The 236,077-nt window shown below is 47.2% G+C and overlaps 6 protein-coding genes and 2 non-coding genes across 29 annotated transcripts; 5 read left to right on the forward strand and 3 right to left on the reverse strand.

Moving 5' to 3' along the window:
- Nucleotides 1-249: 249 nt before the first annotated feature.
- On the forward strand, nt 250-17,891 carry SIDT2 (SID1 transmembrane family member 2). 2 transcript variants are annotated; one of them, XM_021671168.2, is made up of 27 exons: nt 250-919; nt 2,864-2,985; nt 3,547-3,711; nt 3,800-3,845; nt 4,252-4,353; nt 4,456-4,539; nt 5,229-5,328; nt 5,524-5,589; nt 7,107-7,200; nt 7,561-7,613; nt 8,336-8,407; nt 8,585-8,656; nt 8,849-8,911; nt 9,656-9,774; nt 10,112-10,185; nt 10,277-10,343; nt 10,892-10,965; nt 11,105-11,228; nt 11,533-11,650; nt 12,484-12,620; nt 12,861-12,969; nt 13,187-13,263; nt 13,446-13,492; nt 13,781-13,886; nt 14,479-14,589; nt 16,242-16,355; nt 16,446-17,891. In XM_021671168.2, exons 1-27 carry the CDS (start codon nt 737-739, stop codon nt 16,506-16,508), a joined length of 2,562 nt encoding a protein of 853 aa, XP_021526843.1. In that variant the 5' UTR covers nt 250-736; the 3' UTR covers nt 16,509-17,891. The 2 variants fall into 2 exon arrangements, with proteins under 2 accessions (XP_021526843.1, XP_012325858.1); XM_012470435.2 differs by lacking the exon at nt 8,849-8,911 and having other exon boundaries at nt 252-919.
- A 2,334-nt stretch (nt 17,892-20,225) lies between these two features.
- Nucleotides 20,226-25,685, forward strand: TAGLN (transgelin). Of its 2 annotated transcripts, none has more exons than XM_012470433.3 (5): nt 20,226-20,757; nt 23,893-24,084; nt 24,190-24,367; nt 24,667-24,769; nt 25,105-25,685. In XM_012470433.3, the coding sequence occupies exons 2-5, from the start codon at nt 23,905-23,907 to the stop codon at nt 25,247-25,249; spliced, it is 606 nt and encodes a 201-aa protein (XP_012325856.1). In that variant the 5' UTR covers nt 20,226-20,757; nt 23,893-23,904; the 3' UTR covers nt 25,250-25,685. The 2 variants fall into 2 exon arrangements, with proteins under 2 accessions (XP_012325856.1, XP_012325855.1); XM_012470432.3 differs by having other exon boundaries at nt 20,256-20,363.
- Nucleotides 25,404-51,320, reverse strand: PCSK7 (proprotein convertase subtilisin/kexin type 7). Of its 3 annotated transcripts, XM_012470431.2 has the most exons (17): nt 51,240-51,320; nt 49,563-49,682; nt 48,598-49,077; nt 47,447-47,581; nt 46,703-46,868; nt 45,496-45,586; nt 44,278-44,332; nt 43,687-43,825; nt 42,810-42,910; nt 38,930-39,097; nt 38,404-38,511; nt 37,815-37,917; nt 29,781-29,937; nt 28,858-28,952; nt 27,944-28,037; nt 27,560-27,677; nt 25,404-27,255 (listed from the first exon to the last, which is right to left on the reverse strand). In XM_012470431.2, the coding sequence occupies exons 3-17, from the start codon at nt 49,063-49,065 to the stop codon at nt 26,896-26,898; spliced, it is 2,358 nt and encodes a 785-aa protein (XP_012325854.2). In that variant the 5' UTR covers nt 49,066-49,077; nt 49,563-49,682; nt 51,240-51,320; the 3' UTR covers nt 25,404-26,895. The 3 variants fall into 3 exon arrangements, with proteins under 3 accessions (XP_012325854.2, XP_021526844.2, XP_064231521.1); XM_021671169.2 differs by lacking the exons at nt 25,404-27,255; nt 27,944-28,037 and having other exon boundaries at nt 27,589-27,677; XM_064375451.1 differs by lacking the exons at nt 25,404-27,255; nt 27,560-27,677; nt 27,944-28,037 and adding an exon at nt 28,542-28,623.
- A 561-nt stretch (nt 51,321-51,881) lies between these two features.
- On the forward strand, nt 51,882-120,476 carry RNF214 (ring finger protein 214). 2 transcript variants are annotated; one of them, XM_021671170.2, is made up of 15 exons: nt 51,882-51,937; nt 53,446-53,558; nt 57,967-58,480; nt 59,178-59,237; nt 65,132-65,272; nt 67,185-67,324; nt 106,572-106,668; nt 106,836-106,924; nt 107,916-108,006; nt 108,203-108,301; nt 108,496-108,872; nt 109,006-109,138; nt 109,308-109,412; nt 109,676-109,771; nt 111,937-120,476. In XM_021671170.2, the coding sequence occupies exons 2-15, from the start codon at nt 53,452-53,454 to the stop codon at nt 112,000-112,002; spliced, it is 2,115 nt and encodes a 704-aa protein (XP_021526845.1). In that variant the 5' UTR covers nt 51,882-51,937; nt 53,446-53,451; the 3' UTR covers nt 112,003-120,476. The 2 variants fall into 2 exon arrangements, with proteins under 2 accessions (XP_021526845.1, XP_021526846.1); XM_021671171.2 differs by lacking the exon at nt 51,882-51,937 and adding an exon at nt 51,947-51,986.
- LOC135274646 (U6 spliceosomal RNA) lies at nt 74,517-74,624 on the reverse strand. The gene has a single exon (XR_010342437.1). It is a non-coding gene; the product is annotated as a U6 spliceosomal RNA (small nuclear RNA).
- On the forward strand, nt 79,615-79,772 carry LOC135274688 (small Cajal body-specific RNA 11). Its single transcript, XR_010342470.1, has one exon. It is a non-coding gene; the product is annotated as a small Cajal body-specific RNA 11 (non-coding RNA).
- Nucleotides 116,560-142,709, reverse strand: BACE1 (beta-secretase 1). 2 transcript variants are annotated; one of them, XM_012470430.2, is made up of 9 exons: nt 142,449-142,709; nt 123,713-123,801; nt 122,037-122,253; nt 120,776-120,913; nt 119,959-120,093; nt 118,699-118,800; nt 117,906-118,055; nt 117,489-117,660; nt 116,560-116,802 (listed from the first exon to the last, which is right to left on the reverse strand). In XM_012470430.2, exons 1-9 carry the CDS (start codon nt 142,707-142,709, stop codon nt 116,561-116,563), a joined length of 1,506 nt encoding a protein of 501 aa, XP_012325853.1. In that variant the 3' UTR covers nt 116,560. The 2 variants fall into 2 exon arrangements, 1 of the variants encoding a protein (XP_012325853.1); XR_001110270.3 differs by having other exon boundaries at nt 116,714-116,802; nt 117,116-117,660.
- An 11,633-nt stretch (nt 142,710-154,342) lies between these two features.
- CEP164 (centrosomal protein 164) lies at nt 154,343-235,514 on the forward strand. Of its 16 annotated transcripts, none has more exons than XM_012470414.3 (32): nt 154,343-154,437; nt 163,436-163,538; nt 167,000-167,111; nt 174,571-174,775; nt 184,803-184,961; nt 185,370-185,504; nt 186,402-186,479; nt 193,933-194,316; nt 196,029-196,109; nt 197,983-198,066; nt 203,120-203,217; nt 204,217-204,384; nt 205,300-205,446; nt 209,661-209,870; nt 213,102-213,233; nt 213,323-213,539; nt 214,566-214,643; nt 214,738-214,971; nt 215,346-215,468; nt 216,628-216,771; nt 217,199-217,282; nt 217,400-217,468; nt 217,820-217,995; nt 218,337-218,463; nt 218,833-218,891; nt 219,372-219,594; nt 230,268-230,375; nt 231,226-231,343; nt 231,945-232,292; nt 233,153-233,219; nt 234,076-234,198; nt 234,325-235,514. In XM_012470414.3, exons 2-32 carry the CDS (start codon nt 163,457-163,459, stop codon nt 234,419-234,421), a joined length of 4,470 nt encoding a protein of 1,489 aa, XP_012325837.2. In that variant the 5' UTR covers nt 154,343-154,437; nt 163,436-163,456; the 3' UTR covers nt 234,422-235,514. The 16 variants fall into 16 exon arrangements, with proteins under 16 accessions (XP_012325837.2, XP_012325842.2, XP_012325841.2 ...); XM_012470418.3 differs by lacking the exon at nt 154,343-154,437 and adding an exon at nt 154,486-154,649 and having other exon boundaries at nt 218,866-218,891; XM_012470417.3 differs by lacking the exon at nt 154,343-154,437 and adding an exon at nt 154,486-154,649 and having other exon boundaries at nt 218,340-218,463.
- Nucleotides 235,515-236,077: the final 563 nt, after the last annotated feature.

Below are 236,077 nucleotides of genomic sequence, written 5' to 3' on the forward strand. Positions count from 1 at the left end.
TGCTTATTCCAACATGAGTTTCAGAGATGGTCAGAATAACGGGAGAGAGTTGGGTAAGACTTGAAGGAGGCATTGCAGGCTTGCCCCTCCAGCTACACAGCTGCAGCCCCTTTTAAAGGCAAATGCGGGACCTGGTCCTTTAAATCTGTGTCAGTTTTCCCTGACGTCAGCGGGCGGGCCAGCAGCCCTGCTGTTTACCACCCCGCGGCGCAGCTCACTTTCCAGTGTTCTGTGCGTCGGGGCCCGCGCGTCCGCCCGCCCTTAAAGGGCCCGCACCCCGGAAAACCCCGCAAGGCGTCGGGTCGCTACCACCTATCACGCCCCTCACCCTGCGATTCGCTTCCCTCTGCCGCCAGCCCCAGCCGCCTGCTCTTCCTCCCTCCCCTTTCTCGGCGTCTCCCAGCTCCCGGCAACCAGCCGCCCTCGTTCTCACGGCCCTGGCCCGGAGCTCCAGGGTCTCAGGTCGTACTCTGCCCCTCGCGAGCTGGGACCCCTGCCCGGAGCCCGCATCCCCTCCCTACCCCCACTCTCCCGGCTGCCCCCTTTCCTGCGGGGACCCTGGGAGCCTCTCTGCGGCTCTGGGGAGGGGACATTTCCTAATCTCAGGCCGGGGTTAAAGTTCTGGTCCTGGTGAGATGCTGGAAGCTGCGGCCGCAGCCGCAACCCGTCCCGGAGGTGTCCTGTCGCCTGTCGCCGCCGCCGCCGCCACCTCTGCCACTGCCGTCCTGCCGGGGCCATGTTCGCTCTGGGCTTGCCCTTCTTGGTGCTCTTGGTGGCCTCGGTCGAGAGCCATCTGGGGGTTCTGGGGCCCAAGAACGTCTCGCAGAAAGACGCCGAGTTTGAGCGCATCTACGTGGATGAGGTCAACAGCGAGCTGGTCAACATCTACACCTTCAACCATACTGTGACCCGCAACCGGGTGAGGGCTGGGGGCTGGGGGGCCAGGGGCGAGTTGGGGAGCCGACGAGGGCTAGGCGATTCTGCCGCTCTGCTACCCTTTTGGGAGGCCCCACGAATGAGCCGCCCTGCTGGGTTCCCAGTTCCCAGAACCACACTGGAGCCTCTTGACCAGTCCTCCTTCCTTTGCCACCAGTGTTTCTCTGAAGCTCCAACTGGGCAGTTTTTGAAGTTGGCTCATTCCCATCTTCTCTTCCACCCCCATTCTTCCACCACAATTGTGGCCTGAGCACACCTGGCTTCTCTCTACCCTAAACCCCAGAATCTGACAGCTCTGTGGGGTCTGGGTGGGAAGGAAACAGGCTTACTACTGGGCTTGTCCAGAAAACCTCAGGGGAATGAGACTGGCCCAGAACTGAAAGGCTCTGTCCTGGCAAGTTGCTGCTCAGACTCCCCAGGGAGATGAAGGCAGGGCTCCCCAGCCCTCTTCCTGCCAGAGCCAGCTGGCCTTGTAAGTTGAGGGTGACAGAGCTTTATAAGGCCAACTGCAAGTTGGGTGCGAAGAGAAGGGGAATTTGTCCACTGTGAAGAATCCACTTCACCCTGACTTCTCTTTGGTTTCTTCCCCAGCCGTGAGTCCCTGAGTTGAAATAGACACAGCTAGTGTGGGAAGCCTAGACCCCAGGCAGAACTGAGATTGGGAGAATTTTTGCAACCTGACTGTGTGGTCTTATGCCCGGGTCTCTTGCTCTCTCTCCATGACTACCGTTTCCTGGGAAGCAATGGAGTTGAGAATGGGGCATCTGATTTTTTTTCGGAACAGGGAGTGGTTTGGTTGCTATCTGCCCCCAGTGCCTGGTTCTCTGAAGTTTGATCTCCTTCTGCTTAAAGTCCTCTCTTCCTTTTTTCCCATATCTGAAGGCACTGGAGAGCTGTGGTTTTTACCTTTTGGGAAATGCTGCCCTAGGGTTTGGGTGTCAGCAGCCCAATAACAGGTATTCCAAGATCGATTTAGTTTTATTTTTTCATTTAAGCTCCTGTTGTTCTATATATGTTCCTTCCTAGCTCCAAGGGTGTCAGTTTATCTTTTTTTTTTTTAATTTTTTATTTTTTTGAGACCTAGTCTCACTCTGTTACCCAGGCTGGAGTGCAGTGGCGTGATCTCAGCTCACAGCAACCTCTGCCTCCCAGGTTCAAGCGATTCTTGTGCCTCATCGCCCAAGTAGTTGGGATTTCAGGTGCCTGCCTCCACACCTAGCTAATTTTTGTATTTTTAGTAGAGTTGGGGGTTCACCATGTTGACCAGGCTGGTCTCGAACTCCTGACCTCAGGTGATCTGCCTGTCTCAGCCGCCTGAAGTGCTGAGATTACAGGGGTGAGCCATTGCACCGAACTGAGTGTCATTTTATAGAGGGAGAAGTTGAGGCTCAGAGAAGTAAACTGACTTCTCCACAGCCCTGTCCCTTGGTGGGAGCTAAGGGTACAACATGGCCTTCAATACCTTCCCCTTCTCATCCTTTCTGGACTCTGGCCCCAGGTTAGTTGTTAAATTAGAGCTTCCTGCTGGCTTCCTGGCTTACAAGGAAGAAGGTTGAGGAGCACTTCTTGCTCGCCTGTGTCTTTGTGTGTGCAGGCCTGTGCATCCTATGCACATGAATAGGAATGGGGTATCCTGGAGACTTCCAAGGCCTCCACCGTGTTTCCTGGCAGGGGGTGAGACCCTGTGGTTGCTTGGGTCCTGCTGCCCTGCACATGTCTGCTGGCCAGGAGCCGCGCTCAGCACAGGTCCCTCCTGGAGTCCGGGGCTTGTTCTGGCAGAGGACAGGACAGAGATGACTCCTGACCAAGATGGAGAAAGACCAAAGTGGCAGGCATGAGGGAGGGCAGGGCTCAAAGTCTCTGGAGCTCTGAAGCCACGTGTCCCTGGTGGCAGAGGCTTGAGAGGCGTTTCCATGTCGTTCTGCAGACAGAGGGCGTGCGTGTGTCTGTGAACGTCCTGAACAAGCAGAAGGGGGCGCCTTTGCTGTTTGTGGTCCGCCAGAAGGAGGCTGTGGTGTCCTTCCAGGTGCCCCTAATCCTGCGAGGGATGTGAGTAGGATCTGGGCATCAGGGAAGGGGGGTGGCCTAGGCTTGGGCCAGTCCTTGCCTGGAACCTCAACCAGGAGCAGCCCCCCATTTCTCCTCCCCTTTCCCTGGGCTGGGAGGCTGGTCAGCAGCACGAGGGCCAAGTCTGCCAGCTGGGAGCTTGTGCACCTCACAGGGAGGTGGTGTCCACTGTGAAGAATCCACTTCACCCTGACTTCTCTTTGGTTTCTTCCCCAGCTGTTAGTCCTGAGTTGAAATAGACACAGCTAGTGTGGGAAGTCTAGACCCCAGGCAGAGCTGAGATTGGGAGAATTCTTGCAACCTGGCTGTGTGGTCTCATGCCCGGGTCTCTTGCTGTCTCTTTATGACTGCCATTTATTGGGAAGCAGTAGAGTTGAGAATGGGGCATCTGATTTTTTTCAGAACGGGAGTGGTTTTGTTGCTATGGCAGGCCAGGATCTGCCCCCAGTGCTTTGGTCGGGGTAATGCTGGGGCCTTGCTCCTCTGGAGGGGCAAGCTGGCTGGGACAGTTCTCATGTCCTGTCTCTCTGCTTCGGGCCACAGGTTTCAGCGCAAGTACCTCTACCAAAAAGTAGAACGAACCCTGTGTCAGCCCCCCACCAAGAATGAGTCGGAGATTCAGTTCTTCTACGTGGATGTGTCCACCCTATCACTGGTCAACACCACATACCAGCTCCGGGTCAGCCGCATGGACGATTTTGTGCTCAGGTCTGCGAGGTAGAGCGCGGGGACCACGAGGGCTGGTTCTTCCCCAGGCTCTGGGAATGACTGTGGGGGGCTCTTCTCTGCCCTGCAGGACCGGGGAGCAGTTCAGCTTCAACACCACAGCAGCTCAGCCCCAGGTAACATCTCCCTGTTGACTACTCGAGAGGAGAAATGGGGGAGCTTGAATATGAGAATAGGAGTGGTCAGCAGTCTTTGCTTGGACTTTTGAATTGGCTTGATTCTCCATGGAGGGCTCTCTGGAAACAGGGGCTCTGGCCCTGACATGGTGGGGGACAGACAGCATGGGACAGTGCAGAGACAGAGGGTCTGGTTGCCTCTCAGGCATTCCCGAGTCCCCTGCTGAGGTTGAAGGGAACGGTATACAGAGAAGGGGGCTGCTACGGTCAAGGCCCGTCTCCCCAGAGTCTCCACTGCCCACCACTCAGAGGATTCTGAGTCCTCGCTTATAGGGGACTGTTCCCTTCTAGAGGGGCCAAGAGAGCATCCTCATGAGATGGGGCTCTCCCCTCCCTGCACCCTCAGTACTTCAAGTATGAGTTCCCCGAAGGCGTGGACTCGGTGATTGTCAAGGTGACCTCCAACAAGGCCTTCCCCTGCTCGGTCATCTCTATCCAGGATGTGCTGGTGAGTTGCCTGCCCTTTTGCTCTTCCCCAGCAGGCAGCAGGGCTGCTAAAGAGAGGGGCAGGCCAGGTTCCCATCCATCTGCCTCTCCCGCCCCTCTGCAGTGCCCTGTCTATGACCTGGACAACAACGTAGCCTTCATCGGCATGTACCAGACCATGACCAAGAAGGCAGCCATCACCGTGCAGGTAGGAAATGCACGTGGCCACATGGGAGGTGTGGCTGGGTGATGAGCCGTGTGACTTTCCAAACTCAAGCTCTTTTTCCTCTGCCCATTCCTAACTTACACAAGACTGAGTCTTTGGCCTTCTAGTTCCTGTTACTTTGAGTCCTCTGATTTATGAGAGTTGAACCATAATGCCAGTTGCTTTTGGGGATGGGAAAGAGTAGAGTACCCACTTCTGGCTGTCATGCCAATTCATTCATTGTAATAATAAGAGGGCCGGGTGTGGTGGCTCATGCCTGTAATCCTGGCACACTGGGAGGCTGAGGCGGGCAGATCACCTGAGGTCAGGACTTCAAAGCCAGCCTGGCCAACACGGTGAAACCCCATCTCTACTAAAAAGACAAAAATTAGCTGAGCATGGCGGCACAAGCCTGTAATCTCAGCTACTCGGGAGGCTGAGGCAGGAGAATCACTTGAACCTGGGAGGCAAAGGTTGCAGTGAGCCGGGATAACAACGTTGCACTCCAGCCTGGGCAAAAAGAGTGAAACTCTGTCTCAAAGAGAAAAAAAAAAGAATCTTTGTGAGGATTGAGTAAAATAATACCTATAAAGTGTTTTAGCATAATGTCTGGCACCAGAATAAGTATTCAGAAAAGAATGATGATGATGATGGTGATGGGGATGATGATATTTATCATCATCATCCTACAGCGCAAAGACTTCCCCAGCAACAGCTTTTATGTGGTGGTGGTGGTGAAGACTGAAGACCAAGCCTGTGGGGGCTCCTTGCCTTTCTACCCCTTTGTGGAAGGTACATTTTGTGCCCTGGGCCTGGCTAAGGATGGGGCGGGCTTGGTTGCTTTCTGGGAGCAAGAAGAGCCTGCGTGGCTGATTGGTGGACCTCACAGGACATGGGCTTTTGGCTCCAGTCTCTCTAAGGCCTGGTCCCACTGACTCTAGCCAAGCTCCAGGCAGCCACTTTGCCACTTTGACATTTTACTTCCAGATGAACCGGTTGATCAAGGGCACCGCCAGAAAACCCTGTCAGTGCTCGTATCTCAAGCAGTCACGTGTGAGTGTGGGTGGCTGAGTGGGGATGGACAAGCCTCGCTGGCTACTCCTTTCAGACCTGGGATGTAGGGTTTGCCCCGAAGCGGGTGAGGAGGATGCAGATGTGCTGGCGGGTAGGAAGGGAGAGTGTTCTTGGCAGGCTTCTAGATGAGAAGGGCAGGGAGGTGAGTTCCAGTGTATTGTGGAACAAAGAGTTCGTGATTAAAGATGAAAGAACTGAGGTCCAGTTCACTCTCTGCCACTTATCAGCAGTGTAACCTGATTGAGTCTCAGTTTCCCTGTCTCTATAACAGAGGGAGTAAAGTTTGTCCAATTAATCTCACTAAGTTATGAGGGCTAGCACAAAATTAGCAGGAAAGTACCAGTACTGGGTCCCTACTCAGTGCTCAATAAATATTTACTATATGATTAAATGGAGCCCTACAGGACTGTGATAGGAGAGGAAAGAAGGTGCCTCTCTCACTCTTTTTTTTTTTTTTTGAGATGGAGTCTTGCTCTGTCGCCCAGGCTGGAGTGTAGTGGCAAGATCTCAACTCACTGCAACCTCTGCTTCCTGGATTCAAGTGATTCTCCTGAGTAGCTGGAATTACAGGCACCCTCCACCACGCCCAGATAATTTTTGTATTTTTAGTAGAGATGGGATTTCACCATGTTGGCCCAAGCTGGTCTTGAACTCTTGACCTCAGATGATCTGCCTGCCTCGGCCTCCCAAACTGCTGGGATTACAGGCATGGGCCACTGTGCCTGGCCAGAGGGTGCCTCACTTATATGAATTATTTATTCAGCAGATATTTATAGAGCACTTCCTATATGCCAGGTGGTGTGCTAGGGTGGCAGTCCTTGGAGGGGTGGGGTCCTGTCTAGAGGGACAGGAGGCAGTTAAGAGCTGTGGTGAGCAAAGGACAGGTCACTGTGGAAATGTAGGACAGAGAAGGCTTCCTAAAGGACAGTCCCTGACCTGTGGTTGGAGGGTGAAGTCAAGGTGGAGTTTTTGAGAGGCCAGGCATGGTGGCTCACGCCTCTAATCCCATCACTTTGGAAGGCTGAGGCAGGGAATTGTTTGAAGCCAGGAATTCAAGACCAGCCTGAGCAAGATCCCTCCTCTAAAAAAAAATTTTTTTAATGAGCCAGGCGTGGTGGCACACATCTGTAGTCCCAGCTACTCAGGAGGCTGAGGTGGGAGGATGGAGCCCAAGAGTTCGAGGCTACAGTGAGCTATAATCGTGCCACTGTACTCCAGCATGGGTAACAGAGTAAGACCCCATCTCAAAAAAAAAAAAAAGATGTAGAAGAGAAAGTTCTAGCACAGGGAGCAACATGAGCAAAACTAGGAGTATGTCAGAGTTTGGCGTGTTAGAGGAACTGCCAGTTGTTCATGCTGGCTGGGCAGAGCCTTAGATTCGAGGGGAGAGGGGTGAGAGGTTGGGCTAGGCAGAGAAGGACACAAGGGCCTTTGGGGGCCATGATGGGAGGCGGTGGAAGATTTTGACTTGTCACCTTCCTGTTTTCTCCTGGAAGCTGAGGCTTACGTCAGTGGGATGCTCTTTTGCCTGGGCATATTTCTCTCCTTTTACCTGCTGACTGTCCTCCTGGCCTGCTGGGAGAACTGGAGGTACAGTAGAACTGCTGGGCCCGCCCGTGACCTGGGTGGGTTGGGCAGGTGCGTGGGGGAGATCGCTTAGCAGGATCTCAGCCAGCCTAGGGTAATCTGTACCATCCGCAGCAGACGATGGTGGGCTGTTAGAATCTGTGACCCATACGTCTCTCTAGAAACCATCCCCTCCCCTCAACCTTCTTCCCAAGCAGGGACACCCCGTATTGCTCCCCAGCCTGTGAGGAACCCTGGGACCAAGGGTGGAGGACAGGGTCATAGGGATGAGAATGGGGTGGAGAGGTAGAAGGAAAGCCAGCCCCGCACAGAGGGATCCTTGTCCTGTCCCATCTGGGTGGCCTGTGTGTTCTGTCCATGCAGGCAGAAGAAGAAGACCCTGCTGGTGGCGATTGACCGAGCCTGCCCAGAAAGCGGTACCTCCAGGGGGCCTGGGTGGGGTGGGCACAATGTGCTTTGTGTTTTGGGGGGCAGTGGTGGATGGTTCCCTAGGGTTTGGAGGAGGAAGGGGTGGGGGCTTCTGGATATTCAGACTGGGGTAACACTCCACAGATGGGAGTGAGGCTGGAATATGATGTCCGTGCAGCCCTAACAGGCCCGTCTCAGGCTGAGGCTGTCGCTTGGTTTATTCCATGTCTAGCGGCGCTGCCTGTTGGCCTTGGGCAGTGCGGCCCATGGTCTCTGGGATTATTAACCTTTCCTTCTCTCTCTTCCACCCTTCCCTCTCTTTCTTTCCTTCTGCGTGGGACCTTCTCTCTTAGCTTCTCTCCTTGGTAAGCTCCAGGTGCTGTGGTCAGAGGAGCTGGAGTCTAGAGCGGGGAAGGGAGGTGGAGCACAGGGCTGTCTGGAGGGCAGGCCAGATGTTGTCCTTGCTGCTGGGACCTTAGATGTGCCGGTTCTTGAGCATCCTGTCTCTTGAGGGAAGACAAAGGGTGGCGCTGTTTCCATGGGAGAGGCAGGCAGGGGGCTGAGGTGGATGGTAGGGGGTGGCAGTGGGGCGTGTTTGCCTGGATAGGGGCTGCTGCTTGGCTGCTGGCATGGCCTCCCTGTGGCTGTCTACTCTGGATCATCTTTGTTCTTCTTGGCTCTAGGCCTCTCTCTTCGTCCAGTGCTAACGGACCTTGACTTCTCTTTGCAGGTCACCCTCGAGTCCTGGCAGATTCTTTTCCTGGCAGCTCCCCCTATGAGGGTTACAACTATGGCTCCTTTGGTATGTGTCACAGCCAGGGCCAGGCTTGCTGGGGTACAACCTGGTCGCCTTAGGCCACCACCTCCGAGGCGGTGAAGTGGGAGCCATCTCCTCCAGCCCCCACCCCTTCTGCAGATGCTCAGAGCCCCTTTCCCTGCAGCCTCTCCTTCCTGCCTTACCACTGATCGTTACTTGCAGAGAATGGTTCTGGATCCACCGATGGTCTCGTTGACAGCACTGGCACCGGGGACCTCTCTTATGGTTACCAGGGTGAGTGGGCCAGGCTGGGAGGGGCTGTGTGGTGCAGGCTGGCGTTGGCATGGTAAAACGTCATGGTGGGCGGTTGCCTCTTCTGCCAGGTGCTGGAACCGGGGAAGGGCCTGCTGTTTTCCTAACCCCTCTCTTCCCTCATCCCCTCCTCCTTGGCCCCAGTTCCCTGGTAACTTTCCCTTTCCTTTGAAGGGCACGACCAGTTCAAGCGGCGCCTCCCCTCTGGCCAGATGCGGCAGCTGTACATTGCCATGGGTAGATGTGGGGAGGGCTGCTTTGCCAATCAGTGCCTGCTGGCTCTGGTTGACTGCCAGCTCTGGGGCCAGAAAGATTCTATGTGCATGGCTTCCCCATGTAATTCCAGTAATTGCCCGCTCTTGTGTCTTCTGAGATAGCAGCAGGGCACAGACTCCTTTGGCTGGGGGGCTGGTGCCTCAGCTCCCCCGAGACTGGACGTTCTAGTTTACCATCTGCCTTGACAGTGCCCTCACTCCCTGGCCTGCCAGGGGAGGGCTCACAGGCATAGGGGTCACATTCTGGCCTCTGGATAAAGGAGAGATGCCCTTTCTGCACCCCAGGCCCACTGGGTCTTTAACCCAGTGGCAGCCAAGGCAGTGTCTTCTCAGAATTCACAGGACTAGGCACCGCTGATCAACGTGACTTGCGGAGTTCAATCCTGCTGCTTGGGTCCTGGGCCTAGGGTCTGCTCAGTGTCCTGGCCTGGGAAGCCCTAGCCCATGAGGGGTGCCAGGAGCAGAGCACAGCTAGAGTGGCCCCTGTTTGCTGGCCTCTTCTAGAGTCTACCTTCCTCCCCCAGGACTTAGGAGCACCTGAGGTCTCCTCCCAGCTTCTGAGCCCACATCCACCCCAACTCTGAGCCCCTGCCCTCAATTTACCTCTTCCCTAACGCCTAATAATTTTTATAATTGCCTCAGATGGGCGAGGGCCACTATGGGTTTTGTGGCCACCAGTGCAACCCCTCCATCCCTCTCTTCCCAGGCCGCTCCTTTGAACCCGTGGGTACTCGGCCACGGGTGGACTCCATGAGCTCTGTGGAGGAGGACGATTATGACACACTGACCGACATCGACTCAGACAAGAACGTCATTCGCACCAAGGTCTGACCCATGGGTCTGGCCCAGTCAGGCATTTCCCGAGAAAGGGACATTCTGTGTTCCAGCCCCAGCATGTTCCCACTGATATGGCATTTAGGGAAGCAGAAGGAAGGAGCTCAGCTGGGCAGGGCAGATGCCAGGGAAACTTAACCTCCAACCCCTTCTGGCCTGATTGTCCAAACCCTCCTGGTCTAAGCAGCTGCAGCAGTGGGATGGCCTTGAACTCTGCCCACCTGAATTCAGCCCTGTCTGAGGGAGGCCCCTCTTGTCCACCTCTAATCTGGGGGAGGGGACTTCTCCTGAGCAGCAGTAAGTGGGGCTGATTGCAGCTTCTCCCCAGCAATACCTCTATGTGGCTGACCTGGCACGGAAGGACAAGCGTGTTCTGCGGAAAAAGTACCAGATCTACTTCTGGTGAGCAGGCCGAGCGGCTGGGGCTCTGCTTTTGGTGGGTGCGTGGCAGCCTGGGTGCTGCCCACCTCACTGCCGCCCTCCCGCTCCGCAGGAACATTGCCACCATTGCCGTCTTCTATGCCCTTCCCGTGGTTCAGCTGGTGATCACCTACCAGACGGTGAGAGGGCAGGGCAGGCTCACCTTTGCCACAGCCTGGAACACTGCCCCAAAGTGCAGAGCCTCCCAGCCTGGGGCTCTGGTCTTAGGTCATAGGACCTGGGTTCAGATCCCAGCTCTGCCTTCCCAGCTAAGTGACTCGCAGCAAATCAGTTAACCGCCCCTACCCCGTGTCAGTTTCTTCATCTGCAAAATGGGAGTGGCCCGCACTAAAGATAGTCCCTCCCTGGGTTGTTGTGGGGATTAGGAAACAAAAGCCCTGGTACTTTGTAAGTATCAGTTTCCCTTCCCTTTTCTCTGTCCCGTTGGGTGAGAACTTCCATCACGGTCATGCCTCAGGGTTTTCAGCCACACCTAATGAGGGGGGATGGTGACTGTGCTGCTTGGCATCCCTGTTCTCAGAAGGAGTGCATGCCTGGGGTGCTGTGTGTTCACACCTGCTAGCTATGGCGGCGCTTGCTCTTTTTAGCCAAAGGGGCCTGGGTGGCGGAACATGGGCTGAGTTGGGTGTGACAACAGGCCTGCTCCCTGCCCCGGCTCCTGCTACAGGTGGTGAATGTTACAGGGAATCAGGACATCTGCTACTACAACTTCCTCTGCGCCCACCCACTGGGCAACCTCAGGTGGGAGTCATGCGGGGAGGTCCCTTCTCCAGGCCAAGGGTGAACCAGGGCAGAAGTTGGGCTTTGCAGCGCCTGCCTGGGCTGGGGAAGAGGCCTGGGTGTGAGGCCCAAGCAGTCCGCCTTGTGCTGCCCCTTCTAGCGCCTTCAACAACATCCTCAGCAACCTGGGGTACATCCTGCTGGGGCTGCTCTTCCTGCTCATCATCCTGCAGCGGGAGATCAACCACAACCGGGCCCTGCTGCGCAACGACCTCTATGCCCTGGTGAGGGAGCACCTGCCTGCCTGCGACCTCAGCTCCGGCGCAGGCCCCAGGCCTTGGCTCCAGGACGCCCTTTTGGGCAGGCTTGGCCCTGCCCTCCCCAGCCCTGTCTGGCCTACCCTATCCAGCCCAGCCCACCCCACCCTGGCTGGCCCTTCCTTGCCTAGCTTGCCTAGGCTGGCCCACCCCTGCACACACACATTCGACACACACCCCACCCCTTTTCCTCTTCCACTCCTCGCAGGGTCCCTCTTTTGGGACCCTACCTCACTTCCTCCCTCCCCTCCCTTCTCTCTCTCCCCAACAGGAATGTGGGATCCCCAAACACTTTGGGCTGTTCTACGCCATGGGCACAGCCCTGATGATGGAGGGGCTGCTCAGTGCTTGCTATCACGTGTGCCCTAACTATACCAATTTCCAGTTTGGTGAGTGGGGCCTCCTTCTTTTCTGGCTCAACCTCCAGCAGGGACCTGCCTGAGTCCTTCACCATCCCCAAGTCACCCACAGAGATCCCCAAGATAGCCCTGTAGGAAACTCCAAGGCTGGCATGCCTGAGTGTGCACACATTCTAGCCTATGGGAAGTGGGCACCTAGATGCTACTTCATTCGTCTGTCAAGCTCTTCCTGTGTAAAGGCGTGTGCAGCACTGAAGAAAACAGGATAATTAAGAAAGGGTCCCTGTGCTGGGCACGGGGCTCACGCCTGTAATCCCAGCACTTTGGGAGGCCGAGGTGGGGGGATCGCCTGAGGTCAGTAGTTCAAGACCAGCCTGGCCAACATGGTGAAATCCCATCTGTACTAAAAATGCAAAAATTAGCTTGGTGTGGTGGTGCACGTCTGTAATCCCAGCTACTCGGGAGGCTGAGGCAAGAGAATTGGTTGAGCCCAGGAGGCAGAGGTTGCAGTGAGCCAAGATCATGCCTCTGCACTCCAGCCTAGGTGACAGAGTGAGACTCCATCTCAAAAAAAAAAAGAAGAGGTCCCTGATCTCAGGGCACTCACAGACTAAGAGACTCAGACCAAGTTGTCCCTGTCTTCAAGAGATGTCAGACTCTGGGTGATGGCCAGTGGGGTGGCAGTGTGTTGTGGCAGGGACAACTACAGAACTGGAAATCAAATGCCACCCTGCCACCGACTCGCTCCGTGGCCATGGCAAGGCACCAGGGCCTTCTCTTCCTCTGGGATTGTTGGGGCCAGGAGTTCTCTGCTGGGGCTTGGTGGCCATTTCTGCAGCTCCCCTCCATGTTCCCCACCCTAGACACATCATTCATGTACATGATCGCTGGACTCTGCATGCTGAAGCTCTACCAGAAGCGGCACCCGGACATCAACGCTAGTGCCTACAGTGCCTACGCCTGTCTGGCCATCGTCATCTTCTTCTCCGTGTTGGGCGTGGTGAGGGTCTGACCTGCTCTGCTCAGCCCGTATGATAGGAAAGGTGCACGCGCATTCACACACATGGTGGATACCCTCCGCCACCTCCTGCAGGAGAGATTCCTTCTCCTCCCCTGAGATGCCTTCCAGGGCCCCCTCTCTGAATCCCAGCCTGGCTGAGCAGCGAGCCCCAGGAAGGGTGTGCTGTACGAGCCACTTCCCTCTGCGCCCTCACTGCTGCCCTGGGTGGCCTCCCAACAGGTCTTTGGCAAAGGGAACACGGCGTTCTGGATCATCTTCTCCATCATCCACATCATCGCCACCCTGCTCCTCAGCACGCAGCTCTATTACATGGGCCGCTGGAAACTGGGTGAGGGCACACTCCAGGCAGGGCCTGGGGGAGGGGTCTGGGGCGCCTCGGGAACTTGGACACATGGAGACGCTCAGGTTCTGTCTTCTTGGGGGCCCTGGAGGAGTCACTGGGTGGGGAATTAGATCAGACCTGGGCTCCTCAGCTGCCACATCCCAGGAGTCCAGCAAAGGAGGGTGCCCTGGGCCTTGTCAGTGCCACTCCTTTCTCTTTGCAGACTCGGGGATCTTCCGTCGCATCCTCCACGTGCTCTACACAGACTGCATCCGGCAGTGCAGTGGGCCACTCTACGTGGTACCTGCCTGGCTCCCCTGCCCCATTCTCCTCACCTTTCTTCCCTCTGATGGGGGAGGGGAGCTGGGCTGAGGATGGAGGGCAGTGGCAGGGCTGGTGGGGGTGGGAACCAGCTGGCTGGGCCTTCTTCCACCTCCCTCCCTGCCCCTGCCCTTAGTCCCTGTGTCCCTGCTTCTCTCCAGGACCGCATGGTGCTGCTGGTCATGGGCAACGTCATCAACTGGTCACTGTGAGTCCAGTTGGAGGTGGTGGCCTGGCTGGGTGAAGAGCTGGGGACTTGGCCAGCCTCTGGCTGCCTCAGGGACTGAGGACAACTTCCAAATGTTGGGCATAAGACATGGGGGCTAAGAAGACAGGTCTTGGCCTCTCTTCTCTCTCTTGGCATCTGGGTGTCTAGAATCTTCTGTGGGCCTCTGAATGCAGACCAACATCTTAATAAAATATGGCAGGGCAGGGCAGGAAGAGCACTTCCTTGCCCTTGGCCTTCCTGCTTCACCGCCTTATTCCCTCTTGCCAGGGCTGCCTACGGGCTCATCATGCGCCCCAATGATTTCGCCTCCTACTTGTTGGCCATTGGCATCTGCAACCTGCTCCTTTACTTCGCTTTCTACATCATCATGAAGGTGGGCGGGGCTAGCTGGGCCCTGTCTGTCAGCTGCTGTGCTTTCTGGGGAGGGAGGTGGGCCTGGCAGCAGAGAGGGGCAGTGAGAAGTTTTCTGTCCCGTCTTTGCTGATTGCGGAGGGGAGAGGCTAAAGCCTCTTGCATGGGTCCCTGGGAGCCAACTCCAGCCCAAAGGCCATTTACTTGAGCCCCTTCCAAGGGCCCTTGAAATGGGTGGTATTTCAGGCTGCAGTTGTAAGGGCCCCTATCCACTGCCATGGATGGATATCCGTGCAGAAGGGGCTCAGGGGAGGTAGGGTGTGAGCCTCTGAGGATCAGGTGCTTCCCCAGGAACCATCCTGCCATATAGTCTGATTGGAGCCCCCATCAGTGCCTCTGGGCCAGTGCACTGTCCCAACACAGGGTTTTGGATGCATGGAGGCCCAGCGGGGCGGGGGCAGGCTAAGCTCTGTGGTAGTGTGGAATGGTATGAATTCAAGGAGCAGTCCTGAAGGCCTGGGAGGCCACGAGGAAAGGAAATCTGGGAAAGGGTGGGACAGCGGGGTGGGATGGGCTGAGCCCTCACACTGCTGCCCCTGCCTGGCCCCTCCCAGCTCCGGAGCGGGGAGAGGATCAAGCTCATCCCTCTGCTCTGCATCGTCTGCACCTCCGTGGTCTGGGGCTTCGCACTCTTCTTCTTCTTCCAGGGACTCAGCACCTGGCAGGTGAGCACTCACTCATGGGCTCCTCGTGAACCGACAAGTGGCCAGTCCTCTTTTTAAACATTGTTTTAAAATGGGGCTGGGCGTGGTGGTTAATACCTGTAATTCCACCACTTTGGGAACCTGAGGCAGGAGGATCGCTTGAGGCATTCAAGACTAGCCTGGGCAATATAGCAAGAACCCATCACTACAAAAAAAAAAAATACAAAAATACAAAAATTAGCCTGTGTGGTGGCATGCACCAGTAGTCCTAGCTACCCTGGAAGCCGAGGCAGGAAGATAGCCTGTGCAGGAGTTCCAGGCTGCAGTGAGCTGAGATCTCACCACTATACTCTAGCCTGGACGACAGACCCTGTCTAAAAAAACATTTTAAACAAACATCATTTGGGAACACCTACCATAGGCCAGCACTTTTATAGCTGCTTTCCCAGTTAATCCTCCTAGCATTCCAGCCTGGAGATAGCTCCATTTTACTTATGAGCCAGCTGAGGCTCAGAGAGGCCAAGTGACTTTTCCAGGGCACATAGCCAGGGAGTGGCGCAGTTGGCGCTTGAAGCCAGAGAGGCTAGGCTCTCTTCTCTGCCTCATAGGGTACCTACCACGTGTCAGGCTTTAATTCTGGGAAACTAAGTCTGACAGAGTCTCTGAGAGACAAACTAGCTGAAGAGGGCTAGAAGGACTGTTAGTGCTGTTTACAATGTGATGCATGAAAGGAAGGGCACGGGGGCACAGGCAAGCCGAGGCAGGAGGAGAGGACTGAGGGGTCTCTCTGAGTTAGGAGTCCAGGAAAGCTTCCTGGGCTATAAAAGCTTTGGGAGATGGGGAAGAGCCCCAGGGCCCAGACTTGCTCTGACCTTAGTAATGATACAGGGGCAGATTTGGAGGTCAGTGAATGCACTCATTTGGAAGCCAAGCTGACTGTGAGCTCCCTGAGGGCAGGTCAGGTCTTGGTTATGTGTGTGGCCTCAGCATGTAGCACAGACAGACGGAGCCTGAATGAGTTTATGGGATAGAGCTTATGGGTAGAGCAGGGAGGACCTTGAGTGCTACAAGTTATGGCTACTGTCCTGGAGCAGGGTTGTGACCTGACAGTAGTGCTTTGGAAAAACAATGAGCCTGCAAACAGACTAGAGCAGGGGCGGAGTCCAAGGCCGGGAAGGGAGTGAGAAGGCCTTCAAGGCTGTCGCAACCTGGTGCTTTTAGGTCAAGGGAAGAGAATCAGAAGGAAGGACGGTAAGAGTGAAGGAAAAGGGAAGAGAAGCCAGCGAACTCAGGGAGAAGTTTGTAACCAAAGGCCATTTATTTGAGGGGAGTTACGCTTATTTTTTTTTTTTTTGTCTTTTTGTTTTTTTCCTTTTTGTGGAGAACGGGGTCTTGCTCTATTGCCCAGGTAGGTCTTGAACTCCTGGGCTCAAGCTATCCTCCCACCTCTGCCTCCCTAAGAGCTGGGATCACAGGCGTGAGCCACAGTGCCCGGTGGCCAAAGGCCATTTCTTAGATCAGGAGGGGGTGGGGACAAGGAGGAGGGACAGGTCAGAATTGCTGCTGTCCTGCCTGGGGCTGGAGACGGTGCCCAGGAGCAAGACGGCAGATGGGTGTGGCCTGGCCCTGCCAGATCAGCGTCATTTGGCAGTTTTTTCTTGTTGCCTCCCAAGAAAACCCCTGCGGAGTCGAGAGAGCACAACCGAGACTGCATCCTCCTCAACTTCTTCGACGACCACGACATCTGGCACTTCCTCTCCTCCATCGCCATGTTTGGGTCCTTCCTGGTAAGTGGGTCTCCCGGCCGAGCTGGGTGGGTGTGGTGGAGGTGGCGGCTGCCTCCTTCTCTGCGGCTGATCTGGCGCTCACCCTCTTAGGTGTTGCTGACGCTGGATGATGACCTGGACACTGTGCGGCGGGACAAGATCTACGTCTTCTAGCAGGAGCCGGGCCCTTCGCTTCACCTCAAGGGGCCCTGAGCTCCTGTATGGCACAGACCGGGCACTCTGTTGTGCTGTGGGAATGAGTCCCAGCACTGCTGCCCAGCACTGGATGGCAGCAGGATAGCCGGGTCTTGCCTAGGCTTGGCCTGCGACCGTCGTGGGATGGCATGGAGCCTTGCAGCTGCCTTCTGCCAAGGAGGAGGCCTGCTCCCCTGGAACCCGAGACATTGGCCAAATTGCTGCTTTCTTCTCAGTGTTGGGGCCTTCCACGGGCCCCCGTCTTTTGGCTCTCCGTTTGTCCCTCTGCAAGAGGAAGGATGGAAAGGATACCCTGCCCATTTCATGCCTTGCATTTTGCCCGTCCTCCCCACAACACTCCAGCCTGGGACCTAAGGCTGCTTTTTCCTCCCAGACTCCTGTTGTAGGGCCTAGTCTGGGGCCTGAATCTCTGTCCTGTATCAGGGCCCCAGTCCTCTTAGGGGCTGTCCCTGGCTGCCATCACTGCCCATTCCAGTCAGCCAGGATGGATGGGGTATGAGATTTTGGGTGTTGGCCAGCTGGTGCCAGACTTTTGGTGCTAAGGCCTGCAAGGGGCCCGGGGCAGTGAGTACCCTCTTTTCTCTGACCTGTGCTCAGGCTGGCTTTTCAGTAATGCGGTCGGCCCAATTTGAGAACCGCCTTCTGATACAAGAGGCTGAATTCAGAGGTTACCTCTTTGTCCCATCAGCCCCAGATGGATGCCAGCACCAGGACTGGAGGGAGAAGCAACTCACCCCTTCCCTTTCTTCTTTCCAGGCCCTTAGTCCTGCCAAGCCCCAGCTGGGGGCCTTTCAGTGCCATTGACACTGCCCAAGAATGTCCAGGGGTAAAGGAGGGATGATACAGAGTTCAGTCCATCCTGCCTCCTCCACAGCCATGGGCGCCCCAGTGCCTACCTTAGAAAGGGGCTTTGGGAAGGGATGTGCTGTTTTCCTCTGTGTGCCCAGTCCTAGCCTCGCTCTAGGACCCAGGGCTGACTTCTGAGTTTCCGTCCAGTCTTCAGCCAAGTTCTGTGTTAGTCACGCACACACATACCTATGAAACCTTGGAGTTTACACTGAGTCGCCCCAGCTCTGGGCACCCTGGCCACCCTGGTCTTTGGATGCCCTTGGTCCCACCTGGTCCATTCCAGATGCCAAGGATGGGGGAGCTCAGGTGGGGCCTCCGCCTTGGGGATGGGAACATGTTTTACACTCCCAAACTTCTTTTTATAGCGCTGCTTGGGCTGGGTAAGGAGGTGGGCCTGGATCTTTTCTCAGAACTCCGTTTTATGTCTCCATGCTGTGGTTGCATTTCTGTTTTCTATGAATGAGTTTGCATTCAATAAACAACCAGACTCAGTTCTTGGGTCCCTTGTTTGTACTCCTTCTCTGGGTGGAGCTGTTGAGGATGAGGGGAGAGGCGGGGCCCTCCATTTCCCCTTTCTTTTTTTTTTTTTGAGATGGAGTTTCGCTCTTGTTACCCAGGCTGGAGTGCAATGGCGCGATCTCGGCTCACCACAACCTCCGCCTCCTGGGTTCAGGTAATTCTCCTGCCTCAGCCTCCTGAGTAGCTGGGATTACAGGCACGCGCCACCATGCCCAGCTAATTTTTTTTATTTTTAGTAGAGACGGGGTTTCACCATGTTGACCAGGATGGTCTCAATCTCTTGACCTCGTGATCCACCCACCTCGGCCTCCCAAAGTGCTGGGATTACAGGCGTGAGCCACCGCGCCCAGCCATTTCCCCTTTCTTCAAGCCCTGGCCCCACTGGGAATTGTGGATCATTGATTCTCCCATTTTTCCCGTCCCTCCAGCCACAGCATTCATTCAGTAAACATTTACCAGGGGCACTGTGCTGGGCAGAGGCCAGTTACTGGAAAAGTCTTTCCCATGCCATCCCACCGCAGACATCGCTCCTTACCTGCCCAGCAACAGCAGTCTCTGCCCACCTGGCCCCACCCACCAGACCGAGGTTCCATTCACCTCTGACCTGAGCGCCCCCCCCAGCTCTCCAGGCCACAATCCCAGGCAGTGCTCCCTGATGGGGCATTTATAATTGGCTGAGCATGAGGGCTGAGGCAGGAGGGTGAGGGAAGGTGGGCAGGCTCCAAGAAGAGGGAGTTTTGAAATTCCCTGAAAGATTCATTTAGGCTTCAGTTGGCTAAGGAGGACATGATGTGGGGGCCAAGGAATCTGGTGAATTCAGGACACAACCAGAGGTCTGCAGGGTCAGGGATGGAGGAGTGGGCTTTCTTCTTACTGGGCCCAGCTCCTCTTCCTACTCTTCCCCAAAGGCGCCACTGGGAGGTGCTATGGCTGTGCCTCCCCCGGGCTTTGGAGCGGCCGGCCACAGTGGGCAGAACTGCGGAGGCGGGCTCCTCCTCTGCCAGGCCTGGCAGCTGCCTCCTACAGCCTTGCTTGGCTTGGGGTGGTGCGGGGTGTGGTAGTGTGTGTGTAGTGGAGAGTGTTAGGTCCTCTTTACCAGGCTACCAGGTGCCCTTGCATGGGAGTGCCACAGCAGGCCACCCAGGGACCCCACTGTTAGTCTCATCATTTTTTTTTTTGGAGATGTGTCTTGCTCTGTTGCCCAGGCTGGAGAGAAGTGGTGCGAACTCGGCTCACTGCAACCTCCACTTCCCAGGTTCAAGTGATTCTCCTGCCTCAGCCTCCTGAGTAGCTGGGATTACAGGCATTCCCCACCACGCCTGGCTAGTCTCACCTTTTTAAACCCCCTATCTCTCCCCAAGATCCCTGAGGCCAGGTACAAGCAAGATGTGAATGGATTGTCTCCATAGGGTGACAGAGGCTGGTCTGTTTTCCAGGGTGGTAGGGACTGTTCCTAAAGGGAGGAAGAGATGATAACCAGCCTCCTGAGCCTCCTACCCCGTGTTAGCGTCTCGGGCTCTGCCAGGCCTGAGAGACCATCTTATTGACACTGCCCACTAGGTGGGGGCTGGGGTTGGCCTCCACTTCTGCCGAACCCTCAAGTCCCAGCCCCCAACTGAAGTATGTAACTCAAGACCTACTTGAACTCAAAGCTCTCCTCAACCTGAGCAGGCTGGTACAATTGAAAGGGTGGGTCTGACCACCTCTCCAGCACCCACAGGGGTCAGCAGAAGTACACAGGACCTGCCACTCACCATTCACTATGTGGCCCTGGGGAAGACGCACTCGGAGCCTGTTTCCTCATCTGTAAAATGGGGATGTAATTACACCCTCACAGTGTAGTTGTGAGTATTCAATAAGAGCACTGCAAAGGCCTGGTGTGGAGTAGGTCCTCAGGAAAGGTTGGATCCCATGTCCCAACACAGCTAAAAGCTCCAGGAGAGGGTGCCTGGTTTGTCCTCACACACCCCTGGGATCCCCGGCTCCCTAGCCCCTTGCCCCGTTTTCCAGCCAGACTCTGTTGAACTCCCCCTTCTCTCAAACTCGGGGGCAGGAAACAGTGAAGTAGGAGCAGCCCTAAGTCCGGGCAGGGTCCTGTCCATAAAAGGCTTTTCCCGGGCCGGCTCCCCGCCGGCAGCGCGCCCCGCCCCTGGCCCGCTCCATCTCCAAAGCATGCAGAGAATGTCTCGGCAGCCCCTGCAGACTGCTCCAACTTGGTGTCTTTCCCCAAATATGGAGCCTGTGTGGAGTCACTGGGGGAGCCGGGGGTGGGGAGCCGAGCTGGCTTCCTCTAGCAGGGAGGGGGCCAAGGGGCGAGCCAGCGGCGCAGGCTGACATCACCACGGCGGCAGCCCTTTAAACCCCTCACCCAGCCAGCGCCCCGTCCTGTCTGTCCAAGCCCAGGCACAGGTCTTCATTCCTTCCCGCGAGCCCCGAGGAAGCCCTGTGAGTGCATTGGCTGGGGCTTGGAGGGAAGTCGGGCTGGAGCTGGACAGGAGCAGTGGGTGCATTTCAGGCAGGCTCTCCTGAGGTCGCAGGCGCCAGCTCCCTGGCTGGGGAAACTCACCCGCTCCGTCGGCATGGAGGCCCAAGCTCCAGGCGGGGTGGGCTGGACCGCTAGCGTCCCGGATTTCTCTCAGACTGGGCAGCCTCGGGCTCGTTGAAATGCCCAGGATGACTTGGCTGGTGCAGAGGAGTTGATGGTGGCAACCACCGGGGTCAGAGGGAGGCTCCCCATCTCAGCCAGCTGCATCCACAGGGTGTGCGCAAGGCTGCAGGCGCCCAGTGGTTAGGCCAGGGCTCTGCTGTCTGTCGCCCCTCTAGGAGGACCTCCAAAGAGGTGAGGAGTGTGCAAATGCACCTGTGTTGGAGCGTGGTGTCCCACTGGCGGGTCCCTAGGGCCTGAGCAGCAGGGATAGCCCTGAGGCAACGTGAAGGGCCACAGAACTCTTGTATCCCACGGTTTGGGGCGGCCTGTCCTGCCAACACACAGCCCCTTCCACTGTCTGAGAGTGGGAGTCCCCTCCACTGCAGCAGATGGGTGGGGGCAGGTACTGCCAAGGACGAGCTTCGGAGTGATGGGCGGGGCAGGCCTGGGACCCTTGGTTTTTCCCAAAGGGTGCTTCCCCTTCGAGTTTACTATTCCAAAGGTAGCAGTGAGGATGGCATGCGTTTATGTAGTCAGGCCACTCCTGTTTGTTCATGGAGTAGAGAGGAGCCACCCTCCTTTCCTCTCAGAGGTTCAGATGTGCTCACTCCTATTTGGGAAGTGAGAAGGGGTACAGCAGCCCTTCAGGGACCCCTGGTTCTGCTCGTGTTTCTAGGCTTCTGCTGGTAGGGGGTGCCACCTGCCTGTTTGCCCCTGGACTTTGTTCTTTCTCCACTGCCCACCTTCACCCACTGGCAGCTGGGGAGGGGCCCTGGCAGGAACCACAGGGCAGGAGGATCCAAGCCCATCCATGCTGTCCTGGGAGTGTCTTGAGATGCCCCTGGGTGGGCCGCCCCGGAGTCATCCTCCTCTCTCCCTCCCTAGTAGCTCGAAGGCGGGACTGGGGAGGCTTCATCAGAGGACTCTAAGGGATTTCTAGGGATTCTCCACTTTTAGACTCTGATCCAGGAAGAAGAAGGGGAAGGATGGTAGTACTGGGTGAGAGTGGGGGTGGTGTGTGCTTCATCCTCCCTCTGACTGAAATCCAAATCTTGTTTCTAGATCTGGGGGCTGCAGCGTTACGTACCTGTCACCCTCAGCCTTACCGCTTTGACCTGTTCAGTCTGTTCTGACCCTCCTGAGACTGGAAGCTGGGGGTAGGGGACACATTCTCCTTCCATCCTGTTCCTCAGGAGCCCAGCAAGGGTGCAGGCGGGGAAGGCAGGCATGAGGGCAGGTGGAGTGACGGTAGAAGCAGGGCCTGAGACAGAAGGTGGGTGCCTGTCTGGGATGGTGGTGCGAAGGCTGAGACAGAGTCTGGGGAGGATGGAGGCCAGGATGCAGGGCTACCGAAATCACCTGGTCCCAACTGACTTGGGGGTTTGGACCACAGTTCTTTGTGCAGGAGTCCTTGGGCGGTTGGGGAGCAGGGATGGGACACACAGGGTGAAGGGAGGGATTGGCTGTTTGTAGCTGAACAGCAGAACAGAGTACTCTGCCTTTGGGGTCTCTGGCATCACTGGCAGGGAGAGGGATGGCTGGGCCAGGAGCCCACCTCATCCCCAGTGCTCAGAGAACTGGGTTCTCAGAGGTGGTCCCGCCCCCACTCACACATAAGGAAACAGATGCAGGGAGGAGAGAGATGCCCAATGGCGGGAATTTCGATGAGTCCACGTGAACGTTGTTGTGCGCTCAGGGAATGATTGTGAGAAGGGGTGGAGGCTGGAGCAGGCAGCAGAGAACTGACATTTCGAGGTCAGTTTTTCACTCCTTGGTTAAGGGCAGGCTCTCTCCCTGGTCATTACCAGGAGCCTGGCTCTGAGCAGCAAAGAACTGACATTTCAAGGAGCTCTGCTAAGGGCCGGGCAGTATGTGGGGGAGTTCACAGACACCGTCCCATTTTCACAGCCCTCTGAGGTTGATAACATAACTCCCACTTCCCAGACAGGGACTCGAGTGCAGAAAGGCCGTCAGCCCTGGGAAAGGAAGGGCAGGGCATCAGGCTAGGCACCTGGCCTGGGACCGGTGGGGTGTGATGGTGTTCGCTCTGCTTCCCACAGGGTGGGATGCCGGTGGGGAGGCGTCTCACCAGAGAGGGAGCCAGGGGCGCATGCTCCTGCCTCCGTCCTCAGACCAGTGCGTCTCTCCTAACCTCTGACCTCTCTGAGGCCAAGGGATGGTTCACCTTCCTTTGGTACTTTTGGAATTCTCTTCAGACAAACACTGGAGAGAAGGCACAGCACCCTAGGGCGACATCAGTGGCCAGGTCAGGTTCCTGTTCCCAGCCACCCTCATCCGCCCAGGGACCTACCTGCCTGGCCTGCTCCTGCTGTCACCCCTCTCCATGAGTGGGACTCCTGAGCAGTGCCAGGCCTAGGCCCTCGGGGTGGTAGTTACTGGATGGGGCTGGGCTTCTCATTCTCTGGCAGGCAGACTCTTGGCTCTGGAACATCCCTGAGGGACTCTGACTTCTTGGTTGCTCAGGCTCCTCCAGTTGCGAGAGCCTAAGGGCATGAGGGGGCAGTCGATGGGTAGACCAGGTGTCTCATCTGGTTCCTCTGAGGATATGCGGCTTCTTTGCCAAGAGCTCTTGGGCTTTGGTGGCTTCCTAGCCTTTGCCTGGAATGGCAAGTTTTATTCTCTTCAGCTGCAGACCGGAAGCTGAGCTGACCTGGCAAAGAGCTGGAGTTCTGAAGTTCCAACTTCCAGGCCAGGGCCAGCTTCCGGGTGAGAGTGGGAAGTAATGATTCCTTGAGGCAGAGGCAGTAAACCCCTACACCTGAAGCTGGACAAACGCACTGGCTGGCTGTGGGGGCAATGTGGCTTCTGGAAGATCTCTCCAGTGGCTCTGTGACTGGTCTTGGCAAAGAATGTTCTAGACCAAGTGTTGTCAAACTACAACTCATAGGCCAAATCTAGCCTGCTGTCTGCTTTTGTAAATAAAGTTTTATTGGAACAGAGCCATGTTCATTTGTTACATATAGTTTATGGCTGCTTTCACACTGCAACAGCAGAGACCATATGGCCTACAAAGCCTACAATATGTTCTGTCTTGTCCTTTACAAAAACAGTTTACTGACCCCTGCTCTAGACCTCCAAAGATCCAGTATCCTATTTCCTGGTGTTCAAATTCAGAGAGGTGTCTGCACTAGGGGCTGAGCTTGGCCTGGATGGGCAGTGCTGTGGCAAGTGTCTAGGATGGCTGGGTACCCTGCACAGAGCTAGAAGGCTGCCTGGCACGGGTGAAAGCAGAGCTGCTCCCTGACCCTCTGCCCCTCTGCCCCTCTGCCCCTCTGCCCCTCCCTCCTCCACCCTGGCCTGCTGTAGCTCTCCCCAGACATGGCCAACAAGGGTCCTTCCTATGGCATGAGCCGCGAAGTGCAGTCCAAAATCGAGAAGAAATACGACGAGGAGCTGGAGGAGCGGCTGGTGGAGTGGATTATAGTGCAGTGTGGCCCTGATGTGGGCCGCCCAGACCGTGGGCGCCTGGGCTTCCAGGTCTGGCTGAAGAACGGCGTGGTGAGTGGCACCCTGGGATGGGGGGCTGGGGTGTACCACTCTGTGAGTACTGGGCCAAGCCCTGGGCTGAGCGCTAAGCTGCATCCTATGCCCTATGCCTGGCAGATTCTGAGCAAGCTGGTGAATAGCCTGTACCCTGATGGCTCCAAGCCAGTGAAAGTGCCTGAGAACCCACCCTCCATGGTCTTCAAGCAGATGGAGCAGGTGGCTCAGTTCCTGAAGGCAGCTGAGGACTATGGGGTCACTAAGACTGACATGTTCCAGACTGTTGACCTCTTTGAAGGTAGAGAGGAGGAAGGGGCTGGGGGAGGAGGAGGGCAGGAGGACAGAGTGCTGGGCAGGGAGAGGGAACGAACAGAATATGCCACAACTAGGGGTGTGCCCGCCGGTGCACAGCAGGGATGGGATATGCTGAGAATAACATGCCACGCTCACAGGGCCCACTGAGAGGCCTCCCTTGATTTGGGGACAACTCTTGCCTCTGGTTTGGCCATTTTTCTATGAGAGACGGAGGCCGGCCCTGGCTTGGAACCTTCTTTACACATTCCTGATGTTCGTCTCCTCTCCCCTTTCTTCTCACAGGCAAAGACATGGCAGCAGTGCAGAGGACCCTGATGGCTTTGGGCAGCTTGGCAGTGACCAAGAATGATGGGCACTACCGTGGAGATCCCAACTGGTTTATGAAGTATGTGGCCCCCAGAGAGCTTGGGTCTCTCTCTGCATGGGGTGGGAAGTGGTTCGTGCTAACGGGTTTTCGGGAAGGATTAGGGGAAGCAGAGAGCCAGGAAGGGATGAAGTGAGGGTCTGCGGTCGGGGAGTAACGGGTCCTTAATACTCCTTGACCCCTTCCTTTCCACCCTCCTGTGCTCAGTCTCCCTAGCCTATGAGGCAAGCTAGATTAGGGAAAAAAGGTGAAAAAGGAAGGCAATGAGATTGGGCTAGGATGTAACAGAGGGATCAGAAAATGGGTGGAAAACACACAGTTCTAGCAAGTTTTTATCCTGGTTCCTCCTCTTCTAGGAAAGCGCAGGAGCATAAGAGAGAATTCACAGAGAGCCAGCTGCAAGAGGGAAAGCATGTCATTGGCCTTCAGATGGGCAGCAACAGAGGGGCCTCCCAGGCCGGCATGACAGGCTACGGACGACCTCGGCAGATCATCAGTTAGAGGGGAGAGGGCCAGCCCTGAGCCCTGCCCTCTCCCAGCTCCTTGGCTGCAGCCATCCCGCTTAGCCTGCCTCACCCACACCCGTGTGGTACCTTCAGCCCTGGCCAAGCTTTGAGGCTCTGTCACTGAGCAATGGTAACTGCACATGGGCAGCTCCTTCCCCTTCCCCCAGCTCAACTTCTTATCCCAAAGCATCACTGCCCTGACCCCTCCCTCCCAGCTGCCCCCGCCACCCCTACTGTCTCACCCCTGAGCAAAGCAGGGGAGAAGTGGTCTGGGGGTAGCCTGGATGTGGGTCAAGGGGTCAAGTCCACTGTCCTTGGCAGCAAAAGCCCATTGAAGAAGAACCAGCCCAGCCTCCCCCATCTTTTCCTGGAATATTTTTGGGGTTGGAACTCAAAAAGGAAAAAAAAAATACATCAATCTTTTCTCAGGCCTGGCTAGCAGAGTTTGATTTGCCCTGGTCACTTGTGTTATGGTTCCAGATCTGAGCAGGGGACGGGCAGGCATCTTGGGCTTATGTGTGCTCCTGGCTGCCGTCCTCTGAAGGACCCTTCACATGCTAAGATTCCAGGAGGGTCAGATTCTTTCAGAGGAAACAGGCTGTGGAACAGGAGAGTGAATCTTGGGGACCGAAGGGAAAGAGGAGCCACTCAGCAGCCTGCAGTGGCTTTGGGGAGCAGAGGAAAGGAGAGCTCGCGAGTGGCACAATTGTTTGGAAGGTTTTTATTTTGGAAAAGCTGTGCAGAAAAAAATTCAAGAAAATGTTGCTGTGAAAAGAGAAAAACAAATCTTAAGCATTAAAAAAAATTCAAATCAACCAATAGCTCAGAAGAGGGGAGAAGGCCAAGATTGAGAGAAGAGTCACAGCCTGTCAGGCAGATAGCTGGCCTCTGGCGGGAAGGCCATTTCCCTGAGCACTTGCAGAGGAAGACAGAGTGGTGGCAGGACCAGAGTGGCAGTGGCTTCCAAGGCTGTCTCCTCCGACACGCACGTCTGCCACCTGCTCTGCAGTCCTGCCGCGGGATTCCCTAGTGAAGCAGCTCAGGCCCGGGGGAGATGTGTGTATCCCAGCTGTGCCAGCAGCATCGGACCAATCATGGAGGGGAGGAGGGGGGTGGTGAAAGAGCTAGGGGTTCATTCAAGGTTGGCTTCTGATCAGGCATCTTGGGAATGGATAATGGAGGCGGCCACTTTCAGGACAGACTCTTCCCAGGGGCCTGTTGTCCAGGGGCTCTTCCCAGCCTCTACCCCAAAGTCCTCTTCCCAAGTGACCTCAGTCATATTTCCATGGAGATGCGCTCCTGGCTATGGCAGGCACCTTCTCAACTCGTGTGGGTGGGGGGCCCCCATGCATGGGGGACCTAGAGAGAGAAAGATGGAGGCCTACCCAAAGGGGGCGCCAATCCCCTGTCCAAGACCTTCTCCCCAAATGCTCCAGTTTGGCTGCAGGAAGACCCTGTGGTTCTCACCAGACTTCTCTGGCACCAATCCTCTGCCATTTGTATCTTAAGAAGGCCCTCACCCTCTGAGTGGAGTCATAGGATGCTGTTTAGGCCTCAGATTCCAGATGTAAGCATCAGGTCTCCCCGGAGCTCCCTAATTTTGGGAAAGAAGAGCCTGTCCCACACTGTCAGGCCCTGAGGTCAGCAGATCTGCTCCTCCTTCCCGTGCAGTAGGTCTAGGTGCTGATGAGGGCAGTCCAAGGCGCTCTTGTTCTGGGACAGGCTCCAGTCCCCTTGCTCCAGCAGGTCTGGGGCAAGGAGGTCAGAAGTGGTGGGAGGGCCCCTGCTCTCTGTTTCTACTTCATCTGGATCCTTGCTGCTGCAAAGTGGCACTGATTCTAGCTCTGTCCCTTCCTCCTTGGCTTTCCGGCTTCGATGGGGCCAGTGGCAGGGTCCGCTCCTACAAGCTTGGTTGGAAGCCACATTCCTCTGGCTCAAATATACTTCCAGCATGTAGTAAACGGTCCAGAAGATGGTGAAACAGCCTATCAGCACCAGGGTCTGGGGCCAAGGCAAGCACCTACATGAGGCACTGTTTCCCGAGGCCTACAGCCTTTCTCAGCCCAGGACAATGAGCTCAGAAAGTCTTTTTCCTTCTAGGGACTGTCCTTTTCACCCCCTCCCCTGACAAGGCCTATTCTGTAAGAGTTAGGCTAGCAGGGTGGGAGCAATGCTATGAAACCACTGCTGGAACCCAGGTCTTCCCTGTCCTTCAGCCCCAGGCCACCCTGAGAAGCACACTACCAACTCCATCCCCACACAGGACAGTCCTGTCCACCTGCAACTTGAGTCTTGGCCCTAGTACCTTGAGGGTGTTGGGGGTGATGGTGTAACCATCTTCCTCAGGAATTTTCAGCCCAGGTGGGCAGGGCAGGACAAAGTCATCGTGCAGGTATTTTCCACTCATGGCACTTTCTAACAGCCTGCGGAGAACAAAAGGAGTGAGGATGCCCCGCTGACTGTGGTTCCTATACCATTTGCCCTCACCCACCTTCCCATCTTACAGCTGAAGACAGGGAAGCCCCACAGCAAAAAGGCGAGGCCCAGACTGTGAGTTCCCAGCCCGTGGCTCCATCTACCGGCTTGAGGCTGGAGCTGGGAAGCACAGCTGGGGTTCGGAGGGAGATGGGCTCCCTAGGCGGCCCTTCCCGAGAGTGGCCTTCCCTCTGACACATGCGGCTATACCCACCTTTGTCTGTCCCTGATGTCTACTGGACTCCACACAGAGCCATATAGGGTCAGCTGCCATTGCCGGAGGATGCCGACCTGGAATGACTCATCCCCTAGGGCAGCAAGGGGCAGCTCGTGAGCCACGCCCCTCTGTCAGCCATGCCAAACAGCAGAGGTCCTGCCCTCCCTGCCACCCAAAGGGGCTCAGGCCACATGGTCTGCTCTAGGAGTTGCCTCACTGTGTCCCACTGACCCTGAGTTCTGCAGAAGGGCCTCACTAGGTACCCTTAGGGATGGAGAGGGTTGAAAGGCTGTATTCCAAAGCAGAATCTTGCTTTTCTCTCCCATATTTTGAGGGTTCAGCTGGGATTCTGCTTGGAAAAAAAAGTCTCTCTACCAAATTAAAGAAAGGTTTTAAAACCACTGGTCTAGTGAATACCGAACTTGACTGGAGGTTGGGAGGATTGAGTTCAATTTCTAGTCTATACGCTGATACTAAAGATATTCAAAATTCATGGATATTGTGGCCTTCATTGATATGATGACCTTCCACAAATCACCTCAAAACTCTGGGCCAGTTTAAAAAAAAAAACGGTGAAAATGAGTCCTGCCCTTACCTGCCTACCAGGGCTGGCCGAAGGATGGTTATATGTGAAAGGACTTGAAATGTGGTTTCAACAAGGAATTTTTGTTGCTATCCTGAGGAAAAATGGATCGGTCACTCCTCTAGGGAATACGAGAGGTAGTATAAGCACAGTTTCAGATAGCAATGCCCATTTTATGGATGGGGCACACTTCTTGGCATCAACCCTCTTGGTCCAATGGCAACGCTATATGTGGCACACGGAAAACTTTCTGTGGGGACTCTGAGGTGCAGAGGGACAAGACAACAAGCAGGAAAGGCAGGGTGTGGCACAAGGGCAGGAGGCTCACCAACATCCCTGACAACAAGTCTGTAGGTCCCCCGGGCTCTCTCCCCCCAGCATCGCACAGTGGAGAAGGTCCAGTCATTGAAGCCGTTAGGATCCCTGGGGAAAGAAGACAGCAGAAACAGGTGGAAGGCGTGGGTCAGGGAGCTGGCCTTCCCCCAGCAACACTTTCTTACTGTAGTAGCCATGGAAACAACTAGGAAGGGTGCCACCAGGAGTTCTCAGATGTCCCTTGCCCCTGGGGTCTCATGGAAGGAGGAACTTGTGTCAACATGGTGTGTTGGAAAAAGCAAGCATGGAGCGCATAGGCTTGGAGTCCCGTGGATCTAGATTTATTCTTATTCTCTTGGGCACTTACTAGCTCCATGACTTTTTTCCTCATTTTTTTTTTTTTGAGACAGAGGCTCTGTTACCCAAGCTGGAATGCAGTGACATGATCACAACTCACTGCAGCCTTGACTTCCTGGGCTCAAGTGATCCTCCCACTTCAGTCTCCTGAGTAGCCGGGACTACAGGCATGTACCACCATACTTGGCTAAGCTTTGCATTCTTTTTTTATAGAGAGAGGGTCTCACTTTTTTGCTCATGATGGTCTTGAACTCCTGGCTTCAAGTGATTCTCCTGCCTTGGCCTCCTAAAGTGCTGGGATTATAGGTGTGAGCCACCATGCCCAACCAGTTTCCTCATTTGTAAAAGGAAGTTACAAAGTCTAATCTATGGGGTTCTTGTAAGGATTAGAGAACATGTATGTGAAGTGCAGGGCCTCACACTTGAAGAAGGCATGTGACGAAAGGCTTCCAGCTGCTGGAGACAGCCAGTGCCACAGTGGTTTAGGACAGGGCCAGGATCCACTTCTCCCGTTTCTTTTCCTTGGAAAGGCCTTGGCTGAAGCTTTAGAGAGCTCAGGCCTTGGGCGGGTGTACGTACGAGTCCATGCTGCGGGGGGTGCCGATGAGGGACATCATGCCACTGGGGCAGAACAGCTTCAGTTCCAAGCTGCCTCGCCGTGGGTGAGTGATGGAGACTGTCACTGCCACATGCTCCAGAGTCTTCAGTCCCGACATCTCTAGGTCCGTCCTGCTTACTGTGGAAAGTCAGGCTGGGCAGCTGGGAAACCAGCCCACAAACACTCCCTCACTTCACTCCCACGTACACAAAGACACACGCTCACTGAAGCCACAAACAAACATCTACGGCAACCCTAACTGGGACCTCTCCTATACTAGTAAATGGAATGGAGTTGCTGCTTTCAAGTTCACAATCTAGCTTAGAGTCTAAGCTAGGGAAGACAACACATACCCAAGACACAATATTAAGAACCCAGTAGAGCAACTTCAATCATTCATTCATCCAAAAAATTATTTACTGGATACCTCCCACATTTCAGGCACTGTACTAGATGCTGGGAATATAAAGATAAGATGGGCAGGGTCCCTGTCTTCTACCTGAAAGTGGAAAATGATATGGTATGAGAAATATATATAATTGATAAGGCAAGAGAAATAAGTCAGGTGGGTTTAGGCACACAGCAGTGAGACACAGTGAAGGAAATGAATACAGATTGGCAGAGAGGGTTGGTAGAGGGCATTCTAGGCAGTGGAAAAGGCATGAACAAAGATGAGTGAAAATGCACAGATCTCACTCAAGACAATACAAAATTAATTTTTTTAAAATGCTGGTGGATAAACTTCAAGGAAATTATGTGAGTGAAAAAAACAGTATCTCAAAAGAAGCATATAGCCAGGCGTGGTGGCATGCAGCTGTGGTCCCAGCATCCTGAGAGGGTGAGGTAGGAGGATGCTTGAGCCTGGGAGGTGGAGGTTGCAGTGAGCCATGCTCATGCCAGTGCACTCCAGCCTGGGCGACAGAACAAGACTCTGTCTCAAAGAAAAAAAAGAAAAGAAAAGAAAAAGAATGTGTAGTGCACAATTCCATTTATATGATGTTTGCTGAAATAACATACTTGCAGAGATGGATAACAGATAAATGGGTGCCAGGGGCCAGAGACGGGGAAGGGGATGGGTGTGGCCAGAATGAGGTAACACAAAGGAGTCTTGTGATAATGGAATGGTTCCAGATCTTGGTTGTGGTGGTAGTTATGCAAGGCTACATGTGATAAAACTGCATAAAGCTACACACACACACACACACACACACACACACAAATATTGAAAGCATGTATATCTGGTGAACTCTGAATAAGTTCTATGGATTGTATCAATTTCTTGGTTTTGATATTATACTATAATTGTGTGAAACATTAAGATTGGGAGAAGGATTGGGAGAAGGGTACATAGGACTTCCCTTGTACATTTCTTTGCAAACTCCTGTAAAATCTACAATTACTAAAACAAACAAACAAACAAAAACTCCTGAAGTGGAAGAGTCACTGGGGACTATTAAGAAATTAGGTTGCCAGGCCAGGTGGTTCACGCCTGTAATCCCAGCACTTTGGGAGGCCGAGGCGGGCAGATCATGAGGTCAGGAGTTCGAGACCAGCCAATATGGTGAAAACCCTGTCTCTACTAAAAAAACAAAAATCAGCTGGACGTGGTAGTACACGCCTGTAGCCCCAGCTATTTGGGAGGCTAAGGCAGAAGACTCACTTGAACCCAGGAGGCGGAGGTTGTAGTGAGCCGAGATCGGGCCACGGACTCCAGCCTGGGGGACAGAGTGAGACTCTATCTCAAAAAACAAAAAACAAAAAAACAAAACAAAACAGAAATTAGGTTGCAATGAGAACAATTCTTTTTAAAGCACCCTTTGTTCCATTAACTTATTCCAGGCCAGGCATGGTGGCTCACTCCTGTAATCCCAGCACTTTGGAAGGCTGAGGCAGGAGGACTGCTTCAGCCTGGGAGACATCGGCTCTACAAAAAATAAAAAATTAGCTGGGCATAGTAGTGAGCACCTGTGGTCCCAGCTACAGGTGCTTATAAGTTGGCTCTAGAGTGCTTATAACGAAAAAACAGTTCCCTATCCCATTCCTTACCACTTTTGCTATCTATTCCCCAGAAGCAAACATTTTTTATTGTTTTAAATTGTTTTCTTCTGGGATCTACTTTCATGTTTCTAAACAGTAAGTGTGTATGGATATTTCATGGCTTATCCATTTGAGACATTACGTATTGACTTTTGATTATGGCAGATGAGAACTGAACAAATCATGCCCATGTCCATGCCTTCTCCCCAATTATCTTCCCCACCACATTCACAAAATAAATAATAACAGTTTTTATTTTATTTTTTATTTTTTTAGACAGAGCCTTGCTTTGTCGCCAGGCTGGAATGCAGTGGCACAATCTCAGCTCACTGCAACCTCCACCTCCTGGGTTCAAGAGATTCTCCTGCCTCAGCCTCCCGAGTAACTGAGATTTCAGGCATGTACCACCACACCCAACTAACTTTTGTATTTTTAGTAGAGACAATGTTCCACCATGTTGGCCAGGGCTGGTCTCGAACTCCTGACCTCACCTCAAGTGAGGCTGGCCTGCCTCAGTCACCCAAAATGCTGGGATTACAGACATGAGCCACTGTGCCTGGCCTAAATCACAATTTTTAGTTAGATCAATATTTAGTTTACCTTACAATGACCTTATAAATATTAGATTTAATTTAGCCAAGCGTGTACAATGATCATGTTTAGTTTCCTGAACAATGCGTTGTTTTCCCTTCTGGAGTTAATAATTGCCCTGTTTTTCAGTTTACCTAAATTCATGTCCCTATCACTAATTCTTTCCAAACTTCACAAAAGAATCATATAACTTCTGTGAATACTACTTTTTAAATGAAAAAATAGGTCAGGGGCTCCCTCAATGTCATCTGCCCCTGGAGATTCTCTCTGGAGCCTCTGCCCCATCCCTATCTGCTGCATTGCTGTTGGGCTGGGACCCAGGCTTTCATTTCCTCTTCCTCTTCTCCCCTCCCTTCTTCTCTCCCTTTCTTCCCTTGCTTTCTTTCCTTTTCTTCTCTTGGTTTAGCCTTCACTGTAGAGAAGTACATCTTCTAGTAGTTTTCAGACAAGTGGAGCATGTACAAGAGCCCGAGTGTCTGAAAATATCCTTAGTCCACCTTCCCATGTGATTATTAGTTAGGGGGGGTATAGTTTTATTGATTGAAGATAATTTTCCTCAGAATTCTGGAGGCATTCAGAGGATTTTTTTTCCTAATGGCAAGTGATGCCTATTATCTTCAAAAGCTAGTTGGAAGCTGAACTGTAGGAGAAGCCTTTCACCTGGCAGGGTTCCCTAAAGTTAAGTGGACCAGGATCTGGCTGTTTCACTGGAGGAGCACCACATATCCGTGTCTCTAAATCTTTTCATGAGGAGCCATTCCATTTCTCCAGAAAGGACTCCTCTCATCTGGCTGCCGGTGCCTCGAGATGTAAGCCACTGGCTTGAGCGGAAGGGTCTTCTAAGTAGAGTCTTTGCCTCCCACTTTGTGCTATACCTGGGGCCCCGGCTCTGGAGAAAAACTTCCTAACTCTTGCTTGGATAAGGGAAGGCCCGGCCATCACCAGCCCTGGGAAGAGGCCAGGGATATAGAGGGATGGAAAACTCTTGAGTTTCAAGTTTGGGTCCTAGGGAATAGTGATGGCACTGACGTAAATGGGAAAATCTTAGAAAGCAAGCCAGCTTTTGAGAGGTGATAGTGAGATCTAAAATTCTGTATATGTTGAGTGTAATGTACTGGTGGAATATCAACAGCACACAATGGTTTAGGAATAGAAAGATGACAGAAAATATTTAAGGCATAGTTGGAGAAGAGTGTTGATATGGCAGAGAAGGGCCTTACAGGAGAGAAATGACATGTTACGGAACAGAATAGAATCCAAAAATGAAAAGAATCCCAAAACGAGTGCCTGTCTGCCTTCGCAGTGTACACAGTGGCATGCTACATCCATTTACTTCTTGGTGTGGATGGGGACTTGGGTGGCAGTGTGAATGACTACACTAGAACTCACTCTACCAGAATTAAATGAGCTAACACTTGGAACAGTGCTTGGCACATACAAAGTATCTTATTATTTGGCCTTTGGTAAATTGGGATGTTTTTCAACAGTCACTCTCTGTCCCAGAAGATGCCAGGGCTCTATTTGCCCATAACGTATGGAAGCTATGCTCTACTCTCAATCCTTTCCACTGGTGGAGGATCAGAATAAGAGATTTAGGTCGAGGACTCATTAGGTAGAGAGGTGGTAGCTAAGGTCATAAACATAGCTGCACGGTTGAGGAAGAAGATGTAGAGTGAGGAAAAAGTCAGGAAATGAGCCTTAGAAGACACTCACAGTTCAGGAGTACGAAACAAGTACCTCAGGCAGAGAGGGCAGAGGAGGACTGTGGAGCAAAGGAGGTCACAGAAGCTAGAGGAGGACAGAGGTTGCAACAAAGGCCTCATTAATAGGGTCAGAGCAACAAGAAGGTTAAAAAGGATGAACTCTGAACCAGCCCCTGAATCGGTAAGGAAAGGGGCACTATGAGTAAGAAAGCAAGTCTTCAGTGGCAGAGGGAGTGTGTGACAAAGGTGAGAAATTGCTTCAGTTCATTCATTTGCAAAGTTTCCTGGGTGGAGGTGGCAGGGACTTGCATTTGGAGGCAGAAAGGAAGAATCAGCAAAGAGGGAAATGTTGGGTTAAAGAGGGAAGACCTGGAGAGGGGAAGGAACAGGGCTCACTGCACAGGCAAAGGCTTAGCCAGTATCCTCAAGACTGCAAACAACAACAAAGGACAGGTGCAAGTGGGTGTTCAGGAACCTTCTAATCACAGACTCTCTTGTGGATAACACAATCCTCCAGAGCCCCACTCTCCCTCCTAACCTCAGGCAGAGATTTCAGACCAGCGTCAGATCTAAAAAACCCAAGGGTTTTTAGATCTCCCTCATAACCTCCCTCATACCCTCCCTCATAAACCTCTCCCTCATAACCTCCTGTCAGTGGGGAGAAATAAAAATCTGTCTTGCTCTTTTTTTTTTTTTTGAGACAGAATCTTGCTCTGTCACCCAGGCTGGAGTGCAATGGTGCGATCTTGGCTCACTGCAACCTCTACCTCCTGGGTTCAAGTGATTCTCCCTGCCTCAGCCTCCAAGTAGCTGGGATTACAGGCACCCACCACCATGCCCGGCTAATTTTTGTATTTTTAGTAGACGGGTTTCACCATGTTAGCCAGGCTGGTCTCAAACTCCTGACCTCAGGTAATCCACCTGCCTCGGCCTCCCAAAGTGCTGGGATTACCGGCGTGAGTCACTGCACCTGGCCCTTTCTTGCTCTTTAGCAGCATTTCTCAATATGGTAGCCCTTAGCCACACATGACTATCTAAATAAAAATGAATTATAATAAAATAAAATATAGCTTCTTAGTCATACTAGCCTTATTCTTATATTTAAGATGGAGTCTTGCTCTGTCATCCAGCCTATTATTATTATTGAGACAAAGTCTCACTCTGTCACCCAGATGGAGTGCAGTAGTGCAACCATGGCTCACTGCAGCCTTGGCATCCTGGGCTCAGGCAATCTTCCTGCTTCAGCCTCCCAGGAAACATGAACCACCACACCTGACTAATTTTATTTTTTGTAGAGATAGGGTCTCACTGTGTTGTTCAGGCTGGTCTTGGACTCATGAGCATAAGCAATGCTCCTGCCTCAGCTTCCCAAAGTGTTGGGATTACAGGTGTAAGCCACCATGTCCAGCCAACTGGTCATGTTGTAAATGTTCAATAGACTCAGATGGCAAGTGACCACTGAACTGAGCAGCATGGACATAGAACAGTTCCATCATTGCAGAAAATTCTTTGGGACAATGCTATTCTAGAGTCTTAGAGGTATTTCGCCTCCTCCTCTATCTTAGGGATGTTCAGCTCCCTCTGCTTTATAAAAAGTTCACTTTCCAGCCCCCAGACACTGAATCAACCAGGTCCTGGTAGAAAACAACCATAACTTGGCTGTAGAAGGGCTTTCTTGACTGCCTGGGACTTTTTTTTTTTTACATGGAGTTTCACTCTTCTTGCTCAGGCTGGAGTGCAATGGTGCGATCTCGGCTCACTGCAACCTCCGCCTCCCAGGTTCAAGTGATTCTCCTGCCTCAGCCTCCCAAGTAGCTGGGATTAGAGGTGCCTGCCACTGCATCTGGCTAATTTTGTATTTTTAGTAGAGACAGGGTTTCACCATGTTGGTCAGACTGATCTTGCACTCCTGACCTCAGGTGATCCACCCACCTTAGTCTCCCAAAGTATTGAGATTACAGGCATGAGCCACAGCACCCAGCTCAACTCTCATTTTAACTGGATTTATTTCCTTCAACCTCCAAGCAAGCTCCCAAGCTTATCCCTTCTGTTTTGTCTGCTCAGAGGAAAATATTGGAGGAGATGACAACTTCACTGGCTCTGAAAAGCCAACAAAGCAGTACTTTGCAAAAAGTAGTGAATAACTCTGCATGTCAAAATTACTCAGGGAAAAAAAAAACTCCCCCAAGGAGCTGGGGGTAGGAAAAACTCTGGTAGAACTTTTGCTTGGTGCCCTTCCAACAGATAAAGGGCTCCATTAGCCAACCTTCCTGAACCTTTCCCTCCCTTCTCTCAATCCTGCTTTCTCCACTAGACCACCTCCCACTCTTCTCCACCCAGACAATTTATCTTTCTTTCTCTTACTTTTTAGTGACAAGCAAGCAGTTGCCAGATGTCTCAATGCCTAGGGTAGACATTCTGCAGCAATGTCCCCTGGTCAGCAGGAAGCAGAAGATGATGAAGCTGGGGAGAACACTATTTTCTTTTAAGTCAATGCCCTCATTTGACAGATGCAACAGGAAATAGCCCTGTATAGAAGGTAAAGTTGAAGGCACACTATCTCTAAGACATGCAAGTGCAAAGCCAGGGGGTTCCAAATGAACTGCATTCCTGGAAACGTTTCTAAACTTCTCTGACTTGGCTAACGCTTTATGCCCTTTCCAAGATAACATTCCTTTTACGGGAAATGCAATGACTGGCCCAGGGGTTTCATTCCACATTGAGGGAAATTTGGGCAAGTGCTGGACGTGGTTAGGAGAGAGACAACTCAACTGTTCTCAGTGAAACCTCTACCCGAGGGAAGCTACCCCCCAACCTCCCTTCTAAGCAACCTTCTCTTGCCATTCCTTCTCCTGCCATGGCTCTGGATTGATCACTTTCTAGGAGGATAGAAAAAGTGAAGACAGCTCTGGTTTGGGCACTAAGCTTTGCAAAAAGTAGTGAATAACTCTGCATGTCAAAATGACTCAAGGAAAAAGAATCCCCCAAGGAGCTGGGGGTAGGGAAAATGCTGTAAATGTGTACACAGGGCATCCTCTAGCACAAGCATCCTGATCCAGCTGCACTCTCCTCTGGGAAGGGTGTCCACCTCTGTGCTCAGCATAAAACCAGGTCGCTGGCTTGGAGGACAGACCCTTTTCAGACAATCCTGGTTCATGCTGGGTACCATGGAGGTGGGAGAAGAGAACAGGTCACTGAAGCCCAGGAAACTTCTACAAATCCTCTGTCCACCCTAGCAGACAGCATCTGACTCTATTAGATATACCTGATGATCAAAAGAAGAAATGCCTAACTCCTTTCCTTCATCCAGACACCAAAGGGCTGACCAGAGTTCTCTGGCAAGGTCTTAGCTTGGAAGTCACCAGAGCTTCTCTGAGCTCTCGCCTGCTCCCGCCTCACCTCCTCAAGCCCCAGTCCCACGCCTCCCACCCGCCTTCCTCCTCAGTTGCTCTCTGCTCCTCTTCACTCCTAGGAACCCAGGAGAAAGGTCTTGTTTAAGCAGCCAGGGCAGCCAACTCAGAAGCAGTAACATGTCCTAAAATGGTCAAAGAAAACTCCACAGGTTTGGCTGGAGCTCAGCTCCGAAAGCGGGTAGAATCTGGCAGGGAGCACGAGTTTAACTTCCTTGTCACCCCGCCCCAAACCTCAGGACTAAGATTAACCCCCTTTGTGCTGATTACTTACCATTCCACAGGACCTCCAGGGAACGGGGGGACTGCGGAATTGCCTTGTTCTCTTTTAACACAGGACTGACGTAGGATGCTAAGTAAGGGACAGATGTCCAGATCTATGAAAGGAAAGGAGGGGATGAAAAATCAACAAACAAGAGTGATCACACCCACGTTCTCACACACACACCCTTGTCAACATGATCTTGAAGGTTTAGCTGACTTTATTTTTCCACTCCTTATCACCTTCTTTCAGCCCTAGGCTCCTGCTTGCTCACTGGAATGTTCCTTACAGCCCCCAGTTAAGGAACCAGAAGAAACGGCTGTGTCCAGGGTGGAGGAGGGGAACCAGAGCATCCTGAGTCCCACATATACTCAGGTCTCATTTACGCTATTAGTAATTTGGAAACTTCAGTGACCGCATTGAGCCTGCTTTCTCATTTGTAAAATGGATATCAGCTGGGATGAAGGTTGAAGTGATTAAATAAACGAACTGAACGAACATTTACTAGGCACCTACAATATCCCAGGCAACATTTTAGGCATTCAGCCCCGTCTCTCGGTCACTCCACACAGGGTACCCTGCCCTGCTAACACCTGTTCACCTTGGCTGCATTCACAAGTCTCCAAGCGTTGAGCAGTCCGAAACCATGCTGGTGGCTATGGCTGAAGCCTGCCTCGTTGGTGACCCACTCTGCACGGTGATCCTCGTACTGAAAGGACAGAGGTCCTGGTTAGTCTCTTGCATTGCCAACATAGTCTCAACGACCTAACTCTGGTTTCCCTGCTTGCCCTGCTGACTGATCCAGTCCATGCTCTCCCACTGTGGCTACTGGGAATGGATTCCCCAAGGGAAGCTGGGACAAAAAGGCAAAGCCCATGATGTCATCACCCCAGTGGCTTGCTTCTCGAGAGGGAGCCACGAGGCACAGCCAGAACTATCCTTTGCAAATAAAATGAGTTTAGGTCTGTGGTCTTTGTAGGGTCCCCACACCTACTCTTTACATATGCAACTCTGAAAGGGACTCTGAAAGAGACTTGGTATCTAACATTTGGGACATTGAGACTCTAAAGCCACCTGATACCCGAACTCTGGAGCAGGCTGGGCCAGGGCACTTGCTGGTATCTCACCTGGGTGGCTGTGAAGACAATTATGTGCTGGACATCACGCCACGTGAGGCAGGGCCGCACCTGCAGCATTAAGGCTATCATGCCAGCTGCCAGAGGCGCTGCAGCTGAGGTCCCTGTGTGGCCCTCAGTGCAGCCAGTGCCCTTCTGAAGGTCCCAGTCAGTTGTCACCTGGAAGTAGAATGGGAGATGGAAGTGGGTTAGAAACTGAGTTCAAGCTGGGAACAGTGGTGTGCACCTATAGTCCCAGCTACTTAGGAGGCTCAGGGAGGAGGATTGCTTGAGCACAGGAGTTCAAGGTTACAGTGAGCTATGACTGTGTCACTGCACTCCAGCCTAGGTGACAGAGAACCCATCTTTAAAAAATAAAGAATAGCTCACACCTGTAATTCCAGCACTTTGGGAGGCTGAGGCGGGCAGTCATGAGGTCAGGAGATCGAGACCATCCTGGCCAACATGGTGAAACTCCGTCTCTACTAAAAATACAAAAATTAGCTGGGCATGGTTGTGCATGCCTGTAATCCCAGCTACTTGGGAGGCTGAGGCAGGCGAATCACTTGAACCAGAGAGTGGGAGGTTATAATGAGCTGAGATCGAGCCATTGCACTCCAGCCTGGAGACAGAGTGAGGCTCTGTCTCAAATAATAATAATTTTTTTTAAAAAGAAACTAGAGACTGAGTTCAAAGTTGTTATGGGGGAAAGGCACAGGGATGGTCGTCAGAGCAAGTCTCTCAGGTGGATCCTTCCTTTGTTAGAGCTGAATCTTTGACCAGAGAGGGACCCACTAGCAGGGCAAGGCAAAGGAAATCCTTATCTTCCTGGCCTCCTAGCAGAATGTCTGGAGAACAGAGACAAAGATAATAAAAGTCACTTCTGAGGGGTATGGCTGTTGGGAAAAGGAGTTAGAGATGGGAAAGGGCTCCCATCCAGTGCAGATAAGGGTTTCCCAACTTTTTTTCTTTTTTCTTGAGATAGGGTATCCCTTTGTCACCCAGGCTAGAGTGCAGTGGTAAGATCATAGCTCAATGCAGCCTCGAACTCCTGGGTTCCAGCAATCCTCCTGCTTCAGTTTCCCATGTAGCTGGGACTACGGGTGTATACTGCTGCACCCACTAATATTTTTATTTTTCGTAGAGACAATATCTTGCTATGTTGCCCAGGCTGTTCTTGAACTCTTGTCCTCAAGCGATCTTCCTGCCTTGGCGTCCCAAAGTACTGGGATTACAGGCATGAGCCACCATGGGGGGGCCTCCTGATTTTTACTCCTAATATTCTTGCTACCATTCCTAAATTCTCTATTCCAGCCCCCAACTCCAAACCCTTCAATCCCCACAACCAAGCTAGACAGAGGAAGTGGCCACGGGAGCTACTGGGCCCAGTTGGAGCTGGGACAACAGTGACGGCACCATTCAAGGAAATCCAATTTGGCAGCTCCGTGACAGGGGCTGGAATGATGTTGGGGCGAACACAGGGAGTGTGTTCCCAGCAAGAGAGGGCTGTGTCTTTGCCCACCCCCGAGCACTGCATGGACTCAGTGTCTATAAGGCCTGCCTGTCCAGCTCTGCAGCTCTCAACAGGACAAGCTGCCTCACTGCTCTGGGCCGGGTGCCCTGAACCCCCTTCTCTCCATGTGGCTCTGAGGTTAGGGGTGAGAATGGGGCACGGGGAGGCAATGTCTGCCTGGCATCAAGCTCTTTTTGGGCTCTTGTCAACCTTGGAGCCTGAGGGTTTAGCTGAGGAGGGCCCTGCCTAAATCTGCTCCACTCTATGGCACTTGGATCGTTGGCCCACGGTATCAGTGCTAAGACCAGAAAATTTCCTTCTTCCAAACTTCTCATCTGGGTCAGATACCAGTCTGCCGAATTCTGCCAAGAGCTGCCCTTTCTCCACTGTACTCACTGCTTCCCTCCCAGCTGTTATAGCAGCTGCCAGGAGATGTAATTTTCACCCAGACATGGTACAGTCCCAGAAAAAAAGGCAAAAACACTCTCCAAGTGGTAGTCTCAATGAAGAGTGGGAAGCCTGGTTTATGCAAGGCAGCGGATTGATTTTTTTTCCTGTTAAGGAAACAGCCTCGCAGTGATAGTCTGAAGTGCAGCTGTGAAGCCCATGAACTTGCCTGTAGTGGCAGGAGCCGCAGGCAGACATTGAAAAGTCCAGAGAAGCTTCATTTCCCCAGGGAGCCAAATGGTGGGAAGTGTATGCCCCCAGCCTCTGCCCTCAGAAAGACAGCTCCACCCAGCTGCCCTGGTCATTGACTAGAAACTGGCAACAGGAGGTTTCCATGGCAAAGACATTCCAAAGATGGGAACTCTGCTAAACACACTCTCTTTTCATTTCTGGGCAAATTACAGTTCAGATGGAAGAAGGTGGCAAGGGTGAGAAGACGAGGTGAGTTAAGAAGAGAAATTATGTTGTAGAACCTTCTTAGGTCCCTAGCCTGGGCAAGGTGAGCTGGGTTCCCTAGAGTTCTGCTAGAGGGTAGAATGTAGCATGCGCCTGTTCTTCCTAACCCAGCCTGGCCTGCGGTGGGTGCCTTCCGTGCACAAAGCCCAGCCTCTCTTGCCTGTCTACTTTATCCACTCCCTTTTCTCTTCTCCCTGGGTCTGGGGGAAGGGGGTAGTAGGGGTCAACCGGCACAGAGCCTTGGAACATTGTGTTGACCAGAAGTCATTTATTGGCATAACAAAATTTCAGTTTTGGAAAATAAATTTGACCCAGCAGGAAGACAAAGCAGCCTAATTCCCAATGGCCCCCGAGAGACCTCCCGACTCAGCCACTGTAGAAATCTGACACCACTTGGCTCCAGCCCAGCTCCTGCCTAGAGCCTCCAATGCCCACATTACATGGCTATGGGCAACAGGGACAGGCAGGGAGATCAAGGAGGATGGTCTAGAGGCCTGGCTTAAATCTACTGGGATGGCACTAAGCCCAGCTGGGTGTAGGCAATTGCCTCTGAATTCTTTAAATGGGTTCTACGGGTTAGAGAAGCCCTGTGCCCTTGCTCCACTCTCATTTGCTATGGCTCCAATTATAGCTCCAGGCAAAGAGCTCTCTCTGGTGTTGACATGACACATTCCCCAACTCCTCTTCCACCCATGCCATAAAAACCACCACCAGACTAGCTTTACTCCTGAGGATGCACATGACCAGAACCCACAGTATTTACCTAAGGGCTGAAGGGCAATGGAATGATGAGGTTTTGTAAGGCCACAGAAATTAGCAAAAGTCCGAATTTTACCAAAGGAAGACATTTCAAAGAAGTTGTCTGTGCATTTCCTTGAGTGTGAAAAAGTTGTTTAATACATGTGATACTTAGTTTCTTTCTTTTTTTTTTTTTGAGAAGGAGTCTTGTTCTGTAGCTCAGGCTGGAGTGCAGTGGCACAATCTTGGCTCACTGTAACCTCTGCCTCCCAGTTTCAAACAATTCTGTCTCAGCCTCCCAAGTATCTGGGATAACAGGTGCCTGCCACCACGCCAGGCTAACTTTTGTATTTTTAGTAGAGATGGGGTTTCACCATATTGGCCAGGCTAGTCTTGAACTCCTGACTTCAAGTGATCCACCTGCCTTGGCCTCCCAAAGTGCTGGGATTACAGTAGTGAGCCACTGTGTCTGGCCCCATGTGACACTTAGTTTCTATAACAATATGTATATTTGTCCTAAGTCCAAATTTCTAAGATAAAAGCATTCCCATGATTCATTTAGAGTCCCCGGGTCTGCTCCTCCAAGGGTGGCATGCCTTAAGAGATCCATCTCTGCGGGGGAAGAGGAGCCTGAGTGTTGGGACAAGGAAGCAGGGAACCGTGAGAAGTGCTGTGATGCCCAAGACGTGGAGTCTTGTGGGAAAGGGGCAGGGCATGGAGGGCCCAGGAAGCACTCACAATGCTCCGAAGCATCTTGTCCCCACCACTGAAGGTGACTGCCAGCATGGAGGCACATTCTTCTGCATAGAAAGGCATGTGTCCCTCCTCATCCACAGCTCCTGGGGACAGAGGAAGGAAATGAGAGCTGAGAGGAAGAGGGGGTCCTGTGGCAGGGGCTTGCTAATGTCAGTTATCTTGCAGTTATCATCCTGGGGGGCTGTCCTGAGTTTGAAACATGATCTGAGTGGCCCAAGTCGATTGTCTTCTGAACAGGCACTCTCAAGTGGCAGAGGCATTCTGTGCCCTAATATCATTCTTTCAATAGGCTCCGGGGTACAACTGGCAGCCTTCTACCTTCATACCCACTTATTCATTCACATGTTCACTTTTTTCAATGTTCATTACCTATCTATCTACTGTGGGTCACACACTGTGCAGGCATCAGGGCCATATGGAAAAGGCCACAGTCCTGGTCTCAAGGAGCCTATAGTCAGGTAAGTAAATAAACGCAGTTGGGGTGGCAAGTGCTAACTGGGAGCACAGGCAAAGGGCACTTAATTTAGGCCCGTGGAGAGTCAGAGGAGGCTTCCAGCAGGTGGCAGCCGGCCCACAGAAAGAGGCCAGAGCAGAGGCCTAACCAGCTGTGGTGGGGTGGAGGCAGCTGGGTGATCCCCGGATGACGGCCTGAAGGTGTTCCCAGGGTATGTTGATATCTAAGGAAGTCCCAAGGTCCTCTGCAAGCAGGGGCTCGTCCTATCTGAGCCCAAAGAGATTATTGTGCTCACACATTTAGACACACAGAAGCTGGGACAAGACCCGCGACACCCTCACCATTTGGTGACACACACACACATATACACACGCACGCGCGAGCATGGAGCCGTTCAGTGACTACCTATGGTGACTGTGTAGATAGAGTTGGCGTAGCCATCGTAGTTGCAGTTGTCGTTGTGTTGGCCCCCATTGCCACTGGCTACCACAAAGATACTCCCAAAGCCCTGGCGACCAGCAATCACCCCATGTTGCAAGGCAGCCTGAGAAGCCAAAACATCAGGGTATCAGTTGAGGAACCCATAGACAGACCTCCGCCTACCACATCAGTCACCCTCTCCAACCCTTCTAAAAACAGAAGGAAAAAGTTCAAAGGGCACTGGGCAGGGGGGAAGGACTGGAAGATGGACCCAGAATGTGGGGGAGCTGTGAGTTGGATGGTGACTGATGGACGCACTCCGCTTATTGGACAGGGTGGGGCCAGGCATGGGAGCTGAGGACAAGATGCAAGGGAAACAGTCTCAAAGCACGGTTCCATTTCCCTCTCTAGGAACCAATGACCCCCCTGCCTCCTGCCCCCACGTTAGGTGTACTCTTCCTGAAAGGAGACTGCGCATGGGGGTGGAGTGGGAACACAGGTCAACTTGCAGCAGTTCCTCTAGGACTGAATGAAGAGGGCGTCCCGTCTCCTAGAGTCTTTGTGTAGGCCAGTTACCTTTCCAAGCTGATGGGGGCCATCCACTGTCTTCCCATCATCATCTGGTCCCCAGCTGTTGAGAAATAAATACCTAGAGGGAACAGCCAAGCCAGGCTGTGGCTACCCACCCAGGGCCTCCCAGTCTTAGCTGGCTACCCTTGGACCTGCAGCTCTTAACTCTTCCCAAGAGTTCCACTTAAAGGCTCCCATGATTAAAAGGCACAGGGTTCAAAGGTCCATCCCCTCTCCAAAGTAGAAAACAAAAGTGTGCTAAGGCTCTTCTTTTCCTTGTCAATGTTCCCATAGCCCATAGTGGCAGAGAGGGACAGGGGTCACTCATCTCCTGACCTAGGGATCAGAGACTTGTAGGTTTTTTTTTTTGAGACAGAGTCTCACTCTGTCACTTAGGCTGGAGTGCAGTGGCATGATCTCGGCTCACTGCAACCTCCGCCTCCCGGGTTCAAGTGATTCTCCTGCCTCAACCTCCAGAGTAGCTTGGATTACATGCGCCTACCACCATACCCAGATAATTTTTGTATTTTTAGTAGAGATGGGATTTCACCATGTTGGTCAGGCTTGTCTTGAACTCCTGACCTCAAGCAATCCACCGCCTCAGCTTCCTAAAGTGCTGAGATTACAGGTGTGAGCCATAGCACCTGGCCCGACTCATAGGCTTGAAGGCAGAGCACCCAGGAACTTCTGTGGAAGTTCTCGGTTTTCAGGCTGAGGAGTTCTCTATTCTGTCTCTATCAGGAAGTGTACCCGGTGGATGATGTTATAGATTTAAGGGAGGTATGTTGGGGGAGGAACAGGTGCCATCAAAGCCATGGGGGCCCCCAATCCCACTTCCTTCTTGTCCAGCCCAGCACAGCCATGCCCTGAAGCTGCAGTACATTAAAGTAGGGTGGAGGACTGGTGTTGGGCATTCAGCTGGCCTGTGGTTGGAGAGGAAAGCCCACTTTCTTGCAGAGGCCTTAGAGCTTAGAAAAACAAATAAATGTGCACAGAACAGAGCTTCTCATGTGGGAACCTGATTACTGGGGTGACAGGGGCTTAAGGTTGAGAACCTAGTGACTGGGGATCTAGAGAAATGAAGGCAATGGACTCATTAGCTGAATCCAATGAAGAGACCCCTGCTCCGGCCTGCCTGAGTCAGCCCACTTGGTTGGGCTTTTGTTGGCATATTTGTCCCAGATGGTCCAGCCTCTTGCCCTCTCACCTGCAGCTCTGCCTCACCTGCAGCTGTAGATGTCATTGATCTGATAGTGCTTGTTGAACGCCACTGCCTCCATGCTGTCTGTGAGAGGTCCATCCAGTACCCGGATACCTAGGCAATGAAGGCCATAGCAGCTCCTCACTAACCCTGGTCGGCTAGCCAGGGAACTGGGAGGTGGGGAGCCATATGTGGGAGACTTATTCTCTACATGCTTTTTGTATATTTTGCTTTTTTTTTGAGACAGAGTCTCACTTTACCACCTAGGCTGGAGTGCGACAGAGTGATCTTGGCTCACTGCAACCTTGGCCTCCCAGGTTCAAGCAATTCTCCTGTCTTAGCCTCCTGAGTAGCTGGGATTGCAGGTGCCCACCATGCCTGGCTAATTTTTGTATTTTTAGTAGAGACGGGGTTTCACCATGTTGACCAGGCTGGTCTCAAACTCCTGACCTCAGGTGATCTGCCCGCCTTGGCCTCCCAAAGTGCTGGGATTACAGGTGTGAGCCACCGTGCCCGGCCCATTTTGCATTTTTATATGTATTACTTGTCCCCTCAGCAAAAATATATACATATATACAGACACAGAGTCTTGCTCTGTCGCCCAGGCTGCAGTGCACTTTCAGACAAGGGACTTGGAGAGGTTACCGGCTACCCCCTGTAGTCTCATTTACAGAAGGCTACTGCCCTCTGCTGGAGTGTAAGAGGAATACAGTTAGTCTATTCAGTCTGTAGATTCCTAAGCACTTATTAGGAGTTACGGTGAGGGCTTCACCATTCATTCTCTTCACTGTCTCCCCTGATGGACAGAGGTTGAGTGTGAAGGAATCACAGAGAATCACAGAACCACCTCCAGGGAGGAATAGGGCTGCTCAGCTCTCCCAAAAAGATGGAGAGCAGTCCATGACCATCAGTGGTACTGGGAGCTGGAGAGCTGGGACACGCAAGAGTTGCCCCCACAGATGTATCGGATCATTGAGGAAGAACTGACAAAAAGGCAGTTTGTAAATTATGGAAATACAAATAGAAAAACACGTTTGAAACACCACTGTACTGAAAAATCCATGAGCTGATTTGTCCTACAGACACCTATTATAAGCTTATCCTTGCTCTAGGCTATGTGTGCCAGCTGGGCTATGGGATAGAGGCATTTCAGAGTAGGGAGGGGTGCAGGAAATGAAGACTGGAGTCACAGGAGCAGCCTACCAACGCTAGGTTGGAGGCACAAGTTACCTGCGATGCGGCTCCCGTAGGCCACGCCCACGGCACAGAAGCTGTTGTTGGGCACAGCCGCGATCTCTCCTGCACATCGCGTGCCATGGTGGTTGCCATTCTCCACATCCGGGTGAGGCATGGGGTCAGGGTCATTAGAGTTGAGGTCATAGCTACCCTCAGGGCTCTGAAATATTTTGGGAGTGACATGTGATCATTCACTGGTTAGGGGGGTCAGGTCCTGGGGTTCAGGGAGAGAAAGGAAATGGGGGTTTGGGACTCGAAGACAGGGCAATAAGCCTTTCTATCTGCAAACCACACTGGCTAAAAGATATGGGCAAAGGACTCTGGGGCAAAACTGAGAAGTGCCACAGCTCCCAGCAAACTTCCCTTGCCCATTATGCAAATGTGCCTACTGCTCCACAGCTTGGGAAACCTGGAATAAAAGGCAGGTAGGGCTCAGCAGGGGCCATGCTTTAGACAGAGGAAGGCACTCGGATTTCTGGATTTCCGTCAAGAAGGAAGCTGCCTACAGGGGCCATTCCTTACTCCTCAGAAAGGGACTAGAACAGGAAGCAGGACTGCTCTCCCTTGCCTTGACTGCCAGTCGGGAATGCTGGCTGGGGAAAAGGAGGATGAACTCCATCCCACCTCCCAGGCTCTTTTGTTTGGCCCAAACAGCTCTAGAAAAGGGGACAAGACTGAGGCAACATCAAGAAGGAGGTAAGATGTGGGGGTGCAGGTAGTCGTTCTAGGGCCACTCACATAGTTGGGTGCAATGTCCTGGATGGTGTGCTCCACTCCGTCATCCACTACCACCACCGTCACCCCTCGCCCAGTCACATTGTGCTCCCACACACCCGTCACATTGATGTCCCTGCCTGGGATCCGTCGGTTATTCTGTAAGAGAGACAGGGTGGGGATCCAGTGACACACAGCCCAGCCCAGAGGGAGATGAAGTTGTAGCTGGCAGCCCCTTTTCACCCTTGGCCTGCACCAAAGAGCCAGACAGAGGTTGCAGACCTATAGTCAGGTGGGAACAGAGCCACGGAGGGGCAGGTGAGAGCTCTGCCACAGCCTCGGAGTCCAAGAGAGCTCACCATCAGTCATAGGTGATTCAAGGTAAAATGGTGGCTAGGGTTCAGGGTTGGATGATACACTTCTTTTTTTTTTTTTTTTGAGACGGAGTTTCGTTCTTTGTTACCCAAGCTGGAGTGCAATGGCGCGATCTCGGCTCACCGCAAACTCCGCCTCCTGGGTTCAAGCAATTCTCCTGCCTCAGCCTCCCAAGTAGCTGGGACTACAGGCTGCGCCGCCATGCCCAGTTAATTTTTGTATTTTTAGTAGAGACGGGGTTTCACCATGTTGACCAGGTTGGTCTCGATCTCTTGACCTCGTGATGCACCCGTCTTGGCCTCCCAAAGTGCTGGGATTATAGGTGTGAGCCACAGCACCCGGTTGGATGATACACTTCTTATGCCAATGATAGTATCATATCACTTATGTCATAGTGTTTACCATGTGTCAGGCACTGTTCTAAGTGCTGCACATGTACACATTTACTTACCCTAACCATAACTCTATGAGGTAGGCACTATTACCATCTCCACTTTATAGATGGGGAAGCTGAGGCACAGAGCTTAAGCAGCTTGCCCAAATGCGCATCCTAGAAAGTGGCAGAGCTGGACCATGAGCCCAGGCAGTCAGGGTGCACCATCTGTGCCCTGAGCACTGCAGAACACTAGCTTCTAGAAGACAGTAGAGGGGAGGGAGAGCCAAGAGAAACACTACAGAAACGGGAAATGGTCCCTCAGGCAAAGGATGGAGGCAACTGAAGAGTGCTACAGTCAAAAGTCCACTAAAGAACTGGCCGGAACCCACCCACCTGAAACTGTAAACCGCGGGGCTGGACTCACCAGGTGCCACTGCTGAGGGTACTTGGGGTCATTGAAGTGGACGCTGCGCTTGGCCCGCCTTAGCAGCCTCTGCTCTGAGTGCCAGCGCACAGCTTCATGCCCAGCCAACACAGCCTCCACCTGCTGCCGGATGGCCTCCATCTCCAGGACCGGCCTGTGCCCAGCAGGCTGGACAAAGAGGTAGTGCCCCTGAAGCTCTCCAATGCGTCCAGCATTCACCAGCCCTGCTGCCTGAGCCAAGGCATCCGCCTGCTGCTCCAGAGTCTCTTCCTCCCCCTCACCTTCCAGGTTTTCCAGGTGCACAGCCCAGCTTGGCCCCCCTGGACCATGGCCATCAGGCCCACCTGTCCCTGCCAGGCCCATGACCCAGGGAACCAGTAACAAGAGCCCGGCTAATTCCAGCCAGAGGCAGGTGGGCAGGCCCAGGGGGGCATCCAAGTGTGGCACTTTCTGCCTCCCCTTCGGCATCAGAGCAGTGGACTGCAGACAAAGAAAAAGGATGTGGAAGAGATCGAAGAGCTGGTAACTACAGGAATCTGAGAGGGAGATACTGAGCCATCCATGCATTCCCCCTGCAAGTCCCCAAGCTGTGTCTTTTAAATTATTCAACATTTGATCCCTCTGTTCACATTGATCCCTGACCAACTGGGATAAGCCCCCAGGTAGAATGTGGGCCAGCACTAACACCAGCAGACGGCCTCCCGCAGCAAGACAGCCAATCCTTACCACCCCAGCTCATCCAGCAGGAGGTCCAGTTGCTCACAGGCACTGCACCTGTCCCCTGTTGCCACCCATGGGACTCAAAGCACACATCGCTGCTACAGACTACTGGCTGCATCGTGACTGCTTTAGCAGAGACAGCCCCTTTATCCCCACCTTTAGAGGGGACATAAATCTTTCCCTAGCTGACTCCTCAGTCCAGCTGTCCTCAAGGCTAACTCCCCATAACAGGGCCCCATGCCCACCTGGACTCTACATGAGGTTGAGCTCCTGGTCTGGCTAACCACGTCACACTCATGTTGTACAAACGGAGAAAAGGCATCACTTTCTCTGTGAGCAGTGTTGACTCAGCAAAGGCTACAGACCTGTGGAACCCAAGAACAAAGAAATAATGTCCCACCAATCCCAGTGCAACGAGCAGAAGTTAGACAAACTCCAGGACCAGGGACCAAAGAAACTTGATTACTCGTCATTTCCAAAGATCTAAAATAGGTCATAGACTGGCACAGAACTGGTATGGTGAGGCCAAATCAGTATAACACCCAGAAACCCTACTTCCTGTGCTATCATGCCACCCTCTTTTCCTGTTTTTCCCTAGAGGCCTAGCAAAAAACTGTTACCAAAATGCCTCCTGAAAAAGTAGGTAATAACGTCCTAGAAGTCCAGGTGGTAGCTAACTTCCTGATTTGTGTATCTCAGAAAGATACCAGGGAAAGTAAGAGGAGGCAGGAGGTGGAGGTGAAACGGGAAGAAAGGCAAAAAGTGCAAACCAAACAGGCACAAGGGCAAACGGGCAACCAGGAGAGGAGTGACGAGAGAACCTCACTAAGCAGCTACCCCTGTACTGAGCTCAGGAGGCTGGTTTCAAGGTGAGGACTCGGGCTCCATATTGGGACTCCCATTGCCTAGGTTTGGCAGAGCCAGGGAATTGGTCTTAGGAGCCCTCAAAAAAAGAAGAACCGAGTTAGAAACTCAGGGACAGACAAATGTGGTGGCAGGACGTGTGTGTACCTATGGTGGCTAGGCTCCTTTAAAAGCCTTTGCTCTCCACTGAGTCCGCCCTAGGGCAGGGCTTGGTACTCAGACACAAACCCAAGCGGCTCTACCTCAACGCATTCCAGGAAAATGGGAATTTTACTGAAAGACTTCCTGGAAAGCGAGAGGAGAACTTATGCCACCTCTCGTTTCCCTCTAAAAATCTTCATTCCACATTTCTTCCTCTCTTTTTCTCTTAGGTTTCCAGGCATATTTCCTCTCAATCCCTCCCTGCCCCCGGGAGCCTCAATTCTCCCAAGATATTTAAGTGTCTTCCCCAGTCTGCATAATCTACTAAGTAAACAAACAAAAAAGGCCCTTGTTAGCCAGACAGTGACCCCTCTAGGCTAGCTCCTTCAGACTCCATAGATTCCCACCACAGATTTCCGGAAGAAAGAGAAGCATGACCTCCTCCTTTCTCCCAGAGGCAGAGCAGCATTTTTATCCCCCGAGCTTCTGGGAAAGGAATCTGAAATGCCTTCTGAAGGCAGATGTCAACCTCTCCCAATGGCTAGGCCTCTCTTTACAGCTCTTAGTTGACACGAAAGAAGAGGAAGGAGAGAATGGGCAGCCCGAAGTCTAAGATCCTGCTCCCAAGCGACTGCCCTCGCTGCTCTACACCCGGCTCCTAGAAGCCAGCGTGGGTACCGGGTCAGTTTCCCGATTCTCCCTCCATCGACTTCGTTCGCTCCGTGCAATGTGCCCCCTTCTCATTAGCACCCACACTATAGTGGAATCCTGGACCCTGGGGCCCTATCTCCCTGGGGTCCCCCACGCCAGGACCTCGGGCACCCTCTGAGCAGCTCCCTCATCCTCAGACGCCGGCTCCCCGAACTTCTGGGCACCCCGACTCCCCAGGTCCAGCCCACACCTAGTTCCTAACTCACCTGCCCGGCCGCAGCTGCCGCCGCCTCCCTGCGGAAACTCGCGGCTTCCCGGGAGCCTGAGGAGCAGTGACAGCAGCATCACTTCCGCCCGCGGCGCAGCCAATCAGCGCGACGCCTGCGGTCCGGCGACCTCGCGGGCCCCAGCAACCGGCGCCCGGGGTCCAGCTCCCGCGGGCGGCCTTCGCAGGCAGGGCCGTGCGGGCGCGGGGGTCTGAACCCGCAGGCTCCGCCGCCCCGAGTCCTTGGGGCATCTTCCACACGGTCCCTCTTCAGAGGGTTCTCCATGGCATCCTCTTTAAAGGGCATCTCGGTTCCGACCTTTAAAACCCCTCGTTGCTCTTCTCCCTTTGACCGCCATGGCCCCGACTTTCCCTGTAATCTTCCCAGAGGGGCTTCTGCCCTGCCAGGCCTCCTTCATTCTCGCAGTCGGCTTTCCCTTCTTCCCTGCGCCCCGGGAGAGTCCACTTGTATCTATCTCAGGGGTCTCCCGCAGCATCCCAGTGCCCCGGCGGCCCCAGCTCTGGCCGCCAGAGGGCGCCGTCGGGGGCGGCGCGGCGCCACCGCGGCCTCTCCTCTCGCGGCCGGAGCCTCGCCCCCTCCGCTCGTGCCGCCGGAAGTGGGAGGTGCCGCGCGCGGGCCGGCGCTTGACCCCTCCCCCCGTGGCTCGGCCGCCCCCTCCCCCCGCTCCGCCCGCTCAGGTGCGTCCCGTCCCTCCCCCACTTTTCTCTCGGGGGCGCGGCGCGGGAGGTGTGTGCGGGGCGGGCGTGGGAGGGGGCTGCGGGGCGAGGGCCGGGGGCGGGGGTCGGGTGGGGGGCGTGGAGGGTGCTGTGAGAACCGAGGTGGGGGTCCTGGCCTAGAAGTGGGATGAGGGGCTGGCAGCAGGGTGGGGGCCCGAGGGGAAGGGGTGGAGGGGGTCTTTTCTGAGCCAGCGGCCAGCCTAGCAGTCCCCTGTGCAGGGTGGCGGAGGCCACCCAGCCCCGCTTCCCCCCATTGTCCCCTTCCCGTCTGTCCCCTGTTTTCGCCCGAGGACCCGTGGCTCCGGCGCCGCCGCCTCGCTGGTGGTTGCCCGGGTTGCGGAGTTCTTTTTGGCACATTCAACCCTCCAGCCGGCTGTTTCTCCCCGAGCCACGGGCTCTCTAGCCACGGAGTTGCATGCGTGACCCTTGTCCTGGGGTTTCGTTCACCGGGTGCCGAGAACCCCGGGCCCTGGGCTCTTAGAGACGGCGTGTTTGCACCTGGGGGAGAAGTAATGGCGATTTGGTGCCCATTTTCTCCTAGGAGCTTTGTATAATGAGGGAAACTGAGGCACAGAGGTTCTGCGGTCTGTGACTGAGGTGTTGACATAGCCCTTTCTCCGTATCTACCCCGTGCGCTCTTCAGTGTTCTGGGGGAATACCTGTGATGCTGTTAAAATAAAAGCAAGAATGCAAACTAACCTTACATTCACCCCCACCTCCCAAGTATTTTGATTTTCTTTTCTCCTCATAAGGTCGTAAGTTTGCTCTGCAGCATAAAAGATGACCTTTGATTTTTAAAAAAGGCATCCGTTGCAGTTCCCTTACTTGTGTTGCCATGTTTTTCAGCTTGTCATTTTCATGCTAGAGAACCCAGGTTTCTTTTTTGCACCACTAGTCACTCTGAAGAGTCTGTACTTTGCTCAGTTAGTGGGTATCAGGCCTTTCCCATCTGTGGGACAGTAAAGATGCACCCTGGATTGCCCAGTATGGCATTACTTGTTCACTTACTGGCAAGCACCTCGAAAAACTTCACTTAAATTAATGGAGAATGCTTTGAATATAACAACCATAAAGTGATTTAAAAACATGAGATCTGATTGATACTAGGCCAAAAGGTACATCTTTTATTATAAATGATAGCAGACAAAGTAGGCATGGGACCACTTGGAAGATCCTCACAAACTATGATCTGTTGTTTTAAATGACAACATTTCTGCCAAAAGTGAAGATGAGATCTTGGCATAGACTCCTAGATATTTATGTAAATACAGTGACTCCTGAGGATTGTGTCCACTGGGACCTTGCATGCAATGTCTCTTTTAATACTCTTAAGTATTTTCTCCTGGAGCCCAGGTTTTTGTGTTTCTTTACTGGAACAGCTCTGTTGTGTGGACATTCTGAGGGGGGAGAGATACGTTTGTTTTAAACTTTGGAAACTTGTAGCCTGTAATTTGTTTCTGAATGTACAGAGCATAATGGCAGCGTCTGAGGTCGCTGGTGTTGTGGCCAATGCCCCCAGTCCTCCGGAATCTTCTAGTTTATGTGCGTCCAAATCAGACGAAGGCCTCCCAGATGGTCTAAGGTAATGTGTGGACTCCTGACTGGGAAGATTCATTTGGGTAAAGGGTTTTTGAGATGGTCTTGTGTAGCTGGTTTTTCTTTTTGGCTCTGATGGCACTGAACTAGCTTTTTTTTTTTTCTCGCCCCTGCCCCCCTACACTAACTTTTTAAAGGTAGAGGACTATCTGATCTATCTTTGTATTTCTAGTATCCAGCACAGCATCTAATACTTAGCAGTCATGCTAAATGTTTGGGGAATAAATAGATTAGCATACATGGGGTCAAACTTGTTAAAAAATGCCAAAAATTTTCAGCCACCTCCTACGTGGACTGTATGTTTGTTTAACCATATATTTATATGTTATATATGAGAAATCAGAAATGTTATATAGGCGTGGATATCTAAGTATATGTACACATATGGAAACACAGTTACCCAAAGTTACATTTTACAGTAGCTAATATGATACATTGTTGTGTACAATGTTGAACTAAATTAACTATAGTCATCCCACAGTATATGTTAGAGATTGGTTCCAGGACCCCTACTGGGGATACCAAAATTTGTAGATGCTCAAGTCCCTTACGTAAAATGGTATAGTATTTTATCTGGGACAGGCACACACCCACCTCTCTTAAAACAATTAAAAAGATTAAAAAATTAAAAAAATATAAAATTTGCATATAACCTACACATGTCCTCCCATATATTTAAATAATCTCTAGGTTATTTACAACAACTAATAAAATGTAAATGCTATATAAATAGTTGTATTGTTTAGGGAATAATAACAAGGAAGGACGTTTGTACATGTTCATTACAGATGTAACCATCCAGTTTTTTTCTGAATATATTTTTTTAATGGTTTCAAATGTATTTCACTTTTAAATGATTTATTTTTATATTTTAAAAATGGACACAATAACTGTAGATATTCATGGTGGTGGATAGTGATGTGCATGTAATGTATAGTGATCAGATCAGGGTAATTAGCATATCGATCATCTCAAACATTTATTCTTTTGAATATTTTCAGTCCATGGTTGGTGGAATCCATGAATGTGGAACCTACGTTCTACATAAAGAGGCCAACTGTGTATTTTCACTCAGCTCTTTTTTGTTTGAGTCAGAATCTTGCTCTGTCCTCCAGGCTGGAGTGCAGTGGTGTGATCTCAGCTCACTGCAATCTCTGCCTCCCGGGGTCAAGTGACTCTCCTGCCTCAGCCTCCTGACTAGCTGGGATTTTGGCGCCCGCCACCACGCCTGGCCAATTTTTTTTTTGGTATTTATTTCCTTTTTTAAAAATTTAAGTTCTGGGATACATGGGCAGAATGTGCAGGTTTGTTACATAGTTATACACATGCCATGGTGGTTTGCTGCACCCATCAACCCGTCATCTGCATTAGATATTTCTCCTAATGCTATCCCTCCCCTAACCCCTCACCCACAACAGGCCCCAATATGTGATATTCCCCTCCCTGCGTCCATGTGTTCTCATTGTTCACCTCCCACTTCTGAGTGAGAACATGCAGTATTTGGTTTTCTGTTCCTGTGTTAGTTTGCTGAGAATGATGGTTTACAGCTTCATCCATGTCCCTGCAAAGGACATGAACACATCCTTTTTTAGTGCTGCAGCCTGGCTAATTTTTGTATTTTTAGTAGAGACAGGGTGTCACCATGTTGACCAGGCTGGTCTCAAACGCCTGACCTCAAGTGATCTGCCCGCCTTGGCCTCCCAAAGTGCTGTGATTACAGGGGTGAGCCACTGCACCTGCCTCCCTCAACTCTTTTCTAGAGTACCTGAGACCTCTAATACTTAACTACAGCTAACACTTAACTACATCTCTCTATGTGTTAACACATTTAATCTTCACAACAGTCCCAGGAGGTAGGTGATAATATTATTCCCATTTATAGGTGAGGAAACTGAGACACAGAGAGGTTAGTAATTTGCCCAAGGTTTCCAAGCTATGTTGGAGTCAGAGTTTGGATAAAATCAGCTATATGCGCTAGTAATAATAATGGCAGCTAAGGTTTATTGAATGTTTACTATGTGCCAGGCACTGTACTGAGTACTTTATGTGCATTATCTTACGTAATCCTCACAACAGTTTTACAAATGAAGTAACTTGCCCAGAGTCAAACAGCTTGTAAATGGGGTGGGGGGGGTGGAGTCAGGATTCAAACTCAGGTACTGTATTTCCTGAATTTTTAATTAAGCACCCCCTCACAGTTAACTCTCAGCAAGAAGGAATCAGCTTCGAGTGTTTATGGTGGTTCAAGTGTTTATATTATTGATCAGAGTCTCCCTCTATCACCCAGGCTGAAGTGCAGTGGTGTGATCATGGCTTACTACAGCCTCCACCACCTGGGCTTAAGCAGTGCCCTCACTTCAGCCTCCCAGGTAACTGGAGCTATAGGCACCAGCCACTGCTCTCGGCTAATTTTTAAATTTTTTGTAGAGACGGTGTCTTGCTGTGTTTCACAGGCTAGTCTTGAACTCCTGACCTCAAATGATCCTCCTGCTTTGATCTCCCAAAGTGTTGGGATTACAGGCATGAGCCATTGCTGCTGGCCAAGGTATTCTTTCAGTTGTTTTATTTTGAACAAGTACTATTGAGGAAAGAAAGATACCTCAACCTGAATCCTTAGTCAGTGCTGGTGGGTATGCTCAAGAGTGTCAGTTGTAGACTTAGTTTAAAAAAAGCGGGTGGGGTCAAAGAAATTAAACAGAGACTTAATTCCTGTGTTTAATTCCTGGGTGAAAGATGTACAACTGTGAATGTTGGATGTCACCGTAAATATGTTTTAAAGACCTCTTTAAAAAGCAATACCTCGGCTGAGTGCGGTGGCTCATGCCTGTAATCCCAGCACTTTGGGAGGCTGAAGTGAGTGGATCACCTGAGGTTAGGAGTTCAAGACCAGCTTGGCTAACATGGTAAAACCCCATCTCTACTAAAAATACAAAAATTAGCCAGACTTGGTGGCGGGTGCCTGTAATCCCAGCTACTTGGGAGGTTGAGACAGGAGAATGACTTGAGCCTGGGAGGCAGAGGTTGCAGTGAGCTGAGATTGCGCCACTGCACTCTAGCCTGGGCGACTAAGCAAGAGACTGTCTGAAAAAAAAAAACAAAAAAAAAAAACAATACTTCACTTCAGCCTGGGTAACAAAGTGAAACCCTGTCTCAATAATATAAATAAATAAAGCAGTACCTTGAAAGGCTGTGACAAATGACAGAATATCCTAATGTTAAGCATATGTATACTTACTGTCTGGGATAAAATGTCTATTGACAGCTTCAATTTTGGATTCAAAATTGTCTGTACTTGAAACAACTTAAAGTGTAGGTGCTATACTCTGGAAAACTGTTGAAGGAAAAAAGTGGTTCTGGTCAAATATCTGTATAATGAGTTTGAATGAAAATTATTGTTGTGAAAGGTGAGAGAGGAATAAAAACATGTCTAAGTTCATATTTTATTATAATATTATGTATAACTAAATTAGTACATGTAGGCTGGGTGTGGTGGCTCACGCCTGTAATCCTAGCACTTTGGGAGGATCACCTGAGGTCAGGAGTTTGAGACCAGCCTGGCCAACATGGTGAAACCCTGTGTCTATTAAAAATACAAAACTTAGCCAGGCGTGGTAGTGCACGCCTATAATCCCAGCTACTTGGGAGGCTGAGGAAAGAGAAGGGCTTAAACCCAGGAGGTGGAGGTTGCAGTGAGCCGAGATCATGCCACTGCTCTCCAGCTGGTGCGATGGGAGTGAGACTCTATCTCAAAAAAAAAAAAAAAAATTAGTGCATGTAACTAAATTAAGTATTCTAACTAGCATTAGGTTGTTTCATCTGTATCCCCAAAAGTTATTCAAATTGGCTCTCAAAAATTATTTGGATCTTCAGAGTCATTTATGTTTGGCTATTTACTGTAGACTGTCTTTAGAACCTAGGTTTTTGGCCGGCTGTGGTGGCTCACACCTGTAATTCCAACACTTTGGGAGGCTGAGGCAGGCGGATGGATCCTTTGAACCCAGAAGTTGGAGACCAGCATGGGCAACATGGCAAAATCCTGCAAAAAATACAAAAAATTATCTGGGTGTGGTGGCATGTGCCTGTAGTCCTAGCTACTTGGGAGGCTGAGGTGGGAAGATCCCATGAGCTGAGGAGGTTGAGACTGCAATGAGTCTTGATTGCGCCACTGTACTCCAGCTTGGGTGACAGAGTGAGATCTTCTCTAAAAAAAAAAAAATACAAAACTAGGTCTTAACCACTAAGTTATACTACTTGCACATGGCATAGAAATCACTGGGTTTAAAGTAAGTTCTTCATTATGATAATGGGGAGGGTTCACATAGTCTAGTTTTGTTCTTCTAGTAGTTATATTGAAAGTATTATATACTTTTCTTATTATCTTATGTGTTTGATAGCACCAGAGACTCTGCACAGAAGCAGAAGAACTCATCTCTATCGAGTGTAAGTAGCCAAACGATAACCAAGGAGAATAACAGAAATGTCCACTTGGAGCACTCGGAGCCGAATCCTGGTTCATCAGCAAGTGACACTTCTGCAGCGCACCAGGCAGTTTTAGGAGAAAACTTGGTAGCCACAGCCCTTTGTCTTTCTGGCAGTGGGTCTCAGTCTGATTTGAAGGACGTGGCCAGCACAGCAGGAGAGGAAGGAGGGGACACAAGCCTCCGGGAGAGCCTCCATCCAGTTGCTCGGTCTCTTAAGGCAGGGTGCCATACAAAGCAGCTTGCCTCCGGGAATTGCTCTGAAGAGAAATCCCCACAAGCCTCCATCCTGAAGGAAGGCAGCAGGGACACGGGCTTGGATTTCCGACCTGTAATGCCTCCAGCAAATGGGGTTGAAGGAGTCCGAGTGGATCAGGATGATGATCAAGATAGCTCTTCCCTGAAGCTTTCTCAGAACATTGCTGTACAGGTCATGTGTCGAGTTTCTGCTACTAAAATGGAATTGGCGGGGCGGGGTTCAGGGTAGGAGGTAGTTCTTCATATTTGGTGGAGAATTTGCTGTCTTGTTTTGTTTTTTGTTTTTTGTTTTTTGTTTTTTTGCTAGCAACCATCATACTGCTTTCATACAGTGCCATGCAGTGACTTCATTCTGATGTTCAGTAAATAAGAAAGTCAGTAGCCACTGTCTAATCTTATGGCAAGTAGGAATTTTATGGCCTACATATAGTTTCTTTCACTGAATAACTGATGAGTGCAGGACATTAGCATTCATATTTATCACCTTTGTCCTTGCAGGAAGAATCCTTGTTAATTCTCTGAATCACATCTCAAGCAGTATAGTGTATCCTGCCTTCTAGTGATGGGTGGCTTTGTTGTAGGAGAAAGTGTGTGCACAACAGACTGTAGAGGGCAGACTTCTCATCTCAGACTTGAGGCTTTCTCTCAATCGTTGGGTCTTGTTCAAGTTATTTTGTGGAACCGATGATTAATGCAGTGTGGATGTTGGTGTCCATTTGCCAGAACTACATTGCTTAGTTTGCTTGGGAGCTGGTAAGGGGAAAGGGCAAAAAGTTAGTTACCTCTGGCAGAATTCTAGGAGTTAGTGGTTCTGCCTCTTTTAATGTGTCTCTGAATAGTTCTCAATAAAACTGTTTTTTCCTTTATAGACTGATTTTAAGACGGCCGATTCAGAGGTAAACACAGATCAAGATATTGAAAAGAATTTGGTAAGTATTTAAACTGTCATTGTTGTTACATGAAACCATTCAAACAGAGGATCTAGAGGCAATATCACCTCAGTTAGAAAAGGTGCAGGAGTCCCCTTCATAAAATTCATGACAGATGATCAGCTAACTTTTCCTTGATTACTTCCAGAGATAGGAAGCTTACAACCTCACAAAGCAACCAGTTACATTAAAAAAACAAACAAAAAAAAGTAGTTCTGGCCAGGTGCGGTTTCTCACATCTGTAATCCCAGCACTTTGGGAGGCCAAGGCAGGTGGATCACAAGGTCAGGAGTTTGAGACTAGCCTGACCAACATGGTGAAAAACCCCATCTCTACTAAAAAAGATAGAGAAATTAGCTAGGTGTGATGGTACATGCCTATAGTCTTAGCTACTCAGGAGGCTGAGGTGGGAGGATAACCTGAGCCCAGGAGGAGGAGGCTGTGTGAGCTGTGATTGTGTGATTGTACTGCAGCCTGGGTGACAGTGAGACTGTCTGAAACAAAAATTTAAAAAAAAGAAAAGGCCAGGCATGGTGGCTTATGCCTGTAATCCCAACACTTTGGGAGGCTGAGGCTGGTGGATCACCTGAGGTCAGGAGTTCCAGACCAGCCTGACCAACATGGTGAATACCTGTTTCTACTCAAAATACAAAAATTTAGGCCAGGCACAGTGCCTCACACTTGTAATCCTAGCACTTTGGGAGGTGGAGGCAGGTGGATTGCCTTAGCTCATAGTTTGAGACCAGCCTGGGCAACGTGGCGAAACCCCGTCTCTACTAAAAATACAAAAAAAATAGCCTGGCACGATGGTGCTTGCCTGTAATCCCAACAACTCGAGAGGCTGAGGCACGAGAATAGCTTGAACCTGGAAGGCAGAGATTGCAGCGAGCCAAGATCGCACCACTGCACTCCAGCCTGGGTGACAGAGCTAGACTCTGTCTCAAAAAACAAACAAACGAACAACAACAACAAAAAAATTAGCCAAGGGTGGTGATGCATGCCTGTAATCACAGATACTTGGAGGCTGAGGCAGGAGAATTGCTTGAACTCGGGAGGCCGAGGTAGCAGTGAGCTGAGATTGAGCCACTACACTCTAGCCTGGGCAAGAGAGTGAGACTTCATCTCAAAAAAAAAAAAGTTCAGACTGGGCACAGTAGCTCACGTCTGTAATCCCAGCACTTTGGGAGGCCGAGGCGGGTGGATCCCTTGAGGTCAAGAGATCGAGACCATCCTGGCCAACACGGTGAAACCTTGTCTCTACTAAAAATACAAAAATTAGCTGCTCGTGGTGGTGCACACCAATAGTCCCAGCTACTCAGGAGGCTGAGGCAGGAGAATCACTTGAACCCCAGAGATGGAGGTTGCAGTGAGCTGAGTTCGTGCCACTGCACTCCAGCCTAGCAACAGAGCAAGACTCAGTCTCAAAAAAAAGTTCTTATTATAGCTTTCTCTTGAGCTTTTATGGAATAAATCCAGTTCCTTTTCTCCTTGTTAGCCTTGTGTATATTTAAAGTTTTTTTATGCCTCTTCCCCTTATTCTCTTATTCCCCAAATTGAAACCTTTCCAGGTGAAACATCCCCAGATGTTTTTAGTATTCTTTTTGATACTATTTTCCATTTCTGTATTATCATTCTGGTTACTTTCACCTAGACATGTTCCATTTTATCAATATTTGTTTTAAAAAGCGATCTTGAGAACCATATGTAATAGTATAGAGATAGTATAATTACTTTACAATACAGTGGGTCTCTCAGTATCTCTCATTCTAGGCAGTATTTCTTTTTTTTTTTTTTTTAAGACGGGGTTTCACCATGTTGGTCAGGTTGGTCTTGAATTCCCAACCTCAGGTGATCCACCCGCCTTGGCCTCCAGAGTGCTTGGATTACAGGCATGAGCCACCATGCCCAGCCTAGGCAATATTTCTTAAGCTTACATTGACTTATTTTGGCAACTCTGTTAAGCTTTTAGTCAAACTCCATCCAGTCTTTTTTCCATGTATTATTTACTTGTCTTTCTAATTTTATCCCTATATAGTTGGTTTTTGAAACATAAGTAGAGACTATCACACCTATCTTTGTTAAAATGTTCCCTTTGATCCATCTCAGGCTTTTTGTGGCTAAAACTTCTACCTTTAAGTATATGGATATCTAAATGTACATTTTTTAAAGGGAAAGTAATGCTGGGAAAGGCACGTTAGGGAGAGGTCTTTAGGATAAGATAGATTAATTTATGAAGAGGGTATAAAAAGAGTGCTTGTAGCAACCAGATAAGAGAGTGGATATTTGGTACAAATTGAACAAATTGAAGGGCAGATGGAAAAAAGTTATTGGTAGACATTAACCAGATGAAGCCAATAAAAATTTTAAAATAGAGAGTAGCAACTCGGGACTCAGTTGTAACATTCAAGTTACAATTAGCAGGAATGAATGGAAACCCAGCAAGTTACTGAGCCAAAAGAGGCCCAAGGTTGTGTTTTGTTTGGCTCTATTGTTGAGTGGTAGTGAGGTCCATAGGCTTTTAAAAAGGAAGTGAGGCCGGGTGCGGTGGCTCACGCCTGTAATCCCAGCACTTTAGGAGACCAAGGCAGGCATATCACCTGAGGTCAGGAGTTCAAGACCAGCCTGGCCAACATGGTAAAACCCTATTTCTACTAAAAAGACAAAAATTAGCCAGACATAGTGGCTGGTACCTGTAATCCCAGCTACTCTGAAGGCTGCTCCAGAGAATTGCTCGAAGCCAGGAGGCAGAGGTTGCAGTGAGCCCAGGCTGGGTGAAAGAGCGAGACTCTGTCTCCAGAAACAAAACAAAACAGGGCAGTGAAACTAAGCAGGTTGTTAAGTTTGGTGGCAGTAAAAGAAACCTGACTCCTGTTCTGTTTTCTACCTTTTTCATATATATATATATATATATATATGTTTGTTTTTTTTTTCTTTTTTGAGATGGAGTTTCGCTCTTGTTACCCAGTCTGGAGTGCAATGGCGCGATCTCGGCTCACTGCAACCTCTGCCTCCTGGGTTCAGGCAATTCTCCTGCCTCAGCCTCCTGAGCAGCTGGGATTACAGGCATGCGCCACCATGCCCAGCTAATTTTTTGTATTTTTAGTAGAGACGGGGTTTCACCATGTTGACCAGGATGGTCTCGATCTCTTGACCTCGTGATCCACCCTCCTTGGCCTCCCAAAGTGCTGGGATTACAGGCGTGAGCCACCGCGCCCTGCCCGCCTTTTCATATATTTATGACCATTGCCCACTACCTGCATTTGAAATTGTTACTCCTAGTCCTAGGAACCAACTAGCCACTGATGAAGCAAAGTAACAGTGTATAAACCCTTTGACTCATTAAGGATAGACAGATTGGTTCAAGCACACCTTTAAGTTATCTCCTTGTATGTAGTAATAGTATGTACCTTAAGACTTTTTTCAGCCGGGCATGGTGGCTCACGCCTGTAATCCAAACACTTTGGAGGCCAAGGCGGGCGATCACCTGAGGTTGGGAGTTCAAGACCAGCCTGACCAACATGGTGAAACCTCGTCTTAAAAAAAAAAAAAAGACTTTTTTCCATGATACTAGTTTTCCCCCTGATCCTGTGTCCTAAACATGCATCATAGGTGGGGTGCGGTGGCTTATGCCTATAATCCCAGCACTTTGAGAGGCTGAGGTGGGTGGATTGCTTGAGTCTAGAAGTTCGAGATCAGCCTGGGCAACATAGTGAGACCTCATCTCTATAATAATAATAATTTTAAAAAATGCGTTTTAGAAAAAGAAGGAAGTAAAGGGAAAGAGTTGTGGTTAAAAAAAAAAAAAGGCAATGTGTGGTGGCTCATCCCTGTAATCCCAGCACTTTGGGAGGCCGAGGTGGGTGGATCACTTAAGGTCAAGAGTTTGAGACCAGCCTGGACAACATGAGAAGGCGGGAGAATCAGTTGAACCCAGGTGGCAGAGATTGCAGTGAGCCGAGATCGCTTGAACCTAGGAGGCAGAGATCGCAGTGAGTTGAGATCACACCACTGCACTCCAGCCTGGGAGACATAGTGAAACTCTGTCTCAAAAAAAAAAATGAGTTGGGTGCAGGGGTTCACACCTGTAATCGCAGCACTATGGGAGACTGAGACAGGTGGATTGCTTGAGGCCAGGAGTTTGAGACAGGCATACAAAAATTAACTGAGCGTGTTGGTGCATGCCTTTAATCCCAGCTACTTGGGAGGCTGAGGCACAAGAACCGCTTGAACCTGGGAGGCAGAGATTGCGGTAAGCTGAGATTGTGCCCCCGCATTCTAGCCTGGGCAACAGAGTGAGACTGTATCTAAAAAAAGAATAATCTGCTGGTTTCAACTTTTCTTTGGTTAAGATCCTCTTTCGGAATCTTTTGGAAACTTTGAATTCTCACCTCAAAAAAATATATACATACACCAGTTGCAGAGAGTTCAAAGATTCCCTGAGGTTTACCTGTAGAATCTAGGTTCAGAATTGCTAGAAAGGCATGATGCTGAGGAATCAGCTATTTGGGACAGCTTAGTCACATTTCAGTACATGGACTAAAGATTAGCTTGTGCCAAAGCCAAAGTTCTATCTTGAGACCCTTTTTTATTTTTTATTTTGTTTATTTATTTTGAGACTGAGTCTTGCTCTGTCACCCAGGCTGGAGTACAATGGTGCGCACTTCGCTCACTGCAACCTCTGCCTCCCAGGTTCAAGCCATTCTCCTGCCTCAGCCTCCCAAACTGGGATTATAGGCATGTGCCACCATGCCTAGCTAATTTTTGTATTTTTAGTAGAGATGGGATTTCACCACGTTGGCCAGGCTAGTCTTGAAATCCTGACCTCAAGTGATCCGCCCGCCTCAGCTTCCCAAAGTGCTGGGATTACAGGCATCAGCCACTGCGCCCGGCCTTGACAGCCTTTTATAAAAATGATTATAATATGATGTTTCCCCCATTCATTTCTAAAATTTTTTAATAATAGTTATTATTTAATGAAAAAATTCAATTTAGAGCTCTCAGTTTAAATATTACACAGACTACTTCATAACAAAGGTGTTTTAAGTTGACCCTCTTCAAATTTTAACATCCCTTTGAAAGGTAACCATTGATTTTCTTGATTTACTGACATAGGGGTGGCAGAACTAAACTGTTTTCAGAAGCACTTCTATTTATTTATTTATTATTGTTATTTTTTGATAGAGGCCAGGTATTGTTGTGTTGCCCAGTCTGGTTATGAGCTCCTGGCCTCAAGCAGTCTTCCCACCTTGGCCCCTCAAAGTGCTGGGATTATAGGCAGGAGCCACCATGCCTAGGCTAGAAGCTTCACTTCTAATCCCTACTTTATATGAAAGCGTGCTGAATTGTTCAGTCTGAATACCAGGTTCCCAGACCTCTTGAGTAGATCTGTTAGTTTTCAGTGTTATTATTAAGCAGTAAGGAATCATGTTCCTGGATGCTTTTTTGAGACCGAGTCTTGCTTTGTTGCCTAGGCTGAAGTGCAGTGGCATGATCTCAGCTCACTGTAACCTCCGCCTCCTAGGCTCAAGTGATCATCCCACCTCAGCCTCCCAAATAGCTGGGACTACAGTTGAGCACTGGCATGCTCAGCTAATTTTTAAACTTTTTTAGAGACAAAGTTTTGTCATGTTGCCCAAACCTGTCTCTAATTTCTGAACGCAAGCGATCTGCCTGCCTCAGCCTCCCAAAGTGCTGCTATTATAGGTGTGAACCACCATGCCCAGCCAATTTCATCATATTTTAATGAATTTAAATTAATAGAGCCACATATAGCTAGTGGCTTCAATATTGGATAGTGTAGTCGTAGAGCTCTATACAATGCCTTGGACAGGCACTAGTGAATGTTTCTTGTGATTAAATTAGGAAATACACTTTTCTGGTCTTGTTCATAATAGGATAAAATGATGACAGAGAGAACCCTGTTGAAAGAGCGTTACCAGGAGGTCCTGGACAAACAGAGGCAAGTGGAGAATCAGCTCCAAGTGCAGTTAAAGCAGCTTCAGCAAAGGAGAGAAGAAGAAATGAAGAATCACCAGGTATTCTGCTTATATTGAAATTGTCAATGAGTTAAGCAACAGTCCCTGATCAAACTTTAATTTTTTTTAAACTTTTTATTTATTTATTTTTGAGACAGAGTCTCACTCTTTCACTCAGGCTGGAGTGCAGTAGCCCTGTCTTGGCTCACTGCAGCCTCTGCCTCCTGGGCTCAAATGATCCTCCCACCTCAGTCCCCCAAGTGGCTGGAAACACAGGCATGTGCCACTATGCTTGGCTCATTTTTTGTATTTTTGGTAAAGATGGGGTTTTACCATGTCGCCCAAGCTGGTCTTGAACTCCAGACTCAAAAAATTCAACCACCTTGGCCTCCCAAAGGAGGCGTTTTTATTTCAGTTAATTCAAAAATAAAGTTTGAGCCATCCATGCCCGGCTCAAACTTTGATTTTATTTTTGAGTTAATTGAAATAAAAAGGCAAGGCCGAGTGTGGTGGCTCACACCTGTAATCCCAGCACTTTTAGAGGTCGAGGCAGGTGGATCACTGAGTCTAGGAGTTCAAACCAGCCTGGGCGACATAGCAAAACCCTATCTCTACCAAAAATACAAAAAATGGGCTGGGCATGGTGGTGCACACAAGAAACATTCACTAGTGCCTGTCCAAGGCATTGTGGTCCCAGCTACATGGGAGGCTGAAGTGGGAGGATTGCTTAAGCCCAGGAGGCAGAGGTTGCAGTGAGCTGATACTGTGCCACTGCACTCCAGCCTGAGTAACAGAACGATACCCTGTCTCAAAAAAAAAAGGTGTTAATACTCATAGACTTTTGGTAGAGAATGTTCAGATTAATTAGATACATCCGTGTTATATTATACAGCTATTTTTGAATTAGATCCGTATTTATTGACATAATACATTCATGTCAAGTAAAAGAAATCAGGATGCAAAATAATGTATGTAAAATGACTTCATTTAAAAAAAAAAGCAAAGAAATGCATACCTAAGTATACATGCCTTTGTGTGAGCATAGAGAAAGATGTGAAAGTGTGATATAAAGCAGTTAACATATTGATTACTCTTATAGGTGGCAGTGGTATGAAGTGGGGGTGGGGGTGACTCTTCATCACCTTTGCATGGTTTTACTTTTTTTTGAAACTGGGTTTTGTTCTGTTGCCCAGGCTGGAATACAGAGGGTACAATCAAGGCTCGCTGTATCCTTGACCTTCTGGTCTTGAGCTATCCTTCCACCTCAGCCTCTCGAGTATCTAGACCACAGGCATGTGTCACACGCCTGGCTAATTTTTTTATTTTTTGTAGAGACAAGATCTTTGTATGTTGCCTAGGTTGGTCTCTTAACTCCTGGATACAGTGATCTTCCTGCCTTGGGTTCCCAAAGTGCAAGGATTACAGGCATGAGCCACTGCTCCTGGCCTGTTTGACTCCTAATTGAAAAAAAAAAGCATGTGCGTTTGTATGTGTGTATGTGTGTGTATGTGTGTGTATTTGTTGTTGTTAAATAGTAAAACAAATAAAACCCATACATAAGAGACTCTTCACAAAACGAAACAAGACAATGTTTGTTGGATGTACAGACTCCCACCTGCTACAAGAACTCTTTTCTCAGCATTCTTGACAGGTGTTCATGTTCACTCAGCCTTTATTTGAACGCCAGTAATAGAGAGCTTACTGCTTCACAAGGCAGTGTATTCCATTTTTGAACAATTGTGATTGCTAGAAATTATTTTTCCTGTTGAGTTGCAATCTGCCTTACTATAACCTTCTCCTTTAGGTTTGAATACTGGCTTTTGGAGCTACTCATCAACCATATTCTTTGAATTCAGTTTGAATTCACTGAAGTCAATATGTGAATTTGTGATAGTTGAAAATAACTTTACATCAAAAGAACTAACTTATTTTCTTTTTTATTTGCGTGCGACTGTAATTGTGTGGAACTCAGGAGATACTAAAGGCTATTCAGGATGTGACAATAAAACGAGAAGAAACAAAGAAGAAGATAGAGAAAGAAAAGAAGGAGTTTTTACAGAAGGAGCAGGATCTGAAAGCTGAAATTGAGAAGCTTTGTGAGAAGGGCAGAAGGTAACTGATGTTAAGAATGAAAACCTTGTGTGTGTGTATATATGCATGAGGGGCCAGACCTGTTTGTATTTATAGTTTCTTTGCTTTCAATTTAATTTTTATTTGAAAAACAAGTGTAGAACTAAAAACTCTTCAATGACTTTAGCTTTTTCAATATCAAACATTAGACTTAATAGAAAAAAGTTCAGAGATTTATTAATACTTTGAAATAATAGCAGTTAATTGTTGAGTCCCAAGTATGGTCAAGATTTTGATACAAGCTGGATGTAGTGGCTCACGCCTGTAATCCCAGGGCTTTGGGATGCCAAGTGGGGAGGATTGCTTGAGGCCAGGAGTTTGAGACCAGCCTGAGCAACATAGCAAGACCTCCTCTCTACAAAAAAATTTTTTAAAAAATTAGCTGGGCATGGTGGCATGTGGCTGTAGTCCTAGCTACTTGGGAGGCTAAGCTGGAAGGATCGCTTGAGCCCGGGAGTTCCAGGCTGCAGTGAGCTACGATTACACCACTGCATTCTAGTTTGGGTGACAAAGCAAGACCTTGTCTCTTAAAAAAAATTTTTTTTTGTTATGCATCTGACCCCGATTTCACTTTTTAACCTGATATTTACAAGTTCAGACCATGGGCCAGGGCTGGTGGCTCACACCTGTAATCTCAGCACTTTGGGAGGCTGAACAAGGCAAATCACAAGGTAGGAGATCGAGACCATTCTGGCCAACATGGTGAAACCCTGTCTCTACTAAAATACAAAAAATTAGCCGGGCATGATGGCACGCGCCTGTAGTCCTAGCTACTCAGGAAGCTGAGGCAGGGGAGTTGCTTGAACCTGGGAGGTGGGGGTTGCAGTGAGCCAAGATCGCACCATTGCACTCCAGGCTGGTGACAGAGCAAGACTCTGTCTCAAAAAAAAAAAAAAGACAAGTTCAGACCATGAGCATATTTTGAATGATTACACTCATGTTATTCAGCATCCAAAGTAAATTTCAAACAGTAATGTTGTCAGCTATTTGTGAAAGAATTCTATAATACTAAGTTAGTGGATTTGTGTCCTTTTCTGGGTACTGCAGAAAAAGCAAAGTGTGCATAGAAGTTGGTCAAATTCTCTCAAATTTCTTAAGTTTTTTAAAATGAGCTGTTTGGAAATTGGAATAGCTATGAATACTCTGGTTTTATTTAAATTCTACCAAAATGCATTTTATTTTATCAAAAAAATCTTGGCTTTTGCTATGGATTTGGCATCCTTCAAAAAAAAATCTTGGCTTTTGCTAATGCATCAGACTGCTGAGTTAGTAAGCTCATAGCTGAATCATTTTCTGAGTCTCCAAGATGATAACTGTGAAGCTCAACATGAGGAAGAGTGTTTGAGAGAAGGCTTGTAGACCAATCAGTTGTTCTGTTGATAATCTATGATACTGAATAATTAGAAGGTGGGTCAGTTGTCTATAATGATCATTTTCCAGCAATTATGAAGAGTGTACCTGGAGTAGAACACTATTCCAGCCACTGTTAGTGATCGAAACAATTGCTTCCACCCCATGACATGGCCTCTGCCTTTGTCTTCACAATCTGCATGGGGAAGATGAGCGTAGAAATGTACATGTAGCAACTTAGCAGCAGATATTAAAGTGCAGAAACTGGGAAGATGAGTCTATAATGCTATTCTAAGCCCTGTAGAAAATTTCCTTTTGATGCGTGCTCTTTATTTATTTATTTATTTATTTATTTTGAGGCGGAGTTTCGCTCTTGTTACCCAGGCTGGAGTGCAGTGGTGCAATCTCAGCTCACTGTACTCTCTGCCTCCTGGGTTCAGGTGATTCTTTTGCCTCAGCCACCTGAGTTGCTGGGATTACGGGCAAGTGCCATCATGCCTAGCTAATTTTTAAAATTTTTTATAGAGATGAGGATCTCACTCTGTTGAACAGACTGGTCTTAAACTTCTGGCTTTGAGCAGTCCACCTGCCTCAGCCTCTTAAAGTGCTGGGATTACAGATGTGAGCTACTGTGCTCAGCCTTTTTTTAATTTTAATTTTTTTACCTTCAACAAACTCACTTTTACTCTTTACATTCTTTTTTTTTTTTTTTTGAGACGGAGTTTTGCTCTTGTTGCCCAGGCTAGAGTGCAGTGGGCACTGTTGGGTTGGCTTACCACAACCTCCACCTTCTGGATTCAAGCGATTTTCCTGCCTCAGCTTCCTGAGTAGCTGGGATTACAGGCATGCGCCACCACACCCAGCTAATTTTGTATTTTTAGTAGAGATGGGATTTCTCCACTTTAATCTGGCTAGTCTCGAACTCCTGGACCTCAGGTGATCCGCCTACCTCGGCCTCCCAAAGTCCTGAGATTATAGGCGTGAGCCGCCACGCCCTAGGCTACTCTTTACATTCTTTATGTAACTCTACCATCTTTTCCATCCTATTGAATTGCTGCAGATGGTTATTGATACTAATAATTCTGGTGTTCGTATTCTTGAAGATCCATTTTTTTCGTTAAATTTATATGTCACAGTGTCAGAATAATGTTTTTTGCCATTCTTTCTGTTAAATATGGGGTTCATTTTCTGGAAGCAGGGGGGATATCTTCTGTAAGTATCTTTGTTCTAGCAGTGGTGTAGGTTTTGCTTAGCATTCCATCATTCATAGGAACCAGGATGCATAGATTTTGTTCATTATATTGGTCACCTTGGCCTGCCATAACAGAATACCACTAACTAGGTGGCTTAAACAACAGAATATTTTACAGTTCTGGAGGCTGGAAGTTCAACATAAAGATGCTGGCAGATTTGGTTTCTGGTGAGACCTCTTTTCCTGGCTTGCTGACAGCTGCTTTCTGGTCTCATGTGGCTTTTGCACTATGTGTGCACATTCCTGGTGTCTCTTCCTCTTCTTATAGGGACACCAATTCTATTGGATTAGGTTCCCATTTTATGAATTCATTTAACCATAATTGCCTCCTTCAGGGCCCTGTATCCAAATGCAATTACACTGGGGTTAGGGCTTCAACATATGAGTTTTAAGGGACACAATTTAGTCCATAACAATTGTATTTCCTGTTTATAATGCCTTCTTTCATTTATTCAGCCAGCATTTATTGAGTATCTATTATGAGCCAGACAGTAGGGCCTGGAGAGTAAAAAGTCTTCAAAGAGATTACTGTTTATCAGGGGAGACAGGTAGATAAACAGATGATTGCAAAATAGTGTAATGATACCGTAATAGTGGTAGTACGAAAGCATCTGAAAGAGGTACATAACCCAGAGTTGGTAGGGGGAGTCATAGAGGGCTTCCCAGGGGATATAATTCCAGAATTGATAAGGGGCAAAAGATAACCACCAAAATGATCCTTGGTTTGATCCTGAATTAAACAAATTGTAATTATAGGACATTTTGGAATAATTGGGAAAATTTCAGTAGGGACTACATGATAGGTAATATTGTGTCAGTGTTATGTATTTTGGGTGTACAAACCTATGTTGTTGAAAAAAGCTTTTTTAAGAAATTAAAAAAGCGTTTTGGGTGTGATTATGATGTTTCATTATGTAGAAGGATGTTCGTGTTCATAAGAGATACTTTCTGAAGTTTTAGGAGTTAACCTGTCATGATGTAAATGTGGCAAAAAAAAGTATCAGCTGGTCTAGATGACAGGTAGATATTCATTTTTTTATTTTGTTAACTTTTTGTTGGTTTGAAATTTTCAAAGAAAAAGTAACAGGGGTCAGGGTAGGAACAGGGAAGAATTAGCCAGGCAACAAATGAAGGAAAAGACATTGCTCAGAGGTGAGAGAGAAAAGCAACCGAGATATGAAGTGGAGAAATGAGGCCAGATCAGAAAAGGCTCTTATACTCTGTTAAGGAGTTTGGGTTCTTCTATGATAGAAGTAGTGAAGGATTTTAAGGGAGGAGAGAATCAAATGACACAATTTTTATTTTATTTTATTTTTTTAGATAGACTCTCACTCTGTTGCCCAGGCAGGAGTGCAGTGGCATGATCTTAATTCACTGCAATCTCCATCTCCTGGGTTTAAGTAATTCTCCTGTCTCAGCCTCCCAAGTAGCTGGGACTAGAGGCCTGTGCACCATGCCTGGCTAATTTTTGCATTTTTTTTTTTTTTTTTTTTTTTTGAGACGGAGTTTCGCTCTTGATACCCAGGCTGGAGTGCAATGGCGCGATCTCGGCTCACCGCAACCTCCGCCTCCTGGGTTCAGGCAATTCTCCTGCCTCAGCCTCCTGAGTAGCTGGGATTACAGGCACGCACCACCGTGCCCAGCTAATTTTTTGTATTAGTAGAGACGGGGTTTCACCATGTCGACCAGGATGGTCTCGATCTCTTGACCTCGTGATCCACCCGCCTCGGCCTCCCAAAGTGCTGGGATTACAGGCTTGAGCCACCGCGCCCGGCCAATTTTTGCATTTTTAATAGAGATGGGGATTTCACCATGTTGGCCAGGCTAGTCTCGAACTCCTGACCTCAAGTGATCTGCCCGCTTCAGCCTCCCAAAGTACTGGGATTGTAGGCGTGAGCTACCATGCCTGGCCTACAATTTGCATTTTAAGTAGATCACTTGGGCAGTTGGAAAAGGGATTGGATTAGTGTATTTGACCATTTAGGAGACTTATCTTGTCAGAGCCTAGGTTAGAATAATTATGGCTGAAACTAAAGTAGTGCCAGTGGGAATGAGAGAAGTGAGCATATCTGTAAGACATTAGGGGCAATACTGATCAATGTGGGTAGACAAGGTTGAGTTAGGGATAACTCCCATATTTCTGGCTTGGAAAATTAGAGAAATAATGGGGTTCTTTGATAAGATGTCTTATCTGTCTTAAATGTTTTAACTTAAATTTTGCCGCCTTTGCAAAATTGCCTTTGCCATTTCTTTATGAACTGAATCTGAAATTTTTTTTAAATGTTTTATTCTTTTGTTTTCTCTTATACCACTTAATTTAGTGCCATATATCTGGTAATTATATGGTAAGTATTTATTGGATCACTGGATTGGAAATTAAGGGAATTTCACATTATATTATATAAAGATGAATTTGCTTAATAAAAATCTGCTAAGTGCTTTGTATTATTTGAAAGTCGTCACTATGTATTTCAATGTAATTATAATTTTTTTATTTTTAGAAACAGGATCTCACTCTGTTGGTCAGGCTGGAGTGTAGTGGTACAGTCACAGCTCACTAAAGCCTGGAACTTCTGAACTCAAGCCATCCTCCTGCCTCAACCTCCCAAGTAGCTGGGACTACAGGTGTGCACCACCATGCCCATCTCTAAGTTTTTTTTATTTTTGTAAAGACTGGATCTCAGTTTGTTGACCAGGCTGATTTCAAACTCCTGGCTTTGACCTCCCAAAGTGTTAGGATTACAGGCGTGAGACACTGTGCCTGGTCTAATTATAATTTTTTGTTTGTTTTTTGAGGCAGAGTCTCGCTCTGTTGCCAGGCTAAAGTGCAGTGGCATGATTTTGGCTCATTTCAACCTCTGCCTCCCAGGTTCAAGCAATTTTCCTGCTTCAGCTGAGACAAACTAAATTGGCCCAAATTTAAAAGATCAAATATTTGGTTTAGTCATGTATTTGATTTTCTTTTCTCCTGGACACCTGGCTGCTTTGTCCTGCAAGTTGTCTTGCTTTTGCAGGGACAGTTTGTAGTTCCCAGTGTATATCCTTCAGGTTATTGCTGGCATTAGAAAGGTAGTTTCCCTGTTCCTGCTCTTCCAGTGCAGAACCTCTTTTAAGCTCCCTACCTTAAACAGTAACTTATTGTGGCCAGGCACACTAGTTTACCTCTGTAATCCCAGCGGGCTAAGGCGGGAGGATTGCTTGAGCTTGGGAGTTTGAGACTAGCCTGGGCAACATAATGAGACCTTATCTCTATTTAAAAAATTTAAAAAACAATGACAATAACAAAACAACAGTGACTCATTGAGAATGGCAGTAAGTAGGGCTTGTGGTGACCCTGTGTTTTAAAAGACATAATTGATTTATATTTTCATAGATGTAGCTTGGGACAAGGAGTATAAAAGCTACAATATCAAGCAATATTTTTCTTTTTTAAAAAAAATTCTCAGAACTTGCCTGATCAATTCATAGGATAGAATGACAGGTAAGTAGCAGATCAAGGGAGTTAACTGTTCATTGGAAGCATTACTCTGGATGTAATATAAAAGTGTGTCCTGGCTGGGTGCAGTGGCTCATGCCTATAATCCCAGCACTTTGGGAGGCCGAGGTGGGCAGACCACGTGAGGTAAGGAGTTGGAGACCAGCCTGGCCAACATGGCGAAACCCCATCTGTACTAAAAATATAAAAATTAGCCAGGCATGGTGGTGGCGGCCACCTGTAGTCCAACTACTCAGGAGGCTGAGACACGAGAATCGCTTAAACCTAGGAGGTGGAGGTCGCAGTGAACTGAGGATCCCACCTCTGAAGTCCAGGTTATGTGACCAAAAAAAAAAAAAGAGTCCATGCTAAATTAAAATTGAGGCCAGGCAAGGTGGCTCACACTAATCCTAGCATTTTTGGAAGGCTGACGCAGGAGGATCACTTGAGGTTAGGAGTTCAGGACCAGGCTAGGCAATATAGTGAGACCTCATCTCTGCTAAAAGTAGAGAAAATTTGCTGGGCATGGTGGTCTTCTTATTGTGTTTTTTTTTTGAGACAGAATTTCATTCTGTCACCCAAGATGGAGTGCAATGGCACAATCTTGGCTTACTGCAACCTCTGCTTCCCGGGTTGGAGCAATTCTTACACCTCAGCCTCTTGAGTAGCTGGGATTACAGATGTGTACCACCACGCCCAGCGAATTTTTGTATTTTTAGTACAGATGGGGTTTTGCCATGTTGCCCAGGCTGGTCTCGAACTCCTGACCTCAAGTGCTCTGCCCACCTCAGCCTCCCAAAGTGCTGGGATTATAGGCCTGAGCCACCACACCCGGCTTTATTGTTGAATAGTATTCCTCTTACTGATGTATTGGAATTTGTTTATTCATTCTCCTGTTGATGATCATGTAGTAGTTTCCAGATTTTGACTATTATGAACAGTTTTATAAGAAATTGCCAAATGTGCTTCCAAATTGGGTATACCATTTTACACTCTATCAGCCATATATGAGAGTTCTGATTGCCTCACATCCTTGCTTTCAAGGGCTTGCATCGTGGTATTTCATTGTGTGTGTGTGTGTTTTTTTTTCTCTTTTTTAAAATATGGAACGCTTCACAAATTTGCGTGTCATCCTTGCACAGGGGCCATGCTAATCTTCTCTGTATCGTTCCAATTTTTAGTATATGTGCTGCTGAAGCAAGCACGTGTGTGTTTTTTATTTTCTAGAGATTTCAGATGGTTTGAATCGTTGTGGTTTTAATATCCCTAATAACTAATGATGGTGTCTCTTTTTCTATTTACTTATTGGCCATTTGTGTATTTTATTTTGGGAAGTGTCTAAATTATCTATCCCTTTTTTCGGGGGGTTGAATTTTTGACTTTTTATTACTGTGTAGTAGAAGTTCTTTTTATATTTTGAATTTGTCAGTTATATGTTATGTAAAAATTTTCTACTGCCCTCTTACATGACTGTTCACTTTTTAATTGCATTTTCGATGAAATAATGTCTGATTCATTAAACTTTTCTTTCTTTTTTTTTTTAAAAAAGATGGGGTTTCACCATGATAGCCAGGCTGGTCTTGAACTCCTGACCTCAGGTGATCCACCCACCTCTGCCTCCCAAAGTGCTAGGATTACAGGTGTGAGCCACCATGCCCGGCCTAAACTTTTCTTTTATAGCAAAGATTTTTTCGTATATTTTCCTGAAATAGCAAAGATTTTTTCGTATATTTTGTTATGGAAACTTTATCATTTTGCCTTTTATATTATTGTCTCTGATTCATCTCAAATTCTTTGATTTTTTTTCCTCTTCCCATGGGAGGCACAACATTGGAATGTATGTTTGCTTTTTTTACAGACAGGGTCTTGCTCTGATGCCCAGGTTGGAGTGCAGTGGCTATTCATAGGTGCAGTCATAGCTCACTGTGGCCACAAACTCCTGGCCTCAAGCAGTTCTCCCGTCTCAGCCTCCCAAGTAGCTGGGACTACAGGCGTGTACCACTATACCCTTCAAAATAATTTGTATGTATGGTGAGAAGTAAAGGTTGAGGTTCATTTTTTTCCATGTGGCTATCTAGTTGTTCCCGTACCATTTATTGATATGACTTTCCTTTCCCTATTTGAGTGCTTGGCACTTTTGCCAAAAACCAAATGACAGTATGAGTCACTTGTATGAATAGTAGGTCTATTTCTGAATACCATTTTATTGTGTTGATATACTTGTATATATACTAAATTATACTGTCTGCTGGGCATGGTGACTCATGGCTGTAAATCCCAGCATTCTGGGAGGCCAAGATGGGAGGATCACTTTAAACCAGGACTTTGAGACCAACCTTGGCAACACAGTGAGACCTTGTCTCTATTTCTTTATTATATTTTTTTTGTAAAATAATATATATAAATAAATTCACATTGTCGTGATTATTATATCTTTATCATAAGTCATGAAATCAGATAATGCAAGGTCTTCTACTTTTTTTCAAGACATTCTAGGTCCTTTACATGTTCTAGGTTCTCAGCATTTTCATGTATTTTTCATTTTTCTGAGATGGTCACAAGACTGGAGTGCAGTGGCATGATCACAGCTCACTGCAGCCTTGACCTAGCCTCAAGCAATCCTCTCATCTCAGCCTCCACAGTAGCTGGGACTACAGATGCTCACTACCACACCTGGCTAATTTCTTATATGTTTTGTAGAGACAAGGTTTCGCCATATTGTCCAAGCTGGTCTCGAACTCCTAGACTCAAGCAGTCGGCCCACCTCAACCTCCCAAAATACTGGGATTATAGACGTGAGCCACCGTGCCTGGCCTCGTGTATTTAGAATGAGTTTACCAGTTTCTTTTTTTTTTTTTTTTTTTTTTTAAAGAGAAAGAGAGAGAGAGAATAGGAAGGAGGAAAAAGGAAGAGAAAGAGAGAGAGAGAATGGGGAGGAGGGAGAAGGAAAAGAAAGAGGGAGAGAGAATGGGAGTATTGCTTTCTTGCCCAGGCTAGAATGCAATTTAGTAATGGGTACTGAAAACCTCTTTTATACTGATAATTATACTTAATGATGTAGTCAGGAAAGAATAAGGGAAGAAGATAACAAACAAACAGCCAACCAATATTTAATTTAAACCTATGAAATGCTATGCGATTACTGAGGAGTGATTTACTTCCAATTATATAGTCACCTTTGGAATAGGTGTGAGGTGGTAATGTATGTTTTGTGTATTTGAAGTGGAGAGTTCTATAAATGTTTATTAAGTTTACTTGTTCCGGGTCTGAGTTCAAGTTCTGAATATCCAGAGTTTACCAGTTTCTACAAAAAAAGATAAAACTGGTAGGAACATACATCAACTTGGGAAAAATTGACATCTTAACAATATTAAGTATTCTAATTAATAAATATGACACATCTTTATTTAGGTCTTTATCTCAGCAACATTTTATTGTTTTCAGTGTACAGATTTTGCACATTTTTCTTTAAACTTATTCCTAAATATTTTATGTTCTTTGATGCTATTGTAAATGAAATTAAGAATTTTTTAGAAGTTTCAATTGCTGCTAAGTACAACTTATTTTTGTTTTTGACCTTATACCTGCTGTTTTGTTAAATTTCTGTGTCAGTGTATTAGTTGTTTTGTAGATTCCTTAAGATTTTCTACATAAACAATCATGGTATCTCTGAGTATACACAATTTTATTTCTTCCTTTCAAACCCTTAAACCTTTTATTTCTTATAAATATTATTGCACTGGCTAGTACCTCCAGTACACTATTGAATAGAAGTGTTAAAGTGAGTATCTTTGCCTCGTTCCTGCTCTTAGAGGATAAGTGTTTAATATTTTAACAATAAGTTTGATGCTGGCTCTAGGTTTTTTGTGTATGCCTTTTTTTCTTTTTCTTTTTCTTTTTTTTTTTTGTTGAGACCGAGTCTTGCTCTGTCACCCAGGCTGGAGTGCAATGGCATGATCTCAGCTCACTGCAACCTCTGCCTTCCAGGTTCAAGCAATTCTCCCGTCTCAGCCTCCTGAGTAGCTGGGATTACAGGCACGCGCCACCACACCCAGCTAACTTCTGTATTTTTAGTAGAGATGGGGTTTCACCATGTTGGTCAGGCTGGTCTCGAAATCCTGACCTCGTGATCCACCCTCCTCGACCTCCCAAAGTCCTGGGATTACAGGCGTGAGCCACCGTGCCTGGCCTTTCGTACGTGTTTTATCAAATAGAAGTTACGTTCTATTTCTAATTCTCTGAGAGTTATTAAAATGAATGAGTACTTCATTTTGTCAAATGCTTTTTCTGCATCTTTAAAAATTATTGGCTGGGTGACGCCTATAATCCCAGCACTTTGGTAGGCCAAGGCAGGTGGATCACCTGAGGTCAGGAATTCAAGACCAGTCTGGCCAACATGGTGAAATCCTGTCTCTTCCAAAAATACAAAAATTAGCTGGACATGGTGGTGAGTACCTGTAAACCCAGCTAGTCGGGAGGCTGAGGCAGGAGAATCCCTTGAACCTGGAAGGCGGAGGTTGCATTGAGCTGAGATCACGCCACTGCACTCTAGCCTGGGTGACAGAGCGAGATTCCATCTAAAAAATATATATATATATCAAATGGTTTTTCTCCTTTATTCTGTTAATACAGTGTATTACATTGATATATTTAATCACTTTTTGTGTGTGTATAAACAGAGTCTCCCTCTGTCGCCCAGGCTGGAGTGCAGTGGTACAGTCTCAGCTCACTGCAACCTCCGCCTCCCAGGTTCAAGCAATTCTGCTGCCTCAGCCTCCCGAGTAGCTGGGATTACTGGTGCTTGCCACCATGCCCAGCCAATTTTTGTATTTTTAGTAGAGACAGGGTTTTGCCATGTTGGACAGGCTTTTCTCGAACTCCTGACCTCAAGCCATCTGCCTGCCTCAGCCTCCCAAAGAAAGCGCAGGGATTACAGGTGTGAGCCACTGCAACTGGCCCATTGATTTATTTTCAAATGTTCAATAAATTTGGTTTATCATTTGTGAGATAAACCAAACATGGACAACACATATTGTTTTTATATATTGCCAAATTCAATTTGCTAATGTTTTGTTAAGGACTTTGTGTTTGTTTTGTTTGTTTTTTGAGTGGAGTCTTGCTCTGTTGCCCAGGCTGGAATGTAGTGATAATGATCCTAGCTCACTGGAGCCTCAAACTCGTGGCCTCAAGTGGTCCTCTTACCTCAGCCTCCTAAGTAACCAGGACTGTAGGCACTGCCACCATGCCTGGCTAATTAAAAAAAAAAAAAATCTGTGGATATTTTGTTGAGGTTGATCTTGAAGTCCTGGCCGCAAGTGATCTTCCTGCCTCGGCCTCCCTAAGTGCTGAAATTACAAGCATGAGCCACCGTGCCTAGCCCTTTGTCTGTGTTTATTGAGGAACATTGTTAATGTGTTTTTTTAATTTTTAAAATTTAGTTATATCAGTTACTTAGGCCAGAGGGATGTTAAAATCTCTATGACTATAGCTCTTTTCTTTTTTGTTTTCAAGACAGGGTGTTGCTCTGCCACCCAGGCTAGAGTATAGTGGCACAATCATGGCTCTCTGCAGCCTCAACCTAGGTTCACACAATTCTCCCACCTCAGCCTCCTGAGAAGCTAGGACTACAGTTGTGCACTACCACACCTGGCTAATTTTTGTATATTTTGTAGAGATGGAGTTTCACCATGTGGCCCAGGCTGGTCTCGAACTCCTGGGTTCAAGCAATCTGCTTGCCTTAGCCTTCCAAAGTGCTTGGATTACAGTCGTGAGCCACTACGCCCAGCCACTTTTTTTTTTCCTTTTAATTCAGTCAATTTTTGTTTCTTATATTTTGATGTTGTATTGTTAGATACACATATATTTATGATTGTTATTGTAGGGGAGGGAAAAATGGTTTCTTTTCACCCTTCTAAGTAATTTCTTTGGCTGGGTCATTAATTAAATTGACATGAGACAGATTAACAGCTGAAAAGAACATTTTAATTATGTGTCCATGCATGTATGCATAGGAGTCCCACAAAAATATGAGGTTAAAGGGCCAGATGATTGACACTTATGTAGTAGCTTGAGCTACAGAAAGGAAGAGAGGCTTGAGATTTCTAGGGGGCGGTAGAAACAAATTAGGGGCGAGTGAGGGGAAGAAACATAGAGTGAATAAAAATTGCCTTGCTATGTAGGTAAAAATATCTGTGGTTGTCCTGGCCTCTGCTTTTTCTACTCCCCTCTGTTTTTTTGGCCCCTCCTGTGCTCAGTTCTAACAAGGTAGTATGGCAGGACACACAGCAGTCTCCTTCAGTTTAGGAGGGCTGTCTTTAGAATAGAGCTGTCTTTTAAAGGCATGAGAGTACAATTTTTAAAATGTTCTTCAGGTGAGAAGGGGTCTTGGAGCAGCTCTCTTCTTGGGAGACTTACTTTTGCTGATGGAAATTCTTTTAGAAATGGCAGATTTTCTTTTTTTTTCTTTGAGATGGAGTCTTGCTCTGTTGCCCAGGCTGGAGTGCAGTGGCACAATCTCGGCTCACTGCAACCTCTGCCTCCAAGTAGCTGGGATTACAGGTGCCTGCCACTACGCCTGGCTAATTTTTGTATTTGTTTGTTTGTTTTTGTTTTATTTTATTTATTTATTTTTTTAATTTTTGTATTTTTTTAGTAGAGACTCGGTTTCACCTTGTTGGTCAGGCTGGTCTCAAACTCCTGACCTCAAGTGATCCACCCACTTTGGCCTCCCAAAGTACTGGGATTACAGGCATGAGCCACCTCACCCGGACTTGAGATGGCAGATTTTCTTTATAGAAGGGAAAATTTTCAGAGCTACTCCTATGTCTACAGTTTCTCAAAGTATTCATCTTGAAATAATTAATATGTCAAAAGGGTATATTTTGAAATGTCATCTTCAGGTCTCCTAAAGTTGTATTTTGAATATACCTATTATGTACCCACAAAAATTAAAAATTAAAAAAAAAATTGTTTTAAGTTGTATTTTGGGGTGGAGTGCCTTGAGCCCCAACATTAAACATTATATATTACTGATAAATTGACTATTTTGTCATTATGAAATGTCCTTCTTTATCTTAGTCATACTCTTTATATTACAGTTTACTTATATTGCTGTAGACATTGAAGTTGTCTTATACTTGCTTTTTACATGATATCTGTTTTTCAATCCTTTCCCCTTCAGCGTATGTTTCTGTATGTTTTGTACACAGCCTATAATTGGGTCCTCTTCAATGGCTTAAGCCTGTAATCGCAGCTCTTTGGGAGGCCAAGGCAGGTGGATCACCTGGGGTCAAGAGTTCAAGACCAGTCTGGCCAACATGGTGAAACCTTGGCTCTACTAAAAATAAATTTTAAAAAAACTAGCTAGGTGTGGTGACACACGCCTGTAGTCCCAGCTACTTGGGGAGGCTGAGGCAGGAAAAACACTTAAACCCAGGAGGCGGAGGTTGCAGTGAGCCAATATTGCACTATTGCACTCCAGCTTGGGCGACAGAAGGAGACTCTATTTAAAAAAAAAAAAAATGGGTCCTCTTAATCTAGTCTGATAAACTGCATTTTAATTAGAGCCTTTAGTCCATTTACATTTAATGTAATTCTAAATTTGACTGGATTTAAGTGTATACGTTTACTACGTAAATTGAAAATTAATTGAGCCAGGCACGGTGGCTCACACCTGTAATCCCAGCACTTTGAGAGGCTGAGGCAAACGGATCACCTGAGTTCAGGAGTTTGTGATCAGCCTGGCCAACATGGCCAAAACCTGTCTCTATTAAAAATACAAAAATTAGCCAGGCGTGGTGGTGGGTGCCAGTAATTCCAGCTACTTGAGAGGCTGAGGCAGGAGAATCGCTTGAACCCGGGAGGCAGAGGTTGCAGGGAGCTGAGATTTCGTCATTGCACTCCAGCCTGGGGGACAAGAGGGAAACTCCATCTCAAAAAGAAAAAAAAAAAAAGAAAAGAAAATTAATTGGATGTTCTTTAGAATTCTATTTTAGTTTGGTCATCATCTTCTTTCCCCATCTGCTTCTCTAATTTACTGGCAATGTACATCATAAAAAAAGATTACATGCCAGCTGATTCAGAAAGATTTATAATTTTCTTGGATAATGTAGAATTATTTAGAGTTGTAATTGTAGAAACTTAGAATTATCTCTTAGTTTTTGTTTTTGTTTTTTTTTTTTGAGATGGAGTTTCACTCTTCTTTCCCAGGGTGGAGTGCAATGGCATGATCTTGGCTCACTGCAACCTCCGCCTCCTGGGTTCAAGAGATTCTCCTGTCTCAGCCTCCTCAGTAGCTGGGTTTCCGGGCACCCGCCACTATGCCTGACTAATTGTTGGTATTTTTAGTAGAGATGGGGTTTCACCATGTTGGCCAGGCTGGTCTTGAACTCCTGACCTCAGGTGATCCACCTGCCTTGGCCTCACAAAGTGCTGGGATTACAGGCATGAGCCACTGTTCCCGGCCATCTCTTAGTATTTTTTAAAAAATCAACTTTGAGATATAATTTGTATGCAAAAACATAAGTCTATATTTTGATGAGTTTTGACACATTAATCATGCATGTAAACACTAACACAATCAAGGACACATAGCTATTGCTCTACAATGCTCCCTGTGTTCATTTTCAGTCACTGTTCTCTTGTTCTACCATTCCTAAGTAAACACTGAGCTGTGTCTGTCACTATAGATTACACTTATCTTTTCTAAATATTTTGGCTTCTAACTTTTCTAAAGATTTCCAGCTTCTTTTACTCAGTATATTTTTGAGATTCATCCATGAGGTGGTAGTTATCAATAGTTTATTCTTTTTTCCATTGTATTAATATTCCACAGTTCATTTACCCAGTTAAAGGTGTTATCATATAATTATGGCTCCTGTTGTTTCTGATGAGAAGTCAGTGACGATTCATATTCTTGTTCCCTCTGTGTATTGTGTCATTTTTTTCTGTAGTTTATTTCAAGATTTTCAACTTATCTTCAGTTTTCAGCAGTTTGACTTTGATTTGCTTACTTGCTGTTTTCTTTGCGTTTTTCCTTTTTGGAGTTTTCTGAGTTTCTTGATCTGTGAAGTTACATCTTTCACCAAACTTGTGAAATTTTATTTAGTTTTTTAAAAATTTGAAATAAGATCTCAGTCTGTCACCCAGGCTGGAGTGCAGTGGCGCAGTCTTGACTCACTGCAACCTCAGCCTTCTAGGCTTAAACCATCTTCCCACTTCAGCCTCCCAAGTAGCTAGGACCACAGGCATGCACCACCATGTCTGGCTAATTTCTGTATTTTTTGCAGATATGAGGGTTCGACACATTGCATAGGCTGGTCTCGAATTCCTGAGCTCAAGTGATTTGCCCATGTTGGCCTCCCAAAGTGCTGGGATTACAGGTGTGAGCCACCACACCTGGCCAAATTAGTGAAATTTTCTGACATAATTTTCAAATATTTTTTCTGCCCTAGTCCCTCTTTTCCTTCTGGGACTCCACTCTCACATGAGTTAGACCTTTTGATATTGTCCGACAGCTCACTGAGGCTCTCTTCATTTCTTAGTAATTTTTTTTTTACTCTATTTGTCATATTAAGTAATTTCTTTTCTTTCTTTTTTTTTTTTTTTAAGACAGAGTCTTGCTTCTTTGCCCAAGCTGGAGTGCAATAGCACTATCTTGGCTCACTGCAAGTCTGCCTCCTGGGTTCAAGCAGTTCTCCTGTCTCAGCCTCCCAAGTAGCAGGGATTACAGGCATTTGCCAGCATGCCCAGCTAATTTTTGTATTTTTGGTAGAGACATGGTTTCACCATGTTGGCCAGGCTGGTTTTGAACTCCTGACCTCAAGTGATCCGCCCACCTCAGCCTCCCAAAGTGCTGAGATTATAGGCGTGAGCCACTGCTGCCGGCCATATTGGATAATTTCTATTGATGTGTCTTTAAGTTCACTTGCTGTTCTATATCATTTCCATTCCGCTATTAAGCTGATGTAGTGAATTTCATATTTTCAGTACTGTATTTTTCAGTTCTGTCATTTCAATTCCCTTTCTCTGCTATAATCCCAGCACTTTGAGAGGCTGAGGCAGGAGGATCCCTTGAGCCAGGAATTTGAAACCAGCCTAGGCAACATAGTGAAACCCTGTCTCTACAAAAGGAAAAAGAAAAAAATTAGGTGGGTGTCATGGTGCACACCTGTACTTCCAGCTACCAGAAGGCTGAGGTGGGAGAATTACTTGAGTCCAGGAGTCTGAAGCTTCAGTGAGCCATGATTGTGCCACTGCACTCCAGCCTGGGCAACAGAGCAAGACCCTACTCAAAACAAGAAAACAAAAAAACAAATAACAAATGAAGAAATAGAAATAATTAACATTTTCTAATGGTCAGATCCTCTCAGTTTATTATTTGTCTGTTTGTTGTTTACTCTTTAGTGCTCCAGGTAGATACGTTTTTACTTTTTTATTTTTTGAGACAGAGTCTTGCTCTGTCTCCCAGGCTGGAGTACAGTGGCATGATCTCGACTCACTGCAACCTCCACCTCCCAGGTTAAAGTGATTCTCCCACCTCAGCCTCCTGAGAAGCTGGACCTCAAGTGTGCTATCACTCCTGGCTAACTTTTGTACTTTTAGTAGAGACAGGGTTTCACCATGTTGGCCAGGCTGGTCTCAAACTCCTGACCTCAAGTGATATACCCGCCTTGGCCTCCCAAAGTGCTGATATTCCAGGCATGTGCCACTGCACCTGGCCACTTTTTCACTTTTGTTTAGAATTTAGATTTTTTTTTTTTTTTTTTTTTTTTTGAGTTTGGATCTCACTCTGTTGCCCGGTGTGGCCTGCTGTGGCTCAATCTTGGCTCACTGCAGCCTCCACCTCCCAGGCTCAAATGATCCTTCCACCACAGCCTCCCAACTAGCTGGGACTACAGGTATACACCACCACACCTGGCTAATTTTTGTATTTTTTGTAGAGACAAGGTTTCACCATGTTGTCCAAACTGGTCTCCATCTTTTGGGCTCAAGCCATCTGCCTGCTCTTACCTCCCAAAGTGCTGGGATTACAGGTGTGAGCCACTGTGCCTGGGCAGAATTTAGATTTTTTTAATCTGCAGGATGGTTGGTCTGTTAGGAGTAACTTTGTGTTTATTAGAAGGAGAAGATCTCTGGCTGCTTACATTAGATGGGCCAAAGAACAGATAAACATTGGTGTCAGGGAGACTATTAGAGTGCCAGTGAGATGAAGTGAGAGCCTTATTCAAGTAGCAAAGGAACAGAAAGGAAAGGCTTTCTGAGGTAGGATTGATGAGATTTGTTAACTGCTTAGAGGTAGAAGCTGTGGGAGAAGTGGAATAATGGCAGTGAGATGTCTGGGATGACAGAATTGGTGAATATAGGAGGTGAAGCAGTTTAGGGCAGTGGCCTTGGGAGCAGAGATTATAAATTTGATTTTTAACTCAGCTTTATGAAGGTATGCTTTATATATAATAAAATTCAAATGATGAGTTTTAACAAATGTATACAGTCATATAAGCACTACTACAATCATGGTATAAAGTACTTCTGTCACCCCAAAAAGTTCCTTTATGACTCTTTGGAGTCAGTCACCTCCTCTACCCTGAACCACTGGCAACCACTGATCTGTTTTCTCTATGTATAGTTTTGCCTTTTCTAGAATTTCATGTAAATAGAATCATACAGTGTCTGTTGTGTCTCTTTCCTGTGTAGGATAATGCTTTTGTGATTCATCCATTCATCCATGTTCCTATGTATCTGTATTTTATTCTGCTTTATTGCTGAGTTGTATTACATTATAAGACTGTATCAAATTTCTTTATATATTCACTGGTTGATAGATATTGGGTTGTTTCTATTTTTTTAAAGGTTTATATATATATTTTTACTATACTTTTAAGTTCTGGGGCACATGTGCAGAACGTGCAGGTTTGTTACCTAGGTATACATGTGCCATGGTGGTGCATCCATCTGCATCCATCACCCCATCATCTACATTAGGTATTTCTCCTAATGCTATCCCTCCCCTAGCTCCCCACCCCGCTAGTCCCAGTGTGTGATGTTCCCCTCCCTGTGTCCATGTGTTCTTATTGTTCAACTCCCACTTATGAGTGTTTCGATCTTTTGTCTATTATTAACAAAGCTGTTCTGAGTATTCAAGTACAAGTCCTGATATTGAAATGTTTTCTTTTCTCTTAGGTAAAGGGCTTTGAGTGGGATTTTTGGCCATATGTTTGCTTAACTTTATAAGAAACTGCCAAGCTGTTTTCCAAAGTTGCTTTGCTATTTTACATTTCTGCCAGCAACATATAAGCATTTCAGTTACTCCATATCCTCACCAACACTAGGTTTTATCAGTCTTTAATCTGTTCTAATAAATGTATAGTAGTATTTCATTGTAGCTTTAATTTGCATTTCCCTAATGACTATTAATGTTGACCATTTTTCATGCAGTTATTTGTTTTTTGTCTTTCTTTTTTGGGGAAGCATCTATTCAGATATTTTGCACATTTTAAGAAGCATGCTGTCTTCTTATTGAGTTGTAAGAATTATTTTTTCTTTCTTGAATTCCTGGCCTCAAGCAGTCTTTCTGACTCAGCCTCCAAAGTAGCTGAGACCACAGACGTGTGCCACCATGCCCAGCTAATTTTTTTTGGAGAGATGTGGTCTTTTCATGTTGCCCATGCAGATATCAAACTCCTGGCATCAAGTGATCCTCCCACCTCAACCTCCCAAAGTGCTGTGTTTACAGGCATGAGCCACTGTGTTTGGCCCGTTTTTTTTTTTTTTTTTTTTTAAGAGGCAGAGCCTTGCTCTGTTGCCCAGGCTGATCTCAAACTCCTGGGCTCAGACAGTCCTCTCATATCAGCCTCCAGAGTATTGAATTGTAGGTGTTCTTTATTTGTTCTCTTTATAAGTTATTTTATCAGATACATATTTCACCAGTATTTTTTTCTGGTTTGTGGCTTGCTCTTGCATTTTTGTAACAGCATCTTTTGAAGCACAAAAGGTAGCATGTTGACAAAATCTAGCTTGTCAGTTTTTGTTGTGGTTCATATATTTTGTGGCCTAAGAAATCTTTGCCTAACCCAAGATCACCTTCTTCTAGGAGGTTAATAGTTTTAACCTTTACATTTAGACCTATGATCTCTTTTGAGTTAATTTTTCAGTCTGGTACCAAGTAAGGGTCAGGGTTCATTTTCTTGGCCAGGTGCAATGGCTCATACCTGTAATCCCAGCACTTTGGGAGGCCAAGGTAGGGTGGATTGCTTGACCTAAGGAGTTTGAGACCAGCCTGGGCAACATAGTAAAACCCCCATCTCTACAAAAAATACAAAAAAAGAAAAGAAAAGAAAAGAAAAAAAACCCGGGAATGGTGGTTCATGCCTGTGGTCCTAGCTACTGGGGAGGCTGAGGTAGGAGGATAGCTTGTGACTAGGAAGTGGAGGTTGCAGTGAGCTGAAATTGCACTACTGCATTCCAGCCTGGGCAACAGAGCAAGATCCTGTCTCAAAAAAAAAAAAAAAAAAAAAAAAAGGTTATTTTCTTGGTTATAGATAGATGTACACGTGTTCCAGCACCATTTGTTGAAAAGAGTATCCTTTCCCCAGTGAGTTACCTTGGCAGTTTTATAAAACATAAAATGACCGCTATTGGAGAAATACCCTTTAAAAACTGAAAATCTTCTCTCACCCCAGAAAACTTGTCACTAAGGTAGTAGAGAAAGACAACAGTTTTATTATTGAATAAGCATTAAATCAGATGTGATGCATATCACACATCCACTGAGATATTGTAAAAATTGACAGAATGTCACCCCCTTATGTAGCCAAGCTGATGTAATGTAGCCCTTTACAATACATACTGTTTTTTTTAACTTTTTTTCTTTTTTTCTTTTTTTTATTTAAAAAATTATATAAAAAAATACAAATCTTTTTTTTTTTTAAAGACGGGGTTTCACCGTGTTGGTCAGGCTGGTCTTGAACTCCCGTCCTCAGGTGATCTGCCCGCCTTGGCCTCCAAAGTGCTTGGATTACAGGTGTGAGCCACCACACCCAGCCACATACTGGTTTTTTTTTTGAAATGGAGTCTTGGCCAGACATGGTGGCTCACGCCTGTAATCCCAGCACTTTGGGAGGCCAAGGTGGATGGATCACCTGAGGTCTGGAGTTCGAGACCAGCCTGACTAACATGGAGAAACCCTGTCTCTACTAAAAATACAAAATTAGCTGGGTGTGGTGGTACGTGCCTGTAATCCCAGCTACTTGGGAGGCTGAGGCAAGAGAATCACTTGAACCTGGGAGGTGGAGGTTGTGGTGAGCCGAGGTTGAGCCATTGCACTCTAGCCTGGGCAACAAGAGCGAAACTCCGTTTCAAAAAAAAAAAGGAAATGGATTCTTACTCTGTCTCCCAGGCTGGAGTGCCAGTGGCTCGATCTTGGCCTACTGCAACCTCTGTCCCCCCCACCCACCGGGTTCAAGCAATTCTCCTGCCTCAACCTCCCTAGTAGCTGGGATTACAAGCGCCTGCCACCATGCCCTGCTAATTTTGGTACAATACATACTTTTAAGATAAACAATTGTTAGTCCTCAAGTAAGAGGACTTGACAGCACCATTTGTCACACATAGTTTGTCCTGTTTTATTATGGTAATTGGGGAGACCATCTGTATTGGCTTTATCTGAAAGAGAAACAAGCTGTTTTTAGTCATATCATTATGGTACAAGGTAGTTCTATAAATTGGAGTAAGGTGCTCTTGAAAGTTAGAGTCTTACCTTCCTACTGGCAACTGGGAGATAGGGAAGCTGTCTCCTTTGATGTTTGCATTTCAAAAAGGTGGCTCCCAGGTCCTTGAAACATTCCTCATTTGTGTGACTATTTTTAGCCTTTAGAAAGATTTTTGTATGTTTGAAAAGGACAGTGAAAGAAAATTTGAAAGACAAGATTGGGAGACAGGCGGGGTGGGGGGGCGTATTTTATCATTTTCAACAAGGAGAATTCTCTTATTTTTAATTGTAGTGTGGCTCTGTTTCTTTACTGTCTTTTCCATTACATCTATCTGTTTGTCTTTCCTTGTAACTGCATAGTAAACGTTGAAATCAGTGCGTCTTCTAACTTTGGTGTTTTTACGAAAATTGTTTTGAATATTCTAGATACTTTTTATTTTCATGTAAATTTTAGAATCAAATTACCAGCTTTTACAAAAAGCTTGCTTGGAATTTGAGTTTATATTGAATCTGTAGATCAATTTGGAAATAATTGACATCTTAATATCGAGTCTTTTGGTTCATGAACGTGGAAGAGTGCTCTTTTTCTTCTTTAGTTTCTCTTGGCAATTATTTATAAGTTTGAGAGGCTATAGGGTTGAAGAGGGAAAGCGTTCTTTTTGCCCTCTAAAGGTTCACTAAAGATTAACTGACGAAAGGCAGATTAATAGGATAAAAAAGCATATAAAATTTATTTCATGTACATAACAAGCACAGGAGAGTTACAGAGGAAAGATAATCCAATAAAGTCCAGATGCTTAAATACCTACCCTTCTTTCTTTATTTTTTTAATTTTATTTTTTTATTTTTATTTTTTAAAGACGGGGTTTCACCATGTTGGTCAGGCTGGTCTTGAACTCCCGATCTCAGGTGATCCGCCCGCCTTGGCCTCCAAAGTGATTGGATTACAGGCATGAGCCACCATGCCCAGCCTAATACCTACCCTTCTTTAAAAGGGAAGGGGAAATGAAGGTTATCAGAGTAAATTATTTTCAGAATAATAATAATCATTCAGTAAAAGAATGAGCCCAAATGCTGGGTGCAGTCACTTATGCCTATAATCCCAGCAGTTGGGAGTTTGGGGGAGGAGGATTGCTTGAGGCCTGGAGTTTCAGACCAGCCTAGACAATGTAGCTAGAATCTGTCTCTAAACATAAAAAATGAAAAAGAGAAAAAAGAATGAACCTAAAGAACAATGGCCTGGGACAAGGTTCTTTTGAACTCTTGGGGAGATGGCAGGAAGATAAGGGGCAGAACTTCACTGTGAACAAAGATTGTCCCTTTTTTTTTTTTTTTTGAGACAGAGTCTTGCTCTGTTGCTCAGGCTGGAGTGCAGTGGCGAGATCTTGGCTCACTGCAGCCTCAGCCTCCCGAGGAGCTGGGATTACAGGCACCAGCCACCACACCTGGCTAATTTTGGTATTTTTAGTAGAGACAGGGTTTTGTCATGTTGGCCAGGCTGGTCTCAAACTCCTGACCTCAGCTGATCTGTCCACCTCGGCCTCTCAAAGTGCTGGAATTACAGGGGAGAGCCTGGCACCCAGGTTGTCTTTTTTTTTTTTTTTTTCGAGACAAGGTCTTACTCTGTCACCTAGCCTGGAGTGCAGTGGCATGATCATGGCTCACCACAGCCTTAGCCTCCCCAGGATCAGGTGATCCTCCCACCTTAGCTTCCTGAGTAGGTGGTACGATAGGTAAGCACCACCACACCCAGCTAATTTTGTCTTTTTAGTAGAGACGGGATTTTGCCATGTTGCCCAGGCTGGTCTCGAACTCCTGAGCTCAAACAGTCCACCCACCTCGGCCTCCCAAAGTGTTGGGATTACAAGTGTGAGTTGCCATGCCCGGCCTAACAAAGGTTGCCTTATACATATTGTCTCTCAAGTAATCTGTCTGAACTGTCCTTAGAAGAATACAGATGTCCCTAACTTACAATGGTTTGACTTTTGATTTTTATACTTTATGATATTAGGAAAACAATACACATTTGATATACTCCTTGACTTACCATGGGGCTGTGTCCAGAAAATGCCATCATAAGTTGAAAGTATCATGAGTCAAAAATTAATTTACGGGCCGGGCATGGTGGTTTATGCTCTCATGCCTGTAATCCAAGCACTTTGGGAGACTGAGGTGGCTCATCTGAGGTCAGGAATTTGAGACCAGCCTGGCCAACATAGTGAAACCCCATCTCTACCAAAAATACAAAAAATTAGCTGGGCATGGTGGCATACGCCTGTTATCCCAGCTACTTGGGAGACTGAGGCAGGAGAATCACTTGAACCCAAGAGGCAGAGGTTGCAGAGAGCTGAGATTGCACCACGGCATTCCTGCCTGGGCGACAGAGCAAGACTCCGTCTCAAAAAAAAAAATCAACTTACATGATCAATTTACAGTGGGTTTATTTGGATGTAACCCCATCATAAGTCAGGGACTTATAAATGAAAAGTCTTATCTGGACATGTTGATAACTTCTAGTCTCTTCTCTTCTTTGGTGGTGAATCTTTCCTTATTGTTTGGTAAGATTCCTAGGCAGGGACTTTTAAGACAGTTGCATTTCTTTTGCAGAGACATTTTCTTTGATAAGGAAATTCCAAAGATTGTCCCTCCTGGTACTTCTGGAAAGAGGATCAGAGAGATGGGCTTGGGATAAGGTTGGAGATAGACCTTGGTTCTGAGTCTTATTTCTGAGACTTTTCAATTTTCTCTCTTTTTTTTAAAGTCAGGATCTTGCTCTGTTGCTGTTGTCCAGGCTGTAGTGTGGTGGCACGATCACAGCTGACTGCAGCCCTGACCTCCCGGGCTCAGATGACCCTCCCACCTCTGCCTCCCAAGTGGCTGGGACTATAAGCATGTGCCACCACACTACTATTATTTATTTTAAATTTTTTGAGATGGAGTCTTACTCTGTCACCCAGCTGGAGTGCAGTGGCAGGATCTTGGCACTGCAACCTCTGCCTCCTGGGTTCAAGCAGTTCTCCTTGCCTCGGTTCCCCTGAGTAGCTGGGATTACAGGTGCCCACTACCATGCCTGGCTATTTTTTGTATTTTCAGTAGAGACAGGGTTTCACCCTGTTGCCCAGGCTGGTCTTGAACTCCTGTCCTCAGGATGATCCTGCCCATCTCGGCCTCCCAAAGTACTGGGATTACGTGTGTGAGCCACCACATCTGGCCTTATTTATTTTTATTTTTTGTAGAGACAGTATCTTGCTATGTTGCCCAGGCTGGTCTCAAACTCCTGGACTCAAGCAGTCCTCCTGCCTCAGACTTGCAGAGTGTTGGGATTACAGGTGAGAGCCACCATACTTTGCTTCAATTTTTCTTTTCTTTTTTTTTGAGACAGAATGTGGCTCTGTGGCCCAGGCTGGAGTGCAGTGGTGTGATCTTGGCTTACTGTGGCAGCCTCCACCTTTTGGGCTCAAGTGATTCTCATGTTTCAGCCTCCCAAGTAGCTGGGATTACAGGTGTGCGCCACCATTCCTGGCTAATTTTTGTATTTTTAGTAGAGGCAGGGTTTCGCCATGTGGCCCACACTGGTCTCAAACTCCTGTGCTCAAGTGATCCGCCTGCATCAGCCTCCCAAAGTGCCGGGATTACAGGTGTGAGTCACTTTGCCTGACCAATTTTCTTTTTTTATCTCTCTTTTTTTTTGCCTTTTTTTCTTTCTTTCTTTCTTTTTTTTTTTTTTTTTTTTTTTTTGCCTTACCAGTTTTCTTTATTTCAAATCACTCAGTATACCAAAGCATTATATTTTGGGGTATCGTTTTCTGTACCCTAACAAGGCCAACAAGACAGCTCCTACTCTTTGTATTATGTCGTCCTCAAAATTCTAGCCACCTTGGCCTCTCGGAACCCCTGTTTTTGTCTCTTTAATTAGCAACAATGCCAGCTCTGTTTGCATTCGCCTTCCCTGTGCTGCAGACTGGAACCTTCCTCCAGGCAGTAAGCTGGAGCAGTTGTAGGGCTGCTTTCATATGTATTCCTTTTCTCAGTGATCATAGTCCTGTGCTGCCTGTTGTCCAGTGTTTGAAAACATTGTTTCATATGTTTGTCCAGTTGTTTAGTTTTTTAGGGCCTCAGGGTAAATCTGTCCCTGGTACTCCATTTCTGGCAGAAGCAGAATCCCAAATTCTCTTCTGGACAGGTTAAATTTGAAGTATTTGCAGGATATCCATGATAGTCTGTGTAGTAAACATTAGAAGAAAAAGAGCTAGAAATGAAGCTAATGACCTGGATAGTGTAGGAGTGGATCAGTGCTCATTAATTCCTTGTGAAGGATTGGAATAGTGATTAGAAAGGAGGTTGTGTTCAGGTATAACCTTAAGAAAGAAAAGAGAAAAAAGAAAAAAATAATAAGAAAGGAGGTTGTGGTCAGAAAACGACAAAACAAAGTTTGAGGGTTTTTTTGTTGTTGTATTTTGTTTTGAGACAGGGTCTCGCTGCGTCACGCTGCCTGTAACATGATGATAGCTCACTGTAGCCTCAACCTTCTGGGCTTAAGCAGTCCTCCCATCTCAGCCTCCCAAGTAGCTAGAACTACAGAAGCACAACTCTGTGCCTGGTTAATCTTTTTATTTTTTTGCAGAGGTGAGGGTCTTGCCATCTTGTGCAGGCTAGTCTTGAACTCCTGGACTCAAGTGATCCTCCTGCCTTGGTCTTCCAAAGTGCTGGTAGCCAGGCATGGCGGTGTACGCCTGTAGCTACTTGGGAAGCTGGGGCAGGAGGATCACTGGAGCCCAGGGGTTTGAGGCTCCAGTGAGCTTATGATCGAGCCACTCTACTCCAGCCTGGGTGACATAGTGAAACCCTGTCTCTAAAAACAACCACTAACCACCAACATGAGCCACCTTGTCTGGACCAAAGTTTGAGGTCTTCACTGTAGACTATCTGTGTGTTAATAAGGTCCAAGAAATGGCTTTGCTGCCAGAAAACCAAACACCACATGTTCTCACTCATAAGTAGAAGTTGAACAATGAGAACACATGGACACAGAGAGGGGAACAGCAGACACCGGGGTTGGTCAGGGGGTAGGGAGGAAAGGGAGGGAGAGCATTAGGACAAATAGCTAATGTATACTGGGCTTAAAACCTAGATGAAGGGTTGATAGGTGCGGCAAACCACCATGACACACATGTATCTATGTAACAAACCTACACATTCTATACTTGTTTCCCTAAACTTAAAGTAAAATTTAAAAATTAAAAAAAAAAAGAAATGGCTTTGCTGGCAGGTGATTGTCAAGGGCTGAAGATTAGGAGGAGGAAGAACTCCAAGGTCTTAGTCTCAAATGGATCATGAATATGGATATTGAGGTCACAAAGTTTGTTGTAAAGGCTAGAAAATAAGGAATATGACTAGATACTAGATGCTAAAAATTATCCATGTGGGTAGAGACAAGATGAGAATATAGTAGATTGGAGGTGCTGAAACATTTTAGTCTAAGGACCTCTTAAATCCTTAATAATTAACAAAGACCCCAAAGAGGTTTTTTTAATATGGATTTTATCTATCCATATAAACAATATATAAAAATATATCCATATTTTATCTATCCATATAAACAAAACATCTTTGGGGTCTTTGTTAATAAATTAATGCATCAATATTAAATTTTTTCTCAGTTTTAATGTAGGGTTCAGTAGATTTGGATAGATAAAATCCATATTTACTGAACCCTACATTAAAACTGAGAAAAAAATTAAATATTGATGCATTAATTTATTTTGAAATGACAATAATAAACCTATGTGTTAACATAAATAGCATATTTTTATCTATCCAAATAGATAAAATCCATATTTACTGAACCCTAAATTAAAACTGAGAAAAAATTTAATATTGATGCATTAATTTATTTTGAAATGACAATAATAAACCTATGTGTTAACATAAATAGCATATTTTCCATGGAAAATGTTTTTCAGATAAAAAGTCAGTTTACTTAGAAGAATAATATTGTTTACGTTTCATAAATCTCTTTCATGGAAAGGGCTTACTTTTCTTACCTGCTATATTTAATTGATTGGAATATGTTGTTTTGGTTGAAATACATAAAGAAGATCTGATGATATACAGATAATTAGCTGGAAAGCAAAGAGTATTTTAATAGCTTTTAAAGATAATTGTGGATATTCATCTTTGATACTATGCCAAAACTTGACACATTGGTGTCTTAAAGGTTAGTTGCATTGTGGCATCTGAAACTATATCAGTAAACATTTTGCTTCTATTTTTAAATTTGTTTTTATTTTTATTTTAGTTTTATTCCTGGCAAGCTATAAAATTTTTTATACTAGTATGTTAAAATCCATTTGTTTACCTTGAATTTTGAATGGATCTTTTACCTATGTTGTATAGGGGAGGAGAAACCTTTTCCCTACCTTCTTATGTTCAGAGACTAGGGCCTGAAAATTAAACTGACAAAATGTTATACAACCAACAAGTTTATATGACCACTGTGCAGTAATAGATCAGTTACATTGAAACAGTAGGGTTTGCAGCAGAGAAAGAGTTTAATGATTACAGGGCATTGAGTGAGGATATGGGAGGAGACCCTCAAATCCATCTCCCCTGGGGAGCTATGGGCTGGTATTTTAAGTTTTAAGGGGATTATGGAAGGTAAGGGGTTGGAAAATTGAGGCCATTGATTGGTTGGGATATGGGGGATGAAATCATCAAGATGTGGAAACTGCATTTTTTGGTGAGTCAGCTCCAGGATCCTTCAGACCAGCTAATGTCAATGGGGTCCCTTAGACCAACTGGCGTCAGTGGGGTTGTTCAGACAGGCTGATGTCAATAGTTTCACTGGTATGCAGGACCTGAAAGAATATATTAAAGGGAAAACATAATGTTTTATAATGTTCATGTTGTCTGTAGAACTTCAGGGGAACTTCAATTTCGTAGCAGGGTCTATGTGATTCTGAGGCAGCAGGTACCAAACACCGGTGAGGAAGGTAGTCAGAGAGCAGGCTGACCTCGTGATAAAAACTGCATGTGCTGCAAGCCTTGTTTATTTTTGTTTCTCCCCATCTCTTCTTCCCTGATGAATTTCATACAGTTTATAGGGACAGTTTCAAAATGACAGATTAACAGGAGGAAAAAAGTTTATTTACATGTGCAATGTGCATACACATGGAAGAACTCAGTGGTGAGTAACTCAAAGAAGTAATTAGTTAGAATTTGGGGCCAATACACCATCTTACTAGATGAAAGAGAGGAGAAAGCCCCTAGTACTGGGAAAACAAATGACTTCTTTATTTATTTATTTTTTTGGAGACAGAGTTTCACTCTTGTCACCCAGGCTGGAGTGCAATGGCACAATCTCCGCTCACTGCAACCTCCACCTCCTATGTTCAAGCAGTTCTTCTGCCTCAGCCTCCTGAGTAGCTGGGATTACAGATGCCCACCACTATGCCTTGCTAATTTTTTTCCATATTTTTAGTAGAGATGGAGTTTTACCATGTTAGCCAGGCTAGTCTCAAACTCCTGACCTTAGATGATCTACCCACCTTGGCCTCCCAAAGTGCTGGGATTATAGGTCACCATGCCTAGCCATGACTTGTTAGAGGAGAGAAGAAAGGGCACTTATGGAGCTTTTTGGAAAGATAAATGGAATTTTTTTTTTTTTTTTTTTTTTTTTTTTTGAGACGGAGTCTTGGTCTGTTGCCCATGCTGGAGTGCAATGGCATGATCTCAGCTCACTGCAACCTCTGCCTTCCGGGTTCAAGCGGTTCTCCCACCTCAGCCTCCTGAGTAGCTGGGATTACAGGCACCCACCAATATGCCCAGCTAATTTTTGTATTTTTATAGAGACGGGTTTCACCACGTTAGCCAAGCTGATCTTGAACTCCTGACCTCAGGTGATCTGTCTGCCTTGACCTCCCAAAGTGCTGGGATTACAGGTGTGTAATCCCTCCTGCCTCAGCCTCCCAAGTAGCTGGGAATAAAAGTTCCAAGCCCAGCCAGAACTTTTTCTTATCTCCAGTTTTCAGGAGAAGAAGCAGGAGGTAAGAAAGTTTGTGATAACTTTTGTCTATAGAAGTGATTTTCCATCACCTTTAGGGCCATAGAACTCACTTGGAAAATGGATTTGTGGTAGGTTTTATTTGCATTCTTCCTTCTGTGAGTAGATCTGCCTTGAAGAAGAATTTATGACAGCCTGACTTCCCAGAAGTTGCTGCTTTTAGTTAGATAAGTGAAGCTCCAAGAAGCCTTTTTTCTGTATTTGTTGAATCTCAAATGTCTTCACCATAAAAATAATCCTTATACCAACTTTGTAGTTCTGAGTGGGTCTCACAGTTGATTTGGTAACATGGTAGATTGATAATTTGGAAAAATATTTTATTTTTTTATTTTTTATTTTTATTTTTTTGAGACGGAGTTTCGCTCTTGTTACCCAGGCTGGAGTGCAATGGCACGATCTCGGCTCACCGCAACCTCCGCCTCCTGGGTTCAAGCAGTTCTCCTGCCTCAGCCTCCCCAGTAGCTGGGACTACAGGCGTGCGCCACCATGCCCAGCTAATTTTTGTATTTTTTTTTTAGTAGAGATGGGGTTTCACCATGTTGACCAGGATGGTCTCGATCTCTTGACCTCGTGATCCACCTGTCTCGGCCTCCCAAAGTGCTGGGATTATAGGCGTGAGCCACTGCGCCCAGCCCAAAGTATTTTTTTTTTAATTTTTTTGTTTTTTAAAGATGAGGTTTCACCATGTTGGTCAGGCTGGTCTTGAACTCCCGACCTCAGGTGATCCACCCTCCTTGGCCTCCAAAGTGCTTGGTTTATAGGCATGAGCCACTGCACCTGGCCGATAATTTGGAAAAATATTATGTCAGAGTTACACAGATCTTCCAAGTGTTGAAGTAGTTTATTATACACTATTTAAAGAATCGCATTTGTTTATATCATGATTGATCTCATCAGAATAATCTAAGTAGTGAGACTAGCCCTCAAGCTTACAGTGACAGGCACAGACTTTCCAAAATTCTAATTTTCACTTGATAGTTTGAATTTTGTTGTTGGCAATAAGCACTGTCAGTTGTTTTCTTTGAAGTAACATAATTGCTTTATTCAAGAACACATACGACAAATAGTCAAGTTCCAGTAACCTTAGTTTGTCTTTTGGTTATTCTGTTAAATAAAAATGATGTTCCATGAAAATAGGCTTGTTCAGTTCACAGTTCAGACAATTTCACAAGTGCTTTTCCTCAAGTAGTTTGGCATGTAGGATTTTATCACATGAAATATTAAAAAGGTATGTGGCTGGGTGCGGTGGCTCACGCCTTTAATCCCAGCACTTTGGGAGGCTGAGGCGGGTGGATCATGAGGTCAGGAGTTCAAGACCAGCCTGGCCAAGATGGTGAAACTTCATCTCTACTAAAAATACAAAAATTAGCCAGGCGTGGTGGCGGTGGTGCATATGGTCCCAGCTACTCGGGAGGCTAAGGCAGAGAATTTCTTAAACCCAGGAGGAGGTGGAGGTTGCGGTGAGCCAAGATCACAGCACTGCACTCCAGCCTGGGCGACAGAGTGAGACTCTATCTCCAAAAAAAAAAAAACAAAAAAAGAAAAATTTTTGGAGACTTCCTATGTGCTAGGCATTATGCAGGTTGAATATTCCTTATCAGAATGCTTAGGATCAAAAGTATTTTGGATTTCTGATTTTTTTCAGAGTTTGTAATATATGAATTATACCTACTGGTTCAGCATTCCTAATCTGAAATGCTCCAGTGAGCGTTTTTTTTATTTTTGAGCATCATGTTGGTACTTAAAAAGTTTCAGATTTTGGGCTGGGTGTGGTGGCTCACATCTGTAATCCCAGCACTTTGGGAGGCCGAGACAGGCGGATCATGAGGTTGGGAGTTTGAGACCAGCCTGACCAACATGGTGAAATCCCATCTCTATTAAAAATACAAAAATTAGCTGGGTGTGGTGGCATGTGCCTGTAATCCCAGCTGCTCAGGAGGCTAAAGCAGGAGAATCACTTGAACCTGGGAGGTGGAGGTTGCAGTGAGCCAAGATCAAGCCACTGCACTCCAGCCTGGGTGACAGAGTGAGACTCCATCTCAAAAAAAAAAAAAAAAATTTCAGATTTTGGAGCACTTTAGATTTTTAATTTTCAGCTTAGGGATGCACAATTTATATTAATTTTTTTTTTAACTTCAATAGGTTTAGGGGTACAACTAGTTTTTGGTTACATGAATGAATTGTATAATGGTGACATCTGGGTTTTTAGGGTCCCTGTCACCCAAATAGTGTACATTGTACCCTATAGATAATTTTTCAACCCTTACCCCTCCTCACTCTTCCTCCTTCTGAGTCTCCAGTGTCCATTATATCACTCTATATGTCCCTGTGTACTCATAGCTTAGCTCCCACTTATAAATGAGAACATGCATTCCTGAGTTATTTCACTTATGATAAAGGCCTCCAATTCCATCCAAGTTGCTACAAAAGACATAATTTTGTTCTTTTTATGGCTGAGTGGTATTTCATGGTATATGTGCATACTGCATTTTCTTTATCCACTCTGGTTGATGGGCCCTTAGGTTGATTCCGTATCTTTGCAATTGCTTTCTTGTTTGTTTTTAGAGACAAGGTCTTGCTCCATCACCCAGAGTGGAGTGCAGTGGTGTGATCATAGCTCACTGCAGCCTTCAGCTCCTGGCCTCAAGTGATCCTCCTAACTCAGTTGCTTGAGTAGCTAGGTCTACAGGTGCACTGCACCATGCCTGGCTAATTTTTAAATTTTTTTGTGTAGACAAGGCCTCACTGTGTTCCTCAGGCTGGTCTCAAACTCCTGAGTTCAAGCAATCCTCCCACTTTGGCCTCTCAAAGCATTGGGATTACAGGCAGAAGCCACCATGCCTGGCCTTTGCAGTTGTGAATTGTGCTTTTACAAACATACAAGTACAGGTGTCTTTTTGATATAATGACTTCTTTTCCTTTGGTAGATACTTTCTTTGAGAAATCTCTATACTGTTTTCCCTAGAGGTTATACTAATTTACATTCCCAACAACAATATATAAGCATTATATTCTCACTGTGTCCCCTCCAGTATCTGTTGTTGTTGTTGTTGTTGTTTTACTTTTTAATAATAGCCATTCTGACTGTGGTAAGGTGGTATTTCATTGTGGTTTTAATTTGCATTTCCATGATGATTAGTGATGTTTGACATTATTTCATGTGTCTTGACCCTTCGTATACCTTCTTTTAAAAAATGTCTGTTCATGTCATTTACCTACTTTTTTGTTTTTTTTTTTGAGACAGAGCCTTGCTTTGTCACCCAGGCTGGGGTGCAGTGGCACAATCTCAGCTCACTGCAACCTCTGCCTCCCTGGTTCAAGTGATTCTCCTGCCTCAGCCTCCCAAGTACCTGTGATTACAGATGTGTGCCACCATGCCTGTTTAATTTTTATTTATTTTTTTTAGTAGAGTCAGGGTTTCCCCATGTTGGTCAGGCTGGTCTCGAACTCCTGGCCTCAAGTGATCCACCTGCCTCGGCCTCCCAAAATGCTGGGATTATAAATGTGAGCCACCACGCCTGGGCCAATTTGCCCGCTTTTTAATGGAATGATTTGCTTTTCTCTTGCTGATTTATTTGAATACTTTGTAGATTGTGCATATTCTTTGTCAAATGCATAGTTTGCAAATATTTTCTTTCATTCTGTAGGTTATGTACTTACTCTGTTGATTATTTCTTTTCAGGCCAGAAGCTTTTTAGTTTAATTAAGAGCTGTGTACTTTTTGTGTGTGCTTATTGCATTTGGTTTTGAGATGTTTGTCATGAATTCTTTGCTTAGTCCAGTGTTCAAAAGGGTTTTTTCCTAGGTTTTATTCTATAATTTTTTTTTCTTTCTTTTTTTTTTCTTTTTCCCCCCACCCCCAACCAGAATTTTTATGCTTTAGGTCTTACATTTAAGTCTTAATCCATCTTGAGTTAATTTTTGTATATGGTGAGAGAGATAGGGATCCAGTTTCATTCTTCTGCTTGAGGCCATCCAGTTTTCCTGGCACTATTTATTGACTACTTTCTTTTCCCCAGTGTATGTTTTTGTCTGCTTTGTTGAAGATCAGTTGGTTATAGGTATTTGGCTTTATTTCAGGGTTCTCTGTTCTGTCCCATTGGTCAGTATGTCTATTTTTATACCAGTTTCATGCTGTTTTGGTTACCATAGCCTTGTAGTATAATTTGAAGTCGGATAATGTGAATACCTCTAGATTTGTTCTTTTTTTTTGAGATAGGGTCTCACTCTGTCACCCAGGCTGGACTGCAGTGGTACCATCTCAGCTCACTGCAACCTCTGCTTCCTGGGCTCAAGTGATTCTCCAGCCCCAGCCTCCAAAGCATCTGGGACTACAGGCGTGAGCCACCAATGCCTGGCTAATATTTTTCTATTTTTGTAGAGGTAGGTTTTCGCCATGTTGCCCAGCCTGGTCTCAGACTCCTGGGCTTAAAGCAGTCCTCCCACGTTGGCCTCCCAAAGTGCTAGGATTATAGGTATGAGCCACTGCACCTGGCCAAGATTTGTCCTTTTTTTGCCTAATCCTGAATATGTATGCACATAACACTAGAGCTTCTGAATTCATAATATAAATACTACTAGACTTAAGAAAAGAGATAAACAGCAATACAATAATAGTGGGGTACTTCAGCAGTCCACTGATAGCGCTAAACAGATCATTGATTTAGAAAGCCAGCAAAGAAACTGGACTTAAACTGAACTCTAACAGACATTTATACAACATTCTACCTCAAAACTGTAGAATATACATTCTTGTCATCAGTACATGGATCACATTTTTTTTTTTTGAGACAGAGTCTCCCTCTGTCTCCCAGCTGGAATGCAGTGGTGCAATCTGGGCTCATTGCAAACTCTGCTGCCTGGGTTCAAGCAATTCCCTTGCCTCAGCCTCCGGAGTAGCTGGGACTATAGGTGCATGCCACCACGCCCAGCTAATTTTTTGTATTTTTAGTAGAGACAGGTTTTCACAATATTGGCCAGGATGGTCCCGATCTCCTGACCTCGTGATCCGCCCACCTTGGCCTCCCAAAGTGCTGGGATTACAGGTGTGAGCCACCGTGCCCAGCATTTTTTTTTTTTTTTTGAAACAGTCTCACTCTACCACCCAGGCCAGAGTGCAATGGCATGATCTCGGCTCACTGCAACTGCCGCTTCCTGGGTTCAAGCAATTCTTCTGCCTTAGCTTCCCAAGTAGCTGTACCACAGGCGTGTGCTATGATGTCTGGCTAGTTTTTGTATTTTTTTTTTGTAGAAATGGGGTTTTGCCATGTTGGCCAGGCTGGTCTCGAACTCCTGACCTCAAGTAATCCACCCATCTCAGCCTCCAGAAGTGCTGGGATTATAGGTATGAGCCACTGCACCTGGCCTAGTGGCACATTTTTTAAGATAGGCCATATGCTAGACTACAAAACAAGTCTTAATATATTTTTTAAATTGAAATAATAGCAAGTATTTTCTCAGACCACAGCAGAATAAAACTAGAAATCAATTCGAAGAGGAACTCTCAAACCTAGAAAAATTAGAAATTAAACAACCTGCTCCTGAATGATCTTTGAGTTAATGATGAAATCAGATAGGAATTAAGTTTTTTTGAAATGATTGATAACAGTGAGAGAAGTTATCAAAATCTCGGATACAGCAAAAGCAGTACTAAGAGGGAAGTTTAGAGAGCCAAATGCCTGCATCACAAAGACAGATCACAAATTGACAACCTAATATCATACCTCAAGGAATTAGATAACAGGAAGAAACCAAACCCAAAGCTAGCAGAAGAAAAGAAATAACAGAGAACAGAACTAAACACAATTGAAACCAAAAAAATACAAAGGATCAATAAAATTAAAAGTTGTTTCTTTGAAACGATAAACAAAATTGATAGACCACTAGCTAGATGAGCTGCAAGAGGATTCAAATAAACTTGAAACCCTCTCTCTAAAAAAAAAAGAAAATAAGAAAATAATTTCTTAACCATTTTTGCTGTTGTTGCAAGTAGTTCCTTTTGTTAGATCCCAGTCAAAAATGAAAGTGGAGATACCATAACTGGTACCACAGAAATATAAAAGATCATCTGAGACTACTGTGAACACTTATATGTACACAAACCTACATGAAATGGATAAATTCTTGGAATCCCCAAGCTTGAACCAGGGAGAAATAGACCAATAGCAAGTAGTTTGATTGAATCAGTAATTTAATTGATTGAATCTTGAACAGACCAATAGCAAGTAGTTTGATTGAATCAGTAATTTAAAAAATCTCCCAACCAAAAAAACCCATGTCCAGGTGGATTCACAGCCAAATTCTACCAGACATTCAAAAAACTGATACCAATTCTACTGAAACTATTCCAAAAGATCAAGAAGGAAGGAATCCTGTCTAACTCATTCTACAAAACCAGTCTCACCCTGATACCGAAGCCAGGAAGGGACACAACAAAAAAAGAAAACTACAGACCAGTATCCCTGATGAACATAGATGCAAAAATCCTCAAGAGAATACTAGCAAAACCAAATTGAACAGCATATCAAAAAGATAATTCACCACAATCAAGTGGGTTTCATCCTAGTAATGCAAGGATGGCTCAACATACACAAGTCAATAAATGTGATTCACCATGTAAACCAAATTAAAAACAAAAACCATATGATCATTTCAATAGATGCAGAAAAGCATTTGATAAAATCCTGCATCCCTCTATGGTAAAAACCCTCAACAAACTAGGCATAAAAGGAACATACCTCAAAATAATAAAACCCATGTATGACAAACCCACAGCCACCATCACACTGAAGAGAGAAAAGTTGAAAGCATTACCCCTCAGAACTGGAACAAGGCTGGGCACAGTGGCTCATGCCTATAATGCCAGAGCTTTGGGAGATCAATTCAGGAAGATCACTTGAGGCCAGGAGTTTCAGACCAGGCTGGGCAATGTAGTGAGACTCTGTCTCTACAAAAAATTAAAAAATTTGCTGGGCATGATGATCCGTGCTTATAGTCCTGGTTACTCAGGATGTCGAAGTGGGAGTTCCAGAGTTCAAGGTTATAGTAAGTTATGATCATGCCAACGCACTCCAGCTTGGACAATACAGTGAAACCCTCTCTCTGAAAAACAGAAAATAAAAAAATAATTTCTTAACCATTTTTGCTATTGTTGAGAGTAGTTCCTTTTGTTAGATCCCAGTGAGGTAAATGTGGGCAAAAATATTTTCCTGTGGGCTTTTTGCCCTCAGGAATATGTGAATATGTGGAATGTCTCCATTGACATAAGAGGATTTTTCTAATATGTTTATATTTGTAGTTGACAATGTATTTAATGAAAGTTAGAGATGTTCAGTGAGCATCCATAATCTTCAAGGATAACACCAATCACAGAAGGCAACTGTCCTGTTTTCTTACAATTATCCCATTGTCAGAGTGAATAGCAAGCTAGATGGATTGACTCTGTAATGTATTTTACATATTTTTATGGTAAGAGCATTCCGACTCTTCATATATTTTGGAATGGAGGGAATATGTGTTGTAGCGGAAAACACAGCTGCCTATAAAATCTTTGTCTAAAGAATTATTAGGCTGAGTGCGGTGGCTCACACTTGTAATTCCAGCACTTTGGGAAGCTGAAGCCGGTGGATCACTGAGGTCAGGAGTTTGAGAGCAGCCTGGCCAACATGGCAAAACCCTGTCTCTACTAAAAATACAAAAATTAGCCAGACATGCTGGTATGCACCTGTATTCCCAGGCTACTTCAGAGGTTGAGACAGGAGAATTACTTGAACCTGGGAGGTGGAGGTTGCAGTGAGCCGGGATCCTGCCACTGCACTCCAGCTTGGGTGACAGTCTCAAAATGAAAACCAAAATTACTAGAGAATATGTTCTCTGCTAGGAAGTTAATTTGGGGAAGGCAATACCTGGAAATTAAGGCAGAAAATGCCCACCTACTTCTCATTTCTATTAGATGAATAGACCTTGTCAATAGAGAGCCGACAATATCAGAGATTGAATGAATAAGTGTGAACACACACACACATACACACCCCTTCCCTCCCTATACATGAAATAGAGAACGAGGGATGTGTGGAGAATTGGGTCAAAAGCAAGAATATGTGAGAGGAAAGGGCCTCATATACTTCTGTCAAGCAAATTGCTCCCTTTCATATATGTAAGGTTACTACAAAAACAGAAGGGGAATGAAAGTTTCTCTCACTGAAGAAAAGTGGAGGCCAGGCACTATGGCTCATGCCCGTAATCCCAGCACTTTGGGAGGACGAGATGGGTGGATCACCTCAGGTTAGGAGTTTGAGACCACCCTGGCCAACATGGCAAAACCCCATCTCTACCAAAAATGCAAAAAAACAAAATTAGCTGGGCACGGTGGCGGGTGCCTGTAATCCAGCTACTCGGGAGGCTGAGGCAGGAGAATCGTTTGAACTCTAGAGGTGGAGACTGTAGTGAGCCCAGATCGCACCACTGCACTTCAGCCTGGGTGACAGAGACTCCGTCTCAAAAACAAAACAGAAAAATGGGAACATTTTTCTTAAGATTTAACTCTTGGCTGGGTGCAGTGGCTCACACCTGTAATCCCAGCACTTTGGGAGGCTGAGGAGGGCAGATCATGAGGTCAGGAGATTGAGACCATCCTGGCTAACATGGTAAAACCCCGTCTCTACTAAAAATGCAAAAAATTAGCTGGGCATGGTGACACATGCCTGTAGTCCCAGCTACTCGGGAGGCTGAGGCAGGAGAATCTCTTGAACCCAGGAGGCGGAGGTTGCAGTGAGCCTAGATCATGCCACTGCACTCCAGTGTGGGCAAAGAGTGAGACTCTGTCTCCAAAGAAAAAAAAATATGTAACCCTTCCCAAGCTTTTCTTCTTATTTTTAGCTTTTTAAAATGTAGGGGAGATAATTTCAGTATTTTCATCGTATTCCGTCAACTGATCTTGGTAATCTGGGATTCCAGCTATAAAACTTATCACAATCAAATGTAATATAAGGAAATTCCTTTAATGACTGTATTGCTTAATGGCCTCTTCAATTCTGAGTAGAGTGATCACTCATCCCAGTTTTAGCACTGAAAGTCATCCATCCTGGGAAATCCCTCAGTACTGGGCAAACCAGGACAATTGGTCACTCTAATGCTGAGTGAGGGGAAAGCATATAAGAGGGAGGTAACCAAGGAAAATGAGAAGTCCTGAGGTATAAAGAGAACATTGTTTCCTTTTGAAGCATAGTTACTATAGCTAGGAAAATTTGAAAATTAATAAGCTTGCATCAGTGTGCTTAGTAGCAAATTAGTGATTTGCTCTATTAAGGATGAATATTAAATAGGCCTCTGGCCAGGCCAAGTAGCCTGTCATCCCAGCACCATGGGAGGCTGAGGTGGGGGGATGGCTTGAGCCCAGGAGTTCGAGAACAGCCTGTAGAACAAAGTGAGACCCCTGTCTCTACAAAAAATAAACATTAGCCAGGCATGGGTGGTGGCATGCATCTGTAGTCCCAGCTACGTGGGAGGCTAAGGCGAGAAGATTGCTTGAGCCCATGGGGTTGAGGCTGCAGTGAATCAAAGTCATAGCACTGTACTTTGGTCTGGGCAACAGAGTGAGACCTTGTCTATAAAAAAAAAAAAAAAAAGTGGACCTCTGTATTTGGTCCCACATTCTTCAGGACCCATACTAAAAGACATGTTGGGAAATAAGACTGCAGAATGCCATAATGATTTTGAATCCTCTTGAACATAGAAGAATGTTCTGCCTTCAATGGAGGGCTTTTGTTCTAAGATGCACTCTTTTTCCTGCTCTGGGTAACCTTATTTTAGCAAGTGGAGATATAAACATTTTTACTTTTTATTTTTGAGATGGAGTCTCACTTTGTAGCCCAAGCAGGAGTGTAGTGGCGCAATCTCGGCTCACGGCGACCTCCGACTCCCAGATTCAAGTGATTCTCTTGCCTTATCCTTCTGAGTAGCTGGGATTACAGGCATGCACCGCCATGCCCAGCTAATTTGTGTATTTTTAGTAGAGATGGGGTTTCACTATGTTGGCCAGGCTAGTTTCAAACTGCTGATTATGCTGGGATTACATAATATCTCATGCTGGGATTACAGGCATGAGGCAACATGCCCGGCCACAACATTTTTACTTTCAAATACAGCGCCTTTATGCAATGGCAGACCACTTTAAACATTATTTGTCTGTATCTATATTTGATACTTATACTCTAACTCTCTTTTGATTAGCAAAAAATAAGAAAAATAAATATAGTTAATACTTAGAGTAAGACTTCCTGTAACATACTTGGCTGACCAATTTTGGGTTTTACTTTTGCTTTGGTGTCTCTCAACAAGCTTATCTTTCTTTCTTAGTCTTTTTCTTGGTTTCTTATCTTACAGAGAGGTGTGGGAAATGGAACTGGATAGACTCAAGAATCAGGATGGTGAAATAAATAGGAACATTATGGAAGAGACTGAACGTGCCTGGAAGGCAGAGGTGAGAAGAGCAGCTGATATCTTGAAAGCCTTAATTTTAGGCTTCCAAATGGTATCTACTTTTGGCATCGTAATAGGAGAGCCAGTAAGCATTTGTTTTCACTGTTTCATTTGTAGCTTTGTGTATGTAAAATTAATAAAGTATTTATGTGTGTGTGGCTTCCTTAGATCTTATCACTAGAAAGCCGGAAAGAGTTATTGGTACTGAAACTAGAAGAAGCAGAAAAAGAGGCAGAATTGCACCTTACTTACCTCAAGTAGGTACCTTTCCATTCTACAGCTTTAATTGTCTTGTAGTTTGTTTGTTTGTTTAGGTTTTTGAATTCCTAGGCCAGCAAGTCTGGCACTTATTCTATCTTCATAGGAATTGTAAGGCTGTCTCTGACTGCAATAGCAATTGCACAGTGATTTCTCTTCCCACATTATGAACTTCTGTATTTTTTAATGCTTTGTTTAACACTCTCTGTTAAAGCCAGATGTAATAGCATGCTCCTGTAATCCCAGCACTTTGGGAGGTCGAGGCAGGAGAATCACTTGTCTGCCCGGGAAGTCGAGGCCACAGTGAGCTTTGATTGCATTACTCCATTCCAGCCTAGGTGACAGTGAGACCTGTCTCTAAAAAATAAAAAATGGCTAGCGTCTGTTAACCTATCAACGCATAACAGTGGTCTTTGGAGATTCATTTCCTATGTAGTCATTTCTTTTTCTTTCTGCCATGGAACTTGGAGGACCCTTGTGGCATTTTCAGGCAGACAAGAATCCTCTCACTGTGGTTGGTTCTCTTTCTCAAAAACTTGGCTTAAAAGATACTGGAGTTTAAGTGAGGTAAAGGAATTAGAATCTTGGGCTTCTCCTACACCTGCTCCCACCTCTTTTCTCAAGGTCAATTAACCAGCTACTATTTTGCTATCTCAGAGAATTAGGAATTGGGCTTTTTTTTGAGACTGGATCTCCCTCTGTTGTGCAGTGGTGCCATCTTGGGTCAGTGTAACCTCTGCCTCCTGGGCACAAGCTATCCTCCTACCTCAGCCTCCCAAGTAGCTGGGACTATAGGTAACAGCCATCACATCCGGCTAATTTTGCACTTTTTTTTAGAGATGGGGTTTTGCCACGTTGCCTAGGGTGGTCTTGAACTCCTGAGCTCAAGTGATCCCCTGCCTTGGCGTCTCAAAGTGCTGGGATTACGGGCGTGAGCCACTGTGTCCAGCAGGGCTTTCTTTAAATCTGTAAATTCCTGTTTGTTGAAAGGTCAACTCCCCCAACACTGGAGACAGTTCGTTCCAAACAGGAGTGGGAGACGAGACTGAATGGAGTTCGGATAATGAAAAAAAATGTTCGTGTAAGTGTATTTATGTGTGATCATTCAGTCAGTGTTAGTCTATGCTTAACACTTCTGGCAATCGGGAGGTAGCCTTTTTTATTGCTATTTAGGGCCTATCCTACTATTCCTTTTGTTTTCCTAATAATGGGTGGTGCTGTCTTTCTAGAGAGCCTGTCAGTTCAGCAGTAAAAATAATCCTTTTTTTTTTTTTTAGGACCAATTTAATAGTCATATCCAGTTAGTGAGGAATGGAGCCAAGCTGAGCAGCCTTCCTCAAATCCCTACTCCCACTTTACCTCCACCCCCATCAGAGGTAAGAGAGCTGGCTTTGGGGGGAAGTTCACCTTTCTGTGTTGGTAGCAGAAGCAGAGTCTTGTACTTGTTCTTTTTATGAAGATATTGTGACCATCCCTATTCAGCAAGAGTTATTCATTGATTTATTCTCCAGTTTCCTAAACTTTCTTTTTCTTCCTTTCTCTCTCGTCCTCTACCTCTTCTCCTTTGCAGACAGACTTCATGCTTCAGGTGTTTCAACCCAGTCCCTCTCTGGCTCCTCGGATGCCCTTCTCCATTGGGCAGGTCACAATGCCCATGGTTATGCCCAGTGCAGATCCCCGCTCCTTGTCTTTCCCAATCCTGAACCCTGCCCTTTCCCAGTCCAGCCAGCCTTCCTCACCCCTTCCTGGCTCCCATGGCAGAAACAGCCCTGGCTTGGGTTCCCTTGTCAGCCCCCACGGTCCACACATGCCCCCTGCTGCCTCCATCCCGCCTCCGCCAGGCTTGGGTGGTGTTAAGGCTTCTACTGACACTCCCCGGCCACAACCAGTAGACAAACTGGAGAAGATCCTGGAGAAGCTATTGACTCGGTTCCCACAGTGCAATAAGTAAGTATCTTCAAGGACTAATTCAAATGCCTTTATCAGAGAAATGCTTATGAGTTAAAATAGGGGATGTTACATGGGTGTTCCCCATGGGTATAGTGTAGGCTTTCTCTCCCTCAACATTTTTCTTTCTCAGGGCCCAGATGACCAACATTCTTCAGCAGATCAAGACAGCACGTACCACGATGGCAGGCCTGACCATGGAGGAACTTATCCAGTTGGTTGCTGCACGTCTGGCAGAACATGAGCGGGTGGCAGCAAGCACTCAGGTGAGGAAAGCTACTCAGGAGAGAACTTAGGCCTACTGAGGGGTGGGAAAGAGGCAGATTTCAGAAAAACGTGGGGCGGGAAGCAGCATTCCAGCCAGTGGTAGTCAGTCTGCTTTTTTCCTTTGCTGGACTAGGAAATAAGTGATTTTTGTGATATGCTCTGTTACAGCCACTTGGTCGCATCCGGGCCTTGTTCCCTGCTCCACTGGCCCAAATCAGTACCCCAATGTTCTTGCCTTCTGCCCAAGTTTCATATCCTGGAAGGTCTTCACATGTAAGATTCTTTTTCTTTGAACACTGTGGTATGGAGAAGCTGGAGGTGAGGAAGTAGTGGGTTTACAGGTGGAGTGCAGGAAGAAACCATCAGTTGGGTTATTTGTAGCCCTACTGGGAAAATACAAGTATTTTAGGCAAGAATCTATATTTGGATTTTTATTTCTTTTGATAGAAATCTTTTTGCTACATGGAATTATGGTCATAAATGGCAAGGAGACCCAAGTTTCCTTACATTTTGACTATGTCTCCTCTGTTCTACAGGCTCCAGCCACCTGTAAGCTGTGTCTGATGTGCCAGAAACTCGTCCAGCCCAGTGAGCTGCATCCAATGGCGTGTACCCATGTATTGCACAAGGAGGTAGGTGTTACAGACCTTCCTCATTTTCTACTCTTTTTATTCTGACACCTAAAATAATTTTTCTTTCTCAGTTTCTACTCTTTTTTTCCTGACAGCTAAAATAACTTTTCTTTTACTGTGTTGGTGCTCATCATTAATATCTCTCTCTATTTTTTTTGAGATGGAGTCTCACTGTCACCAGGCTAGAGTACAGTGGAGCGATCTTGGCTCACTGCAACCGCCACCTCCTGGGTTCAAGTGATTCTCCTGTCTCAGCCTCTCAAGTAGCTGGGACTACAGGTGACCACCACCACACTGGCTAATTTTTATATTTTTAGTAGAGATGGGGGTATCACCATATTGGCCAGGGTGGTCTCGAACTCCTGACCTTGTGATTCACCCGCCTCAGCCTCTCAAAGTGCTGGAATTACAGGCATGAGCCACCAAGCCTGGCATTTCTTTTTCTTTTTTGAGACAGGGTTTCATTCTGTTGCTCAGACTGGAATGCAGTGGCACGAGTATAGCTCATTGCAGCCTCAATCTCCGAGGCTTAAGATGTTTCAGTCTTGAGTAGCTGAGACTACAGATGCATGCCATCATGCCCAGCTAATTTTTTTCTTTCTCTTTTTTAGTAGAAATGAGGTCTTGCTCTGTTGCCCAGGCTGGTCTCAAACTCCTGGGCTCAAGTAGTCCTCCTGCCTCAGCCTCCCAGAGTGCTGGGATTACATGCGTGAGCCACCGCACCTGGTCTCTAATATCTAATATCACCGCACCTGGTTTTCAGTAAATGGTGGCTTAAATATTAGCAGAATTTAGAATACTGCAGTTAGGATCTCTCAGCTTCTTTTTACCCCATTCCCTTCAGGGGACTGGATAAGCAATTCATACTGAGCACTAAGTCGCTTTCTTGGAAAATTGACAGTGAGTGATAATCCCACATATCTAACTGTTGTTCCAAATGTAGCATTGTCAGAAGACTTTGCCTAGATAAGAGGAATGGAATGGAGGACCTGAGTATGAGATTAGTAACTCCGTTAACAAAATAGCTTGGAAGGCTTGCCTGTTAGAGATTATCTTCACAGACCAACAAGTCATTCCTGTTCTTTTTTTTTTTTTTGAGATGGAGTTTCACTCTTGTTACCCAGGCTGGAGTGCAATGGCGCGATCTCGGCTCACCACAACCTCCACCTCCTGGGTTCAGGCAATTCTCCTGCCTCAGCCTCCTGAGTAGCTGGGATTACAGCATGCACCACCGTGCCCAGCTAATTTTTTTGTATGTTTAGTAGAGACGGGGTTTCACCATGTTGACCAGGATGGTCTCGATCTCTTGACCTCGTGATCCACCTGCCTTGGCCTCCCAAAGTGCTGGGATTACAGGCATGAGCCACCGCGCCCGGCCGTCATTCCTGTTCTTTTATGTTGTCAGGAAGAGTTAAGTCTCTTAGTAGCAGGGATGATTCTTTCTTAACCATTTTGTTTCTTTCATTTTGCTTTTCGAAGAAGTAGAAACTGAATTTACATCTACATTCTTGGTAAGAAAAATTTCTGAATAAGATTTGAGGGTGGCAGGTATTAAAACAGGAACACTCATCTCAGGTGAAATGGATCCTAAGGGGGAGCAAGCCACACTAGATACTCAACAGAAAGCAGCACCGTGAACACTTTCATCAGCTCATTGTTAATGTTCCTCATAAAAAGGACAGGTTCACTTGCTCTGAGGATTCTTTTAGGGTAAGAGCCATTGAAATAGCCCTTCTTGGGGCCAAGCGCAGTGGTTCACACCTGTAATCCCAGCACTTTGGGAGGCCGAAGCAGGCAGATCACTTGAGGCCAGGAGTTTGAGACCAGCCTGGCCAACAAGGTGAAACCCCATCTCTACTAAAAATGTAAAAATTAGCTGGGCATAGTGGCGAATACCTGTAAACCCAGCTACTTGGGAGGCTGAGGCAGGAGAATCGCTTGAACCCAGGAAGCAGAGGTTCCAGTGAGCTGAGATTGCACCACTGCACTCCAGCCTGGGCAATAGAGTGAGACTGTCTCAAAAAAAAGAAAGAAAGAAAGAAAGAAAAGAGCCCTTCTTGTACCTCACAGTGAGAACTTTTCTAACTTAGGCCTAACTTATTGGCACTCTATCCTTCCCTTTGTCTTTCCAGATAAACCTGAGGTATGTCTTTCTTTCTTTCCAGTGTATCAAATTCTGGGCCCAGACCAACACAAATGACACTTGTCCCTTTTGTCCAACTCTTAAATGACGGACCTGACTGGAGAGGAAGAAGAGGAGAAACTGATGTGAACAGGAAGTGCGGGTTCAAGATTTCTAAAACTCTATATTTATACAGTGACATATACTCATGCCATGTACATTTTTATTATATAGGTAATGTGTGTATAGAAAGTCTGTATTCCAATGTTGGTAAATGAAAGTATGTATATTATGCAGAAACAGTCTGTTCCCCCTCATCTTGCAATTCCTTTGGGGGATGCAGATTGTAGGGAAGATGATGCTTAGTTTGGCCTTGAAATTATGATATCCCGGCCCAGGGCTGTTTTCAAATACAATATAAAAACCACCTAGGAAGCTGCTGTTGCTCTAAGGCCATCCTGCTTTGGTTTGGCTCAGCCTCTAGTCCATTTTCTTAAGGCTCATGTATGCAGATTTGAAGCCTGGTGCTCACCCACTGTCCAACCAGATGCCTTGCTTACCGAAAGCCTACAGAAGCCTCAGTATTGTTTTAGCCACTCTACTCCAAATGGATAAAATGAGACTCCAATTGAGGAAAAAACAGTAACCCTGGTAGTTTGACTTCTTACTGAATATTTTACTGTGTTAACACTCATTATTTAAACAGACATTAGGTTTACAGAATATTCTGTTTTACATCACCAAAATTCACAGTCTGAGAATAACAACATAACCAGGTCCCAATCCCTTCATGCACCCCAGAAGCTTCTGTCCACCCTATTTTCTGGATAGAAATTAGCATGACCCACAGGTTTTTCCTGGGCCAAGCCTTCCTTTGCTGCCCCTGGCTTGGCTTCTAATCAAGCTCTGACAGGCCAATGTTGTGGAGTCCTAACCCTTTCCCATTCACTTCTGGTCTCCTTGTCTAGCTAACTCCCTCCCCCCGAAGGTTAAGGCAGTTGGTTCACAACCAAGTTGTTTGGTGACCTTGGGTGAGCTCCAAACAGGCACTGGGGTGAGGAGATGTCTGTGCAGAATTACTTATGGAATGATCTTGGGATGCTGGATTTTAATTTTTGAAGCAAGAAAGTTATGGGGGACATATTTCCTGTCCTGGGAAAAATGGAGACCAAAGTGATGTTAAGAAAGTAGTTTGGATTTCAAGTTTATAAATCACTTGCTCTGTGGGAAGCTATCAGGAACTAGATCATTTTCCACCTCTGCTTATTGTACTTCTTAATTTTAGGTTTTATACCTGGGAAAGCTGTGACTCTGTTAGAGCTTTGAATCTTTTCCTGTCCTTTTATCTTTACTCCTACAGGGAATGGCTTCAGCTCCCTTCTCTTTTAGAATTAAACAAGTAAAAACTAAGAGTTTTTTTTTTTTTTTTTAAATAACTGGCTCCAGGGAAAGGACATTATTATATTACCAACAGCTGAATTTTTTTTTCCATTTGGGACCTACTAGCAATACATGTCGGGGTAGCAAATACTTTTCCTTTCAGACCCAACTAAATGATCTCTGCTTTTGATACTCTTTTCCTTCTTCGTCTTTCATCCTTGCCTGTCCACTCACAGACGGATTCTTTCTCAATTCTCTTGCTTCACTTGCCCAGGTTTATTGACTAGCATCAGTTTAAGGAGCTGGACTTCCTGGGACCTCCTTGGCATCTTGTAGGGTGACTGGAGTGGCCCGAGTACTCAACTCTTCAGAGGTCAGGTGACCGACTTTCTTTGGTTAATGAAATGTTACTGTCTCCAGGTTAGTAGCTGTCATGAACAGGAAAGATGGCAAAATGGAAGACCAGTTCCATTGTTCTTTTCGTTTAGGGGATTCATTTTTTATCTTGTAATCTTTTTTTTTTTTTTTTTTTTTTAAAGATGGGGTTTCTCCATGTTGGTCAGGCTGGTCTCGAACTCCTGACCTCAGGTGATCCACCCACTTCAGCTTCCCAAAGTGCTGGGATTACAGGCATGAGCCACCACACCTGGCCTTTTATCTTGTAATCTTAAGATTTCCTCTCCCCTCAATTTTACAGCAGCCTTGGGCCACCTGCCGTATTTTTCAGTATCCCCTGAAAATTTAGAAATTAGAAATAAGTGTAAAGCATATTGTTTATTTTTCAAAAACCTTTGAAGCCAAAGGAGTAAAAAGAGACAAAAGGAAGGGGTGAGGAGGGGGCTTAACTGCTTCCCAGTAAAAACCCTGGAAAGCCCACTCTAGCAGGAGGATAAGTGTTTTGGAGAGTTGTGCATGGGAGCGAGGGCCTCAGTGTTACTCTTTTTCTTGTTCAAGATCAGTCAGAAAGCAACACAAGTGTTGGCCACCCCTGTTCTCCCTTCTCCTTCTGTCCACTGGCCTGCAATAATAAAAGCCATGCAGACCAATGGGAAAGGCCGCAAACGCAGTGAGTGGAGAATGGGACAGTCATTTTTCAGGAGTAGAGTTTAAAAATAGAGGTGTATAATACATATTTTTATAAGCAAGAAGCTGTTGGTCAGACTTTTTTTTTTTTTTACACTTAGAGTTTATAGTTTTGGGGTAGGAAGGAAGTAACTGTAAAAAGAAAACAAAGTGCAAGTTTTCTTTAAAAAAATAATAGGCTGATGGGACTTGCTATTGAAGGGGTTGAGTTTTATGCCCTGCAAAGGGCTGGGAAAAAGCCAATTTTTCCCAACATAGGTAGAAATTATAAAGCAGAATGTGGCATTTCACTTCATGGTAGCAGTTCTGGAATTTTATTTACACAGTAAGTTCCAAGCTAGAAGCGGACAGTCTCCAGTCGTCCTGTCAGGCTCTGTAGTTATGGGGTGTTCCCAGTCAGCCAAAGCAGCACCAAGTGCAGTGGGAATGAAGAGAACCCAGATAAAAAAACTGACTCAGTATTCTTGTTTTATTGGTTTATGGCTTGCGGGCAGCTGGCTGAGGCCAGGAACTCCAGAGGCCCTCCTTGTATTTCCCTCTCCCTTATCAGGTAATTCCACACTTGGCAGGTCCCATACCTGGAAGCAGCATGTTGACCAAATAGGAGTAGGATGCAGTGGGTATACCAGGAAAACCCAGCTCTTCCCACTAACACTTGGTATTATAGTTTACTATGCTAGAACTGATAAGGAGGTAATGAACTTGGTCCCCACTACCTAGCCCAAGAACCAGCCCGGGTACCCACGTACCGTTAGAAATGGGGAGGGGAGAGCAGGACAGGGGGAAAAGATGGCCTTCATCAAGGAGCTCTTGTGGTGAAGGACATAAGGAAGCCCTGAGGCTGCCATCCTTTCTCCAGGCAGCCTTGATACTGAAGGCAATGTTAGAGCCAGAAAGCACTGTATTTCTCATACTCTTGGTATAATACTAGTGCCACTGTGTAATGCTTTAGTCAAATAAGCGGAGGGGCCATTAGAGAGGGTAGGAAGGCAATGAAACCACTCTGTATTATGTAAAGATCTTGCCACTTCTTATAGCGTAATAGGAAAAAATCCAGGCAGGAATTATAGGGCAACAGCTGTTGAATGAATCTTCAACATTATGCTTTTAAGGATTAGGTAGAAGAGGTCTCCTACCTATTCCTTTTAGCACCTCGTCTGCAAAGCTCTAGAGGAAGATTTGGGGGAAAGAGTAAACCTGTGACCAGGAAGACAGAGCCCAGCCCTGCTATATTCTAGTTGCTCTCCTCTAGGGCACCTGGAGCTTAAGGGGTTAGGATATTTCAGTGCTACCTATCATATGTAGAATAAAGGGTTCCGGTAGAGACAAATGAAACGAATATGGTAGAAATTCATGTGTTAAGTGGAACTTCTTAGTGGGCACTTCATTTAAGAGAGCTAAAAAAGAGCTCTTTGGCTAGATAAGCCCTTCCCATCTCACTTTTGGTCAGGCTTCAACCACAGAAAATAAAACATTGAAAACAACACCCATCTTATGAGATGGGATGCTGTCTATCTTGGAAATGAGGTCTAAAACTGGGACTGGTGAGTGGTTGTGTTTCTACCTTCCCTAGCTTTGATCCCACTATTCCCTGTCTTTGTGCTCCCTCTCCTCCTCTTTCCAACCACCCCCATTTGTATAAATATTCAATCTAGTTTTTTTTTAATTCAAGAGGAAATCTTTGCACCAATGTTAGGCTTGTTTATATAGTCCCTGTCTCTAAAACAAACAGCAAACTGTGCATCCTGTCCTACTGACTTTGGCCAGCAGGGAAACAAGATTGGTCTCTTCTCTGCCAGGGTACCACAGGGACACATGCCAGGGTAGCCTGGGTGTGATGCCAGTACTCCTGAAACTAAGAAAAGAAGAATACTTTGGGTTGGAGAATTTAAAGGAATGGTGGACAAAGGTTCAGGGCTGAAGTTTCAAGCAGCAGAATTTCCCAACTTAAATTTGAGGTGACCAAGAGTATTCCCGCCACCAGAGTGCTTCTTTCTTCTCTTTTCTGTTTCCTACAGGTACAGTCCCTGGAACCCACCTTGCCAGCCTTTCCTTCTTCTCCATCAAGGCAGAGGCATTTGGTGGGTGGGGAGGGTCCTGAGGTGCTCTGGCCACAGGTGCCATCTGTGTCTCCTACTTGTGACCAAAGTGAACCACGGAGGTGTGGTCCAGGGGAATCTCTTATCTTCTGCCCATGGGCCTCTTCACTTCAGCAGGGAGATGTCATCAGCAAAGTCATCATGCTGCTGGCGCAGGCAGCGGAGGCAGCGCCACTGACACACCATGAGGCAGAGTGGCAGCATGAAGAGGGCGCAGATGGCAGCCATGACATAGGCTATGGTCATGAGGGTTGACTCATCTGTCTGTGGAATGTTGTAGCCACAGTCTTCCATGTCCGGGGTGACAAAAGGGCCTTCCACCGCTGCCGTCCTGAACTCATCGTGCACTGTGGAGAGGACAAATGTGAATGGACAGCTCTCATGGTCATAGAGTAGTTTGGGTTATATAACAAAAAGAATTTCCTGATAGAGAGACCATGAAATAGCCCCTACAGAATCTATTCAATATCCTTCACAGGAGATATTTAGGAGCAGGCCGGGAAGCCAGCACCAGGTAGAAGCCTGTCTTCCCTCCCAAGTCACTGAGACCAGCAGCCCTTCCTTGTATACCCAGCCGGTAGGAGTGATAACTAAAAGTCAGTAGTTCTGAGTTGACCAAAAGCCAGCCCCTTGACCAAAAGCCACACCTAGTAAACTTACTTTCTGCTGCTGAAATCCAACTGCAAAATCCTGCCACCTTTCTGAAGTAGCATTCAACCTCGCCATGTGGCAGCTGACAGGGTCACTGTAGGCTCAGCCTGCTACCCTTGCATCAAGAGCTTTCCAAGGTACCCAGGCAGCTCTTGATTCTCGGTTTCCAACAGAGGTTACCAATCCAGGCATCAGTCATTATGGCAGGCAGTACAAAAAAAGGACAAGCATTGACACTAGCTTTTGCAGGATTGTTGACTTGGGTTTAAGGCAACTGTTACTACCCTCCCCTAAACTGACAGGGACTGAGGTATACTAACTGTTGGTTGACAAGGAAAATACAGAGAGACTGATCCCATACCCTCAACCCTGGCAGTCTCACCATGGCAAGCGCTGACAGCAAAGCCAATTCGTTTTCGGGCCCGATCAAAGACAACATAGAAGCCCTCCATGATAACAGCTCCCATAACAGTGCCCGTGGATGACTGTGAGATGGCAAACTTGTAACAGTCATCTTGGGATGTAGCCACATCTTCCACTGGCCGCAGGTATTGCTAGGGGTAAGCAATCACAGGGTGAGTGTCTTCCTCACTCTCCTTCACCCCATCTCTGCCTTCTAGGCATCTGTGCCCTTCCCTTTGCCATCCCTGAGCTCTGACACATTGGGTTTTCTAAGACCCCTTTACCGCTGGACACTACTCATCTGTCTTCCAATTTCTGGCAAGCCATGCCTGCTCACTGTCTCCCAGTGTGTACTTTGCCCCTTTCTGAGATCCCACTGACTCAGGCTGGGACATACCTGTGGAAGGATGGTGATGCGGAAGGACTGATTGGTAACCTCACCCATTAGGTAGAGTGAGATGACTGGGAAAATGTTCCAAGGGGTGGTGCCTGCTTGCCAACACACCAGCTGCTCTCCTAGCCAGAAACCATCGGGGAACTTCTCCGTCTGTGTTGGCAAGAAGGGGATAACAATGAAGAAAAGTCTCTTTATCATCTCACCCCTCCCATGTTCAGATACATTAACTGGGCCCTTCATTTGCTTTTCCAGTGAAATATCCAAAGTGGGGAGGGGTCAACCAAAGGATTAGAGGAAGAGAGTGGGAGTGTGATGTCAGACTTTTGTACCAGGGTCATGTGATAAGCAAAGTGACACCCATAAAAGGGTTTGTTTTTTTTTAAATGGAGTCTCTGTTGCCCAGGCTGGAATACAGTGTCCTGATCTCGGCTCACTGCAACCTCCACCTCCGGGGTTCAGGTGATTCTCATGTCTCAGTAACCACCACCCCAGTAGCCAGGATTACAGGCATGCACCACCACACCCGGTCAATTTTTGTACTTTTAGTAGGGAAAGGGTTCCACCATGTTAGTCAGGCTGGTCTTGAACTCCTGACCTCATGATCCTCCCGCCTCAACCTCCCAAAGTGCTGGGATTACAGGTGTGAGGCACTGCGCCCCACCAGGGGAAGAGTAAGAGCTCTGAGTAGAAGGGTCTAAGTGCAGACATCTTGGCTCTTGCTGAAGAACGTGACTCTCACTGTCTCCCTCAGACGTTGTACCATCTCTTTTACCCCCATCCTTAGTCCACTCACTGAGGAGGCTGCCTTGATGGATTTGACTGCAGCTTCAAACACTTTCTTGGGCAAACGAAGGTTGGTGGTGCCACTGTCCACGATGCTCTTGTCATAGTTGTACTAAGAGGGAGAAGAGAGAGTTAGAGTCAAAAGGTTTTTGATGATGGGCTCTGGGCAGTAGGGGGTTACTGCTGGGCCCTGGCTGGGCTGGCATCTTGGCTTTGGCACCTCCTAAGTCTACCTCCTTAGACAAGTTAACCTCTGTGCCTCAGTTTCTTCATCTCTAAAGTGAGGATAAAAATAGTACCTACCTCAAAGGGTTATTATAAGGGTTAAATAAATCAACAATTGAAAGCACTTAGAATTGTGCCCAACAGATGGAAGGCACACGGTATTTTTTTTTTTTTTTTTTTTTTTTTGAGATATAGCTCTGTCACCCAGGCTGGAGTGCAGTGGTGCAATCTCAGCTCACTGCAACCTCTGCCTCCTGGGTTCAAACCATTGTCCTGCCTCGGTCTCCCAAGTAGCTGGGACTACAGATGACCGCCACCAGGTCTGGCTAATTTTTTTTGTATTTTCAGTAGAGATGGGGTTTCACCATGTTGGCCAGGCTAGTCTCAAACTCCTGACCTCAAATGATCTGCCCAACTCAGCCTTCTAAAGTGCTGGGATTATTACAGGCATGAGCCACCGCACCTGGCCGCTTTTAACTTTTCTTAGTACATTTATATCTCTTCTAATTTAACATACATAAGAATCTAGGGAAGGAAGACATAAATGGTTTAGTTACCTTTTACTGAGTACTGCCAAGCACAGAGATAAACACTATACATTATCTCTGATATTCTGGGAAAGTTATTTTTACCTGTTTTGCAGATAAGGAAACTGAAACACAGAATAGTAACTGGCCTAAGGGTACATAGGTAGTAGACATTAGAGCCAGATTCAGATCTGGTTCTCACCGACTCCAAAGACAGACTCTTCATTCTGTCACCATGTCTTGCAAAAGATTTGCCCAAGGCTACGAAGCAAGGCAGTGACTAAAGTCCAGACGTCAGAACTAGTTCTGTGGTTTTTTTCCACTACCAGTCCCTAGGCCCCAAAACTTAGGTCCTGCTGTGTGACCATTAAACCCCTGACTATTCTAGGCTCAACTTCGAACCCTTTTGGCAGGTCCTATTACCTCTGCCTCATCCTCCCAACATCGTAACTAGAGTCTTCCTTCACGCTGTATTGCCTACCCGCTTACGTTCCCTGGGTCCCCCTTGGTTGTATTACCTCCTTGCAGTCCATTTTCAGATCCTGTCCATTGATCTCCACCCGCACAATGATCACCTCATAATACCACTCCCGCCGGATGGGTGTATACCAGAGACTGCCTGTGTACAGTGAGTGGTCGATACCTCCAATGATCTAGGGAAAAAAAGAGGCAGGTGCCCGTGTCCTGGCACAGAAGGAGAGCGAGTCCCCCAAAGACCAAGCAATAAGATCAGTGATTTCTTGGGGTGGCAAGGTCTTCTACAGGTTACCCTTTTCATCTTCCTGCTTCTAATCAAATCATGCCCAAAGTGATTTCTAGTTTGTTAAATGTGTTCAGGAAAAAAGACTTTCCAGGATTTTTAATTATTTGCTTCAGAATCATACAGCCCTTGATATAAAGTTAATTTAAATCTAAACTGCCACAATAAATGTTGAATGAATGGTTATTTGTTTCTATTACAAGTTATATTTTCTCTGCTTATTGGAGAACAATTTACCATGTTCTAATTAATTAATAAATAGACAGACTCCTTATATCTCTGCCTTCTGACCATCAAAATGAATAATTTTCATTCAACATGTCTTATTTTCATTTCCTTTGAAATTTTCCTAATCGCCTTCCTTTCCAAGTTTACTATAGATGCCTTGATTCCTTTCTGGAATAATGCAAAGAAGAAAAGAATAGAAAAATAAAGTGAGGTTAAGGAATATAAAGAGGTTCCTCTTGATTCTAAGTACTGGAGCCAAAACCGTGGTGTAGCTTTCAGGGAGGGGTGCAGATGGCACCCATCTCTCCCCCAGTGCCAGGACTTCCCCTCTCTGAGAACCTACTCACCATGCTCCCTCCAACCGAGGCCAGCACTTCAGACTGGTTGAGGGGGAAGCCAGCACCACAGAGCTGCAGGGAGAAGAGGTTGGGAACGTGGGTCTGCTTTACCAGGGAGTCGAAGAAAGGCTCCAGGGAGTCGTCAGGCTTTGGCAGAAAGAGATAAGGAGTGAGTTCTCATATGGCCCTAAAGGACAGAGGCCAGCTGTCTGAACTGGAAGGCAAATTTGAAAGCTTGGGGGATACTCTGTGGGAAAGACCATCTTAATGCACTGAGATTTGACAGAGGGAGGATTAGCAAGAGCCTTGGCAATGCAAACAGGACAGTAGTGATAGTTTCATAGATTTATAGATCTTTTTTTTTTCCTTTTTTGAGACAGACTCACTCTTGTTGCCCAGCCTGGAGTGCAATGGCGTGATCTTGGCTCACTGCAACCTCCACCTCCCAGGTGCAGGTGATTCTCATGCCTCAGCCTCCCGAGTAGCTGGGATTACACACATGTGCTAACATGCCTGGCTAATTTTTGTGTTTTTAGTAGAGATGGGATTTCACCATGTTGGTCAGGTTGGTTTTGAACTCCTGACCTCAGGTGATCCATCTGCCTCGGCCTCCCATAGCACTGGGATTACAGACATGAGCTACCACTCCCAGCCAGATTCACATATCTTTCATCCCCATACCCCTAACCTGCTTTAGATTTATGGGGGCCTTTATTAAAGATCTTAGAGTGGCTGGGTACAGTGGCTCACGCCTGTAATCCCAGCACTTTGGGAAATGGAGGTGGGCGGATCACCTGAGGTCAGGAGTTCAAGACCAGCCTGGCTAACATGGTAAAACCCTGTTTCTACTAAAAATACAAAAAATTAGCCAGGCCTTGTGGTGGGCACCTGTAATCCCAGCTACTTGGGAGGCTGAGGCAGGAGAGTTGCTTTAACCTGGGAGGCAGAGGTTTTGCAGTGACCCGGGATCATGCCATTGCACTCCAGCTTGGGCAACAAGAGCAAAACTCCATCTCAAAAAAAAAAAAAAAAAAAGATCTTAGAGTACATAGAAACTGCAGCTTATTCTTGTACCTATCACAGCTTCTCTCACTCTAGTTCTGCCCTCTATAAGGCTAAAATTTAGACTCCCATCCTATACCCCTGTTAAATAATCCTTTAAATTGATTGTTTCCCTCCTTTGGCTAATTCCCCTTATCTCTCCTAATTCCTTCTCTATGTAGTGTGCAGTGTGCAGACAGTGTGTAGGGCCAAGCCCTGTTCCTCTCACCCTGGCAATTTCAGCATAGGCCAGCCCCAGGATGCCTTCCCAGTTGGAGCCGTTGATGAAGAACTTGTCTGATTCAGTGATGGCAGCAATGTTGGCACGCACAGTGACGTTGGGGCCATGAGGGATGCTTACCAGGTCAGTGCCCAGCTCCCCTTCCCACTTGCCCTGGGTGTAGGGCACATACACACCCTTCCGGAGGTCCCGGTATGTGCTGGACCTGTGGAAAGAGATCTGTGGATGCCTAACCACAACTGGTATAGGGTCTAAGTTAAACCTACTCCTAAATGCCACCTTAAATCTAATCTCAGGGGAATCCTAGAGTCTGCTTTCAGACTGCTCAGCAAAACATCCGTAGACCCATCACCCAGAACAGAGTGTAAAGTGGCCTTGCAAATAGATGAAGGGAACTATTGCTGAGGCTCACTCTCCTGTCCCCATAGCTCATATTCCTAGATCTTGAGCTCGGGCTCTGTGAAGAACAAGCCTGGGCTTTGTGCATTGTGCCTGCTGCTGCTGCTGTAGGGACAGCTAGTGGGCATCTCTTCTGCCCTCTGGCTCTGTCAAGCTCCCAGAGAAAAGGAACCATTGACTCTCTTACTGCCTTGGGACCTAGTGGTACCATCTGAGTGGTAGAGAAAGTGCCAGGCAGGGTGAATGTGAAACCTCTACAGCAAGTTCTAGAGAAGGGATTTGCACAAGCATCTCAGCAGAGCAGGTTGGTATTACACACCACTTCTGAAACGTGCTCAACATGTGGCAGCCCCACCTGTGTTTAATCACACCACTAACCAGGGCTTCTGTGTGTGGTGGGGGCAGTGATGGAACTGGGATGAGGACCTGGAATGAATGCCCTTTCATCGATCCTACCCGCACCCTCCTCCCTGACTGCTTCTTTTAGATAGGGACATTAAAGGAGGAAACAGGGAAGGTGGGTTTTGCCAGCTGCCTAGAAGTCCAAGGATAGGATTTAAGCCTCTACTCAGGTTTGCATACACAGAGATGTCTCAGACATTTGCTGTCCTTTCATGCCTTCCTCTTCCTGCTTTTATGCTAAGGAGGGTTCCAGATCATCCCTCACTGCCTCTTACCTTAAAGCCCACTTCAACCCCCCTTTCACCAGTAAGTGGAATCCAACTGGTGGCACTCTGGGTGATGCATGGAGGACATCCTTAGCTTTCAGTTCCCTGATACTGGTCTAGGCAGAGGGGTTTATGGAAGATCCTTTCCTTCATGTCCTTGGACTATGCAAAGCCACCTGGAGTGGCCCCTAGGTAAGAACACAGCAAGGGGAGCTATCACTGAGGCCTGTTCAGTTGGTGTTGTCAGAGAACTGAGACAGAGGGGATGTGGGTTCTTCGTCTCCCCATTCAGGCAGAGAAGATGAGCCCCCTAAGATTGTTCTGTGAGCTCTGGGGCTGCTCTCCTTCCTTTCCCCCCCACAGGAGGCTGCCCTGTCTCAGTACTACAGCACTTCCTGGATGCCTCTCAATTCACCTTTTCCCATTGTGTAGCTTCTCTAACCACCCCCTTCACCCTATCCCTCCTGGTCAGTCTTTTTTTCGCCCTTCCCCTTCCCTAGTAAGAAGAAAGGATCTGAGGATCAAGTCTTTCTCTCTGTACCCCTCCCTGACCCTTCTTGGCCTTGGAACCTCCCCGGGGTTTACCCCAGGACTCACAGCTGCCTTTGGTAGTAGCGATGCAGGAAGGGGTGGGGGGCAGCGCCCACTGCAAAGTTACTGCTGCCTGTGTCCACCAGGATGTTGAGCTGTCAGAGAAAGGGGAGAGAAAAGATGGTATAGACAGGAGACTTCAGACATACCACCTTTATTATCCCTCAGCCCCCAGCCACAGCCTGCCCTTTGGAATGTCCAGGGTGAAGCTCCACGATGCAGGACTGATCCAGGCTGGCACCTGTTACCACCATGACCACAGACAAGACCTGGGGTCCTGTGGTGCTGCAGGGGCCAAAGGAACACTTCCCCCCTGCACCCTCTGAAGGTTTGCTGAAAAATCATCTGAAAAAAGGCAGATTAGTAGAACTAACATGCGTGGGAGTCATACAAAATGTAAGACTCAAAGAAATAGCCAGGTGGTTGATGATTTTATACCATCTTGAGGTTACAGAAAGACTGGGGGCTTGGGCCAGGCGTGGTGGCTCACACCTGTAATCCCAGCACTTTGGGAGACCGAGGCAGGTGGATCACTTGAGGTCAAGAGATTGAGACCATCCTGGCCAACATGGTGAAACCTTGTCTTTATTAAAAATACAAAAATTAGCCAGGCGTGGTTGCATGCACCTGTAATCCCAGCTACACGGGAGGCTGAGGCAGGAGAATCGCTTGAACCAGGGAGTCGTAGGTTGCTGAGTGAGCTGAGATCTCGCCATTGCACTCCAGCCTGGTGACAGAGCAAGATTCCGTCTCAAAAAAAAAAAAAAAAAAAAAAGAAAGAAAATGCTGTATCTGCTTCAGTCTATGGAGTCATAACATTTTGCATATCATCTCAGAGCCATGTTGTGTGTGTGTTCTCTGTTCCCATGTCTATCTACCGTCACATCGCCCCTGTTCACTGTGTACCTGACTGATTCTGTCTTCAGATCCCCACTGCTCCTTTTCTCTTCTCCCAGGAAGCAGTCTGGCTTATCCCCTCCAGCTCAGAGAAGACCTGTTCTAGGAACTGCACTGGTGAGGGGAGCTGTGAGGACCAAGATGGCACATCAGTATCCGTGTGTGTGGTTCTGTCCCTGTCACCAGAATGTGGTTTGCCTTCTGCCTCAGAGGTGACACAGACCTAGACGTCCTACTGTCCGAAATAGTGGGGAGTCAGGAGCCCCAGAAAATGTCCTGGTGAAAACCTTTGTTGTCAGGGCCCTGGATTTGGCTAAGTGAAGACGGACAGGTGTCTTCTTGGTGTTCCCTGCTGTCCAGCTCTTTCTAGCATCACTTCTTTTTTTTTGAGATGGAGTTTTGCTCCCATCACCCAGGCTGGAGTGCAGTGGCACAATCTTGGTTCACTGCAACCTCCGCCTCCCGGGTTCAAGTGATTCTCCTGCCTCAGCCTCCCAAGTAGCTGGACTACAGGTACCCACCATCACACTCAGCTAATTTTTGTGTTTTTAATAGAGACGGAGTTTCACCAGGTTGGTCAGGCTGATTTCGAACTCCTGACCTCAGGTGATCCACCTGCCTTGGCCTCCCAAAGTACTGGGATTACAGACGTGAGCCACTGTGCCTGGCCTCTAGCATCACTTCTACTTGGCCCTTTCCTCCTCCTTTGATGGCCTGACCCCACCCTCAGTCAGACCAGAGCCATTTTTGAATGTCTACTATATCCTCACAGGTAAAAAAAAGAAAGGCCCCGTCCTCAGAAATATGGTAATTTGTAAACTGCATCTCCTCTTTTGCACACTTTTCCATCACCTCAGCTTCTCCCCAACCCCGGGGGCCTTCATTTCTTCATTTCTTCTCTCCTCAGTCCAGTAAAATCAACTAACCTCTGCCAGGCGTGGTGGCTCACGCCTGTAATCCTAGCACTTTGGGAGACTGAGGCGGGTGGATCACGAGGTCAAGAGATCGAGACCATCCTGGCCAACACGATGAAACCCCATCTCTACTAAAAATACAAAAACTAGCTGGGCATGGTGGTGCGTGCCTGTAGTCCCAGCTACTCGGGAGGCTGAGGCAGGAGAATCGCTTGAACCGGGGAGGCGGAAGTTGCAGTGAGCTGAGATTGTGCCACTGCACTCCAGCCTAGCGAGAGAGCGAGACTCCATCTCAAAAAAAAAAAAAAAAAACAACCGACCTTAGTTTTGGTGCAGGCTCTGACCTTGTCATCTTGCGCAGGTCACTGTCCTCTGGGCTTCAGTTTCGTCCTCTCTGCCAGATCCTTCCGGGCTCCTTCCTGCTCTCAGTAGTGCCTCTGTGGCTATGCTGGCTACGCCCTCCCCCAGTGCCTGCTTAGACTTCCTGGCCTCCTCACATCCCCAAAGACTCCTCTGACAGTCTCCCAGCCCTCAGACCCTGTCTCCTCCCTCCTTCCCAGTCCCCTACTCCTGGCCTGGTTTCCATTCCCCTCCCTGCCCCTCTTCCCCTACCTCTACCCATGGTCTCTCTCCCCGTCTCTGGGCAGCCACCAGCTCCAGATGCTCTGCTTTCAGAGAAAATCAATAGAACTGGGAGGCTCAGCAGTTCAGATAAAATCAACCAGGTTAATGATTAAAAAGGTTTTTCACCCACCCTCTCCCCAGGAACCCTCTTCTCTATTCCCAGGACTCAGCTCCCAGCATGGGGACTGGCCACATATTACAGGGCTCCCTGCTATCACTGGACCCCAAAGAAAGAGGACCTCCTTCACAACACGGTCACTGTGGTCTGTGCAAGGGAGGGACCACCCGGCTAGCTCTAGGAAAATATGGCTACTGCTTTACACTGGAGTGGCGCTTTGACCTGGGGGCTCCTGCTGTCCCTGGCCTTCCCTACCTCCCCACTCCTCCCTACAGGATGAGGTGGGGCGGGAGGGAGCTCTCTGCAGCGTTCTCCTGCCCCAGCCTGGAGGCCCTGGGCACTCTTGCTGTCCTTCCAGCCCCAGCCTTTCCCTCTTCCACCTCAAAGGGGCCCAGGCCTAGCCCAGGAAGTATCGACACCCTCCACTCCCATCCCTCTCACCCACTCCTGTACCAGGATTTCAGGTCCCACTGCTCTCTGCCTCCCCTCTCCACCTTCCACGAAGAAAGAAAACCAGAATAAACTGTTGGGCTTCTCTCCTGAGCAAATGTTGGGCTCTCTGCCCTCTGTGGTGTGCTCCTGCCCCTGAGAAGTAATTTCTAGTCCTGTCCTTCAGCGCCCCTAATCCAAGCCCTTGCCAGTCCTGGGAGCCTTTCCTCACTCCTGCTCCGTTCCAAGGGTGGGAGTGCTCTTACAGGGCAGGGGCCTGAGGCACTGCTCACTCATGACACAGGGTAGGTAGTTCAGGGCTGCCGGAGCAGAGGCAGCCATGGAGGGGTTGCAGCTGCTGAGCCCAGCAGCCGGCTCTCCTCTCGAGTCACAGGGGCCAGGACATGGGGCTGCCCTCATCTCCCACAGCCAACCACACCAACCTGCCAGCGGCTGTCCCTCCCAGGCTCCGCATGAGCTGCCACCTGGGCTAGGGAGCCAACTCCCTCCTCCTCAGGCACCCATCTCTTCATTAGCCCTACTCCCTAACATAGATACAGCCACAACACCCTGCCCCATCTCCACCAAATTTGAATTCCTCCTGTTGACATTTACAGACGCTCTTCTCTTCATTTAAAAAAACAAAAACAAAAAACTTCCTTAATCTCACATCCGCCTCCAGCTCCCTCCTCTCCCTTCACAACCAAAGCTCTCAGCCAGGCTGTCTCCATTTCTTCACCTCCCACGTATTCCTCAACCCATTCTAAAACTGGGTTTCACCTCCATTCCTTCACTATAAAACAGCCCTTACTACAGTTACCGGTGATTTCGTGTCACCAAACACTGAAGGTATTTTTCAAGTCAGCTTCATCTTACTTGACTTCTCAGGTCCAATCTTCTCTGTCTCCTTGGCAGGCTCTTTTCTCAAGGCTTGGCCTTTGGCCTTCTTCCTCTCTAACAACCCTCTCCTGCTAAGCCATCTCACCTAGATCCTGTTGACTCCTAAGCTCCTAACTCTAGCTCTTTCCTCTCCTTTGAGCTCCCGATGCACACGTCCAAGTACCTCAAAGATACCTCAAGGGCTGGGCGCAGGGGCTGACACCTGTAATCCCAGCACTTTGGGGGCCAAGGCAAGAGGATCACTTGAGGCCAAGAGTTCAAGACCAACCTCAGCAACATAACGAGACCCCCCTCTACCCCCATGTCTACAAAAAATTTTTAAAAATTAGGCATGGTGGCACGTATCAGTGGTCCCAGCTACTTGGGAGGCTGAGGTGGAAGGATCGCTTGAGCCTGGGAGTTTGAGGTTGGAGTGAAGCATGATTGTGCCACTGCCCTCCAGCCTGGGTGATAGAACAAGACCATCTAACAAAACAAAAAAAAAACGGTCAAATTCAGGAATTCAGGAAGTCCAAAGCTAACCCAGTGTGATCCTGCCCATCCAGTGGCCACCTTCCCGTGCTTCTTTTACTAGTGGATGGCATCATCACCCATCTGTTCTGTAGGTCAGCAGTATCAGAGATATCTTAACACCTTCCTCTTCTTCACCTCTCTGTCCAGTGCATCAACAAGTCCTGTCCAATTAAGCTCTTTACAAATCTCTTGAATGTATTCATTCCTTATTTCCTTTGCTGCCCCTAGGCCAAGCTATCCTCAGCTCACCCTGGAATATCACAGTAGTTTCCCAGCTGCTTTTGGCACATACACTCTTGACCTGTCCAACCTGACCTGTTTTCTGCATTGCAGCCAGAGTGATCTTTTCAAAGTGCAAATCTGCCTGTTGCCCTCCTATGTAAACAGTTTTCCTTTGCTATTAAAAACGCAAAGCTGGCCGGGCATGGTGGCTCACACCTGTAACCTCAGCACTTTGGGAGTCCAAAGCAGGCAGATCACTTGAGGTGAGGAGTTCGAGACCAGCCTGGGCAACATGATGAAACCACATTTCTACTAAAAATAAAATACTCGGGCATGGTGGCAGGCACCTGTAATCCCAGCAACTCAGTAGGCTGAGGCAGGAGAATCATTTGAACCTGAAAGGTGGAGGTTGCAGTGAGCCGAGATGGCACCACTGCACTCCAGCCTGGGTGACAGAGTGAGACTCCGTCTCAAAAAAAAAAAAAAAAAAAACCCAAAACCAAACAAACAAACAAACAAACAAAAAACCGGTAAAGCTTTAACATTTCCTACTTCGCGGTCCAGCCCTGCCTACATATCCAGTCCCTGTCCCATACTGTCCCAGGCCCTCTGCTGCCAGCCACACTGACCTCATCTCAGTTCCCCATACCAGCCATGGTCCCTCTGGCAAAGGCTGTTGCATCGGCCTCACTCTGCCTGGACCATCCTCCTCTCCACTTGCAGGTTTATCTACTTATCCCCTATGCATCCTGTCATCTGAGCTCAGGGGACTTCCTTAGGGAGACAGACCAGGTTATATTATCTTATTTAAATGCTTCCAGGCCAGGTGCGGTGGCTCACGCTTGTAATCCCAGCACTTTTGGAGGCCAAAGTGGGCAGATCATTTGAGATCAAGAATTCAAGACCAGCCTGGCCAATATGGTGACACCCTGTCTCTACTAAAAACACAAAAATATGAGCCGGATGTGACAGCACACCCCTGTAATCCCAGCTACTCGGGAGGCTGACACACGAGAATCGCTTCAATCTGTAAGGCGAAGGATGCAGTGAGCCGAGATTGCACCACTGCAACAGAGACCCTGTCTCAAAATAAAATAAAATAAAATAAATGCTTCCATAGAACTTGTCAGTCTGTAATTACACACTGAATCTCACCTCCCCTCATACCAAATTAAAGAAAAATTACTAAAGTGTTCTTAGTACTCTACTAAGGTATCACAGTGCCTGGCAATAATATTTCTTGAATGAATGAATGAATGAAGGAAGGAAAGAAGGTGAAAGAGCTAATCTACCCTGTTTTTTGGATGATGGGTGAGGGAGGGATCCCTCACTGGCTCCCAAACCATGGGTGTTTTAGGTTATAGGTGTGGCTCTAGCTCAGACCTGCCTTCCTCTCATCTGGCCCCTGGCATGACACCTGCCTGCATTTAGGCAGCCTGTGATCCTGGAGTCATCATCTTTGTTCCCTGGGGTCAGGAAGACCCAGGAGTCAGATGCCCAGGGAGCTTCAGCCTGGGGTCAGAACTAGGTCAATGTCAATCATTGAACAAACAAACGTGCCCTGAGAGCCTCTGAGGGCAGGCAGCTTCATGAGAGATGCTAACAAGCCCCACAGGGAAAGGCACACCTGCCCAGGTTTCACTCTGCATTCCCCTGCAGTTCTCAGCAGTAGATCTTGGGTGATGAGGCAGGTATGGTGCTGGCAAGCTTAGGGTAAGCTGTTTATTCCCCAAATCCCACCTGTCTTGGCCTCAGCTCTCAGCAGCAGACAGCGATAGCCCAGATTCTTCTGGATGAAAAACGCCTTAGGGGGGCATCTGTTCAGTGGCCAGAGAGATGGGGACTCTTTCCAATTCGGAACCATCTCTCATTATTAAGAATCCACACCCTTTCTTGGTACTACCCCAAGGTCATAGCACTTTTGCAAAAGCATCTGGAGTGGGGGCTTTAGCTCCAATTCTTCCTATTCAATAGGAAGTCTGTTTACTTTTGTGTGGGTATCACAGTTAAAGAGGGAAGACGTGGATATGCTAATACCTATCCTTTGTAATTAAAGCAGAATAAAAACCATAAACTTTAATAAACTATATTGTGCTTCATGGCTGGGTGCAGTGGCTCACACCTGTAATCCCAGCACTTTGGGAGGTAGAGTCAGGCGGATCATGAGGTCAGGACTTCGAGACCAGCCTGGCCAACATGGTGAAGCCCCATCTCTACTAAAAATACAAAAATTAGCCCGGCATTGTGGTGAGTGCCTGTAATCCCAGCTACTTGGGAGGCTGAGGCAGGAGAATGGCTTGAACCTGGTAGGCAGAGGTTGCAGTGAGCTGAGAGCATGCCATTGCACTCCAGCCTGGGTGACAGAGCGAGACTTAGTCTCAAAAAATAAAAAAAGAGGGAAGATACTTACATTCTTGCAAAACAAGTTTCAGCTGAAGTTGAGATTTAGAAGCCTTCCATTTTACAGAGGAGGAAATTGAGACCTAGAGTGAGTAAGCAACTTCACCCATCTTACACAAGCCACAAAGCTAGGACAAGAATCCAACGGTTCTGACCAAGCCTCAAGTGTGATCTTTCATCTCCTTGACCTTCCGGTCTTACATGTGGAGAGGAAGTATGTGGCAGATTGTTATACTATGTCAGAGGGGATCCCGCCCCCCACCCATGCCCTCTTGGGATCCCCTTTGACAGTGACTCTGGGCTTAGCCAAGTGACTGGCTGTGGCCAATGGGCTACCAGCAAATTATGCAAGGAGAGGCTTGATAAGCTCTTGTGCATTGGGGATTGCCCTCTTGGAAGCTTCTGTGTGAAGTAGCTCAGTCTTGCCTCCTTCAGAATGAAAGACTTCACAGAGGCCCAACAGGCCTGGATTAGTCCAGCCCCCCAGCTGACTACTAGCTGAATGCAGCCACATGGGTGAGCCCAGGTGGGATTTGTAGAAAAATCACAAGCCAATACACAGAATCCTGAAAAATAAAATGACTCTTGTTTGAGCCACTAAAATTTGGAGTTGTCTGTTACCCAGCATCAGATAACTGACACCAACTATCTGAATTAAATCCTGGGATCCTTGACCTTGAAGGCAGCAACCATAGGTCAACCCTGTGAACATCTCTTGCCAGTTCCCTTTCCTCACCATGCTTCTTGTAAAGTTTCCCAAAAGCACGATGATCTCTCACTTGTGCATCTTTGCAGATGCTTGTCTGCAACGTTTTTCCCTGTTCTAATGTTCACATCACACTTTAAACGTCCTTTCTCTCAAAGATCTTGTCCTCATGCCCAGATGAGATCAGGTTCTGCCTCTTGCAGACCTGCAGTAGCACCTGTGCTTCTTTGTCTGCCACTCACACTTTTAATCATTTATTTAATGTCTGCCTATCCCACAGACTATGAGCTCCACAAGGGTAGGGAGCGTTTGTATGCTTATTACTTGTCACCCAGTCCTGGGTTGATGCTCCATAATGATTTTTTTTAATTGACAGCAACTGCCTCATTCCCTGCAGTTAATTCCCATGACTCTACAGACTCCTGCTATTCTTTTTTTTTTTTTCCTTTTGAGACAGGGTCTAACTCTGTCACCCAGGCTGGAGTGCAGTGGCGCGATCTTGGCTCACTGCAACCTTCGCCTCCTGGGTTGAAGCAATTCTCCCACCTCAGCCTCCTGAGTAGCTGGGACCACAGGCGCCTGCCACCACTCCTGGCTAATTTTTGCATTTTCAGTACAGATGGGGTTTCACCATGTTGGCCAGGCTGGTCTCGAACTCCTAACCTCAGATGATCCACCTGCCTCAGCCTTCTGAGGTGCTGGGATTACAGGCATGAGCCACCACTGCTATTAATTCTCAGCCCCAGAGTACTTGCAGGGATGATTTTCAACCTGTTACGGTGCATGACCACTGGGCATAGCGACATCCACCATACCCATGTACCTTGACTGAATATCCACCCAAGGTCCTGTGATTCTTAGAGCAGCTATAGTGACACCAGAGTTCCTTGGTCCCAGAACCTTCTGAGTCAGCTTCATCTGCTTTTCCTAAGTGATTTCCAAACCTGAGCTTACCCAAGGCTGAGAAAAGGGGGCAAGGAAGGACAAGAGAAGCCTTAAGTCAGCAGCTGGGAGGGGCTTATGTCCAACAGAGTACACAGCTCCTGCTTCAGAGTCCAGCGATTGGGTCCTGTCCAGGTTCCTCCCACCTTGAACAAATCAGCTAACCCTGTGCAAACAGACTCCTTTTCCTAGGTATTTCCTCTGTCTTCCACTTGGCTCTCCTGGCTGTAGCTGGCCATTGGTACCTGGGAGCAAGCTGCCTACCTGGTGTCACTTATCCCACCTCTGGCTGGTTTTTCAAGGAGTCCCAACGTGGCTGGGTCACTCTAAAGCTTATCTAGTGTACCTTTCCCCCTTTGGATGGGATACTCCATTTCTCTGCAGCCTCTAACCCAGCTCAACTAATATTTATCAGTGCCTCCTACTCAAATAAAATGATGGATGTTGACGATCAAAAAATTTATGACAATAGTTTTACAAAATTTTTTTTCTAAAGCAGCAGAACCTTTTCCCCCTTTTCCAATCATACGCAGGATCCTAGTGTACAAAAGAGAAAAAGGCAGAGATGTTCTGTTTGAAGGAGAGGGCTGACTTCCTCTGTTTCCCTCCCCTGCCTGTGCTGGCTCTCGAGGCATCTCTTCAGCACCTCTAGCCTCTGCGGAACCCACCTGGAAAAGCCATGCTCCACAAGGTAACGCGGCAGCTATACACCACCTGCTTTTCATTATCAGATGGTAAGTCCTTCCTGTTATATAACCTTGTCCCACCCACAGGTTACAGTGGCTTGAATCTTCTCTTGCTCTGTCCTCAGTTGAAAATGAAGTTGACCTCTGGCATCTCCCCCCATGGCACCTGTGTCGTCATGCTCAGCACACGGGCTTGTTTGTTCAAGCCATTGGGAGATGCAACTCACTCCTTGTGCTACCTATCAAAACCTCCACAGGCCTTGGAAAAGAATAAGTGGTGGGGCTGGGCACAGTGGCTCACACCTGTAATCCCAGCATTTTGGGACGCTGACGTGGGCGGATCACTTGAGGTCAGATGTTCAAGATCACCCTGGCCAACATGGTGAAACTCTGTCTCAAACAAAACAAAAATTAGCCGGGCATGGTGGCACATGCCTGTAGTCCTAGTACTTGACAGGCCAAGGCAGGAGAATTGCTTGAACCCAGGAGGCGGAGGTTGCAGGGAGCCAAGTTCTTACCACTGCAGTCCAGCCTGGGCAACAGAGTGAGACCTTGTCTCAAGGTAAAAAAAAAAAAAAAAAAAGGTGCAATGGCTCATACCTATAATTCCAGCACTTTGGGAGGCTGAGGTGGGTGGGTCACGAGGTCAGGAGTTCGAGACCAGCCTGGCCAACATGGTGAAACCCTGTCTCTACTAAAAATACAAAGATTGGCTGGGTGTGGTGGCGTGCGCCTGTAGTCGCAGCTACTTGGGAGGCTAAAGCAAGAGACTGGCTTGAACCTGGGAGGCGGAGATTGCAGTGAGCTGAGATTGCACTACTGCACTCCAGCCTGGTGCTCCAGGTGACAGAGCTAGAGTCCATCTCAAAAAAAAAAAAAAAAAAGAATAAGTGATGAGATTCACTGACCTTGAAAGACCAAGCAAGAAGACATCCAGCCTACAGTGGGGTTACTGTGGGCAGCAGAGTGGGTAGCCCCAGGGTGACAGCAGCTTGGGAGATATGGTGACAGAGGATAGGTTGGCAAGGGAGGAGACAGAGCTTGGCCAGTTTGCTCTGTGAGGACAAGGACCTAGGAGTCCCAGCTCCCCCATGTCAGAATCCCCCCAGTACTGCTGATTCCCCATTCTCCCCAGCACAGCACAGCTCTCCTATTTTGGCTATAGTACCCGAGGCTGCAGTACTGAGGAGGTACTCAGGTGCTGTCACATCCTGCCAGAAGAATCTCAGGGCAGCTCCAGAACTCGGAAAATGTTCTGGCTCCTTCCCAGAACTCTCCCCTGCCCAGGCACCTGAAAGAAATGGCTCCCAGGAGAGAGAGAAATTAGTCACCAGGTATGGGGGATTCCCTGGGAGGTGTTTTTCTTCCTGGATTTTCTTTTTTTGAGATGGAGTTTTCGCCCTGTCACCCAGGCTAGAGTGCAGTGGCATGATCTCGGCTCACTGCGACCTCCGCCTCCTTGGTTCAAGCGATTCTCCTGCCTCAGCCTGCTGATTAGCTGGGATTACAGGCACATGCCACCATGCCTGGTTAATTTTTGTATTTTTAGTAGAGATGGGTATTTACCACGTTGGCCAGGCTGGTCTCAAACTCCTGACCTCAGGTGATCTGCCTGCTTCAGCCTCCTAAAGCACTGGGATTACAGGCATGAGCCACCACGCCCAGCCTCTTCCTGGACTTTCAACTGGAATTTTCTGCTTAGCCCTTTATTGGAGCTGTCCAAGAAGGGTTCCTGATCTACCACCTTAGTGAGAGGGCACAGTCTTTCTCAGCGTCCCCTCACTCCAGCTAAACTCTTCTTTACTAGTCTGGGGAGTAGAGGAGAAGAGGTGTGGAATGACAGGATGAGGGCTCCAGCAAGGGCTTGTGAGCAACCCGAGGCCCGATTCAAAAAAAACCAGTTGTTATCGCAGGGACTGGGTAGGCAACTTAATGGAGCCAGGGTCTTGCTGGTTATGTCTAATTTGGAGGGTGGTTATTTGAGCTGGATGGTTTTCAACCTTCTTATTACAAAAGGTCTTTTTTAGCCAGGCATGATGGTTCACGCCTATAATCCCAGCACCTTGGGAGGCTGAGGCAGGTGGATCACGAGGTCAGGAGATTGAGACCATACTGCCCAACATGGTGAAACCCCATCTCTACTAAAATACAAAAAATTAGCCAGGCGTAGTGGTGCATGCCTATACTTTCAACTACTCGAGAGGCTGAGGCAGGGGAATTGCTTGAACCTGAGAGGCGGAGATTGCAGTGAGCCGAGATGGTGCCACTGTACTCCAGCGTAATGACAGAGCAAGACTCTGTCTCAAAAAAACACACACATACACACACACAAAAAACCCCAACTTTATATGTATATATATATATCTCCCAGAAGTCCACTGTATAAAAACAATAAAAACAGGCCAGGTGTGGCGGCTCACACCTGTAACTCCAGCATTTTGGGAAGCCAAGGTGGGTGGATCACTTGAGGTCAGGAGTTCAAGACCAGCCTGACCAACATGGTGAAACCCCATCTCAAAAAAAAAAAAAAAAAAAACAATAAATAAAAACAAAGTTATCTGGGAGGCTCAGGAGATTGGGGCGGGCGGGTGGGGATGGCTTGGTGACAGGAAGGGTAGGGGTCTAGAGTGCTGACTACTTATCTGTCTCCCAGCCTTCTCCCTCACCAAAGAGGTCCCTTTACAGAACTCTGCCAAACACAGTTCAGAAACCATTATGGGGGAAGGAGAGGAAAAAAGAAAAACCACCTGGCCCTTCTTGGTTTCTGAGACCCTGAATCCTCACAGTTTCTACTGCTCGGATCATTTTCTCTTGCTTCATTGTCTACACCTAATATTCCTTCCCTAATCATTTTTCTCCTTTCCCTCTCTGTTCCCTCAAAGAACAGGTCTATTTGCTAACTTGACTTTCACAACCTTTCTGTGGGTGACTCCCAACTCTGCCTGTCCAGTTCTAACTTCTCTCCAGATTCCCAATGACAGCTGGTGGCTGAATACATCCACGTGGATGACCCACTAGCCTCTCAAAGACAACCAACAAGTCCCAGATCGTAGAACACAGTAAGGAAAGGACCCAGTATTTGGACTCAGAATCCAAAGACCTAGAATTGAACCTCGACTCTGTTCTTACTCTATTAGTGATTCTATTAATCACTTTGGGCAAGACGCTTAGTCTTTCTGGCCCTCAGTTTCCTCATCCTCAAAATGGGTATGCTAATAACTATCCCTTGTAATTAAAGCAGAATAAAAAACATAAACTTTAATAAACTATATTGTGCTTCATGGCTGGGTGCAGTGGCTCACACCTGTAATCCCAGCACTTTGGGAGGCCGAGGCAGGCGGATCACTTGAGGTCAGGAGTTTGAAACCAGCCTGGCCAACATGGTGAAACCCGTGTCTCTACTAAAAATACAAAAAAATTAGCTGGGCTTGGTGGCAGCCTCCTGCAATCCCAGCTACTTCGGAAGCTGAGGCAGGAGAATCACTTGAACCTAGGAGGTGGAGGTTGCAGTGAGCTGCGATCGTGCCATTGTACTCCAGCCTGGGCGACAGAGTGAGACTCCATCTCAAAACAAACAAACAAAAAACTATATTGTGCTTCTAAAGCTTGCCCCTGTTGCTTTGTTCCCTGTCAGAGAGGTTAAATAAAACCATCATCTCCTCTTCCCTCTCTATCACCCCATACATCTCATCAATCACAGAGAATAACTAGTTAAACAATATATGAATGTCGATTCCGCCTTCCTACCCTCACTGCCACCACCCTTTCAGGCCCCCGTATCCTGAGATCCTTGTTTCCATGTCTAGAGTCATGACACTAGACTCTCCAAGTCATCCTGCACACAGAAGCTGTTTTCCTAGAACTAAAGTTAGACGATACCATCCCTCTTCTCATATACCTACGAGGATTCCTTACTGCTTGCAGAATAAAACCCAAGTCCTGTCAGCCCACAGCATCCCCACCATAGTTCATGCTTCTCTTCATGAAGCGGTCCTCCCCACTACTCTCCATATTGCAAAGCTTTCTCATCTTTTGAGGCCTTATTCAAATACCTTCTTTTCCAGCAAGCCATCCCTAATCCCCGTCAGAAGTAGCCGCTTCTCTCTGTGCACTTCCAAGACCTACTGTACTATTTGGTCTTGTGTGATATTTAGGTGTTATGTCTGTGTCTCACATCAGATTGTGAGCTGTCCGAGGGCTAAGACTATGGCATTATTTTTCTCTTTTACACACAGTAGGTGCTCAGTAAATATTTGTTAAACTGAATTGACATCACAAATTTCACTCCTAACAGTTACCTTATTTTTCTCCGTTTGGTCAGTGATGCTCATAATATCAAAATGAAATGACATCCTTTTACTTCTTTATTTTGAGACAGGGTCTTACTCTGTCACCCAGGCTGGAGTGCAGTGGTGCGATCTTGGCTCACTGCAACCTCTGCCTCTCAGGCTCAAGCAATTCTCCTGCCTCAGCCTTCTGAGTAGCTAGGTTTACAGGCACACGCCACCACGCCTGGCTAATTTTTGTATTTTTAGTAGAGATAGGGTTTCACCATGTTGGTCAGGCTAGTCTCAAATTCTGACCTCAGGTGATCTGCCCTCCTCGACCTCACCTGAGTGCTGGGATTATAGGCATGAGCCTCTGTGCCTGGCCCCTTGGTTTAAAAAAAATAAAAATACTTTCTCCAAGAGCTACAGTTCTGCATTTACAACTGCCCATCAACAGTTCTCTTTAGATGCTTGCAGCTTATGTTTTCATTCACTCCATGTTTTTTAGGTGTTTGTTCTGAGCTTGGCATTGTTATAGGTTATTATAATATAATACAAAGACTGCAAAGTAAATAAATAAAATTTAAAAGACATTGTCCTTAGGAGCTTGAAGTTTTGTTGGTTTGTTTGAGACAAAGTCTCACTCTGGAGTGCAGTGGCGTGATCGCAGCTCACTGCAACCTCCGCCTCCTGGGTTCAATCAATTCTCCTGTCTCAGCCTCCCAAGTAGCTGGGATTACAGGTGCCCACCACCACACTGGGCTAATTTTTGTATTTTTAGTAGAGGTGGGGTTTCACCATATTGATCAGGCTGGTCTTGAACTCCTGGTCTCAGGGGATTTACCCACCTTGACCTCCCAAAGTGCTGGGATTACAGGCATGAGCCACTGTGCCTGGCTAGAGCTTAAAGTTTTATGAGAAAACAAACACAAAAATAGATGTAATGCATTACAGGTATAGTAAGGGAGGTATCCGCAGGTGTAATAGGAGAACGGAATAAGGATGCTTGTGATCAACTCTTCTTCCCCAAGACAAATGGCACAGTAGGAGTAACAGGATAAAATAGGTCTTAACTTACTAGCCTTCTACCTAGCCAGTGTGTTAACCTTTCAGCCCCATGTCTTCTGCTAGACACTGTGAGTGATAAAGATCTTTTTTTTTTCTTTTTTAGAGACAGGGTATCTGTCACCCTCTGACAGGCGAGACTGCAGTAGTGCAGTCACAGCTCACTGAAGTAAAGGCCTTTCATATCGTGCAGGAATTGCTATAAGGAACAAGTTAATGGGAGGCTAAGGTGGAAGTATCACTTGAGCCCAGAAGTTGGAGACCAGCCTGGGCAACATAGCGAGACTCCGCCCCTACAAACAATTTGACAAAAATCAGCTGGGCCTGTGGCATACACCTGTACTCCCAGTCACTCGGGAGGTTCAGGCGGGAGGATCACTTGAGCCCAGGAGCTATGATGATGCTCCTGCACTCCAGCCTAGGCAACAGAGAGAGACCCTGTAATTAATAAACAAACAAACAAACAAATAAATTTGTATACCAATACTATAAGCCATCCCCTCCTGCCACTTTTCCTATTCCCATAGTCTTGTTATCCTCCAGTTCGCCCCAGATGAGAATCTCAAAACTATCTTTGATGCCTTCTTCCAACTTCACACCAATGTCACCAACTCCTGCCCACCTGCCTTGGCATGTTCTCTGCATCCTACCCTTCCTTTCTCTTTCCATCCTATCATAGCCTCATGCCCTCCTTGTCATAGAGGGCCTCACACTTAGACTGTTGTGACAGTCCCTGCTGCCTGTGTCTTTCAGTCCCACTCTTTTTAAAATTCAGATATCTCTTCCTAAAAGATTGCTGTATTTATGTCATTCCCCTGCCCCAATAAATTCAAATTTTCCCTTATATCTTTTTTTTTTTTTTTTGAGACAGTTTTGCTCTTGTTGCCCAGGGTGGAGTACAGTGGCGTGATCTCAGCTCACTGCAACCTCTGCCTCCTAGGTTCAAGCGATTCTCGTGCCTCAGCCTCCTGAGTAGCTGGGACAACAGGCACGAGCCACCATGCCTGGCTAATTTTGTATTTTTAGTAGAGATGGGGTTTTTCCACGTTGGTCAGGCTGGTGTGGAATTCCCGACCTCAAGTGATCCGTCCGCCTCAGCCTCCGAAAGTGCTGGGATTACCGGTGTGAGCCACTGCACCCAGCCTTATATCCGAAGGCCAAAGTCCAAACTGTATAGTCTCACACTTAAGCTTTTTGGCAATTTGGCTCTATTTTATTTACCCACACTTATCTGGTCTCAGCATAAACCTGTAATATTACCAGGACTGGCTCTCTCTTGTCTCCTAAACAACCATGCTGAAGTCCCAACATCCATAACTCATCCTCTCATTCATTGTGGCCTCTCCCAGTTTAAGGGGGTAGGGTGAGAAGGAGCAGATGTGGACATACGAGTAAGGTGCAATTACAGTACAATGGGATAGTACGGTGCCGTCTGCCCCCTGGGAATAGCCTCTGGCTCCTGTCCGTCCTTCAAGACCATGCTCAGAGCACATGTCCCTGGTGAAGCTTTCCTAGATGAGTTTATCTCCCTCTGAACACCTGTGGCACTCACTCTTTGCACTCCTATAAATAAGTGCTTCTCAAATTTGAGGCACAAACTGCGGGGCCCCACTGTCAGAGACACTGACTCTAGAGGTCCAGGATGGGGCCAGGGAATTTACATTTTTAGCAGGCTCCAACGAGGGTTTGCAGACCTCACTTTGAGTATCTCTGCATGGATGACCTTGTACTTGTCACTTCCACCCTTTCACTTCCACTCTAATTCTATGTGGGCAGAAAACGTGTCTTCTTGTCTCTTTGTGGATCAGCTCCCAAACACCAGCAATTAATTGCCTAGCATGGAGAACGTGCTCCCCAAATTTCACCTTTACTTGCTCAGTATACAATGCTATCCAAGTTTTCATTTGGCACTTATGACAGCCGTGGCAGGTAGAAAGAAAGGGCATCCTTCTTACAGACAGATGGGGAGAGAGTCCAAGCCACCAGAGGGCAGAGATTGGCTGACGCAGGCTTAGTTAGAAACCGTAGTGCAAGCCACACAGTTGCTTTAGTTGTGGGCTCCTTGGCACTAGCTTCTAGGGCTGGTGCTGAACTTTAAAGCTCACTTTCCTCTTCTAGAAAGGAGCGAGGAAGGAACTGACATTTATTGAGCAATTACTCTCTGCTAAGACTTGACTGCAGGATGTATGCATTATTTCGGGAGATCGGGGAAGTACAGCTACGGATACCCCAGTTTTAAACATGTAAAACGTGGAGGCCGAGGACATCCAAGTTTTTGTGCCTCATTGCATAGCATGGAAGAGGCAGAACAGGCCAGACAAGGAGAAAGTGGCTTCATATTTGTTGGAGGTCAGTTTTGTATGCAGGTGTGTTGTTCTGGGTGAAAGCAGAACAATTAAGAGAGAGAACAATTAACCCTCACAATTTAGTCCTCACAATTACCTTGCAAAGGAGATCTCATTTCACTCATTTTAAAGATGTGGCAGTAGTTTCAGAGAGGTTTTGCAATTTGCCCAAGGCCACACAGCTGAGAAGAGGAAAAGCTGTGGCGGGTAGAGCTGGGATTCCTGGACCGTCTGACCTCAAAGTTCGCGCAGGTTCTGCAGCCCCGTCCTGCGTCATGCCATGGGGTCTGTGCAGTTTGCACAGCACATCAGTAGCAGAAACAGGAGTGGGTCCCAGGTCTCCACATATCCCCTGCTCCCTGACAGTATCTTCTAGCATTCTGTTTACTCAGGGCCTAGATTGGGGCTCTGTCCTGCCCCTCTACTTCCCATTGGAGGCTACTTCTGGGGAAGTTATGGTGCACAGGAGAGGAGGAGAAAGTGGGGGAGACCAGGCCTTCAGCTAGCTGAGAGTAGGGCTGGGGAGCATGCACCTAGGAAGGATGGCTTCTGCAAGGTAATTGGGAGGTGGGGGTTTGTGTTTCTCCCAGATCCAGCTGTCTGAGAAGTTCAGGGAAGTGTGGCTGTCCCCTGTGCCCACCCCAAACACACTCCCGCCTTCACAGACCCTCCCAAGGACAGGCTTCCCAGACACAGATCCGGGGGTGGCTCACAGAGATGGGCAGGATCAGATTCAAGGTGACACACACCAGCATACACAGAACCATAGTGCCGCCCGGGCCTGGACTCCCCAACAGAGGTGGCAGATGCACAGAGGTTAGCCACAGCACCCCACATGGAGGGCTGCTCACCCACAGAGGTGCAGAGGGTACCACCTTCACCAGCAACCTTGAAGGTACCTTGGAGATTGTCAGGAAGGATAGGGAGGGCAGGCAGTGCTTTCTCTATCACTGCCATGCCTCCCCTCTCCCCTGCCATGGAAGGAGTCCCACTCTTAGAAGGGAGCTCTGGCTCCTTTCATACCATTTGTGCTTTCCCCAGGTTCAGTTCAGTTCCCCTCTGGCCTGGGGAGGTGTGGGGTGGGGGAGGGGCTGCAGTGTAGACTGCCATAGGGGGAAGGGGAGGAGGAGGGGACAGCAGGAGCCTGTTCAGGTCTTCCGGGCTGAGTGCAGTCACGGGGGCCTCAGCAACCTCACTTTGGGGGTCCCTGTGTCAGCCCAGATGGTGGGAGCAAGGGGCTGATCCAACTGCTGCCAGGATTCCTTGGTCCCAGACGTGCTGGGAACAATGGTGGGAACATCAGAGGAGGGGACAAGGTGGGTGGCCAACCTCCAGAGTGGTGGGATTTGGGAGACTCAGTCTGGGCCACTGTCAGAGGGGGCTGACACCTGTTATAGTGCCCCTGTGGAGGACCCTTCACCCAGGTCAGCCTCCCCAGCTGATGTGTCTCTCTTGCCCCAAATCCTTCCTGAGGGCATATGTGTCAGATGAGGAGCAAGGGGAACTAGGCAGCCAGTGAGGGGAGAAGGGGAGGGAAAGGGGAGCTTGGGAACACTTCTGCCAACAACCACGTGACCCCCGGGAAATGTTTGGGGAGGGGTCCTTCCTGCTGTCCCCACCAGCCCTTTTGAGCAGGGGCCAGCCTACAGCATCCCCATCCTGTCTTCCCCTGCTCAGGCAGGGGGAGGGCTAGGGCTGGCCTGACCACCTTACCGTCTGCGGGGGGCTGCCCACGGTCATCTCCACGTAGTAGCCCTGCCCCGACTTGCCCCTCAGGTTGTCCACCATCTTCACAAAGCTGCCCCTCCGGCCGGGCTCCTCGGGCTCCTCGTCGGTCTCCCGGGGCAGCCGCAGCCCCAGGGGGGCGCCCCCCAGGCCACTGCGCAGGGGCAGCCGGATGCCGTGCTGGGTGCCGTGGGCAGGCAGCACTCCCGCGCCCATCCACAGCAGGAGCCAGGGCAGGGCTTGGGCCATGGTGGGCCCCAGCCTTCGGGCCCTCTGGGCTGGCACTGGTCCACGTCCGTCCCTGGCGCCTGCCCCCAAGTCTGGGTGGTGCTGGTGGTGGTGGTGGCTTTTCAGGAGAAGGAGCTTGGAGGCATCAGGACGCCAGAGCCTGCAGGGCCCTGGGCCAGCCCCCGGGTCCGGGCGGTGGAGAGCGGGCAGGGGAGATCCGCAGAGCACGGGAGAAAGGGAGAGACTGGGATCCGGAGCCCACTACATCGGCACGGCGGCCGCCAGCCTCGGCAGCGGGCGCGGGCTCCCGGCGGGACTGGGAGGGGCGGGCATGGCGGGCCGGCGGCGGCTTCCCGGGTCCCCCCGGCGGGCGGCGGCGCGGGCAGGGGCAGGGGCAGGGACTCCGGGCTCCTGTGGCTGGGATGGCTGCTCAGGCCACCGTAATCCAGCTCACGGCTCGCAGCTCCCGGGCGGGCTGGGGAGGCGGAAAGACTTGTGGCGGCGGCTGTCAAAGCCAGAGGGTTTTCGCTTTTCCCTGGGATCTCTGGGAAGTGTAGTCTTCCCATGGCAGGCAATCCGGCTTCCGGGGCTCTAGAGGGGTCTGGGATGCCCTCTGCCGAGGTGGAGTCCGCCCTGCAGGGCCCTGGCGGGAAGGGCCAGATGGATGGAGGGGAGCACACCTCTCTTCTGTCAGTCTTTATTTCAGCATGGAAGGAGCTCCCACTTTATGCCAGGCACACTTGCAGGTGCTGGGGCTACAGAGAGAAACGCACATGCACCAAAGGTGGTTGTACAAGGGACAGTTAAGTGATTCCTGCCACGGTGGGTTTTCATATTAAACGATGTGGCATTAAGGAGTAGGGATTTGGGGGGACATCTAAGGGATCTGGAAAGACTCAGTGGGAGAAGGTGGTATTTAATTTGAGTGTTTAAAAATGGGTAGGATTTTCAAGAGCAGAGATTGAGGGAGCAAGATTAAAAGGAATGGAAGAGTTTTTCCAGGCTGCAAACCACCGGAGCAGGGTCCAGGGGAAAGTGCAGTTGTCTATTTTCACCTGCGCCTGCGATCTGCTCGCAGGTAAGAAACAGCCTCAAAGGGTTGAGGCTCTACTTGCCTTGAATTCTTATGACCCCTCTGATTTTCTGCATCATCAGCCAGACTGAGGAGAAACAGCTGTTGACAGCTTTAAAGTGTTAACACTCCAAGAAGTATCTGTATATTAACTGGTAAGAGCTTAAAGCCTTAAAAAGCGTTAGAGTTCTAATAGCTTAAAGGAGAAAAGCTGGTATGGTTTTAACAATATATTGTTTATCAAATGTGGAAAGCCATTGATAAAATTCAGTAGTCACTCTGATTTATTATTATTATTATTTTTTGAGACGGAGTTTCGTTCTTGTCACCCAGGCTGGAGTGCAATAGGATGATCTTGGCTCACCACAACCTCTGCCTCCTGGGTTCAAGTGATTCTCCTGCCTCAGGTTCCTGAGTAGCTGGGATTACAGGCATATGCCACCACACCCAGCTGATTTTGTATTTTTAATAGAGGCAGGGGTTCTCCATGTTGGTCAAGCTGGTCTCGAACTCCTGACCTCAGGTGATCGGCCTGCCTCATCCTCCCAAAGTCCTGGAATTACAAGTGTGAGCCACTGCACCGGGCAGTCACTCTGATTTAATTTTTTTTAAAAATGAAGGGGAGGCTAGGTTTGGTGGCTCATGCCTGTAATCCCAGCACTTTGGGAGGCCAAGGTGGGCAGATCACGAGGTCAGGAGATCAAGACCATCCTGACTAACATGGTGAAACCCCATCTCTACTAAAATACAAAAAAATTAGCTGGGCAAGGTGGCAGGCACCTGTAGTCCCAGCTACTCAGGAGGCTGAGCTAGGGGTAGTCCCAGCTACTCAAGAGGCTGAGGCAGAGGAATTGCTTGAATCCGGGAGGGAGAGGTTGCAATGAGCCAAGATCGTGCCACTGCACTCCAGCCTGGTGACAGAGCAAGACTCCATCTCCAAAAAAAAAGAGGGGAAACTTCTTTTTTCTTTTGAAAGGGAGTCTTGCTCTGTCACCCAGGCTGGAGTGCAGTGGCATGGTCTCGAATCTGCAACCTCTGCCTCCCAGGTTCAAGCAATTCTCATGCCTCAGGCTCTGAGTAGCTGGGACTACTGGTGCGTGCTACCACACCTGACTAATTTTTCTATTTTTAGTAGAGATGGGGTTTCACCATGTTGGCCGGGCTGGCTCGAACTCCTGGCCTCAAGGGATCTGCCCACTTGGCCTCCCAAAGTGCTGGGATTATAGGCATGAGCCATTGTACCCAGCTAGGAAACTTTTTAAACAAGATAACAAATAAAAAGATCATACAAAATATAGTAGTAACGGGCTAAGTTACTCCCATGAAAGGCAGGCTTTGGAAAGGAAAGATCATTATGTCTACTCTTATCCCACACAGTTCAGAACAGTCTGACTGACTCAAAAGACAAGAAAATGGAAAAAGTGTTATACGTGTTGGAAAGCAAAGGAATCAGTAGTTGCAGATTGTATGACATGGATAGAAATCCTAACCAATGAAGTAATCAGACACAAGTTAAAAATATAAAAATCAAAATAGAGAAATGTATGAGAATTGTATCTATGATAGAGATGGCATTCGTATCAGAGGAAAATGAATGCATTATTCAAAAACTGTTGTTGGGACGTCTGGCATCCCATTTGGAAGGAAAGAAAACCAAATGCCTGTTTCATTCGTCTGAAAATAAACTCCAGATAGATTAAAGAATTTAACATTAAAATAAAACTACAGGAAAAATAGAATATTTTTATTGTCTTATATTGAAGACTATCTCCCTAACAAAACCCAGAAGGTAAAGAAACCCAAAAACTGGATGGGTTTGATGACTTAAATATTTAAAACTTCTGTAGAATCAGAAGTATTCCAATACTGCCAGTGTTCTAATTCTGGTTCAAGTAGTAAGTGGGAGACCCTACCCTAGTTACTTAACCTTTTTGAGTCTTTTTTTTTTTTTTTTTTTTTTTGAGACAGAGTCTTGTTTTATCGACCAGGCTTGGGTGAGTGCAGTGGCTCAATCTCAGCTCACTGCAACTTCCTCCTCCTGGGTTCAAGCCATTCTCGTGCTTCAACCTTCTGAGTAGTTGGGATTACAAGAGCCCACCACCATGCCTGGCTAATTTTTTTTTAGACAAAAGTCTCGCTCTGTCACCCAGGCTGGAGTGCAGTGGTGTGATCTCGACTCACTGAAACCTCCACCTCCTGGGCTCAAGCGATTCTCCTACCTCAGCCTCCCAAGTAGCTGGGACTACAGGCATGTGCCATCAGGCTCGTGCCACCACACCTGGCTAATTTTTTTTTTTCTATTTTTACTAGAGATGGGGTTTCTCCATGTTGGCCAGGCTGCTCTCGAACTCCTGACTTCAAATGATCTGCCTGCCTTGGCCTCCCAAAGTGCTGGGATTACAGGTGTGAGCCACTTTGCCTGGCCCCTAATGGAGATGATGATATTAATAGTTCAAACCTCATAAGGTAAGAATTTGATGAGACAATCCACGTAAAGCATTTAGAATGGTGTCCAGCATGTTGTAAGTGCTCAGTAAAGGTCAGCTATTAGTATTATTACTGTTGCAATTACTGAGAAAAGTGACATTTACAAAGTTAAAAGAATAGCCACAGATTAAGAAACAATATTTGCCACACAATAGAGAGACAAAGGGCTAATGTTATAATGTTCAAAGAGCTTCTACAAATCAATATAAATTCCAAACAACCTGATAGAAAAATGAACAAACGGTAAGGGGAAAGGTGAGGAAAAACAAAAACAACAACAAAAACCAAACAACAAAGAAGAGAAAAAGAAAACTGAACAAAGAATGTGAACAGAGAATTCACAGAAGAAATTCAAATGGATGATAAACATGAAAAAAAGCATATGAAGAAAGCTTAACTTCATTAATGGTTGAAGGAACCAAAATGAAACAGTGAATTCTTTGTTCCTTTCTCTTTCTTTTGTTCTCCTCTTAGATTTGTAACATTTGGTATTGATGAAGGTATGTTTGGACTGTAAATTATTCCATTTTTCGAGAGTAATTTGCAATGCCTATTAATATGTAAAAAATTCAAACTCTTTGGGCAATGTCACTTCTAGGACCCTATCCAACAAAAACAACAATGTTTCAGCAGTGTGTACTATAGCAAAATCTTGGGTTCAAAACAAACAAAGCTGGGTGTAGTGGGCTCATGCATGCAATCCAAGCTACTTGGGAAGCTGAGGTGGGATGATCGCTTGTGGCCAGGAGTTCAAGACCATCCTGGAGACAGAGCAAGACCCCATCTCTTTAAGCAAAACCAAAAAAAAATCATCAGGCTGGGTGTGGTGGCTCACTCCTGTAATCCCAGCACTTTGGAAGGCTGAGGTGGGTGGATCATTGAGGCCAGGAGTTCAAGACCAGCCTGACCAACATGGTGAAACCCTGCTTCTACTAAAAATACAAAAAAAAAAAAAAAAAAAAAAAAAAAAATGGCCAGGAGCGGTGGCTCGTGCCTGTAATCCCAGCACTCTGGGAGGCCGTGGAGGCAGATCATCTGAGATCAGGAGTTTGAGACCAGCCTGGCCAACATGGTGAAACCCTGTCTCTACTAAAAATACAAAAAAATTAGCCAGGCATGGTGGCAGGCACCCATAATCCCAGCTATTCAGAAGGCTGAGGCAGGAGAATCTCTTAAATCTAGAAAGCACAAGTTGCAGTGAGCCGAGATTGTGTCACTGCACTCCAGCTTGGGCAACAGAGTGAGACTCTGTCTCAAAACAAAAACCAATAAAAATTAGCTTGGTGTGGTGGCACATGCCTGTAATCTCAGCTACTTGGGAGGCAGGAGAATCACTTGAACCTGGGAGATGGAGGTTGCAGTGAGCCAAGATCACACCACTGCCCTCCAGCCTGGGCAACAGAGTAAGACTCTGTTTCCAAAAAAAAAAAAAATTCAATAGGGAATAAGACATTTGTTCAATGAGATACTAATTAACTATTAAAAACAGTGGCACAGCTTTTTATGAACTGGACTTGGAAGATGTTTATGACATGTTAAAGAAAGTAAATGTGGCCAAGCATGGTGGCTCCTGCCTGTAATCCCAGCACTTTGGGAGGCCAAGGCAGGTGGATCACAAGGTCAGGACTTCAAGACCAGCCTGGCCAATATGGTGAAACCCTGTCTCTACTAAAAACACAAAAATTAGCTGGTGCATGCCTGTAGTCACAGCTGCTTGGGAGGCTGAGGCAGAAGAATCACTTGAACTCCAGAGGCGGAAGTTGCAGTGAGCCAAGATCATGTCACTGCACTCCAGCCTGGGTGACAGATCAAGACTCTGTCTCAAAAAAGAAAGAAAGAAAGAAAGAAAGAAAGTGTGTTAAAACAATAACATTATGATCTCATTTCTGTAAAAATTAAGAAGAATGGGCTTCTGCATATATGTATATATAGAAATGTATATGTATATAAATTTACATCAGTATAAGCAATGAAAAATCTGGAAGATAGCACCCACAATGTTAACAGTGGTTTCCTTTGAAGTGTAGGGTTTAATTTCTTCCTTAGTTTGCTCATTCATTCATTCAGCAAGTGTACATTGAGTGCCTACTACATGCTAAGCACCATTTTAGGTACTGGGGATACAATGATATGTAAAATCCCTGTCCTCATGGAGCTTACACTCTAATGCAGGAAGACAGACAGTAAATAAATAAAATTATAGTATCTTGGATAGTAATATGTGCTATAGGGAAAAATAAAGTAGAGAAAGGAGATGGGAGGGCAGTTTATAGTTTCTTTTTTTGTTTCTTTTTTTTCCTTCCCTGCACTGCAGTTTCAAATAAAGTGGATTGAAAGTACAGAGGGAACATTTTATATCTTTATATCCTTAAAATTTGGTAGGAATATGAAATGTTTTTCTTTCTTATCATGTGAGTAGTTTTCTGTATAGCCCAAATAAGCAGTATAAAAAGAGAATAAAAAGTTATTTTTTCCCAGAATTAAAATACTTGTTCTTTAATTTATTTATTTAGAGATGGGGTCTTGCTCTGTCACCCAGGCTGGAGTGCAGTGGCATGATCATGGCTGACTACGGCCTTGACCTCCTGCGCTCAAGTGATCCTCCCACTTCAGCCTCCATAGATGAGCCTACAGGCACACGCCAACATGCCTGGTTAACTTTTTGAGTTTTTTTAGAGGTTGGGTCTCACTATATTGCCCAGGCTGGCCTTGAACTCCAGGCCTCAAAGGATCTTCCTGCCACGGACTTTCAAAGTGTTGAGAAAACAGACGTGAGCCACTGCTCTCGGCTGTTACTGTTTTTTAACTGACATATTGTAATTGTACATGTTCATGAAGTACAATTTGATATTTTGATACATATATATGTTGCATAATGATCAAATCAGGATATTTAGCATGACTACTACTTTATGCATTTATAATTTCTTTGTGGTAGGACATTCAAAAACCTCTCTTCTAGTTATTTTGAAATATACCATATCAGTGTTACTGTTAACCATTGTCTCCCTACTGTGCAATAGAATACCAGAATTTATGCCTCTTTTTTCTTTTTCTTATTTATTTTTATTTATTTATTTGTTGTTTGTTTGTTTTGATAGAAACAGGGTTCCACCATGTTGGCCAGGCTGGTCTCAAACTCCTGATCTCAGGTGATCTACCCTCCTTGGCCTCCCCAAGTGTTGGCATTACAGGTGTGAGCCATTGTGCCCAGCCTTCTTTTTCTTGTTTTTTGAGACAGAGTTTCACTCTTGTTGCCTAGACTGGAGTGCAATGGTGTGATCTCAGCTTACTGCAACCTCTTCCTCCCTGGTTCAAGCAATTATCCTGCCTCAGCTTCCCAAGTAGCTGGGATTACAGGAGTGTGCCACCATGCCTGGCTAAATTTGTGTGTGTGTGTGTGTCTGTGTGTGTGTGTGTGTGTGTGTATACCTCCCGGTTCAAGCAATTCTCTGCCTCAGTTCCCCAAGAGCTGGGACTACAGGCACATGATGCCACGCCTGGCTAATTATTTGTATTTTAGTAGAGACGGGGGTTTCACCATGTTGCCTAGGCTGGTCTTGAACCCCTGATCTCAGACAATCTGCCCACTTCAGCCTTCTAAAGTGCTAGGATTACAGGTGTGAACCATGGCGACTGGCCTAATTTTGTATTTTTAGTAGAGACAGGGTTTCTCCATGTTGGCCAGGCTAGTCTTGAACTCCTGACCTCAAGTGATCCACCCGCCTTGGCCTCCCAAATTGCTGGGATTGCAGGCATGAGCCACCATGCCTGGTCTATTCCTCCTAATAGTAACTTTATACTCATTGACCAACCTTTTCCCCATGCTCCCCTCTCTTTTCCTCCTCAGTCTGGTAGCCACTGCTCTACTCTCTGCTTCTATCAGATCAACTTTTTTTTTTTTTAATTCCACATGACTGAGATCATGCAGTCTTTGTCTTTCTGTGCCTAGCTTATCTCATTTAACATCATGTCCTCCAGGTTCATTCGTGGTTGTTGCAAATGGCAGGATTTCACTATTTTTTATGGCTAAATAGTATGTCATTGTGTATATATACCACATTTTATTTATCCTTTCATCTGTCGTTGGACACCTGGGTTCATTGCATATCTTCAGTAGTGTAAATAATGCTGCAATTAACATGGGGGTGCTGAGATCTTTTTTAACATACTAATGTCATTTCCTTTGGATATATACCGAGTACTGGGATGGCTGGATAGTGTGGTAGTTCTAATTTTAATTTTTTGAGGAGCCACCATACAGTTTCCATAGTGACTGTACTAATTTACAGTCCCACCAACATTGTAAGTATATCCTCTTCTCCACATCCTCACCAACCTTGTTTTCCTTTGTTTTATTGTAGCCATTTTAACTGGAATGAGGTGGTATCTCACTGTGGTTTTGGTTTGCATTTCCCTCATGGTCAGTAATGCTGAACATTTTTTCATGTACTGGCCATTTGTATATCTTCTTTTGAGAAATGTCTTTTAAGGCAGTTTGCCCATTTTAAAATCCGGTTATTTGGTTTTTTTTTTCTTTTTGTTTTTTGGCTGTTGAGTTGTAAGAAAAAGTTCTAGGCTGGGTGCAGTGGCTCACGCCTGTAATCCCAGCACTTTAGGAGATCGAGGTGGGCAGATCACAAGGTCAGGAGTTCAAGACTAGCCTGGCCAACATGGTGAAACCCTGTCTCTACTAAAAATACAAAAATTAGCTGGGCGTGGTGGCTCATGCCTGTAATCCCAGCTATGCAGGAGGCTGAGGCAGGATACTCGCTTGAACCCAGGAGGTGGAGGTTACAGTGAGCGGAGACCGCACCATTGCACTCCAGCCTGGGCGACAGAGCAAGACTCTGTCTCAAAAAAAAAAAAAGAAAAAAGAAAAAGTTCTGATAGTGGAGTTTCTGACCTAGGAGTAGGGAAAAAATTTGTCATCGATTCTTTCCCATCTTTGAAATATGACCCCTAAATGTTCGTTCTTACTGTAGAAGATAATCTATAATGAGTGAAGTCCTATCTCTCTTCTTCATTCATTGAGTATATTATTAGTATATCAGTTAGTGTGTCAGGCTGGGTGTGGTGGCTCATGCTTGTAATCTCAGCACTTTGGGAGGCCAAGGCAGGCAGATCACCTGAGGTCAGGAGTTCAAGACCAGTCTGGCCAACATGGTGACACCCCATTTCTACTAAAAATTACAAAACTTAGCCAGGTGTGGTGGTGCATGTCTGTAGTCCCAGCTTCTTGGGAGGCTGAGGCAGGAGAATTGCTTGAACCTGGGAGGCAGAGGTTATAGTGCGCTGAGATTGCACCACTGCACTCCATCCTGGGTGACAGAGAAACTCCCTCTCAAAAAAAAAAAAAAAAAATAGTGTGTCATTTTTGTTTTTTCCCCCCCAAAGATTACTTTCTTAATTATGTTTGCCTTGGGGCATTTTATATATTGGCTTGCATTTCTAAGTACAAACCTATGGGGAAACCTGATAAAATGCAAATTGTTGATCTGAGTGAAGGTAATCCTGTTAATCCCATAGTATCTCTTATTTTATTAGCTCTTCCCAAGAGAGAAAAAGGAACCCATGCTAAGGCACAAGAGTTAAGCCTTTGGATGGCAATTAAAATCAACAGGTCTGGGCACAGTGGCTCATGCCTGTAATCCCAACACTTTGGAAGGCTGAGGCTGGTGGATTGCCTGAGGTCAGGAATTCAAGACCAGCCTGGCCAACATGGTAAAACCCTGTCTCTACTAAAAATACAAAAATTAGCCTGGCATGGTGGCGACAGAGTTAGACTGTGTCTCAAGAAAATAAAATAAAAACAAATAAAATAAAATAAACTAGATTGATTGCAAAGATTGCAAATTCTTAGATATAGTACCAAGTCTACAGATGGGTTTTTTTTTCCTTCCCAGTCTGGTCCCCTTGGCCCCTCAGTGAGACTTTTATTTATTTTTCAATTAATTATTTATTTATTTTTGAGACAGAGTCTTACTCTGTTGCCCAGGCTGGAGTGCAGTGGTGTGATCTTGGCTCACTGCAATCCCTGCCTCCTGGGTTCAAATGATTCTCCTGCCTCAGCCCCCTGAGTAGCTGGGATTACAGGTGGCTGCCACCACACCCAGCTAATTTGTGGATTTTTAGTAGAGACAGGGTTTCACCATGTTGGCCAGGCTGGTATCAAACTCCTGACCTCAGGTGATCTGCCTGCCTCAGCCTCCCAAAGTGCTGGGATTACAGGTGTGAGCCATGTGCTTGGCCTAGACTTTTAAAGAAGGTGGAGAGGAAGGGGGATCAATGATTTGTTATTTACACTAAGAATAAAGGAAGTATAGGCATGACTGCTGTAGAAAAACTTAAACATGAGGAGCATCAATCTAAATAACAGAGAAGGAAACTCCAACAGAGAATGATGTTTATTCAGAAGTAGCATTGCAACGAGAATACAAATGCCATAGAGGCTGGGCAAGTAGGAATTTTTAAAGGCAAAATGAAGATGATTACACAAATAGTTTTGAAACAATAATCCTTGACTACAAGGCTCAATAACAGGGGCAGCATCAGTCCAAGGTTGGACAGGCAATTGCTGCACAGATGGTCTTGCCGAGGTTTTTTTTTTTGTATGTGTAAGTTCGTGATAGCCTTTGTGCAAGGCTGTGGTTTTTGCATTCTTTTGTGATAGTTCCCGGCTTTTTTTTTTTTTTTTTTTTTTGAGACAGGTTCTCACTCTGTTGTCCAGGCCAGAGTGCAGTGGCTCAATTACGGCTCACTGCAGCCTTAACTTCCCAGGCTCAACTGATCCTCCCACCTCAGCCTCCTGAGTAGCTCGGATCACAGGTGTGTGCCACCACGCCTGGCTAATATATATATATATATTTTAAATAGAGACAGGGTCTTGTCATGTTGCCTAGGCTGGTCTTGAATTCTTGGGCTTAAGTGATCCTCCCACCTCAGCCTCCCAAAGTGATAGAATTACAGGTATGAGCCACCAGGCCCGGCTGATGGTTCTTGTTATCAGGCATTCGTGCCTGAGAACCCTCTCTTTATGGCCTTCCCTGGCTCTATTTGTCAGGGTTTTAACACAAATGACTCCTGATTTTGACAACTTTCACAAGGAATATATGCTCTGTATATTCTGTATATTCCAATAATCAGAGTTTCTCATTCTGAAATCAGCCTCTGAGTGGCGCTGGGACTAGTCTGAGTCGGATACATCTCTAGAACCTGTCAGAAGTGGCTTTAGGAGCTCGGTCTCACCATTTTCCTCTTTAACTAGCAGCGTCTCTATTTGTCTGTTTTTCAGTTTTCCCACTGATATTATGGCCAGAAACGTCTTTGCCCCTCTTAACTTCTCTAGGAGGTTGGCGACATACGAGAGAAAGGAAGATTTGCCCTCGTGCAAGCAAAACCAAAACTCTTTGGTATTATGTTAGTAGCAACGTTTCTGTCAGACAGGGTGTGTGGAGGAGCTACACATTGTGTCACTGTTTTTTTCTTCTTCAACAGACTCTTTAAAATAGTTATGACAGACATTACTATCCCCATCACGCAGGCATATTCAAACTGAACCCTGGGCTTTGGTGAAAAGATGGATAGCAGAAAATAGGTCTGACTCCTGGTCAGGTGCTCATTGGTTTAATCGAAGCACGGGAGAGCCATTTTTTTGGGGGATAGATGGGGCGTGGGGGCGTCTCCATTACCTTACATTCACATTTCTTTTGTTATTAAAGGGCCAATGGGTTGATTATTGATGACCACTGTATTATTCACCCCATGATCGTCCTCCTAACAAATCATCAATAAATTGCCTTAGATAATTCACGTTACTATAAATACTCTGAATAGTCCTTTTCTGTCCTGGCAGAAATCCTCACGTCTAAATTCGGGGTTCTCTTTTAACCTCTTGCGGATTCCCGTTTCTTGTCCTAAACTACACTCCCATCGTGCAACGGAAAACTGGCAGAGCTCACGCGTGCACAGACGGGACCTTGAGCCAATCCAGTGTCAGAGCTCTCACTCGGCGACCTATTGGCTCCGGCTGGAGGTGGGACTCTCAGTTGCTAGGCCGGTACCTTTTCCGGAAGTGTTTGTTGGGCGCTGTAGGGCAACACCCTGGCGTCCCTGGAAGCGGGGAGGGTGGCCGTCGGGTGGCACTGGCGGAGCTGCGCCTCGCCCGGAGCCTTTCTGGTTAGGGGATAGGTGAGGACATCCTCAAGGGAGGAGTTGGGCGGCGGGGAAGGGAGCGTGGCGGAGGAGCTGAGGCACGCTCGCGAGCCAACGAGCGGGTAGCGCCTGAGTGTGGGCGGGGACTGAGGGAAGACGTGAAAAACGGCCGACCGGGCTAGGGTGCCTCCGTTTGAAATCTTGGCGGCTCCTGAGCGGGCGACCGGACCCGGGCTGGGGTCTGGCGGGTGAGTGAGCAGCGGGTCGGGACGCGGGAGAGGGGCCCTGGGCACCTGGCTCTGGTTTGCTGTTCTGTTCCTCGTAGGCGAGTGAGGCCAGGCCTTCCGAAGCTTGCTGAGATACTTCTGTGGCAGGCTCCCCCGGGTCCAAATCCGGGGCTAGCCCAACCTTATGCCATCTTTTGGGAAAGTTGGAAAGCTTGTTTTTTCCTTTGCGGTGCCTCTACCTCTGGCAGCGCTTTCCTCACTTGGCTTCCGCGACTCCCTGTCGGTCGGTTCTCCTAACTCAGTCCTTTGCAGGAGAAAGCCCTCCCTTCTACTCAGCGCACTCCATCTCTTGCATTATCAGCTTTTCAGCATTGACTCCCCAAACTACTCATCAGCCAGACCGCTTTCCTGAGCTCAGACCTGCTACTGTCATCGTCAGCCTTCCTCGGTCCCTCGGATCTGTTCCTCCTCTTGTGTTTCTTATCTCAGTGAAAGGCTTCATTCACTCAGCCAAGTCTGCACCTGGGATTTATTCGTCTAATACAGACAGCAGACATTTGTCGGAAATGTCCTGTCTTCTAGGCAGTGTGGTAGGTGGGGCTGCCTCTTGGACGAAGCAAAGAAATGAACGGGTAATCATAGTGTTCTGGCTTTAGTGCTCTGATTTCCCTCCTCTCTCCTGAAGTTCAAGTCCTGTATTCTGCCTCTTAATTCCCCCAGAATCTGGCCCTTCTTTTCCACCCTCACAGCCACTGACTTAGTTCATAGCTTCTTGCTTGTGCTTTCAGGATAACTTCCTAAGTGGTATCTCTGCCTCAATTCTTGTCCTCCTGTAATTAGTTCTTAATGCAGCTATCAGAATAATTTATTTTAGAGACAGGGTCTTGCTATGTTGCCCAGGCTGGAGTGCAGTTGCTATTCACGGGTTTGACCCTGGCACACTGCAGCCTCAAACTCTTGCTCTCAAGCCATTCTGCCACCCCAGTCTCCTGAGTAGCTGGGACTACAGGCATGCACCACCATGCGTGGTTAGAATCATCTGTCTGACCTACAGATCTGATCATGCCAGTCTCCTTTGTGAAATTCTGTGATGGCCCTTCATCATTTACAGGATAGAGCCTCAGTTCTTCCATGTCCTTTGTAATATGCCCTTGCCTTTCCTTTTTTTTTTTCTTTCTTTCTTTTTTTCAAAGATGGGGTTTCACCATGATGGCCAGGCTGGTCTTGAGCTCCTGACCTCAGGTGATTCACCCACCTCGGCCTCCCAAAGTGCTGGGATTACAGGCGTGAGCCACCGTGCCCAGCTTGCCTTTCATTCTAGAGCTCTCTCTTGCCACTCCTCCCACTGTCCCTTGCACTCTGGTCATGTCAGAGTGATTAAGAGTTTGGGATTTGGAGTCAGACATGGATACCTCCATATTCTCTACTGTTTATTAGCTATTAAACCTTTTGCAGGTTTTTTTTTTTTTTTGAGACGAAGTTTCACTCTTGTTGCCCAGGCTAGAGTGCCATGGTGCGATCTCGGCTTACTGCAACCTCCGCCTCCCGGTTTCAAGCGATTCTCCTGCCTCAGCCTCCTGAATAGCTGAGATTACAGGCATGTGCCGCCACACTTGGTTAATTTTTGTATTATTAGTAGAGCGATACTCCATCTAAAAAAAAAAGTAATTAATGTCTGAATGGCCTTAACTTATATTCCCTGGTGCTGGATATGTCCTTTGGAGAAATGTAGAATAAGGCCTTTAAATATGTGAATAGCAATAATAATAATGTAATGTCTAACACTTATTGAGATCTTTTTTTTTTTTTTTTTTTTTGGAGACGGAGTTTCGCTCTTGTTACCCAGGCTGGAGTGCAATGGCGCGATCTTGGCACACCGCAACCTCCACCTCCCGGGTTCAGGCAATTCTCCTGCCTCAGCCTCCTGAGTAGCTGGGATTACAGGCACGCGCCACCATGCTCAGCTAATTTTTTGCATTTTTTTTTTTTAGTAGAGACGGGGTTTCACCATGTTGGCCAGGATGGTCTCGATCTCTTGACCTAGTGATCCACCCGCCTCGGCCTCCCAAAGTGCTGGGATTACAGGCGTGAGCCACCGCGCCCGGCCTTATTGAGATCTTAATATATTTTAAGCGCTTTACATGTGTTGAATCATATAAGCCTCACAACACTTTGCGATGGGCAGTGTTATTACTCTCATTTTATAGATGAGAAAACTGAGGCTGCCCAGCTAGTAAGAGGCAGAGCTGGGATTCAAAGCCAAGAATGTTCTAAAACGTTTGCTCATTACCACTTCGTAATGAATTTTCACATCTTCCACCTTCTCCCCAGTTCCTTCTCCAGTCAGTCTTTTCTGTGGTCAACCTTCTTTATAATTGTTGGAGCAAGGTGGAAGAAATAAATATGCAGGGAACCCTTATTATGCCTCTAAGTGTATATTCTCTGTTAGCGTGCAGATGTGCAAAACTCTAGCAAGGTAGCCACAATATTGAGGGACCGGGAAACAATGATATATATTGAATGGAAGGGAACTGGGCATACTTAGCTTACTTTAGCTAGAGAATCCTGGGGTGCCCCCCAATTGAGCAGAAGGCAGAACCTGAAATATCAGGGAACATTTCTTAGCAACGGATTATTGGCTTACTATTAGAAAGACCTTCTAATAGTTAAGAATTATCTAACTATGGAATTGACAATAGAATCAGTAGTACTAGCTAAATGTATGTAACATTTTCCGTATACAGGGATTGTGCTAGGCACTTTATAAGTGTTTCATTTTACCCTCAGACTTTTGACATAGATTATCATGATTGAATTATACACATAAGGTTATTGAGGCTGAGAGTGGTGAAGCACCTTGCCTAAGGTCATACAGCTGGTAAATGAGAGAGCTGGGATTTGAATCCAGGTCTTCTGTCCCCAAAGCTGGTGCTTTGACCACTATGCTGTCTGTCACTTAAAGCACAGAGAGGAAAATTTTAGCATGGGAAGGAAGGTGGACCAAAGCTACTGAGATTGCTTGTGTGTTTTTTTTTTCTCAGATAGGGTCTCACTCTGTTGCCCAGGCTGGAGTATGGTGGTGTGATCATAGCTCACTGTAGCTTTGAACTCCTGGACTCAGGTGATCCTCTCGCCTCAGCCTCCCCACTTTACACTGTTTATGTAACTCTGTCTTCTTTTCCATCTGGTCAGATAGCTCCTGCCTCAGCCTTCTGAGTGGCTGGGACCACAGGTGCACACCACCATGCCTGGCTAATTTTTTTTTGTGTGTGGAGATAGGGTCTCACTATATTGCCCAGGCTGGTTTTGACCTTCTAGGCTCAAGTGATCCTAGGCTTCCGTCCCCCAAATAGTTGGAATTACAGTTAGTGAGCTACCACACCTGGCCTATTCCTTGGTTTTATATTTGCAGTTTCTAGCAGTAACAGCTCCAACAGCTTACATAGGCTTATTTTAGGCTTTGTTGGAAAATTCCAGAGGAGGAGGCATGGCCCTCAGAAGCTTGTGGTTTAACAGGAGAGGTAGAACACATTTTCATGAAAAAAGTAATATTGAGAGAAATCTGCCTGTGAACACTTGAGAATTATGAGCTTAGTGCTAAGGTAGTTCTGGGTTGCCCGGAGAGGATGAGGTTGGCTGGGAAGGCTTCCTGGAGGAAATGTGTGAGCCACTCCTTTTTTGTCTGATTCAGAGATTGGTAAGAGATACATGAGTGCAGTTGGATGACCCCTCCCAACTCTGTGGCTCACAGAAGGTCTCAGGCTAGGCAGCAAGTAGATCTCATGGGTTTCATCTGACCTGTTGGTAACTGCTATGTAGCGAACAATGTTTAGGGTTCTGAGGTCATGTCTAGGGTGCCATGATTGACTAGTGATGTCCCTCACAATTTTAGGCCTGGAGGAAAATATTAGGACATGTTCCATTTATTTGGCATGGCAGATCTAAGGGCTTCATTCTTATTTATTTATTTTAGAGACAGGGTCTCAGTCTGTCACCCAGGCTGGAGTGCAGTGGTGTTATCATAGCCCACTATAGCCTTGAACTCCTGGGCTCAAGGGATCCTCCCATCTGAGCCCCTGCAAGTAACTGGGACTATGGGTGTGTGTCACCATGCATGGCTGGTGTTTTAAATTTTTTGGGTAGACAGGGTCTCACTGTGTTCACCAAGCTAGTTTCAAACTCCTGGCTTTAAGCGATCCTCCTGCCTCAGCCTCCCAAAGCCCTGTTATTACAGGTCTGAGCCACGGTGCCTGGCCCAAGGGCTGCATTCTTAGACTTATCCTCTCTGTTACCACTCCAACTCAGGTTACCATTGCGTGTCACCTAACCTAGCTCGTGGTTTTTTACCTTATCTCTCTCACAGACCTGATTTTCTTCTTTCCAATCTGGTCTTTGCTTTAGGGTACTCCTAGTAGCTTCTGGAGTAAATTTTCAAAATATGTATCTGGAAAAACCATTTCCTGGCTTTCACTTCTCTTTTTTGAGACAGGGTCTTTCTCTGTCACTGAGTCTGGAGTACAGTGGCACGATCAAGGCCCACTGTAGCCTTGACCACCTGGGCTCAAGCGATCTTCCCACCTCAGTCTTCCATGTAGCTGGGACTACAGGTATATACTACCACCCCTGGCTAATTTTTAAATTTTTTTGTACAGGGTGGGACAGGGTCTTATTGTGTTGCTCAGGGTGATCTTGAACGCCCGAGCTCAAGTGATCCTCCCACCTTGGCCTCCCAAAGTGCTGAGATTACAGGCGTGAGCCACCGTGCCTGGCCCCGAGACAGGGTCTTATTATGTTGCTCAGGGTGGTCTCGAACTCCCGGGCTCAAGTGATCCTCCCACCTTGGCCTCCCAAAGTGCTGAGATTACAGGCATTAGCCACTGTGCCCAGCCCTAGTTCTCTTATGGTAAAGGCCAACTCTGCATGGCCTGGCTCCCACTGGCCTCCCCAGCATCGTCTCCAACTGTCCTGCTTCTTGCCTAGTGTTGCCTTCTGCTGAAGGACTTTTGCATATGTCTGTAAGAACATGCTTTCCTTTGCTCTTTGTCTAGTGAATACCTACTCATCCTTTGGTTTTCAGTGTAGGCATCATCTAAATCAGGCTTATTTTCTTCAGAGCACTTCCCTTGGTTCTAATTATACATTTCTCTGTGACTGATTGGTTTGTCTCCCTCCCTTCCCAGACTGTAGCTCAAGAGTAGCAGCAGCTGAATCTGTTTTTAATCATGATTGCATCTCTAGCACCTAGAAATAAATGCACGTGGTAGGTGCCTGATAAATATTCCTCAAATGAGTAGATGATCTTTAGTAGTCATCCTGCTACTACATATAGACAAATAGATATGACTTCTCTTCCCATGTTCCATTTTTCTGCAACTCCTTGCCATTTTAGACCTGTCCTTGCCCACATTTTTTCTAGAGCCAGCTAAGGCAAGGAAAGAAGGTAGAATACAACCCACCTATATTTTAATTTTTTTCTGGAAGAACATTTATTTAAATTTGATGATCTATTAATTCAGATTTTCCAGAGTTTTCCTGATGTTTTAATAGTTAAATATATCACATGGCACGGTGGCTCATGCCTGTAATTCCAGCACTTTGGGAGGCCAAGGCCAGTAGATCATCTGAAGTCAGGAGTTCGAGACCAGCCTAGCCAACGTGGTGAAATCCCATTTCTACTAAAAATCCAAAAATTAGCCAGACATGGTGGTGAGTGCCTGTAATCCCAACTACTAGGGAGGCTGAGGCGAGAGAATAGCTTGAACCCAGGAAACAGGTTGCAGTGAGCCTCTCTCTGCACTCCAGCCTGGGTGACAAGAGTGACACTCTTCAAAAAAAAAAAGGTAAATATAGATCATTATGTATATAGCAAATTAGTCTTTTTGCCATGCAGACAGAGACTATCTGTCCTGTGCTTTCTGGAGATGGGATGTATGGGATAACATTTCTCAAATGCAGAATTTCTGAGGTAGTTAAGACAGTCCCTTGTATAGAGCACACACGCTTAAGAAGTGCCTGTTCACTCTAATGTTCAGGCCATTGTCGGGCCCTACCTGCCCGTGGATCCTTTCCTTTTCTCTTCTTCTCTCCTAAGAGGATTAAAGTTTCAGGTGACTCTGTAAGCCACCAGGCAGTGGGCCCCATCTGCCACCCTGGTTCCTGGTCCTTTTCTGCTCAGCTTTTTAGAGTCAACAGTGGTCAGGCCTCCGTCGTCTCTGGCTGTGTGTGTAGCACAGTTGGCCGTCATGTCTGCAGGACGTTGCCGGTTCTTCTGAGGGTTGGGAGCACATTCTCACTTCAGCTTTTGTACTGCCAAAAGAAGCCCTTTTCCTTTGGTGTTTTCTTCCTGCTAGAAGGTGGCATGGTGGGAATGAGAGGGGCAGAAGCTGGCTCCCTTTTTGTTCAGTGCACTGACAAAGGAAACCCTGTCTTGTGAGTCCTAAGGCAGGACTCCTCTGTTGCCCACCTCTCAGCTGTTGCGGTACAGAGAGCGGTCCACAGTAAACGGTCCCTGATGGATCCTTTGTTGCTTGTCAGGAGTCTCTAGGAACCTTGGAATAGATTCACAGTCTCCAGATCCAGCCATTTCCTGAACACTCTTTCCAGGCCAGATCCTGACCTTTTTAATGGCTGGGTCTTTCTGCTTGAAGAGGGCTGTTTCATCCTTGCTGCTCCAGGAGGAACAGTGGCAGCTTCTGAGGAAGTGGGGACTGGAGAGGTCAGGACTTGTGGCTCCAGACTCCTGTTGGTGACACCTGGTGTGGCCAACTCCTCTGCAGGTTGGGGAGGTGCTCTGAGCAGGGCTGTGTGCAACAGCAGTTTTCCAGGTGGCCTACCTCATCAGGCTGCAGCATGGGAGCTTCCATGGGGAGACTTGGTGGAAATTGGGGTCTTGAGGTAGGGGTGGGAAGAGTGGAGCAATTCTACAAGTGCACCAGCTTGTCAGTGAAGAATTTGGAACCGCCCCATCCCTGGAGCTAGAAACCTTGGATTCAAGCTGGACTCCTGTCTTAGCTTGGGCTGCCATAACACAATACCTTAGACTCGGGGGCTCAAACAACAGACAGCTCTTTTCTTATAGTTCTGGAAGCTAGAAGGCCCAGATCAAGGTCCGTTCCTGGTTCCTGCCTTGAAGACAGCTGCCTTCTTGCTGTGTCCTCAGATAGTAGAGAGAGAGCTCTAAGCTGGCCGCGGTGACTTACACCTGTAATCCCAGCACTTTGGGAGGCCAAGGCGGGCAGATCACAAGGTCAGGAGTTCGAGACCAGCCTGGCCAATATGGTGAAACCCCCGTCTCTATTAAAAATACAAAAATTAGCTGGACATGGTAGCACATGCCTGTAGTCCCAGCTACTTGGGAGGCTGAGGCAGGACAATTGCTTGAACCTAGGAGGCGAAGGTTGCAGTGAGCCAAGATTGCACCACTGCACTTCAGCCTGGGTGACAGAGTGAGACTCCATCTCAAAAAAAAAAAAAAAATAGCGAGAACTCTAAGCCACCAGGCAGTGGGCCCCATCTGCCGCCCTGGTTCCTGGTCCTTTCTCTCCATCTCCTTTTAATCCTATCAGGCCATTTAGCCTTAATGATCTCATTTAACCTTAATTACCTCCTAAAGATCCAGTCACATTGTGGATTAGGGCTTCAATATGTGAGTTTTTTCCACTATGAGAGGCTGAGATGGGAGGATCGCTTGCATCCAGGAGTTCAATACCAGCCTGGGCAACATAGTCTCTTGCACCCAGGAGTTCAAGACCAGCCTGGGCAACATAATGAGACACCATCTCTGTAGAAAAGAAAAAAGTAAAGTATTTGCATATGTAAATTTTGGAGGGATGTAGTTCCTTTCTACTCTTTCCCCCATATCCAGGTCCTATTAAGCTTAATGTCACTGGGTCCATTCTCTCTGTCCATCTCCATTCCCTTGCTTCTGCTCTAGTTAAAGCCCTCATCATCTTTCCCCTGGGCAGCAGCCTTCTCGGGTGGTTTTCCTGACACCAGTCTCTAATTTCTCTAATCCAACCATGCCAGTCCTGCCAGAGTTCTTGTCCTAAAAAAAGGCCACCCTGTGATAGTTTGTTTCACCAGAGCCCTCAGTGACTCCCCTCTGTTGTAGGACAGAGCGGAGGCTCTTTAGCACAGTCTGCAAGGCTCTCTGTGATCAGCCCGTCACACATGGTGGTATCTGCACTCTGGAACACTTGTCTGCACATGATGCTCCCTCTGTCTAGAATGCCTTGTCAGCCTGCCTTCATTTCTTTGGGGGAATTTTTTGCTCTTTTTCTTAGTACTCCCAGAACAGGAATTTTTTTTTTTCCTTCTGCCTTCACTACTCTTGAGGTTATTCCCTCTACTGGATTGTAAGCTTCCTAAAGGCATTTTGGATTTGAATCGGGACATCCAGATAGGGATACGTGTTGAGATGGGGGTGTGCCACGGAGGTGTGCTGGTGTATGGGGGGTCTGTGTGCTGCTGGTTATTATGGTGTCCCTAGGATTTTCTACTTGGTGATTCTGTATTGTAATTGCTTCTTCTAATCTGGGGGAGATATAAAGTCAAACCCTTGACAGAGCCAGGCTGGAAGGTCTTTTGTGGTTCACCAGTGTTCATCAAGCCTTTAGGAGACCATGTGCAGAGGCTGTGAGCCTTGAGTTGTTGGTTTCACCCTCCACTATACCTGGTGCCTGGAAAGGCCCTGGCCAAATTGGTGTGCAGGGTCTGGTTTGACCCAGATGCTCCATGACCCAGTGCCAACTTTTCCCTGATAAGCTTGGTCACTAATTTCTCTTTTGGTGGGGGTCTCTGGGATCTAGGTGTTAGAGCCCAGACGAGTCATGGCTGGACAACCCCTCTGCATAGGAGATCAGCTGGTTCTGGAGGAAGATTATGATGAGACCTACATTCCTAGTGAGCAAGGTAACAGGTTTGGGAAGAGACCTGTGGTGTATTGTGTTTGTTTTTTGAGGACAGGGATTATGTTTGGTTTATTTTTCTTCTTTCAGTGCAAAGTATGGAACATGTACAGAGTTGCTTAGTATATTTGGGTTAGATCAGATGTGAGCCTACCTTGGCCTCTTGCCTGTTTTTTTATTTTTATTTTTGAGATGGAGGCTTGCTCTGTCACTTGACCTTTTGATCCGCCTGCCTTGGTCTCCGAAAGTGCTGGGATTCAGGCATGAGCCACTGCACCTGGCTTTTTTTTTTTCTTATAAATAGTTTCACTTTATTGTCCAGGCTGGAATGCAGTGGCGTGATCTCAGCTCACTGTAGCCTCCAGGTTCAAGTGATACTTCTGTCTCAGACTCCTGAGTAGCTGGGACTACAGGTGCATGCAACCACGTCCAGCTAATTTTTGTATTTTTAGCAGCAACAGGGTTTCACCATATTGGTCAGGCTGCTCTTGAACTCCTGACCTCAGGTGATCCACCTGCCTCAGCCTTCCAAAGTGCTGGGATTACAGGCGTAGGCCACTTGCCCAGCCATGATCTATTTCTTAAATTTGTATACGTTTGGTTGCTGTCGTAAATGGAGTAAAGGTTTTTCTGAGGATGTTTGTAAAAACTGTCTTCTGCTTAGTCCAGATGTGGGCATTCTAACTGCAAGCCACCATTTTCCCTTCCTGGGCTATCTCAGTAGCTTCCTAATTATCCTTACTGTTTATAAAGCAGATCACCTCAGTGCTGTGCTTTTAGTCCCCCCACCCCCAATATCCTCAACACCCTTGATAGGATTGCAGGGCTCTGTGACCTGGCTCTCTCTACCAGTCACACTGGCCTGTTTTTTTTTTTTTTGAGACCAGTTTTCACTCTGTCACTCAGACTGGAGTCTGGAGTGCAGTGGCATGAACTTGGCTCACTGAAGCCTTGACCTCTTGGGCTCCAACGATTCTCCCACCTCAGCCTCCCAAGTAGCTGGGACCACAGGTGCATGCCATCAGGCCTGGCTAATTTTTGTATTTTGTTTGTAGAGATGGGGTCTTTCCATGTTGCCCAGGGTGGTCTTGAACTCCTGGGCTTAAGCAGTCCACCCACCTCAGTCTCCCAAGGTGCTGGGATTACAGGTGTGCATCACCATGCCTGGCTACACTGACTTTCTGAGAGTCCCTAGAGCTGCTGGTTGTCACAGATCTTTTGCACCTGCTTTTCTGCCTGAATGCTCTTTCTTCAGTGCTCTGCATGGCTGGCTCCTTTAGCTTGCGCAGGTTTCAGTTAACTGTCAACATTGCTGAGAGGCATTCCTTGACCATCCTTTCTAAAGGAGTGCACTTCTACCCTGACGTTCTCTAGCTCATACCTCATTTACTTCCCTCATTGCATTTATCAGAAACTTTAATTTTTTTATATTTATCTGTTTACTTCATTGCTGGCTGTCTCTTCTACTAGAATGTAAGCTCCATAATGGCAGTGACTAATTTTTTTCTTATGGCTCATAGTGACTGGTACATAGGAGTCACTCAAAAATATTTGTGAAAAATGAATAAATTAGTCTCTGACCAATCAAGTTCCAACCAGTCCTTTGAAAAAATATTTTTTCTTTCCTAGTTCCACGTATGTCAACCTTCAAATTCCACACTGTGGTGGCTCATTGGTGATGCCCTTCTGGCCTAGGCTATTACCAGCTTAAGCACTGATGTCATTTGAGTATTTATTTAATCATTTCTGGGGGTACTAGTGACATGTTCCAATGGTTATCTTTTTTTTCCTGTACATGAGATAGCTTTTTTTTTTTTTGGACAGGATTTCATTCTTGTTGCCCAGGTTGGAGAGCAATGGCGGGATCTCAGCTCACAGCAATGACCACTTCCTAGGCTCAAGCGATTCTCCTGCTTCAGCCTCCCTAGTAGCTGGGACTATAGGCACATGCCACCATGTCTGGCTAATTTTTTTATTTTTTATAAAGGCAGGGTTTCTCCATGTTGCCCAAGCTGATCTTAAAATCCAGAGCTCAAGTGATCTCTGCCAGCCTTGGCCTCCCAAGGTGCTGGGATTACAGGCATGAACCATCACGCCTGTTTTGAGATAGCTCTTAAGTCAGTACATATGTCTCCCCTGTTCCTTCAGTTCTGTGGCAAAAGAGCTTTTTTTTTTTTTGGAGACGGAGTTTTGCTCTTGTTACCCAGGTTGGAGTGCAATGGCGCTATCTCGGCTTACTGCAACCTCTGCCTCCCGGGTTCAGGCAATCCTCCTGCCTCAGCCTCCTGAGTAGCTGGGATTACAGGCACGCACCACCGTGCCCAGCTAATTTTTTGTATTTTTAGTAGAGACGGGGTTTCACCATGTTGACCAGGATGGTCTCGATCTCTTGACCTCGTGATCCGCCCGCCTCGGCCTCCCAAAGTGCTGGGATTACAGGCGTGAGCCACCGCGCCCGGCCAACAGAGCTTTTCTAAATGCTTGATTTCCAGAGTACAGCAAAAGTTATTTTTTGTTTGTTTGAGATGAAGTCTTGCTTTGTCCCCCAGGCTGGAGTGCAGCCTTGACCTCCCCAGGCTCAGGTGATCGTCCCACCTCAGCTTCCTGGGTAGCTGCACTACAGGCGCACACCACCATGCCCAGCTAATTTTTGTATTTTTTATAGAGACGGGGTCTCACCATGTTGCCCAGGCTGATCTTGATCTCCTGGACTCAGGCGATCCTCCCACCTTGGCCTCCCAAAGTGCTGGGGTTACAGGCATGCCATCGTACCCAGCCAGAACGAAAATATTAGAGTCCATATATATAGCAAAATTGAAAAGGAGGCAACTCCCTTCATGGAAGAGAGGGTTCAGTGAGTCGGCGTTCAGCCTGCTTGAGTATCATTCACTTTCTCAGCTCAGATAGCTCCCTGCCCCTAGGCAGAATCAATAACTGCCTTCTCTCTGCTCTTATAGCATACAGGACATGTATTCTTCGTTACAGCACATGTCACCTGGATTGTACTCTTATTTGTGTGTTCGTAATGTTCTCAAGGAGCTTAGTCACTTGTAGTTTTTCAGTACATGCTTATTGATTGAGTGATGAGTGCTTTTTGCAAATCTTGGGAGAGCTTACTACCTTCTGGTAAGGCTGTACTCATCCTGGATGGTTCTGGCTATGGCTTTTGGGGTTCTTCCCTCTGAGGCCCCTGCTGCAATGAAGTCTTGGTTTTATATTATTTTGTTTTTTGCCTTTTTAATGCTTGGCTTCAGGTTATATCATTGCAGTGTGGAGATAACATGCTTGGATTCAAGTGTACCATTTATAAATTGTAAGGAAACAATTATATATGTTTATTGTTGATAATTTAGAAAAATAAGATTTTCTCATTGATGGAAAGAAAAGGCAAAGTAGAAAAAAGATTGTGATTTTTTTTTCTTCTATTAATCTCTTTTACTTTTCCACCTCTGCCTCTCCTTGCAGAAATTCTTGAATTTGCCCGGGAGATTGGTATTGATCCCATCAAGGAACCAGAACTGATGTGGCTGGCACGGGAGGGCATTGTGGCCCCACTGCCTGTGGAGTGGAAACCATGGTAAATCAGCAGGGGGTGCAGCCCACTGACTTGGCCTAGCAGAGGCAGAGGGAAGCTAACATTGGGGATCAGTTTGAACTGGCCCACTTTTCCAAGCCTATCCTGCAGAGTCAGGGACAGCTCTGTGCCATTCCTCTGCTAGGCCGCCTGCTGTTTCAGGCCTGAGTGTAGGCTGATTGGATGGTCCCTAGGATGGGGTTCAGCGCTTATATATCCAAGGCCACAGGAGCTACTGCCCTGGGTCCAGTCCTCTAGCACCAGCATCTGTTTAGGATGTGCTGAGGGACTGTTGTTACTCCTTGCAGACTGCTACTGTAAGTGACAGTTGTACCTCCTTAGCATGTCTAAGATGGATGCTGGTCTTGCCATGTGCGATGGCTCTCATGCTTATAATCCCAGCACTTTGGGAGGCCGAGGCGAGTGGATTGCTTGAGGTCAGGAGTTCGAGACCAGCCTGGCCAACATGATGAAACCCTGTCTCTACTAAAACTATAAAAAATTAGCGGAGTGTGGTGGTAGGCGCCTGTAGTCTTAACTACTCAGGAGGCTGAGGCAGAATTGCCTGAACCTGGGAGTGGAGGTTGCAGTGAGCCATGACTGCGCCCCTGCACTCCAGCCTGGCGACAAAGTGAGACTCCGCCTCAAAAAAACCCAAAATAAATAAATAAAACTACTACATAAAAACATAAAATAAAAATAAAGTGGATGTTGGTGTTAAAGAGGTTTGTAGTGAGGCCACACATACTGGCAAAGGGTTTCTGTGTCCCTTGAGAACACCTGGCTCTGCCATATCTGAATTCATGTAACATATTCATGAATAGGTTCACATTCATGGATTCATTCATATTTTCAGTTTTGGCTAGAGCTCTTTGGGATGGAAGGAACAGTGATTCACTAAGTGGGTCTCAGGGAAACAGAGGTTTATGGAGAGGAAAGACAGAGTGGCCAAGGTTGGGGAGCTAGAAGGAGCCATGGTCACTGCTGCTGTCTCCCTCCTTCTCCTGAGGACTGCAGTGATCCCTGCTCATGGTGACACTGCTTTGTGTTCTCCGTGTGTACTCTGTCCTCCTGTCTTGCTTTTCGTTTTCCTAATTACATGCATAGAGCTCTCTCCAGCCTGTCTCCCTAAAGTGAGTGCCATAAATTTACTTCCTACCTTAGATTGGGATTTGCCTCTGCTTATCCCAAACTTGTCCTCAGGTATCCTAGGGGTCCCCTCTTCTGCTGGTTTTGTGCAATTTTGTAGACAAGTCGTAATCATCCTGTTCTTGCTCATACCACTCACTGTGTTGGCCATAGTTCAAAGTGATTATAGTTGTCACCTTACTCTTCTCAGCTGAAGAGTCACAGTCCTTCTAGCTTTTCCTCATGTGGCAGGCTCCTTGTTGTCTTGATTTTTTTTTTGAGTTGGAGTTTTGCTCTTGTTCCTCAGGCTGGAGTGCAGTGGCGTGATCTCAGCTCACTGCACCCTCCACCTCCTGGGTTCAAGCAATTCTCCTGCCTCAGCCTCCCGAGTAACTGGGATTACAGGCATGTGTTGCCATGCCTGGCTAATTTTGTAATTTTAGTAGAGATGGGATTTCACCCTGTGGTCAGGCTGGTCTCAAACTCCTGATCTCAGGTGATCTAACTGCCTTAGCCTCCGAAAGTGCTGAGATTACAAGCATGAGCCACTGTGCCTGGCCTGTTCTCTTGATCTTTTTAGCCACCTTTCCTTTAACTTTCTCCAGTTTTATAACACCTCTATTGAAGTCAATTCATCAGCACTTTACAACATGTTCCAGATGCTGAGGGCTCCTGGTCATGTTTGTAGGCTAAGTTTATAGGAATGGATTCTGTTTCCAGTACCTACCTTGATGGTTGGAAGGAAACTGTCATTGGTTATGGGCCAGCCGCATGCCAGCTTTTATGCCAGCTGCCTTTATATACCTGCTAGTGGTGGGTAACACTCTTTTGTCTTGTAAGGAGAGTGAGTTATTTTTCAGTTTTTAAAATAAATTGGCCAGGCATGGTGGCTCACACCTGTAATCCCAGCCCTTTGCGATGCTGAGTTTGGAGGATTGCTTGAGCTCAGGAGTTTGAGACCACCCTTGGGTAATATGGCGAAACCCCGTCTCTTCAGAAAATTCAAAAGTTAGTTGGCGGTGGTGACATGCACCTTTAGTCCCAGCTACTTGGGAAACTGAGGAGGTATCGCTTTAGCCTGGATGGTCGAGGCTGCAGTGAGCCGAGATTGCATCACTGCACGTCAGCCTGTTTTGAGACAGCGAGAACCTGTCTCAAACAAAATGAATCATTAAAATGTATATATACATATCATCTTTTACCCTTCTTCTTTTCCAAAGGGTAATTACTATTAATTGGTAAATTCCCTCTAGACTCTTAATACACATGCATATACCCCCTCCCTGACAATGGTTTGGTTTTTAAACATAAGTGCTTTATTATACACACTGTTTTTTTATGTCTATTTGTGTGGGTCTACACACAAATTCTTGTGTCAGCTGCATACTTTCCCATGTAGAGAGGTACCACAATTTTCAAAAATCTTGATTTATTTGACCGCTCTTTATTGAAGGACATTTCGATATTTTTCTAATTGGCTGTGAAGTGAAGGCTGTTTCTGGATTCTCTCCTCTATTCCATTCATCTGTCTATCTTCACACATACCATTCTGTCTTGATTACTGTAGTTTTATAACAAATCTTGAAATCATTTAAGGCAAATCCTCCAATTTCTGCTGCCCAGGCTGGAATGCAGTGGTGTGATCTCGGCTCACTGAAACATCTTCCTCCTGGGTTCAAGCGATTCTCCTGCCTCAGCCTTCTGAATAGCTGGGATTACAGGTGCCTGCCACTATGCCCGGCTAATTTTTGTATTTTTTAGTAGAGACGGGGGTTTCACCGTGTTGGTCAGGCTGGTCTAGAACTCCTGACCCCAAGTGATCCACCTGCCTTGGCCTTCAAAGTGCTGGGATTATAGGCGTGAGCCACTGTGCTCGGCCAAAGACAGTGTTTTTATTCCATTTTCAATATTTAAGTTTTAAAAATTATTTTCTTGTATTATTATATTGGCTCGGCATTCTCTATCATACTTCTAAGAAAATAAATGACAGAAGGCATTTGTTTCTTTTCTTTCTTTCTTTTTTTTTTGGAGACAGAATCTTTCTCTCTTGCCCAGGCTGGAGTACATTGATACTATCTTGATTCACTGCACCCTTCCTCCCAGGCTCAAGCTATCCTCTCACATCAGCTTCTGGAGCAGCTAGGACTACAGGTGTATGTCACCACGCCTGGCTAATTTTTGTATTTTTTTTGTAGAGATGGGGTTATGCCATGCTGCCCAGGGTGGTCTTGAACTCCTAGGCTTAAGCAATTTGCTTGCCTTGGCCTCCCAGAGCATTGGGGTTACAGGCATGAGCCACAGCACCCAGCCTAGAAATATTATCAATTAAAAAATTGTCAATTAAAAAAATAGTCAATCCAGGGGCAAGAAATAACAATGGATCATTTTAAATTGCATTTCCTAAGTTGTTTGTAGAGTTGAATTGGCCATCTGTTGATCTTTTGTGATTTGCCTGTTTATGTCCCTTGCCTTTTTGTCTAGTAGATTGCTTATCTTTTTATTTTTGTTAAGGTGCAGAACTCTGATTATTCTGGGTGTGCTGCGTAATAATAGTGGTATCTTACCACTATTATTTCCACTGTTTTCTCCCAGTCACATGTCGTTTAATTTGGTTTATGTTTTCTTTTGTCATACTGAAGTCAATAGATTTGTATATGATTTTTTCTTAATTGTGGTAAAATATACGTAACATGAAATTTGCCGTTTTAACCATTTTTGAGAGAACAGTTCTGCAGCATTAAGTACATTCACAGTGTTGCATAGCTATCACTACCATCCATCTCCAGAATTTTTTCATCCTCAAACTGAAACTCTATAACCATCAAATGTTAATTCCCTATTTTTCTCTCTCCTTAATCTCTGGCAATCACCATCCAGCTTTCTGGCTTTATGAATTTGCCTATTCTAAATAATTCATATAAGTGGAATTATTCAATATTTGTCTTTTTGTGTCTGAGTTCTTTTACTTAGCATAATATCCTCAAGGTGCATCTATGTTGTAGCATGCAAGAGAATTTGTTCTTAAGGCTGAATAAAATAATATTCCATTGCATGTGTATACAACTTCCTATTATTCTATTTCTCAATTTTTTTTTTTGAGACAGTCTCGCTCTGTCACCCAGGCTTGAGTGCAGTGGTGCGATCTTGGCTCACTGCAACCTCCGCTTCCTGGGTTCAAGTGATTCTCTGGCCTCCGCCTCCCGAGTAGCTGGGATTACAGGCATGCACCACCATGCCTGGGGTAATTTTTGTATTTTTAATAGAGACAGTTTCACCATGTTGGTCTTGAACTCCTGATCTCAAGTAATCTACCTGCCTTGGCCTCCCAAAGGGTTGGGATTACAGACGTGAGCCACTGTGCCTGGCCCTGTTTATCAATTTATCTGTCAATGGACATTTGGTCTTCTTTTCGTCTTTTGTGAATAGTGCTGCTGTGATCGCTGGGGTACAAATATCTGTTTGAATCCCTGCTTTCAATTCTTTTGGGTATATGCCCAGAAATGGAATTGCTGGGTTACATGGTAATTCTATTTTAAATTAAATTAATTTTTTTTTTAGAGATGGGGTATTGCTGTATCAACCAGGCTGGAGTGCAGTGGTGTAATCATAGCTCACTGCAGCCTCAAACACCTGGGTTCAAGGGATCCTCCTGCCTCAGCCTCCTAAGTGACTGGGACTACAGGTCTGCACCACGGTACCCAGCTATTTTTTCATTTTTTTTTTTGAGATGAAGTCTTAGTCTATAGTCCAGGCTGGAGTGCAATGGCATGATCTTAGCTCACTGCAACCTCTGCCTCCTGGGTTCAAGTGATTATCCTGTCTCAGCCTCCCGAGTAGCTGGGATTACAGGTGTGCCATTACGTCTGGCTAATTTTTTTGTATTTTTGTACAGGCAGAGTTTCACCATATTGGCCAGGCTGGTCTTGAACTCCTGACCTCAAGTGATCCACCTGCCTTGGCCTCCCAAAGTGCTGGGATTACAGACGTAAGCCACTATGCCTGGCCTACCCAGCTATTTTAAAATTGTTTAATTTATTGTGAAATCTATTTTATATTTAAGTTAAATTCTATTTCATATTAAATTTGATTTATTTTTTTTGAGGAACCCCCATGCTATTTACTGAAGCACCATTTTACATTCCTACCAGCAGTATACAACTGTTCTCTGTCACCCAGCTTGTAGTGCAATGGCACAATCTCGGCTTACTGCAGCTTTCACTTCCTAGGTTCAAACGATTCTCCTGCCTCAGCCTCCCAAGTAGCTAGGTGCATGACACCATGCCCAGCTAATTTTTGTGTTTTTTAGTAGAAACAGGATTTCACCATGTTGATCAGGCTGGTCTCGAACTCCTGACCTCAGGTGATCCACCTACCTTGACCTCCCAGAGTACTGGGATTATAGGCGTGAGCCACCACACCCGGCCTTTTTTTAAAATTTTTATTTTTTGAGACAGGGTCTGGCTCTGTCACTCAGACTGGAGTTCAGTGTGTGATCATAGCCCACTGGAGCCTTGAACTCCTGGGCTCAAGTGATTCTCCCACCTCAAGTCTTCTGGGTAGCTGGGACTACAGATGTGTGTCACTGTGCCTGGCTAATTTTTAAAAAATTTTTTTGTAGAGACAAGGTCTCACTATGTTACCCAGGCTTTTATTTTTGGGGTTTTTGATAATAGCCATGCTTATGGTGTGAAGTGGCATTTCATTATAGTTTTTTTTTTTAGATGGAGTCTTGCTCTTGCTCTGTTGCCCAGGCTGGAGTGCAATGGCACGATCTCTGCTCACTGCAACCTCTGCCTTCCAGGTTCAAGCAATTCTTCTGCCTCAGCCTCCCAAGTAGCTGGGATTACGGGCATGCACCACCATGCCTGGCTAAGTTTTGTAATTTTGGTAGAGACGGGGTTTCACCATATTGGTCATACTGGTCTTGAACTCCTGACCTCGTGATCCTCTTGCTTTGGCCTTCCAAAGTGCTGGTATTACCGGCACGAGCCACTGACCTCGTGATCCTCTTGCTTTGGCCTTCCAAAGTGCTGGTATTACCGGCACGAGCCACTGTGCCCGACTCATTATAGTTTTGATTTGCACTTTCCTAATGTTTAGTGATGTTGGGCATTTTTTCATGTGCTTATTGGTCATTTGAATATCTTCTATCACTGTCCTTTTTTACCCCTGATATTTTTTTATTTCTGCTCATTTTCTCATCTATTTTTTGTTTTCTTTTTTGTTTGAATTGAGATTTATTTTGTCAAATTTCATAAGGAGTTTTATGGGGATTGTATTGGATTTATATATTAATTTTAGGATTATTGGCTTCTTTACCAACTTGAGTCTTTGTATTCTGGAATACTGAATGCCTCTCCAGTGGTTTTTTCTTTTTTTTTTTCCTGACTTTTCAGTAAAACTCTATAAAGATTTTGCACATTTTAGGTTTATACGTGAGTATAAAATACTTTGCATTACTGTTGTAAGTGGACTTCTTTTTTCCAGTTAGCTGTCCTAATACATTGTTGTTGATGGTGGATGAGATGAATGGTTTATTTTGGACTTACCCATGTTGAAACACTTCTTGAGATATACCTCCTACATTATTTTATTTTACCATTGGTCCACACTAGCTTGGATTATTACTTCTTATGAGTTTAGAGTCTTCTGTAAAACCAGAGCTCTCACAATGTATTGTTCTTCCTCAGACTGTTTATTAAAATATTAAAATGGCCAGGCATGGCGGCTCATGCCTGTAATCCCAGCACTTTGGGAGGCCAAGGCGGGCAGATCACGAGGTCAGGAGATTGAGACCATCCTAGCTAACAAGGTGAAATGCTGTCTCTACTAAAAATACAAAAAATTAGCTGGGCGTGTTGGCATGCACCTGTAATCTCAGCTACTTGGGAGGCTGAGGCAGGAGAATCACTTGAACCTAGGAGGCGGAGAGAGACTCTGTCTCTTAAAAAAAAAAAATTAAAATTTATCCTAGCACTTATGTTCAGTGTACCATAGTGTTTATAGTTCTCCATCTAAATAAAACCAAGTTCGTTCCTACACTAGTCCAGCATGCATTCTCAAGAACTCCAGTGATTATAAATTACCATCTAGAGAAGTCCTTAGGTATTCCAATCCTTTCTTCCTGTATCTAAGCTAACTCCTCCTTAGCTAAGTGGTACCCTTTGATTTTGTGTTAATCCTTTCTTTCCCTCTGCTCTTAACCCCTCTCATTCTATCTTTTCTCTCCTTTTTCCACCCCCTTCTCTTCCTCCTCGTTCACCTCATCTCCCTTTTTCTTTTTCTTCTTTTGTACCTGAGCAGTGACTAACTTCTGCACTCTACCCATCCCTAGCCAGAACGTCACAGGTGACATTTACTATTTCAACTTCGCCAACGGGCAGTCTATGTGGGACCATCCATGTGACGAACACTATCGGAACTTGGTGATCCAAGAGCGGGCAAAGCTGTCGACTTCTGGGGCCATTAAGAAGAAAGAGAAGAAAAAGAAAAAGGAAAAGAGAGACAAGAAGGACAAAGAGACCCCTAAAAGTTCCCTGGTGAGTCAGTGGATGCCTCCTCCCAGACAGGCCAGGGCTGAAATCTGGAGGGATGTTGGGAATCTCTAGTCTGCAGCTGGGAGGTTGAAGACAACAGTCAGAATATAGTAAATTCTTGATCTAAACTTTGCCTGTCTTCTGGTAGATTTTCCTTTCAGCTTCTGGAAGTTGTTGCCATCTCTACACATTTCCTTTATTCCCCATCTAATAGGATTGATGAGAGAGAGTGCTCTTCTGAGAATGGTTTTTTGCAGTAGTAGTAGCAGTGATGGCATCTGCTGCTCTGGAGATTGTGGACTGAAAGCAGTTGGCAGAGGCCAGTGAGCTGAGTGAAGTGTCCTTTCTTTTTATTCAGAGTCAGGTCTCCCTAGTGTGGGTTCTTTATTTATCTTAAAGTGGTGCAAGTTCCTAGGTGTCAGATGAGCCATAATTGAGTTGTCAAAATACCAGTGCCTTCGAGATTCAAAAGAGAAGCTTTGAGCATTATCTCCTCATCTAGATTGCCTTTGTTGCCAGTGTCCTCAGTGAGTGGTGGATAACAGAAGTTTAATTGCAGTGTGATTTCCTTGTTGGTTTTTTTTGAGACGGAGTCTTGTTCTGTCACCCAGGCTGGAGTGCAGTGGTGTGATCTCGGCTCACTGCAACCTCTGCCTTTCAGGCTCAAGTGATTCTCCTGCCTCAGCCTCCTGAGTAGTTGGGATTACAGGTGTCCGCCACCCTGCCTGGCTAATTTTTATATTTTTAGTAGAGATGAGGTTTCACCGTGTTGGCCAGGCTGATCTGGAACTCCTGACCTCAAGTGATCCACCCGCCTCTTTGGCCTCCCAAAGTGCTGGGATTACAGGCATGAGCCACCACGCCTGGCCTGATTTTCTTGGTTATAAGTAGCTTTTGTATTTGAGTTCAAAGTGTTCACATTAATTATTATTTTAGTTGTCCCTTCAGTACATCTGAACCTAGGAGGTGGAGTTATTGCCCACACGATTCAGGTGGAGCAACTAAGACCTGGAGCCATACCAAAGTGAGGCCCAGGCTTTCCCAGAATGCTGTGGTCGTCCTTTTACCCAGGCCTGGGGCAGGTGGGGCATGCTGAAAAGAGAGAGGGACACAGAAACTTAGTTTAGCCAGTGGGGAGCACTGGCAACATCGTTTCAGCTCTCTTCAGTGGTCCGGTTGTTTTGCTCTTTAGTTTATAGTTTTTGTTTCCCTCCAGAGCCTTGTGCTTCCTATTGTCCAGGCTCCACAGACGCTTCTCTCTTCCTTCCCCTCCCTGACATATTACTTATGGTTCTGAGAAACATGGTAACAAGCCCATTCCTCCAGATGGAGAAAATAGGGTACGTAATTTCCAGCTAGGCTGGATTTTCTAATATCATGTGTTTGAACAGCAAAAGGTGGCTACGGAGCTTTTCACGGACCCAGAATTATTTGAAATGAAAGTTAGGCATCTGGGCAGGCTCTGGCTTGACGAAAGGTGGGAGAAGGAATGAAGTGAGGGTTCTGGGGTGGAGAGTTGAGTAAAGGAATGAGATGTAGGTGCGTGATTGGGTTCTTAGAGCTTTCTGTTAAAGAGTTCCTTCTGTGGTTTCAGAAGGGAAACCATAGACCTGGGCTGTCAGTATAGTTCTTAGGGCTCAGGACAGGTGCCTCAAATTTGAGTTTGTCCAGGGGACAGCTCTGAGCCAGTTGGGCAGCCTGGATGCAGGTGGTTTGGACTCTCTGGAGGTGTGCACTCACAGCCATGTGGGGTTCAGTGTGAATGTTTGTAGAGAGGTGGTTGATGTTTTAGAATTTTTCCTGGCCCAGAGAGTCGGTGACCATGTGGAAGTCTCTCAAGCACTAGAGTGAGTTTTCAAGTCTCAGGTCATTTGTTATGCTTCTCTTCTCTCCCTGTTAAAAAAATTTCTGGGAGTCCTTGATAAGGTTGGTGGAATTTTTTTTTTTTTTTTTGAGACAGAGTCTTGCTCTGTTGCTCAGGCTGGAGTACAGTGGCATGATCTTGGCTCACTGCAACCTCCACCCCCTAGGTTCAAGCAATTCTCATGCCTCAGCCTCCTGAGGAGCAGGACTACAGGCACACGCCACGACACCCGGCTAATTTTTTTGTATTTTTAGTAGAGAGGGGTTTCACCATGTTGGCCAGGCTGCTCTTGAACTTCTGACCTCAAGTAATCCGCCTGCCTCAGCCTCCTAAAGTGCTGGGATTACAGGTGTGAGCCACCACACATGCCCCAAGGTTGGTGCATTTTATAAAACTAACCAATCACAGAATCTGAGAGCTGGATAGTATCTTAGGGATAATCTGGTTGATGCTTTTCAGACTTTAGTTTGTAGTAGAGCCCTGTCTTCAAGTCAGTTCTTCTCTAGAGGTCTAGCTTATAAAAAAAGAAATGGAGTTGCTTTGGTTGAACTTGGCAGTGTGGGTCTTTGTGATACCTCTTCTCCATCACATGTACACTATTGTGGACCCCAAGGTACTGAACTTCTCAGGTTCCAGGGAGCAAGGTTTGCAAACCATTGATCTAGTTCAGCCTCCTCTTTGTAGATAAGGAAACTGGAGCCTAGAAAACAACGTATTTTCAGCCCAAGGGAGTTTTTAATCTTTTCCTCCCTCTTCAGTTTGTGTTTTACTTTAAATAGAGGCTGGGTTTCTGCTAAGGGCTTGCCAAGGGCTGGCCAAGGGCTGAGGTGGCAAGTGTAAATCAGAAGTGCTTTGTCTTCGTTTTCTCTGCATGTTTATATACCCGTCTAGGAAACACAGCCTGAGGAGGGACTTCTGCGTCCTTCCTCGTTTCTCTGCAGCCCATCCCCTCTGTCAGCACCTGGGCTTACTGATCTGGACCTAGATCAAGATACTCAGGCTAGAAGCAAGGGCTCCTGTAACAAAGGAAAGAGCCCGGGCATGCTGGGCGACACCCCCTGGCCTCTCATGGGTGCCTTTCCTAGAAAGCTGCAGCCACTCTCCAAAGGCCAAGCTTCCCGAACCCACCAGGTCTTTGCCGACGTGGAGAAAATCTTAGGCAGGACCCCAGCCCAGTGCAGGAGAGAATTAGGTGATCAGCATGGTCTGGAGAAACTCCAGAAGTCGACAGAGAAAATCTGCTTGGGGTTTTCAGACTCCAAAACCGAAGAGCTGGAAATGAGGAGCAGACAGCAGAAACTGGACACTCCAGCCCCTCAGAACACTGGGCTTCTCCAAAATGGGCAGGATGTGGTAGAAAGCAGGAGCCAAGCCCCTGTCCACTCAGAGGTTTCTGAAGCCATCAACGGCCTGCCACTGCAAGGGGAGGAGCACAGCCACAGCTTAGCCAAACTGAGCTCCACTGGCCCTGGAGGGGACAAGGGCCAAAGCCCCATTCCCATGTCATCCCCTGAGGAGGAGCCCTCCCTGTCATCTGGTTCTTCTGAACACATGTTGCCTGCCAGGAAGAGCAAGTTGTTGTTAGATAGCAGCCCTGCTGAAGACCTGAGCTGGCAGGGAGTTTCTGGAGAAGGTGAGAGCATAGGCAGTGGGAGGAGGAGAAGAGAACCTCTTGGACTGTGGATGGGACAGGTCTCCAAGCTTGTCAATAAGGACATCCCAGGAAGCTGCAAGGAAACAGAGCCCAGTGACCCTGAGGCTCTAGGGGCCTTAGCTGAAGATCTACCTCAGGTGCTCTTGCTAATACCACCTGAGACCCTGGCATCAGAACCAGCTCAGAATGCCCTTTCAGGGAGGGCCCCTGGGGAGTCTTCTGTTGGTGAGAAGAGACAGCCCCCAGGGTCTGCAGAGCTCCCTTGTAAAGATCAGAAGCCTAGTGTGTCTGGGCCTGACTTGGAGAACAGCAGCAGCAGCAGTAGCAATCTGGTCTCACACCTGGGCTCTCCCATCCTGGATGAGGTGAACAACTTCCCTTGGGACCGGCAGAGCTCACGGGGATCTGAGGAGGGTGTGGGTCAGTCAGACTCGGGACTCAGAGATCAACACTTCAGCCACTTCTTAGTTCCTTGCGTGTCCCACATGCAGAGCTCTGTCGAGGAGCAGTCAGAAAGTGAAGACTACTCTGAGGACCAGAAGTTCTACCAGCATATCCTGCAGATGGTCAAGCTCTCCAGGCGGCTAGAGGGCCTGGGGCTGCCTGAGAGCATGCAGGACATGCCATACAGACACAGCGCCAGCACAGTCTGTTGCATGGCAGCTGAGTCTTCTAGGATTCCTAGTGAGGGTGAGCATGAGGGCATCAGAGCCAAGGAGAGGTTTCTGTCATGGGGGCCAGAGCTGCTGGAACATCCTCAGGAGGTGGCCCTTGCCCCTGCTGGGCAGGAGGCCTCTCAGCAAGCCCATTTCCAGCCAAGCAGCAGCCCCCTCAAGCAGGGGCTAGTCCAGCAGAGCTCCAGCGGAGGGCTTGCTACAGAGCCAGGCAAGATGCAGTGTCTCAACCAGGTAGGCTTCTCAGTGAGCATGGCCTAAAGGCCTAAACTTGGCAGGGAGGGAGCAGGTGGAGTTGATGTCTTACTACAGCCAGCAGGCCTGCATTCCTGTTACCCAGCCTGCCTTGGTAACTATTAGTCCTTTAACTACCCAAATGGCCATTTAATGGGATGACACGTATTTCAAGTTTCTTCTACCCCTTATCTTACCTGCAAGATAAGGCTGAGGGTATCTGTGATTTCCCTTCCCCAGCTCTAACTGTAATTCATGGGTGGTTCATGTGCTTTGAACATGATCAGTTTTGAGGGTCAGCAGGATGACGTTAATCCTGGTATTTGTGCGGGATATAGACACCTTCCTGGGATTTGGGAAGCTTTTCCTATCAGCTGATTCTAGAGAGAAGTCCTTCCAAATAGGCAGCCTACCCCAAAGCTCTGAACTTTATTCCTTCTTGAAATCACACAGAACTAGAGAGTTAATTTTATTTTTTATTTTTATTTTATTTTTTAGACGGGGCCTTGTTTGGTCGCCCAGGCTGGAGAACAGTAGATCTTGGCTCACTGCAACCTGTACCTCCATTGCTTGAATCCCAAGTTCAAGTGATTTTTGTGTCTCAGCCTCTCGAGTAACTGGGATTACAGGCGCTTGCCACCATGCCCAGCTAATTTTTTTGTGCTTTTAGTAGAAATGGGGTTTTGTCACATTGGCCAGTCTGGTCTCGAACTCCTGGCCTCAAGTGATCCACCTGCCTTGGCCACCCCAAGTGCTGGGATTATAGACATGAGCCACTGCACCTGATTAGAGAGTTAATATTCTTCTTCTTCTTTTTTTTTTTTTTTTTTGAGACAGTCTTGCTCTGTCGCCCAGGCTGGAGTGCAGTGGCACCATCTTGGCTCATTGCAACCTCCACCTCCCGGCTTCAGGTGATTCTTGTGCCTCAGCCTCCTGAGTAGCTGGGACTACAGGTGTGTGCCAGCACACCTGGCTAACTTTTGTCTTTTTGGTAGAGATGGAGTTTTGCCATGTTGGCCAGGCTGGTCTCAAACTCCTGACCTCAAGTTATCTGCCTGTTTCAGTCTCCCAGAGTGCTGGGATTACAGGTGTGAGCTGCTGTGCCTGGCCTGAGAGCTTCTTTTTTTTTTTTTTTTTTTTTTTTTTTTTTTTTGAGATAGAGTCTTGCTCTTTCGCCAGGCTGGAAGTGCAGTGGCGTGATATCTGCTCACTGCAAGCTCCACTTTCTGGGTGTTCTAGCGATTCCTTTGACTCAGCCTCCCGAGTGGCTGGGACTACAGGCGAGCACTAATATGACCGGCTAATTTTTTTTGTGTTTTAGTAGAGATGGGGTTTCACCATGTTAGCCAGGATGGTCTTGATGTCTTAGCCTTGTGATCTGCCCACCTCAGCTTCCCAAAGTGCTGGGATTACAGGCGTGAGCCACAGCACCCGACTGAGAGCTAATATTCTTATGAGAGTTGGAGGCCAGAAACTCTCTCTGCCATCCAGTGAGCTGCTTCTGCCCTTTGCCTCCTAGAGTCCCCAGAAAACCACATGCATAACCTGTGTCAGGGTTGTGCAGACCATGTTTGTGACTTCACTCTTGACTTCTACTTCCTCTCCTACTGGGATTTATGAAATGGCTGGCCTTGCCCTATCATTCTACCTTTGGCCCTTTAAAGAGTCCATATTCTTCATTCAGAAGTCAAGTTAGATCAGAGACCATGGGGATCAATCTGAATTTCTCCAGCTATTCTTTTGCTGTTGCCCAGCTGTGGCTTTACCCAGTTGTTCCCTCTGCTTCCTAATTGCTGGCTTGCACTGGTTCTCTGTTAGCTTTAATAAGTACTGTAGAACTATAAATATCAGATAAGCTGCAGATTATCCTGAAAGTTTTAATTAGCCCAATGGCAGTAAATGTATCTGCTCTGAAGGACAACTGCACGCATAGCCCCATACTCAGAGTTAATGGCCATCTATAGAAGATGATCAGCGAGGAGCCAGGAATGTATAATTTCCCTGCTAACCGCTGATTTGGTAAAGGCCTGGGAGAACAAAGCCCTCAGCATGCTTGTCTCCCTCCCTCAGCCCCCAGCATGTTAGCAAATTAGCCATGTTAGGAGTCTGTAATTTTCCATAAATACAGTGTGGGGAGAATTTTGCTTGCTGATACATGGGCTGGCTGGAAGGGCTGAAACCAGGAGGAGCATGCCAGGTTTGTTCAGTTTACCTTGAAGAAGCTTTCTTGGGCTTTTTTCCCCCGGACTTTTTTTCTTTTCTTTCTTTTTTTTTTTTTTATAAGAGACCAGAGTTTTGCTCTGTTATCCATGCTGGAGTTCAGTGGTGTGATCGTAGCTCACTGCAGCCTTAAGCTCTTGGGCTCAAGCAATCCTCCCAAATTGCTGGAACTACAGGTGTCCACAATTATACCCAGCTAGTTAAAATTTTTTTTTTTTTTTGTAGACATGGGGTTTCACTATGTTGCCCAGGCCATTCTTGAATTCCTGGCCTAAAGTGATCCTTCTGCCTCGGCTTCCCAGAGTACTGGGGTTATAGGTGTGAGCCACCATGTCCTAGGCGCTTTATTCTGCCACAACCAGAGCTGGTATAAAATACTGTCTTAGAGATAGCCTTGGGTTCCAGTCCCATCTCTGCCTCTCACTGGCTCTGTGAGGCAGGGTATTTTTTTTTTTTTTTTGAGACAGGGTCTTACTCTATAACCCAGGCTGGAGTGCAGTGGCATGATCTCACCTCACTGCAACCTCCGTCTCCTGGGTTCAAGTGATTCTCCTGCCTCAGTCTCCTCAGTAGCTGGGATTTCAGGCACCCATCACCATGTAATTTTTGTATTTTTTTCATTAGAGACAGGGTTTCACCATATTGACCAGGCTGGTCTTGAACTCCTGACCTTAGGTAATCTGCCTGCCTCAGCCTCGCAAAGTGTTGGGATTGCAGGGGTGGGCTACCATGCCCACCCTGGGCAGGGTTCTTGACTTCGCTAACCTCCGTTTGCTCATATGGGGACTAGATAATGGCAGGGCCATTCTCAGGGGCTGTGAGAATAAAATGAGACATCGCATGGAAAGTGTTTAGCCAGTGCACTGCTGGCCAGGTTATGGTTATTATCAGCTCCTTTTCTCCTTAACAAAGATATTCTACAATAGGCGAGATGATTGTGGACCTGCAGAAGCTCAGGAGTGGTTCTCACCTTACTTTCCTGGTGAGCATCTGTTGCAGAAATGGGCCCTGCTGGGAACCCACCAGGTGGTCTGGCCCCTAGACTGAGGCTATAGGCAAGAAGATGGATCTTGTCAACCTCAGCGTGACCGCCTCTGGGTTTCCTTTTCTCTCTTCAGTCCTTGTGGGATTAGGGAGGATTGGAATTTTTGTGTCATCTGAGACATTTTAAGTTTGAGAAATGAATTTTGAAGAGCTCTTTGTAAATTGTCACCAGATTGCCATCCTTGCTTCTGATAAGCCTAGATTATAGTAATTTGAATCCCTGTGACGATAGCAATTTTATAATGTTGGTGCAGCCCTGGGTCACTCATAAAGACCCCTAGCACTCATCTCCTTGAGCTTTTCAGCACACCTAGTCAGGTGGCAAGGCACATATCCTCTCCATCTTGCAGATAAATAAACTGAGAATCGGAGAGTCTGTGAGTAGCCGGAAGTCTCACAAATTCTGATTTGCAGCCTGATTTCTTTCCTTAGCCCTTGCTTGCAGGAAGGAGAACAGGGAAAAGAAGGTACCTGGTCAGCCTCACTACTGCCCTTCGGCAAGGCTCCTTTCAGCCACCTTATCAGTGGAGAGGGAAGAGAGTCCTTCTTTTGTTGCTCATGTATAACTTTTTGTAGTTAGTGTTGATATTTTTTTTTCCAGACAGGGTTGCTTTTATTTTATAGAGACAGGGTCTTCTTGCTCTGTCTCCCAGGCTAGGGTGCAGGGGTTATTATCTCCCAGTGGTTATATTGCACTGTAACCTTGAAGTCCTGGGCTTAACTGATCTTGCTGCCTCAGCCTCCCAAGTAGCTAGGACCACAGGTGTGTGTTGCCACGTCCAGCTAATTTTTTTATTTTTTATGGAGACAGAGTCTCACTGTGTTGCCTAGGCTGGCCTGAGATAGGGTCTTGCTCTGTTACCCAGACTGGAGTGCAGTGGTGCCATCATAGCTCACTGTAGCCTTCAGCTCCTGGGATCAAGCAATCCTTCCTCCTTAGCCTCCTGAGTAGCTGGGACTACAAGTGCTTGCTACCACATCTGGCTAGTCTTTAAAATATTTTTGTAGAAATGGGGTCTTGCTATGTTGCCCAGGCTGATCTTGAACTCCTGGCCTTAAGTGATCTTCCCACCTTGGCTTCCCAAAGTGCTGGGATTACAGATGTGAGCCGCTACGCCTTGGCCTTAGATTTAATCAGAGCAAATCGTACGGGCATGCCCATAGTTAAAAAAAAGTCAAATAGTACTAAAAGGCATATACGAAAGTATAGCACTTTACTGTACAGAGCCCTCCTCAAAGGCAGCGACTCTGTTGTGGTGTTTACTTCCATCTTTGTAAAGAACACACTTAGACCGCTTTTTCTTGATTCATCAATTTTAAACTGCGTCTTTAATTGAGACTTCTCCTTCTGGTAGATGCGGATTTGTCTCTGCTTTCCACTCCTGCATCCTTCCTATATGGGTTTTATTTTTATTTTTAGAAAATAAAAATCTCTCTGTGTCATCCAGACTGGAGTGCAGTGGCATGATCTCAGCTCACTGCAACCTCCACCTCCTGATTCAAGTGATTCTCTTGCCTCAGCCTCCCGAGTAGCTGGGATTACAGGTGCGCACCACCATGCCTGACTAATTTATATATATATATATATATATATATATATTTTTTTTTTTTTTTTTTTTTTTTTGAGACTGCGTCTTGCTCTGTCACCTAGGCTGAAGTGCAGTGGTGGTGCAGTCTCGGCTTACTACAGCCTCTGCCTCCTGAGTTCAAGCGATTCTCCTGCCTCAGCGTCCTGAGTAGCTGGAACTACAGGCGTGTGCTACCATGCTCAGCTAATTTTTTGTATTTTTTAGTAGAGAAAGGGTAGCACCGTGTTAGCCAGGATGGATTTGATCTCCTGACCTCGTGATCTGCCCACCTTGGCCTCCCAAAGTGCTGGGATTACAGGCGTAAGCCACCGCGCCCAGCCCTAATTTTTGTATTTTTTGGTAGAAATGGGATTTCACTGTATTGGCCAGGCTGGTCTTGAATTCCTGACCTTGTGATCCGCTTGCCTTGGCCTCACAGAGTGCTGGAATTACAGGTGTGAGCCACCACGCCCAGCCTCCTATTTGGCTTCTGAAAGGAGAGCAGAACCCCATGTTGCATCTGCCAGATGTAAAAGAACTGTTTACTGTGAGACAGCATGAGAGTTACGAGAGTCAGGAAACCAGTCTGTGATTTCTCACATAGTTGGCACAATGGTAATTTCTGGATGTTGTGTTTCATTAGCAGCCTCTGAGTGGAGGTGGTTTAAATTCGAGTGTGCAGGATTTAGATGTTTTATTTTTATATCTGTCTCTAACACACTCAGAGCCACATGGTTTCTTGGGTTGTAACAAGATGTTTTCTGTTGCCTAGGCCCTGGGTTCCTCGTTAGCCCCAGTTCATGTTCCTTTTGGGGGACTGGCTCCTTTGCGAGGCCTTGTGGATACCCCACCCTCTGCTCTTTGTAGATCTCAAAGCGTGAGCCTGGGGAGCTCAGTGGAGTCTGGACGTCAGCTTGGAGAACTTGTGCTGGTAAGTACTTTCTCTTGTGTTCAGTGTATTTAGTTCCTGTGAGTCCCCCCATGTGCCATACTAGGAACCATGGCCTAGGGGTGAGAAATAGAGGGAATTGGTGGAGTCCTCGGTTCGTAATCTAGTTGGGAAAATGTAATTCACACTGGTATGAATGCAGACTCTGGGCTGTGGAGGATAGACCCATGCTGTAGGGACATCAGTGCTGATTTCTCAGTCTATGCAGCCAAGGCAGTAGGAGTGACCCAAGGGAGTCACTGGTGTGAGCTGGAGTTGCCAGGTAAGCTTCATGGATGTGGTGAGGCTTGATCTAGGAGACACTGACATAGATAGTGGGGAGGAGCATTCTAAAAGTCATTCCAAAGGTCTTCCAAGTGAGTTCTTTGACTGTCCTTCTCTATTTTGAAGCCTTCACAGGGTCTCAAGACCTCTGCTTCTAAAAAGGGTCTCTTGGGCTCCATACGTGAAGACAAGAATGCTCTCAGCCTCTTGGCTTTAGGAGAAGAAACCAATGAGGAGGATGAGGAGGAAAGTGACAACCAGGTAATGATGAAGTCCTCTCCCTGGCCTGGAAACCCTCTGTGCTATATTTTTTCCTTTTGAAATTTTTTTTACTGTGATTAAAAAAATACGTAACATAAAATTTATCCTTTTAACCTTGTTAAAGGTAAAATTCAGTGGTATTAATTACCTTCACAATGTTGTGCACCCATCACCACTATTAATTTTTTTTTTTTCTGCATTCCCCCTCCTACCACTATTCATTTCTAGAACTTGTTCGTCATCCCAAATAACAGCCTTGTACCTATTGAGCAATAACTTCCTATTCCCTTTCCCTCCAGCCCCTGGAAACCTAATCTGCTTTCTGTGTCTATGAATTTACCTATTCTAGGTACCTCTTGTAAGTGGAATTATACAATATTTATCTTTTTGTGTCTGGCTTATTTCACTTAGCATAATGCTTCAGGGGTCATCTATGTATCTAATACAAGCATGTATTAGAACTTTGGTCCTTTTTAAGGCTGAATAATATTCCATGGTATGGATATGCTACATTTTGTTTATCTGCTCATCTGTTGATAAATATGTAAGTTGTTTCCACCTTCGGCAGTCTCTGTGCTACTTTTTAAAAAAGCAAGAATGGTTTTTTTGGCCCACAGCTTCATTTCTCAAGCAGTCTATTATCCTTCTAGATCTGATCCAGAAAGTACAGCCAGCAGAGAGCACCTTGGCTACTTGCTTGGTGCACAGCATAGTTTGTCCTGGATGGAAAGCCATTTAGTGAGGCAGCCTCGGTGGTGGTCCTGCTCTGAGTCCTCTGAAGCCCTGCCTGGGCCCGCCTGCCAGCTTAGCAGTGCCCTACTTTTCCCTCTGCAAACCTCTCACCCTGGGTTGACCAGTTTCCTCAGACTTAGCATGTGTCATCATTTTCTTTTCTAGAGTGTCCACAGCTCAAGTGAGCCTTTTAAGAACCTACACCTGGACATTGGGGCACTGGGGGGTGACTTTGAATATGAGGTAAGAGCCCTAATTCTTACAGGCAAATGTGTCAGCCTGGCATATCCCTCCTTTTTTTTTTAATTAAGCCCCCCTACTTTGTGGGATGCATATTTGGAAAAAGAACCATTTTGTCCCAGTCCTGTCCAGATGGGATTTCTGGAGTTTGAGGGAAGGACAAGAATAAATGAATAGATTCCTGTCCCTTCTAGACCCTGCCTCTAAACAAACAAACGCCAACACTCATTATATTATTGTAATACCTAAAACCTCCAATGCCTTTTTATTTTTTTAAATATAAAGAGACAGGGTCTCACTCTGTTGCCCAGGCTGGAGTACAGTGGTGTCATCAGAGCTCAGTGTTTCGAACTCCTGGGTTCAAGTGGTCCTCTGCCTCAGCCTCCCGAGTAGTTAGGACTACAGGCATGTGCCCCCATGCCTGGCTACTTTTTAAATTTTTGCAAAGACAAGATCTCTCTGTTGACCAGACTGGTCTCAAACTCCGGCCTCAAGCGGTCCTTCCATCTTGGTCTCTCAAAATGCTGGAATTACAGGTGTGAGCCATTGTACCCAGCAATGTGTTTTATACTTAGAAAGGAGCTTTGCCTACCATGTATCCTTTGTTTAGTGTCCAATTTATTAATTTAAATATAACATTTCTCTAAATATTCCCAAAGTATTTATACAACTAATGAATCATGAACTCACCAATTAGATTTCCCCAAACACGTAAATATTGGTTGCAGGCTCAATCAGTTAAACTTTTTACAAGTCTGATATACCAAGTTCTTTTAAATACTTTCAATACCTTAACATCAAACAAGGCCCTCACACTTTATTAGAATGATCCCAAAACTGGCCAGTAAAACAGAATTGCTTATATCCTGGATTTAAATTTGTTTTCTCATTATCTCTTATTATTTCTGACTTGTTTCTTAGAAATCACCTTGCCTTAAGAGCCAGGATTAATGTCTCAGGCCACCTGAGGTTTCAGATGCTGGCCAAAAGCTCCTGATTTGGTTCTTGAGACCTGACTTGTGGGTGACCCAAGTCTAGCCATTGGACAGGGCTTTTTTTTTTTTTTTTGAGACTGGATCTCACTCTGTTGCCTAGGCTGGAGTGCATGTCAGCCTCCCAAGTAGCTGTGACCATAGGTGCCTGCCACCACACCAGCTATTCTTTGTATTTTTTGTAAAGACAGGGTTTTGCTGTGTTGTCCTTGCTGGTCTCGAACTCCTGGGCTTAAGTGATCCACCTGCCTTGGCCTCCCAAAGTACTGGGATTACAGGCCTGAGCCACTGTGCCCAGCCTAGGATTCTTTTTGTAGTTAGACTTTGCCTGTTATCTCAGAAACTGTTCAGCATTTTGGCTGTGCACAGTCAGATATGTTTTGATTATGACTTTACTATTTCTTGTCAAATGTGACCTTTTTTCCTAAGTGTCCTATCTTTATTATCATGCTAATATATGTCTGCTTTGAAACTGTTCCTTCTGAGTAGGGCTTGGTCTGGAAGGATGAAGTCTAAAGGCTTCAGACTATTTGGTTCCCTGAAATGACAATTTTGTTTTCTTCTCCACCACCAGTAAGACCCATATTGATGGAATCAAAGGAGATGCTCAGGCTTTGTGCCTAGAAGGTTGACCATGTATAGGACTAGGGGTGTCAGGAGGACTTACTTGCTTGTGGAGGAAGAAGACAATCTCTATGAAAATGAGCATATTGAGTCTGGAGATTCTGCCCTATCCATATCTGTATGCCCAGGCAGCAGCTATCCCACTCCCTCTGAAACATAGGAAGCGCTTGGGTGTGTTTCGTTCAACAATCCAGAGAATGAATTTGTGAATAAGTGAATGAGCCATGCTGGGACAGAGAGAGTGTCTGGGCAAGTTGTGTCGTATTTTTTCTTCTCTTGGCCTTCCCAGGTTTTGGATAGAGTACGTACTTGGTCCCTGGTGTCAGCTGGTGGATTGAAGAACCCGATGTGGGTTGATCATGATTTACTTTGACCTTGGGCAAGTTAACATTTAACTTCATAATGGATTGTAAATGTCAACAAAAAAGCCTTTTTCTTCTTTGAAAGGTGGATTTCTAAAAGCTTTTCTTCTGATGACTGTGTGCTTCTTTGAGGGGAGTAGGGACTTTTGAACACTTCTATAACCTCTTTAATATAAATAGACACCCCAGTGTGATGAGGGGAAATGTCTGGAGTGGGTGGTGTTAAGTACACCTCCTACCCCCGTCTCTAGCATCCCCGCAGATTTAGTTCTTTTTGTCACATGGAGTGTTGGATTCTATGTTCTAACTTAAGGCAGGAATCAGGGCTTTTCTTGTTGGGAGCGTTAGTGGTAGGGGTGAATAGGGGGTTTCAGGACAGTCAATGCTGCCTCTGCTTGAGCCCCTACTCTTTGAAAATGGCTTTTGTCCCAGTTTACAGTCTTTGGATTCTCTGAACTACCCACTTTCCCCCACTCCTGAGTGTCTCAGACAGCCTAGGATGAAGATGGACTTCTCAGGTTAGTTCTACCTTGTCTCACTGGGAAGAAGTCACTTTGCTCATGATTCCATGAGAGGGCAGTAGGATGGCAAGAATGCATCTGTTCTTGTCTCCTCCCTTTCCTGCTTTCCAACTTAAACCCACTTCGAGTCTGTTACAGACTGAAGAGAGAGAGGCTTATGGAACTGACACTGAACAGGGTGAGCAAAAGCCCAGGAGGCTGTAGGGTAGGTGAGCAGACTTTATGTGGCCATGTGGTGCTGGTGAAAAGCCCATCAGTGGATCAAAGGAGCGGGAGGGAGCTTGGGCTTAGAAATCACAGGATGATGTCAGTGTGATTGGAAAGTGCTAACAACACTGGGGAGCTGTGCAAAGAATTGAGACCAACTGGGAAGGAATGAAATCTGAAAAATAAATTGGACTGATGATCAGCTTGGTGGGGGTCTCTGCAGAACAGGGTCAGTGCACAGACATGGGTTCAGCTCCTCCATCCTTCATGCCCTGTCCCCCGTGCTTGTGGATTACAGGGGTCCTTGTCTTGTGGTCTAGGCAGAAGGAGGGGAACCTCATGGCTTTTGGGGGGGCATGCTAAATATTCATGAAACGATTCTTATAAGCTCTCTCCTGCTCTCTCCTCATGCAGATGGTAAAGTCTTTTTTGAAAAAGCAGCAGAAATGTGCCTTGCGATTCTCAAGGACCTGGGGCTGTGAAAGGAGGAGACAGAAGGAGTGTGAGCAGGGATGAGCTGAGGGCAAAGCTCTGCTGAGACTGAGGTCCCGCCTTTGCCTTCACTTCCCACAGAGCCCAGGGCAGGAGACTGCACTTGGGTGCCCAGAGTGTGTATCCTGCTTGGAGCTTCAGGCTTTGGGCCCGGAGACAAGGGACAGGGACCAGGTGAAAGGAGATACTCATGGAGTTGGATGGCTTCTACAGACACTCAGCTCTTGTGTATTCATTTGTGGATAATCTACAACAAATGCTTCACCTCCCTCTGCTTTCCCCACCCTCGAGGTGCTGTCCTGCGGTTGCAGTTAGTCAACATGGTTCAGAGAATGCAAGGTCATTTATTTTAATATTACCCATGTTTTACTGTTTGAGGTAAGGCAGACTAGAATGAGCCCCATCATGTGAAAATTTTCTTTTGAAGAATTTAAGCATAAGAATTGAGCTGGGCCTAAGATTATTACAATTTGGCTATATCCTCTCATGCGTAAAAATGGGAATCTGTCTCTTTTTAATTTTAATTTTAAGTTCAGGATGCACATGCAGGTTTGTTATCTAGGTAAACTTGTGTCTTGGGGGTTTGTTATACAGATTATTTCATCACCCAGGTATTAAGCCTAGTACCCATTAGTTATTTTTCCTGTTCTTCTCAAGGATGGGGAATCTCTACCTGTATCTTGTATTCTCTGAACTTTTGATAGGTTACTTGTTTTTCCATCATCTTGAATAGTTAATTAATAGCTAACATTTGCTTAGCTATTTTTCGTTTAATAAGCACTATAATAAGTATAGTCTAATCCCTATATAACCTTGTAAAATAAATATTACGTCTCCTTTTTGCAGGCTGGGAAGGGAAACCTCAACTCCTAGCTTTGCATGACCCACTTACTCATGTTTAACAATTCGTTCAACAAACCTTTACTAAGCACTTTTTTTTTTTTTTGGGAGATGGAGTTTCACTCTTGTTACCCAGGCTGGAGTGCAATGGCACAATCTCCGCTCACCGCAACCTCCGCCTCCTCGGTTCAGGCAATTCTCCTGCCTCGGCCTCCTGAGTAGCTGGGATTACAGGCACGCGCCACCATGCCCAACTAATTTTTTGTATTTTTAGTAGAGACGGGGTTTCACCATGTTGACCAGGATGGTCTCGATCTCTTGACCTCGTGATCCACCTGCCTCAGCCTCCCAAAGTGCTGGGATTACAGGCGTGAGCCACCGCGCCTGGCCCCACTAAGCACTTATTATGTGCCAGAAACTAGGTATGGAGGACAATGGGGAGCTAATTTGGTGACAAAAACAGATAAGGAAATCAGCAAATACAATCACTATTAAGGTAGGTGATGGGAAGGCTTATCTCAGGTCAGCTGACCCAGAGATCAAGGAAGGCATCCTGTAAGAGGTGATGCAGTGAGGACCAGTGGGAGTGTGTCGGGGTATTGTGTGTATATGTGTGTTTTAGAAATTGCATGGCAAAGTAGTGAACTAGTGTGATGTTTATCCACAGGTGGGAGGAGAGGGTGTCTGAGGGTTTGGCTGGAGGTGAGCCATGAGAGGCAGGCAGGAGCTGTGCCTTAAGGGCTGTGGGCCAAGTAGGAGTATAAACTTTATCCTGAAGGCCATAGGGACTGTTTATCTGATACCTCCTTTGTCCTCACATCTAAGGTGTACTGGTAGGCAGCCCTCTTAGGACCAGGTTTCACTTGCAACTTCAAGCTGCGGGGAGCCTTTCCTTAATCTTGTTATGAGCCTGACCAGGGTGGGTTGGCCCTGCTTGCTGAGTAAGGGTGCGTGGTTGTCCTGACACCCTTAGCCCAACCCAGGCAACTCCCACCTCGTTCTTGGCATCCTCAGAAACCCACAGACTGGATTTGAGCTCCTACTGAGTGTGGGCATTTGGTGGTATAGAGACAAAAAGGCCATTAGGCTCCGCCTGAAGCTGCTTCACTTGAAGAGAAGAAGTTTGTCTTCCTTCTCTAAGCCCAGTGGTCCTGGCAGATTTATTCCATGCTGGAGGTTAGGGATGCTGGGAGGGGCAGCACTGGTGGGTACCTGCATGCATGCTGCCAAGACACGAGCTTCCTTCATGCCTTCTTTACTTCCCTTTCTGCTCTTCTTTCTGGGACAGGCTTGGGCCTGATGACAGTATCACCACTGTGTCTAGTGGCCTCTTTGCTTTGGGCAGTCAAGGCTCATAACCAAAGCCATTGGGAACATTTCACTTTTCTCAATATTAGCTCAGTTCCTCGAGGGCAGGATCTATGTCTTGGCCATATTTGGATTCCCAAGGCAGTGTTTGGCACATAGAATGTGCTCAGTGAATGAATGTGTAAGTCTCATTACATAACGTAAGTTAACATTCGTGGGACACTGACGGGTGCTGTTCACAATTTTGAGTTCCTTAACTCGATGAGTGCTAACTCACTTAGTCTTCCCAACAACACTCCCTATGAGGTAGGCACTACTACATCCCAGTATTTTAGCGAAAGAAACTGAGGCACATTCATAGACATAAGTAATTTGCCTAAGGTCACACATCTGTTAAGTGTGGAGCCAAAATTTGAGCCTGGGCAGCCTCTGTCTCCAAAGCTGAGCTCTGAATGACTCTGCTTTACTGACCTGCTTAATCATCCCTAGGAAGCCTGGGTTAGCTTGTCAGTAGACTGTCAGGCTTGCAGGCAGAGGGTAATTTCTGTGGGCACAGCAGACACTGTAACAGAGCATCAATAAATGCCATGCTTAGGGCTTGTCGTTGGACCTCTCCACTCTCTAGTCATCATGGTCCTTGAATCTTCAGAATAGGGAATCAGGAAGCCTTCAAAATCCCTCATCAGAAGTTATTCAGTCTGGCAGCCCAAGTGTCAGCACAGATGCTTTCTGAGAGGAAGGCTTCTCAGCCCAAGCCCAGCAGAGATCACTGGCTGTATTTCCAAGGGAGGGTTTTCTTTTTCTCTTTTGACTGACTCTAAGTAATTTAGTGGAAGCAGCCTTAGGTTTTTACTGGTCTCTAAAGTGAGGTTTGTGTGTAAGAAGCAGGGTGTGGCCACTGTAGGGATGCACTGCTCAGATCTCCTTTCCAGAGACCCTGCCTAGGGGAGGTTAGTAGAGATTGACAGCCTCCAGCCACCCTTTGTATCCTCCCTGCTTCATGGAAGCCCGTGTTTTCTACTGGTGATGGGGGCACAGCAGGGATCTGAAAGCAGAGCCATTTCTGCAGATATGAGACTCCTCTAGTGGCAGCCTGCTTGGTGACTGCTGGGCTGGCCAAGACTTTCTCAGAGCTGGAGAAAGTCTGGAGGCTCTGCCCACTTCCTTTATCCTTTATAGACATCTACCTTAAATCTCTTGCACATCTAACCCTACCTTGTCATCTGCTTCTCAGAGGACCCAAGTCAGCAGTGCTTGGTGAGGCTGCTATCTCTGAGGCTGATCAGCGTGTACCCGGGAGGCTTTAGGGACGAAGAACACTCCCTGTTAGTTTTTCCCCTGCTGCCTATTAAACATGAAAAATAGAAATTTGAGAATTTGCTGCCTTTCTCTCATGTGATGATCCATCATCATCTTAAATAAATATTGGCTTTTGAGTTGCAGTCTTGTGATGTGGCTAATGGGGCTGGAGCGAGACAGATTTGTTACTTGAGGAGATGATAGGTGGTGACAGAGTTGTATCATCCAGTGCAGTGACTTCCAGGCCCTCCAGTGAATGGGGATCAGCTTGGGTATATCCAGATCACCATATAAACTCCAATTCTGTAGATCTAGGGTGGAGCCAGGAATCTGTGTTTTAAAGAGCAGAGTGGGCTGGGCACAGTGGCTCAGGCCTGTAATCCCAGCATTTTTGGAGGCTGAGGCACGTGGATTGCTTGAGGCCAGGAGTTTGAGACTAGCCTGGCAAAACCAAATGTGGCAAAACCCTGTCTCTACTAAAAATAGAAAAAATAGCCAGGTGTGGTGGTGTACACCTGTAGTCCTAGCTACTCGGGAGGCTGAGGCATGAGAATCACTTGACCCCGGAGGCAAAGGTTGCAGTGACCTGAGATTGTGCCACTGCACTCCAGCCTGGGCAACAGAGTGAGACTGTCTCAAAAAAAAAAAAAAAATTAAAAAAAAAAAATAAATAAAAAAACTGGGTGATTGACAAACACTGGGTAAGAACTCAAGCACTGGCCTGTAGGAATCAGGGAATAGCATTTCCGTCTTGTACTGCTTTTGCACATTCCTTATATCTTCCTTTCTAACATGGTCTGTTGCTTCCTAGGAGTCTCGGAGAACAAGCCAGCCAGAGAAGAGAGATGTTTCTCTGGATTCAGATGCTGCTGGTCCCCCTACTCCCTGCAAGCCCTCCAGCCCAGGTGCAGACAGCAGTCTGAGCAGTGCTGATGGCAAAGGGCGACAGGGAAGTGGGGCAAGACCTGGGCTTCCAGAAAAAGAGGAAAATGAGAAGAGTGAACCTGAGGCTTCCAGGAATCTGGTGACCCCTAAGGTGGACCCTACAGGCAATGAGCCTGCCAAAGCCTCTGAAAAGGAGGCACCAGAGGACACAGTAGATGCAGGAGAGGAGGGTTGCAGGAGGGAAGAGGCAGCCAAGGAGCCAAAGAAGGCGGCTTCTGCTCTGGAAGAGGGCAGTTCAGACGCCAGCCAAGTAAGTCACTGTGTCCCATAGGCAGGGGTCGGCTGTAGCCCTCTGCTGCTTTGTTCAGCCTTGGGCAGGGTCCTATCCCCACATCTTTATTAGTGAGTCAGGAGCTTCATTTGCAGTCCCTGCACTGGGCTGTCAGCATCAGCCAGAGCCCTTAATTGTGACAAATATGCCCAGACCCAGCAGGCAGTAAAATCCTGAATAAAGCTGCAAACCTGCTGGCACTCCAAATTGAGAGCAGAAATTTGCTTTTCCATTGGCACCCTCCTGGAATGTTCATTTTCTTTTCTCCTACTTCCTTCCTCTCCTGCTTCTTACCTCCCTCTTGTACAATTTTTTTTCTGTTTTTTTTTGAGACAGCGTCTCGCTCTGTAGCCCAGGCTTGGAGTGCAGTGGTGTGATCTTGGCTCACTGCAGCCTTGACCTCCAGGACTCAAGCAGTCCTCCCACTTCATCATAGTTCAGGGTGCTTTTTGGCAGAGCATTACCTCAGCCTCTCGGGTTGCTGAGACCACAGGCATGTGTCACCACGCTTGGCTAATTTTTGTATTTTTAGTAGAGACGGGATTTTGTCATGTTGCCCAGGTTGATCTTGAACTCCTGAGCTCAACTTCTATCTGCCTGCCTCGGCTTCCCAAACTGCTGAGATTACAGGCATGAGCCACTGAGCCTGGCTCCCCTTGTACTTCTTGACAAGTACAAGAAGTTTGGGCAGTCATGGTTGCAGCAGTTGGAGTTCCTGTAGAGAGGGAACGTTGCGTATTGTGGTGAGGTGGGGGGCGGTGGTGGTCGGGGGCGATAGGTACCACATTTGGGAGTATTCTACCCCAGCATAGGTAGATTAGGTGACAAGAAGACTCTTCTCGTCCATTTTTGTGGCTCTTTCGGAACTATCCCAAGACATTGGAGTGGTTGCTTTGGCAAGACCAGGCCAATGACCAAAATGGACAGAAGCAAGTCTGAATGGGGAGATCCTTTGGCATTTTAGACTTTTCAACCCTTAGTCCTATTCTTCCTCCAGGTAGATAGTGAGGGAATTCATTTAAAGAGCTTTTATCAACTGGGCATGGTGGCTCATGCCTATAATCCCAGCACGTTGGGAGGCCCAGGTAGGTGGATCACTTGAGGTCAGACATTTGAGACCACTGACCAACATGGTGAAACCCCGTCTCTACTAAAAATATAAAAATTAGCTGGGCTTGGTGATGTGTACCTGTAATCCCAGCTACTTGGGAGGCTGAGGCAGGAGAACCGCTTGAACCTGGGAGGTGGAGGCTGCAGTGAGCTGAGATGATGCCACTGCACCCCACCCTGAGGGACAGAGTGAGACTGTCTTGGAAAAAAAAAAAAGCTTTTATCTATTTTCTGGGAAACATGCTCTCCTTCTGTTTTTTAGGGTAGCATCAGACTTTCATACTGCCACCTTTCTAACCGTCTCCACTATTCTTGGCGTTTCTTGTGGTAAATCCTTCTGATCTGATTCAGAGTGTGGTTGTCTCTACTCAGTGAGCTGCCCAGCCCCAGTGGGGCAGAGGCTGTGCACACGTCCAGAGAGAATGGCGGGATCCACAGGCCTCCTTTAGGTTTTCCGGAAGAGTGGATTACAGTTTGGCCTGAGCCCTATATTGGCATCACGGCCTGACAGAATGCCCTGGGTAGTGACGAGGACCCTTTATGCTCTGCTGAGGGATTTCTCTGTGTGTCTCTCTCTCCAGGAATCGGAAATTAGTGAACATATGAAGGAACCACAGCTCTCAGACTCCATAGCTTCTGACCCCAAGTCCTTCCGTGGGCTGGTGAGTTTGAGATGAGGCAGTAGAGTGGTGGTGAAGAGCATGGATTCGTGAGTCTCCAGGGTTAAGTAATTTGCCTAGGATCACACAGCTTGTAAGGGGAGAATTTTGAACTCATGCTCGAGTCTTATCTAGCTCCAGTTTCTCAACGCATTAACTAAGGGTAATACTACCTATTTTATAGGTTTGTTGTGAGAAGAAAGTGAGGCAGAGAATGTAAAATGTTAGCGTGTAAACATTAATAATAATGTTATATATAAAATAACATAAAATGTTAGCTATTATTACTATCACTATTCTGTGAATTGCTTGTGTGATCATGTGAGTCACCTCTAGCAGGAGCATTATATGAGCCTAGGAGGTTAGAGACTGGTGTGTTTGTGTTTATGGGATCACTGAGCTGTGGCAAGGACCAGTCCCCAAGTTCTGGCCAGGAGGGATGCTGTGACTTCATTTCTAAAGTTAAGGCTTTGTCTTGGAATGCCAACATCCGTGGTTTCTTTGTCCCAGACCTTCTACCCAGCCTGCTGTATCCTGCTTTCATTTGCCGGGTCGGTACCTAAGGGGAATAGTTCAGGGTGCTTCTTGGCAGAGCATTACCTCTAGAAGCCATCCTCCATCTGTTTGGAGGAGGCAGATCAAAGGGAAGGGATTAGTGGGAGAGGGTCAGGGATGAACAGTAATGATATGAAGGGGTGCAGAGGAATTAGGAGGCTGTGTGTGCTTGTGCCTCACTGAGCCATGGGCTTAGGAGGCAGATGGCAACTGCATTCAGTGAAGCAGAACTCCAACTGAAAGGAAAATGTCACCAAAAAAGAAGAAAAACCCACAAGCTAGAAAGGGAAGGCAAAAAGTTGTTGGCAAAAACTGTCCATGAAGAATTGCCATGTCATAGATCTCTTGGAAGCAAGGGGGCTGGCTCTTCTAAAGCAGTCACCCATGTGGAGAAATGTGCCCATCAGCATTTTTCTTCTCTATGGAAGTGGATGGAGGAGGCTGTGGACAGCGGGACCAGACTTTGTCTGGGTGTCCCACCATTAATCAGGGCTGATGTGACAGAACTGTCCCCATTAGCATGCGGTTGGGTAGCAGTCCTTCACTTAGCCCAGCTGGGATCTTGGGCTTAGAGAGGGTGGGACTCTGGGCCTGTACAGCCAAAGGACAGCAACAAACTGGCACCAGTGTGGGCACTTGCTGCCTGTCCCAAAGAGAAGCCAGTGCAGGAAGCACCACTAATTAACCCTCATTGTCTAGATGGGCACCTGTATGGAATGGGGGATGGAATGAGCTGGAAAGAGCCAAACTGCCCATGGGTTTTCTGGGGATGTTGGCCTCTCTTCTCATGCCTGGTTGAGCACCATGGATGGGGAGAGATGTTGGAGAGTGATATCCTTCGCAGCATGTGTCATGGAAAGAGCTTGGGCTTTGGAGTCAGTACTGGGCCCCATCTGACCCTCAGGCCCCTGCTTTTCAGCTGTGTGACCTTGGGTGAGTTACATGTGCTCTCCAACTTGCTTCCTTATCTGTGAGATGAGGGTAAGAATTTTAGTCTCAGAGCGTTATTTTTTCCCCATAGTTTTATTATGAAAAATTTCAAACATATGGAACAATGAAAAAAATTGTACAGTGAATACCCACATATTCACCACGTATAGGCCACAATTAACATTTTACCATACTTGCTTTATCACATATCTTTCTATCTAGTCATGGTGTTATTTTGAAGATGAAATTAGTAGATGTTGAAATGTTTAGCACAGAGCTGGGCACAGAATAGACATCTTTCTGGAAAGTGGAGTTAGGAGTAGTGAAGAGGCCTGGTGGGTGCTGACCATGACAGAGGCAGAGTTGACCTTTGCATCTCCACTGTCTCCAGGACTTTGGTTTTTGCACCCGGATCTCAGAGCACCTGCTGGATGTTGATGTGCTTTCCCCTGTCCTGGATGGAGCCCTTTGGCAAGTGAGTCTCTCTGGGTGGTGGGCCGAGTTGGGGCCTCATTTTCCCTCACAACCACTTTTTCGGATAACCCAGAGCTGGGCCCTGCCCATCACAGGGTGCATTTCTGGAAGTTCTCTCCCTTCTAATTCATTAAGGCATGGTTCTGCCTTTCATGGGGCTTCTGACCATTCCTGCATTGTTGCTATAAATTAAAGCCCTTTTCCCCCATATATTTTTCCATTTATCCACTCATTCAGCTGCTGAGAGGGAATGTCTGCTCATGTCCAAAACCCTGTGTAGACTGTAGATTTCAAGACACTTCTCAACCTGGCCCATCTATCCTCTTTATGTGCCCAGCCCACCTGCCACTCACCAGCTGGGTCTGCCGCTCACCATCGCTGGGTCACATCTCCACCTCCACCACCCCTCTCCCTGCCACTCTGCTTTCCCATTTTTCCCAGCAAGCTCTTTGTTGGTCCTGGAGGTTCACCTCTGACACCACCTCCTCAGGTGGGATGAATTGTTCCTCTCTTTGCTCCACTTAGTCCCTCTTGTTTTGTTTGACGGTTGTCTGTCTCCGCTGCCGGATGTAAGGTCTGTGTGTGCATGGATGACAACTGACCCATGTAGGGTACAAAGATGACTCAAACATAGATCCTGTCCTCAAGGAGCTTCAAGCCAAGACCTTTTTTCCTTTGTGGATTGGTTAGAAGAGCAGTTCTGGCACATGGTCTCTGCAAGTTGCAAGGTTAAGGGAACATTTGGTTTGGGCAAAATGGAAATTTGTTGGGTGAAACAAACAAGATGTTTCGTATGAACCCAGCCTGGGAGACTATAGTGAAATGTGTGCTAGAGACAGGATAGAGTTTTCAGGCCAACTGCATTTGAGCCCCACATGTTCCTCTCAGGTCTGGCTGATGAAACCTTTCTGGGCCACTGTCCAGCTACCTGGTCCCTGCTGGACCTTGGTCATCCTATTTGCAGTGCTAAAGAGATGTGAAGGCACAGTCAAGGGAAGATGGGATTAGTCAGGAAAGGTTTGGAGCAGGTGAATTGTGAGGCACCTTTGGCAGTAGGTGAGTGGGAAAGTTATTGAGTCAGTGGGGTGGGGGTGGATTCCATTGCTTGGAGTCCAACACCTGGCCAGTATCAGAATTACCTGGGAGCTTGAAAAAAAGATTTCTGGGTCTACTTAAGACCTGATGTGGACAGCAGCCTCTTTTTGGACTATGCCACTTGCTGTAAAGCAGAAGCAGGACCTGACTTGGTTTTGGTTCTTATGAGGTACAGCCTCCTGGGGTGGCCATCCCTGGCAGAGGAAGCCCTAAACCAGCAGTCCCCAACCTTTTTGGCATCAGCGACCAGTTTCTTGGAAGACAGTTTTTCCACAGATGGGGACAGGGGTCGGGGCGTTAGATTCTCACAAGGAGCACGCAATCTAGATCCCTCTCATGCACAGATCACAATAGGATTCGTGCTCCTGTCAGAACTCAGTGCCACTGCTGATCTGACAGGAGGTGTAGCTCAGGTGATAATGCTTGCTCACCCACTGTTCACCCCCTGCTCTGCAGCCCAGGGGTTGGGGACCCCCCTCCCTTAAACTATATCTTGTGACCTGCCTGTCATGATGTGGGTAACTGGGTGCTCAGCATAGCTGACCAAGTAGCCGAGCCTTTGCAGGGCTCAGCCTCCAGGTGTCTGCCATCTCTGGAGATGGAGGGCTCGAGTGGGAAGGTGGAGCTGGTGGAGAGAGCAGCAGCCCCTTCATGGGACAGAACTGTAGCTGCCGTCCTCTGTCCTCCTTGTGTGCTCTTGCCCAATTTGCCATATTCTCCATGTCTCTCTCAAGGGCAGGAGAGAGGGCTTAGAACTGAGCTATGCTAGTTTTTGTTCATTTTAAATATTTTTAATTCAGCTGTATTGAGATATAATCGATATACAATAAACTGCACATTTATTTGATAAGTTTTACCATATTATGTACCTTCACAACCATCACCACAAAAAAAGATCATAATGAATTAGAAAAGTGATTATAAAATTATTTCAAATAATACAGAAGGTCCAAGTTCTCTACTTCCTCTAACCTTACTCACACAGGCGGGGACTATGGACAGTTTCCATTCACATTTTTCATGTGCCTTTCCAGAATTTTTTCTGTGTACATATAAGCATGTATCTATTTTCTACTTGCTTATCTTTTTTCTTCCCATAAAAATTGGGATTGTGCTACCTAAACTGCTGGGTGATATGCTCTTTAAATTTGAGAATAGGCTCTTGACTTATTTCTGAGTTATTTTATATAGATCTACCATATTTATTTTGTTGCCTGCACAGTCTTCTGCTGTATGAATACACCATCGTTTATTTAACTAAGGACTGAATCCTAAATGGAAAAAAAAGACCCTAGAGCTGAGTTAAGAAGAGGGAAATGATATCTTAGGCCAGAGGCTTAGGATGTGCTATTGTCTCCCCTTTCTTCCCCCCATCTCGAGACAAAGTCTTGCTCTGTCACCCAGGCTAGGGTGCAGTGGCGTGATCTCTGCTCATTGCAGCCTCCACCTCCTGAGTTCAAATGAGTCTCCCGCCTCAGCCTCCCAAGTATTTGGGATTACACGTACGCACCACCACGTCTGGCTATATTCTTATTAGAGACAGGGTTTCACCATGTTGGAACTGTTGACTTTGTCATCCATCTGCCTCATCCTCCCAAAGTGCTGGGATTATAGGCGTGAGCCACTGTGCCCAGCTTGATTGTCTCCGCTTTCTGAAGAATGCTGACCTTGGCTGCTTTCCTCATCTGGTCCCTTTGCTTCTTTTTCTGGAGCAAAAAGTTCAAGGGAGGCAACCCTCTCTACCAAGAGGACCCTCTGTCTGGGTATTTCCCCAGAGGATCCCCTTTTCTCTGTCAGTGGGGCTAGTTCAGTTTCTCACAGAAATATAAGTGAAACAAGAAGGGAGAGGCCAGAAAGCCATGGTCTGTAGCCAGCCCTCCTATCTGCTGCCTTTTTCCTTATGGTGTGTGGCGGATAGCCCTGGAGTTCTTTCTGACTCAGGGTGCAGTCCCTCTATTTTTATTACTATCACCCCACTTTATTACTCATCTTATATTTTAGTTTGTTAAATGGAGTTGGCCTGTGTGATTTTCTTTATTGACAGGTGAGAGAGGGAGATATTTGATGAGCATGGTGTGGTCTGTAGGGGAAGACAAGTTGTGAGTTACACACTGGAAGGGGAGAGAGGTGGGGTGGGGAAGGCTGCATGCCCTGCCATTGTCTGCAGGCTCTGCCCAGGCTGATACAATGAGGAGTGGCAGCCCTGGCAGGGAGCCCTTCTGCTGCAGGCACTGGGAGGTACTCACAGGCAGCATTTCTATTTTTAATGTAATTTGGGGGAGCTGGGTTTTAGTTCAGGCCCTGCCCTTCCTTACCCATCCAGATGGCAGGGTTGGCCACAGCTGCTGGGGCTTAGGCTGCCAATGGAGAGGTGTGGGGGCTGTGGGCACAGGGCTGGGGGCCCCACTGGGGAAGATGGAGTGAGCTGTCTCCTGCCCCACCTCTCCTGTTGACCCTGTGTCCCAGAACAGACGGGGCTCCTGTTGGCGTGACAGAAGGAGTGCAGGTCCTAGGATGGGGACTGGCACCAGCAGAGTCTTTTGTTTTTTACCTTAGGCTGGGGGAGAGGGAGAGGAATGTGAGAAGAGGAGCTAACATTGATGGCATACCTTCTTTGGGTTGGGAGTTTGGCCTTACCCATATGAGCTGATTTAATCCTCACCAGAAGCCCTGTGAGTTGCAGTTTACTATCCCATTTTATACAGTGGAGGAGACAGACTTCCAAGGCAGGAAGAGCTAGAACAAAGGGTTGACCCCAGGCTGACTACACTACTATACCTCTGTGGAAATATTTGAAATGATCAACAATATTCCTCCCCTCCAGGCTGGGTGACAGAGTGAGACCCTGTCTCAAAAAAGAAAAAAAAAAAAGAATAGTTCTCCCTGCTTCCTTTTTTTTTTTTCCACCAACTTGCTAAATTTCACTAATCACCCAAGCTTTAAAATGAGATTTTTGTTCTGTTTTGGTGTTTTTTTTTTTTTTTTTGAGATGGAGTCTCACTCTGGCACCCAGGCTGGAGTGCAGTAGTGCAATCTCCACTCACTGCAACCTCTGCCTCCCGGGTTCAAGTGTTTCTCCTGCCTTGGCCTCCTGAGTAGCTGGGATTACAGGCATGTGCCATCATGCCTAGCTAATTTTTGTATTTTTAGTAGAGATGGAGTTTCACCATGTTGGTTAGGCTGGTCTCGAACTCCTGACCTTGTGATCCACCCTTCTCAGCCTCCCAAAGTGCTGGGATTACAGCCTCTCTCCCCTTCCAGCCACCGCGCCTGGCCTTGTTTTGTTTTTGATGGATAATGTAATTGTTGACTGGGAAGGGGGCATCATTGTCTGCTGATGGGGCCTGAGTGCTTGGGGAGTGCCCTGAATGTAGTGAAGGAGCACTGTCTTCCTTCCTCCAGGTGCCAGGTGGTGCCCTTTTTGTCTCGGGTACAGCTCTCTCTCTCATTCTACCAGGACTCTATCTCTCCAGCACTTATCCTTTCTCAGGTGCTTGCCTGTGGCCCCAAATTCTGCCCTTTTAATTTTAGCACCTCTGTAATAACTGGCACTGCTAATCTGGTCCTCTGTGGATTTGGGGTACTCACGGATTTCTCTGCTTTCTCTGTGAAGCTTGCAGTGCAGGCTTCCAGTAGCAGGAGGCAGGATTTTCTTTTTCTTGTGTGTTCTCCTTCAGCCTCTGGCTCCTGACTCTGAGTGTAGTGACTGTGGTCTTCTGCCTCATCTTCCCCAGGCCTCAGAGTCGATCCAGGGAGCAGCTATGAGCCTGGGGGATTAGCCAAAGCTTGGGAAGCTTCATTGTGCAGTAGACCAACCTTCTGCTCTATGTCCCACGTGGCCCCATACTCTGGAGAGTAGCTTCTCAGTGCTTTCTCCCAAGCTTGAGAGCCAGCAGGAGGATGGAGGGACCCAGATGCAATCCCTACAACACAAACTTTTTATTGCTTCTCTCGTACAGGCCCAGCAACCACTGGGAATAGAAGACAAGGAAGACAGCCAGTCCAGCCAAGATGAGCTGCAGAGCAAGCAGTCCAAAGGCTTGGAGAGGTACCATAGGTGGGAGGATATCCCCAGGGACATGAGATGTGGTGTGCCTTCAGGGTGGTGTGGACTTGGGCTGAATTCTTGGCTTTGGTGGCTGGCCTGGCTCAGTGTACACTTGCTTGACGGCAGGTGGTGAGCTGGCTGGATGGCCTTGCAAGGTTTCTGCATGCGCATGCATGTGTATATGTTTGTGCATGTATGTGTACCTGTAATGTGTATATGTTTGTATACATTAATGGACCCTCTTGATTCTGCACCAGGATGGGAATGTGAAGTGCCACTGGGTGCATTTGGCAGGACTCTGGGCACCATTGTGGGGCCAGGGCTGATTAAGCTGTGTGTGTCCAGGGCTGGTTATGGGCCAGGGCTGAAGAAACCTTCTGGAAGTCTGGAGGAGTCACATTGGAGGGTTGGTGCTGCAACTCAGAGTTCTGAGCCAGGGCTCTGCCACATCAGAAATGGCTGCAGCTATCTGTGTGTGTACAACTGCATGTGATGTGACAGGGACTCTCAGATTCTCAGTCCTGAGCCTCGTGACAAGGACTGCCACCCTGGAAGGGGAAGGAGAATGGTCATTTCACTTTTGGACCTGCAAAAACTATCCATGACAGCTTCATGCATTTTCTGGTCTGACCTCTTGAGTCTGGCTTCTCTTTTTCTCCCCACTCAGTTCTTCTACCCCTCCCTGGCCCCAGTGATGGTGAGCTTTGGGGATGGGTACACTTGTGAGTATGTCCAGCTTTTACTCCTGAACCAAGCAGAGGCAGCACAGGGACCCCTGGGAAGCCTGACTCCAGTCTAGGCAAAAGGAGGGCTCAGGAGGGACTCTCTCGTTCCTGCATGTCTGGTTGCCTGGCCCCACTGTGGCTCTCCACGGATGGATTTGGGGGTGGGGCTGGGGCATAACCTAGGAAGAGGGATTGACCTAGGTCCACACACTGCACTCCCCAGTTCTATTCCCGCTCTTCATATGGAGGGTCCTGACTCTGCTGCTCTTACTGGCCTGACCAGGTTATCTCCTCCACTTCTGCATGAGGAGCGGGCCCAGAGTCCCCCTCGCAGCCTGGCCAACCAAGAAGAGCCCCCTCAGGGCCCTGAGGGGCAGCCCGAGTGGAAGGAGGCAGAGGAGCCTGGGGAGGACTCTGTAGCCAGCCTCAGCCCGCTGCTCTCCCTCCAGAGGTAAGGATGAGGGGAAGCATCCCCGGTGGTGGCTGCTCTGCATGTAGCGGGTTTGTGTGCTAGTGGTGAGAGAGATGGGGGTGGGGTCGGCTTGGGGAGGGAGCTAGGGTGGGTTTGTACCCTCAGCAGCAGCAGCAGAGGGTCTGCTTAGTGTCCCATGGGAGCTGGATATGAGGAAATGTGCCTCTTCCTACACAATGTGCCTCAGTCTACAGCTGAAATTAGAGTATGTGGTCCGATTAGAGGAACTTAGAGACTCTTGAATAAGGAGGTATCTCTTTTGTCCCAGCTGCCTCCCTGCCAGGGGCTGAGCAGAAACTATTGTTACTCTGGCTGCTCCATTGCTGCCAGGGAAGCCCTTTCTCTAGTCCCCTCCCTGCCAGCACCCCTGTTTCCAGTAGTCATCCTACTTCTAGTCATTCAGCAACCCCAGCTGGAGCCCTGTTAATGTGCTTGGCCCAGGGAGAGGGAAGCCCAAATCACTCTGAATCCAGCCGAGAGAACCTTTGTGTCCTAGCTTAGTTCAGCGCCTGGTGGACATTTACTAGTTCTTTGTCCCCTTAGCAAGAGAAAGATGCTGGTTTTAGAATTCATTGGGTTACAGTGAGTCACTAGGGAACCTGAGCAACATCGATGTGCAATCAACAGCATCCACTGAACACCTGCTGTGTACGGGGCTCGTGGGGTACCCATAACCATCCTGCTTCCATTGTGAGGCAGGAGTCTGTGGTCTTTGATGCAGATAATTCAGGGAAAGGAAGGGAGGGGAGAGGGAGGTTTAATACCCAAGGTCGGGAAACTATTGGGGCTGTCTCTCTTATCTCTGTCATAGCTTTTTGACCCCAAATGGTGTGTGTCTTAAACCTCTTGGTTTCTTACTGGCTTTAACACAGTTGTTTCCTTACTGACATCAAGGGAGCAGGCCCCAAGCCCACCTGCTGCCCATGAGAAGGGCAAGGAGCAACACTCCCAGGCTGAGGAACTGGGCCCTGGACAGGAAGAGGCAGAGGAGCCTGAGGAGAAGGTGGTGGTCGGCCCCACCCCACCAGTCTCTCCAGAGGTGTAAGGGCCAGTTTTACGTGTCTGTCCCTGTCCTCCACTGTGTGTGGGCTGCTTCCATGCCTATTCACTCTTGGGTGGTGGAAAGCGGGGCACTGGCTCTGGCCAGGGGTTAGAGTGTAGAGGAGATTGAGCATATCCTTGGTGCTGTGTGTGTGGCCTTAGGAGCCCCACGCAGGCGTGACTGATCCTTATGTGGGGTTAGCTTCTGCCCCTGGGGCTCCTGGTCAGGACTTAAGATACAAGGACGGATGGTTGGTACCTCCTAGCTCGTTTGCTGAACTTGCTAAATCATGTTTCCTGTCTACCAAGTACTGTTTTTCTCTTTACAAATGTTGTTAAGTTATGTATATACACCACAGTACACAGACCTGAAGTGTACAATTCAGTGGAGATTTGCATCTGTGCATACTGTATAACGGCCGCTCAGACATAGAATGTCTCCAGCCCTTGAAGATGTTTCCTCACGCCCCTCTCAACCCACCCATCCCAGGTCTTTCTCACTGTTCTGGCCTCTGAGTTCCAAGTTCTGACCAAAGGGTCATTTTTCCAGTTCTCCACTTCACATAAATGGAATTATATAGTATACAGGATTGATCTTTGGTGCTTGTACTCAAAGCTCAATGTGTTTTTGTGATTTACCTATGTTGTTGCACCAAGTGCTTCTAAAATTTAGAAATCATTTAGCTTTTCTCCTTCCATTCTCACCCTCCCTATTCCTACCCATTTTTCAGATGAAGAAACTGAGGCTCAGAGAAGTGAAGGAATTTGTCTAAGGCCACATTGCTAGTCAGTGGCAGAATTAGAACTAGATTCTAGGCAGGGCGTGGTGGCTCACATCTGTAATCCCAGCACTTTGGGAGGCGGAGGCAGGTGGATCACCTGAGGTCAGGAGTTCGAGACCAGCCTGGCCAACATGGCAAAACGCTGTCTCTACTAATAATAAAAAAATTAGCATGGGCATGGTGGCAGGCACCTATAATTCCAGCTACTTGGGAGGCAGAGGCAGGAGAATTGCTTGAACCTGGGAGGTGGAGGTTGCGGTTAGCTTAGATTGTGCCACTGCACTCCAACCTGGGCAAAAAGAGCAAAACTCTGTCTCAAAAAAAAAAAAAAAACTAGATTCTAGTCACTAGAGCCCTAGACTTCTGACTTTAGTCTGCAGCCACTGTTTCTTTTCTCTGCATGGAGAAAGATAAGGGTCAGGACTTAAACACTTTCCCTTCTGTGAACTGAGCAGGTCTAAAGGATTTGGAACTGACTGGTAAGCAGATACAGGTTCATGCACACATTACTCACAGGAAGTTCATGCACACTTTACTGACTGAGAGCTGGTGAGCTCAGGATCTCGTGTTGTCACCATAACATTGCAGGAGTGGTGTAGGGAAGGGGTGGTCACGTTTTTCAGATGCTGATACATCCTACAATGAAAACTGTGACCTGGAGGAATTATACAGCTTTCCTATCTCCTTGGTGGCTGTGGTCAACCAGTTCAGGATGCTTTCTTTGAGGACAGGAGGTGGGTGTAGTTCAGAGAGAGGAAGATTGGACAGAGGTCAGAGGGGTGTCTCCCCAGGACCTTTAGAGGCAGCAGGGCTCAGTTGGGGCCTCGGCTTCCCTGTCTCCTCCCCGGCTGCCTTGGCTGATTCATTCCCTTCCTTGTGTTTCTTCTGCCATCCCAGTGAGGCTGCCCCTGCTAGGGTCTCAGAGTTGCTTGACCATGCAGTCTCAGTTTACACTATCCCCTTAGGAAATGCCTTCTGTTCCTTTCTTGAGTCTCTTCAAGCCCCATCACGTCCTTGTTATTAATCTTTATAGCTACATTAGGAATGGATGGGTTATCTAGGTTTTGTGGGAGTAGTTATGTATCTCCCAGCTTCCAAAGGTGTAGTCAAGCTGGATCTGAAGGGTTAGGAGAAGAGGGCAGGCTAGAGGGAGCAGGTAGGGCCAGGAGGCAGCACGTGTCACTCACTGAATGCTTTCTGGCCAAGGCCAGGACTAGGAAACAGGAAGATCCTCCCCTTGTCATGCCAGCATCCTTCCTGAGGGTTTGCAGAGAAGAGGATAGAAGAATCAGAACACCAAGTTGAGTATGAGAGGAGACATTCTTTTGTGGTAGTACCATGAAAACCATTTCACAGTGTTCCTAGGTGCTATTTCCCAGCCCTCCGCTCTCTCACTTCCCCCTCTCTCCCTGGCTTCTCTTCTTGCTTTCTCTCAGGTAAATCTGAGCTACTTGGTGGCCAGCCTGGAATGATTATCTTCCTGCGGAGCCTCCCCTTTGTCACTCACTGTAGGAAACTAGGTCCCACTGATTCTGATACATGAGGAGTTGGCCTAGAAATCGGAGCTCTTTTTCCCTTGGAGTCCTCAACTTCCTAATCACATCACAGGTCTGTCAGCCATTGTTTACTGCCTTGGACCTAAGCTAGGAGTTTGAACTACTAGATCTTTAAAACTGGGTGAAGGAGAAGAGATCCACTGACAGACAGCCCAGCTTGCCTCTGTGCAAGCTCACTGGTGCGCATAGCCTGGGTACACGCCCCACGCGGTCTGATGCTCCATCTTTCCACAGCATCTGTCCCTAGGGCTCCACATAGCTGTGCAGCCTGCAGGGGAGAGACATTAAAAGGTACCATCTCAGGGAAAAAAGATGTTTTCAGCCAAGGTTGGAAATGAGTTGGAGGGTTGATGAGGCGGAGAGCTGTGGGGGAAGGCTCTTTCTGAGGGCAGGATTCTCAGAGGAGGTGGCAGCCACATCTCTTACATCTGCCACAGTTGGGCTATGTCAGGGGACTGAGAGGAAGCCAGGTGTTGGAAGGAAGGAGGAGATGGAGTTGGGAGCACAAAAGAATTGCAGACATAGCTCAAGATTGTTTCTGGTCTGAGTTATGATTTTAGGAAAGGGGAAAGGAAAGGTCTTTATGGTAATTTAGAGATGACAGTAGCCTGTCCTGTCTTCCTTCTCTCTCTAGTCTCAAGGTGCTGCAATGGGATTCGTAAGTCCTTGTTTTCCTCTACTGTTCTAATCTGATCCTTCCTGCTGCTTTCCATCTTCAGTGGGGCTTGAGCTGGAGGGAGCAGGGGTTCTGAGTCCCCAGCAGGGAGGACTGGCTCACCTGTTTGACTCTTGCTCAGCCCTCTTTGTTTTGGGTTATGCCCACATTTTCCGCTTAGGTTGACTGAGCCACTGTGCTGGGCCTGCATCAGCCTGAGTGCTATGCGAGGAGGGTGTGTGGCGAGACCAATTTCCAACATGAGATTGAGGGACCTGGAAGTGCAGACACGTTCTGGCCTTTAGGAAAGTCACTCTAGGAGGCACAATGCTTTATCCTGCCCATGCTTTCCCTGCTCAGAATGTTGTCGGATTCCTCTTTGAACATTTCCTTCAAGAACCAGAAAACAAGCAAAATAACAGTCCTTATTACTTCATACACATCTTTTTAATGGATACCATTATTCCTGATTTCACCACCTCATATGCATCCAGGTTAGCTCTGAATTTCTTTTACTCATTTTTAAACATTTAATTAACTTGAAGCAGGTGGAAACATGCCCCCATAGGGAGACGGGGAACATGGCACTCATGTGCACGCTTGCTACATTTTTTTGGCTTAGGGAAGCATCTCCTTCTGGCCCCCTTGGTGGTATGAAAGGGGAGTTTCCTATTCCTGGACCTTCCTGGACTGTTGTAGTTCTCAGAGCTAGGAGACCTGCTGCTGCTTCTCTTGTGGGCCCATATACATTGGCCACTACTCAGTTTGGGAGGCAGAAAGCAGTCTCTGGGGACTGTTCCCAAATTGCTGAGCCTTAAGCAGCAGGCAGAGCTCTAGTGGGGAGGTGGTAATGGGGCTGTGAGCCATTCTAGGAAGGAATCCATTAGGGACAGAGCTTTACTCTCTCCCTGCTGCCGCCAGATCTTGAGCTGAAACTTCATATTTTGATCTTGGGCCACAACCTCCTAAGTCTGCTGAGAGCCTGCTATGGGCCACCCTTCTCCCTAGACTCTTAGAGCCTTAAATAGCCACAGTGGGGCTTGTCCTATGGAACAAGTGTTGACTGTGTCTCTTGCCGGCCCTTGGGTGACCCGACTGACTCCTGATTGTGGGCCCTCCATTAGTATTCCATATGTGATGTTCTATGTCCTTTCAAACCTTGACACCAGAGGTGGGTGGATGTTAACACTGTGGTGATGTGCCATTCTCCACCCATGGTAGGCGATCCACAGAGCCTGTGGCACCCCCAGAGCAGCTCTCAGAGGCTGCACTAAAGACTATGGAAGAGGCAGTGGCCCAAGTACTCGAGCAAGACCAGAGGCACCTGCTGGAATTGAAGCAAGAGAAGGTGGAGCAACTGCGGGAGAAGCTGTGCCAAGAAGAGGAAGAGGAGATCCTCCGGCTTCACCAGCAGAAAGAGAAATCTCTCAGGTCCTGCCCTTCTGCTTAGGCACACTTCCCGGGGCCTTTCAGGGATGTAAGGAGCTAGGGATACCCTCTCAGCCTGGGGACCACTGGGGTGCCCATTGTTCTACCAAGACCAACTAAAGTTGGGAAATTTTACCCAACAATTTTTGCTCATATCTCACTGGTTACACCTAGATGCAGAGAACACTGGGAAATATAGTCCTTTAGCTGACCTCTTTGCCCAGTGGAATAAAAACAGGGTTCTGTTTGTAAGGAAGAAAAGGAGAATGGTTATTAAGGTGTTAATGAGCCATCTGTCACAGTCCCAGGATGGGAAAGGCACTACAAAAAGGTGTTAACATATTTCATTTTCTTGGGAATTTAACTAAAGGCTAAGTCTTGTCCTCTTGTACAGAACATCCAAAAGTGGTAGAAAATTGTTATTTTTAGATGATACCTAGCAAAGTACATATAAAATGTTTATGCTTAATTTGGAGAAAATAAAACAGAAAACCAACATACAAGTACTGGGAAGGTCGGAGCAATCGCTCATGAGCCCAAAACAGGAACCACTGACCCAGGGTCTGTCCTTGTATCACTTCCTTGTCGGTCTTCCACCAGGGATCATCCCAAAGAACAGACGCCTCTGTCCCCTTAGCCTCCTCCTCTTCCAGCCAACTGAGAATTGGGGCAGGGGCCCACCCAGGCAGGATGTGACTCACCTTAAGGTGCAGCACCTTGGAGGAAATCCTGGCGGTGTGTTCCCATCACCCCACCAGTCTCCTCCCCTCTTCCTGGTTTCCCTGAACTTGGCTGACTGTGCTTTCCATCCCTATCCTAAGGCCCCTGACTCCAGAGGCCCTCTTACGTTATAGGGAAGACTGGCATGCCAAAAGTGTCTTCACGGCCTGGAACACAGTAGTTGCTGAACAAATGGTAGCAATTGCTTTTATTTTTAGTCGAAATCAATGCGTATTCAGGCAGTCTTAACTAAGTGATTTCTCTGTGGACAGTGCCTTGCCTGGCTTTCTTCAAAATAGTTTATCACCAGAACCTGTTTCTGTGTATGCCCAAGCCTTTCTGAGGAATGGGCTCTCTTTCCCTCTGCTGGGAACTTCCATGTGGTAGAAATTTCTGGAATCCACAGCTGATCTTGTAACAAATATTTCTGGAATGAGAAGGCAGGCAGGCTGGCCCTTAGTTTCTTTCACTGTAAAATGAAGGGATTGGATTTAAAACCTCTAAAGTCCCTGCCAGCTCTAACATTGTGTTGCTGTGTATAAAATTTAGTCATAGGGCAAAGAGAAAGGGTTTCTGGGGAATCTAGAAGGAAATATTTATACTTAATTCAAATATCCTCTCTTAATGGAAGAAAGTCATGGTGTTGGTATCTTGAAATAGGAAAGAATCCTAAATCTTTTTTTGGCTTTAGAATTTGGTGCAGAAGCTTTTCAAAGGATTTGTTTTCCAAATCATGATTTTCCTGGGCTAGAATTCTCTGAGTTCACAGCATACGTCCCCTGGTCATGTGGGTCTGTGAGAGGAGTTACCTGAAAAGGATGTGGTTTGTGTAAGGAGGGAGATGTCTGCTTAGGATGAAGTGGCCACTGTTGGTCTATGAATAAGATAACCTTTCGTAGATATCATGGCTTGCTTATAGTTTGGGGCTGGGTGATGCTGTTCAAATTCAGTTAATTTTTTAAGCACCTACGTTATGTCAGCTACTGTGTGTGATACCTGGGATAGAACAGATTTTAAGAGAAGATTCTTTCTCTTGAGAAACCCAGACCTGCAAGGAAAACAGAGATATAGAAGATGAATCATGATGCCATGTGATGCACGGTGCAGAGTAGCATGGGTTAAGAAAGGTCCACATGTAAACTGGGCTGGGCATGGTGGCTCATGCCTGTAGTCCCAGCTACTCAGGAGGCTGAGGCAGGGGAATCACTTGAACCCAGGAGGCGGAGGTTGCAGTGAGCCGAGATTGTGCCACTACACTTCAGCCTGGGTACAGAGTAAGACTCTGTCTCAAAAAAGAAAAAAAACCAGGACCACATGTAAAGTGATGGGAACAGAATTGATGAGCTTGGAGAGAGTTGGAAAGACTTCCCAGAGAGGGAGCTGGGTGTTGGGCAATGAATATTGGTTTGCTAGGTAGAAAAGGGAATTCTTGGCAGAGGAACTAGCAAGAACAAAGGCGAAGAGGCAAGGAAGAGTGTGGTAGAATGGAGGGATGGTGATTCAGCTGATGTGCCTAGAACAGAGTCTTGTCAGAGTAAAAGAATGTGGAATCAAGTTGGCATCTATAGCTATCCTTGAGTGAGTGCTGTGCGGAGGTGAAGGTGTTGACAGAGGGGAGCCTTTGGAAGAAGTACTGTACTGAAACCCAGAAGCCCTGTAGTTTGATCTTTTTTTTTTCTTTTTTGGAGACATAGTGTTGCTCTGTTGCCCAGGTTGGAGTGCGATGCAGTGGTGTGATCTCTGCTCACTGCAATCTCTGCCTCCCGGGTTCCAGCAATTCTCCTGTCTCAGCCTCCCAAGTAGCTGGGACTACAGGTGTGTGCCACCACGCCTGGCTAATTTTTGTATTTTTAGTAGAGATGGGGTTTTGCCATTATGGCCAGGCTGGTCTCAAACTCCTGACCTCAGGTGATCCACCTGCCTCAGCCTCCTAAAGTTCTGGGATTACAGGTGTGAGCCATTGCGCCCAGCCAGTAGATTGCTTCTTGAAGCAAAGGGGAGTTCATGGTCTCCTTGTGATCCTGGGAGGTACTATGAGAGACAGCCATGGACCCAGAGGCTGAGGTTAGACTCATCTTTAAGATTTAGGAAGGTTTGATTGGGCCCAGTGGCTCATGACTCTAATCTCAGTGTTTCGGGAGGCTGAGGCCGAAGGATCACTTGAGCCTGGGAGTTCGAGACCAGCCTGGGCAACACAGCGAGACTCCATCTCAACAATTTGCTGGGTTTGGTGGTACGTGCCTATGGTCCTAACTACATGGGTGGCTGAGGCAAGAGGCTTGCTTAAGCCCAGGAGTTTAAGGCTGCAGTAAGCCATGATCACACCACTGCATTCCAGCCTGGACAACAGAGCAAGAACCTGTCTCCAAAAAGGAAAAAAAAAAAAAAAAAAAAAGATTTAGGAAATTTCTTAGGCAGGCAGCAGGGCTATTGGAGGTTGAGAGCCAGAGATTATGAATAGAAGAAAGACCTTTGTGGTTTCTCTGACAACCTAGCCTTTCCTTTCCATCTCAGTTCCTTGAAGGAGCAGCTGCAGAAAGCCACTGAGGAGGAGGAGGCCCGGATGAGAGAGGAGGAAAGCCAGAGGCTATCCCGGCTCCGAGCCCAGGTCCAGTCCAGTGCACAAGCAGATGAGGACCGCATCAGGTAAGTGTGTGCTTACCTGTGAGCTGCCCAGCCTCACGGAGGGGACCCAAGGTGCCCAGGCCCATCCCCATTCCACTCTCTCCACCCAGGGCTGAGCAAGAGGCTTCCCTTCAGAAGCTGAGAGAAGAGTTGGAGTCTCAACAGCAGGCTGAGAGGGCCAGCTTGGAAGAGAAAAACAGGCAAATGCTGGAGCGGCTCAAGGAAGAGATGGAGGCTTTGGAGAAGAGCGAGCAGGCTGCTCTGAACACTGTAAAGGAGAAGGCTCTGCAGCAGCTGAGGGAACAGCTGGAAGGAGAGAGGAAAGAAGTGAGCCAGTCAAGTGGGGACCTCACCCTTTGACATGTGTCTGGGCTGCCTGAGGAGGGACCGAGTGCACAGGGAGAGGAAGGGCAAGCCTCGGGTGGGCGTGCAGGTTGGGGAGCCAGGCAGAGAGTAGGTTTCTCACAGACAGGCATGGGAAATGATGAGCTGACCGCCTGGGCCCATTACTCCATATAGACTGAATCAGCTCAAGGGAGGAGCTTGCCCTGCTCTCCGTGGCAGGGCAGAGGATGCAGCAGGTGTCCCGAGGCCCCTCCAGGGTCAGGCTGGATGGCAGTGGTGGCTGGAGATTGTCAAGCAGGGAGCCATCAGAGGCTTGAGGGGGAGTGTCATATGGATTTGAGGAAGTTCACCACTGAAAGAGCTTTAGTCAGACCAGAGGTTTTGCGACAAGAGCGCTCTCTCCCTCCCTGTCTCTGAGGGGCAGCTGCAAGGGCCTCACTCCCTACTTCCCTCTCCTTTCTTAGAATCAGAGGCTGGCAACATAGCAGGGATTTTCTCTTTGTCCATACTCCCTCTACTACAGTCACATGGAGCCTCTGAAGGTTTTAGCACAGTCTCTCTGAGCACTTGCAGTATAGTGGAGTTCCCCACTCTTGCTGTAGTTTTTCCCATGTCTAATAGCTGAAGCTTTGCACCTCACCAAAATAAAAAGAAAGTTCTACGTGGCCTGACTTAATGACAGCATCTAACTTGGCCCCCTGGCTTTGATTTTATTTAGCAGCATGAGTGCCATCTGTGGACCTGTGGCCTAGTCCAAAGGCAGAGGGTAGGATCAGAGAGCCGAGACTTACTAAAATTCCCCTCTCTTCTGGCCTTCATGTTCTGTTCATTTGCCAGTTGTAGACTTCAGGGGCTGAGTTGTTTCAGAGGAGCAAGGATGTGCTGTGCTTCCTTGTGCTTCCCCTTGGCCCTGATCTCGAGGGGTTGAGGGTCAGTAGTCTTCCTGGCTCTGCCTCTTGCCAGGTCAGTACCTGGCCAGCTTCCCTCAGTCCCTTTGCTCCTCCCCAGGCCGTGGCAAGGTTGGAGAAGGAGCACAGTGCTGAGCTGGAGCGGCTCTGCTCCTCATTGGAGGCCAAGCACCGGGAGGTGAGATGCAGCATCCTGGGCCCCCTTCATGGCTGGTTAGCAGAACTCAGCCCCATCCCTGGCCACTAGGCAGTGAGCCTCTCTCTCCCTCCAGCCCCTGGGGATGGATGCCAGATCCTCAGAATGCATCCCAGCACAGCAGCTATACAGTCTCTCTGAGGGTCACACTCCCCTGTGTGTGCGGGGGCCTCCTCAGGTGGTCTCTAGCCTCCAGAAGAAGATAGAGGAAGCTCAACAGAAAGAGGAGACCCAGCTGCAGAAGTGCCTTGGGCAGGCAGAGCACAGAGTTCACCAGAAGGCTTATCACATGATTGAGTATGAGCAAGAGGTGAGTGCCACTTTTTGTCTTCCACATTTGTGTGCACCTGTTGTGGACTCTCTTACGGTCTACTGAGCCGTCCTAGCCTCAGTGGCCTCCAGTTTGCTTTGGATGGCTCAGCTGGGGTTAGCACGTCTGGTTCCATTTTTATGCCTTGGTTCTCTTGAAGCCAGGTACTCCTCCAGTCTGATGCCTCTATATAATGTGGGGAGGGGGTGTTAGGGGTATGGCTGTGTGCTGACCATGGTGTCATGGCTGTGTGATGTCCATGTGTTGTGTATGTTGGGAGAGATTGGGGAAATGTATGTACGACCCTCAGCACTAGCCCTGAGCGCTGGTGCACCTCGGTTCTCCATGCTACATCCCTGCCGTCTCCCCTGCAGCTTAGCAGTCTTCTGCGAGAGAAGCGCCAGGAAGTGGAAGGGGAGCACGAGAGGAGGCTGGACAAGATGAAGGAGGAGCACCACCAAGTGATGGCTAAGGCCAGAGAGCAGTATGAAGCTGAGGTAGTTTGGCCACATCCCCTGTGCGCCTGCACACACATACATACATGCACATGCACACACACCTTGGGGTCCTTCCCACCTGACTGTGGGGGAGAGGAAGGGGATAAACTATGGTCAGAGATTGTGGGAGGTTTTCTTCCCTGGTACCCTGTCACAATGATGTTTTCTGCCTTTTTTCTTAAAGCATGAGAAAAACCTCCACCTAACGAGGGGCAATTCCTCTTTTATCAGGCAGGCTGCACTTTCTACTGATACTAAAAAGAACCCCCATACACTGAGCTTGTACTGTGTGCCAGGAACTATTCTGAGCTCTTTATCTATTTCAACTCATTTAGTCCTCACACCATCCCTAGGAAGGATCTATTATTATCTCCCTTTTAAAGATGAGGACACTGAGACTTGGAGAGTTTAAGTAGCTTCCCAAGATCACAACCAGCTAATAAGTAGAAGAGCTAGGATTCAAGCCCAGGCCATTCGACTCCAAAGCCTTCAGTTTCCTCCCTGCAACACCACATCACCAGGGTTCCTCAACATCTCAGGACACCAAGAAATAGACTGGCAAGAGCCAAATCCTACTGAAATTCTCCCCATTTTAAGCCTTTGGCCTTAAGGTAGGAAAGTTCGGTGACTTGAGTGGACCCAAGCTGGCCTGGCTTGCTCACATTGAGAGTGAACAGTGGGTGGGTAGAGGGTGGCTGACTGTAGCCCACAGCTGGGCCCCTGAAGGGCATTAATGCTACTGCTCCAGTAACTGGAACCAATATCCCAGACTCTTTCTAGGATCTTTCCCAGGGCAGAAATAGCTGTCTTGTGATGAAATTTGCCACATCCCTTTCCCAACCAATTATGACCTTGCTGAAGAATATTAATAATTTATCAGTGACCTTCATTCCTTAAGGAGGAAAAGTTGTATATGGTGGAGCCATAGGAGACCCAGAGAGGGATTCCATCATGGTGTCTGGCCAGCCTCTGCTTCAGCTGTAGAGGACTGCAGGCTTGCTGGGGCCAGGGCTGGTGATGTGCTTGTAGCCCTCCTCTTTTCCCAAGAGACGATGTCCCTGATCTTACTGATTCAAGGCTGCAGGGCTGGGGGAGCTGTGATTTTTGTGGTGGAAGGGGCTGCTGCAGTTTCCCACTGGTGGGCCCACCCTCCTTGCAGGAGAGAAAGCAGCGGGCTGAGCTCCTGGGGCACCTGATGGGAGAACTGGAGCGCCTGCAGAGGGCCCATGAGCGAGAATTGGAGACCGTGAGGCAGGAGCAACACAAGCGTCTTGAGGACTTGCGGCACCGGCACAGGGAGCAGGTGAGGGACTTGGGGCAGGGCGAGCCCACTGTGACCCCTCCATGCACAGCAGGAGGGTGCTGGGAGCAGGCGCCATGGCCCCAGTAGGATGGAGCCTGACAGCTTCTGGAGTGGGAGTCTCTCACTGGCCATCCTCAAGCTGGTCTATCCTTGCTCCTTTGTTTTCTGGGCCAGGGAATACACCCAGGGTTAGAACTAGAGGTGAGCCCCTGTAAGGCATTGTGGTTGACACCTTCGTGTCTCCTTGCCCCAGCAGGAAATAAACAAGGTGTGGTGCCTTCCTGAGAGGCTGCAGGGGCACACAGGGAGGAAGCCTGAGCCCAGAGTCGAGGTTGCGGTGTGGCATGGTGGGTTCTGGAACCCCCTCCTGCCCCTCAGCTAATGCTTTACACTCTTTCTATGCTTATGTCTTTCTCTTTCTGGGCAGGAAAGGAAGCTCCAAGATTTAGAGATGGAACTTGAAACCAGAGCTAAAGATGTCAAGGCCAGATTGGCTCAGCTGGAGGTCCAGGTGAGGGATCTGCAGGGGCTCTTGACCTGAGTCATAGCTCCTCTAGCAGAGGACAGGCCCTGCCCCTCAGACCTGGGATCTGCAGTCAGCCAGAAAATTCTGTCTCTTTCCTGCAAGGAGGAGACTGCCCGGAGGGAGAAGCAGCAGCTGCTTGATGTACAGAGGCAGGTTGCTCTCAAGAGTGAGGTTTGTCTTCCTCTTTTGTCTTCTCTTCTGTTTTTCCTCCATTCCCTGTCTTTATTCTCCCTGTTCCTCACATTTTCTTCATCTGATCTGTCCAAACTGTTGGGCACTGGTGTTCCAAACTCTGTTGACCAGTATTCCACAAATAATGCCACTCTGTGGATCCCACTTGGGAACCTCAGGGGAGTGGGGCTGTGGTGGGACAGGAGCCTGCGGAACTCCTGACCTCAGAGGTAGTGACTTCAGTGACTCTGAGTTCATCCCCAGCCCATCCCCTTCTGTCTTCCCTACCCTCTAGTGCTGCCTGTTCCCTGTGCTGTCTCTGGGTGCCTCTATCTTTCCTTCTGCCCCTAGGAAGCCACAGCCACCCATCAGCACCTGGAGGAGGCACAGAAGGAGCACACCCACCTGTTGCAGTCAAACCAGCAGCTCCGGAAAATTCTTGACGAGCTGCGGGCGCACAAGTTGGAGCTGGAGTCCCAAGTAGATCTGCTGCAGGCCCAGAGCCAGCAACTGCAGAAACACATCAGGTGGTGTGGGCACCCTGCGTTTAGGCCTGCTAGCTGCCTCCTGCCCGCCCTCTGACCTCTGCTGCTTGTGTCATGGCCCAATTAATAGGGAGAGGTGGAATCCCAGCTTGGGAGCTAGGCAGAAGAGCCTGTGGCTGCTTTCTGTTAGAGAATTGGGGTTGTTAAGATGCTGTGAAAAGCAGGGGATCCCTGGTGCTATTGTTTGTGCCTCAACCCTTCCTTAGGGACTTTGACAGATGGGAGTGAGGGGATGGAGATGGTTCTGGCTCACTTCATCAGACCTCGTCTTCACCACCACCCCCCATGGCCCCACTGCCTCTCACTCCCCTTTCCCTCCACAGCAGCCTGGAGGCTGAAGCTCAGAAGAAGCAGCACCTGTTGAGAGAGGTGACAGTTGAGGAAAGTAATGCTGCCCCACAGTTTGAGCCAGATCTCCACATTGAGGACCTGAGGAAATCCCTTGGGACAGTGAGCTGGGAGCTGGGGGCCAGGGACTGGGGCACCAGGAGGGGGTGGGGCATTGGGAGGGGCTAGGCATCAGGGGAGTACTTCCAGAGGGGACGAGTCATCCAGAGGAGTGGAGCCCCAGACGGGGAGGAGTATAAGGTGGGCCAAGGCATCAGGAGTGGCTGGCTCTGTTCTCTATGGGTCTGTTCTTATCATCCCCAGCTTCCAGTCATGTCCACCAGTCAGATGATATCTATAAGTAAACAGTGCCTGGCAGCTGGAGAGCCATTTTCTTATCTAGGCCACTGGGAGGGGCTTTGGGGTCTCTCAAGCCTGCAAGGTGTCTGCTTTTGCTACACTCAGTGGACTTTTTTTACCATGTGTCCCTAGAACCAGGCCAAAGAGGTGTCTTCTCTCTCCCAGAGCAAGGAGGACTTACACTTGGACAGGTGAGTTCCCATAGCCTGTCTTATTTCAGGTTAGGGTACCATGAAGGGGTTAAGTGAGTACTTGCATCCTAGAGCTGGGGTGAGCTGAAGTGAGGAGACAGTGATCACCAGTGGGGCTTGGTTCATGGGGAAGGCTATGGAGGATTAAGGAATCTTCTCTGGCAAGCCAAGAAACTGCGTACTGCGACCTTTGACATGACATTCTCCTATAGTGGAGAAGCAGATTGCTGGAAGTGTCTGGTCATCTATCTGGAGACCCTAGGCACGGTCCCTCTCAGAGTCAGGGTGGGGGCACTGTCAGTCCCAGGCACTGCACACTGTGGATATTGAACAGTGGTATCCCTGCACACACACTGCCCAGCCCCAGCCCAGCAGCTCTGGTTTGTGCTCTGGGTGGGCATCTGCTGGGGAAGTGGCTATGTGACCCAGAGCCGAGTTCTTAGAGGCTTCTGTTTTCCTTTTTTAACTCTCCTGCCCCAGCCTGTCCTCCCACAATGTCTGGCACTACCTCTCTGCTGAGGAGGTAGCCTTCCGTAGTGCCAAGGAATTCCTGGTACAGCAGACACGCTCCATGCGGAGGCGGCAGACAGCTCTGAAAGCTGCCCAGCAGCATTGGCGCCGTGAGCTGGCCAGTGCGCAGGAGGTGGCCAAAGACCCACCAGACATCAAGGCCCTGGAAGATACGGACAAGAACCTGGAGAAGGTCAGGAGCTTCGGGAAGAGCCTACCAGCCCTGTGCGGGAGTGGGTAGGGGAGTCAACAAAACATTCCTTTGGGCTCCCCTTCAGTTTCTCATTCTCAGGACTCCATGAGAGTGGCCACTTTGGTCCTGGGTCACTTATATTTACATGGTAATGCATAGCGTGCAAACACCTTTTCTAGTAGTAAATCATTTGAACCTCACGATAACTGTATTAGTCTGTTTTCACACCGCTGATAAAGACATGCCTGAGACTGGGAAGAAAAAGAGGTTTAATTGGACTTACAGTTTCTCATGGCTGGGGAGGCCTCAGAATCATGGCAGGAGGCCAAAGGCACTTCTTACATGGTGGTGGCATAAGAAAGAAGCAAAAGCAGAAACCCTTGATAAACCTATCAGGATCTCGTGAGACTTATTCACTATCATGAGAACGTTATGGGGGAAATGGCCCCAATAATTCAAATTATCTCCCACCGGATCCCTCCCACAACATGTGGAAATTATGGGAGTACCAGATGAAATTTGGGTAGAGACACAGAGCTGAACCATATTATCCCACCCCTAGCCCCTCCAAATCTCACATCCTCACATTTCAAAACCAATCATGCCTTCCCAACAGTCCCTCAAAGTCTTAACTCATTTCAGCATTAACCCAAAAGTCCACAGTCCAAAGTCTCATCTGAGACAAGGCAAGTCCCTTCTGCCTGTGAGCCTGTAAAATCAAAAGCTAGTTACTTCCTAGATACAGTGGGAATATAGGCATTGGGTAAATACAACCATCCCAAATGGGAGAAATTGGCCAAAACAAAGGGGTTACGGGGCCCATGTAAGTCTGAAATCCAGTGGGGCAGTCAAATTTGAAAGCTCCAAAATGATCTCCTTTGACTCTGTCTCTCACATCCAGGTCATACTGATGCAAGAGGTATGTTCTCATAGTCTTAGACATTTCCACCCCTGTGGCTTTGCAGGGTATAACCCCGCTCCTGGCCACTTTCACAGGCTGGTAATGAGTGTCTGTAGCTTTTTGAGGTGCACAGTGAAAGCTGTTGATGGATCTACCATTCTGGGGTTTGGTGGATGGTGGCCCTCTTCTCACAGCTCCACTAGGTGGTGCCCCAGTAGGGACTCTGTGTGGAGGCTCCAACACCCACATTTCCCTTTTGCAATGCTCTAGCAGAGGTTCTCCATGAGGGCCCCACCCCTGCAGCAAACTTTTGCCTGGGCGTCCATGTGTTTCCGTATGTCTTCTGAAATCTAGGTGGAGGTTCCCAAACCTCAATTCTCGACTTCTTTGCATCCACAGGCTCAATACCATGTGGAAGTTGCTAAGGTTTGGGGCTTGCACCCTCCGAAACCATGGGCTGAGTTGTACCTTGCCCCCTTTTAACAATGGTTAGAGTGGCTGGGACACAGGACACCAAATCCCTATGCTGCACACAGCTTGGGGACTCTGGGCCTGGCCCACAAAACCATTTTTTTCTCCTAGGCCTCTAGGTTTGTGATGGGAGGGGCTGCCATGAAGACCTACGACATATCCTGGAGACATTTTCCCCATTGTCTTGGGGATTAACATTTGGCTCCTTGTTAATTATGTAAATTTCTGCAGCCAGCTTGAATTGCTCCTCAAAAAATGAGTTGGTCTTCCTTCCCTTTCCTCCCCTTTCTTCCCCTTTCCTCCCCTTTCCTCCCCTCCCCTCCCCTCCCATCCCTTCCCTTCCCTTCCTATTTTCTTCTCCTTTCTTTCTTTTCTTTTCTTTTACTCTAAGTTCTGGCATACATGTGCAGAATGTGCAGGTTTGTTACACAGGTATACACATGCCATGGTGGTTTGCTACACCCATCAACCCATCATCTACATTACGTATTTCTCTTAATGCTATCCCTCCCCAGCCCCTCTGATCCCCGCAACAGGCCCCATTGTGTGATGTTCCCCTCCCTGTGTCTATGTGTTCTCATTGTTCAGCTCCCACTTATGAGTGAGAACATGTGGTGTTTGGTTTTCTGTTCTTGTGTTAGTTTGCTGAGAATGATGGTTTCCAACTTCATCCTTTTTTATGGTTGCATAGTATTCCGTGGTTTATATGTGCCACATTTTCTTTATCTAGTCTATCATTGATGGGCTTTTGGGTTGGTTCCAAGTCTTTGCTATTCTGAATAGTGCTGCAATAAAGATACGTGTGCTTGTGTCTTTATAGTAGAATGGTTTATATCCTTTGGATATATACCCAGTAATGGGATTGCTGGATCAAATGGTATTTCTGGTTCTAGATCCTTGAGGAATCACCACATCATCTTCCATAATAGTTGACTAATTTATGCTCCCACCAACAGTATAAAAGTGTTTCTATTTTTCCACATCCTCTTCAGCATCTGTTGTTTCCTGACTTTTTAATGATTGACATACTAACTGATGTGAGATGGTATCTCATTGTGGTTTTGATTTGCGTTTCTCTAATGACCAGCGATGAGCTTTTTTTCATGTTTGTTGGCCGCATAAAGGTCTTTTGAGAAGTGTCTGTTCATATCCTTTGCCCACTTTTTGATGGGTTTTTTTTTTTCTTGTAAATTTAAGTTCCTTGTAGATTCTGGATATTAACACTTTGTTAGATGGATAGATTGCAGAAATTTTCTCCCTTCCTGTAGGTTGCCTGTTCACTCTGGTGATAGTTTCTTTTGCTGCTAATTAGATCCCATTTGTCACTTTTGGCTTTTGTTGCCATTGCTTTTGGTGTTTTAGTCATGAAGTCTTTGCCCATGCCTATGTCCTGAATGGTATTGTCTAAGTTTTCTCCTAGGGTTTTTATGGTTTTAGGTCTTATGTTTAAGTCTTTAATCCATCTTGAGATAATTTTTGTATAAGGTGTAAGGAAGGGATCTGTTTCAGTTTTCTGCATATGGCTAGCCGGTTTTCCCAACACCATTTATTAAATTGGGGATCCTTTCCCCTTGCTTGTTTTTGTGAAGTTTGTCAAAGACCAGATGGTTGTAGATGTGTGGCATTATTTCTGAGGCCTCTGTTCTGTTCCATTGGTCTATATATCTGTTTTGGTACCAAACCATGCTGTTTTGGTTACTGCAGCCTTGTAGTATAGTTTGAAGTCAGGTAGTGTGATGCTTCCAGCTTTGTTTTTTTTGTTTGTTTGTTTGTATTTTTTTTTGCTTAGGATTGTCTTGGCTATTTGGGCTCTTTTTTGGTTCCATATGAAATTTAAAATAGATTTTTCTAATTCTGTGAAGAAAGTCCATGGTAGCTTGAAGGGGATAGCATTGAATCTATAAATTACTTTGGGCAGTATGGCCGTTTTCACAGTATTTATTCTTCCTATCTAGAGCATAGAATGTTTTCCATTTGTGTCCTCTCTTATTTCCTTGAGCAGTGGTTTGTAGTTCTCCTTGAAGGGTCCTTCACATCCCTTGTAAGTTGTATTCCTAGGTATTTTATTCTCCTCACAGCAATTGTGAATGGGAGTTCACTTATGATTTGGCTCTCTGTTTGCCTGTTACTGGTGTATAGGAATGCTTAGAATGCTTGTGATTTTTGCACATTGAATTTGTATCCTGAGACTTTGCTGATGTTGCTTATCAGCTTAAGGAGATTTTTGGGCTGAGATGATAGGGTTTTCTAAATATACAATCATGTCATCTACAAACAGACAATTTGACTGCCTCTCTTCCTATTTGAATACGCTTTATTTCTTTCTCTGGCCTGATTGCCCTGGCCAGAACTTCCAATACTATGTTGAATAGGAGTGGTGAGAGAGGGCATCTTTGTCTTGTGCTAGTTTTCAAAGGGAATGCTTCCAGTTTTTGCGCATTCAGTATGATATTGGCTGTGGGTTTGTCATAAATAGCTCTTATTATTTTGAGATATGTTCCATCAATACCTAGTTTATTGAGAGTTTTTAGCATGAAGCAGTGTTGAATTTTGTCAAAGGCCTTCTCTGCATCTATTGAGATAATCATGTGGTTTTTGTCATTGGTTCTGTTTATGTGATGGATTATGTTTATTGATTTGTGTGTGTTGAACCAGCCTTGCATCCCAGGGATGAAGCCAACTTGATCGTGGTGGATAAGCTTTTTGATGTGCTGCTGGATTTGATTTGCCACTTTTTTATTGAGGATTTTCACATCGATGCTCTTCAGGGATATTGGCTTGAAATTTCCTTTTTTTGTTGTGTCTCTGCCAGGTTTTGGTATCAGGATGATGCTGGCCTTATAAAATGAGTTAGGGAGGAGTCTCTTTTTTGCTATTGTTTGGAATAGTTTCAGAAGGAATGGTACCAGCTCCTCTTTGTATAGCTGGTAGAATTTGGCTGTGAATCTGTCTGGTTCTGGGCTTTTTTGGGTGGGTAGGCTATTAATTACTGCCTCAATTTCAGAATTTGTTATTGGTCTATTCAGGAATTTGACTTCTTCCTGGTTTAGTCTTGGGAGGGTATGTGTGTCCAGGAATTTATCCATTTCTTCTAGATTGTCTAGTTAATTTACATACAGATGTTTATAGTATTCGCTGATGGTAGTTTGTATTTCTGTGGGATCAGTGGTGATATCCCCTCTATCATTTTTTATTATCTATTTGATTCTGCTCTCTTTTTTTCTTTCTTAGTCTGGCTAGCGGTCTATCTATTTTGTTAGTCTTTTTAAAGAACCAGGTCCTGGATTCACTGATATTTTTGAAGGGTTTTTCATGTCTGTATCTCCTTCAGTTCTGCTCTGATCTTATTTATTGTATTCTGCTAGCTTTTGAATTTGTTTGCTCTTGCTTCTCTAGTTCTTTTAATTGTGATGTTAGGGTGTCAATTTGAGATCTTTCCCGCTTTCTCCTGTGGGCATTTAGTGCTATAAATTTCCCTCTAAACACTGCTTTAGCTGTGTCCCAGAGATTCTGGTACATTGTGTCTTTGTTCTCATTGGTTTCTGTCAGAGTCTGAGCCGCAGACCCTGACTCAGTGTATGAATGAACAAATTCACTCAAACACAAATCTCCAGTGAAAGAGTGGGCTGGGGGTCCATGGCGACTCACAGACACTCCTGAGAGAGATAGCAGCCATGGCCCCAACCATTTGGCACTCTAGGCATTTATTCAGTATAGATTTAATAATGGAGGCTCTTGAGTCAACACACTTATGGATAATGATTAAAGGCTAGGTTCCAAGGCCTAAAGCAAATACCATTTGCAAGTGATAAATCTGGTGCCCTCCCACCGAGAGAACCATCCAGTCTGCAAAAGATTAAAGGTAGTTTTAGGACCACATGAGTAAACAAGTTATTGAGATAAACTCCCCCACGTTCCCTAGTTATTTGCTTTTCTTTATCAACTAAAGGTAAAGGGGATTAGGCTGCCTTCAGCTGAAACTTCTACTGAAACTATATAAACTTCTCAGCCTTCCAAGAAGGGTTGTGACTATATTCTATAATTTTACTGTCTTTCCAACCATCCTGACTGAACCCCCAAGGTTTTAAAGAGCTTATTTTTTTCTGCCTTAATTTTGTTATTTACTCAGTAGTCATTCAGAGGCAGGTTGTTCAGTTTCCATATAGTTGTGTGGTTTTAAGTGAGTTTCTTAATCCTCAGTTCTAATTTGATTGCACTGTGGTCTGAGAGACTGTTTTGATTTCCATTCTTTTGCATTTGCAAAAGAATGTTAGTGTTTTACTTCCAGTTAGATGGTCAATTTTAGAATAAGTGCAGTGTGGTGCTGAGAAGAATGTATATTCTGTTGATTTGGGGTGGATATCAATACCTGTTTATAAGGTACAAGGCAGTAGTAATAGTCTTATTTTCCTGTCTATTAGGTCCACTTGGTCCAGAGCTGAGTTCAAGTCCTGAATATCCTTGCTAATTTTCTGTCTTGTTGATCTGTCTAATATTGATAGTGGAGTGTTAAAGTCTCCCACTATGATTGTGTGGGAGTCTAAATCTCTTTGTAAGTCTCTAAGAACTTGCTTTATGAATCTGGGTGCTCCTGTATTGGGTGCATATATATTTAGGATAGTTAGCTCTTGTTGCATTGATCCCTCTACCATTATGTAAATACCCTCCTTTGTCTTTTTTGATCTTTGTTGGTTTAAAGTCTGTTTTATCAGAGACTAGGATTGCTGTCCCTACCTTTTTTTTGCTTTCCATTTGCTTGGTAAATATTCTTCCATCCCCTTATTTTGAGCCTGTGTGTGTCTTTGCACATGAGGTGGGTCTCCTGAATACAGCCCACTGATGGGTCTTGACTCTTTATCCAATTTGCCAGTCTGTGTCTTTTAATTGGGTCATTTAGCTTGTTTACATTTAAGGTTAATATTGCTATGAGTGAATTTGATCCTGTCATTATGATGCTAGCTGGTTATTTTGCCCATTAGTTGATGCAGTTTCTTCATAGTGTCCATGGTCTTTACAATTTGGTATGTTTTTGCAGTGGCTGGTACCGGTTTTTCCTTTCCATGTTTAGTGCTTCCTTCAGGAGCTCTTGTAAGGCAGGCCTGGTGGTGACAAACTCTCTCAGCATTTGCTTGTCTGTAAAGGATTTTATTTCTCCTTTGCTTGTGAAGTGTGGTTTGGCTGGATATGAAATTCTGGGTTGAAAATTCTTTTCTTTAAGAATGTTGAATATTGGCTCTCCCCCTTTCTGGCTTGTAGGGTTTTCTGCAGAGAGATCTGCTGTTAGTCTGATGGGCTTCCCTATTTGGGTAACCTGACCTTTCTTTCTGGCCGCCCTTAACATTTTTCCCTTCCTTTCGACCTTGGTGAATCTGAGGATTATGTGTCTTGGGGCTGCTCTTCTTGAGGAGTATCTCTGTGGCGTTCTCTGTATTTCCTGAATTTGAATGTTGGCCTGTCTTGCTAGGTTGGGGAAGTTCTCCTGGATAACATCCTAAAGAGTGTTTTACAACTTGGTTCCATTCTCCCCGTCACTTTCGGGTACACGAATCAAACATAGGTTTGATCTTTTCACATAGTCTCCTATTTCTTGGAGGCTTTGTTCATTCTCTTTCATTCTTTTTTCTCTAATCTTGTCTTCACGCTTTATTTCATTAAGTTGATCTTCAATCTCTAATACGCTTTCTTCTGTTTGATTGATTTGTCTGTTGATCCTTGTACATGCTTCACAAAGTCTTGTGCTGTTTTTCAGCTCCATCAGGTCATTTATATTCTTCTTGAAACTGGTTATTCTAGTTACCAATTCCTCTAACCTTTTTTCAAGGTTCTTAGCTTCCTTGCATTGGGTTAGAACATGCCTCTTTAGCTCGGAGGAGTTTGTTATTACCCACCTTCTGAAGCCTACTTCTGTCAATTCATCAAACTCATTCTCAGTCCAGTTTTGCTCCCTTGTGGGTAAGAAGTTGTGATCCTTTGGAGGAGAAGAGGCATTTTGGAATTTTCAGCCTTTTTGCGCTAGTTTTTCCTCATCTTTATAGTTTTTGATGTTGGTGACCTTCAGGTGGGGTTTCTGTGTGGATGTCCTTTTTGTTGATGATGTTGGTCCTATTCCTTTCTGTTTGTTAGTTTTCATCCTAACAGGTCCCTCTGCTGCAGATCTGCTGGAGTTTGCTGGAGGTCCACTCCAGACCTTGTTTGCCTGGGTATCAGCAGCAGAGTCTGCAAAATAGCAAAGATTGCTGCCTATTCCTTCCTCTGGAAGCTTCATCCCAGAGGGCCACCTGCCAGAGGCCACCCAGAGCTTTCCTATATGAGGTGTCTTGTTGACCCCTGCTGAGAGGTATCTCCAGTCAAGAGGCACGGGGTTCAGGGACCCACTTGAGGAAGCAGTCTGTCCCTTAGCAGAGCTCAAGTGTTGTGCTGGGAGATCCTCTGCTCTCTTCAGAATCGGCAGGCAGGAACATTTAAGTCTGCTGAAGCTGTGCCCACAGCTGCCCCTTCCCCCAGGTGCTCTGTCCCAGGGAGATGGGAGTTTTATCTATAAGCCCCTGACTGAGACTGCTGCTTTTCTTTCAGAGATGCCCTGCCCAGAGAGGAGGAATCTAGAGAGGCAGTCTGGCTACAGTGGCCTTGTGGCACTGCAGTAGGCTCTGCCCAGTTCGAACTTCGAGGGCAGCTTTGTTTACACTATGAGGGGAAAACTGCCTATTCAAGCCTCAGTAATGGCAGATGCCCCTCCTCCTACCAAGCTCGAGTGTCCCAGGTCAACTTCAGACTGCTGTGCTGGTAGTGAGAATTTCAAGCCAGTGGATCTTAACTTGCTGGGCTCCATGGGGGTGGGATCTGCTGAGCAACACCACTTGGCTTCCTGACTTCAGCCCCCTTTCCAGAGGGGTGAATGGTTCTGTCTTGTTGGCATTCCAGGTGCCACTGGGGTATGAAAAAAAACTCCTGCTGTTAGTTTGGTGTCTGCCCAAGTGGCTGCTCAGTTTTGTGCTTAAAACCCAGGGCCCTGGTGGCATAGGCATCCGAGGGAATCTTCTGGTCTGTGGGTTGCGAAGACTGTGAGAAAAGCATAGTGTTTGGGCCAGAATGCACTGCCCCTCATGGCATGGTCCCTCATGGCTTCCCTTGGCTAGGGGAGGGAGTTCCCTTACTCCTTGTGCTTCCCAGGTGAAGCAACACCCCACCCTGCTTCAGCTCACCCTCCATGGACTGCACTCACTGTCTACCAGTCCCAGTGAGATAAGCTGGGTACCTTAGTTGGAAATGCAGAAATCACCTGCTTTCTGCATTGATCTCGCTGGGAGCTGCAGACCAGAGCTGTTTCTATTTGGCCATCTTGCCAGCCACTCCAGGGTTTTTCTTTTCTACTGCATCATCAAGCTACAAATTTTCTGAACTTTTATACTCTTTCTCTTTTAAAACAGAATGCTTTTAACAGCATCCAAGTCATCTTTTGAGTACTTTGCTGCTTAGAAGTTTCTTCTGCCAGTTACCCTAAATCATCTCTCTCAAGTTCAAAGATCCACATATCTCTAGGGCAGTGGCAAAATGCTGCCAGTCTCTTTGCTAAAACATAACAAGAGTCACTTTTGCTCCAGTTCCCAAGAAGGTCCTTATCTCCATCTGAGACCACCTCCGCCTGGACCTTATTGTTCATATTACTGTCAGCATTTTTGTCAAAGCCATGCAACAAGTCTCTCGGAGGTTCCAAACTTTCCCACATTTTCCTGTCTTCCTCTGAGCCCACCAAACTGTTCCAGCCTCTACCTGTTACCCAGTTCCAAAGTTGCTTCCACATTTTTGGGTATCTTTTCAGTAACACCCCACTCCCGGTATCAGTTTACTGTATTAGTCCATTTTCATGCTGTGGATAAAGGCATACCTGAAACTGGGAAGAAAAAGGAGGTTTAATTTGACTTATAGTTCTACTGGGGAACTGATTCTGGGGAAGCCTCAGAATCATGGCAGGAGGCAAAAGGCATTTCTTACATGGTGGTAGCAAGTAAAAATGAGGAAGAAGCAAAGTGGAAACCCCTGATAAACCCATCAGATCTTGTGAGACTTATTCACTATATGAGAACAGTATGGGGGAAATGGTCCCCATGATTCAAATTATCTCCCACCAGGTCCCTCCCACAACACATGGGAATTATGGGAGTACAAGTCAAGATGAGATTTGGGTGGGGACACAGAGCCAAACCATATCAGTAACTGTTGATAATGTACAAGGCAGTAGTCATAGTCCCATTTTCCTGGTGAAGAGTATGACAGGTTTAGTACTTTCAAACCCAGTGCTTTGCCTTTCCCTCCTGTCACACTAAAGACTTCATTCATGCATGGAAGTCTTTTGAACACACTTAGTCAAAGGCTTTGAGTTACTTACCTGCCCCTGCTTCTCTGATAGCCTAATTTGCAATGAGAAGGCAGATACTTCATTATTATTATTAGTTGGGATTAGAGATCTTTGACCAGTTGAGGGTCCTGGCAGAGTGAGCTCTCTTGGATCACCTGGGCCCTTAGAAATCTGATGGTGCTCAGAACTGGTAAGGGGCTCAGGCCCCGATGTCCCCTATGCTTCGCTTGGGGTCAGCAGAGAGCAAGGGGCTGGAACAGATGAGGGGCAGCTTCCTAGGGTCATATATATGCTGCCCCAGGCCCTGTCATTGCTCTGCTTAACTCCTCTCAACCATGGTGGTGGTGGTGATGAGATTAATGATAATTGGAGCAGTGATAATAATAACCATTTGTGGCTGATGCGGTGGCTCACACCTGTAATCCCAGTGCTTTGGGAGGCTGAGGCCGGAGGAGCACTTGAGTTTGAGGCCATCCTTGCCAGCATAGCAAGATAGCAAGACTCTGTCTCTACAGAAAAAAGAAAATAATAATAATAATAATTAGCTAGGTGTGGTGGCACACACCTGTAGTCCCAGCTCCTGGGAGGCTGAGGTGGGAGGATTGCTTGAGCCCAGGCAGTTGAGGCTGCATGGGCTGTGATCACGCCACTGCACTCCAGCCTGGGTGACAGTGAGACTTCATCTGTAAAAACAATAATAATAATAATAACCATTTAGTTAATAGTACCATTAGAGAGTTTTTAAGGTGTGGGCATGGTGTTAAGTATGTAACATACTGTCTCTTATATAATTCTCATGACTCTGTGAAAAGTCACAGTTCTCTTTTCCAGATGAGAAACCAGACTATAGTAATTTGTTCAGGATCACCTAGTCAGCAAATGGCAGGGTTGGAAATCCAGCGTCTGTGTGGGTAGTCATTTCTCCTGTTTTCTCCTTGGCTGCAGGAGACCAGGCACCTGGATGAGATGAAGTCGGCCATGCGGAAGGGCCACAACCTACTGAAGAAGAAAGAGGAGAAGCTGAATGAGCTGGAGTCTTCTCTTTGGGAAGAGGTGCAGCCCCATGGCCACATAGCCCAGTGTGGCCCCAGCCTTCCTCTTCTGTTCTTGGGATTGGGTTGGGTTCTTTGGTCCTACATTGGGGGAGTTGGGCCTCTAGGGCCCAGGATTGGGCAGTAGGTTTGTCTACTGGCTGATGAAAGTGGCAGTGGCTTCAGTTCTGAGTTTGTTGAAGACACCTGTGGGTTTGGATACCTGTGCTAAATGGTCCTGAGTATACCTGGAACCTCTTGCTAAAGGTGCCTAAGAGGGCCTAGCCCTTACCCTGTCCTGGTCCCTAAGGAGAGGTATGACCAGGGTGTCAGGAATGGACACACATGAGAGGTTTTCCTACCTGCCCTGGGACCTTGTGGACTTTCTCCTGGATGTCTGAGGCTTAGATGTAGCAAGGGGAGGCTTAGCTGGAGTCACACTGCAGGGAGAGCTTACTGGGAAGGGAGGTGGGGGTCTGTGTGGTCCTGATGGCACCGTTGCCTATGTCTCAGGCATTTGGGACATATGCTTAGCCTTGTCTCCCTCCTACCCTGCTGTGAGGCAGCCTGTGTGATTTGCCTCCCCCAGGGTGCTGATGGAACTCTGGGCCCCAGAAGAGCCTACTCACCAAGTCCTCAGTCCCCACACATCACAAGGGTAACAGCCTATATGCAGCCTTGAATTCATAGCAACAATGTTGCTAGGAGAACAAGTGGAGATGGCCATGTTTCACAGGTTTACGTAAGAAAACCAGCTTACAGACAAAACATACAGAGGAACCTAGCTCAGTGTCCTAGCCACTTCTAGGAAGGAAAGAGGAAGGGTGGAAAGCACGTGGTAGGAGTTGGTTATAACTGCTGCCTCTACCCAGCAGGCCTCAGATGAGGGCAGTCTGGGAGGAGCCCCCACCAAGAAGGCGGTAACCTTCGACCTCAGTGACATGGACAGCCTGAGCAGTGAAAGTTCCGAATCTTGTTCCCTGCCTCACAGTGAGTGGTGGGGGCAGCAGAGGAGTGAGTCAGGGAGACATGGGGTGAGGACCATGGTATCCATGGAATGGGAGGAACTTGCGAAATGGAAGAAAGAGCCTCCTTCCCTCAGCCCTGCCCAGAGAGGCCTCTATGAGCCAGTGTCTGGACTAGATGCTCAGTCAATGCTGGGAAGGAGCCAGGACATCTAGGTTTGCCAGCACATGGGGCTGAAAGGTCAGGGAAGCCTTCTGAATGCTACAGAGCACTCTGCAGTGTGGCCCCTGGCCCTGCCCAGGGCCTCCTGGGTAGGGTGTTCTCTCTCGGCTGCTCTGGCCTCTATGTGACAGAAGGGCCCTCTCCCCTTCCTTCTCTCTGGGGTCCTGGGCCCCTCACCCAGGGCCTTGCCCTGGAAACTTGTTTCTCATGGCCAGCTTCTCACCTGCACTATCTGAAACACAGAAGCCGTGCCATTCCCTGACCCACTCATAAGGCTGAGGGGCTGTTGTCTGGAGAAGCAGGGAGGGGTGGCCAGTAGGGTGCTGCCCTGCCGGCTGTGTCTGGAGATGGTCCAGGGTCCTGAGCTTGAGTCCTTTGCCACAATCCACCTCTTTTCTTTCAGTCGCCTCAACCCCGAGTCTTACCCTCCGCAATATCCATGGTTTGAGCCACTCCCTCCGGCAGATCAGCAGCCAGCTGAGCAGCGTCCCTAGCATCCTGGACAGCCTCAACTCTCAGTTGCCGCCGCCGCTCCTCACCTCCACGCCAGCCCACCTCCCTCCCCAGGCCTCCAAGAGCGCCCCCCCGACCACCTACTACGGCTCCCTGGCCAGGTTCTCAGCCTCATCGTCCTCCTCGCCCACGTCCACCCAATGGGCCTGGGATTCAGGGCAGGGTCCCAGGATCCCCTCCTCTGTGGCTCAAACAGTGGATGACTTCCTGTTGGAGAAGTGGCGCAAGTATTTTCCATGTAAGCCCCACTCTGGGCGGAGCCTTCCCTTGTGCCTCCTCCTCCCCTTCCTTCTTTTCTTCTACCCTCTTTCTTCTGCTCCTTTTTTCCTCTTCCTCTTTTGCATCCCTTTGCCCCACCTCTCCTTCCCCAACGTTGCCGTAGTCCATTGCTTCATTGACTCCACCTGTGGGTCCCTGGGGAAGGAGACATTTCAGGTGGCCCTGCAGCCAGAAGTTCTGTAGGTCAGGATGGTTTAGATGGAGCCTGGCTGACTGGGGGCCTTTATTATGGATTCTGGAACTCAGTAGAACCTAAAAGATCATGTTGTCATTATCTTAATAGCTACCATCTTGTACAATACATCATGGGCCAAGCAGTTTACATATATTTTTTCATTTAGTTCTTGTAATAATTCTCCTGAGGTAGTAATTATTTATCCCCATTTTACAGATGGGGAAACTGAGTTTCAGAGAGGTTAAGTAGTATGTTCCAGAGTACCCAGTGAGTGAGTAACAAACTCAGTTGTGACTCCATGTCTCTGTGACTCCAGGATTCTGCTTGGAACCTCTTGGCTGTGTGGCCAATTCTTGCTTCTGAGCCAGGTGGCGTCCCCTGGTCTCAGCCCTGCTGAGGATTATGAAAAGCCATAAAACACAGGCATTTGAGGGAAAACGAAGTATCTTCTTTCTGCCCTAACCCAAATTGAAAAGTAGATTAAGTTTTAAAAATAAGTAGGACCGTTCCTGTGTCTCATCTGTCTCTGGCCTCCAGCCACCGAACCTTTTCCTTTTATTGTTTATTCTGGGGAGGCAAGAGGTGCTGGTGAGCAGGGTGGTGGCCGTGGCCCATTTGTGAGCCCTGTCCCCATGCTCTTACAGCTGGCATCCCGCTGCTTAGCAACAGTCCTGGCCCGCTGGAGAACAGGCTGGGTTACGTGTCTGCCAGGTGAGCCTCCCTGGGAGCTGGTTGGGGTGGAACCTCAGTCGAGCTGCTCACTGTGCTTACCTGGGCCGGTGGACCTCTAACGGGAGCAGACCTCCTGGTCTTACCTCAAGAAATCAGGCAGGACTCTAGTTTACAGAGCTGTCCCCACTTGCCTGGGTTTGAGGCGCCCTTCACAGCCAAGGTCCCAGTGAGGAAGGACTGGCCTTACCCCGCCAACCCCCTGTGGGGAGGAGACAGCCCCTGTTCAGACTCTGCCCCCGCCCCTCTCTCTAGCCGCACCAGCCCTGGAAGTCTGGCCTTTGTCTTTGCCCTTGAGCTCTTGTTTGCTTCCTGTGGCTCCCTTCTTCCCCAAGTCCTGCTGAGCAACATCTGGACTGAGAGGGACACCCTGTGGAGGAGACAGACGGGCAATTATTTCAACCAATTATTAATTTTCCATTCATTTTATTCCTTGCCAAATGTATCCGCCCCCCTCCCTTAGGCCCCTAACTGTGAAGTACCCCCCACCATTCCTTTGGCCAACTTGAGAGCTGACACTGGCCAAGGATTGAGTTGACAGAGGGGAGCGCTTTGCTGATGAGATTGGCGGGAGCAGGCAGATGTGGGAGCCCAGAGCCTTATATCAGTAGCACCCAGCAAGGGGGCAGAGGGCATCAACCACCTTTCCTTTTGGGAACTGCTCTGAAGGGGCAGCTGTTTTGAAGCTTTGAATTGCTAGAGGCCTTGGAAAAAACTGCCCTGGTAGCTGAGAGGAAGAGGGAGGAGGCTATAGATATAATGGCCTCTGCGCATCCTCTGGCACTCCCATCCCCCATGCCTTCTGTCTCCCTGCCCATGCTGTCTTCTTCCTTCCCAGTGAGCAGCTCCGGCTCCTACAGCACTCCCATTCCCAAGTCCCTGAGGTGGGCAGCACCACCTTTCAGGGCATAATTGAGGCCAACCGGAGGTGGCTGGACCATGTCAAGAATGACCACAAGTTGTATCCTTTTACCTGGTTCCCTGTGCTTGTGCCCTGAGGGGCTGAGGAGGGTCCTGTTCAGCCTTTGACCCTTTATGGCCCCTGGCCATGCCCAGTGACTACAGTTTTTCTTCACCATGTGACCAGACATCTCTTCTCTTCAGCGCCCAAGCCAACAGCTACTTTGAACCTCCTGCAGCTGGGCCTGGATGAACACAATAGAGTGAAGGTGTTCCGCTGCTGAGGCCCTGAGCAGGGGCTTGGGGCAGCCTGGCCTCTCCTCCACCCAGACCAAGTGCCTGAGGAGCTGCCTGTGTTCTTCCATCTGAGAAAGCACTCTCCTGCCCCCTTTGCTACTTGCCCCACTTGGGACTTGCAGGAGCCACCAGGGACCAGGGGGTTGAGTGGAACAGTAAAGCCACACTATGACCACGTAACCTATCTTGCGCTGAAATGTGTGGACTTGTGCGAGCTCCTGTATTGACATGGGAAGCTGATGGTGTGCAGTGGCTGCGGGGCATCAGGGCCGGGAGCCCTCTGGGAGGAAGGGAGGTGTTAGAGGAGCTGCCTTCGAGGCTCAGGGAGTTGCTTTGGAGCTGGTTGGTTCCTTGGCCCTGCAGCACACTGCTCGTGGCTCCCAGGAAGGTTGTGTGTACGTTCTTAGTTCATCAGGACAAAACCGTCCAGCGTGTGTGTACCCTGGGACCTGGTTTCTCTGGGCCCACATCTATCTATAATACCTCAGCCTCAGAGCAGACCCTTGCTTTTTTTTCTTTCTTTTCTTTCTTAATTTTTAAATGCCTCCTTTCTTGAGCATTCCATCTCTCTTCTTGACTCTCTCAGGATTGGGCTCAGCTGTCTAGAGCCCTGCTGGAGGGTGCTGGGGGCTGTCCCTCTGCAGGCAGTATGCTTTCCTCAGGGCCTGTCTTCAGGAGCACCCCTTCTGCTCCCTGGAGCCATCCCAGCTAGAGTCTCCGGTCTCAAGCACAGCTTCTCCAGGAGGCCACAAAAGACCGGGATGGCTTCTGGTCCTCGTGATGGTTTTTATCTTCCTAGGATACGTTGAGTATATTCATGGGTGTTGTTTCGATCGTCTTTTCTACCTGTGCCGCCCCTGCCCTGATTCCATGGCTGCCTCTTCTCAGGCAAGCAGGCAGGCGAGGGGCTAGCTCGGTGCCCGGCCCTGGCAGTGAGGGGTTTTGTGCAGTTGGAGATGGTGCCATTGCAGCAGAGCATCCTGCAGCCCCGCTTCCCATCAGCGGGCTCTTGGGTAGGGGGTTTGCAGGGGATGTTCTCTGATGTTTGTCCCACTGTTTAAATAAAATGCACCTATTTTTGTTTTTGTTTTTTTGGAAAGCTGTGGGGTAGTCTTTGCCCCTCTAACAGACAGAAACTAACTCCCGCTGTCTTCCAACTCGTTTCTTGGTCATGGAATATGAAACTAAGATCCAACTTGCTGTTTATCTCCTCAGATGCTTTTTAGGCATCGGCCCACCACACAGAAAACTTCATTTCATCGTGTGGCTCATTCTGTGTGCTCTGGGAATAGCTCATGTGATGCAGCCAACTCTAGTGATAATGCTGGTTTTTTTCTGCATCAATTAAATCTCTGCAGGTCCATTTTCTACAAAGCAGTCATATAAATATGTCTCCTCTTTGGAGGCCTTTGCCTCCTTCCTGAGAAGGGAGGAAGGAAAAATGAATATTCATGGAACACTGCCCTATGTAGTATCTGATTTAATCATCACAACGATGTAGATATTGATGTAGATGTTTTCTGCTCCATTTTTATGGTTGAGGAAACCGAAGCTCAGAGACCTTTACATGCCTGGGGTCCCCAGTAATGTAGCTGAGTTCCCTACATGTGCAGTGCCCCCACACTCCATCCTTGCACCCCCAG

This window comes from Aotus nancymaae, unplaced genomic scaffold, assembly GCF_030222135.1.
Source record: "Aotus nancymaae isolate 86718 unplaced genomic scaffold, 86718_ANA_hifiasm-v0.15.2.pri h1tg000012l, whole genome shotgun sequence".
Lineage (NCBI taxonomy): Eukaryota > Metazoa > Chordata > Mammalia > Primates > Aotidae > Aotus > Aotus nancymaae.

Excerpts from the sequence above, each read along its gene's own strand:
- SIDT2 (XM_021671168.2), top strand. The coding sequence starts at position 737 with ATGTTCGCTCTGGGCTTGCCCTTCTTGGTGCTCTTGGTGGCCTCGGTC. Across the intron at positions 10,344-10,891 it reads TGGTGATCACCTACCAGACG|GTGGTGAATGTTACAGGGAA; the intron begins GTGAGAGGGCAG and ends CTCCTGCTACAG. Across the intron at positions 12,621-12,860 it reads TCTTCTCCGTGTTGGGCGTG|GTCTTTGGCAAAGGGAACAC; the intron begins GTGAGGGTCTGA and ends GCCTCCCAACAG.
- TAGLN (XM_012470433.3), top strand. The coding sequence starts at position 23,905 with ATGGCCAACAAGGGTCCTTCCTATGGCATGAGCCGCGAAGTGCAGTCC. Across the intron at positions 24,085-24,189 it reads TCTGGCTGAAGAACGGCGTG|ATTCTGAGCAAGCTGGTGAA; the intron begins GTGAGTGGCACC and ends TATGCCTGGCAG. Across the intron at positions 24,368-24,666 it reads GACTGTTGACCTCTTTGAAG|GCAAAGACATGGCAGCAGTG; the intron begins GTAGAGAGGAGG and ends TTCTTCTCACAG.
- PCSK7 (XM_012470431.2), bottom strand. The coding sequence starts at position 49,065 with ATGCCGAAGGGGAGGCAGAAAGTGCCACACTTGGATGCCCCCCTGGGC. Across the intron at positions 27,678-27,943 it reads GACATCAGGGACAGACAAAG|GCTGTTAGAAAGTGCCATGA; the intron begins GTGGGTATAGCC and ends TGTTCTCCGCAG. Across the intron at positions 27,256-27,559 it reads TCACCCCCAACACCCTCAAG|ACCCTGGTGCTGATAGGCTG; the intron begins GTACTAGGGCCA and ends CCTTGGCCCCAG.
- RNF214 (XM_021671170.2), top strand. The coding sequence starts at position 53,452 with ATGGCAGCGTCTGAGGTCGCTGGTGTTGTGGCCAATGCCCCCAGTCCT. Across the intron at positions 53,559-57,966 it reads GGCCTCCCAGATGGTCTAAG|CACCAGAGACTCTGCACAGA; the intron begins GTAATGTGTGGA and ends TGTGTTTGATAG. Across the intron at positions 59,238-65,131 it reads AAGATATTGAAAAGAATTTG|GATAAAATGATGACAGAGAG; the intron begins GTAAGTATTTAA and ends TGTTCATAATAG.
- BACE1 (XM_012470430.2), bottom strand. The coding sequence starts at position 142,709 with ATGGCCCAAGCCCTGCCCTGGCTCCTGCTGTGGATGGGCGCGGGAGTG. Across the intron at positions 120,094-120,775 it reads CCTCGGTTGGAGGGAGCATG|ATCATTGGAGGTATCGACCA; the intron begins GTGAGTAGGTTC and ends TTTTTTCCCTAG. Across the intron at positions 118,056-118,698 it reads CCATCAAGGCAGCCTCCTCA|ACGGAGAAGTTCCCCGATGG; the intron begins GTGAGTGGACTA and ends TTGCCAACACAG.
- CEP164 (XM_012470414.3), top strand. The coding sequence starts at position 163,457 with ATGGCTGGACAACCCCTCTGCATAGGAGATCAGCTGGTTCTGGAGGAA. Across the intron at positions 215,469-216,627 it reads GAGAGCAGTATGAAGCTGAG|GAGAGAAAGCAGCGGGCTGA; the intron begins GTAGTTTGGCCA and ends CCCTCCTTGCAG. Across the intron at positions 217,996-218,336 it reads CAACTGCAGAAACACATCAG|CAGCCTGGAGGCTGAAGCTC; the intron begins GTGGTGTGGGCA and ends TTCCCTCCACAG.